General features: G+C 44.4%; 2 protein-coding genes across 3 annotated transcripts; one reads left to right on the top strand and one right to left on the bottom strand.

Annotated features, from left to right (window-relative positions):
- Window positions 1–25,612: 25,612 nt before the first annotated feature.
- GARS1 (glycyl-tRNA synthetase 1) lies at window positions 25,613–51,377 on the top strand. The gene is made up of 17 exons (XM_054274145.1): window positions 25,613–25,840; window positions 29,193–29,294; window positions 32,043–32,145; window positions 33,155–33,296; window positions 33,924–34,012; window positions 35,334–35,410; window positions 36,709–36,854; window positions 37,343–37,492; window positions 39,054–39,216; window positions 40,167–40,331; window positions 42,542–42,649; window positions 42,965–43,110; window positions 44,278–44,363; window positions 44,818–44,927; window positions 46,581–46,674; window positions 48,038–48,228; window positions 51,018–51,377. Exons 1-17 carry the CDS (start codon window positions 25,700–25,702, stop codon window positions 51,141–51,143), a joined length of 2,139 nt encoding a protein of 712 aa, XP_054130120.1. The 5' UTR covers window positions 25,613–25,699; the 3' UTR covers window positions 51,144–51,377.
- Window positions 51,378–110,278: 58,901 nt separating this feature from the next.
- Window positions 110,279–267,696, bottom strand: CRHR2 (corticotropin releasing hormone receptor 2). Of its 2 annotated transcripts, XM_054274041.1 has the most exons (13): window positions 267,586–267,696; window positions 245,819–245,912; window positions 215,876–215,995; window positions 177,619–177,704; window positions 170,338–170,444; window positions 153,483–153,600; window positions 150,943–151,096; window positions 148,251–148,311; window positions 143,510–143,582; window positions 130,645–130,730; window positions 127,367–127,502; window positions 124,880–124,921; window positions 110,279–112,016 (listed from the first exon to the last, which is right to left on the bottom strand). In XM_054274041.1, the coding sequence occupies exons 1-13, from the start codon at window positions 267,649–267,651 to the stop codon at window positions 111,876–111,878; spliced, it is 1,284 nt and encodes a 427-aa protein (XP_054130016.1). In that variant the 5' UTR covers window positions 267,652–267,696; the 3' UTR covers window positions 110,279–111,875. The 2 variants fall into 2 exon arrangements, with proteins under 2 accessions (XP_054130016.1, XP_054130015.1); XM_054274040.1 differs by lacking the exons at window positions 245,819–245,912; window positions 267,586–267,696 and adding an exon at window positions 216,141–216,525.
- Window positions 267,697–288,358: the final 20,662 nt, after the last annotated feature.

Raw genomic sequence — 288,358 nt, 5'->3', positions numbered from 1 at the left:
TGATGCTCTGGTCAGTCTGGAGCTGCACAAGCAGCTCAGGGTGTTCCCCAGGTGGCACAGCTTTATCCTGTGGTTGACATTTAGCTGCAGGTGAGATGGGCACGTTAAAGCCATGATAAAGCAAATATTTGCTCAGCATGGAGAGATGGTGATGGATAAAAATTGCCTGGTGTTACCTTCAGCATGCTTTACATGGCATGAGTGGGGATGCACGGGCTGGAGCCAGGAAAATCCCAACCTCTGGAGTTCCCAGGCTGTTGAAGGTACCAGTCACCCTTCTGGAGCCCATCTTCTGGCTCACAGCTCCATTTGCCACGTGAGAGCACTGATTTCAAAGTATCACTCATCTGCTTAAATCTGCTGAAATGCTGCTGGAGCTGCTGATGGGGACCAGGAACCTGCTGTCCCAATTTGCAGCAGGAATTCAAAATGAGAGTTTTGGATCAGATGAGTTACAGTGCCCTGAAGGGGCACACAAGGTGTGCTGTGAGGAATGGAGGCTGCTGCCCCGTAAGCGTGCCCTAATCATTTGTCAGCATCAGTGTTACCAAAGCTGCCTCCTCTGGAATACAAATTCCCCTGGACCTGCTTGCCAGCTCTCTGCTGTGATCACATTTTTCTCCCAGAGGTCAGCCAGCCCTGTATCCTGTATCCTCTCCCCTCGGAAGCAATCCTCAGCTGTAATGAAGTCCACTCCCAATTTTAGCTTTTGTTTGTTAGCCCTCTCCCTGTGATAAATATTTATTATCACGTTTATTATCACATTATTTTGGTGACTCACCGTCCCTGACTTCCCAGCATTGTTTTTGACAGGAACTTCTCAGTACCTGTTTCATTAACACCCTGCAAGGAATAAACTTTACCTCTGTCTCCTATGGACTCAGCCCCCAACAAAACCCTTCTGCCCCTCCTTTGGGGTGAGTTCATGACCTGCTCTTTGTCCACTGTGATCACTTCATCCTTTTGCACTGTCACTGCTCTCCCCATGACCAGATGTCCTTTCTTTGAATGTCACTGGCCAGCAAACACTGGTCCCAGGGCAACCATCAACTTTCCCTCCAGTGCTGAATTAATCCACAGCCACCATCCTGAGGTCCCCAGCTGAGTGATTGCATTTTTGATGTGTGGTACTGCATGTTCAGCAATGGATTTTTAGAAACACTGGTGCCATCTTTCTCCTGCAGCACAGGTTCCTCAGGCTGAAATCTCTGTTAACCAAAGTCTTCTTTTCATTTCTACAAATTAACATTGAGAGCTCTTCCCCACTTGAACTCAAAGACTCATCACAGATCCTGCCCGCTCTTGGGTAATGTTAGCACAAAGATGCAAAGGCATGGGAGACTCTCGGGCTCTGAGGTATCAGTAAATCTGAAAAGAAATGGGTATTTTTTATTAATAGGTGTGCTCTGCTCCCTTGCCTCCCTTTCATCTTCCTCCACACTGCAGCCCATTACTGCAGCACTGCACTCACCTGAATCCCTCGTGCCTCACCCCAGACTCCCTAGAGCACTCCATAAACTCCTGGAAATCTCTCCTCTGTCTGGCAGAGTTTCTGTCTGCTCATTACACAAAATCCAGTTTTGTTCTGCTTTTTGCCTGCTGTAGTCCTCCTTGTTTTGTGATCAGTTCAACACCTTTTTTTGCTTCCATTCTCTACTCTCCAGCCAAATAAAAATCCCCCAAACCTGTCCTACCCAGGAGCTGTCAGCTTGCCCTGTTAGCTGCCCATCTTTGCCTCCTTCCACAAACCCAAGGTTTTCAGCTGCTGCTTGGAGAGCAGCTTGCTCACACCAGTATTTTTTGCTTTCTTTCTCAATCTCTCAGAAAAATCTCCCAGCTGCTCCCCCCTCCAAATTATTCCTTTTTCAGACTCAGGGGTTCTCTGCAGTCTGTGCTGACCTGTGTAACTCCATGTGATGCTCCATCTGTTGTTGACTTCTTTGTGTTTACTTACTAAGGGGAAACTGAAAACACAATTTCCAGCTCTGGCCAGTGTTCCTGCCATTCCTCAAAAATAAGATTGAGCTCTGATTTCGATCTGCTCGAGCCTGTGGCTCAGCCCCAGGGATGCTGGCTGAGGGAGGACATGTGAAAAGTGTCCTGTGCAGTGCTTCATCTCCCCTGAGACACATAATTCTCTCTGTCTCAGTCTCCACACTGAGATGTCAACAGCTGAACCTCCAGTTCAAGTGTATTTATGCATATTTATCCCTGCATGGCCAGTGAGGTGTATTAAAACCAGTTTATTTCAGAAATAGCATCATTTTTCCTGGCGAGGGAGAGCAGCTTCTCTAATTTTCTGTGCCACTTGTATTTTTGGGCTTAGTGAGGCAAAATGCCAAGGAGTGACAGCCTGTTTACCTAAGAGCAGCTAAAAGAGCTGTGTGGCAATCAAGGTATTGAGTGGGTTGGGCTGAAAATAGATCAGCTTGGGAAGGCTTTGATCAGAAATATTCACTGGGGGCCTGGCTGGTGTGAGCAGCAGGGGCAGCCTCCCAGGGGATGAATCCCCCTGCACATGTGCCAAGCAAGGTACACACACCATGAACCCCACCATGCAATGGGGTTCATTATCAGCAATGTAGGCATTTTTTCCCCACTGGGAAACCTCTTTTGGAAGGGTTTTTGTGGCCTCACTGGGATATCACTGAATCCTTCACCTCAGAGAATGATTGTTTAACCCCTTGAAGCTCTCCTGAGCTCCCACCAAACCAGGCTCCAAACCTTTCCCAAGCTGTTTTGCCTATTTTTTGATGAGCAGACATGCCAAGCCCAACCTACCTGTGTGATTACCAAACTATTTGCCTGCAGCCTCACATATCTCACTTTATTCAGCCCCTTGTGCCAGCTCTCTTCTCTGGGCATGTCTACAGAGCAGTTTTGGCCCAGGCTCCAGGTCTGGTGTGGCTTTTGGCATCCTGACAGGCAGGACAGATTACAGAAAGGTCTGGGCTCTTTTGGTGGCTCCAGGAAAGCTCAGACCTTGAGATAGGAGAGCATGAGCCCAGAGCAGGCTCTGGCTTTGAAGGTGTGGGATTGGACAGGTTCAGTCACAGGCCCTGGGCTCAGCTCCAGAGAGAACAAACAGCATCACATCTCTGTAGCACTTTGTTCAGGAGTGTTCCTGCTCCTCAATTGCTGTGTTTTGCAACAAATGAGGCACTGTGGGTCTTTTACTTTGCAATTTTCCAGCTGCAAACATCAGGGAGAACTGGCCACTCTGCAGGGATGCAGCACTGTAAAACCAAGGGCTCTCCAAGGGCTGCCAGCCACAGAGCTTGTTGCAGACTCAGTGCCCACTGTTATCATGAAAACCATGGTTACATCAGGAATTTTCCATTTCCAGGGCTGCCAGGCCCTCAGTTCTGCACCTCATCAGTGGGGGAGAAATAAAGGCACTGCCTCAGGGTTGTTGGAAGGCTGCAGAGCAGGCTAGGTCCACCCCTGCTCTGGGTGACAGTGCCTGTACCTGTCCCCAGCCCTGCTGATGTTTCAGGCTTTATCAGACTCCACAGGAAGAGAGCTGAATGTGGCCCAAGTGAATTTCTGAGGTTTTCCAGCCTCCTACTGCATCTGGCACAATCCAGCTGAGGATCTCAGGGTCACCAGGCCCCCTCCTCCATGTTAAAGGCTGGGGTTGTGTTTTACTCTATAAAGGTATTAGAAACTAAATTATTTTTTCAACACAATGATGCTGCCCTTGCAATTGTCCTTGCAGATCTTGGGAATTGCCTTGCTACCCACATCAGTCCTTCCCTGGATCAACCAACAGCACAAACCTGATTAAAACCCACACTCACTGCTGCATGCCTACAGCCCTGGGAGACTCAGGGAACAGAAAACCCAACTGTTGTCACATTTGGGTTCAGAAAGAGGAAATCAGAGTGAAGAATTAAAAATGGAGAATTTTGCAGTGCCACTGTTTTCCTCCTGGGCTCATGATGCTGTGCTGGGTCTAAAGCAAAGCTGAGCAGATTTCCAGACATGGAAATTCCACCAGTGGAATGAAGATCAGTAGTTTGCTGACCAACTTCTCACCAGGGAAACCAAGGGATGGCAGCAAGGCAGTGACATCCCCTAGGTGAGCCCAGAGGGGCAAGACCTCAGCTTTGGCTGCAGTCCCATGGGAAACAAGATGGCAATGGAATATGTGACCTTCCAGCAGCAGCCTGAAGGTCCTTCCTGCCTGGTGGAGGAGGCAGCAGTGGGGCTTTTCTGTCCAGCACTGACTGCACACAGGGCTGTGTTTCCCCACTCACATCCTTTAGTTAGAAGTGAATGTGAAAGGCAATTTCAAGCTTTGAAACGCTGAAAGCCTCGAAAAAAAGGAATTTCCAAGTATGGGGACCGTGCATGGGTTTTAGCTGATGCCTGAATACTTTAGGGGTTGTATTTTGGGATGTTCCTTATGCTGCTGAATCACAGCCCAGACACTGAGGTTTGAGAACTGCTGGTTTAGGGAGATGGTTTCAGGCACTGAGGTGGAAGGTTGGGAGGCACAGCAGGCACTTGGTTGGTTACTGGGATCAGCTGATGCTCTCCAGTTTGTTAAATCAGGTAATCTGACCTTAAATCCAAGCCTGTAGAGGCAACCATGGAAAGAGCACTTCCAGGAATAGGCCATTTATCCTGTCACTGTGCACAGAATTACAGCAAGATAATAACTCTGGGGCATGGTTTATTTCCCTCTGGTTGCTGTGCCTGGATGCTCAAGAGAAAGCTTTTTCTTGCCTTTTTTTTTTTCAATTTTAGTTTATTTTTATTTTTAATCCTAACATTGGCATTCCCTTACTTGCTGACTCCAGTTTTAAAATGGAGAAAACAAATAAAACTGGAAATATATCAGTGCTGCCTCTGTGGGAAAGGTGCCTGCCAACATCCCAGCTCTGCTCTGTTCATAGCACCCAACTTTTAGCTTCTGTCCCTGTGAGATGGCTGCCCATCATTGTGGGCCAAAGTACCAAAACCAGCACATCAGCTACAAAACCCCTGCTCCAGCACATTGTTAGCAGTTAACAGTTTCTAACAGTTTCTATCACTTTCTCTGGGTCTGGACTGAAGGCACTTGAGACAGTATTTCATGTTCAGACTCAGGTGTTTATTATTTCTTATCAGTAAAACAGTCTCACTGCTGGGAGTTCAGCAGCTTTTCATTAGAAGGCACAAAATGGCCAACAATCTCTTGTTCCAAGGGCTTTTCAGACTAAACTATCCAATTAAGAGCTGACACCTGGATTATTTTCCCTTTTAACCCAATAACTGATCCCACAGAGCTGCAATGGGGACTTTTCTGCCCAATTACAAAATGCCACCCAAACCCATGGAGAAAAAGAAGGAAGAAGAAGAAGGAAAAAGAAGAAGGAGAAGGAGAAGGAGAAGGAGAAGGAGAAGGAGAAGGAGAAGGAGGAGGAGGAGGAGGAGAAGAAGGAGAAGAAGGAGATGAAGAAGAAGAAGCATGAAGAAGAAGAAGAAGAAGAAGAAGAAGAAGAAGAAGAAGAAGAAGAAGAAAAAGAAGCATGAAGAAGAAAGCCAGGATGACACCCTGTGCCCTCCACCTTGTTTCCATCCACAACATACTAAAAATCCCAAAACCTCAATTTCTCACCAAGTGACACACCTACACTGCTCTCTATAATCTATTTCACGCTTTTGTGGATTTCAGTCTATCTTGAAGTCTGGGAAACTTTCTCCATGAATGAGGGTCAAGGTCAGTGCTCCCAGAGCAGACACAGAAATATTCCCAGTGCCCTGGGTTTCCACAGCATCCCTAATAAACCTTGTGCCACTGGAAATCCCAGGTGCCCAATAATCCCTGTGTAAGCAAGCACAGGAATCAGCCCAGCAGCCAACCCTGACTTGTTTGCACTCAATGTGAATTTAAAAGCAGGCAAAAAAATAAAATAGTGTGAATGGATACCACCCCTTGGAAGGCCACTTGTCCTTCAGATCACCTCAGCCTAGTGGCACATTCAAAACTTGCCAGCAGATCTGGGAAAATTATTGCAGGGCTACCAAAGCTCAAAGAACAGCTCCAGCCAAGGACCCTTTATTCCATGGGGTTTCCAGGCAGGGCTCAAGCAGTTGATGTGAGATCATGTGGGTTTTTTTTTTTCCAGGAAAGAATTCCAGGGAGGAAAAGTAGTGGGTACTGAAAGCAGCTTTGTGTCCTGGCACTAGATTCCAAGCAGTGGAATCTCCAAGACCTGGGTCCCTAAAAAACCCCAAACAAACAGGATCCTATGGCATCCTTCTGATGCCAGGGACAGTCAAGAGTGGCTGATGCTGAGGCTGTCTGCTGCTCCACTGGGTCACAGCTGCAGCCCCTGGATAAATCTCCCTGTGCTCCCTCTCCAGCCAGGAATGACCCTTTTAGAGCACAGCTCATCTCACCCCAAAGGAGTCAGCTGGAATAAGTAAAATAATTCCTACAAACCCATCTTGTAGGCTGCTGCCTCCTGCAAGGATATTAATCTTTTCCCAGTCATTTGTGAGCCCCCTGCCTTGGCCAGGGGCTGGGGGAGAGGAGCAGGACAGCTCTGCTCAGCCAGGCAGGAGGATTTGGGAATGTCCTGGTGACCCTATGCAAGTTTTGCCCTTAGTTGGGAAAAGCCCCATGTGATGCTTTTCAAAATTACCAGTAAAATCATTGCTTCCTTTAATTCCATTGCTTTCTTTAATCCCAGAGGTGGGAAGGGGGTGTCTGTGCAACCCCTCAGTGCATTTATATCCACCATTCCCTTAAGCATCCTCAGAGCAGGGAAAGCTTTCCTCATGGCCCCTGTGTGGCCAGAGATGCCCTCTCAGGTCTAAGTGGGAAGGAATGTCCACCTCCTCCTCACTTGATCTATACCTCTCCAGGTAAATTAAAATTATGCCTTTTACTCCTGCTAACTTTCTAGCTGCCTCCTCTTGGTGTAAAAGCATAGAAAATTGGGGGTTTGGCATAGACTGTTATGGGTAACATAGCCAAAGTACTCATCAGCACCTTGGGATTAAGTAGTCCCTGGCATTTTTGGCAGGAAAACAGGCAGATGTGATCAGAGAGTCTCTCTGTCACTTCCTGTTCACTGTTTGTGAACCAAGGGATAATTTCCAGCTTTGTTTGATGGCACCTTTGCATTCCCAAAGAGCTGAAGCCAATAAGGTTTGTGCCAACAGGCAGCCAGGTATAGAGGGGAGGGAAAGAGAGAGAAAAAGGGAAATTTACTATTTCTGGGACACAAGAACCCATCCAAGGGTTCAACCTGAACTCTTACAACCAGGGAAGACCAGGTCATGTATGGGATCACTCACTCCTGCAACGAGTGGCTTCCCAAGGAGCAGGGGTCTGTCACCTACCCCAGGACCTGCACCCACTGTGTCACCTCAAACAGGGGATAAGACCCACAGCAGAACTTCTCTGCCTTAAACTGAGCCCTCCCCATCATCCTTGTCCTGCATGGACAAGATAACAGAGGCACAAGGAATCACTGGCAGTGGTTTGAAGCCTGGTGGTTCCAAGTGATGGAAAACACGAGTGTGCACGTGTGGGTGTTGGTGTTGTGGGCCACCCACAGCCAGAGCACATCAGGCTTCAAATTCTGCTTTGTTTTTGTGTAAAGCAGCGTGTCCCTGTCTAGGCAAGAGCAGGGATAGGAGCCAAGGCAGGCTGCAGGTACTGAGGGGACAGGAAAGAGCAGCTGTGGGAAGCAGCAAGAGTTCAGCCCAGACCATCTGCTGCTGTTGGATTAATCTCTAACCTGCGCTCTTAGCTGGCCAAGGGAAACTTGTTAGGCTGAATTTGCATCTCTAGCTTCAGGTTACAGCCTGGCATGTTAAAATAAACCATCCCTGACTTTGTGTCAGCTTAAAAAGCTGGGCTGTGGGTTAGAGATGTAGAAGGAATGGTGGAAGGAGCTGTTTGTGATCGCCAGTGAGGGGAGGAGGCGACAACTCCATGCTGCCAACAGCTTGAGCATGGCCAGAGCACCTCCTTGAGAAAAAAGAAAGGAGCAGAGCCCCAGGATAAAGGAGTGTCTGAAAAGAGCCTTGGACCCATGAGGAAAACCTCTCTTCTGCTCTAAAGGAGCAAATTAGAAACAATTTTTATTCTCTTGTTACTATTGTTTCTCATTACCACTGTTTGTCTTGTGTTTGCTTGCAAAACATCCTCTGCCAGAGGAGTAGCAATTTTGAAAACTTGGAAGTAATGTGCAGGAAGGATGAGATTTTTTTTTTTAAATTTCCTTTTTAAAAATGTGAAATTAAAAAAAAAAAAAAAAAGAAAGAGATGTTTTGCCTGCCAGTGAAAAGTAAGGAGAGAAAGAGAAATGTCTGGGAAAAACGCTGTCTCCCAGCTTTGTTGAATGCTGGAGAAGAAGGAGATGGATGAAAAGCACTAATAATAAAAAGCAAAGTTTGATGAGTGGACCTGAAGGCTGCCTCACTGCTTATCTGATTCCCCACAAACGGGGCCGGCTGTCTGGCAGGATGGTTGCAGGTAACATCTGCCCGAGCCTCCTGACTCATCCCTGTGTGGGTTTTGGATGTGCTGGAGCTGAGCTGAACCTGCCAGGCTCTTACAGTTTGCTCTGACACACATGGAGGAGAGCTGGGCTGGTTGGACCGAGCGTTACAAAGCCTCTTTCTAGGAAAGGAGCTTTGCGTAACAGAAGGGAAAATAGGTCGTTGTCAAGGTTTAGGGCATTTGCAGAAGAAAGTAAACAAGTGGTGCAGCGTGGCCGGGCTAAGGGGAGAGCAGGATCTGCTCCTGCTCCAGACAAGGCTGTGCTTTGAAGGAGGGTTTGGCTGGGAGCAAAGGCAGCCTCGTGTTTACGGCAGCGGGACTCAGATTCTCCACGTGATCCTTGGCAGAGCATCCCACCCCAGGGCTGAGCCTGGCTGCAGATGCCAGAGGATAAGAGATGAGGAGTCGAAATTGTCCTGTTACATCCCATAGGGACACAAAAAGGAGACTGAGGTGCTCAGCAGAAAACTCCCAGAAGGACAGGAGCCATCCGCACTTACTGGAGGTTTAACCACCCCGCAGCAGCCCAGGCTTTGGATGCTGAGCTCTGTGGGGCAGGACATGGAGCAAAGAGGGCCTGGGAATCACCGAGGAGCTGCTGTGGGATGGGGAAGTGTCGCAGACATCTTTTATGAAAAATCCTTCCCTTAGGATTTTTCCTCCTGAGAAGCTGAAAGGCCTCAGGAACAAAATGTAAACATTGATTATCTGCTGCTGTGGAATGCAACAGGTGCATCTGTGATTGGTTTCATGTTGGATGTTTGTAATTAATGGCCAATCACAGCCCAGCTGGCTCGGACAGAAAGTCCAAGCAACAAACCTTTGTTATCATTCTTTCTTTTTCTATTCTTAGCCAGCCTTCTGATGAAATCCTATCTTCTATTCTTTTAGTATAGTTTTAATATAATATATATAATAAAATAATAAATCAGCCTTCTGAAACATGGAGTCAGATCCTCATCTCTTCCCTCATCCTCAGACCCCTGTGAACACGGTCACAGGGAGGCAGAAGAGCATGGCCAGGGCAGAGCCAGAGCCGGAGCAGAGCCTGCCCAGGGACACTCGGAGAGAAACAAAAAACAAGGCCAAAAAAACCCCAACAACCACCAGCCTCCTGCAACAGCACTGCAAAGTCCTTACAAACGCCCTGGGGCATCGGCCAAGCAAAATCCCAGGGAGATTTTGGGAAGAGCTCCAGCTTTCTCCCCGGCTGATAGAGAACCACAGCACGTTACCTTGCCCAGGGCCGGGGGAGAGGCCGGGCGCCCATCCAGGCCTCAGGGGCTCAGTCCGTGCCCTGCCCGCCCGGGTACAGCCTGTGCCGGGCCCCAGGGGCTCGGTGCCACCTGTGGCCGTGCCCTGCCCGCCCGGGTACAGCCTGTGCCGGGCCCCAGGGGCTCAGTCCGGGCTGTGGCCGTGCCCTGCCCGCCCGGGTACAGCCTGTGCCGGGCACCAGGGGCTCAGTGCCGGCTGTGGCCGTGCCCTGCCCGCCCGGGTACAGCCTGTGCCGGGCACCAGGGGCTCAGTGCCGGCTGTGGCCGTGCCCTGCCCGCCCGGGTACAGCCTGTGCCGGGCACCAGGGGCTCAGTCCGGGCTGTGGCCGTGCCCTGCCCGCCCGGGTACAGCCTGTGCCGGGCACCAGGGGCTCAGTCCGGGCTGTGGCCGTGCCCTGCCCGCCCGGGTACAGCCTGTGCCGGGCACCAGGGGCTCAGTCCGGGCTGTGGCCGTGCCCTGCCCGCTCGGGTACAGCCTGTGCCGGGCACCAGGGGCTCAGTGCCGGCTGTGGCCGTGCCCTGCCCGCTCGGGTACAGCCTGTGCCGGGCACCAGGGGCTCAGTGCCGGCTGTGGCCGTGCCCTGCCCGCTCGGGTACAGCCTGTGCCGGGCACCAGGGGCTCAGTGCCGGCTGTGGCCGTGCCCTGCCCGCCCGGGTACAGCCTGTGCCGGAGCTCGGGCAGCCGGGGGGCTCTGCGGAACATCTGCCAGCGGCCCGGCCCCCGCCGCCAGCCCCGCCAGGACATCTTGTTTGTGTTTTTGAGCGGAGCACACTCCCAGCGGGTTATGTCAGAGGTGAGGAATGCAGGGCCACCCTGTGTCATGAGATCAGCCTCACATTTTTAGGCCCGGCTCTTACCGTATTTGCTGGGAAGCGGCGCGGGGGCCCCGCAGGGGTGGGAGATTCCCCCCTTCGCCCGCATCCCGCTTTTCCAGCCCTCGCTCCAGCGGAGCCGGGTGGGGCGGATGGGGCCCGTCTGCTGGAACAAGCTCTCCCTCTGTTCCTCGCAAGGAGCAAGAAAGGAAACGCAGTGAATTAAGGCGAATGAAAAGGCGGCAGTGAAAGGCGGCCGGGCGCGGTGCCAAGCGCGGGGAGAGAGCTGGTGGCGAGCTGCTCTCTGCCGCCGGGAAAGGCATCGGCACCCGGGGCTGCCCCACCGGGAAACTCACCCAGCCCCCCCAAAAACATCCCCGTGCCTGGGCTGGAAGCGTGAGGAGACACATGAACCCCCAGGGCAGCGAGGAGCTGCGCTTGGAGCCCTTGGAGGGAAAGCACTTTGACCCAAACACCGCCCAGAGCAGTGGCTTTCCCCCAGGTCTGTTCCTGGGATCCAACTCTTATGTTCCACCTTTCTGAAATTTCTGGGCTTCCTTGAGTCCTGCTCAAGGAAAGCTGGTGCAAAACAGCTCTGCTTATGTCACACAGGGTGGCTGCACTGCTCATTCCCAAGTTTTCCTGCTTAAAACTTGGAGGCTCCTTGCAGCTCTGCGTCCCACCAAGGGTAGAAAGAGAAGACACGCTTTGATCCTGATGCCACAGCATAGAAAACCCATCGAGGCAGGGTCAGACCCTGGCACAGGAAAGGCTTCTCTTCTCTGCTCTAGTGTAGCTTTTATTTTCTTTTAATTCTTTCTTTTCCCCCCTTTTTAAAAATTTTCCTGCAATGGCTACAACCGTAGATCTTCAGATTGAAAAGCCCAAAACACTTCCACAGACCATTTCCAAAATGCCACTGCTTGATAATTTTGGTTTGTTTTTTTAAGTGCCTGGTGTTTGTTGTTGTTGTTGTTGTTGTTCTGTTTTGCCCTGCAGAGGGTTTTGCCATGGTGGTGTTTTGTTCTGTGTCAGAAGGAAAACAAACCCTGAAATACCAAAGTCTTTCACACAATGGTCTCTCCTTTCTCTAAACATCCCTGTGAGCTGGGCCTCTTGCAGCTCTCGACTCTTCCTAGAACAGGAGAACAAATACTAGGAAATCTGGAGGGGTGAACTGCAGGGATGAGCTGCAGGGAGCTGGCAGCGCCAGCTCCACATCATTCCATGTCTCCAGTGCTGCCTGGTCCCCGCCTGGGGGAGGCAGGTGAAACCTCCAGGAAGTGCTGATGGCTCCTGTCCTACTGGGAGCTTTCTGCTGAGCACCTCAGTCTCCTTTTTGTGTCCCTGTGAGATGTAACAGGACAATTTCAAGTCCTCATCTCTTAATCTGCTGGTTTTTTGTGTGACTTCCAGACTTCTTTTGTCACTGTACCATAGTCCCAAAAGTCTGTTTGGGAAAATTTCCCTTTTCTGGCATGAAAATGAAAATGCTGATTTTAGGTCCTCTCTAGACTTGTGGTGCTGTGGAGACACCAGTGTCTTGAGGAAATGAGAGAGGTCACCAGCAGGGACAGAAGGGACTAGCAGAGAGCTCCAGAGGGACCTTCAGACCCAGAACCCTCCCCTGTTCACCCACCAAACACAGAGGTGATGTGTTGACAGCAAGGGCCTGGTTGCTGCCTCATAAAAATAAGGGGGGAGAAGTGATGGTGTGGGAAAATGAGGCTTGTTTAATGATTTAGGACATTATCTTCTTTTCCTTCCCACTCTCTTTGTCTGCCTTGCCCTTCATAAAGTTGTGCTTTGATAAGATTTTCTTTTTTATCATCTGGGGTGGAGATTTCAGTTCATTTTCCCTGGATTGAAAAAGGAAGGAAAATGGGGCATCCTGCAGCATTTAGCAACAGTGAACCAGGGCCAGGTAAAACCTGGAGAAAGGGGTTGCAGGTCTTCCTTGGCTGATCCAGAAGACTTCAAATGACACAAAATAAGGATCTTGGCTTTCATTAGATTTTTCAGCTGCCTGGAATGCTCTAAGAAACAAAAATCTTCAGTAGCAATGATCATATATATATATATATTTAGATTTTATATAAGTTCAGTTCTACTGCAGTGAACTCGCTTCTGCTATGCTCCTTCAGTTTAGGGGAAAAACACTGACATTGCTTAGCAACCTTTAAATCATTTTGGTAGAGCACAATAATGTGGGAAGGACGAATCTGAAGTCTGTTCCCCTGCCCCAGGTTACTGGATCTCCCAAACATTAACTTATCTAACCTTATTATTTGCTTCTAATCACTATTGTTTTCTGAATTGCAGTGGAGCATCCTGAAATCATAGAATATCTCAGGTTGGAAGGCTCCCAGAAGGATCCTAGAATGGTTTGGGTTGGAAGGACCTCAAAGATCTTTGTGTTCCACCCCCCGGCCATGGCAGGGACACCTTCCATTTTCCCAGGTTGCTCAAAGCTCTGTCCAGCCTGGCCTTGGGCACTTCCAGGGATCCAGGGGCAGCCACAGCTTCTCTGGGCACCCTGTGCCAGGGCCTCAGCACCCTAAAAGTGAAAAATAACAAAGATCAACAAGTCCAACTCCCTGCTCCTTGCAGGACTGCTATAAACATGCATTGCTTGACTTTGATGTTGGGCTTTCTGCAGCGTGGCAGAGCACCAGGCTCTCTGGGGAGATCCCACAGCACAAGGCAGCAAAATCTCCATCTGACCCAGGCAAAGCAGCTGCTTTGCCTTGCTGCAGCTCAGCAGTGGGATGTGTTGTGCCTGCCAAAGCAGATACTGAAGGTTCTTTCTTTCCTAATTGTCACTTTTTCTGTGACTGCTTCGAACACAGAACCAAGGAGCAAGGAAAGAACAGTGCTTCCCCTGTCAGGGATGGGGTGGAAAAGGCAGAAAAAAAAAAAAAAAAACTGAAGGAAGAATGTGGTGAAAGGCACCACAACATCCAGAGGCTTGACTCTGATTTGCTTGAAGCAGTGTAAACAAGCAGCTTACAAAACTTGGAGCTCTGACTGGCTCTGGCACCAGAAAAACAAGGAGAACATGTTTTAGACTAATTATACTGCAAAAATACATGAGATTTTCAAGACAATTAAAGCCATCAGCATCAGACAGTGCAGTAATTTGAGTTTTAGGGCCAGATGTAAACACCAGGGCTGCAAGAACCAGATACTGAAACTGATATAAAGTGACTGTTGTATTGTTTCTAAAGATTTTGCACTCTTTGAAAGATTAGCTACCATAAGATCCCTCTGCTGCTCTTCTAACCTCCCTGCTGGGATGCCTGGAGCTGGCCCAGGCTCATCTTCCCCAAGTTCTTTACCCATCCTTCTGCTCTCTGTGCTCCAAATCTCAAAATAAATGTGGCACTCTATGAAAATTTTCTTGAGTTTGCCCTTTTCTGCTGGATACTCACCCAACCTTTCCTGACCTATGGCCATATTTCCCCATTCTTTGTGGCCCACATCCATAACAAAGCTCTCTGCTCATAATCAGGGCAGGACTGCCCTGGCTTGTGCTCCTTCCTATGAAACTCATGGGAAGAACATCCCACATACTGGACTTCTGAGCAACTCAACTCACCTACACAAAGAAAAATGAGGCAGAGCTGGTAGGTGTGAGCAAAGGGCCCAGGTCAGCCCCTGTGGAGAAATAGGACAGGACTCGCAGGAAGATCTTGTTCCTTGATGTTCTCCAGGTTCCCACTGGGAGTCAGGCAGAGCTTCCTGGTTTTCATGGATTCAGCTCTCTGTCCCTCCAGGCCACCTCTCCACTGGTCCATCTCCATCTGGTGTCTCCCCATCCCATGATCGAGGAGGTTGTTTTGGTTCCTGATTCATCCACCCTGGTTCCTACAGAACAGGGAGACAGCCCCAGAAGTCCATGGTGGTTTTGGTTCTCCTGAGCTGTGGTTCATTGCTGCAGCCCTTTATGCTCTTATATCCTTCAGGGGAAAAGCAACAATCAGTACAATGGTCCATCTTCCTTTACTAACCCAGCACACACTTCAGCTGCCCCACCCTTGCCAGGAGAGTGGAGAGCTGGGGGATGGGAAGACACCTGAGAAATGATCAGTGGTGCTCCTGCTCCAGAAGGGGGTGTAGGAGGTTTCAGGCAGCCTCAGCATGGTGATTTCATCCCCTTCAGCAGGCCCTTTGCCAGACACATCCTGTCCAGCTTGTGCTGGACAGACTGGCCATGGGGAGAGTCAGTGGCAGCCAAGTCCAAATGGCCAAGACCAGCCTCTTTCCAGTGCTCAGGAGCTGATTTGTGTTTTGGTTTTCTGCCCCACCCAGTCTAGAATGAGTTCAGCACATCCCTCTGAGCTTCACTTTCCTGCTTTCAAGGCTCTCCCTCCTTCAGAGATCTTCCCACGTTCGTGGCCCAACCCAGCCACCACCAGCTCTCTCTCTTTTCCTGGACTGGACACCAGGGCAGCAGCCAGGAGCTCGCTGGCTTTGATTCATCCTCCTCTAGGAAAAAAGCTGCTGATCCTGCTGCTGATGCTTCCTCTTGACTGTCTGACCCAGCACAAAGAGTTGGTGTTCATCTCCACCCCTCTCTCGAGGGGAAAGGCCACTTCTGAGGGCCACTGTCCCTACAGGGCACTGCTGAACTTGGAATGTGGGAAGTGGGAAAAAACACAGCCTTGGGAGCATGGGAACACATCCCTATCCCACCAGCTTTGTGCCACCAGGCAATGCTCAAGTTTGGTGTGTGTTAAGAATCAAAACCTGATGGTTTCCCCCAGGACTCAGGCTCCTGAATGATGCAAGCATTTGTCGTCTCTCTCCTTAAATAACTACAGAGCAGAGCCAAATGGGTTTTCTCTCCAACAGATGGACTGCTGACAGGTGCTGCTGGAGGCTGAGAGATGGAAAAGCAAGGATGCTCTGATATGGTCTGTCACTAGCTTGAAGAGAAAAAAAAGCAGGTGAGGTCTGGTCTCCTTGTTCTGCCATGTTATTCAGATGCTGTAGAAGTATAAAACCACAATATTGTTGTGCTAGGAAAATACTATGACCTTGTCTTAAAGGCAGGGGAATGGAATATGTCCTAAAGATGGAAGACTGGGAAATGTCCTTTGGGACAAGGAGGATCTGCTTCCATAACACAGGTCCCAGAATAAGCAGGGTTCTGTCAGAATGGCATTGTGTAAAATAACAGAAAACAAAAGCCTTTCTTTGTCCCTAAATAAGTAATTTCTGTTCTTCCTTTGTGGTTCACTCTTAAAGGCTGGTTGAATCCAAGGAGGATGTGGTCACACTCGTTGGAAACTCCAGATGCTACAATATAAAAACACAAATCTGCATTAAACCCACATTTTTAATGAGTTAAATCTCATGTGCTTTCACTCTATTTTTCTCACAGGGTGATGGCAGGCTGCTGCAGTTTTCATGTCCCTTGGAGAGCATTTGCCCAGTTCCTCAGAAATCTCCCCCTTGATTTTTTTGACAGGATAAAGTCTTTTGTTATTTACTGATGTCACTGTAGCCTAGGAGAGAAATCAACAGAGTCATGAATTATAGACTATGCTTGTAGGACTTTTCACTTTGTTTGATTTAGTGTGAACAAATTCCAGATAATTAGAGATGAGTTCAAGTTACAACACTTCACTTCTGTCTTCTGAGTTGCCCTAAGTGGTGAGGAGTGTCTGGGTTGAGTATTTTCACAGGGGTCATTGGAAAGGTGAAATCCTTCTGCGTGTCTCAGTTTTGAAGAAGCTTAATATTACAGCAATGCATCTGTGTCTCCACTCAGGAAACACATCAGACTTTGAGAAAAAAAACCCCTCAGAATCCCCAGGGTGAAAACATCACATGGTGCTGTGTGGGTTTTCTTCAGCTTTAGCTGTGGCATCCTCCAAGTGGTTCTTCACCTGCAGGTCATTTCCATCCCAGCTAGAAACTCCTGCTGCTGAGCACTTGAGGGATAAGGAAAGAAGCATCTTGGCTTGGGCTTTTGAGATCTGGGACTGCTTGGAAATAAAATGTACCATCTCTTCAAAGCTTTCCACCAGCATCCTCATTTTGTGCGTAGAAAAGCAACTCCAGCCTTCCATTCAAATTAAAAAAACAAAACCAAAAAAACAAACCACCAAAAAATTAAAGGGGTATGGGAAGAGGCTGGGGTCTTGCTTTCTCCTTGAACAACAAAACCCATGTCTCAAAGCAAAACCAAAGTCACTTCATCATGATTTTGGAATATGATGTACAGTGCTGTGGTACAACAGCAAGGGGAGGGTGTCCCTGAGCATGCAGCCACCTCGGGGCACAATTAGAAGAGTTTTCCATCTGAATGCTCTGTTTATTATAAATAACCAAGGTTTTAATCATGATTCACTGCCTGCTGGAAGTCCTTTGGTAATGCCTTCTGTGGGCACTGGAATCTGAGGAGGAAAAGGATGTTTGGTTATGTGATGGACTCTTTCAGGAGGACTGGGTTCAGTTCTCTCCATGTCCATAATTTGGAAAGCCTGGGTGGTCTTTGGCAAGGTCCTCTTCATACGCTCAACTCCAGCACCAAACACACTCCTTGAGATAGTCAAGGCATAGGTGATGCACTCCTGCCTACACTTGGAGCTTATAGCTCTTACTGTTGGTTAAAAGTCTGAAAAAAATTAGGCCAATAGGCCCAATTAGGGCATTGGACCTGGAGGATGCCTCAGCTCAGCTTTTTCAAGGTTTAGCTCATGATTTTTAACTCCTGGACATCACAGGGGTAATTGCTTGGTTTGCTTGCAGTCTGATGAATGGTTTCCAGCCAAGCACTTGACCCAGAGAATCAAGCCAATAATTGTGTGACTCACCAGGAAAAATCAGCAACAAGAACAATAAAAATCCTTGGAAACATGAGTGGACTCCATTACCCTGTGAAACACCACAATGGTACAGTCAGTTGTAGAGCAGCACTTTTACCACCTGGGAGGAAAGGAGGCATGGACCTTCTTTGGATGTGAAAGTAAAACTGCTTATTTCTGTCTCTTCAGGAGAAGATGGGACAAGGATGGCATCAAAAAACTAAAACCAGAGAAGGAACAGAATGAATATTTAGGAAAAAAATTGCAGGATTTGGCAAAATATTTTCTCTTTATATCCTTCCTCGGAGTAATGGGTGTTCACCACCTGGATGGCACTAGTGGTTGTGACTCCTCTCAGGATGTAAATCACAGAGTCACAGGCTGGTTTGGGTTGGGAGGGACCATAAAGATCATCCAGTTCCAACTCCCCCATGCATAGGAAGAGCAGCTATACTGCACATGTGATGGGCTGAATGGACAGCTCAGTCCCTGGGGTAGTGTCTGGTGACGGGTGGCTTTGATGAGGCTTACAGGAAAGCCACTCATGGTGGAGAGAAGCACTTAGGGTCCCAGCTGGTTCATGTTTTACATGCAGTCATAAAAAAAAATCAAACAATCATTTAGCATGCAATAAGAGGATGGAGGAAGGGTTTTTTAAACCAGAGTCACAGCAGGTTATGGCCAGTACTGATTCATTCCTTGCTGTCATGGTCAGAGGTCCCCTCTGATGCACGGGGGGACTCTCCTATCCTGTGCTGATGTGACCTGGAAACCCCTGTGGTCTTGGAGTTCCCCTAGCTCCAGGCCCATGCAGGGGGGTGAAGGCACTGATTGCTGCTCAACATCCTGTCCCACCAGAGACTGGATGGAAAATATTGATTTCCTTTCAGAGGAGGCACATTCAGAGATGCTTTTATGGAGGGCTTGTTTCTCCTTGGAGGCAAAGGGAATGCAAAGAAAAAGCCCCTTTCCCTGTCATGTTGAAGGCTCTAGGAACTGATAACACAAGGCTCTATAACATGCAAATCTTGGTTTCCCTACACCAGACCACAGTAAAGACTCCTGGCTACTTTGTCAACCATAGAACCACCAAGCATTAAATTAAGTGCTGTCTCCACCAAGGTGCTGACAGTCCCAAGGTGACATCTCTTGCTGCTCTATCAAATTCAGGGTGCTCCCATTGCAGGGAATGATTGACATCTGATTCCATGATTCAGAATGCTGAACAATTGCTTTATTAAACTATATTATATTACATTATATTATATTACATTATACTATACTATATTAAAGAGATACTATACTAAGGAATACTAAAAGGATCCTGTACAAAAGATACTAAAGAAAAACCCGTGACTGTTTGAGACAGCCAGGACACAGCATTGACCCAATTGGCCAAGGAAACAAAACAATCCTCAGCAGAATCCAATTGTCAAATCCCTTCAGGTAAACAATCTTCCTAACACATTCCACAGGTGCAAAAACAACAGGAACAGCAAGTAGAGATAAGAATTGTTTTCTCTCTATGCTTCTCTAGGAAAAAATCCAGGGAGAGAAAATGATGTCTCTCTCTGTTCAGAGAGTGTGAATGCCACACTGCTGTTTCTACAAAATGCCGCATCCTTTCTGGGGGTGTTTTAGGATAAGGTGCCCTTTCAGAGCTTCATGACTGGGAAGAAGCCCCCTGGGATCAGCTGCAGAGGCAGAAGGAAACATGACTCGGGAGGCACGAGGTGTTTGACCTGGTGACAGCAGTAACTGGCTCAGATTTGTTTGGTTCATGGATATTCACTGGTGCTGTTGGAGGTAGGATGTGAGAGCCCCACCAGCCCTGAGGTGCCACATTTTTCTGCACATGGAGGCAGTGACTGCCCTTTGGAGGTAGGTTATTAATCTTTGCCATGTCATTGCTTTGAGAGATGGAGCAGTGAAAGACCTGTTCCGCAGCACCTAGAGAGGAAGCCCAAAGACCTGGTTCCTCCAAGAACAACCCACACCCACCCACCTGAAGGACAGAGATTCCTCTCTAGAATTTCACTGCCACTTGGGAACCTTGAGGTTGAAAGCTCCTCCATGGCACATACCTGGATGAGCACTTCATCTTCCCTGGCTGTAAGAATTTGTCTTGACTAAAGATTTTCAATTAAAAGTCAAGACTGAATTGCTGCAAAGTGCTGAAGACAAGAGTCATTAATACTGGAATGCAAGTTTTAAATAATTTTTAATATGCTCTGCAAGACATCCATAAAAGGCCCTTAATCAATATGCACTTCAATTCCTTGCATTAGGGTTTGAGGAATTTAAATTCATGGCAGGGGAAGGGTTGAGAAATCATAATGAATTTCCATCAGAGCTCTTACACAGCCAGACCTGGGAGATCAGCAGGGTCCAAGGTGTTGGGAGGGTGTGACAAAATGGATCAGATTTTTTTGGTGGTCCCAATTCATGGAGAACGGGTGTTGTGGCTTGTTATTGATATGGAAGCAAATTTTTGAGTCCCTGTTGGTGACAGCAGCTGTGATTTTCCTTGGCCATTTCAGCCAGTATCAAATATTCACTGGCACTACTGGAAGTTTAAGCATTCCCTGACCATCCCCTGGTGAGAAGAGCAGAGAGGATGAGGATGGGCTGAGCTGTAGACATCAGGGCTGCAGGTGCTCCTTCTTGGGGACCCCAAATCTTCACATGCAGCATTCCCACGCCCTCACAGATTTGATAATTCTCTTCCTGCACACCTGCAGGGTTAGTTTTGTGGTTGGTGCACAAGCAAAGCAAGCTGATACTCCTGCTTCCCACTGCCATCATCTCACAGCAGGAGCATGGAGAGGCACAGGCTTTCCCAAGGTTAGGAGGACCAAGAGAATCCAACCCATCCAAGAAGACACTGTGGCAATGCAGGTTTGAAGCTAAGCCTGTGCTTAAGCATTTGGCTGGATCCGGGCCAGAGGTGCAGAAATTTCCAGTAAGGACAAACCTCTAGGAAGAACCAAACCCTAGAGGAAGCTCAGGGTGAGGTTTGTGCTTCCTATTTCAGTCTAAAAAAAGCCCTGTCCCAGGAGGGGGTGAGTTTCAGTAACATCCAGAGCGTCTCCCACACATGCACGCCAAATATTCCAGTTCTTTGTATCCAGCACGGGGGTGATGGCAGTAAAGCACATGGAAACTCCACATGCAGATGGACCCTCAGAACATCCTTCCCTGCAGGTAGCCCAGGAACTACATTCCAGCATCACCCTTGGAATGGCTCACAGGAGGAGAGACACACTGAAAGGAGCAGAGGTGGTTGTTGCAGCCAGCTTGACCCCCAGAGATGATAATAAGGCCTAGAGATTTATCTGCATGCTCTGTGCCATGGGTTTGGATGAGGGCCAGGTATTTCTCTCACCATTTTTCCTTGGGGGAAGGCAGGAGCTGGGGGCTGTGCCCTAGGAGCAGGCTGGATGCAGCCACACTCTTTCAAAGGCTGAAAAAATGCAGTCCTGTAGAGGAAAGTCAGGTGAAGCTATTTATTAGACTGCCTCAGGCTCTGCCTAGTTTACTGCCAGCCTAAAAATCCCCCAGTGCTGGGAAATCAGCCTGGACCTTGTGTGCACGTCGCTGCAGCTCAGCCTGCGTTTGGAGGGTGCATCTGTCTGATTTTGCAACCCTGACGCTTGAAATGAGCTGGGGAAACGCAGGCAGCCCTTTGGAGAGGGATAGGGGAAAATAAAAAAGGAAAGAAAAACAGAAGGAAACCCAAAGCGCAGGCGAGAGGGAAGGGAAAGGCAGGATTTTGTCTCGGGAAGGCGTCGGAGCCTCTGAGGACTGTCCCCGCCGTCGCCTCGCATTGCGAAAGGGCCTTTGGCTCGGGAGCCCCTCGGTTTTCCAAGGGACGCCGGCACGGAACGCCTGTCCCGGGCGCTGCTCGCAGAGCGCAGCGGGGATGCCGGGGAGCCGGGGGGCCCCGCGCCGGGGCCGGGATGCGGCGGCAGCGGAGCGGGCTCGGAGCGGGGCCGCCTGCCATCTAGCGGCACCGGGAGCCGGTCCCCTCCTGCCCCGGCCGGGGGAACCCCGGACACAGCCCAGAGCCCTCCGGCACCCCCCGCCATCCCTCTGCGTGCGCGGGAATCGCCTTCGGGTTCGGGGGTTCCGAGGGGGTTCTGCCGGCGGGGCTGGAGCATCTGCATGGAAAACGCGCCTGGAAATGCGGCGGAGCGTGCATGTGTCTGCCAACCGAGGAGCCGCGCCGATCCAGCAGCCATGGACTCCTGCCTGGGGCTCTCTCCCCCTTCCCTTCCTGCACCTTTCCCCCCTCTCCTTACGCCTCTGCGAAGGGCTTCTCCTCCTTTCCCTCCATGTAAAGAAATAACCCGCGGCAGGAGCAGGGCTCTGCCCTCCCCTCCATCCCTTCACAGTCACTGCAGGCTCCCTCCTGCCTCCCATTTGTGGTCTCGTTGCTCCCCCGCTGCTGCTGGTCCCCATGGAGAGCGGCGGGGGGGACACAGCCACGTTTCTCCTCTTCCTTCTCGTGTGTCTTTAACACCCCAGATCTTTCAGGGATGCTGACACCTCTGTGTTTCTGCAGCCACAAGTCTGGGAGCTGAAAGGGGGACCTGAACCTCCCCTTCCTGCAAATTCCATCATGCAGTAAATCTCCCCTGTTTGCTGGGAGCTCCCCTTTACTTTGAGGGTGACAGTGTCCCGTTTCATACCCAGGGAAGGAAATGGAGATGGCTTTTCAAAGGCCACCCCAGAAGGGGATGGAGTAATGCACTTCCTAAATCCCTTCCTGCCCCTTGGGGTCCTTTTGAGGGGAGAGAGCAGAAAACCAACATGGACATATTCTAACATGGATATCTTCTCATAGCCCCCCGCAGGATGCTTACCAGGTGCAAAGAGGGGCAGAGCTGGGATCAGATTTAAAAGAGAGGGAAAGCTGGGCCCTGGGCAGTTGGGAGATGTCAGCCAGTGGCCATGGTGTGCCCAGGAGTCAAAGATGGTGCCAGCAATGGGTGCTCCTGGCCAAGCAGCACCAGGCACACAGATCATCTCTGATGGAGTGGGTGAGAGCAGCCTGGCAGCACCCCAGGACCCAAGAGCATGGGAAGATGGCACAGGGACAATGTGGATCTGTGCCCACAGCCCCTCCATTGGCAGAGGATGCACAAAGCCCTTCCCACTGAAATCAGCTTCGAGTTGAGGTCCAACCAACCCACCCCAGATGTGACCCAGTTCTGGGGGTCCAGTTTGCTTATGGTCTCTTGTGGCAGCTATGGCTGGGTGAAACCCCTGCTTGATTTTCCTGCCATCCTGCACAACCTAACATGGATCCAGCAGTGTGCCTTGGATCCGAGGACTCCAAATCAACACTCTCCATCTTCAGCAGTCCCATCACAAAAGGGGCATTTGGGGTTTCCTTGTGTTCTCCCCACTCACCCCCCTCTAATCTTGCTCCAAAAATGTGTTCACCCTCCTTTTCCTTCTCTGTTTTTTCTTGCTTTATTGCTTTGTTCTTTTATCTAAAAAAAACCCAACACAAATTTAGAAGTTCAAGTTGACTGTACAGCCCAAACCTTGTGCTAGCCCAGAGCCTGGGCAGCCAAATAATCACAAAGGATTTATCCACCAGGACAGGTCTTGTTCCATTGGTGCTGTCAGCCAGATGCTTCTTGAAGTCCTTTGTGTGAAGTGCTGCACCCACAGTTGGTTGGGAATGGGCAGGCAGGAGATCTTTTTGGCCCTTGTGTTGAGGTTGCCCCTTACCAGCTGGTGACAGTGCTGGGAGCTGGTCCCAGGCATGTTTTTGTTTGTTTTTCCAAGGAGAGGTCAGCACCCTGTGCAAGGCAGGATTTTATCCAGGGGAACAGGCTCAAGGCACCAGTCTGGCCCATCTCCATCCTGCAGTGTGCTGCCCTGGGGACCAAGCCTATGTCACTGAGGAGGGGAGGAAACCTTCTAAGAGGAGGAAAAAAGAGATTTCTGAGGAATGTTGTTACTTGGTACAGGTACCTTCAAGTGTAGCATAGCAGAACAGAGCTGCCCCTGATCTATGGGGTTTCCCATCTCCCAGGGTTCTGCCCATATTTCCTCTACCATCCTAGCTGGCTGGGATTCCTCATTTCTCCACATGAGCCAGTTCTTTCCAAGGCTGATTCCACAATCTTCACATCTTAGCTCCATGACAAGCTAGAAGAGGACTGCAGAGCCAGTCCTTACACTTTTATCAGCACAGGATTAATTAAAAACGAATTCAGAAATAGAAAACAGCTCAGCATTAACCTCATGCTAGAGCAATTTCCAAGCAGGTACAGCCAGAGAAATAAAAACAGCAATTTGCAGCTAAATAAAAATAACAGTTAAGCATTTGAAACACAAATGCACCATTCAGGAGCAGCAGATAAATATTCAGACGCGTTCATTAGGAGGTTGAGGCTGTCTCTCAAATAAACAGACAGGTACAAAATAGCAGCCTGAATACTCCAATTACGCCAACATTGCATCAGTGCCGATGCTCCCGGCTCTGGGAGTGGGAGGGGGAGAAGGGGAGAGGGTGAGGAGGAGGAGGGCAGTGGGGAAAGCATGTGTGGGAAATATATATATATATTTTTAAAATTTGCCTTAAATTTTGTTTTATGTAACCAGTGTTTGGATTCTCTTCCATGGAGGGTTTAACTCCTGAGGATGGGAAGTTCTGCTGCGGCACTGTGCCCCTCATTGCTCTGCCATGGGCTTGCTTGGCCTGGCTCCCAGAGAAGACCCCCCAGACTGGGGAGAGCAGGGCTTGGCCCTAAACCCTCCCTGCAGAGCCCCCGGGCAGGCAGGCACGGCCCTGGATCAGCGCAAAGCAAAACAGCGCCCAGCCCAAAAGCTACAAAGCCTTTGGAGCTCAAGTACTGCAGCTGATCGGAAAAACAACATCACAGCGCCCTCAGCCCCCGCCATCCCCTTTGTCCCCTGCCCCACGGCCGGGATGTGGCTCTGGGACAAGGGGACACTGGGGGTGGTTGGTGCAGAGTCCTGGTGTGGGGCTGTGGGGATGCACAAAGACAATGGGGCGTCCTCAGCCCCAAGGACAGCCACACTTCTGGGGGTGACATGTCACCTAGGTGGGGACAGGAACCACCCTGCCTCACAAACGGGGACACAGCATGAGCCCTGATGTGGACCTGGGGATGTTAAGGAACAGTGGGGTGTCCCCAACCCCAAGGACAGCCACATGTCACCTGGGTGGTGACATATCACCTGTGTGGGGACAGGAATTACCCTGCCTCATACACACTGCAGGGGGACACAGCATGAGCCCTGGTGTGGGCCTGAGGATACTCAGAGACGATGGGATATTCCCAACCCCAAGGACAGCCACACTTTTGGGGGTGACATGTCACCTGGGTGGGGACAGGAACGACCCTGCCTTACACACACTACAGGGGGACACAGCACGAGCTCTTATGTGGGCCTGGGGATGCTCAGGGACAATGGGGTGTCCCCAGTCCCAAGGACAGCCACATATCACCTGGGAAAGGACAGGAATTACCCTGCCTCACAAACAGGGGGACTCGGCATGAGCCCTGGTGTGGGGCCATGGGGATGTTCAGGGACAGTGGGGTGTTCCCAGTCCCAAGAACAGCCACATGTCACCTGGGTGGAGACAGGAACCACCCTGCCTCACACACACTGCAGGGGGACTCAGCATGAGCCCTGGTGTGGGGCTGTGGGGATGTTCAGGGACAGTGGAGTGTCCCCAGTCCCAAGGACAGCCACACTTCTGGGGGTGACAGGAACCACCCTGCCTCACAGACAGCATGAGCCCTAGTGTGGATTCAAGGACGATGGGGTACCCCCATCCCCAAGGACAGCCCCACTTTTGGGGTGCCATGTGTCACCTGGGGGAGCGGGACAGACCACTCGGGATGGTGTAGCACTTCTCGCCATATACAAACTCTCATGCGGGCCGGAGGGGCTGCCCAGGAGTGTCCCCTCACCCTGGGGACAGCCGCACTTTGGGGGTGCCCTGTGTCCCCTCAGGGCGGCGCCAGGTCCCGCCTTTCCCCGCTCCCGCCGCGCGGGGGCGCGCCGTTCCCCTCACGGCGGGTTCGCGGGAACGCGCCCCGGCGGCGCGGCGTGCGCGCGCCCCCTGCCGGCCGCGCGCGCCCCCCCCTTCCCCCCCGTGCCGAATCTGCGGGCGCTGCCCCAGTGCGGAAAGTGCCGCGCTCCACCCGCGCCGCGCTTTACCCCGGGCCGCGATTTCATCATGCGGGGGGCGGGCGCTGCTCCGCCCGCTCCCCCTCCTTCTCCTTCTCCTCCTCCTCCCCATGCCGCTTCCCCGTAGCGTCCTGCCCGCCCTGCTGCGCCTCCTCGCCCGCCCGCTCCGCTCCGCCGCCGCCCCCCCCGCCATGGACGGCCCGCAGGCCGAGGCGCTGCTGGCGCCGCTCCGGAACGCGGTGCGGCAGCAGGTAACGCGGCCCGGCCCGCGCCCCGCCCGAGGGGCTCGGCGGTGTCTCCCGGGGGTCGGGCGGGCTGTGGGAGGTGCCCCCGGCCCCCCCCGGGAGTTGCCCGCCCTGCGGAGGGGTCTTGGCGCATCCTCCCCGGGCGCTGCGGCGGCTCCGGCTCCGGGCACTGCGCGGCCTGGAGGGGACCCCGGGGACACCCATGGGGACACCTATAGGGACACCTCTAGGGACACCCGGGGCTGCTCGGCGGGTGCGGGGTGGTCCCTCGGGCACAGGGAGGGTGCCGCGTGTGGGCTTCCCCTCATGGCTCTGTGCCCTCGCCGCGCTGCCGGGGCTGCCTGGCAGGGCTGGATCTGTGCCTCAGCCTACCTGGGTGTCCCCTCCCGCGCTGGGTCTGTGCCTCAGCCTACCTGGGTGTCCCCTCCCGCGCTGGCTGTGCCCGGGCTGGCCTTCGGTGTCCCCTCCCGGGCTGGCTGTGCCCGGGCTGGCCCGGGCTGTGCCCTGCCTTTGGCCCTGCTCGTGTCCCCCGTGTAAAGCAGCCCCCTCGTCCCTTCGGGGTCACGCCGTGATGTCCCCTTAGAGCTGAGTTTGTGCCGGGTCTCGGAGGTAAATGACGTTCATTTGGAGTCGCATATTTGCCTGATGCAGTAAGGGATGGTAGTTCCTTTGCATATTTTCCATTTCATCATCCAGATTAATCTAGGTGGGTGATGTGTCCTTTTAACTGACGCTGCATCGCGTTGTCTTCCCATCTCCCTCCTTTTACCTTTATCATCCTTCTTACCTGAGAAGGATTTGATTGTCTTTTAATTTCCTAAATAAATATTGTCACTCTGTCTGTGTACTGTAATGGACCTTGTGGAGTTCCTTCTCCTCTCTTCACCACCTGCCAGACCTGTGTCTGTGTGTCCCCCATGTGTCTCCCTTAAGTGGCTGAATCCATATTATTCTCACACATGCGTGTGTCCCTTGTATTCCCAGATTTGTGCGTTTCCCCATTAAATGAGTGGATTTATGGCCCTCTAATTATGCCAGCACTTCAGTGAGTTTTTATTATGAATCACTGTACAGCATAATGCCTTGGCAAGAGAGCTGCTTGTAAATAAAGCAATGATCTCTAGAACCAGCCAATTTATTTAGTTTAAAATCCTGGGTGCTGTCATTTGCCTGTGAATACCAGGGCACCCCTTCTTTTCAGGGGTTGAGACTGTGGTGTGGGGCACCAAGGGAAAAATAAACAATAGTCCAGCTGGGGCCACACATACTGTGCTGTACAACTGGCTGTAGTAATTCCCGGAGATATTTGCACAGGAGGAGAGGGAGGGGATAACAAAGATCGGGGTGGTTGATGCCTCTGGATGCAGGAGTCTGTGTCTGGCAGCTCCAGGAGAAGTGGTTTAATTAAACCTGAGGGACTCAGCCTATGGGGAGGGAGCAGCCTATCTTCCTGCAGCAGTGCCTGATGCAATAAGCTGCCGTGATCCAGGGGTGGATCCCTCCCTGCTTTGCTGCTCTGTGGGACAAAGCTGCAGCAAAATTTGCCACATCGAGTGCTGCTGTGCACTCCTCCTCTTGGGCAGGGCCGGAGATCGGAGCTTTAATTAGATTGAGTCCTGTCAGCAGGGATAATTATTTGCTTCAGTTGTGTTTGTTTTTTGTTTTTTTTTTTTTCCCTTCTCCTTGCGTATGTCTGAGCACTCTTACTTATAGGTCAAGACAAAGAGTTGCTGTGTGCTGCTTTTGGATGCTCAGCACTGAGCAGGGTGAGGGCTCTGTTGAGTCAGCAGGAGCTGCTTTGCTGCTGCCTTGATGTTTTTCCACTGCCGACCCCCCTGGCTCAACAAAGGCAATTTGGACTCACTACTTTAAAAGAGAAAAACACCAAGATCAGATCCCTCCCTCTGCCACGTTACCCTGGAATGGCAGTTGCACTCCTCAGCCCCAGAGTGAAACTTTCACGTTTTTGTTTAAGCAGTTAACAGGAAGGAAACAGCAGATTTGTAGCTGATGGGGTTAATCCTGACAGGATTCTTATTCTTCCTTCTTCTCATTGTGTATGTTTTAATGCAGTCCTTGGAGACATCCTTTTATTAATAAAATGCACTTTTGAACCCCTCCGTCTCTGGAGCACTTTTATCTTTTCTAATCTGATTACAGAATAGCAATCTGTTTATTCTCTTCTCTTTGCTTTCTCAGTTACCTGCTTTTGTCAGGAAAGTTCAGAATTTAGGGGAAAAATTGGTATTGTGGAAATGTTGTAATCTCTGTGGATTGTGGGTTTTTTTCTTTTTTATTTTTTTCCTCAAAATGTGCAAGGTGCAAGAAAAATGCTGAACTTGGAGTATCCCATTTTTAGAACATCCCACTTGGGGCAGCTTTGACATCTCTGTGCTTTTTCCCTACAGCACCTTTGTCCTTCTCAGTAATTCCACCTAGATCTTGGTTTTGGTGAAGAAGAGTGGACTCAAAGGAAGATTTTAGTTCATTTATCTCCAGGAGCAAGCTGGCCTTGACAGCTGAGGATGATGTTCATAAAAGAGCCCTTTTGGGTGTGTAGGGATTGAGATTTCCCTGGGCTGAAAGGGGAGAATCATCCCCACAGGGCAGAGAGACCTCTGTGGAATTGTAACAAGGGGATGGTGGTTTCACTCAGGTCAAGACCTCCTGTAAGCCCACTGCAGGGTTTTGCTGCTCTGAAATATTTAGACTTTGGGGATTTTTTTAAAGGGTATTTTTATTTTGTTGTTGACTTTTTTGTATCTCTAAATTACAGAACAGGTTTTAAAAATGATAGCATTTTTTACTCAAAATGCAACGTTTTCTTTGCTTAGACATTGAGCTGCAAGTATCTGTCTTCTGTGAGACTTTCTTCTGAACATTTGTGTCCTTACTGGCCAGTTTTGATCAGGTAGAACAGAGGAAAAGAAGTATGAAATGGTCATAGGAAGAAAAGGGAGGGGGTGGAAGGAAGAGAAACCTCCTGGAAGGAGATGGAGAGCACAAAGCCTGGGTTCACCATCTGAGAATCCACTTAGGGCATCCTCAAAGACAGAAACAGGAATTTGTGATGTACACAGAGGAATGTAATCCCACATGGAGATTGAATAGCAGGTCTGTGATTTAACACTTGTGTGGGGTGGTTGGATTTCCCTAATGAACTCTACTCTGCTAACTCTTAAAAGTGTTTAAAATAAAAGACTCTCCTAACTCTTAGAAGTGTGTTTCTCACTTTCAGCCTCTGGAGACCTGTGTGCAGGCTGGACAGAAATCTCCTTTTGGATTGCCAGGGGAGCTGGAAGAAAGAGAGATCTCATCTGTGGTAAAGAATGAATCTACAATGTTCTTTTTACCCTAGGGAGAGCTGGTGAGGAAGCTGAAGGAAGAGAAAGCTCCCCAGGTGGACATAGACAGAGCTGTAGCAGAGCTCAAAGCTCGGAAGAGGGTTCTAGAAGCAAAGGTGAGTCTGGAAATTAACTTCTGAGCTCCACAGTTTTGTCTGAAAAGCCTTGAAATTTCTTAATTCTTTATTGCAGGTTTGGTCTAAACAGTCCAAATTCAGTCCTAGATTCAGTCCTAGACTGAATCACTTCTGAAACAGTTTTTACAGGTTTCCAGCTAGTGGCAATTTCATTCTTTACCTGTTACACTAATTTCTGTTAGCATTAAATCAGTGTGGAAACAAATACATACGAGTTCAGGTTGTAATCAAAGCTGAAATTGAGTGTATATTCACTAATCTTTGTTTGCTATATAGATTTTTTGTGTGCAGAGTGAGAGCACATGCTGTTCACTGTGGTAATTTTCAGATTCTTTGTGCATTGAAATTCCCTGTCATTGAATATGTTTCTTTAGAAACTTCACATTTTGCTACAGTAACAAAGTTTCTGTAGATGTTTCAAATAACCTGCAGTTATTCTCAGCCTTAGAGGTGAAATTGTATCCCCTTTTTCAAATACAGCCAAGCTCTGAAGTCTTTGTGCAAATTAAAGGATGAAACTTGAAGTTTGTTGTTTTTAGATCCATAAAGAAGTAAAATACATTTCTTATCCTGTGAGCTTCCCCTTCCCAGACTGAAACAACAAAAAGAAACTCTTGAAGCTTAAAAACAGTCACTTGTGCAGATTCACCCATGTTCTTTCTAATTTCTATTTCATGTAAACATGATTGTAGTTGTGCCTGGGTCATACTCCTGAAAATAAATGAATTAATGAGTAAATCCAGCACTTTTTGGAGCTCCCTGACTGTGAGAGTGTGAGCTCACCTGAACTGAAACCCATTGACCCTGTTTGTCCTGCAGGGTCACGTGGGATGAACAGGTGCTGCTCTCTGCCAGCTCTGGCCTTGTGGCTGCCTGTTTACATCCACTGAACCCCAGAAAATGTCATTTTTACTGAGTGTTCAGCATAGGGACTGGGCTTTGAAACCATGGCACGACACCTGCATTGATAACTGGGTCATCCTGCAGGAAATACTGCCTAGGTGTTCTCCCAGTTTGTGTACCAGCCCTGAGGAGCTTGGGGGGATATCAGCAGGCAGGTGAGGGGTCCTGGAGTCCCTGTGGATGTCACCAGGCAGGTGAGGGGTCCCTGTGGATGTAACCAGGCAGGTGAGGGTCCTGGAGTCCCTGTGCATGTCAGCAGGCAGGTGAGGGGTCCTGGAGTCCCTGTGCATGTCAGCAGGCAGGTGAGGGTCCTGGAGTCCCTGTGCATGTCAGCAGGCAGGTGAGGGGTCCTGGAGTCCCTGTGGATGTCACCAGGCAGGTGAGGTGTCCTGGTGTCCCTGTGGATGTTACGAGGCAGGCTTGGGGTCCTGGAGTCCCTGTGGATGTCACCAGGCAGGTTTGGGGTGTCCCTGTGGATGTCACCAGGCAGGTTTGGAGTCCTGGTGTCCCTGTGGATGTCACCAGGCAGGTGAGGGTCCTGGTGTCCCTGTGGATGTCACCAGGCAGGTTTGGGGTGTCCCTGTGGATGTCACCAGGCAGGTGAGGGGTTCTGGTGCCCTATGAATGTCAGAATTCAGGTTTGCAGTTCTGGTACCCCTGTGAGCCCCAGCTCTGTGTTGCAGGGTGCCTGTAGGATGCAGTGGGGAGGTTTCTGAGCACTTACACAATTTGTGTGGGCTGTCAGTGCAGGGCTGACCTTGCACATGCAGCATCTGCCCTTGGGAGTGCAGCGCTCCAGTACTGGGAGTGTCTCTCTCCTGATGCTGTTCCCAGCAAGGATCACAGTCCCTTCCACCTTTGGGGGAGGTTTTCAAGCCCTGTGGTTCCTGCTTGAAGATGCCAGAGCAGCTCTGAATTTGAAGCTTTGAGCAGGGTGGAGCAGCTGAGTACACACAGTACAGGGATTTTAAAATTAGACCACATTTATTTGTCAGTATAGATGATAGAAAAGGGGAAATTTGAAATACATGGACACACAATACCTTCTGTTACCCAGAGGCTTTTCCAAATGATAATCTGAGACACTTAAGGGGATCTGAATTTATTGCACTTCTGGGCTTAACTCTGCCTTAATGATCAAAACAGCTGCCTTGAAGGAAATCTTTGAAGTCTGTTGACCTCACTAATGGATTAGATTGCAAAAATCACAGGTTTTCAGACAAAGTAGTGAGTCTGCTCTTAAACATTGTCACGGTATCTTGTCAGGGCATTAAGGCACTCCCAAGTTTTCTGAGTGCTGAAAAAAATTTTACAAATAGATTTTCCATACACAAATACCTAAAATCATCCCTTTGGCAGAGCATGAGGGTGATGGTGCTTGTAATCTTCATAGTCAGAATTCTTTCATGTGAGGAGCACCTTACTGAAAGGTTTATGTATGCTAAAAGTTTTATGTGTGCAGTCTGAGATGGTCACTTAAAGCTCTTTTCACAGTCAGGAGAGAGAAGAAGGTCAGATTGGTCTGGAAATTGGCATTTTTTGCACTGATTGTGAAGAAAGCTGAGGATAACTCACTCAGGGAAAGTTAGGTCATGAGTCCACCTCAAGTGTCTGAAATGATGCCGCATTCAGACAAGGATGTTCAAAATTGAGCACTTGAATCTCAGTGGGAAGATTCCTCTTTGGAAAATGAGGGTGTTGACAGGATGCCTTTTCTTCAGAGTGGTCTGTGCAGGCTTTTGACTCACAGTGGTGGGTGAAGAGGATCTCTCCTCCTGCCAGAATCAGGAGCTATGAACTGGTTTTGTTTTGCCTGACTTACAGGAGTTGGCCTTACAGCCCAAAGATGACATCGTGGACAGAGTTAAGATGGAAGACACTCTCAAAAGGAGGTTTTTCTATGACCAAGCCTTTTCTATTTATGGAGGTATGGCTTTGAAGAAATGTACATTTTAATCCCTTTAGGCTAATTTTCTGGTTTTTCTAGCTGGGTGAAATTCTGCACTCTAGCAATGCTATATTAATGTGGCATACACTTTTTTTTTTAAAATTTGCTTTAAACTTTCCTGCTTGAGTCTGTAAACCTTTCAAAAATTCCCCCTTCCTGAAGTGTTTGGGTTAAGATGTGGCTCAATTTTTGTTTTGTGCTCTCTGAATGGAAATGAGTGGACTTTAGGATGCATGTCCTGAGCATTACATTGGTAGAAGATGGCTTCTTTGCTGAGGGTAGGGTGCTTGGGGCTTAAGGAGATCATCAACTTATTTATAACCATTCATCTCTACCTGAGCTTCCCTTGGCAAATTAATCACGGAATATTCTGAGCTGAAAGGGTCCCATAAGGATCATGGAGTTCAACTTTTAAGTGAATGACCCAAAAGGAGACCAAAAATGCTCAAACCCACTGTGAGCTTTAGAACCTGTTCCCTCAGTGAACTTTGCCAATGAACTTTATGGCAGAATAAATGGGGCTGTAAACCTCTACAGATGGCTGATATGAGCATCTCAGAAAGCAGCACAGTTCCTCTGTGGTTACTGCTCTTTCACCTTAGATACCAAATTAAACACTCTGAGTTGTTTTATTGGCTTTCTTTAAATCTTTTCAGCCACACACTGGTGATTTGCAGATATGTGTTATTTATTACTGAATCTTCTATATTCAGATTCCTTCTTCACACAGATTATTGCTCCCACAAAACTTCCCACAAAACAGAATCCATTGGTGGAGGAAATGTGGTTTTTAGAGTTGTTGGTTGCAGGAGTTTATCAGTTTTAAATTCTGTCACTACCTGATGCCTCAGTGCTCTGCAGCTGATCTGTGCTTCATCTCATAAATGAAACCAACTGATGGAAATGCTGAGAAGGGAAAAGACATCTTCTCCAAACAGTGCAGCTTTGTACAATCTCACACTTCTTTTTTACCTGTTCCTCTTTGCAGGAGTCAGTGGTCTGTATGACTTTGGGCCTGTTGGGTGTGCTTTGAAGAACAACATCATCCAAGCATGGAGACATCACTTTATTCAGGAAGAGCAAATCCTGGAGATTGACTGCACCATGCTCACACCTGAGCCAGTTCTAAAGTAAATATGGGTCTTTTTTTTTTCTTTTATTTTTTACCTGCATCATGTAATTTCTGTCATAGGTGCTTTTTACAGTGTTCTGTAAAATTATCCACAGGGATCTTGAGTCTGGGTCACCCAGTTTCACACCATAATTAGGTTCCAGTGCACAGGTCAGTGTGATAAGCTGCTGTTGTAAATCAGGGAAAGCAGTGGCATTCACATTTGAGAGTTCAAAGCTTCCTAGAAGTCCCATTAGGTAAGAAATTGTCATTATTCCTTTTTCTAAAAGATTAAGAAGACAAGGAAAGGGCAGAAACTTCCATTCAGCTGAGATATAAAATACTGGGAATATCTCCACCTGAATTACTGGTTACTCCTCACTACTGCAGGTCTGGTGAGTTTTGATCATGATGCAGTTCCTGAAGGCATTAAGTGTCATTTTTGTGACACATTTTAAGATTGAGATTATTGATACTTCCCACAGATCATATTTTCTGAGGGGTGATGCTGTTTAACCTGACTCTGTAATCTGAAGCAGTTTTTGAAGGATTTCACTTTGATAAAGGTCTGTCCACTGGGATCACACAGACCTGGGGCTGTCTGGTAGCAGCTGTCACATTCCTTGTTTTGTGTCATCTCTTCTAGGACTTCTGGCCACGTGGACAAGTTTGCTGATTTCATGGTGAAAGATGTGAAAAACGGGGAATGTTTTCGTGCTGATCATCTCTTAAAAGGTTTGGTTTTGTTCCAAGCTGGGTGGGCCTGGGGATTTCTTGCAGTCATACAAGCACTGGAAAAGAGAATCTTTCTCAAGGAAAGCCTGCTGGTGTGGCCAGTCTTTCATACTTGTGTTTGCAGTAATTAATCATACCATACCAAAACTCCCATAGGTTCTCTTTGTGTCTTAAGTGAGGTTCAGGATCTCTGGTGAAAACACAGTTGTGTCCCTTTTTATAAAACCCAGTGTCATCAGGCAGTGAAAGGTTACTGTGCTGTCTAAGCCAAAGATTCCCATATAACAAGATTTTTGTACTGTAGTGTATTTTGGCCTTAGTTTTCTTGAATTTCAGTTGCTTTTTTAAGTACTGAAAAACAATTTATTGATGCTGTGAGGGGTCAGAGTGTGTTTTACCTGTGAGAGGTCAGTTACATGGCAGTGGTTTCATGTGTACCTTAGAAATAGACTTCAGGCATTTCTTTGATTTGCAAGGTCCTCACACTTCTTCCTGGTTATTAAAATTTGTTTGGAAAAACAAACCAAGAAAGTCACAGAAATAAGAAGCCTGTTTGAAAACTTCTCAGGTACAGCTCCACTGTGAATGGAAGGATTGTTCCACTCTGCTTCAGTGAGTGGTGCTCTCTGGTGTTTGAGCCTTTTCCTTGAAATTCAAGTATGCAGAATAATCTGTATTGGCATTAAAGTAGTTTTCATGATATTCATTAAGAATTTTTTTTTGGTGAAAAAAACTCCAAACCTCAAAAGAAGCCCATCCACCCTCTGCCTCCTTTGCAGAGCAGCCTCATCAAACAAGTGTGTGCCTGTGTTGTGCAGCCCCTCCCTGTGAACAGCCACCTGCTGTTACTGCCAAACTGAGCTGTTACTGACTAAAAAGTCAAATTGCTTTTTTCAAACAAGAGTGGGAAGCCTTGGCATCCCTGTGTGCCTTTGTGTGTCAGGGAGGATGTTGTGCTGTAACATGGGATGCAGTCCAGCCCCACTGTACCTGCCTCTGAGAGAGCAAAACCAGCCTTGCTGCTTGGGATCAGACTAGATTTAATTTCTAAAATAGAAAGCAAGAAAAGGACTACAAAAGACTGCTTGGGTTTAGAGACATAATATTGGAAAGGAACTGGACAAGAATGTGTTGTTTTCCCTGTGGCTCTCCAGTACAGTGAACTGTAGGTCACCACTGCCCTGAGGACATGACTGCAATTACCCTGTCAGGACAAGTTGTGGCCATCACTTAACTCATGCTGGGGGATCCTCCTGAGCTGTTTTATACTGGGGTCAGTGATGGAGCTGCAATCTGAACTCATGGCCAACTTTTCTTCCAGCTCACCTGCAGAAACTGATGTCTGACAAGAAGTGCACAGCAGAGAAAAAGGCGGAAATGGAGAATGTTCTAACACAGGTGGGTGCTGCACAGGGAGGTGGCTGCTTCAGGGACAGGGGTGTGTGACAGTCCAGAGGCAATGGCCGTTTCTGTTCCTGAGGATGCTCAGAAGTCTTTACCCCAGAGATCCTCTCAAATACAGACTACTGAATTGTTAATAGATACTCTGAGCTTGCTGCTGAATCTCATCTCCCTCACTGTTTTGGAGACTTTCTGCTGTTATAATAATGAATCTCTTGAGTGTTGGGTTGGTAGGGCTGGAGTTGGTTTGCTCTGTTTCACTTCATACCCTGGCAAAAACCTTTTATATTTGTCAGTCCCTTCTGTGGGATTGCCATACAAAGGAGCAGAGATGGATCACAAGTTTTGTCAGGATTTCTTTGAGTCAGCTTAGCACTGATTTGCTTTGTTCTGAAATTGTCTCAGTGCTTTGAAGCACTGCAGATTTGTTCCTCTATCTCTGGCACCCCACAAAGATTTTTCCTGTGTTTACCATGAGAATAGTTGGTGTTCAGTCTGACATTCCTGAACAACTGTACAAACATTTGCCTTTATTTTTTTTGTTTTTCTTTGTTTTTAATGTTTGTTCTCATGACTTCTAGGATAAATGCTTCCAAAGCCATGCATTGAATGAATGTTTCCTTCCAGAAACAGAAACTATTTGTCAGTGTTTTGCATCACTGAGCAGCTGTCATTAGGTTTTCCACACTACAACACTGAACTTTTACCATCCTTTAGGGAAATCTCTCTATTAATAATAGACTATTTTTATATCCTGTGTTTGGATTTATTTTCCTGATATATGAAAGATCATGACAACTAGAGATGCAGAACAGCTCTGAAAGGGCATCTAATGCATAGCTTGAATATTGTGTTTCAAGCAGCAGAAGAAAAAGGAGTGAATGCAGACAAAGCCCTGCAGAAATTTTATCTTTCTTCTCTCTCATTGCTGTATTTTTTTGCTCCCAGCACAGATCTCCCCATGTTTTAGCTGAATCTGCTCAAAGGAGTCTGTTCTGGTGGGTGGTGGTGCAGTCCCAATGACTTTCCTTGTGCTTTACACCCACTCTTAAGCTCAGACCTCCTGTGGTATGACTAAATCCCAGACCTATTACTAAAATGGGTTTGCAAATGTGCAAAGTGTATTCTTCTGTCACTGGTTCAAACTTCAGCTTGCTTGAAAATTTAGGTTAGAAGGGAATATTTTGGGCAGGTGATTCAGAGCTGTAGATCACGCTCAGTAAAAGATAAAGAGGGCATTCATTCCTGTTATCTTGTCTAGTAATTAAAATAATTCTCTTGTGTTTTGGTATTAGTTGGACAATTATGGCCAGCAAGAGCTTGCAGATCTCTTTGTGAACTACAATGTGAAGTCCCCTGTCACTGGGAATGACCTGTCCCCTCCTGTTTCTTTCAATCTGATGTTCAAGACCTCCATTGGCCCTGGAGGAAATATGCCTGGGTAGGTGCTCATTTCATTCTGCTCACACTCTCCTTGCTTTAGAGATGATTTGGAATAAAAATGAAATCTCTGGAGAAGCCTTCCCCTGCCTCTCACTCCCAGCCTCCTGTAGCAGGTTAGCATTCCTTGGAGTCTTGGGGAAAGGCAGGAGAAACAAGGGGCTGTTGGAGAGCCATGAAAATACTTAAAAGCACCCAAAATACAGATCCCAGCTGTGCCCTTGCTGGTTGGAGTAGTTTTCATAAAGCCAGTTAATGCTGGTCTCCGGTTGTCAGTGGAGAACCTACTTCAGGGTACCTGTTTGAGGAAGGAGGTGAAGTTTTTTTTCCCTTTCAGTCTATTGCTTAATTGGGTTTTTTTTTTTGTCTGGAATTAAAAGTCTGAAGAGAAAAACTTTCACTTGTGAGTTTTGTAACAACTGTGGCTTTCTCCCTGCTTTCCCCACCCTTAAACCTTCCTGATTTTTCCTCTCCCCCATCTCTTTTCAGCTATCTGAGGCCAGAAACTGCACAGGGAATATTCCTCAACTTCAAACGTCTGCTGGAGTTTAACCAAGGCAAATTGCCTTTTGCTGCTGCCCAGATTGGAAATTCCTTCAGGAACGAAATCTCACCCCGCTCCGGCCTTATCCGAGTGAGGTACTGCCAACTTCCTCTTGCAGGGCAGGAGGGCACCTGGGAGCAGGGAACATCTTCCTTTGCCTCCAGGGTTTGTGCTTTCTCCCAGAGGAATCCTGGTTTTGTGCCTGGTGAGCCTCAGGCTCTACAAATGAATTCACAGTTTAGGTTTGAAGTACAGAATTCTAAGAATTGGCTTGTGAGAAGCAGAATCTCTGAAATAGTTGTTGTAGTAGAGATAGACTCAGTTTCACTGACAGAATTTGGCTTCCATCATAGTCTAAAAGAATCATGTCCAAGGTAGCTGTGTTCTCTACAAGGCTTTGCTTGCCTAATTATGTTTGTGCAATTTCCTTTGAAACTGAAATCTAAACGTGCTTGACCTTGCAGCAATATTTCCTTGTCTCAGTCCTGCAGATCCTGCAGCTCTACAGCTTGCTGCAGAGAGGAAGTTGGGAGATAACCTGACTCAGGACCAGGGGTGGTGTTGCAAGATCAGTCAAGCTGGAAAGCTCAGGGTTATTGGGAATTACTTACAGTTCTGTCTCTGGATAAAAGTGATGATTGCCTTTCACTAGGGATAATCTCTGTATTTAAACTGATCTATTCTAATTGGAAATCTCTTCAATATAATTTGGAACAAGGGCTCCCATGCACAGGCAGTGCATGTTGTAAATTTGGTAATTGATTATTTTGTGGTGCCATAAATGTCACCGAGAGGCCGTGACATCCTTAGCACAGAGGGAACTCAGGAATTTCCTCAGTCCTCCTGTTCTGTTTTGCTCATCTGGAAATGAGAACTTCTCTCATTGAAATCATCTTCAGTCAGATATAAATGATATGCTTGTGGCACATTTATTGGAGACTGTTATTATGCAATCACAGCAAATTACACCCTGATGGCTGTGATTTACAGTTAATGATTACCTAGAGCTTTTTTAAAGGTTGTTGGTAACGAGCTAATTCAGTGGAAAGTGATTTCAAGCAAGAAAGCTCAGAATCAATCTCTGAGTAAAGATATATTAAAGACAAGTTCTTAAAACAGAATTCATGCCATCACTGCGTGCAGCAGTATCATTATCTTCAGGAAATTACCACCTCACCTGGTTATTTTTGGCACCTCTGACATGAGTTAAAGCTACTGATTTAATCAGCAGACCCTGTGAGGAACAACTGCTTCTAATATGGGCATCAAAGCAGTCTGGAAAAACTCTAGAGAACTTCTGGAAGTACTTCCAAAGGTGGTGTTCTCTGCTCTGATTCACAGTGGGGTCAACCATGGCCTGAAGAGCTCTAGATGAACCTATAGAAAGTTTAGTCTAGAGAGCTTCTGGAAGTACTTCCAAAGGTGGTGTTCTCTGCTCTGATTCACAGTGGGGTCAACCACAGCCTGAAGAGCTCTAGATGAACCTGTAGAAAGTTTTGTTAGGATTTTGAAGGTGAAACAAAATCCAGTGATGAGACTGGTCCATGTCCTGCGTAGGATTTTAAATTACTGGCTTGCTGTGAGAGGCTGAAGCACAATGGTTTATTAGGGTCTAATGCATAAAATACTTAACATGTGTGTGTTTGTTCTCACTAGGGAATTCACCATGGCAGAAATTGAGCACTTTGTGGACCCCAGTGAGAAGAACCACCCCAAGTTTCAGAACGTGGCAGATCTGAACATCCTCCTGTACTCGGCCAAGGCGCAGGTCAGCGGGCAGTCAGCGCACGTCATGCGCCTGGGAGACGCTGTCCAGCAGGTAACCCTCCCCCTGCAGGCTCATCCAGCTTGCTCCTTGCAATATTGCTCTCAGGGATAAGTTAGAAACTGGATTTTTAAAATTAGGGCTCTGACTGATGGGTCTGTCCAGTCCTGTGTTGGTCTGAACACATGTAGTGAAGTTGGAATATTCTGAATCCAGGACATGGATCACTGGGCCTGCACAAAGTTTGTGTTGTGTTGGTGCCAGCTGGGGTTTGCTCCCAGATTTATGAGTAGTTTCTCTTCAGTGGATCAGTGAGACTGAGATCTAGGCCTGGCCCTAGAAGAGTGCAGGTGGTGCTGGGATAGGGGTTGGAAGCTAAACTTCTCACTTAGCTAGTGAAGAAGGGCAGTAAGCAATATTACTACGAGCAGTATCTGGGAGTCTCATATTCAGCTGCTGATCCCCCTGAGTATGTGGCTTGCATAATGAGGTGAATCACTACCTGATTAACCTAATTATGAATGAGTTGATTTATCAACCTCCTCCTCCTCATTTCCTCCGACACCCAAATGAAAAAAAAAAACAAAAACCACCAAAACACTGCCTTTAAAAAACAAACAAAGCAAAAAGTCCCAAAAACAAGAGCCAAAAAAAGAAAAAGAACACCACCCCTCTGTTGTATTGCAGCTGTGAACTGCAGGGTGCAGCTGTTGTAATGCCAGTGACTGCACTGCTGCATACAGTGGGGTATTTACAAGTAGGTGATGCTCAGAGCCAGTGGGTGATGAGTCCTGGAGTGACAGTAACTCACTGTTTGGTCAGATGGAGATGCTGCCAGTGCTACCAGGTGAATTTGAGGAGGTGTAACAGCTTCAGGAGAGACAGAACTTAACCACAAGTTCTATCTGTAACATGTCAGGTTGCTGGCAGAAGTTCAACAAGTGATGACTTTGCTTCCTTAGGAATTCACATGGGTGTTTTCTCCCTGGTTTTTCCCCCTGCAGGGCGTGATCAATAACTCTGTCCTGGGTTACTTCATCGGCAGAATCTACCTCTTCCTCACCAAGGTCGGCGTGTCCCCGGAGAAGCTGCGCTTCCGACAGCACATGGAGAATGAGATGGCTCATTATGCCTGTGACTGCTGGGATGCAGAGTCCAAAACCTCCTATGTGAGTGGGCAAAGTGCAAACAGCAAGGAGAACCCCTGTCAGATCTGGTTTATTTCTGACTTTTTTAAGTTAGGGCTGTGGGTGTGATGCATCCCTCTGGCTTCATGTTGGTCTAAACACACATAATGCAGTTGGAATATTCTGTATCCAGGACCAAGGGGCAGCTCAGCTCCCTGCACAAAGTTTCTGAACTGTTCATGCTGCTTTGGTAGGTCCAGGCTCCTTTGCTGGAGCCTGAAGTAGCCTGGGGACACTTCAGTGGTCAAATCTCATCTGGAGTTAAAGGGAACTGAGTCCTGGTGCTCTCCAAACACTGTAACCTCCCTAACAGCAGTGGGAAAGATTTGTTTTGCTGGAAGTGTTATTCCAAGGCACATTGCTTCCTGCTTGAATGCTTGCTCTTCCTTTCCCTCTTCCACACTGTGAGAAATGAGTTCACTCCTGCCAGTTCAGACAGCTGGTACTGGAAGAAAAATTCCTCAAGGATTTGTTATCATCTTCCTGCTGAGTCATTAAGAGCTTTTTCATTCAAGCCTTGTTGAGTGCCTTTTTTTCCCCCATGTATTGTTGGTTGGATTTCGACTCATCACTAGTGATGTTTCATTACAGCACATTAGAGGAATAGCAGCCAGTAAAATTCTGCCAAACTGAAGATTTTTTTAGGAAAAAACCAAACCTCCTGCAGCTCAAATGAGTGATATGTCTTCATGTAGAAAAGACCTGAAGGAATGGCTTCCTCTGAATGTCCATAGCTGACCTCCACAAGTTCACAGCTTATCTTTCCAGCCAGCCCAAAACTGGACATGGTGTGAGCCACATCATGTAAATAAGATTATTCAACTTTGCAAACCTTGTCATGATGATCAGGACAATGCTCACAGAGCAGGGTGTCCAACAGCCTAACCCACGAGTGAGCACAGCAATCCCAGGGGTGTGAAAGGAGCACCCTGGACCTGACCCATGCTTTGGTTTGTTGCTTAAGTCTGATTAAAAATATTTGCAGCTCTCAGCTGGAAGAAGGGAAGGGGTCTGAGCAGCTTAAAATCCATTGTATAAATTTATTGCACACAATGGTGTGGGTTAAGGGATATAAAGATCCAACCCACCTCCCATGGGCAGGGACACCTTCCACTATCCCAGGTTGCTCCAAACCCCATCCAACCTTGCCTTGAACTTTCAGGGATTCAGGAGCAGCCACAGCTTCTCTGGACACCTGTGCCAGGGCCTCCCCACCCTCCCAGGGAAGAATTTCTTATTAATGTCTAATCTAAACCTGCCATCTTTCAGTTTAAAGCCATTCCCCCTTGTGCTGTCTCTCCCATGTCCTGTCCAAAGTCCCTGTCCAGCTCTGGGAGCCCCTTTAGGCACTGGAAGAGCCTTCTCTTCTGCAGGTTGAACAACCACATAAACTTGTATGCTGTGTTTTCTGAGAAGCAGCTAATTGCTACTGGTTTTTTACCCTAATAGCCAAATTTCTGTAAAAATCCTCCAGAATACCCTGAAACACCACAATTGTCAAGCACAGGGATTTTTTTCTGTTGACACACCTTTTCTGACACCCTGCTCTATCACTCCACGTTGGAAAACCACACAACATCTGGCTGTCTGTACATCCCACACTGATGTGACAGTGAGTGGGAGGCACCTGCTGAGCCTTGTCTTACATGGGATTGTCTGTTAGGAAATCCAGAGGGAGGTTGGGTTTGCTGCTTCACCAATCCAGTGTGACCAGTGTTCTGAGATTCCTCCTTGCCATACATGCTGAAATACTGAATTAAGAGCTTCCCTTGCATGTGATCTTTGTTGTAGCAGCTCCTAAGCCAGGCTTTTGGCCATTCCAGTGTGGTTGATTCCCTGCTGTGTGTCCCATGGTGATGATGCCTTGTGTGCCCGTGGCATGTGAGTGATAGGGCTGTGTGCTCTGGCCCCAGCCTGAGCTGTTGGCACAGGGCTGTGCTCTGCCAAGCCATGTGGAAAAGCTGGCCCTGAACACAGGCACTGGGCAGATGACTGATTGTTTCCTCTGGAAACAAATGGAATCACTCAAATGAGGGAGCAACTGGTGAGGGAGGGCTGCTTATTGTAACAGAGCTAATTATGTAGAAAAAACAGCCATGGGAGCAGGGAGGGCTTAAGGGTGAATAAACATATTTGATGGTTAAGTGGACAAAAAAGTGAGTTGGTGAAAGCTTCCAGTTTTGTTTTTTCAGGGTTGGATTGAGATCGTTGGCTGTGCTGATCGTTCCTGCTATGACCTTTCCTGCCATGCCCGTGCCACCAAAGTTCCTCTCATAGCTGAGAAGCATCTCAAAGAACCTATATCCTTTCAGAATAAAGCAGCTTCTCCTCAAGGGGACAGGGATTGGGCAGGGAGATGGCTTGGAGATCTGCACAGCTCTGTTTCAAGTTACATCTGTTTATTTAACAGGGAAACCTACAACTACAGGCCAGCATGACTTTGGGAAGTGACCTGGAAAGAATTGAGCATTTGTTACTCTTTTCCTCTCTTGGAGGGAAGTTCCTTCATCCAGTAGTGGAGGAGATGTCTTTGTGTTGTGTAGCAATTAACTTAGACATAATGAAGGAACCAGGCCCTGCTTTCTGTCCTCACAAGCTCCTTAACAGCCTTGCACAGAACAGTCAACATTGTTCAGTTTGAGGCAAATAAGGGAGCCATTGGCAAAGCTTACAAGAAGGATGCCAAGGTGGTGATGGAATACCTGTCCATGTGTGATGAGTGCTACATCAACGAGATGGAGCAGCTGCTCAATGAGAAGGGGTGAGCTCAGTGTGTGTGGGGCCTTCCTCTGACACCCCAAAGGGCTGCTGCCTTTATTTGAGCCACTTGAAACCAATTTCCTTGTGAGAGCTGGCTGTGTTGGCTATCTGAGATGTTTGGGTGCTCTCACCAGGCATTGCTGGTCACCCATAACATATCTCTGGGTGTATGCACATAAATATTTGTTTGTCTGTATGGGAATGAGCTGCTGGCTTTAGTAGGATCATCCCAGACGAGAAAGAGTTCAGTGAAATGGGAATTGTTTACCAGCTTCCCCACTCTGGTTTGAGTGTGGACTAGGACTGATTGAAAACTTTAATAACATAATCCTGTGACTGATGAAACAAAATAGTTTAATGAGAAGTAAAACTTGCCTGAGTATCCTCAGTGTTTAGTGAGCTGCTTTAGGACCTGTTACAGCCTTTAATTTACTGTGGCAGCAATTTGTATGATTTTCTTTTACCTTCCTTCCTAAGAACTGAAAATATGAGAAGTCTTTACAGTTATCAGATTTCGCTGAAGCAGGCCAACAGCTCTCTGTGTTAGGGGAAAGCTAATGGTGCAGTAACAAAAAAATAAACTTAATTTCCTGCTTGAAATGGTACAAGGTGTAGGATAAATGAAAACATCACAGAATGGTAATACTTTTATCTTTCTTTCTTTCTTCCCCTGAGCTAAAATTTATTTCTTTCACATCTCTATGAATGTGAGAGTGTAGGGAAAAACTGTAGCACTCAAAATGGGCAGAGAAATTATTGCAGAGAAGAAATTTAGTCCATCCAGAATCTCCCTGAAGTGGTTCAGTAGATGAGTTAGAAGCAATATCCCTGGTTTTATTGAAAGTCCAGTCCCTGCTTTGTGTGCCTCCCTTTATCTCTTTGGTGTGTAGGCTTCATCCTGAGGATTTCCCAATTGACTTTGCTTCAGGCTGTTAACCACAGCAAAGTTCACTGTGATTATGAAAATGATTGCTTTTAATGTACATGTAGTAATTTTATTATTAATGCAAATTTCTTTTAATGGGTATGCTACGTGTTTCTTTCATCTCTGGGGTTTTCCCTGGCTTCTGTCATCCCACTCTCAGAGTCAACCAAGTGATGCAATTAAGGAAATCAAACTTGTTTGTTTATTGTTGTAGCTTTTAAACGACTTCTTTTTCCTTTGCAGGGAATTCACTGTTGAAACTGAAGGGAAAACTTTTCTATTAACAAAGGACATGGTTACTGTGAAGAGATTTCAGAAAACATTACATGGTAAATTTAATTCTTTGTTGTTTGATCATCATCAGGATACACTTTGAGTATGAACTTTATTGGTAGCATTGTCCTGTTAATATTGTAACACAGAGTAGGAAAAATACCAAATGTAATTTCCTTGGAATTTAAGAGTAAGAAGGCTTTTGGAAAGTCAGTGACTGCATCTCCACAGAGATAAGTCCTGATACAGGAAAGGGAGCTAGAAGGAAACTTTTTCCAAAATGCATGGATTTAGTTCCTCAGAGAAGCCAGAGAAAGGGCCCTGAGTTGTTTTCTACAGCCTAAATCTGTCTTGTACATGAGCTAAGTCCAAATCTCTATTTCAGGTATTTGTATTTACAGCAGAAATGTTGAATCTTTTATTCCATGTACTGAGCAATAGGAGACCGTCAGCAACCACATCTTTTTCTTGTCTAAACACATTTTTAATGTGTGTTATTTTGTGCTCCAGTGGAAGAAATCATCCCAAATGTCATTGAGCCCTCGTTTGGCATTGGAAGGATCATGTACACAGTGTTCGAGCACACATTCCGCATCCGGGAAGGAGACGAGCAGAGAACGGTGAGTGCTGGGCTGCTGCAGGCACCTGCCCTGCCTGGCATCCAGGGAAAGGGCTGAAACAGCACTGCACAGTGCCCAGGAGAGAGCCCAGCTGGGCTGTGGCATTGCTGGATTTGCCAGTGTTGGTGTTGTGAAGGTCCCCAGGACGAGGTGAGAGATGAGAATTTGACTCTCAAGTTCTCAGAAGGCTGATTTGTTATTTTATGACATTATATTAAAAGAAATTACATGCTAAAACTATATTAAACTATAGAGAAAGGATACAGACAGAAGGCTAGAAAACAATGATAATAAAAACCCATGACAGACTCAGAGAGTCTGACACAGCTGGCTGTGATTGCCATTAATTAAAAACAATTCACATGCTGGGTAAACAATTCTCCAAATCACATTCCAAAGCAGCAAAACATGGAGAAGCTGAGGCTTCTCATCTTGCCAGGAGAAGAAATCCTGGTGAAGGGATTTTTCATAAATATCAGGGTGACACCAGAGTACTTTTCATTTTTACATAAAAGCATTCTGCTCATGTGTGCATGAGGCTCTTGCTGGATTCCTGGCAAGGGGGTGAGAAATTCCTCCCCTGGATCCACACTTGACAGTGTTCCATTGCTCAAAGAAAGGCATATCTTCAGTGCTGAATTTCCTTTCTTTCTGCTGCTTTTTTCTGGAATCTTCTGTGCAGCAGGATGGACAATGGACTGTTTGCTGAGTCCCTTGTGAAATTCAGCCTTCTCTGGTTCTGGACACCCCTAAAACCTTGGCCTGAAGCTTTGTTGTAGCAGGGGCCTGAGGGAAGTGTGTGTTACAGACAGAGCTTCCTGCAGCCAGTGCCCAGGTGTGGTGCTCTGTGCCATTGCTGGTGGCACATGGAGAGCTGGCTGGAAACTTGGTGCTGCTTCCTGCTCATTGTTCCTGGCTCCTGGACTGTGTTCATAAAAAAGAAATATAACATTTAAAAAGAGCTTCTTTGTGTCTCTGGGTATCACAGGATGGGGTACATTTATGACTGAGGGAACAAGGTTCAGGAACCCAGAGTTAGGACACAGCTGACTTTGAATCCCAAACTGCTCCTGAAGTATAAAATACTGGATTTACCTTCCTTCTAGTACCCATTTATTTCCATGTAGCCTGGACTCCTTTATATTATGGTACATCTCACATGCATTGCTTCAGTCCCTTTTATACCTTGCCAGGAAAGATTTTATTATTTTTCCCTCACTTCTGGCACATTTTTATTTTCTGAGGGTGTCTGAAGAGTTCTAAAAACCTTTTTGCTGAACATGCTCCATGTATGTGGAGTCTCAAACAGGAAGTTTGGTTTAGACTGTGGCTAAGACTAAATCTCCTGGAAAGACACCTCCACCCTTAATTTTTCTGTAATTCAGATGAGGTTACAGTTCTTTAGGAGGGCTCTAACAGAACTATTCTGGTGGGAGGTAACATTTAGCTGTCAGGAGATAAGGGGGAATGGAGGCTGGAGAAAACCCGTCCTGCTCCAGTGGTGAGAGATGTTACTGCTGGTGCCCTAGAGTAGGCCAGAGACTCCCCTGGAACACTCACCCTGCCTCAGTCAGAGCTTATTCTCACCTCTAAGAATCTGATCTGACCACTAAACTTGTATTTATTGACTTGTGCTTTTCCTTTTCTCCACAGTACTTCAGCTTCCCAGCTGTTGTAGCACCGTTCAAGTGCTCCGTTCTTCCTCTGAGCCAGAATCAGGAATTCATGCCTTTTGTCAAGGAATTATGTAAGTGTGTTAAGCACTTTGGGGCTGATGGGGCTGTGCATTGGGAAGAGAGGGCTCTCAAAATAGCACTGAGATCATGTGGCTCTCCAAAGTGCACAGGGAGAGTTGTTGACCTGAACCAGCTGAGTGTCCACAAGCTCTGGGTATCCATCAAACTCTTCAGCTATGCTCAAAAAACCCACCACCATGATTGTCTCTGTGTTGGTTTGGAGTGTAAAAGACATTGTTTTTTTTTTTCCTTTTGTGTCAAAAATAAATCTTTCCCACTGCTTAGGAGAAGCTGGAGCAGTGGGGGTTTTGTTTTCTTATTAAAGTTTGCTTTGCTTTTATTGGCCACCTCATTTATTGAGTCTGTCCCAGAGCTGCTGAGTCTGCAACCAATTCTGTTAAACTGCCCACTGGTAGTGGGCATCGTGGGCAAAGGTAGGGGCCATAAATCAGCAGAGGAAGGGTAAAAACAGGGGTTGCATGTCAGACAGTGCCTTTTCCTGTCAGCACCAGCTCTGCCTGGGACTTGTCTCCCTGCTCTGGATGTGCCCTGCACAGAGGCTGGGGTTGGTGTTAAAGCAGAGTCATGGCACTGATGACAAGGGGAAAAACTGGGTGACTTTGCACTTGGAGTGAGAGTTGTGGTGCAATGTGGAGAGCTGGGAGAGCACTGATAACAACGGGAAAAACTGGGTGACTTTGCACTTGGAGTGAGAGTTGTGGTGCTGTTTGGAGAGCTGGGAGAGCAGCGTGGGTCTGACCCTGTGGTCCTACAAAGAATGGAACACTGGATGTTCTGTCAGAGTGAAACTGGGGCTCTGAGATGCTGCTTGCACCAGTGACAGGAGGTGCCTCATGGGGTGATGCCTAAAGAGGCTGACCTGGAACAGAGGCTAGAGAGTGTTAAAGGAATAAAGTAGGGATTTATAAAAGGCCTTCAAAGGATACACTTTGGGCAGTACAAGAGCCTGGCTGTCCATCCACAGGGATGGACTCGAGATGGATGCAAGATGGACGCTGGGTCGTGAATTTTCACACTTTTATAAGTTTTAGTCCATTTCCATATTGGGGTTAACTGTCCAATTACAGCTCCAGGTTATGCAGTCCCTTCCTCCCAGTTTGCTCTCCTCAATTTGCTGTTGTTTGTGCTTTTTGGGCCTGAAGCTGCAATGGTTTCCTTGGTTCTGAGGCTGGAAAAGGAGTGTTTTGTGTGACTGAACTGTGAGGAGAACTTGCTAACACTCTATATGAAGAAAAGAGTCACACACTAAGGCAGTACAGGATCTGGAAAATACATTAGCTAAAACTTGAGACATCAGGGGTACGGGGAGCCTGTTCTGGGGCCGTGTAACCATCCCTGCTCTGCTCCCTGCAGCTGAAGCACTGACCAGGACCGGGATCTCCCACAAGGTGGACGATGCAGCGGGGTCCATCGGCCGGCGCTACGCCCGCACGGACGAGATCGGCGTGGCCTTCGGCATCACCATCGACTTCGACACCGTGAACCGCACCCCGCACACGGCCACGCTGCGCGACCGCGACTCCATGCGCCAGATCCGCGCCGAGGTGAGCGGGGCACGGCTCACAGGGATCACACACAGCTCACAGGGCTCACACACAGCTCACACACAGCTCACAGGGCTCACACACAGCTCACAGGGCTCACACAGGGATCACACACAGCTCACAGGGCTCACAGGGATCACACACAGCTCACAGGGCTCACACACAGCTCACACACAGCTCACAGGGCTCACACACAGCTCACACACAGCTCACAGGGCTCACAGGGCTCACACACAGCTCACAGGGCTCACAGAGATCACACACAGCTCACAGGGCTCACACACAGCTCACACACAGCTCACAGGGCTCACACACAGCTCACACACAGCTCACAGGGCTCACACACAGCTCACAGGGCTCACACACAGCTCACACACAGCTCACAGGGCTCACACACAGCTCACAGGGCTCACAGGGCTCACACACAGCTCACAGGGCTCACAGGGATCACACACAGCTCACAGGGCTCACACACAGCTCACAGGGCTCACAGAGATCACACACAGCTCACAGGGCTCACACACAGCTCACAGGGCTCACACACAGCTCACAGGGCTCACACACAGCTCATAGGGCTCACACACAGCTCACACACAGCTCACAGGGCTCACAGAGATCTCACAGAGATCACACAGAGCTCACACAGCTCACAGGGATCACAGAGATCACACACAGCTCACACTGCTGACAGAGCTCACACTGCTCACAGCTCATACATCTCACAGAGCTCACACAGCTCACAGAACTCAGCTCACAGGGCTCACACAGCTCTCACAGCTCACCCAGCTCACGGGGCTCACACAGCTCACAGAACTCACAGAGCTCAGAGAGCTCACACTGCTCACAGAGCTCACCCAGCTCATAGAACTCACACAGCTCTCACAGAGCTCAAAGAGCTCACACGGCTCACAGAGCTCACACACAGCTCACAGAGCTCACACAGCTCACATACAGCTCACAGAGCACATGGCTCACCCAGCTCACACTGCTCACACAACTCACAGAATTCACAGAACTCAGACAGCTCACACAGCTCACAAAATCACTGGGTTCAAAGAGGCCTTCAAGATCATCAAGTCCAACCCAGCTGCAACAGCTCATCTAAACCCTGGCACCCAGTGCCACATCCAGGCTTTGTTAAACACACCCAGGGATGGGGACTCCACCACCTCCCCGGGCAGCCATTCCAGAACTTTATAATTCTTTCTGCAAAAAGCTTTTTCCTAATATCTAACCTAAACTTCCCTTGGTGCAGCTTGAGGCTGTGTGCTCTGGCTGTGTCAGTGCTGCTGCAGACAGAGCCCAGCCCCAGCTGAGCACAGGCACCTTTCAGGAGCTGCAGAGAGTGATGAGGGCAGCCCTGAGTCTCCTTTTCTCCAGGCTGAGCACCCCCAGCTCCCTCAGGGGCTCCTCACAGGGTTTGTGTTCCGAGCCCCTCTCCAGCCTCGCTGTCCCCTCTGGATGTGCTCAGTGTCCCAAGGTCCTTCCCAAGCTGAGGGGCCAGAGCTGGGCACAGCACTCGAGGTGTGACCCCAGCAGTGCTGAGTACAGCACACAGGGCTTGGGGGCTGGCACAGCCAAGGATGCTCCTTTTGGCCTTGGGGACAACATCCCCTGCTGATTCTGATCTGTCACTAATCCTTGTGGGAGGTGCCTCCAGCTCTGTAACAATTAAGCTGTTGTAGAAATCCCCAGGACCAGATATGGGTCAGACAGAAGGTGCTGGCCCAGCTGATGAAGTGAGCAGAAGTTTTTGTTGTTCTTGCATGCAGAGGTGTTGATCTTACCTGGAAGCCATGCCTTGTGCTGACTGCACTGCTCTTCAGAGTGGCTCTTTCCAAGTGAAGGCTGCTGAGTTAAAGCATTGACTTTAAAGCATTGACACAACTTTTGGGTTGTGTCTGGCTTTCAGAGGCTGATCTCCCTGTAATCCACAGGCACCAAGAGGCAGAACAGTGGGGTTTGCCTTGCAGCTGCTGTTGCCTGTGCAGCACCACAGGAGCGGATGAACCACTGCCCCAAAGCTGTGCCCTAAGCACACTCTGCAGTGTGGCTGCAGTGCAGACTGGAATAGCAAAATCCTCCCTGTGGTGGGCTCTGCCTCTGCTCAGAGCTGTGGATCTGCAGTCTTGGGAGGTTTTTAGGTTTTTCTTTTCTCCCTGATGTTCTTTTCTCCCTGGCCTTTACCCCAGGCACAGGAGGAGATGGTGCTCACCTGTGAGGCTGAGTTGTAGCTCCACAGAAGCACCTGCAGTGCCTGGGGCTGCTGAGCTGGCTGGGGTTTGGCTGGCAGTGCCAGTTCCTCAGGGCACCCTTCTGTCTCTCCTGGGTGACCTCTCACTGCCGACCAGCAGAGATGAGACTTTGCTATCCTTCAGTTTCTGTAAATTTTCAGCTTTCTGGCTGATCCTTTGCACCATGACAGTGTGCTGTGAGGAGCAAAGAAAAGGCAACTTGCAGCTTCTTTGGTGCTGGTCTTGTAGGGCCTAGCTGAATCCTGGCTTACAGCATCTTTTGGATGTGTGTGAAAAAACTTATGGGTTTTTTTCCCTTCCCAAACTGTAGCACAACATTACCTTGCTTTGCTTTGGTCGACCATTTCCCTCCTGGATCACCCTAATAACATATAACAGATTGATCTAAGGTGTCCTAATTAATGGTTTTCTCCCCAAAAATGATCTTCCAGGAGATACTTTGTACCTGTTCTATTGCTGATGTAAAAATTGCCCAATATCCAGCTTGATTTTGGTGACTTTGTCTTTCTTCTGTCTTTGTGGCTTTTCCTGCAGATCTCTGAACTTCCTGGCATCATCCGAGACCTGGCCAATGGTTATCTCACCTGGGCTGATGTTGAGGCAAAGTATCCACAATTTGAGGGACAAGAGACTGGCAAAAAGGACACAATAGAGGAATAAAGAAAAGGACCTGAAGTAAAAAAATCCTGTCAAAATGTCCACTTTTTACTGTTCATGTTAATATGAAATAAACTTACCATGTATTATTCAGAGCTGCATTATTTGTGCACACAGGGACTATTTGGGTATATTTTTCTTTTCCTCAATTGCTGATCAGATTTAACTTTAAAAACTGAAATAATTGCAGCCTGAACTGAAGGTGTTACAATAAAACCACCATTGTATATGCCTGCCTCTCTGTTCCTGCAGCCTTGTGCTTTCTTTAGAAAAAATGCCCCTTTTTTCTCTCATTTTTGCCCTCCTGCTCAGGTCTGTGGGTGTTACAGGTTCATGGACAGGATTTCATCTGGGTTTGGATCACCCTGGGCTCCGGTGGAAGGTGATCCCTGGTGCATGGGCTGTGTTTGTGAAGGGGTAATCCCATTTCCAGTCCTCTTTTCTCCACTGTGGTTCAAGCAGCCACCTCAAGAGATGGGTTCAGTGCTGTATTTTTGGCTGCAGGTGTTTATTACCTGTATTTGTGCAGAACTGGGAGCACTTGCACAGAGGAGAACAGAGCAGGGCTGGAAAATCCTGTTCCAGTTCTTGCTGCTGCTGGACACGGTTGGTTTCCTTGGCTGAGGGAGCGAGCAGCAAAGCTGGCAGGGCTGTTTTTTCATTCAGTGTCTTCTGGCAGCAAGGGCTGAAACCAGAGACTGCCCTGAGCAGATGGGAGAAGATCCAGGCACCCTTTCACCTCCCTGGGCACTGGAGGAGCTCAAATCCCTGTGCTGTTGGTTTTGGGGAGCCTTAAACCCTCCTGATCTGGGCCAGGTAGGAGAGGCCTCACACCTTGTCTTGCAGGCTCTCATCCCACTGAGAAATCCCTGGGCTAGAAACCTTCCCTTTAGAGGGTTGGGAAGTGTTCTCCAAGTTTTTGGTTGGGTTTAAACACTCATTTAAAGAGAAATCAGAAAACATAAATCCTGGGATGGCTGGGGTGTGAAGAGTTGCTAAAAATCCAGATCCAACCTTCTGCTATTGGCAGGGCACTTCCCACTATCCCAGACTGCTCCAAGCCCCATCCAGCCTGGCCTTGGGCACTTCCAGGGACCCAGGGGCAGCCACAGCTTCTCTGGGCACCTGTGCCATGGCCTCCCCACACTCATAGGAGAGAATTTGCTCCTAACACCTCATCTAAATGTGCTCTCTCAGCCATTGCCCCTTGTCCTGTCACTCAGGCTCTTGTCCCAAGTCCCTCTCCAGCTCTCTTGGAGCCCCTTTAGGCACTGGAAGGGACTCTCAGGTAACCCCAGAGCTTTTCCTTCTCCCAGCTCTTTCAGTTTTTCTCCATAGTAAAGGGGCTCCAGCCCTCAGAGCACTTTTGTAGCCTCCTCTGGACTCACTCCAGGTGCTTCCCATGCTGGGAGCCCCAGGGCTGGGCACAGCACTGCAGGTGGGGTCTCACAAGGGTAGAGAAGAGGGGAAGGATCCCCCTCCTTACCCTGCCTTTGAGGCAGCCCAGGACTCTCCTGGAGCCCCTTTAGGCACTGGAAGGGGCTCTCAGGTGTCCCCAGAGCCTTTTCTCCAGGTAAACACCCCCTGCTCTTTCCGTTTTTCTCCATAGTAAAGGGGCTCCAGCCCTCAGAGCACTTTTGTAGCCGCCTCTGGACTCACTCCAGGTGCTTCCCAAGCTGGGAGCCCCAGGGCTGGGCACAGCACTGCAGGTGGGGTCTCACAAGGGCAGAGCAGAGGGGAAGGATCCCCCTCCTTGCCGTGCCTTTGATGCAGCCCAGGACACTTTCCCCTCTGTAATTTACCTGCCTGTCCCACCTGGCAGCCTGTGGGAACTGAATCAGGACTGATCCCAACCTCTCTGCATCCCAAAGCAGGATTTGGATTTCTGCATCCCAAAGCAGGATTTGGCTCTCAGCTGTAGGGGCACTGATCCTCTGTGGGAAGCATTAGCTCTGTTAGCCCCTGGCACCAGCAGCTCTGACACTTAGCAGGGAAAAGCTTTAAAAAAAGGATGCAGGAGAGGATGCTTGAGACCATCAATGGGGTTCATGTGACTGGGAGCTCTCTCTGCACTGGCAGCTGATGCCTTCTGCAGCCTGGCAGGCAAACAGCAATTAGGGAATGTTTCTGAGCGAATTCCTTCAGTTTTAGCTAAGCTTCTCCAGAAGCAGATGGACCAGGGCATTGGAGAAGGGCAGCAAGGGCTTTCCAAAGCCATCAGTGCTTTGGGGTGTCCCTGCTTTTGAGGAGTGCCTGAAATGATGTGGGGTTTGAGCTGTCTTGAAGGACCTTTTTGCCTCCAAGCAGGTGTCAGAATGCTCACTGCCAGACACTCCCTCTGTCCAGCTTTTCAGCAGTGGCTGAAGAGTCAGATCAACTCCTTTCCATCCATCTCCCAGCCCCTGCTGCTGTCCATGGTTGATAAAGGTAATTAAACATCCCAGCACATGCAGCAGGGCTATATCCTTCATGAAAAACCACAGAAGACATTGCAGTGACTGGGAAAGTTCACAGGGAGTGGGAAACCATTGCCAGGGAACTAATTAGACAGCAAATTGTCATAACTTCATTGCTTGGGCTTCAAAGGGGAGATTAAGCCCGGGATGCAGGTCATCCTGTGGGTGGTTTGTAGTTTAAAATCTTGTTATTTGAAATATAAAACAATTTATTGAGCAAGCTGCACGATGTTTAATTCAAGTGGCGACCAGGCCAATGCCAGGCACAAGTGAGGTTCTCCTGCTGTTGCAGAGGGCAAAGGATGAGGATTTTGGAGGAGGTGGGATCTGGACCCCTGCTGGATGGATGGATGGATGGATGGATGGATGCTGATGGTGGTGCCCCAGTCCTGTCCAGCATCCCTGAGCTCCTTTTTATTTCACAGCTGGGAGATGTACCCAGCTGAACACAACTTGAGTTCTAAATCGTGAGTTCTAAAACTCACACGATTTCCAAAAAGTTGATGGCTCACCTGTGTTTCAAACAAATGAGAGGGCTGGGACATATGTGAGGACAGAAATTTAAAGCAATCCTTGGCAGGACAGTGCAGATTTATCTCCAGCACCCCCAAGCAGCAGTTTGCCAGTGCTGGGAGCTCCTCCCATCCCCTGTGGGTACCCCATACCTGGATGCTGACGCTGACCAGCCACAGTCATGAAGAAATCTCCAACTTCTTCCAAAGGCAGCCGCAGGAAATGGCTCAGAAGGGGCTGCCTGATGCCTTTCTGCCTGAACTCCCCCTGTGAGGCTCTGTCCTTGTCCTGCTGCTGCTCAGCACCGATAGGAGCTGAGCCGGGAACCCCTTCAGCCAGCACAGCAACTCCTTCCCAGAAGAGGGAGCTGTCAGGCAGAAAATAGCAGTGGAAAGATGGTGTTTAGGCACTGGCATTGTTTATTTTTAACTCTCCTGGGTGTCTCGTTGTGCTGCAGCCCTGAACCTCCAGCACTGCCTGGCTCTAATGCTCTTTGTTAATTCACTGGCTGAAAACGGTGTTGCAGCATGGATTTTAATGCAGGTGGGACAACAAACCTGTGAGAGGCTGAGAAATGTAGCTGTGGTAGTTCATCCTCAGGGAGGTGCACAGAACTGTGCCTGGAATGAACCATGGAACAGTTCAAGTTGGAAGGGAGATTAAAACCATCTTGTTTTGGAAGGGAGATTAAAACCTTCTTGTTCCAGCCCCCTGCCATGGGCAGGGACCCCTCCCACTAGACCAGGGTGCTCCAAGCCCCATCCAACCAGCCCAAGTGTGGATGGTTGTAGTGCAGCCTGTGTGGCTGGCAGAGCCCAGGACACAATTTGGCTCAGTCTCAAGCAGGTTTTGCAAACAGGTGTCATGGAACCTCTGGTTTTGCTCTGCTGCTGGAATGGGATGCTGTGGGAAGGAGTCTGAAGTTAAAAACATGAACTTTACCTCGCTGGTGTGTTGCAAAAATCACCCTGATGAAAAATAAAACCAGCTGAAGGTGACAGGCTTCTCCTAACAAAGATGGCTCCAACAGATGCACTTTGGAGGCTCAGCTTAAACCTTTTTGATTCCTATCTTTGCTGTGACCTGCAATTCACCCTCTGTGCCACACAGGCAGAGTTTAGTATTTATAAGCAGGGGCTGCTGAGTCCCAGTCTGAGTCCATGGCTCTGCCACCCTCATTTCCATGTTCCCATGCAGGCTGATCATGTAACACCTCTGTAATCTGCAGCCATCTCCCTGCTTTGGGACAGGAGGACACTGCCCATTCATGTCATAAAGCTCAGAAAGATGAAAAGTGCTGGCAAACCCCACTGGTTTTATCTAAGTTACTATAGGATCCCTTAGGTTGGAAAAAAGCACTGAGCTGATCAGGTCCAACTGTTCACCTGGCACTGCCAAGCCCACCACTCAACTTTTTGTGGAGAAATTGTTTCTAATATCCAATCTAAACCTCACCTGTCTCAGCTTGAGACTGTTTCCTTTTATCCTATCTCTTGTTACCTGGGACAAGATATTGACAAGACAAGATATTGACCTCGTCCTGTCAGGGAGTTGTGCAGAGCCTGAAGGACCCCCTGATCCTCCTTTTCTCCAGGCTGAGCCCATTTCCAGCTCCCTCAGCTGCTCCAGCCCCTTTCCCAACCCCATTCCCTTCCCTGGACACACTTTAGCCCCCCAGTGTCTCCCCTTGCATCCCTTGGATTCAGTTTAGGATCACCCCCGCTTTTAGGAAGTATTTGAAGAGGAGGAGTAAAATAGAAAATTTCATTTTCTCTTCTAATACAGGAGATGGTGAATAATTTATAGAATTAGAAGGTGACAGCTTTGAAAAGAAGGAGGGAGAAAAGATTTGTGTTTAGGCTGTTCTTCCTCTGCTTTGCATTTTCTAGTGGCCATTGGCTGCTCTGGCCCTTGTCTGATCACTGCAGGTCCTTGTCCCCAGTTCAGCTCTCCTGGAGCTCCTTCAGGCCCTGCAAGGGGCTCCAAGGTCTCTTTGGAGCCTTCTCCTCTCCAGGTGAGCACTTCCAGCTCTCCCAGCCTGGCTCCAGAGCAGAGAGACTCCATCCCTTGAAGCATCTTTATGGCCTCCTCTGGACTCACTCCAGCAGATCCAAGTCCTTTTTATGCTGGGCACCCCAAAGCAGGGCACAGCTCTACATGAGAGTGAAATACAGGGAGACAATCACCTCCCATCTCATCAATATCCCTGAGCTTTATTTTCCTCTGAGCAATAATTTTCCAAATCCCACAGAGCCATTTGCAAAATAAAAAAAAAAAAACGATGAAGAGCAAAGCCCACAGGTGAATTTTCTGCTCTTGGGGGAAATCAGATATGAAATAATAAATATATATTATATCCTCCAAGCAAAACCCTGCTGGTCACTAATGCCCACAGATTAATTGTACTAATCCTGTGTGATCAAGGGGAGGTGGTTGGATGCTTGGCACTATTTTGGTCCATTGCTTATGAAACTCCATCTCTGTGTTTGAGAGAAAAGACTTTACATAACCCTAATCACTCAGATAAGAAAAGGACTAAACTGTCCCAGAACATTTTATCTTCTGCACAGATGCTGCCTATGAATTTTGACTTGATTAAATCAACACAGCAATGTAATATTTTTGTTCTGAATAACAAATGTCCTCTGTGGGGGAGAAGGGGCAGAGCTGCTCCCTCAACCAGCAAATGGAAATGGGGATTGATGGAGGCTGGAGAATCCAGAAATTCACCTGCTCAGTGAAGAGTTGGTTGGAAAATTGTGGTATTTTTGGGGTCCCCATGACAAAGGAGGAATTGAGAATCTGACTCCATGTTCTTAGAAGGCTAATTTATTATTTTATGTACTTATGTTATATTACAGAATGCTATACTAAACTATACTAAAGAATAGAGAAAGGACACAGACAGAAGGTTACAAAGAATGATAATAAAAATTCGTGACTGACTCTTCAGAGTCCCAACACAGCTGGACCATGATTGGTCATTCAGTAAAACCAATTCACATGTTGGATAAACAAGCTCCAACCACATTCCACAGCAGCAAAACACAGGAGAAGCAATCAGATAATTATTGTTTTCATTTTTCTCTGAAGCTTCTCAGCTTCCCAGGAGAAAAATCCTGGCGAAGGGATTTTTCAGAAAATATGACAGGGACAGAAAACAGCTAAGGAAACAATCACAGAGTCATGGAAGAGTTTGGGTTGGAAGGGACCTGAAAGCTCATCCAGTTCCAACCCCCTGCCATGTCCAGGGACACCTCCCACTAGAGCAGGCTGCCCCAAAACCCATCCAAACTGGATTGAAACATCCCACTGGGTCACCAGGTGATGTCTGGCTCAGAGATGTCCCCAGAGGAGCATCCCAGGTATCTCAGTTTGTGACAGATTTTTCCAGACTGATTTACACCAACACGAGTGAGGACCCTGAGTGTGCTTTTCTAAGATGTTTAAAGAGAAACTTGGAAAGCTGAGCCCCTTCTCAGTGATTCCTGCAGGAAAACCTCAGCCTCACACCATCCTCCCCTCAGCTGAATCGAGATGAGGGTGATGGTCGCAAGTGGGATGCTTCCGTCCTGAGCTCTCACTTCCCCCCAAATTCAGGATGACTTGAACCTGGCAGCACTGATGCCCATCTTTCTCTAGTACAGATTTTATTTATATTTATATTTATATATCTATATATCTATATATCTATATATTTATGTTTTAATATTTATAAATTATATAGTTATATTTCCAAATATTTACATATTTATTTATATATCTCTACATATGTTATATATTCATATATATTTATATATATACACATTTTCATATTTAGTTGTGTAATTATACATATTTATAAATGTTTATGATTTAATATTTATAAATTATAGTTATATTTTCAAATATTTACATATTTATTTATATATCTCTACATATGTTATATATTTATATATATTTATATATAAACACATTTTCATATTTAGTTATATAATTATACATATTTATATATTTATATAATTTAATATTTATATATTTAGATAATATATATTATTTCTTTTTTTTTTCTTTTTTTTTTACAGCAAATTACTTGCAAATCAGAGCACATACAGAAAAAAATCTAGGAGGAAGAGTGAGTCTCATAGCTGGAGGATCCTACACAGCAAAAGCATGCTGGGATATCATGTTAAAATGAAGGATAAGTACAAAATTCAATTTATTTTGCTCCCTGAACAGCAAACAACATTGGATCAGATATTAATATTTCACTCCTGCTAGTTACTCCATGTCCTGCCCAGCTACCTTCTGCCTACCACTGAATGGAAACAAAGTCATAAAAAATATAACTGGGAAATTCTGGGGGTTATATCAGCCTCTCCATCCTCCTGCCTGCAGCAGAAACCTCCCTGAGAGATGCTGCAGGCAGAGCTCCACCAGCACAGCCAGCTCTGCCAGGGGGGTTTTGCACCACAGGCATCTGCAGTGCTGACCCTGTGCACCAATTGTGTCTGATAGCTAAAAATTCCTGTCTGTTCTTCCCAAATAATTTTATAAATTATAAATCAAATAATTTATAAAATTATTCTGCAGGCTAAAAGCACCATGGACTCATGGGGATGTCTCACTCCAAGCTTGGCTCCCCTCTGCTGCTCATGGAGACACAGAAAGAGTCCTGGAGTCTGATCCCAGTATCATGATGTAAATGGAGCAGAAAAATAATTTTCCCCGTCTCTTTGTTTCTCTCCTTTGGTTTTGAATAAAGAGTGGCCAGATCAGGAGTTTACATCAGGAGTTGAGGTGAGATTAAGTATGGAATCACAGAATCACAAAATACCCTGAGTTCACAAAATTATTGAGTCCAATGCAAAATGGAATCACAGAATAACAAAATACCCCGAGTTCACAACATCATTGAGTCCAACTCCTATCCCTGCACAATCACCCCCACCCTGTGGACCTACTGGGGTAGGGGAAAACCACATCTATTCCACACTTTCTGAATTTCCTCACTCACACTGGGAAGATTTGCAGGTGAGAGGCTTTGCTCTGAGAATTTATCTCCATTCACCCCACGGCTGTCAGACTTTTCTAGAAAGCTCCAGGCACATCCCATGAACACAGAGCTGCTGCTCTCTTCCAAAGCTGAGTCCAGCCAGGCCCTGCTCAGTCTCCAATTGTCCTCCAGGGTCTCATTTGGAAGATGCTGAGACAAAGCCTTTTCTCCCTGCATCCCTGCTCCAGGAACATGGTCTGGTACTCATCACTCACAGTCTCCTGGCTGGAAAAGCTGTCACCTCCTCAGGGCAGGAGTTTTCTGATGTCTGTGGCTGCCTCTCCACTGTCCCAGCTCCAGTTTGTTTGTATGCAGAGGGATAATTAGCACTACATAACACAGGCAAAAGAAATTAGTGAGTGTAAGAGCTGAAATGAGGGATGCAGGACCCCAGGCAGCTCTGCAAAATGCAGTTTATTATATTCAAGATGTTACAGCAGCCCAGGGTGGTGGGTGACACAGCCTGTACCTACAGCTGTCAGCTCCAGCTGCAGGCAGCCCTGGACACCCTTTGGTTTTGGTGACAATGCATTATTGACTTTCCTTTGCTGAGCATCTTCACACAAAAGAACCAATTTATAGCTTAACTTTTCTCTATAGCCTATCATAACAACTGTAATTACCATATTCATGTTACTGTTCTCCAGTCACTAAAAGTTAGTGCATTACAGTTTAAACCTGAAGTTGTTTTTCAGTTTTCTTGCAGTGGAAAATTCTGATACCTTTTTTCTACTTGCAGCATTTGCTGACTTGTTTGCCTGTGCTCTCTTTCTGCTTGGTAAAAACATCTTCTTGTTTGAGGTGGGTTTATTCTTTGCTCTAAGTCATAAAACCCCTTCTAACTAACATACTCTTTACCTCTTTAGTTATCTAGTAAAACTAGATAACTAAAACTCAACAATTCTTTTATTCTCTATCAAAACTTGCTTCCATCTCTATTCTTCATCAAACTTTACATTTAAAAATCTTTCTGTTAAGCATACATATCTGTAAAACTCTCTTGTCAAACTTTCATCCTTCCCAACAAGTGAGAAAAGGGGTGCTGGGTAATTTATTCCCCACTTTCATTTCATTCCTGAAAGAAAATCCCTGAGCCTGGGGAGAGAAGGGGGGGACAAGGGCTGAGCCAGCCTCGCTGTGTCTGCAGCTTGCAGAAATAGGGCAGAGCTGTGCAAAGATAACTGGAGCAAGAACATCTTGCACAAAACAAAACAAAACGAAAAAAAAAAAAGTCTACAAAGCTTTCAGGAAGCAGCAGTCCTCCACCACGGCCTGTTTCCCAGTGAATGGATTCATTCCCAGCTTTTCACGTGGTAGTTTGGTGTGTGTTCCTGTTATCACGGTCTGTTATCACTCTGCCTATTTAGGGCTGATGGATTTACCACTAGTGAAACAAATGTAGGGGGAAAAAAGGCCAATTAAAAGGACAGAAACGCTGGAGGGAATCTTCAAAATCAAACAGATCTACTGGGAGAATAAAGTGAGGGGATGTAGCATATGGAATCTGTCAAAAAATAAAAAGTTTGGTGTTGTTTTAGGGAGATGCAGTGCCCGTGCTGCAGCAGGCTGGAAATGGCGTTTTATTTACAATAACTGTCTTTTTTAATTGCTGTTTTTAGGCAGCTAAACGGAGCTGCTTTGCATTATAAAAGCCCAGCAGGCACCTCTGTGTTGTCCATGCGGATGCTCTCACTCTGTTCTGTGGCTGAGCCCCTCAGAGCTGGGCATGGAGAGAATCACAGAATTCATGGGATATTCTGGGTTAGAGGGGACCCACAGTGACCATCGAGCCCAGCTCCTGGCCCTGCACACACAATAATCACCCCATGAGCCCTCCTGCTCTCCTCTTCCATGGCTTTTTTGTGTGTGGAGCTCAAAACTCTGCACAAAAGGGAAATGTAGCGAGGGGAGTGAAAGAGGATGTTTGGTGTGACAGTGGCAGAGCCAGGTCTGCATCCTCGGCCTGACAGGGTGAGGTGGAGTCCAGGAAAATGTTTCCTTCCCTGTGAAGCCCCAGCTCCAAGGGAAGCCTGGAGCAGCCTGCCTGGATTGGGCTGTGCTGCAGCCAGCAGCGCTGGTGCGCTCAGAAACCTGTCGCAGACATCTTTTATGGAAAATCCTTTCCTTAGGATTTTTGCTCCTGAGAAGCTGAAAGGCCTCAGGAACAAAATGTAAACATTGATTATCTGCTGCTGTGGAATGCAACAGGTGCATCTGTGATTGGTCTCATGGGGTTGTTTCTAATTAATGGCCAATCACAGTCAGCTGGCTTGGACAGAGAGCCCGAGCCACAAACCTTTGTTATCATTCTTTGCTATTCTATTCTTAGCCAGCCTTTTGATGAAACCTTTTCTTCTATTCTTTTAGTATAGTTTTAGTGTAATATAGATCATAAAATAATAAATCAGCCTTCTGAAACATGGAGTCAGATCCTTGTCTCTTCCCTCATCCATGAACCCCTGTGAACACAGTCAGAGAAAGCCACAACAATAAATCCATGCTCCTGCCAGCCTGGCTCAGCTCCTGGAGCATTAGGTGGCTGCTGGACATGTGCTGATTCAGGTTGAAGGGACACCTAACTAAAAAAAAAATTATATTCCTGTGCACAGCACTGTGACAGTGTTCACAGGGGTCCGAGGATGAGGGAAGAGATGAGGATCTGACTCCATGTTTCAGAAGGCTGATTTATTATTTCATGATCTATATTATATTAAAACTATACTGAAAGAATAGAAGAAAAGGTTTCATCAGTAGGGTAGCTAAGAATAGAAAAATAAAGAATGATAACAAAGGCTTGTGGCTTGGGCAGAGAATCTGAGCCAGCTGACTGTTATTGGCCATTAATTAGAAACAACCCCATGAGACCAATCACAGATGCACCTGTTGCATTCCACAGCAGCAGATAATCAATGTTTACATTTTGTTCCTGAGGCCTTTCAGCTTCTCAGGAGGAAAAATCCTAAGGGAAGGATTTTTCATAAAACGTGTCTGTGACACAGCACAATTTTCTCAACTCTCATGCTGAAACTTTTAGCCTGAGCCAGGGCTGGAGGCAGGGATGGGTCCCATGGCAGGGCTGGATGATGCCACCCCAAATGGGGTTCATCTGTGTGGGTGCAGGGCAGCTGGGTGCCCTCAGGGCTGGAGAAGTGTCCTTGGCCTGGCTGAATCACAGACACAGCCACCCAGCCTGGCTGTTTATCAGCAGCACCTTCCTCTGGCAGCACAGGTCAAAATGTTGGGGACACACTCTCAGAATTTGGAGTTTTTAAAGAAAATGTTGTTAATTCATTCATTATGAATTAAAAAAAAATAGTACTGTAAGAAAGGAGTTCAGTCTGTGTTGGGCACTGCATATTTTGTGCAGTTTGTGCTTTCTGATTTCACATGTGTGTCACTTAGAAGCCAAACCTAATTCTCTTGGTTGTCAGGAGAAATTGGTTTGACTGTCTGTCCTGTTTGAATTGTCCTGTCCTGTCATTATTCAGATTAAATGAGCCCACAACTGCCTCAAAATATGGGATGGGGGAACAGAAGGATGAGGGTGTGCCTCTGACATATCCTGCTGTTGGGATTTTGCTGAGATCCAATATTTCCCTTAGTTTCTCCTTTTCCAAAATCAGGCTGAAAAGTGACACCTGTCTTTTACAGGAATTTAGTATCCTCAGGGGAAAGAAATGCCATTATACTTGAAATCTTGGGAAACATAGCTCCAATTTTCCATTTTTCACTCTGGATCATGCCCTGTCAGGATGATATTTTCACATTCTCTTTCTGTTTTGGTTGTTTCTGTCAGTTTTTGGTTAAGGATGTGGGGTGACACTTAGAAATGGTTTATTGAAGTAGAAGGCAGGAGAAAGGAGTCAGAGGAGAAGGGAACAGTTCCCCTGACATCTGTGACCTTGTGCTGCTGCACCAGGTACCTTTCCTGGGAATGAAATCCCAGAATTGTGGAATGGTTGGTGTTGGAAGGGACCTTAAAGCTGGCAGAGGTCACAGATTTTTTTATGGTCTCATAAGGTCCTTTGGAGGGTCTCATCCCCTCAGAAGATCTGCAGGGGATGACAAACCAGAAGCTTTGGTGCTCTGATGGAGATCTCTCCCCTTGGCTTTTTTCCAGCACAAGAAATCCCTCTGAAGGGAGGGATTTGGATCAGGAGATGGAGGAGGTGGCTCCAAGCACACCTTGAGCCCCACCTGGCTCCATGTAGTGCTCACCTTGGCTCTGGATGGGATGAGAGGCAGCCAGGAGGGTGGTGGTGGGCAAATACTCATTGCCCAGAGTCAAATCTGAGCAGGTGAAGCTCCTTTGGAAGTGTGGGATACTCAGAGCCCTGCTGCTCACCCAGCTTTCACCCTGCTCTCTCTCCTCCCCTCACGCCCCATCTCTGGGGACATCGGACTCTCCACAGCCTGGGATTCTCCAAGCAGTTCTCATGGGAACTATCCTGCTCTCAAAGGACAAGTAAACATCCCAAGGCACTTCTGCTGGAGCAATGTTTGCTCTGGAGCCAAGGACCCTCTGGTTCCCACCACAGAGGACACGCCGAGCACCAACCGTGTCCCAGTGAGCACGAGAGGAGCCCTCCTGCTCCAGCACTGCCCAGCACAGCCTGGGCCCAGCTCCATCTCCATCCAGACAGGCTCTGCTGAATGCTGGAGACAGAACTGATGCTGAAATTATACCCACAGATTGTCAGTGAGGTGATTCTCTGTGATGGTGTTCACAGGGGTCTTAGGATGAGGGAAGAGATGAGAATGTTGACTCCATGTTTCAGAAGGCTGATTTATTATTTTGTGATATATATTACATTAAAACTATACCAAAATAATAGAAGAAAGGATTTCATGAGAAGGCTAGCTAAGAATAGAAAAGGAATGATAACAAAGGTTTGTGTCTGACCAAGACAGTCTGGACAGCTGACTGTGATTGGCCATCAATTAGAAACAACCACATGAGACCAATCACAGATGCACCTGTTGCATTCCACAGCAGCAGACAATCATTGTTTACATTTTGTTCTTGAGGCCTCTCAGTTTCTCAGGAGGAAAAATCCTAAGGAAAGGATTTTTCAGAAAATGTCATGGCTACAGTCCTCAGCCAAATTCCTCCTGAATTCCATGGAAAAAATGTGTCTCAGGACAAGCCCTATTACACTGCAAAACCAGATTTCTTTTCAAAAGTCATCAGAGCTTATGTCTCTTCATTAACACAACTTTTACTTATGTTTAATGCCATTGTTTCAGTTTTACCTGTTCAATTCACTGTAAAACCAGACATTATAGGCATCCTTGGTGACAGAGACTGCTCAGGGAATGCTTACAAAGGTGGGTTTTTGTTACACCTATGCAGTGCAAAATGGGGCAATGATTTGGATTTTAAGCATTTTGTTATTATCTGGGAGCCCTTTTTAATGGATTTAGAAAGAAAAGGATGAAGGCTGTTTTGCTACAGAGAAGATTTTGCTTTGTTCAATCCTGATGTCCCTGCCCATGGCATGGATGATAAAAGGTCCCTTCCAACCCAAACCATCCTGTGACTCCGTGATAATCCCCAGTTAAACCCATTTGGCTGACACAGGAGCACACCTGGCTCTGGCACTGCTCACCTGTTGCAGCGTGGGGAGAGCACAGTGTGGCTCTCTCAGTGATGCTTGTGATAAAACCACCCCAGAAACCAGAAAAGAGGCTCAGTTTTCCTTCTTTTCCATAAATACTTATTTATTGAGGAGACATTACAGAGGTGCACCTTCTGGTGAGCCAGCAGTGTGATCCTCTGCCCAAAGCCCCTGCTGCACTGGGGACACTTGGAGAGCTTCTCCTGCCTGTGCACCTCCCTGTGAGGGTGCCCTTCTTTGTTGGGACCCAGGAAATTCCTCTGGCTGCCCTGGATGGCTCGAGACCCTGGCAGGGGGCTCAGAGCCCTTGGCACGGAGTCACAAACACCTGTGCCTTTGGTTTTAGCCCATGGAAACAATTACCAACTTTGTGTGAGGAGTTACAAGCCACAAGGGTTTGAGTAGAATGATAGTGAATTTACCATAGGGTGAAAAAGTAGAATTTGGGGGATTTAGAATGGGGGTTCAAGAGGCAAGATGGAGGAATCTGGGCGTGTCCTGTCCTCCTTCTTATTCTTATTCTTATTCTCATTCTCCTCCTTCTTCTCCTTCTCCTTCTCCTTCTCCTTCTCCTTCTCCTTCTCCTTCTCCTCCTCCTTCTATCTTCTGCTGTGATGGTGACACTTTTGGATTGGTTTAGAGCAGAGACAGACTGTCTAACATAGGTGATAGGTATTGGAAAATTGTTGTAAATAAAGGACATGTAGTTTTTAGTATAAAAAGCCAACACCACCCCAAGGGCAGTGACTGTGCCACAACCCGACCTTCTGGACAGATCTCAGCAGTTCAGAGAAAGAATAGAATAGATAAGAAACAATAAACAACCTTGAGAACCAGAGCTGAGGAATCTCGACTTCTTCCTCGAGCATGGGGCTGGGAAAAAAGACTTTTAATACCTAGGGAGCCATTTCAGCAACACAAAACCTGAGACTTCTTCACAAAGCTCTCCTGGCACTGGGCGCAGGCCAATGCACTCCCCTCACCAGGGGTGTGTTTGGGCAATGGGGGAGATCCTGGAGACATCCTGGCAGATCCCACCCTGGTGTGAGTCCCCTGCTGGGCAGATCCCCAGGGGGAAGGGTCTCTCCCCTGTGTGGATGCCCTGGGGGTGGCCAGGTGGTCCCAGGTGAAGCCCCAAAAGGGAAGAGCTCTTCTGCTCCCCTGTGGTGTCACAGATACATTTTATGAAAAATCCTTTCGTTAGGATCTTTTCTCCTGAGAAGCTGAGAGGCCTCAGAAGTGAAATGTAAACATTGATTATCTGCTGCTGTGGAACGCAACAGGTGCATCTGTGATTGGTCTCATGTGATTGTTTCTAATTAATGGCCAGTCACAGTCAGCTGGCTCAGACTCTGGTCAGTCACAAGATTTTATTATCATTCCATTCTTTTCCTTTCCTTTCAAGCCTTCTGATGAAATCCTTTTTTCTATTTTTTTAGTATAATTTTACTATATAATTTTCTTTTAATATATCATAAAATAATAAATCAGTCTTCTGAAACATGGAGTCAAGATTCTCATCTATTCCCTCATCCTGGGACCCCTCTGAACACCACCACACTGTGGATCTCCTGGTGCCACCTCAGGTTCTCCTTCTTGCTGAAGGATTTCCTGTTCTTCTCACACCCTCACCCTAACCCTAACCATGTCCCTCATGGCAGGTTCTCAATGTTGGCCAAGTGGGTACAACAGAGCCATTTTGTGGGGATGCAAAAACCACCAGGACACACACATCCAAGAGTTCTGGAATGGATGCTGTGGGAACAGGGTGAGCAGCTGGAGGGATGGAGACTGTCTGTGTGTGACCTCTTTGCCTTCCAGAAGGTTCTGGAGGAAGGGGCCAGGATTGTGCCATCCCAGCTGTGTCCATTTGTCCACTGGGACACAGTTTAGCTTATTCCAAAGGGGACACCTTCTGTAGGGCAGAGGAGTTGCACCCTCCGAGCTCCTGTTCCTCTCCACTGACACCTGCATTTCCCCAGCCCCAGCTCAGCCTCTCCTCCAAACAGACCAGATCTGCCTGATGCCCCCTCAGATTCATTCAAAGTTCCAAAATCCAAGGGAAGAGAGATGAAATATTCCTTGGTATGATCCCAAGGTTTTGTTCATGTGGTGAAACACGGACTCCAAGTGTTTTATGCTCAGTCACAAAGTGCTTCACAGACAAAGCTGTTTGACAGACTTAGGCCTGGTCCAAAAAAATCTCTTTAAACCCACTTTGGAAGTGGTGATGCCCCAGCCTGAAGTGTCTCCCCCAACCCAGGGAAATCCACTTTGGAAGTGAAGCTGTGCCATCAGCTACCTCTGCAATCCACCACTAGATGCCAGTGAAAGCCCTGCCTGGTTTTCCCACTTAGAAAACCTCACACTTGGGACAATTTGCTGTGATATTGGGGGGATTTTGTGGTTTAGTTTTTTTTTGGTTGTTGTTTGTTTGTTTGTTTGTTTTATTTTGTTTGTTAAGGTAATGCTTCACTTTTGATCTAATAAAGTCTCTTGCATAAATAAATGTGTGAATGTGTTTTGTTCACATCCTCTCTGTTTCTCTGTTTCCCAAATATATATTATAAACTTGCCTTTGTTTGCTCTTCTTTAAATGAGAATTATTTCCCAGAGTCTTCCCAGACCAAGATCTCATCCCCAAGTCCTTTTCTCATAAACCACCCTAATCCTCCAAGATTTTCACCTGCCAAATCCTCTCTCCACTGCATCATGATTTGATATCCTGATTCATTCCAGGAAACACAGAGGTGTTGGCATGGCATGTCCAAGCCCCGTCCTCCTTTGGGAGATCATTCCTCATACCAGGTCAGCAAAAGGCAAGACACAGGTCCAGCTTGCCCATCTGTGGGATTAGTAACCTGTAAGAACAGATCTGCACAGAGCTGGGAAGGGATCAAAGAGTAGAAGGAAATGATTGCAGTGGTGCCTATCCCAGCCTGCAGGTGTTTGGTGTTTGGAAAGGTGAAATGAATGAAACTAGGAGAGGAGTCCTACATGGAGAGAGGGTAAAGAGTAAATCTCACAGCCTTGTGCAGCTGCAAGTTCTGTACTGCACTTCCCTGGTGCAGATATCAGCACAGGACTGAAATGATCTCACATTCTGCCTTACAGAGCCTGAAGTTCTGCACTTTGCAGAAAATAATTTTTAATTATATACAATATAATTATCTCTCCCATTTTACCCCCTGAAATTTCCACAGGTCTGAACCCTTGAGCAGCCACCAAGCTCTGAGTGCTTGGACTGTCCCATGGGCACTCAGAGGGAACAAGGATCAGCAGCCACCCAGGGTATTGTATTTGCAGGGAAATGCTCCAAAGAAGGCAGGAATGATGAATCTGATTCCATGTTCTCAGAAGCCTAATTTATTATTTTATTATATAATATTGTATTAAAGAATACTGTACTATACTGTACTGTACTGTACTATGCTATAATATAATATACTATATTATAGAATACAGAAAAAAATTCTTAATGATAAAAAGATAATAATGAAAACTCGTGATTCTTTCCAGAGTCTCAACATAGCTTGGCCAAAGAGTGAAAACAACTCACAGCAGAATCCAATGGAACAATCACCTGTGGGTAAACAATCCCCAAACACATTCCACATGAGCACAACACAGGAGAAGCAAATGAGATAAGAATTGTTTTCCTTTTCTCTGAGGCTTCTCAGCTTCCCAGGAGAAAAATCTTGGCCAAAGGGATTTTTCAGGGAATGTGAATGCCACACCAGGCTGAGGAGGATGTGGGAGTGTGTCCTGCCACCCTCTGATGGCAGCTCAGGAGCACCTTTGGGCAGGTTGGGTGTTGGTGCATCCTTCTCCTCCAGCACCCGTCCACCTCTTGCTCTCTGGAGGGCCTGGAGCTGGTTGCCATTGGAGACAAGATGTTGAAACTGGGGGAGAAAAGATCTGATCCAGGCTGGAGATTTCTGTGTTGCTTTTTCAGACAACCCCAACCCCCTGTTTGACCTGCCAGCTGTGTCTGACAAAGCTACATAGGGGAAAGTGAGAACTAAATTTAAGCCAAGCTGTCTTATGCACCGCTGCCTGATTAATTATACAGTGGAATAAAAATGAAATTTGGCAAAATGAAGGAGGATGGGTGAAGGAAATTTTCACTTTTTCCTATTTAGAAGGAAATATTGCCACAGGTTTTATTAAAGATGCCACAATTAATCAAATCAGGAGGCTTCAGAGCAAGAGGTGGGATGTTGTGCTGGGTACACACAATGCAGGAGGGATGGACAATTGGGTGTGGGCAGATAAGGCAGCAGGGAGCCCAGTTATTTGTTCAGGTGAGGCTGTGATTGCTCCTGAGATTTGCAAACATGAGAGGTGCCAGCTGAGGCTGAGGGAGCCCCTCCCTGCCTTGCTGCACTAGGGATTGTTTGTGTTAATTTAGGAAACAGCTCTCACAACAAAGCAAATGTGATACAACAGAAAAAAGTGTTCAAAATTACAACTAATTTTCTATGCTATTCCAACCCCCTGCTTTTCTTTAATTGGTTTTGAGCATCTGATTAGCAAGGAAATATTTTCTTTTTCTGGCCTTCATTTCTTAGAGCTTCATTGTGCAGCCCAAGCCCACAGTTTCCCCTCCTGCCACAAAGAAAACAACTGCAGTGTCTGTGGCTGCTTCCATATCCATCACATTCATCTGATAAGAGCTCAAAATGAAAATCTGGTGTAAGTACAAATGGCCCAAGTGCTGATTTAAAGTCTGGCCAGATCACAGTGACTTACCTGCTTCCTACAGTCAATGGGCTTCTTGAACCTGAACTTGGTTTTGTTTTCTTGGGGAGAGCTCCTGGTCACTGAGCCCTGCTCTGTCAGGAAGGAGCAGGAAGGAGTGGCTGTGATGCCCCCAAATCAGAAACCCCTCCTGTTAGGAAGGATGAAAGTTTGACATGAAAATCTCACAGATGTGTGTGCTTGGCAGAAAGATTTTTGAATGTAAAATCTGATGAAGGAATAGAGATGGAAGCAAGTTTTGATAGAGAAGAAAAGAATTGCTGAGCCAGTCTTAGTGGATAACTAAGAAGGCAAAGGGTGTGTTAGTTAGAAGGAGTTTTTATGGCTTAGAGCAAAGGATAAACCCACCTGAAACAAGAAGATGTTTTTACCAAGCAGAAAGAGAGCACAGGTGAACAAGACTGCTGATGTTGCAAGTAGAAAAAAGGTCTCAGAATTTTCCACTGCAAGAAAACTGAAAAACAACTTCTAGCCTAAACTGTAATGTGCTAACTTTCAGTGACTGGAGAACAGTAACATGAATATGGTAATGATAGTAGTTATGATAGGCTATAGGTAAAAGTTAAGGTATAGATTGGTTCTACTGTATGAAGATGCTCAGCAAAGGAAAGTCTATAATGCATTGTAACCAAAACCAAAGGGTGTCCAGGGCTGCCTGCAGCTGGAGCTGACAGCTGTGGGTACAGGCTGTGTCACCCACCACCCTGCACTGCTGTAACATCTTGGATGTAATAAACGGCATTTTGAAGAACTGCCTGGGGTCCTGCATCCCTCATTATGGTTCTTACACCCTCTGTGCCCTACTCACTCTGCCCCATGTGCTGGCACCACTGGGTTAGAGCAGAAATTCACAACAATGCTTTCTTTCCTATCTCTTCTCTCCTTTCTTTCTTAGTCTATACAGAGATTTACTTTGGGTGTCCACCCCAGGCTGTCCATGGTGATATCAAATTGTTCTCTAGGAAAACTGCATGAAGCTCAGCAGATTAATTATTCCTGTATTTAAAGGGAATTTAATCCTGTATTTAAAGCCATAGACTGGCTGAGCCTGGAAGGGACCTCTGGATGTCACCTGGCCCATCCTCCTGTCAAGCAGGGCCACCTAGAGCTGTTTGCCCAAGACCATGTCCAGCTGACTTTTTAATACCTCCAATTTCTGCAATTTTTAGTCCAAAAAAAATTTGCTTTTACACTCCTAGAGCTTTCCCAGCTTAAAAAAATATTCCATTGTATTGTGGACTTCAGAAAGAACTGCTGCAGCTCCCTGATAGAAATGCTAATTGTGTAACAATAAGTCATTTTAAGTGACCCCAAGCACTCATCTCCTGCTCTGTGGGCTGAGTTGGTGGTTTGTGCTGCAGAACTGGGAACAAGAGGACTCTCCAGGCAGGCACAATGCCTTTGCTGGGAGCCAAATGCCCCACTGTTGTCACCCAGAGCTGCTCCTGTGCTCTGGGATGCTGTCAGTCCCCTCTCTGCCCATCCCTCGTTATACAAACACTGCCAAGTGCTGGGAGCAAACCAGGGGATGGCTCTCCTGTTGAAAGGAGCAGATGATGCTTATTAATGGGAAAAGCACCATAAAAGAAATCTTTGAAGTGCCAGGGCTTTGTTCTGCTGTTGGAGTCAATGGAACTTTAATGTGAGCTCCTGCTGGAGTGGAACCAGGCTCTCTCCATTCTGAGTCTGCTCTTCCAGTCCCCCAGATTTTGGGTCAGAGTTTGTCTGCTCTGTTTTGTGGGGTGTCTGTGCTGTGTTTCAGGTCAGCACCAGTGTCTGCCCTGCTCTGTGCTGGGTCCTTCTTGGGTTGCTGTTGATAATTGCAGCCCCGAGATGTGCAGGATGTCTCTGCTTCGGCCTGCACAGCTGAAGAACGAGTCTGGACTCTTCGCTTTTCGGTCTTGAGGTTGTTTAATAATTCTTATCTATAAAATTTTCTTTCTGCTTAGCTGAGATCTGCTCAGCAGGGCAGCCACAGGGACTCTGTGTTGTCCTTTTATACTACAAACTACGTATATCATATTTACACTTAATTCCCAATACCCATCACCTATGTTAGACAGTGAACTTCTACTCTAAACCAATCCCAAAGTGCCAACATCACTGCAGAAAATGGAGAACAAGTAGAAGAAGAAGGAAGATTGGACACGCCCAGATTCCTCCATCTTGTCCCCATAACCCCCATACCAAAAATCCTAAAATCTACATTTTCACCCTGTGATAATTTTGTTATTACACTATTCAAACTTCTGTGACTTTCAGGTCCTCATACAAAGTTGGCAACTTGCTCCAAGGGTCAAAATCAAATCCCCAGGTGTTCTGGGCTGCGTGCCAGGGTCTCTGAGCCCCCCGGTGGGGTCCTCAGCAACTCTGGACACCCGGAGGGATGTACTGAGTTCCGACAGGTCCTGGCCCAGGGCATGGAGGATCCTCCTGGCAGGAACCTGCTCAGCCTCCAGACCCAGAAAGGCAAGAGCTTCTCTTCCTGCCCTGGGAGTGCTCCTGGCCAGGCTGGATGGGACCTGGAGCAAGCTGGTCCAGTGGAAGGTGTCCCTGCCCATGGAAGGAGATGAGCTTTAAGGCTCCTTCCACCCAAACCATTCTGTGATTTTATGGTTCTGTGGCCTGGAGTCAGCACAGCACGAGTGGAACCTGCTTGTGCTTGTGCCCTCCTTGGCAGCTCTGTCTGATCTGCTGGTGATGCTTTTAGCTTTTATATTTTGAAGGTTTTAGCTTTTAGATTTTTCAGATTCTGTGCTGCTTTAGTGTGTGGGTCTGAGCTCCACATCAGGGCATGGTGAGCTCTGTGCACAGAGCAGGGAGACAAAACAATTCCTGCTCCAGCTGGGCACCAAGGACAGATGATCCAAATCTCAGCCCAGGAGCACAAACACCGTGGGCTGGAGAGAGAAAAACAAGCAGGGTGGGACTGCCTGGGCTAAAGCTGGAATGGGACAATGAACTGCAAGGTGCAAATGGAGCAGAACTGATCCAAGGGAGAGACCCCGGGAGCGCTCGTGCATTTTGGGGCCATTTTGGTTATTATACTATATTATTCTGTACTATATTACACCATATTGCACTACATCTAAGCTGAAACTGAACAAGAACTCAACTGAACAAAATCTCCTGACTGACCCTCAGGACACAGCTTGCAGAGATTGGTCAAGAAAACAAAACACCCACACCAGAATCCAATTACCAAACCCCTTCAGGTAAATAATATTCCATAATGCGTTCTACTTGTGCACAAACACAGGAGCAGCAAATTAGATGAGAATTGTTTTGATCAATCTCCTCTCTGCTTCTCTCAGGTTCAGAGAACGTGAATCCCACAAGGGAGGACAGGACATCTAGGCTGCAGTGCTTTAATTCCCTCTTGGAATGATTTTAAGTGAGTTTTTTATTGTTGTTAGTGACCAGCTCTTTCTGAAGAGCTAAACAGAAATCAGTGACTCATCCTGGCTGGGAGCATCCCTCTCTTTTGTGTTCCTTTGGCACAATCCTGCTTAGAAAGCAGTGCCACTGCATTTCTCCTGCCTGCATGAAGAAAGCTTTATCCAAATGAGCCAAACTTCAAATCCTCCTTCTATGAAATGAAGTGTTCACATTATCCAGGGATGTCTAACACCTGCTTGGAAACCTCCAGGGATGAAGAAGCTCCAGTCTTCTCAGTCAATAAATCCCAGTGTTCATTCCAGAAGGAAGCAGAATTTATGCCACAGTCCTTCTAATGCAGTGTAATGAGCTCCTGACGTTTCCCTTTGAGGGGCTGCTGGATTGTGTCTATTTAGTAGAGCGTGTTTCAGCTTTGCAGAGTGCAAACGTGGTGTGTCTGAAACAAATGGGGCTGTTTATCCAACAGCAATCCACAGAGGTGGCACAATCCCAGCCATGTGCTTGGAGAGCATTTCAAGTTTCAGATCCATATTTCTCCTGCCTGCTGCCTCGGCTCCTCCTCCCAGCTCTGCTGCATCCTGCAGATCCCAAAACCATCCCAGCCCCGCTGCACCTTGCTGTGGAGCAGATCCCAAAAACCTCCCAAGTCTGCGGCATCTTGCTGTGGAGTAAATTCCAAAACCCTCCCAGCCCTGCTGCTCCCTTCTGTGGAGCAGATCCCAAAACTCCCTCAGCGCTGCTGCATCCTGCTGTGGAGCAAATTCCAAAACACTTCCATTCTGCTGCATCCTGCTGTGGAGCAGATCCCAAACCCCACCCAGCTCTGCTGCATCCTGCTGTGGAGCAAATTCCAAAACATTTTCATTCTGCTGCATCTTGCTCTGGAGCAAATTCCAAAACACTTCCATTCTGCTGCATCTTGCAGTGGAGCAGATCCCAAAACTTTCCAGCTCTGCTGCATCCTGTTGTGGAACAGATCCCAAAACTCCTCAAGCTCTGCTGCACCCTGCTGTGAAGCAGATCCCAAAACCCCTGTTCTGCTGCATCCTGCTGTGGAGCAAATTCCAAAACATTTTCATTCTGCTGCATCTTGCTCTGGAGCAGATCCCAAAACTCCCCATGCCCTGCTTCATCCTGCTGTGGAGTAGATCCCAAACCCTCCCAGCTCTGCTGCATCTTGCAGATCCCAAAACCTCCCAAGTCTGCTGCACCTTGTTGTGGAGCAGATCCCGAACCATCCCAGCCCTCCTGCATCCTGCTGTGGAGCAGATCCCAAAAACTTCCTATTCTGCTGTGGAGCAGATCCCAAAACCTCCCAAGTGTGCTTAATCTTGTTGTGGAGCAGATCTCAAAATCCCCCAGCCCTGCTTCATCCTGCTGTGGAGCAGATCCCAAAACCTTCCTATTCTGCTGAATCCTGCTGTGGAGCAGATCCCAAACCCCACCCAAGCTGAGCAGCACGTTGGGATTCATCTCATCTGAGCTGAGTTCAGACATTTGAGGCAGTTTTGCTCATTGCAGTCCCTCTGCTGTCAATAAATGATGGGGTTTAGCCCACCCCAAGAAAAAGGGGTGAAGTTGTCCTCTAGGGAATCCTATTTCTCTGGACATCTGCCTTAGACTGGGCACCCAGACCACCAAAAGGAGGGGAGATAAATCCTCTGCTTGGTCTCCAGAGAGTCTCCTTGATATCTGCGAGGTTGGTTTGGAAAGACAATGTGGATTTGGCTCAGTGCATTAAACATAAATATTTCCTGACTTCTGCAATGGTCTGCGCCAGCATCTTCCAGCTTTTATCCCAAGGGAGCACAAGTCTCTAAAGGCTCTGTCTCATGGCTCTCTTCCCTCTGTGGGTACCAAGGCTGTGCAAAGGCAATTAAAAAAAAATACATTTCAGCATCTAATTGGAATATTCTTCCACATTAGAGCAGGTGAACTCACACTTGACAAAACCAGGCCAATTCTGTGTGATCCAAATGTCCTCACAGATGGATATTTCCACTCAGGAGCCCACTCTGCTCACCAAGAGAGATGCAGAAAAGAGAATTTTCCTCACCCAAGGGAGGACATTTGTGCTGGAAAGCTGTTTCTTCCAATAACTTGCAGGCTTTGACCTCTTTTTTGAGGAAAAACATCAGTCAGAAATAAAGATACTTGTCAGGATTTAGAATTCTCAGTATATTTTTATCAGTAGATGGAGAATTTTTTTTTTCTCCAGAGCAAAGATAACAGGACCTGTGAAATCAGTCAGATTGGAGCTCATGTCAGCTGCTCCTTAGAGATGCTGCTTGAACATGCCAAAGTTGAAACCCTTGAGTTGAAACTTTCTAAAATAATGAAATCTGTTAAAAAGGATTTAAGGATAAGGGGGAAAAAAGTTTGCTCTGAATTTATCCTTTGAAAAAAAAATCTTTTGAAACTTGAGATTCTCTGTAATAATGTGATTTCAAGCAGTGCAGCAGTGAGTGAAACAGAATAACTGAGGTTTTCAGGAATATCAGAAGTGTTTAGCCTCTCTGCACAGAGAAACTGAGTGTCCAGAGAGTGAGACAAATCAAGGCTCCAATAAAATAAAGCCAATATATCCAAAGTAACTGTCCTTCCTCACAAAGCAGGCAGCTGAGTTAATTACTGTAGAGTTCCTTGCTGTAAAAGAGAAAATAATTTCCTTCACATCATGGTTTATCTGGGGTGTATTGGCTCGTGTCTGAGCTGTGCCCTCCCCACACTGATCAGATCTCTGCTGGTTTCAGGAGGTCTGAAGGGGTTAACTCAGATGGAGCCCAGGTATTTACTTTTGACTGAATTTGACAGGTATTTACTGCCCAGGTATTTATTTTTGAGTGAATATTCCTCCCTCCAGCCCTCCCAGCCTTTCTGCATTGGACATTTTGCACAGAAGCCCCTCAGGTCTCTGCTCCTGACTTTGCAGGTCCCACTTAACCATATTTGCATATTATTTTTTATCCTCCTGTTTTTTTATGTGACCCACAGTGATTACAGGAATGTGGAAGGAGAATATTGCCAACTCTACTTCTGCCTTGCTTTGAGATCCCTTCATTCACATGCTAACAAAGCAAAAGTCGTGTCCCATGGTAATGGATTTGTTTGTAAACTGACAGGGAGGAAAATGATGGGAATTTGAAAATGGTGATTTGAAAATGATGGCTGGAAATGCAGGGAGAACAGTGCTGTGCTGATCTTTCCTGAGGAGAATTCAGGTTATCTGTATTTGGTAATGATCAAGAAACGTGAAGCTTTTCCCCATTCTTTTCTCTGGGGGATGTGTGATCAACAAGGGGGCTTTTGTAGCAAAGGGCAGGGCAACATTAATTTCCATGGCACTCAAAAAATTAAGAAGCTCCCAACATGTGACATCTCAGCTCTTCTGGGTTATTTCATTCCATCTGGCCCCCTTCACACACCTAAGGCTCTCCCAGAAAGATCCCCACCCAGTTTCCTCCTTCTCATTTCGAGCAGCATATGCCAGGCAGTTTGTGAGGGGAAAAGGCTGCCTGTGAAAGTTGGTGGGTTCATGATCCACACCCCAATGAGGTGATGATGGCAGCTGACATGCTCAACACAACAGAACCCATGAGGAACAATCCCTCCAGAGGCTCCTCCATAAATATCCAAGAAAAATTCTCAGTGCTGGTGACAACATTTCTGCTGAGAGGGGAAGCTTTTTAGTGAAAATGTAGAATTATTAAGGTTGGAAAAGTCCTATAAGAGGGAGTCCATTAACCTAGCATTGCTGAGTCCATCAGCACCATAAACCAAGTGCCCAAGTGCCTGTCTTGGTTTGAACAGACAGGTGTGTGCTGAGGAAGGCAGGAGCCTCCTCTGAAATGAAAAATATAAACCCCCTCCATCCAAAATGTTATAATTTTGGAATTAAGGGGCTCTCAGGCAAAGATATGGGAGCAGGAATAACAGTTCTTTACTAGGGTGTAAAACAAAGAAAGAAAAATAAAAATGCAGTAATACAGAACACCACTGCCAAAATCAGAACATGTAGCCATGATATTTTCTGAAAAATCCTTTCCTTAGGAGTTTTTTCTCCTGAGAAGCTGAAAGGCCTCAGGAACAAAATATAAACATTGATTATCTGCTGCTGTGGAATGCAACAGGTGCATCTGTGATTGGTCTTATGTGGTTGTTTCTAATTAATGGCCAATCACAGCCCAACTGGCTCGGACTCTCTGTCCAAGACGCAAGCCTTTGTTATCATTCCTTCCTTTCCTATTCTAGCTAGCCTTCTGAGGAAATCCTTTCTTCTATTCTTTTAGTATCATTTTAATATAATATATATCATAAAGTAATAAATCAGCCTTCTGAAACATAGAGTCAGATCCTCATTCTCGGACCCCTGTGAACACCGTCACAAGAGCATGCCCCCTGTGTGTCAGGGCAGTGTCCCAGCCCCATCCCATGGGGGCTCAGCCCTCCTGCAGTGCCAGCTGTGGCTCTGCTGCAGCAGGGATCCTGCACAAGGGGGGAGTTTTCCTCTGCAGCTCCAGGGCTGCTGCAGATGGGCCTGGGCTCCCTCTGGCCATGCAGGGCAGCAGAAAGCTGCTCCTCTGGCAATGCAGGGGGCAAAGGCTGCTGTGCTGTGCCAGGCTCAGATTGGATCCAGGTAGGAATGCTTGGCTCCTCCCCTGGGCGGAGCATCTCCCCATGGGATGCTGGGATTGGATCAGCCCTGCAGGGACACTCAGTGGCCATGGACAGCAGAGATCTGCTGGAGGGAGGGTTGGCTGTGGGAGAGATAAAGAAAAAACTGCCCCATGGACAGCAGAGAACTGCCCCACTTTTAACAGATGATAAACAGAACCCACACTCCCATTTCCAACCTAAGACATTGTCACCTTGCTGCACCTTGTGAGCATTTCCAGGGATGGTGATCCCACCACTTCCCATTCCCTTCCACCTGCCAAGCTCTCATTTCCTCCCCTCTTCCCTTCCTAAAGCCCAGGCAGTGTGAGAGGCAAGGCCTGGCCATGGGAAGGTTTGCCCAGAGTAACTCCAGCTGGGCAGAGCAACTTGTGCATCATCAATCTGTGCCCCAGCACTGGGGATTGCAGGTTGGAGATTGGACTCTCCTGCCAGTATCCAGTTTTAGGGCCTCTTGGGAGCCTCTGGAACCACTCTTGGAGCGTCCCAGCAGTGCCAGTCCTGCGTGGCTGGTGCCAAGTAGTGACAGAGTTGTGTCCCCTTCTCTGAAGGGTCCTGCCCTTGCTCTGCTTGAAGCTTTGTCTGTGTTAAGGAGGGGATGAAGAGGAGCTGAAACACCTTAATCCCTGTTCTTTTGTATAGCTGAGAGCTGTTCTGTGTCAGAGCCATCCTCTGGATGGTAGGAAGGTGTTTGCAATGTTTCATGACAGTCTGAGACCTACTCAGAAAAGTAAAAAAATTGTTAAAGAGAAAATCTGAAGTCCACCAGCCCAGGAGATGCCAGTACCATAGTCTGTCACCCTGTTCTAAGTTCTCCTAAGCCTTCTGATGTTTACATTTTTGTAATAGAGTTTTTGTGCACTTTTATGTAAATAATAATTGGTTTTGAATTCCTTCCTGGAAGAAGAAAAAATTGATAGACTGTTAGTTTAACCAGTGTCATTAGAAAAGTAGCAACTTCATCCTCCAATCCAGAGTCACTTTGAAAATTCTATATATATATTGAAGTCGAGAAATAAACTTCCTTCTTTTTACACCTTAGAAGTTTCAGCATCCATGTCATTCATTTTGTGTCCTATTACAACAATAGCCAGCTCTGTGGTTCAGGATGCAGGGGAGAAGGCATCACCAAGATACATTTTTCAGCAGTGTGGGCAGACAGGAATGTTGGGTCCTAAAATCCAAAGCAGATTTGCACAGTGTAAACAGAGTCAGGATGCTCCACATCCTTCACCCTGGAATTCACAGAATGACCAGATTGGGAGAGACCTTCAGGATCATCCAGTGCAGCCCAATTGTGCTCTGAGACTTTTCCCTCCTTGCTTTATGCAGCCGTGCAGAGAAGGGAGTTATTTGATCTCTGCAGACAGCTCGGTGTAGCCAGCGGGAATCCATTCTCTTCTCTGCTGCTCCTTGGAAATTAGCATTAATTGACGGTCATTAGCTGAGAAGTGTCTCTAATCAGTCAGCTCTTTGTCAAGCTGTACATTCTTTCATTCTAGAAATCAGTCAAGCCCTCTGCCTTGCCATGGCCCAAGGCAGTGGAATAAACGGAGAACGACATCAGATTCAGATTCAGCTCCTCTCCTGCAAAAATCAAACCCACATCATCAGCTTTTTACCCTTTTTTTCAGCCATCCACAGGGCTTTGTGGGTTCAGTCTTGAGATTTCATGCAAGGGCTTGACAAAATCTTGCTTCAGAATGGACCCTTTTAAATGCCTAAAAGTGATGGTCAAATTTAACAATCTGTAATTTTAACAGATGCCTTTGAAGTTAATTATCTTCAGGAAATCACCATTTACTTGATTTTTACCACTGCCAAAGTCCAAAAATTTTCATAGGATGAGCTGAGTTCCCCAAACATGAGTTAGTTATCCCACATAAAAAAGCGAAAACACGGAAAGCCCACTTTTCCTCTTGCAAAACCCTTGTGGAGCTGTGATAAGACAGAAAACTGCTCATTTTGGCAGGTTTTGCCTGTGAAATCCCCAGACAGAGAACACAACAGGAGCCAATTGACAACTTCAGCAGGTTGTGTCTGCCTTGGCAGTGATGTTTGCAGAGAAGGTCAATCATTCCAGCTCCCAGACACACAGAAGGAGTTGAAAAAGAAAAGAGTTGAAAAAGTGAACACATTAGAAAGTTGAGAGATTGTATTTTAGGGATGTTTGCAGTTGGATGCAGGTTGTAAGAACCACCAGACAAAGTTCTGCAGCCAACAGCCCAATTTATTATTAATATTAGAGGCTATTATTTAATGTGGGTTTTTTTTAGGGATGTATTTCTATTTTCTCTGATTCAGAAAAAAAAAGACATGGTGAGTATAATTGTTTAAAGGGAAACTTGAGGCAGACACTCACATAGGAAGACAACAAAATTTTAACCAGCTGCTTTCAGAGAAAAATTCTAATATTTTGCCTTCAGAGATCATTCACCTTTCAAGAGATGGATCACTGTCACTGTCATATTTTCTGAAAAATCCCCTTGCTCAGGATTTCTCTCCTGGGAAGCTGAGAAGCCTCAGGGAAAAAAGAAAACAATATTATCTCATTTGCTTCTCCTGTGTTTTGCTGCTTTGGAATGTGGTTTGGAGATTGTTTATCCAACAGGTGGTTTTTTGATTGGTTTCATGTGAATTGTTTTGACTTAATGACCAATCATGGTCAAGCTGTGTTGGGACTCTAGAAAGAGTCACAAGTTTTCATTATTATCTTTTAGGCTTCTGTCTGTATCCTTTCTGTATTCTTTAGGATGGTTTAGTATAGCATTCTTTTATATAATATAGATAATAAAATAATAAATTAGCCTTCTGAGAACATGGAGTCAGATTCATCATTCCTCCCCTCACTGAGGGTCTCTGAAAATACCACAGATCATTGAAGAATTTTTTTGGCAGAAATGAAGAACTCAATTGAAGGAAAAAAGACGGTGCTGCAGACACACTTTGCCTGTGGTTCCTGGTGAGCAGTGGCTCCCAGACCAGCCCAGGTTGTTTTGAGGAGCCCTTTTCTTTCTCACCCTTGTCCCTGGGGTTTCCTTGTCCATGGCCTCTATTCCTTTGCTCCCCTGGTGTTATTATTTATGTCTCTGCAACCCTCTCAGTTTGTAGATCCCTCTTTGTGAGAAACCATTTGGTTTGATGTGGTTTTGGAGGAAGGGGAAAATACAAGTTTTGCTGTTTTGGCAGGGTGCCACTTCACAAGCGTTCTTCCTTTTATCACCACTTCTTATTCTTGCCTGAAACGAGTGACAGAAACAGCTCCCTGACAGTAGGAGGGGAAAATTGTTAGGATGAAAACACAGTAAGCTTCTTTAAAAACACTGGTGCCTCTTTTGAACTGTTTTTTTACATACAAATGAGATCTACTGCTACAGGATTTACCCAGATGAGAGATCTGTGGTTTTGGACAAACAGGATGTTTTGATGAAAAATGGAGATATTAAGAAATGAGGGAGATGAGGAGAGGGGGTGGAATTGCTTGGGGAAGGTTCTTTTGCTATCCTTTGAGGAGTCTGTGTGATGAGATGGTGTGTTAGAGTTCTGTGCCTTTGTAGTGTATTTTCATTATTTGTAGTTTATGACATGTGCCACTGGAAGGGAGGCAGATCTGGGTGGGAAACAATTCCTTCCAGGAAGGACAGCTCACATGGGGAGAGGAAGAGAAGAGAAGAGAAGAGAAGAGAAGAGAAGAGAAGAGAAGAGAAGAGAAGAGAAGAGAAGAGAAGAGAAGAGAAGAGAAAAGAGATCACCAATGCAATGCTGAAGGCCATCAAGGGACAGAAGGGGAGTTCTAGCCCCTGGCTGAAATGTTCTGCTTCCCTCATTCCTCCATTTTATAGTGGGGAGCTCAGAATTCTTTCTAAACAATCCTATTAAATTGCTTTTCCCACAATCCTGACCTGGTGCTGGCTTATCTCTGGTCACCTCTGAGCCACCTACTCCATATAGAAACAGAATGGGTTGGAAATCCTGTCTTGTGACCTACAGGTCTCCTGAGCCAAGGAATACTGAATCCTCATTAAAAGGGAGGGTTCTACTGACTACTGGATAAAACAGAGGATATCTAAACTAGATAAAATAGAGAATACTGACTCCTGGATAAAATAGAAGGTTCTACTCATGAACCCTCCCATTGGAAACAGAAATCTTGGAAGGCTTTGCTAAATCATTGATGATAACTGGGAAGGAGAAGACAAAATGTTGTTTTCATGCAGCTGGAGACAATCACTCATAAGTTTATATTTTCTGTATTAGAAATTTGTAAGGAGATCTCAATAATCCAAACCCAGGGGAGGTAATTTGTGATTTAGGAGAGCCAGTGTCTCTCTGATGACCTCAAATGGGCCTGGAGGTGTCTGACTCAGGTGGTGAATGGAGGTGGCTGCCTTTGGAGCTGACAGGACAACTTGTGGGGGAGGCAAAGACATTTCAAAGTCCAAACTCAGTTTATTCATTAATTAGGTGTCCAAGTGCCATTCCCTGGAGTGCAAGGGCTTGATTCAGTCAGCTTAATGAGAGCTGCAGAGATTTCTAATGGTGTCTGCTGTGACCTCCTGGATCAGCAGCCAAGCAGGATGCTCTAAATTATCTAAATTATTATTGTCTCATTTAACACCCAAAAATAAGGTTAGAGAGATCACCCCGAGGTTTCCATGGGCTGGGAAGGTGAACCATGGGCCTGATCACTGCACTCAGGTGAGAGAAATCCATGTTGGTCATGAGCCACTCTGTCACTTTATTCTGCAGACTGTCACAATCTTCAGCTTGAGTGTTCCAGAGAAGGCACCATAAATGCTGCAGTGAGCTGGAGGTCATTGCTGGGCTGATCACAATCTTGGTCATTAAAAATAAGAAATAAACACAAAATTCACCAGGTTTCACACACATTTCTGCAGTGAGCAAGGGCTGAATGCCTCCCAGCATAATATTTCATCTGAAGAAATGGCACCTGAGTGTTTCTTCTCTTCCCTCTCTCCTCTCCATCCTGCCTTTGGAATCACATTCTGCCTGGTCAGCCTGTTCCTCTCCTGGGCTTCTGACCAGCTGATCATGTGGAAAGAGTAAAGCTTAATTGCTCTGACCTTGACAAAAGTATAAAAGCACAGGAAGAAGGGGATGGAAAAGGAGCCACGCTCTTCACTTGTTAGTGTCAATTCACAATAGTTAAAATGAGCTGAATGAAATTATTGTATTTAAAATTGGGGTTTTTTCATTATAATCTCTCTCAATAGAAGCCTAAATGGAAGATATATGATTTTTTTCTTCCTTTCTTTTTCCCAAAGCAGAGAATAATTTTTTCCTTCCCAAACAAAGAAGTCTTATTGTGCTAAATCCTAACTAGCAGAAAACATCCATTGTGCTACATGATTGCAGGTATTATCCTTTGTGTTTAAAAGATACAGATATGTTGAAAAAAAGCAACAAGCTTCTAATTTAACTCTTTCCTGAGACCCAGATCTTCCCTGTCTTTGAAAAAAGGGATGAACATCATCTTGGTGCAGCCTGTTCACAGGGATGATGTGGAGGGGCATGTTCTACCTCCTGCTGAATTCCAAATGTTGTCTGGGAATTGTGTGGGAAAGGGCAAGCTGACCTGACTTATGGGGAGTTGTAACTTGGAGTTTTCCAGGATTTTTCACCCCAGATTTCACTCCTCTGATGTGTTCCCAGCTGCTCCTCAGCAAAGACTCTCATGAGTTGTGAGTGGTTTGGTTTGAGCTCCTTGTGATTTACCCAAACGTGCTTGGCCAGTTCTGCAGAGGATCTTGCCACTGAAATATTTCCACCTGCACTGTCATGCTCTTGGCAATCTTCTCCGCTTCGTTAATTTTTTTAAAATTTGCCTTTTCACATAAATTTAATTGGAACAGCAGGAGAGCAGCCCCAGAGCTGGGACATTCTGTCTCCCCTTCCAACCCAGGCAGTTTCATCCTAAACAGTGACATTTGTTGGATTCACCCTTGGTTTTGGCTTGGACAGCCTATGAAGAGCATTTCAAAGAGTAATTTTTGTGCCATTAATATTCTATGAGATGACTCAGAGATGCAGGAGACTCAGCAGACAGCTGGAACCTGCGACTGCCAAGCAAGCAAGCAAGGTGCTTGTCACCTCTGCCAGTGCCAGTGGTGGCACAGTGGGTCCTGGGATCAGGGTTTATTTGGGCTGAGCTGATATTTAGGTTTTCTGAGTGTAAAAAAAAAAAGTAAATAAACAGACTAGACATGGCACTTGGTGCTATAGTCTAGTTGAGGTGTTAGGGCATGGGTTGGACTTGATGATCTTAGAGGTGTCTTCCAACCTCGTTATTCTGTGATTTTGTATAAAAACACCCTCATAAAATATAAATATTTTTGTATGTTCTGAATGTATGTAACAGACTATATGTGGTAAATAAGAACTAGAGAGACAAATTGTCACCAACATATCCATAAAACAGCCAGAAATTTTGAACTCCTCATTATATCCCTCATCTGGGATGAGAGATGCACACAGGACCTGCTGTCTTCCCCTCTGAGTCTCCTGCCCTTTGCAGCAGAATTTGGACTGTTCTTATGAGTGATTTTCTCCAGTGATTTTTTGTCTTCTCCTTCCCAGTTATCATCAATGATTTAGGCAAAGCCTTCCAAGATTTCTGTTTCCAATGGGAGGGTTCATGAGTAGAACCTTCTATTTTATCCAGGAGTCAGTATTCTCTATTTTATCTATTTTAGATACCCTCTGTTTTATCCAGGAGTGTGGCTGCCCAGCAGCTCCAGTGCCCTGATCCCTCTGCTCCCAAGAGGGGACAATCTGTGCAAGGAGCACCCCTCACCTGCTCTGCTCTGCTTTGGAGCCTGTCCTCCCAATGGATAGAGACATGGACACTGGGCAAATGCTTCTCCAGAGGAGCCTGGAAGTGTCCCTGGAAATCTTCCTCCTAACAAGGTGACTTGATTCCCTCCAGTTCTCTAAAGCAGCTCTGGAAACGTGGAAAGACAAGTTCTGCTGAGAGTCCACCAGCAATTTTCCCAAAAGATCCAGCCTTTGGATCCTTTGGATGCCAGCCCCAGAGCCCTGATGGTGTGATGCTCTGAGAGGCAGTGGTGACATTGCTAATGCAACACTTTTTTTATACCTGGAGAAGTTTTATATAGCCAAGCACTGCGTGTCTATAATTTTCCCATTTCACCTCATTTACCCACTTGCAATTTATATGTCTTGTAGTTTTCCTTCTTTCTGGGCTCTCCTCATTCCTGCATGATGCTTCCTTAGCACAGCACAAGGAGCCTTGGAAGGTGCAAGAGGAATGAATAAATAAATCCATCCATGGCAGCACGTGGAGCCATCTCCAGCCCTGTGGCCCTGTGCCATGTGTGCTGCTCTCACGTTTTCCCCCCAGAAAATGTGTATTTACAATGTAAATGTGAGACAGAAAAGCCTCATGCACAGCCACAGCTCTGAAAATCCATCCTGTGAGCTAATGAATAGCCTGGGTTTTGTTTGGGTGGCTGGAGTACTGTCACTTGAAGCACTGAGCTTGTGAGGGGAAGCACAACAGCATTTTTACTGCAGGGATCACTAATTACCCCACAGAAATGAGTGACCTTCCCTGGAGACCAGCCCTTATCACTCCCTGTGTCTGATTAAGGTGAAGCCTGGTAGATGGGAGTGAAACTGGGAGGTCTGACCCAGGCATCTGATACGCCTGCTTTAGCCTAATTGCAGGTGAAGTGATTAATTGAAGAATAGGGATCACATTTTACATTAGGGATTAAATTTTACTCTGGGACTTGTTCTTGCCTGCCAGAGAGATGCCTCCAGGACCTGTACAAGCAGGTGAACATGGATTTCTTTTTCTCTGTTGCAGTCTGGAAGGTGGCAGAACACCTGAACAGTTTGTGTCTCCAGAGGAGAAAAGACAGGGACCCTCTAGGTGTGAGGGTCAGGTCCCAGGGGCAAGATGGGCTCAGCCTTTCCCAGGCTGATTGATTTTCCTTCAAAATTCTGACTTTCTGGGTCTGAAGCTCAGGGACACAGACATTTTGGAGCACAGGACTGTGTCCATTTCCGTGGATCTCAGTGTAATGGATCAAGCTCTTCTTGGTGTTTCAAAGTATTTAAAGAGTGGCTGCAGAGATGGAGATTCACTTTTTATGGGGAGCTACATGGAAGAGATGAGGGGTGATGGTACAAATTACTCCTGGGGTCTTGGGATCTCTGCTGGTCACAGTGACTCTGAGATGTGTCAGAAAGTCTCTTTTCCCAGCCCAGCACTCGAAGAAGGAGTCAGAACTCTCCATTTCTTGGTCTCAAGGTTGTTTAATGTTTCTTATCTATAAAATTCTTTCTCCTGTCCAGCCGAGGTCAACTCAGCAAGACACACAGAGGCACTCTGCCTGCCCCAGGGCAGTGTTATCTTTTTATACTAAAAACTACATGTGCAATATTTACAATTATTTCCTAGTACCTATCACCTATGTTGGACAGTGAGCTTCTACTCTAAACCAATCCAAAAGTGCCAACATCACAGCAGAAGATGGAGGCTAGGAAGAAGAAGGAGAAGGCATGTCCAAATTCCTCCATTCTTGGGACTTTGAGCCCCCATTCTAAAAACCCTAAAAATCTATTTTTCACCCTGTGACAAACTAACTATTATTCTACTTAAACTCTTTTTTGGCTTGCAATCCTTCATTTAAAGGTTGGTAATTTTTTTTTCCAAATCAAAGGCACGGGGGAGGTCTTGGGCTCTGTGCCAAGGTCTCTGAGCCCCCTGACAGGGGCTGGAGCCCTCCAGGGCAGCCAGAGGAATTTCCTGGGTTCCAACATTGGGGAGATCCCAATTGGACACAAGAGGAAATTTTTTTCTCAATGGGAACTCTCTGGAATAATGGGAACTGTGGCTACTGGAATAATATCTCTCAGGAAAGTGGTGGATTCCCAACACTGGACACTTTTTGTGATTCTTTTAGACAGGGTGCTGGTTTGTCTTGTCTGGATTGTGCTTTTCCCAAGCAATATTGGACCAGATGATCCTTGAGGTGCCCTCCAACCTGGAGTTTGGTGATTCTGTGATGTCTGGGCTGGGATGAGCTGCCCAGCTGTGGATTCCTTTGCTCTTTCACCCTTGTCCTGGGGTTCAGCCTTGTGCAGGGCTGCATGGACATGGCCTGTAAGGACCTGTAGGGAACTTTAGCTTTGTCTTTTCTCCTTTGGTGCTTTCCAAGCTGATGGAAGGATCAAGCTCAGAAGAGCTTGTGGGAGATTCTACAGCAAAACAAACTTCAGTCTAAAAATATCTTCTGGATGGAGTATTTAATCCAGGTTTCAATGAACTCTCCCTGTGAGTTTCCCAGCCCCAGGCTGGTTTGCAGAGAAATAAAGGAAAGGGCTTTGTGTCCTCACACCTCCAAATGACTCATGAGACCAGTGACTACACCAGCTTCCCTCAGCACCTGCAGCTTCCCTCAGCACCTGCAGGCAAGAGCAGCTCCAGCCATCAGAAAACCTGGTTATTCTTTGTTTGTTTGCCCAAATTTCTGTTGCCTTCTTCCTTCTGAGTCAACGCTGACCCCAGACAAAAATAAACACGAAGCATTTTGCCTTCTCCCCATCACTCAAACACATCACACTCCCAGACATCCATCCTCCCTTCCCTGGCAAGCATCCTGAATTCCATATGCACTTGGGACAGCAAGGAAACCTTGTTTTCCTGCCAGATTTAGCAACTGGTTACAAATCTGTGTGATTGCTCAAAATCACGTTGGGTTTTGAAGGCTGAGTAGCAGCTTGGAGGAAAATTTGCTCCTGGAGGAAACATCCTGTGCACCCAACAGATTGTTTACTTTCTATAGACCCACCAGTTAATTAAATCAAAGTTATTTCTACTTCCAGCTCTTTTTTTTTGGCCTATGAACCTTATTCATGACAGGCTTTCTGTGTTTCCCACTGCTAATTTTAGTCAGTGTTTTCCTAGGAAGGACTGGCTGTGCTAACACAGGGTCAGCCTAGGCCAGGGACCCCTTCATGATGTCTCAATGCCAGTTTGGGGTTTGGGGGAAGCTCTTCACCTGTCCTAACAGGGTAAAGCCACAGCTCACAGTCCAGACAATGTGACACCTTAGCTCAGCTCAGGTTTAAAAGCTGTTCTGGCCAGAGACTTATTCCTTGATATTCTCCCTGGCTGAAGAGCAGCTATGGCTCCTGGATCTGCCATGAGGATAAAAAACCAGATGTTTGGCTTTGCCTCCTGGATTTTGCTCAGGATTTGTGCACTGATCCCATGAACCAGCTGTGAACCTGTGGCTGGAGCAGGTTTGTGTAATTTGGTGGATAGAGGGGGAGGAAAAGCAGAAGGAGGTGAAAGAGGGAGGAGTTTGATGGGGTTTATCAACTGATGTGGTGAGCAAGATGGAAAGGGCTCCAGGATGGCATTTATTTGTGGTCTGGTAAAGGGAAAATCCCTGGGGCTTCTAGAGACTCCAGTGTTGCAGACATCTTTTATGGAAAATCCTTTCCTTAGGATTTTTCCTCCTGAGAAGCTGAAAGGCCTCAGGAACAAACTGTAAACATTGATTATCTGCTGCTGTGGAATGCAACAGGTGCATCTGTGATTGGTCTCATGTGGTTGTTTCTAATTAATGGCCAATCACAGTCAGCTGGCTCGGACAGAGAGCTGAGCCACAAACCTTTGTTATCATTCTTTGCTATTCTATTCTTAGCCAGCCTTCTGATGAAACCTTTTCCTCTATTCTTTTAGTATAGTTCTAATGTAATATATATCATAAAATAATAAATCAGCCTTCTAAAACATAGAGTCAAATCCTCATCTCTTCCCCAACCCAAAATCCCTGTGAACACGGTCACAGCACAGGATTTTCAGCAATTCAGATGGGAAGGTAGGAGGACAGAAGGACAGACACTGTGCATGAACGGCAGGGCCAGGGTGTGGTAGATATTGATATTTGACAGATATTTGGCACCAAGCTGTGGAGCTCCAGTGAGGGAAAGCAAAGGTGCTGTCCCAAATATTGGGGTATAGAGGCATTCTGCCATGGCAGGTGCACCAAATTCTACCTGTCCCTGAGGGTTCTGGGGTGGGGTTATCCCATGGAAAGCTTTAGGAGCCCCTCTGGCACAGCTGGGTGATAGGAATTACCCCCAGGCACCAGACAGGGCATGCTGGGGATGCCTTTGACCATCTGGAGGTGAGGGGGGTTTTGCTTCTCCCTGGGACACATTTGGAAGGGACTAGGGACCTGGGTGACAGACCAGCCACAATCCAACACCCTGCCTCAAACATGGGTACATTTTTCTAGAATGAAAACACAGGGGGACACATATTCTGTGTCAGGCATCCTTTGTGCTGGTGCTGTGCTAAAATCTGAGATGCATTTAGAGCACAGAGGGATGGGTACAAAGACACTGCTGAGATTTCTGAGAATTCTGTTTGAGAGCACCACTTCCAGACTGCAGGGTTTGGGGTTTTCAGTGGGTTACTCCCATCAAAGCCACCCCAAGCCACATCACTCTTTTGGCTGCACTTCTTGAGGGCATTTTGCTGCTGTGGAGTCAGCACGGATCTCAAACACAGCCAAGGGCTGCCAGTGCAAGGATGTGCCCTCCAGGCCTTGCTCAGGAAAGCGACAACAGAGCATTTGGCTGAGGACCAGGCTTTATAACAAGTCAGAAATGTGCTGATAGCCACGGAGGTGAGACATATGGTCCCCCTTCCCTCCTTGCCTTCTCCAGAGTCGCTTGGCTTTCCTGTGTATTATAAAAGACTCATGGCAATCATAAGGTCAGAGATGGGCTTTATGTCAGACTCTCTTCCTCTCCTGATGCCATTTTTTTTGTTGTAGTTGTTGTTCAAGGCACTCTGAGCTGGAAAGTCCAGGGAAGGACAGGTGGAGTTCTCAGTGGCATTTGTTTTGGCAGGGAGTTTCTCTGCTGGATGGGTGAGAAAGCAATATCTCAGCAGGAGCTTATTAGTGGATTTCAGCTGTGTCACTGTGAGGAATCACTTTGCTACCAGCAGCCATCAGGCCCTCAAGGCTGGGATGGCAACTTTAGAAGTGTTCCTTCACTGCTGCTGAGTACCCAGCTGATTGTTCAGTGTCACAGGCTGGGTGAGCTGCCAATTTGCTGAAACAATAATTAAAAAAAACCCCAAACCAAAACAACCTTGCAGAAAAGAGTTATGAACAGCATAAGGTTCTGTAAAGCAATGAGGTATTTTTGAGCATCCTTTTCTGAGCTGGTTTGACATTTTTAGTGGGCTAGCTGGCTCCTGATTGGACAGGGCGTGGGTGAAAACTGCAGCAGGGATGAGATAATGCATTGCACAGCTTGTCAAATCCCCCTGATGCCTCAATTGAGTCAGGATGGGGGAGTGTGGGGCTCCGTGTTTGGCTGGGCTTGTTTGCAAACACCTACTCGTGCTCTCTGAAACGCAGCGAGAAAAACACTGGAGGAATTTTTGGGGGCTGAGAATGCAGGGAGCAGCTTGGATGCTCTGGGAGGGAAGGGTGGGAAATGGTGGGAAATGGCTCAGAGGGACGCGGCGGCGCCGGAGTGAGCGCTTCTTCTTGGGAAAGCTGCAGAAATCTGATTTACGAGGGGGCTCTGACATTGCAAACTCCTTGGAGAGCTCCTCTGCAGGCCTGGGAGGACGTGGAGAAGGAAACAGCTCCCCAGAAAGGGGAAAAGCTGCAGCTAGCATGACCTGCAAGGGAGCTTGGGTTAGGAGAGGGCTTGGAAAGACAGAGGAGATGTCAGAGGTGCAGGAGCAGGGACATCACAGCCATGCTGGTGTACATCAGGGTGGCACTTTGAGGGGGGGACAGACAGACTGACCCTGCCCAGAACCAGCAGTGGCAGCTTCCAACCCACACAGGAAATTTCCCTGGGCTGCTTTGTGGGTAACAACAACCTCCAAGGAGAGCATTGGGTGGCTCACGGAAAGGAAAACTGTCCCCAGATGTTGGGAAGGATGAAAGGTTGACAAGAAAGTCTCACAGATATGTGTGGTTGGCAGAAAGATTTTTGAATGTAGAATCTGAAGAAGGAATAGAGATAGAAGCAAGTTTTGATATAGAAGAAAAGAATTGCTGAGCCAGTCTTACTGGATAACCAAGGAGGCAAAGGCTGTGTTAGTTAGAAGGGGTTTTTATGGCTTAGAGCAAAGGATTAACCCACCTCAAACAGGAAGATGTTTTTACCAAGCACAAAAATAGCACAGGCAAACAAGTCAGCAAATGTGGCAAGTAGAAAAAAGGTCTCAGAATTTTCCACTGCAAGAAAACTGAAAAACAACTTCTAGCCTAAACTGTAATGTACTAACTTTTAGTGATTGGAGAATAGTAACATGGATATGGTAATTATAGTAGTTATGATAGGCTGTAGGTAAAAGTTAAGGTATAGATTGGTTCTTCTGTATTAAGATGCTCAGCAAAGGAAAGTCTATAATGCATTGTAACCAAAAGAAAAGTATATAATGCATTGTAACTAAAATTAAAGGGTCTCCAGGCCTGCCTGCAGCTGGAGCTGAACAGCTGTAGGCACAGATCTGTCACCCATGCCCCTGGACTGCTATAACACCTTGGATGTAATAAACTGCATTTGGAAGAGCAGCCTAAAGTCCTGCATCCCTCATTACGGCTCTTACACCCAGAGCTGTGGAATTTTGTCTTTGGTGCTTTCTTGGGGATCTGGGGTCTCTTCATGATTTTTTCAAGGTGTTTGGAGAAGGTGCCAACTAAGATTATCCTTAAGAAGAATTTACAGGTGTTTTTTTGGAGAGGCTAAAAGGGAAGATGAGGGTTGGGAAATCAACCTTGACCCAATCTTCCCATCAGATTTCTGGGAAATCACAACCTTGACCCATTTTTCCCATCAGATTTCCTGGAGATGTCCATGTTCCTGCTGTGGCTTCAGCTGGTGTCCCAGCCCAGGCTGCTCAAAGGACTAAAGCACAGCCCAACTCCTCCATAATTTCCTTTCATAGTCCCTGTTTCCTACCCTGTTCCCATTCACATGGAAGGATAACACACACCCTGTCTATTTTTATACATCAGAACAAGGTGCTTGAACAAGCAGCATTTTCCATGCTGTGTTGGAGCTACACAAGCCACACAAATACTACTTTACTCCAAAAAAGCACTCACAGCTTGGGCAGGGATGGCCCCTGTGGGTGGGGAGTGAGTTGGATAATTTTGGAAAGCTCCAGTCAAGAGCCACTTGTTGAATCCCAAATGTTTCTGCTGGGATTGCCATGGGCTTGCCCTGCAAACTGTGGGTGTGCACGTGAGTTATACTGAACCAGAGCTTGCACAGAGCTAATTCTGGGCTCCTGATTCCTCCTCCACAGGGAAAATGGCATGGAAAATGCAGACATCCATCACTGTTGGGAGGTGCAATGGTGCCACTGCTCTGTGGATCTCCCTGAACTGGGTTTTGGAGGTTATTTCAGGCTCCGTCTCCATCAGCTCCTTCCCTTGCAGTGAATAGATTCTCTTGTCAAAGCTGTTTATCTCCTGCTTTTTAAAAAAATGAGTCATGGAACAGTCTCAGAGGGTGGGGTGGGCTTGTGTTGTGGTTTACTTTTCTGCCTGAAACACAAAGATTAGGCCAGTGCCTATCTCAGAGCACAGATCCAAGACAGAACATTCCCCTTTTCCCATGACTGAGGAGACAGAAAGGCTGCTAAATGCTGGAATTAGAGAAATGTCTCTTGCTTTGACTCAGCTAACAATGTCATACTAAATCCAGAATGGCAATTTGAAGATGGATCAAAGCCTTATGACAGCTATCAGCCTCTGATATAATACTTTTGTTGGAAAAAGTGGTGGGAGAAGCACGGCTGGCAGATTGGTGGATAATGGATTTAAAATTGCACACACTGTCAGACCTAAAGAGGCTGGGATTTTTGCTGAGAACTCTTGCCCTCTTTCTTTAGATCACAGTGTGTTGATGCTCCAGGGAAAATGTGTTTTCAGGAGCAGTTTCTGAGCTGCATCAAAGCACTCATGAACTGGAGATATTTAACAGGACCTTTGATGCTTTGAGGGGCTACCTAGAACAGAGGCTAGAGAGTGTTAAAGGAATAAAGTAGTGATTTATTAAAAGCCCTTCAAAGGATACACTTTGGGCAGTACAAGACCCTGGTCATGGCTCTACCCAGGATGGACTCCATGTCATGAATTTTCACACTTTTATAAGTTTTGGTCCATTTCCATGTTGGGGTTAATTGTCCAATTGCAGCTCCAGGTTATGCAGTCCCATCCTCCCAGTCTGCTCTCCTTAATTCACTGTTGTTTGTACTTTTTGGGCCTGAAGATGCAATGGTGTCCTTGGTTCTGGGGCTGGAAAAGGAGTGTTTTGTGTGACTGAACTGTGAGGAGAACCTGCCAACACTTTATATGAAATTCAGTTATACATCAATGCAGTACAGAATCTGGAAAATACGAAAGCTAAAACTTAAGGCATCACCTTGAACTGGCAAAAAGAAGCCTTCAAGGTTATTTTCCCTGCTTTAACTGTAGCCTGCAGTCAGCAAAACATTTTGACACAAGAAAATTGCTGTTATTTAGGGTTTTCTGGCTGCCTGTGTGTAACAGCTGGGCTGTTTCAGACCAGGCAGTGCTGTGGTGGTGGCTGCTGCTTTTAACACAGAATTGTCCTCAATAAGTGCCTGGGATGCTCAACTGGGTTTGGAGCAGGTCCTGTGGGCTGGGGAAAAGCAGATCAGGAAATATCCATCTGAAAGCCTCAGGAGCCAGGCTGGGAGGGTTGGGAATGTTCACCTGGAGAGGAGAAGGCTCCAGGGAAATCTCAGAGCCCTTCCAGGGCCTGAAGGGGTTCCAGGAGAGATTTAGAGGGACTGGGGACAAGGGATGGAGTGACAGGACAAGGACAATGGCTTCAAACTGAAGGAGGGTTGTCGCTATAGGACACAAAAATTAAAACAACGTGGACACACAGCTCTCCAAGGTAAAAAAGAGACTTTTTAATTTCTGACTCTGACATTTATAGATTTCCAAAAGTGACAGCGGATTGGAGGGTGACAATGCCACCTCTCCAATGACGCTGGACAAACCAACAGTCCATCAAATTTCTCTTCCATAAAAGAATGCAAAACAATAAGTTAGTTATATAAAGTGTGTGGGAAAGTTCGTTACAAGAATGTAAACATCAGAAGGCTTAGAAAAACTTAAAATAACATGACAACAGAGGGTAGGTTTGAGTAGATATCAGAAAGAAGATTTTTACAGTCAGGGGGTGAGGCCTTGGCACAGTTGCCCAGGGAAGCTGTGGCTGCCCCATCATTCAATGCCAGGCTAGATGGGGCTGGAATATCCTGATCTCATTGAAGCTGTCCCTGCTCATTGGACTCCTTTAAAGGTCTCCTCCATCTCCAATTATTCTTTGATTCAATGGGTCTCTGTCTAAACCCAGACCAGTTCCCCTCAGCTCACTTATTACCATCAGAGAGAAACAGACATCTTCAGAGGCCTAAAAATCTCTTTCAAATTCCTCTTTTAGATGATTATCTCATCTCTGGCCTCCTGATGCTGTTAACTGGCTCTCTGTGGACCACAGAAGGAACACAGGGCAATGAAATAGAAGACATTTCTCTACCTGAGGTCAGTGCCAGCAGCTGGGTGCTGTGAATGCTCATGCAGGATTTCACTGCCAAACTGGACACATAATTTGTGTCCACAGTGGCAGAAATTACTGACTTTTGACAGAGGCAGCTTTTCCACTTAAACCATTAAACTTGATGTCTCAGCTTGCAGGGTGTAGCTGGGTGTGTGTTATTGCTATCTGTCAGAAGTGGGGCAGTTATCTCTGTCCATGGGGCAGTTTTTTTTTTTATCTCTCCCACAGCCAACCCTCCCTCCAGGAGATCTCTGCTGTCCATGGCCACTGAGTGTCCCTGCAGGGCTGATCCAATCCCAGCATCCCATGGGGAGATGCTCCGCCCAGGGGAGGAGCCAAGCATTCCTACCTGGATCCAATCTGAGCCTGGCACAGCACAGCACTCTGGCAGTGGTTTGTTTGCTTTTCTTGTACTATTGCATTCGTATTTTTATTTTCCTAGTAAAGAACTGTTATTCCTACTCCCATATCTTTGCCTGAGAGCCTTTTATTTTCAAAATTATAATAATTCAGAGGGAGGTGTTTACATTTTCCGTTTCAAGGGAAGCTCCTGCCTTCCTTAGCACACACCTTTCTTTTCACACCAATATATTTGATAATGAAAAAGAAGTTTGTTGGTGCTGATTCAGGCAGCTTCAGCCTTTCCCTGCCTGTCAGGGCTGCACGTGGTGCTGCAGCAGCAGCAGGGTTCAGCTGATGGATGCTAACCCTGTGCTCTTTCCCTCAACCCACCTGACCTGCAAGGCAAAACCTGGCTCTGACCTGGCCAGCACCCCATGGCTTCGTGTGTCTTCTCTCCAGGACTGGATTATGTCAGTGAGGCTTTTTATTTTTATTTTTATTATTAATTTTTATTTTTATTTTTATTTTTATTTATTTATTTAGTTACTTCTGGGTTTTTTTCTGGTCTTCTCCCAAGTAGCACTCTGGGAGAAAACACCATTATCTGGAGAAAACACCATGTTCATTATCTCCAGATAATGAACACCTTAATGTGATCTCACCTCCCCTACCTTCTTCTCACACAGAAATAATTTCTCTCTGTGAGAGCAGGGGCTGGGAAGTGGAGTGGTTGCAGAGCAGCAGAAGCTGCTGTGGTTTTACATTGCACGGGCAAAATTGCTGTGGTGGAAGTGGGGTGAGGTGGCTCTGCAGAAGTTCAGCCTTGCTCAGGCTCTGTATTTCAGTGTTTCCACACCAAATGCCCTCCATTCCCAGGGAATGCAGTTATTCACTGTTCAGGGTAAGTGACTGTGACAGTCCAAACCTGTGAGTGCCTCATCCACACAGAAACAGAACCCTGAAATTCACTGAGCTAAAAAAAACCAGCACAGCTCCCTCTCCTTGGAGAACCATGTTGGAGCCGGTGGGGTGCTTGGGAACAAGGACAAATCACCTGAGATCACAGATCCTACCACATTTTGGCTCTTTGGGGCTAAGAGGGAAAGAAAAATGCCCCATGGAGGAGACTGAGAGCATTTACTGCACAGACACTGAAGTCCTGATTCAGTTCCAGACAGCATCTCCTGCCACTGGAGGTGTTTAAGGATATGATTTAGCAGTTGAACTGGCACTGATGGGTTTTTAGAACCTCAATTATTCTCCAATTTGAGGATTCTATGCCCCACCTGGGTTATCCCAGCTGGCTTTACCTCTCTCAGCTCCATGGAGAGGTCTCCAGTACCCTGGGGAATTCCAGATCCAATGAGTCCCCAGTTCCAGGAGGGAATTCAGCTCAGGATAAGTCACCCTCAATGCAGAGATCATCTCAGATCTCTCCACTGACACTGCTTTTCTCCAGCAAGAGACACCAGAGATCTCAGAATCCTGGGATGAGGCAGGACATACCTCCAAATCTCAGTATACTTTCTCTTCTATGACCTTAGTTCCAGTAGAAGCTGCCCTTGGATTAATCTGTCCAAAACATGATCTCTTGGGGTGTTTTATTTCTTCATTTTTTTATATATATATTTTCAAACAGCCTTGAGCACTCCCTATTTATAGACAGAAAAGTGCCTCAAGCACAAGGTACAGTCTCTAGTGGTGCTATGCACAATAAATAACCTGCATTAATCAGAGAGGAAATACAAGGTCACCTCCTTGTTCTGACTTTTTCTTCTTTAATTTGGCTTCACTCCACACTCTGTTGCTTCTTTCTTACAAATAAAAAAATGAGAAATATTAAAAAATAAGAGGTGCTGAGTTTCTGTGGTGCTCACTTGTGTTATGCTTTGTCTCTCCTGGCCCAGGAGAAGGGATTGTGCACAGAGGAATTCCTGCAGTGGCACCTCCATCTCCATGGCCTCACATTTAAAATCCTAGAATTCCAGAATGGTTTGGGCTGGAAGAGACCTTAAAGAACATCCTGCCATGGGCAGGGACACCTTCCACCGTCCCAGGCTGCTCCAAGTCCTGTCCAACCTGGATTTTTCTCATCCCTGTAAGTGAGACCTGTGTGCTCTGTGTTTCTTTGGTGTCTCAGGTAGATGGATATGTAGATAAAGGAGGAGAGAGCCCCAAAAAAGCACCAGATTGCTTTGTTTTACTGGAGCATGGGGTGGAAGTACCAAAATAAAAGGACAGAGTGAGCATTTTTTGCTAGATCTCACTCTGGTCTTCTGTGTTCTTTAAATTAAAGCTGATTCCAGAACCAAATTCTCCAGTGGCTCACATCAGAGATATTTAGAAATAAACATCTAATATCTAAATATCTAATAAATGCTGTGGGTGTTCAGGGAATGTTTTGGGTGAGTGCTGATATAAATCAGAGCAGCAGGACTCACTGGGGCTATAATGGAGTAAAACTGTTGAAGTTCAGAGTAATTATGAGAGTGACATTTGCCTCTGGTGGGGACATCCAGCTCCTGTCACAGCCTGGAAAGGCTCATTTCACACTGGGAATGGTCCCAGGCACTGTCCAGGGGTCTCATTCCCCCAGCAGCACTCAGGTATCTCCTGTTCTTTAGTATCTCCTGAGGTTTTCCTTGGCTGCTTCCTCTGAAAATGAGTGAAAAAGAAACTGCAGATAATGAAGATTCTGAGTATTTTCATGTCTGTTCTATCTATTTCATTTTATATCATCTATCCCTCCAGAAGAAGGGATTTCTCCTCTCTTTTTAGGTAGTGGTTGCTTTATCCCTATTGTTTCCATTGAGGACAGATTTTTAAAATATATTTTTTCTCTCTGTACTTTTCCCCACATAGAATTTCTGCATAAATATATATTGCAATGTTCAAGCTGGCAAAATGAATTTTGTAGTGACAGTCTGACTCAGAACCTGATTTCCCCTAAAAGGATGATAATGATATCATTAGCAGTTTTCTTCTCCCACTTCCACCACTCTGGATCCAAAAGGAGCTCCATGGAAAACAATGGATGTGATTCATCATCACATCAGACCAAAATAAAAGTGAAGCCCCAGTGAAACAATCCAGGGGAATTTAAGCAGGTTCAGAATGTGGATAATATCTGTGCTGAGGGAATTATATAAATATATACATATAGATAGTAATTAATAATTAAATAATTATATATAATAATTAATTAAATATTAATTAATATATAAATATATATAAAATAAAAGGAGAATAAAAGTGGGATTTATCTCACCTGTGCCTGTTCCTCTCCCTTTTACTGAGTGAGGAGCTCAAAGGCTCATTTCCACATCCTGGACATCCCACATGGGCTGGGATGGATCCTCTTATCCATCATCAGAGGATGTGTCCTCATTGCACCTTGAGCAGCTGTTGGAGTTTCTCATCTACAGGGCAAGGCTATGTCCAAAAATAACACAAAATGGGGTTAAAGTGATTGATTTTTGTTTATTCTAGCTATAAAGGACAAAAAGAAAGAGGAAACCAAGGCAGTTGGTGGGTGGCATTAAGACTTTTTGAATGAAGACAGCAAGATCTGCACTTCAAATTCATTTAAGGTATTTTTTCAACCTTAACCACATTCCTTTGGCCAAGGTTTAAATTATGGCAGGGCTAAATTACAGAGTAACCATGGATTAAAAAGGTGACCTTGAATTTTCTGATCGAACTCTAGAAAGTAGCAAGCACTTGAAAGAAGAGCTGACTAATGGAACTCATTAGTTTTGTAAACTCTCAAGGGATAAAAGCTATGAATACCAAAAATTAATTTGTTATAACATTCCTGACATTGTCCATTTTTGCAGGGTTTTATGTTTGTTTTCATCTTGAAAATCATTCTTGGTTCCAAACTCTGGATTAATATTCATTAAAAATAATAAAAGTGATAAAGGTTTTGAAGATAACAGTGATAAAAGTTTAGAAGGCTAACATAAAAAGAAAATTATTTTTCCAACAAGTTCATGAACATTTTGTAAAATGCTTTCTTTTCATTTTTCCCCTCCCTTTGTGATGGTCCTGGTGAAGTTCACCTGTGCTATGGTGCAATGACAGATTTCCAGTGAACTCCTGACAGACAGAGCTGCTGTAGCCACAGGGAGGGAAAGGATTTTAGGTTTTGCTTTCTGAGAGTGAAATCCACCCTTTGTGGCAGCAGGAATGATTCTGCCATCAGCCTGGAATTATTTGGGTTTGGCCTGGTTCAGCCACAAAGTGGTGCCTGAGAGTGGAAATACCTGAATAAAAGCTGCTTGAGAAGATTCACAGTTTTTATCTCAAAGTGTCCACATTTCTGATCTCTCCCATGTGCTGAGAACAAGGGCTGGAGGAAAATGTCTGAGATCTCATCCAGGGGTTAACTTTTGGCAAAGGAGAACTTTCCATAATAAGGGTACAGTTTTCTGGAAAACCAAACATTGCTGGGAGTTTGTTAAAACTTTGCCATGAACTCCCTGCAAGAATTCAGGAATTCTCACCCAGGCTGCTCCCGGCCTTGGGGATATGGAATTTTGAGGCTGCTTAAAAATCAACCACTGCTACCTGCACAATCCCTCTGCCAGAAACAGCACAAAGAAAACAAGAGTGGAAAATGTTATTTCAATTAATGCCTCTTTCATCACTGTCAGGGAATCCTGGAATGGTTTGGATTGAGAGGGACCTCAAAGCTCATCCAGTTCCACCCCTCTGCCATGGCAGGGACACCTTCCATTATCCCAGGGTGCTCCAAGCCCTGACCAGCCTGGCCTTGAGCTTCTGTGGGTAGATTATTAGAGTCTGAAAAATCTGTTGATGGATTGATTATATAGAGAGATTTAACCATATAGTCCTGATCAGTAAAGAAATGAAAAAAATCTGGGATAAGCTGGGATGTAAAGATCCTAGATCTTTTCCATCTCAGACGTGGGCACATGCTGAAAGCTCTTGACTGTTGTGAAATTAGAAATATGAAATGGCCAGGAATCAGTTAAACTCACTGACTTCTCCAAAACACTACAAATAAAACCTGCATCTGTGAAAAAGGCAGAAGAGAGGCTTTTAACTTTCCAGTGTCTGACTCTAAAATGCTGCTGCCTGTGCATTTACTAATTCACGTCAAACCTTGAGTAATTCCCTTTTAATTTTATGCTGAGCACTAATGTGAGCAGCGAATTTTTCTTTACTTACAGTGAATTTGTGCTGGAAAAACACGAGCTCATAATGACTCTTCATCCAAGCTGTGTATGAATTAGCTTATAAACCACAACAGAAGACTGGAGATAAATCATGTTTGGCCCCATGTGAAACCCTGCTTTGTTTACCTTCTTGTTCATGAAGGAGGCAATTAAATTCACTGAAAACTGGAAACTCTCTTCTGCAGCAATGCAGTGGACAAAGGCTGCTGTGCTGTGCCAGGCTCAGATTGGATCCAGGTAGGAATGCTTGGCTCCTCCCCTGGGCGGAGCATCTCCCCATGGATGATGGAATTTTATCTTCTGCAACATGTGGAAAAACGGTAAAAATTCCCTGGTGAGCCAGGGGATCTCATATGTAAAAGGCATTACTAAAGAGTATTAAAAAAGAGTATTAAAAACACTTCCAGGCATGGGCAGGGACACCTTCCACTATCCCAGGCTGCTCCAAGCCCCATCCAGCCTGGCCTTGGACACTTCCAGGGATCCAGGGGCAGCCACAGCTTCTCTGGGCACCTGTGCCAGGGTCTGCCCACCCTCACAGGGAAGAATTTCTTCCCAATATCCCACCTAACCCTCTGCCAGTTTGAAGCCATTCCCTCTCCTGTCAGAAGTCCCTCTCTGTGACTCCTGTAAACCCTTTAGGTGCTGAAAGGCTGTAGTGAGGTCTCTCCAGAGACTTCTCCTCTCCAGGCTGAGCAATTCTCCCACCCTTTGTGTTGGGGAAGATGAAACAGGAAAGCCTTATGAACATGATTGTCTGGCAAAAGATTTTGAGAATATAGAAACTATAAGCGAGATTGAAATGAAAGGAAGCTTTGAGATACCTCAGTTACTGAACAACTGGAAAACAATGGTGTGGCCAGCTGAAGGTAATCCCCTTTTGATGGAACAACACCCTCTGCTTGCAGACAAGCCCAAGGGTCAGAGCAGACCCTGCCAGCTTGGCAGAAGGGGCCCAAAGGGGAGTTGTTAGGGTTTAAAATGTAACACAGTATGGTAATGTAATGATTCTTATAGGATGTATGTAAATGCTATAGGATTTGTATCTTGTACTAGATTGATTGGTGAGAATGAGAATATTCAAAACAGAAGAAGATTAATGGTATTGTAACAGGAACCTCACTCTCTTACCTTTTTTATTCCCTTACTCTCTTACCCTCTCATCCTCTCTCCCCCTCTCTTCTCTCGGGCCTGCTCTGAGCTGTGGCTGGCAGCTCCCAGCAGGGCCCTGCACCCAGGCCCGTTGCAATAAACCCCAAGTTCCAGACCTGGCTGCAGAGATCTCTCATCTCCATCCATCCCAACTGTGCTACCCCTGTCAATCCTACATCTTTGCTGACAGGAGAGGTTTTCCCTGTGCAGGCTCTGCTGGTGACCCTGGCTGGGCAAACAGGAGCCATCCCCACCCACAGGCTGCTCCCAGGGCTGATGGGGAAGGGGGCACTGCCTGCTCCCATCTCCATCCTCATCTCCACACCAGGGGCTTCCTCCCAGCTGCCCGCCAGCCACGTGCCTACCCCAGGGGTTATGGCACAGCCCAGTCCCAGAGCTGAGTCAGGAAAGCCTCAGAGTTGCTTTTGATGGGCTTTTCTTCCTTCAGCTCTCCAGCCAAGACCAGCAGTTCTGCTGTGAAAAACTCCTCTGTGACTTGGGAATGTTTTCCTTGGCACTTTGTGTGAGTTAAAATTCTTTTATAGCTTTTGCTGTCTCAATTTTTTTTTTTTGTTTTGTTTTACCCTTCTCAGTTTAATCCTACCAGAAAACAGGGGATGTAGAAAACACACATGGGGGTACCTCATTCTGCTTGCCCTTCTCAGTGAGGTGAATCCTGATGGAGAGGTGGAAGCTTCACCTGCCCTTGGAGAGAGGCAGGAATTGAGGTGTTGGGACCTTCTCCTGCAGCAGATTTGAGATTTCTCCTTAGCTGGGCACAGAGGTGAGCCAGGCATCCTGTGGAGTTGTCATAAAGCAAAAAGATATTTGGGAGACTCCCACCTTTTGAAAGCCTTTTGAATCCCACACAACAAATGTTCCCTGTGTGGCAACAGCTGCACATTTGGCATTTTCTCTGCAGGGTTTGAGGTGAGTCCTTGTCTTGGTTTGAAAGGAGCCTCCCTTGAAATGGAAAATGTAAACACCTCCCTCTGAATTATTAGGATTTTGAAATTAAAAGGCTCTCAGGAAAAGAGATGGAAATAGGAAAAACAGTTCTTTAAGAGGAAAATTAAAAATAAAAATGCAAAACTACAGAAAAGAAAACAAAAAACTGACAGGGTCAGAACAGGTCAGGAACTGCCCCCTGTGTGTCAGGGCGGTGTCCCAGCCCCATCCCATGGGGGCTCAGCCCTCCTGCAGTGCCAGCTGTGGCTCTGCTGCAGCAGGGATCCTGCACAAGGGGGGAGTTTTCCTCTGCAGCTCCAGGGCTGCTGCAGATGGGCCTGGGCTCCCTCTGGCCATGCAGGGCAGCAGAAAGCTGCTCCTCCGGCAGTGCAGGGGGCAAAGGCTGCTGTGCTGTGCCAGGCCCAGATTGGATCCAGGTAGGAATGCTTGGCTCCTCCCCTGGGCGGAGCATCTCCCCATGGGATGCTGGGATTGGATCAGCCCTGCAGGGACACTCAGTGGCCATGGACAGCAGAGATCTCCTGGAGGGAGGATTGGCTGTGGGAGAGATAAAGAAAAAACTGCCCCATGAACAGCAGAGAACTGCCCCACCTCTGACAGATGGCAATAGCATTCACACCCCCTGCCACATCTTTCAACCTAAGACAGTCTTCCACCTGATTCTGGATGCAGATGTTAGTCTGGTCCTGTCAAACAAAATATCCTCATTTCAGCAGTGCCACAGATGGGATATATGTGCCTGCTGCAGTGGCACACACACTGCTGTGCCAATAAAACTGTCTGTGAGCAGCAAAATATCCAAGCTGAGTTTGATTGTTCAGGTTGTTTATTCATTTCTGAACAACTGCTGAAGAATACCACCCAAAAAGATGCTGATGTGTGAGTGACAGGGAAAAGCAATGTGATCCTCACTTGCTAAACAAGGCATCAGGAGTCTGATGGGTTTGGTTTTTAATTGGCTCTGGCTGCCCAGCATTTCAGCTGGGGCTGCTGCAATCATTTCACAAGGAGCCTTTCCCACGTGAACCACAAACATCTCGTGGCTGGGAGCTCCTGTCACTGCAAAACCTGTGAGAAATCTGATTTATGGAGGGTCTGTGGGGCTGCACAGGCTCAAGGCTTTCCTCCCAACCCCTGGGAGCACAGTGAGCTGGAGAGGCTGCAGATTGGAGCTGTTTGGTTTATTACATCCCTGCCTTTACGAGTTCAGCAGGAGAGGGAACTGTGTGGTTCCTGAAGATTTATGATGTTGGCAGCTTTGAGAAAATGTTTTCATGCAACTTTTTATCTTTTTTTGTTTTTTTGCTTTGCAAGCAACTTCCCAATGCTTGTCAGTGCTGAGCAAAGCAAGTATATGCACATATTGAAAGGCTGTGCACACCAAGAAGGGGAAAACCATGAGGATGAGAGAGGCAGCTGCTGTAAACAGGTGAAGGTGAACCTGGATGGAGGAATATTGTTGTGGAGGAATATTGCTGGCTGCAGATTTTTCTCAGGGAGTGGGTAAAACATGCAAAATGAGTAATTTTATTAAAATGAGAAAATGCCCATCAGCAAGGCTGAAACAAAACCTTCAAGCAAACTTAGTGGATACTTGTGTTGAGCTGCTTTGTGCAGAGAATGCACCTTCATGCACAGGAGGCAGCTCAGGAGCAGTGAAATCATCACTCTCCTACTCCAAACCCAGGATTCAGTATTTTCCTTCTGCTGGAAGGTGTCCTGCCCATGGCAGGGGCTGGAATGAGATGACCTGTAAGGTCCCTTCCAACCCACACCATTCTGTGCTTCAGTGGATCTGTGATTTTTGCAGAAGATCTGTCAGAAACATGTCAAAGAAGTTCATATACACTGAAAAACACACAAGAATGTTTGAGGGTATTTATAAAGTCAGTAGAGTCTGACATATTTTCAACAGAAATCCAGGGGTACAGCAGGTTTCAGATGCGCATTGAGTTGTGCAAACCTGTCAGTTTTTCGTGGGGTTTTCTGCATTTTTGTGTTGCACATTGCAAGAAGAGCCCACACTGTGTGAGCTGCTCTCTGGACAGGCACTGAGGGATGTCTACACCCCGGTGGGGTAATTCTGTGATTCTGTGATTTGTGTTTGGGTTTTTTTCTCCAAAAGCTTATGCAGTCCTGTGGGAAATGCAAGCACAGAGAGCTCCCAGGGCCCTGAACATACAAACTCAGAGATGGAGATGGAGATAGAGATGGACAGAGATACAGTGTTTGACCTAAGACCTTGGGGAAGGCTTGGAGCTTTAGAATAGAATAGAACAGAATAGTGAAATAAACACAAAATAAGAATAAAGATTGGTAGTTTAAGTAGAAATGTTTTAAACAAGTGGAAATATGGCTCATCTAAGAAAATTAATAGGCTAAGCAAGATAGTATTTAATTATACTTTATATCTATAGAATATATACTTATATATACTTTTATATCTTTTATATATAATATATACTTTTATGCTTTATATCTATATATATAGTTTTTATCTATAGAACTATAAATTAATTATTAATTAATTATAACTTAATTATACTTCTGTCGAACTATAGAACTATATAGTTCTATTGTTAGACAATTAAAGTCTAACAATAGAACTTGTAGAGTTGGTAAAAAGATACAGCAATAAGTTTCTGTAGAGTTATGACTGGATAGAAAATAATTGCATTATTTGCTGCAATCATTGCAGCAAATTGTGTAAAATGTAGCAATTAATTGGTTATGCAGATGATAGTGAGCTTTGTGGAAGCAGGTGATTGGATAAGAAATTTATTAAAAACATTTTAACTAGAATTATGAAGGCTTCTGATGTGATGGCTTTCGATGGAACAACCTTACAGGCTCACCCTTCCTTGAGTCTGATTTTGCAATAAATTATCTTTTAAATGCCTCTTCCTGTATCCTGAACACAATCCTTTTGTTAGAGAGAAGGATTCTTTAATCCTTAGACTCAATGACCTTTCTGAAGTACCTGTGCACAGGTGCCTGCTCAGGGCTCTGACCAACCTGCCCTGGCTGAAGATGTCCCTGCTCAGTGCAGGGGTTTGGAACCAGATCACCTCTAAAGGTCCCTTCCATCCCAAATTATCCTGTGGATAATTTCACACAACTGAGGCCAGTCCCTGCCTGGCTGCTGCACAGGGACACACAGAACCATGGCTGTAGCCATGATATTTTCTGAAAAATCCTTCCCTTAGGATTTCTTCTCCTGAGGAGCTGAGAGGCCTCAGGAACAAAGGGTAAACATTGATTATCTGCTGCTGTGGAATGCAACAGGTGCATCTGTGATTGGTCTCATGTGGTTGTTTCTAATTAATGGCCAATCACAGCACAGCTGTCTCGGACTGTCTCAGTCAGTCACAAGACTTTGTTAACATCCCTTTCCTGTTCTTAGCTAGCCTTCTGATGAAATCCTTTCTTCTATTCTTTTAGTATAGTTTCAATGTAATTTATATAATAAAATAATAGATCAAGCCTTCTGAAACATGGAGTCAACATTCTGGTCTCTTCCCTCATCCTAAGACCCCTGTGAACACCACCACACCATGGCAGCCTCAGATCTCCCCCAGAGGAGCTGGGCTGCCCTCAGGTCCAGCTTTCCTGTCCTGCACTGTTTGCTGCCCTCAGATCCAGCTTTCCTGTCCTGCCAGGCAGCAGCAATCCCATTTTCCCTGGTGGAGGGGATCCCTGCTGAGCCAGCATCCCTGGGCTGCCCCTGCTGCTGCTCCTTGGCCTCTGGCTGAACTGCTGGGCTGAAATCAGCAACCAGCAAAGGCCAGAGTGAGTCAGCCACCAAACCCCAGGCAGGACACGCAGGGTTTCTGCTGTGGAAATGCACTTTTAGGCTGGCCGTGGCTGGGATGAGCCAGGTTAACCGCTGATCCCAGCTCATTAGCAGCGTGCCAGTGATGAACACAACCCTGCTGCTCCCTGTGCCCTCACCAGCAGCACCCTGCAATTTGTCATTCTGCCACCTGGGCAGGCTGCAGCACTCGTTTGACACGTGTCAATCAGCAGAGTGCAATTAATGGGCTCGGCCTCTGAGATGAGCCCTTGCAGAGGGGAGTGCAGAGGGGAGATGAGGCAGGAGGGTCATTTCACTGCCTTTGCACAATGCTGAGCACACACAGCCCAGGAGGGTCATTTCACAGCCTGTGCACAGGGCTGAGCACACACAGCCCTCCTGGAGGCTGGCTGCCTCGTTAGCAGCTGGGAAACTCATTAAAGCTGGAGGAGTTTTCTTCTTCAAAGCTTTGACTCCACGGAGCACAAGGTCACTACAGCACTGCTCTGTGGTAATTACCCCTACCAGGATTTGCTTTCTGCTGCACTAATTAGCAAGTGGAGAAACTTAAGAAACCGAGGTAGAACCCAACAGGATTGTCCAGGTGATCCGGGTTTTTGGTTTAATTACGTATTTTCTCTTTTCCAAAAGTTATATTATCTCTTTTCCAGAAGTTTCTCTTGAGATGCTTCTTCCAGCTTTTTAGAAGACATATATGAAAAAGGGAATGAAGTGAATTAATCTGGGAAAATTTGAAGGATTTATGTGAAACCTTCACACTCATGAACCTACAGTATCCTTTCCATGTGGGGATACAGTACTCAGAGGACTGTCATCCCAAAATTGCTTTTTTTTTCTCCCCATGGACTAAGAGAAGAGCCTTGTGGCTGTCTGCAGGAGTAGGTACCAATGAAACCATGAGCATGAGGGTGGTCAGAGCATGGCCTGTCCCTTCACAACTCCTCTCTGCCCAGCCTCCTGCCCCATGCTGTCCTGACTGACTCCATCTCAGCATCCAAACCTCATTTTCCACCCCAGAGCCATTTGGGGTGGAAACACGACCTTTTCTCACTGCAGAGCACATCCCTGGGGTATGATGCTCTGCTGGAAGCTGGAGCTGTGGATTCCACACCCCCTGCTCAGGCCCCAGTGTCACAGACATCTTTTATGAAAAATCCTTCCCTTAGGATTTTTCCTCCTGGGATGCTGAGAGGCCTCAGGAAGGAAATGTAAACATTGATTATCTGCTGCTGTGGAATGCAACAGGTGCATCTGTGATTGGCCCATGTTGGTTGTTTCTAATTAATGGCCAATCACAGTCAGCTGTCTCGGACAGAAAGTCCAAGCCACAAACCTTTGTTATCATTCTTTCTTTTTCTATTCTTAGCCAGCCTTCTGATGAAATCCTTTCTTCTATTCTTTTAGTATAGTTTTAATATAATATGTATCATAAAATAATAAATCAGCCTTCTGAAACATGGAGTCAAATCCTCGTCTCTTCCCTCATCCTCAGACCCCTGTGAACACCACCACACCCCAATCCCTGGCTGTCCTGCACATGTTCAGTGATGGAACCCAAACCCAACCCGAAATTCTGCATCCCAGTAACTGCAGCACAGCTGGCTCCACTGCAAGCTGGAACTGGGCATTTACTGCAAAGGAGGAGGGGGGAAAAAAAGATTGAAATAGTGTCAGAGGGAAGCAATTAGCCCAGCTCCAAAGTCAGCTTGCACTTGTGCCCCAGCCAGTTGGCACACACACGATCTGTGGTGCTCAGCACTGCAAACACTTTCCTGGAAGAGCTTTGGAGAGTCTTGTTTCAAGCTCTTGAGTGCTCACAGTTGTTCATTTCCATAATGACTCACTGAACACGAGCAGCTTTGTTTTCTTCCTGCACTATAAACCATAAATCCAGAGAAATTTGATCCATTTTCCCCAAATGCACAGGGGGCCGTGGACACACGTGTGCATGAGCACACACACAGACACACACGTGCACAGATGCTGTCACTGCAACAGACCCACCACCACTTTCCTGGCACTGCTGAGCTGAGACTGTTCCTGCTGATCCAAGAGCTACATCTGAATCACCCCAGACTTGTGCCATAAATGGTTGTTTTGTTGAAAGGGACACACGGCTTTAAAAGGCATCACAAAGTAAAGAGGAGAGTTTTCCCTAAAGAGAGTGACTTTATTCATCTTTGCCTTCCTGCCAGGAGACAGCAAAGGAAGAGGCTTCTTTTGAAGAGAGGAGACATGAGCAAGTTTCCAAAGCCTCTGAGGTGCACAGGGAAAAAAGGCAGCAGCCAGACCTTGATCATGTTCATTCTTCTCTTGTCTCAGAGGCATGGCTGACAATACCAGTACTTGGAGGATGGCATAAAAATCCAGGTGCTAAGGCACCTCAGGAGTCTCCAGTCCAAATCCCCTACTCACAGCAGGCTCAGAATGTTGCTTTAACCATTTGGGTCTTGAAAAATCCTCAAAGAATCTCTCACCCTCACTAGGAAACCTCTCCTTTCTGCTTAATTGTCTTTAGGAGGAAAAACTTTCTCCTTTCCCCATCTTATCTGGCCCTTTTTGGTTACAGTTTGCTTGTTCCTCCTGCCTCAAACCACTGTGAAGGGCTTGGGTCTGTCAGCAACCTTGAGGTACTGTCAGGCTGTTGGTAGCTCCATCCAAAATCCTTTCCCCATTTTGAATCAGCTTCTTTTGCATCCCTGCACATGGAGAGTGCTCCACACCTGAGCATCTTGGTGTCCCTGTGGCTGATCCTGCTTTAGTTTATGAATATCTCCTGTACTGGGGTCACCAAACTGGGCACAGCATCTGGCTGTGGGCTAACGAGTGCAAAGTGGAATAATAATTTCCTTCAAAACACCCCAGAGCTTTGCTGCCAGGCCACAGGCCTGGTTTGGGTTGATTTCAGCATCCATGAGCTCCCTGGGTGCTTTTCCACACTGCTGCTCCTCAGCCGAGTCCTCACCTTGAGGAGAGGCCAAGGAACTCCCCTTTGCTGCCCAAGACATCTGGGGAACATCTCTGCTCACAGATATCCTGGATGATCACAAAACCTTTAATTCACTGTTGAAAGGCAAGATCAACATCACTCAGTGCAAATTCAGAAATGTTTATTTGTTTTCTTGGCATGAGGGTGTGTGGATCACCTCCAGCATTTTTATGAAGGGCTACCCAGGGAAAATGGAAGTTCTTGCTTATCTGTTTTGCTCCCAGGTGGTTTCTCCTGGGCTGATTTCCAAAGAGCTAAATTCAAATTAATCAATTTCTGAGCAGCCCATGCCTTGGGATGGCATCAGCAGCTACTTTGGTTATTGTTCCCAGGAAAGGTGAGTATTCTGTCATCCATCTTGGATGTGCCAAATGCTGCTGGTGACAGATGTTAGCTGTCCACCTCTGGGACCAGACAGGCAGCAGAGACAGGAGCAGCACCACTGCTGTCAGGAGAGTGAACTGTGAACTTCTTCCAATGTCCTGCAGGTGAGAGCTTACAGAGTCTAAAAGGTTATTTTAATTTTCTTCAAACTGCACAAGTTCCTTGGGTAGGTACCAAGTGCAGTGGGAGATCAGCCACCTGACTTACTAAGACATAAACCAAATTTAACTTCATTAACTAATTTGTCTTCACCTATTTATTGTCTTAAATGTTCAGGGAATATTATTGTAAATGAAACTAGGGGCATTGCAGCAACAGCCCAGAACACTGGCACAAAGTGGGTGCCCTGGCACTGATATATTCCAGTGGCTCACTGAGGTAAACTCCAAAGGACCCCAGAGTTAACCATTAGTTCACTGCTTCAGATGCCAAATTTCTTTTCTATTCAGACTTGCTCCATGTCTTCTACACTTCTGGCAGCACCCATAACCTGCAGTTTCTGACAGAATCTGCTGCACTGTAAATCCGTTTTTCATCCCAGCAGGGCCCAGAGCCAGAGCAAACACAGAGAGACTCACAGTGCATGTTTCTAACCTGTGCATGTGTCTCTCCATTCAAACACAAGATGCCAGGGGCTGTGCATTGCTGCTGTGAGAAATAAAAGCACTGACCCAGTCCTTGTCACCATCGCATTTTCTGGAAAAATCCCTTTGCCAGGATTCCTCTCCTGGGAAGGAGCGAAGCCTCAGAGAAAAAGGAAAACAATTCTTATCTCATTTGCTTCTCCTGTGTTTTGCTGCTTTGGAATGTGTTTGGAGATTGTTTACCCACAGGTGATTGATTAGTTTCATGTGAATTGTTTTCACTTATTGGCCAATCAATGCCAAGCTGTGTTGGAACTCTGGAAGGAGTCACAAGTTTTCATTATTATCTTTTTAGACTTCTGTCTCTATCCTTTCTGTATTCTTTAGTATAATATATAATTTAGTATTCTTTTATATAATATAGATCATAAAATAATAAGTTAGCCTTCTAAGAACACGGAGTCAGATTCAACATTCCTCCTTTCATCAGGAGGTCTCAGAAAATGCAACAGGTCCTCTCTCATCAGGCACTCAAATCTCCTTCCCTCTTCCCTCCTTCCCTCTGTTATCTCTTTGAAGCACATGAATCCAAATGAGTTAGGAGAGGGAAAAGTTACAAAATGTTGTTTATTTAAATTTGCTGTTCATTGCCAGCAAGCTCAAAGTTGAGTATGACTGAGCTGATCGGACAGACAACCCCCTCCCTCCCCAACCCCCCGTAAGCAGGGGATTTATAACAATGTTTTCCAAGAGATTTTCCAGCCCCTGAAAACTAGAGCAACATAAATCTGGAGGTTTAAATCAAGCTCGTGCTGAAAAGTCCTATAAAACATCTGAAGAAAATTCAGAGTAAGCTTGATAAAAGTGGAAACAGTGAATTACTCCAGCTCTGTTGAGATGCAGGTGATGGAGAATGTATAACACAACATTTTTCTTACTGCTGTGGCAAAGCCCAGTGGAGAGAGTGCAGAGGGACAGGGATCCAGTACAAAACCACGAGCTGAGAAGGGAGGCAATTCTTCTTGCATTTAAATGCCCCCATGTCAGGATTTTATCAAGAGGTTGTTCTTCTTCTTGGCTCACTGTATCAAACAGGATTTCCTTCCCTGATTTTAGCTGCAAAACCGCTCTCAAGACAGATGTCCTCTTCCTTTCCAGAGTTAAAGAGAATGATGCCTGGTTTTATTGAAACCAACCCAGAGTAGTGTTTATTATTGAAAACATACAGTTTTCTTGAACATCACATAAAAAGCCTGGTAGATACAACTGCTCTAGTTCAAAATGCTCAATAGATACCTTTGTGCAGCACATAGCATTATCCTCGGAACACAAACATCCTCTTCTCATCCTTATTATCTTTACAGTGCTTCCCTTTTGTGTTTTTTTAAACCCAGAAGAGCTGTCCTTCCCCACCCTAATGCTCTGAGCTGAAAAAAAACCACTTTCCAAAGGCTTTCCACTTATGCTGTGCTTGGAAGCGTGGGGCTAAGAGGAATGAGAGTATTTTGTAGAGCTACTTAGAGCTACTCCTGTCCTTTGAAAATCTGTGTGAGAGCAGGGCATGGTGCTCACCAGGCAAAGTGCCCTGTGTGGAACAGTCCAGCGATGCCCTGACAATTCCCAGTCTGTCTCCAAGAGAGAAATGGGGAAGGCAGATAAATTCAGGCTTTTCACAACTTTTCACCTTTCAGACGCTCTTTTTCTTGCTGCCACAAGTCCTCAAATGACAGTTTTGCACAGAAGAAACTTTTTTACAAAGAAAACAAGAAAGGGATGGGCTATTATACACCAAAACTGTTGAAATCATTGGGAACCAATGTACAGGGTGAGACGGGCAGTGTGTTCAAAACAGTTTGTTCACCGCAATACGAAAGGGGGAATAAAACCAAAAAAAATGAAAGGAAGGTGAAAAAAAATTTGATTATTCCTGCCAGTGTGCTGTTCTAGACTTTGCATTGTGAACTTCCACAGGATGCAGTCAGGGTCGAACCTGTTCCTTCTTTGAATCTGTTTTACCACCACCAACTCCAAGAGGCTTTTCCCTGGTTGCCTCCAAGCAGCATCGCGGACGAAACAGGACGGGCCCCTCACTGGAAAGAGATCAGTGGGGCCAAAGGAGCAGAGTTTAGTTTGCAGGAAGGGCTCTGGGGTGGAGACAGGAGAGCTCTGAAGGCCACGGGGTGGTGGTGGTGGTGGTGGTGGGAGGTCAGACGGCCGCGGTCTGTTTGATGCTGTGGAAGCTGATGCGCGTGGGCGACGTGGGGATGGACATGGCCCGCGCCACGCGCACCCGCAGCGAGTGGTGGTCCTGCCAGCGGTGCCACCTCTTCCTGGCAGCAGAACGGACCTGGGGGGGAACACAGGGGACAAGGTCAAGGCACAATTTCAGGTTTAATTTCAGAATTTCAGAATTATGCACCCGTTATTTCACCCGCAGCGAGTGGTGGTCCTGCCAGCGGTGCCACCTCTTCCTGGCAGCAGAACACACCTGGGGAGCAACACAGGGCACAAAAAACCAAAAAAAAGCTATAGTACAGTGGAAGAGTAAAAGAAAAAGAGAATGCAAAATATCAACTATCAAACATGGCTGTTAATCTCTGTAAGAGCAGTCTCCTCTATTTATTAAGCATTTCTAGAGCCAAGACCATGTCCCAGAGTCAGCATTAGCACATTTATGATCTGAAATTGCCCAGGGATGCTCTGGGCTGTCATCAGTGGTTAGAGCTCCACAAGGAGCCCTGGGAACACAAATTATCAGCCTCACCTCTGTGAAACTTTAGTTGCTTGAGAGGACCAAAATTTCCCCTGCTCTGAGCACAGAGCTGCGTGCCTGTGTTGACCCTTGGTCTGTCTTTTTCTTGCAAGCAGGTCCTTTTTCAGAATTATCCTTTTCAGCTCCTTCTGCTGTGTAAAGTCAAAAATCCCAGTTTCTGAGCTGTGCTCAGATCAGATTTGCCAACATTATTTGTGCCTACAGAGTGTGGGCACTGCTTTGGAAGAGTCAAGAAAAAGGATTTGGATAATGGGATGAAAGGAAATCAGTGGGTGAGTTTTTCTCTTCTGACTGGATCACCTAACCAGGGCACTTGTCAAACTTTTACATCTTATTAAATAAAAAATACTGTTAAAAACCTCTTTTCCCCCTCCTCCACAGAAGAATAACAAAATAAATGAAAGAGATGGAGAGAAGGATGAAAACATTTAGAGAAGGTTTTCTGTTGACAAAACAGACATCAACTTTGTGCTTTATTACCTGTGCTAGACACTGGCTGCTGGCTAATTTCTTGCAGCCATAAAATGCAAGAAATTGCATTTGCAAGAAACTGAAAGAAACTGCATTTCAACTAGAAATGAGCTGAGAAAAGAGCCTTGAGTAACATGAAAAATCAGATTTTGGAAGAAATGTCATGTATCATTAGGAGAGCGGAAGAAGTTTTCATCCACTTACACAGAACAAAGGGGATGATTCACCTGGGGCTTTTGGATGCAATAATACTAAAATATACTAAAATATAAAACATATATAATATAGATATAAATACAAAAATATAATATATATTCTATATTATTTACTATATAATAAATATATCTAATAGTATATATTTAATATAGATATAGAGATAGATAGATATATATATAGATATATCTGCATATATAGATATATATATAGATATAATTTTTTATATATAATAATATACTAAAATATAATAGTTCTGTAGGTGTCTGGTAAGAAGAGTAGGAATAAATGAGCTGCCACAGCAATGGAAGCTGGAATTAAGGCTATTGGGATGTCACCACCCTCTGTCCCCAGGGGACATCCCTCACCTGGAAGTGTCAACAAGTGAGGGCCAGAAGGACAACAGGTCCTCTCTTGTTAGAACCCTAACTGCTGAAAATTTTAACTTTTCTGTACTTACAAACACTAACCCCCAAAAGAACACTACATTTAACCTAAAGCCGTTGAGAAAATTTCCAAAATTACATAATAAAACTAAAATTATAAGTGTACAGTTTAAATAAAAGTATATAATATGACATAATAAAAAACTTAAAGTTTAAAATTTTAAAATATGATAATATATATATAAAACAAAATAAAAGTTTTAAAACAGAAACTATAATCCTTCTTCTTCACCTTATTGTTTATGAGTTTAAGTAGTATTATATAATTAAATAAAAAATTCCCCATTACAAACCATGAGTAATGAATTATTAGGTTAAAAATAAAAATAATTTAAATATTATTTCCTAAACAATTTATCTTTAAAAAGTTATTAAAAAAGATGCAACGCCATTTTTAATTAATTAGTGCTATAGAACTCACAGCTTATAAAACTATAATATAAATAAAACTAATAAATCCAAACAAAAAATACTGTCTCACACATTTAATCCCAACATTAACACACAAAAAATCTGTATCTATATATCTATATCTATATCAACACTCTCTGTCTGTAGAAAAGTCACAGAATACCAGAATGATTTGGGTTGGAAGGGACCTTAAAAATAATTTCATTCCACTCCTTCCATTATCCCAGGTTGCTCCAAGCCCTGCCCAGCCTGGCCTTGGACACTTGCAGGAAACCAGGGGCAGCCACAGCTTCTCTGGGCACCCTGTGCCAGGTACCCACCCTCACAGGGAACAATTTCTTCCTCACATCTCATCTGTATATTCATGGTGTTCTTTAGTCTGTGACTGATTAAGTTCTTGCTCTGCTCAAATGCCACTCTTTATTCCCAGAAATCCTGATAAGAAGGCCAATTAATTAAATGAGTAAGGTTTACACAGATCTTGAAGGGCTTTAAAAAAGACTGATTTTTTTTTCTCTGAAAACAGGTTGCAGTGATGAATTCAACAATTTCCAACTACATTTAAGCACCTTTTTTCTGTGTTTCAGATCCTTGTGCTGCAGTTGGAAGTGACTGGAGAATAACTTTGGACTTTATTTCTGCAAGTTGTGGAAGGAATTGTGATGAATTTTGAATGGATCTTTCTGCAAGCTACAGATGAACAAGAGGGACTTTCAAGCAACGTCCAGACCAGCAAAATGGATCTTTAAATTTCACGGCACTGGTCTCACTGTGCCTGACTCTGCAGTGAAATTAATTTTCATGAGATTTTTGAAGTCCTGGCCTGTCCCTGTAGAGACTTAGTAAGGCCTAAGGTATTGACAACACCTCATCAAAAAGAAACAATTAAAATAGGTCAGTTGAAATCTGCCCTTATTTGTGTGAATCACTGCCCATAAATGAAGCTGAAGATGAGAAGCTCAGCTGGTTATGTGCATGGATTAGGTGTTTAAGATTTGAGGCGTGGGAAAATCCCATCCATTACTTAACAGAACTTAAATGAATGTAAGGTGATGCCTCAAATAGTACTTTGAAAGTTTTCCAAATGTTCAGGGTGTTCCTTGTGCTGGTGTTTGCAGGGTCCCCAGGACGAGGGAAGAGATAAAATCTTGATTCCATGTTTCAGAAGGCTGATTTATTATTTTATGATATATATTATATTAAAATAAAATTATATATTAAAACTACACTAAAGAAAGAGAAAGGAGACATCAGAAGGCTAGCAAAGAAAAGAATGATATTAAAATCTTGTGACTGCTCAGAGTCCTGACAGAGCTGGACCTGTGATTGGCCATTAATTAAAAACAACCGCATGAGACCAATCAAAGATGCACCTGCCACATTCCACAGCAGCAGATAATCAATGTTTACATTTTGTTTCTGAGGCCTCTCAGCTTCTCAGGAGAAAAAGTCCTGGCGAAAGGATTTTTCAGAAAATATGTCTCTGAGAGTTCCTCAGGGAGGAGGGATGGCAAATGCTGTGTTTAATAGCAAATGTTGTGTTGGTCAAACCTCTCCAGATCCTTGGAAGGATTAAGCACAGAATGATTTCAAGCAAAGAAGCAGAGTGGCCTCAGCACAGAGACCCCTGGCTGACACCCCTGGATCTCCAGGTGAGGAGTTCTGATGCTCCCAGAGAGACAGGATTGTCTTTACTGTCCATGTTTTATAAATCAAATTCATCACTGAGCAACTGCACCTGTGCAAGGCTCCCACAGGCCCAGCCCCTCAGGCCAAGGGTGCTCATGTTACCATCACACAAAATATTGAACTGAACACCCCCATGAAGATGCCATTATCAGGATTGAATCCTCCTGAGGTCAGGAAGGAATGTAGTCAAAACAACCTGCAAGGCTCAAAGGAAACAAAAACAAAGCTTGGGGACAATGTTGGGTTTTGTTTCAACTGGTACCCTACCTCACACCACTATTTATATAACTTTGTTACGGAGTTTTTTTCTGCCTAAAAAATTATCCTGCTTAATTGGATTGGTCTGCAATCCCCTTTTTTATTTTTTTTTTCCTGAGGGTCTTTGGCAGCAATTCTTTACAATCTGGGGATATTTTCACAGCACCTGCCAGCCTGGGATGTCAAAGTTTATTTGTAAGGCCACAGCAGTGCAATTTTGGTATCATAAATAACAGTTCAAGAAGCTGCAATAATTCTGACTAGCCATACAGATTTGTCACACATTTGTCACACAAGGAAACAAATGCTGCTCCTTTCTTCTGGGCCACAAAGGACCACGACTGCCCACAGCAGAGGGAGGCCAGGGGTGCACCCAGCCCACCCCAATCCCTCTGGTTTTGTTGTGGGGTGCTCTGGAGTCACCCTCACATCTGCAGTGGTGTAATGAGGAGGAAAATGGGATGGGAAGGACCCTCAGGGCAAAGGGGATTAAACTTTAGCCCTCCAGTCCACCTCCATGTTTGTATTTATTGAGAGATTTTAAGCAATGCTTAACACACATCCTTTGGGCTTGGGATGAATAATGTGGAGCCTGCCTGGGCTGATGGGCAGGGGATGAGAAACCATCTCAGGGCTGACTCAGAGCTGGCAGCTCTAATGAACAGCCTCCCAAGATGATCAGATCAAAGCAAGCCACTTTGAGCTTAATAGATTTTGAAAGACAGATGATGCTTGGCTAAAGGGTCAACAGAAAAAAAGGAAACTAAACATATTTATCTTTGCCTTGCACCTTGTTGAGAGAATAATTTACAGTGGCATCTGATCTATTCCTCTCTGATGATATTTTCTCTCCAAGCCAGCTAATTGCATTTTAAATGTCAATTCATGGATGATTATTGATATTGGTCAGGTAATACTGAGTCTGAGTCCTGAGCTAAGAATTCAGGCTCTAGAAGGATGTTTTCAGACTCAGGTCTGGCTGGTTATGAATCCCTCCAGGATATGGATAGAAATGAAGGACAGGCACCTTATTATGGACACAGAACTCATGAATTACAGAATAATTAAGGTAGGAAGGGACATCAGAAGGCCTGTGGTCCTATGCCATGACCAGAGCACATGCAGCACAGTGGTTTTATCCAGTTTTGAAATTGTATCAGGATCTTATCAAGTAATCTTGTGCACAAACAAGGACAGAGATCTCAAAACACCCTTGAGCCTCTCTTCCAGTGCTTAAACATCCTCACTATTATATTTTTCTTCCCTGTTTAATCAGGATTTGTTCCCTTCATTCAGCTTCAGAGTGGAGCTTGCTCTTCCCCAAGCAGCCCCTCCTCAAGCGCCATGCCTTTGTAGATGTAGGTTGCTCTCAAACACCGTCACCTCCATTCCCAAGCTCCTGCTCTGGGCTCTCCCATCATGTCTGGAAAGGTTTGCAAGGATCACTGAATTCCCATTCCCATTCCCAAGCTCCTGCTCTGGAATGGATGTGCTGGGATCTCCCATCATGGCTGGAAAGGTTTGCAAGGATCTCTGAAGGATCTGGTGGTAACTGGAAATGGCATGAAGCACCTGGTAACAAGGAGAAGTGATCTCTGGAGCAGGGATTGCTACTCCTCTGTTATCCTCTGGTTGCCATCATCACTGCTGAGGTAGCAGGAGCGGTGTATAAAATGGAAAGGAAATAAAGTGTATAAAAGGAAATAAAGTGTTTCATATTCCAGCCCTATTTGGAATATGAAACACTTTAAATGCACTCTTTGCCTCCCTCTGAAATACTTTAATTTATCTCAGGAGCAAACCATCACTGTTAAAGTCTGGCTAAAAGGTAGACACAACACCAGTAAGGGAACTGGATGGAGGATCCATCCTCCTTTAAAGAAACTTTGTCTGGAATGAGTCAAAGAGAGAAGAGAAATGCTGGGAGTGCTGTGCCCATCTTCCCCTGTGGACACTGACAATTTGGTCAGAGAGAGAAACAGAAAAACTTTCCCAGAAATTCTTCTGGGGAGTTTTAAGAATGCTGAGAGAAAAAATTAAAACAATCTTGCAGCTGGTGTTTTCAACAGTTGTTTTCACATAAGATGTTCACCAAAGGGTGTTTCCTTAATTAGCCAATCATCCTAATATCCAATCTAAACCTGCCTTCTTTCAGTTTGAAGCCATTCCCCCTTCTCCTGTCACTACATGCTCTTGTAAAGTCTATCTAACTTTGCTCCAAAAATCTCCATTCTAAACCCTTTTTTTTTAATCCAGTGTTACCTGAAATGAAATTCAGTCTGGTGATCTGCGAGTTGACTGAAAAATTTTGAGGAGCATCTTGTTTTTTTGCAGTCATTGAAACAGAAGTTCACAAGCTGCATTCACTCCTCTGAAGTGGCATTCAACACAAATGCATACAGATTTTTCATTATGCCAATTTTCATAACACCTCGACTTCTCAGAAACCTCTCATTGTCAATTTTCTTGGAAGTCCAGAGATGCTCTTTTCCATTTCGATTAAATGCAATTTGCATATTTTTGCCCTCTAGTGTTTCTCTCTGTCCAAAAAATGTAACTTTTTTTTCCCATAAAATCTCCAAACAAATTAATGAGTCAAGTGCCAAGGGCCCCTTGTGCCCACCCATGGCACACACACTTAATTTAAAACAGCTCCAGACCTTTTCAGAAGCTATAAGACATAAAAAGCTGCAAACTTTTAATCTAAACTGCTTCTCCTTCACGGATTCACTGCAATTATTTGTCTATAAAGGCTTGGAAAGAGGGAACAGAGCTGGGGAAGGGTCTGGAGCACAAATGTGATGAGAATGAGCTGGGAAAGGGGCTCAGCCTGGAGAAAAGGAGGCTCAGGGGGAACCTTGTGGCTCTGCACAGCTCCTGACAGGAGAGGACAGCCAGGGGGATTTTGGGCTCTGCCCCCAAGTCAGAAACAACAGGACAAGAGGAAACGGCCTCAAATTGCAGCAGGGGAGGTTGAGATCGGATATTTGGAGGAATTTCTTCACTGAAAGGGTGGTCAGGCATTGAAAGGGGTGACAAAGTGGTGGAATCCCCATCCTGGAAGTGTTCAAAAGCTGTGGATGGGGACATGCTTTGGTGGGGGCTTGGCAGTGTGTGGTGAATGGCTGAATTTGATTATCTCAGATTGGTTCTTTGATTTACTGATTTTATCTTCAGCTGAGGGGCCTGACAGCCTCTCTCATGCAGCCAACAAAACCTGAAATTATTTCAGCCTCACAGTCCAGGAGCTGTGTGTGGCACTGTGTTCTGTGGAAATGAGGGCAGGGGAGGTGGCTGCATGCCCAGGTCAAATGTCCACTCAAAAATGAAGGAAATAAAATCAGACCGTTTGAAATTCTTTGTATGGGCTGAATTTTAAAGCTTCACTTTTCCCCTCCAGTGCTGCCACATTTGTGAGACCAAATCACTGAAAATCAGGACATTTTGTGGTGGTATCAGGGGTTACCAAGGTGTCATTTTGGGTTAGATCTCGAGGCATGTTTGTTTAAATCAATGGAAGTAACAGAGGAAAAACTCTCAGCTGTTTCATTTTCCAAACTTCACAGACAGAACTCTGACAAAGGGACAGAAGCTTCCCAGAATAGAATCCCTGAATCCCAAAATATCTCAGCTTGGAAGGGATCCATAAGGATCATCAAGTCCAGCCCTTGCCAACTCTGTAGGCAAACTCTTCTCTGGAACAGCCTCTCATATCCTGAGTGTTTTTAAGATGCTAGTTTGGATTTTTAAACCCAGTTTTAGTTGTACAGAGGTTTTGGAGCTCCACAGACTGCACTGCTCAGATATTGTGGGGACTGGACGGGGGGTACAGCAGAAAGCTACCAGAGCCAAGAGAATTTTCCACTTTATTTTTCAACCCATGCAGGTTTGTCAGGACACATGCTTCCATTTCCTGTGGCTCTATCAAAATGCAGCCTTAAGTAATATTTCTGCATTTTGCTCAGATTCCAGTAACTGCTATTAATGCTTTCCCTGTACCCAAACCAAGTGATTTTCACATCAGATTGAGAAATACTCTCAGCATTTACTAAATCTCACTGCAAAATCTCTACGTGCACTTTAAAACACAAGCAGTAAATTCATTGCACAATTTCCTTTCCTCACAAGGGGGTTAATTGTGTAGCCTCTCCTTATTCTGAGAACATTAAAATCCAGCACAACTGTGCAAAGGCTGACAGGGAAGGAATTTTGCAGGGGTCCCTCAGTGGCTGATGTTGAAAACAACATCACCTCTGTTCTTTTAGTTCCTATTATTCTCCTTCTTCCTCAAAAATACTTCCTGATGAGAAAACTCAGTGAAATCACACACTGAGCCTCAGGAAAAAAACCCAAATCAGGGGTTTTAAAGTGGTTTCCTAGGGAGTAGAACATCCCTACAGCAATTCTTTCACACCTGAGGAACCCACAGGGGTGTTTCCTCTGTCTTCCAATAAATCCAGCAGCTTTTAGTCCCACAGAAAAAGAAAACACATAAATTGTGAAGGGACAAGCTCCCCACACATGAAGCACACATTGAAGATCTTAAGAAGGGACTTCTGGGATTTTTTTGAGGGCAATCCATAATTTTTGAGCTCTACTACAGACAGCTACTGGCAGTTTGTAAGTGCCCAGCAGGAAGTGCATCAAATATGGGACAGGATAGATGGAGCGGAGATCACAGCATTATTAAAGCTTAAATTGATGGATTTTCCAGGCTTTTTGCTTGTGTCATCATTCAGAGCAAGACTGGCACTGGGGGGGATGAGTAAGCTGATAAAGACCTTTACATGCATTTAAGGAACCCAGCTCTGCTGTAACTGGAAAACCTGAATTATTTAAAACGTTCTGAGACAGCAAGTTATCAACCCATCCACCAGAGCCAGGAACATCAGGCTCACTGAAGAGATACTAACAAGGCTTCAGTGATTTCTATGAAACTTTCAGGCTGCTGCTCACTGGTTATTTTTACCTTTTTTGAGCAAAATCTGGTACTTTATGGGGATTGAGCGGCATTGCCTTCATCACCACTTCTAATAGGGATGCCTGGCTGGGAGCAGCTCAGCTTTTAAAATAGTGTACTGTGAAATGCAAATTTGTGTTCTGGACAATGAGATTACACACCCAGAAAGTTCTGAAAATTCACTTTGGTTTGGGTTTGCTGCTTGCTTCAGTGCTGTGCAAAGCTGAGGCTAGAACAAAACGGGAAATTTTATCCTGTAAAAGCTTTATGATATTCAAAAAACCCACATTCTTACAGCACATTAAGATGAGCTCAAAGTTTTTTCACAGTTTTAAAATAGACACTATTTAATATTTGGGAGGTTTGGACTTATGGTTCACCTCAAAGAAGCAGTGAGAGAGTTGCTATGGTTTAGTCAGCCAAGAGCCAATCCAGGCTGGAGCTGCTCAGGTGAGCAGATGGAGGTGCCTGCTGTAAACCAAGCTGATGAAAAGATCAAAAAGCAGAAAGGTTGTATTGGCTGGCTTGAATTATTGACACAGAAGCATTTGAGAAGCCCCATTAGATCCCACCTGGCTTTCCCACTTCCCAGTCAGATGAGTGTGGCATTCATATTCTCTGAAAAATCCCTTCTCCCAGGATTTTTCTCCTGGGAAGCTGAGGACCCTCAGAGAAAAGGAAAACAATTCTTATCTCATTTGCTTCTCCTGTGTTTTTTTTTCATGTGGAATGTGTTTGGAGATTGTTTACTCACAGGTGATTGTTTCATTGGATTCTGCTGTGAGTTGTTTTCATTCTTTGGCCAATCAGGGCCAAGCTGTGTCGGGACTCTGGAGAGGGTCACAAGTTTTCATTATTATCTTTTTAGCATTCTGTAAGTATCCTTTCTGTATTCTTTAGTACAGTATGGTATTCTTTAATATAATATATTATCATAAAATAATAAATTAGCATTCTGAGAATATGGAGTCAGATTCATCATTCCTCCCTGCCACGAGGTCCCTGCAAATACAATAGATGACAATCTTCTCCAGATCCTGCATCAGGTGGTAAGAGCCATGAGGATGCCTCAGATCCTCTGCAGCCTCCCCAGCAGCACCAGATATCTGAGTTTAGGGAAATGAATCAACATCCCAAGCTGGGTGTCTCAGCCTTGGACAGACTCCCTCAGAAATACCTGCTCCCAGTGTGATACAGCTGGAAAATCAGGTCTGGAATCAGTCCAGATTTCCCAGCAGATTACTCTCAAGGCCTACAAGTGCATCAGGTGAATCACCCTCCTTTGACAGGCTCAATTATGTCTGAACTCATCAAAGCTACAGGAGACGGGATGTTGGCTCATGGCTTTGGACAGACAGCTTCAGACTGGTGTAGGGAAGGGGAAGTTTGGATATTCCTCCCAGTAAAAAGAGCTGAAAGAATGCCAGAATAGCCAGAAGAGTGAAAACCTTCTGTGAACAGCCAACAGCTACCAGTCTGAGTGCCACAAAATGGAAGTGGGGTGACACAGAAAGTCCTGAGTGGCTGTGAAATCACATGGCCTGGGTTCCAGCCCCTGATGGTCACTGGGACACCAGTGGAAAAAGGAAAAAAGACTAAAAAAGCCTGATATTTGCAGGAAGAGTCTCCTTCTGCTGGAACAGTGCAGACCTGATGAATATGACAAGTAGATCACTAATATCTCAAGCTGGAAGAGACTCACAAGAATCATTGAATCCAACTCCTGCAGAGACATCCCAAAAATCCCAGACTGTTCTTGTCCACAGGTGGCAACGAGGGTGGAGAGGGGCTGGGAACACAAACCCTGAGAGGAACCCCTGAGGGAGCTGGGGGTGCTCAGCCTGGAGAAAAGGAGACTCAGGGCTGCCCCCATCACTCTCTGCAGCTCCTGAAAGGTGCCAGTGCTCAGCTGGGGCTGGGCTCTGTCTGCAGCAGCACTGACACACCCAGAGCACACAGCCTCGAGCTGCACCAAGGGAAATACAGGTTGGTGTGGAAACCCAGGACACTGGGAATGTTTCTCTGTCTGTTCTGGGGTGCCCTGACCCCCAGGGGAGCACCGACTCTGACCCTCATTCATGGGGAAAGTTTCTTATACTCCAGAATAGACTAGAATCCAAAAAGTGTGAAACAGATTATAGAGAGCAGTGTAGGTGTGTCACTTGGTGAGAAATTGAGGTTCTGGGATTTTTAGTGTGTTGTGGATGGCAGCAAGATGGAGGGCACAGGGTGTCATCCTGGGTTTCTTCTTCATGCTGCTTCTTCCTCCTTCTCCATGGGTTTGGGTGGCATTTTGTAATTGGGCAGAAAAGTCCCCATTGCAGCTCTGTGGGATCAGTGATTGGGTTAAAAGGGAAAATAATCCAGGTGTCAGCTCTTAATGGGATAGTTTAGTCTTAAAAGGACTTGGAACAAGAGATTGTTGGCCATTTTGTGCCTTCTAATGAAAAGCTGCTGAACTCACAGCAGTGAGACTGTTTTACTGATAAGAAATAATAAACACCTGAGTGTGAACATGAACTACTGTCTCAAGTGCCTTCAATCCAGACCCAGAGAAACCCATAACTGGTACCACCACAGGTTGGACATCAGGAAAAAGTTTTTCACAGAAAGAGTGATAAAGTTCTGCAATGGCTGCCCGGGGAGGTGGTGCAGTCCCCATCCCTGGGTGTGTTTAACAAAGCCTGGATGTGGCACTGGGTGCCAGGGTTGAGTTGAGCTGTTGGGGCTGGGTTGGACTGGATGATCTTGAAGGTCTCTTCCAGCCTGGTCATTCTGGGAATTCTGTGCATCCCTGGGAGTGTTGTCCAAACCTCCTGGAGCTCTGGCACCCTTGGGAATGTTCCCATTCCCTGGGGAGCCTGGGCAGTGCCCAGCACCCTCTGGGGGAAAACCTTTCCCTGATACCCAACCCAAACCTCCCCTGACACAGCCTGAGGTAAATGCAGTTTTTCAGGCACCTGTATTTTGGAGAAAGATTTAAACTCCCTGTTTTTTAAGAGGCAAATGGAATGGTGACAATTTATGGAAGGAAAGTTGGAAAGAGAACAGAGAAACTTGCTGCCAGGATATAAAAGCGGGATGTGCTTAATTCAGAAAACTGAGCTGCTTCTTAGCATCACCTCAGAATAAATGAGGAAGAGGGAAAGATACTAATGTAAAATAGAACAAAAGAAAACTAATGTAAAATAGAACAAAAGAAATACAATAAAAATAAAATAAATCTGTAAAATGAAAATATTTAAAATAAAATACTGCTGCTTTAAGGCCATGCCCATTCTTTCTCATAGCCCACAATGAAATTAAGCAGCAGCACAAAGTTTATACCAATACAAAAGGAATAATGAAATATGGAATTGATTTCTGCAGAGACTAAAATTTTAGCTGGACAAAGATGACACATTTTAATGCAGGTAAATGAGTCATTGACAATGTAAACAGGGGAAAGATTTAAATCTCTCACACTTTGGGGTGGAAGTCAAACACTGAGGTGTATTAGTGAAGCATTTCTTGCTTGAGTAGCAGTACTTCATATTAATTCTGATTTAATTTGTTTTCAACTCTCTTTTCTGAATGCAACAGGCACTGATCACTCAGAGACGGTGACCCACATGGACAAACTCACTCAGCCCAGCATGGCACTATAAAAATGGGTCACCTGCAGCATATCCTTAACCAGAGTCCAGCTCAGAAGTAATTAGCTATGCCCAGAAATAATATTTTTAATTAATGAGTAACTTCAAAGAAGTCTTAAGATGAAGAACAGAAAATGTATAATCTGCCAAAACTTCTTTCCCTCTGCCCTGATCTCACAGGCAATAGTCTGAAATTGATAAAGTTTTGAGGACAAAGGCTGGGAAATTCAGGTGCAGATTAGGAGCCTTCTACAAGAGATTGATGGGACTGGAACCCACTGTAAAAGCATCTCAGGTCTCTGTAATCAGGCCCCCAAACAAACAAATTCCATCTCCCAGGGGTGAATCACTTACCTCACCATTCAAGAAGCAGTAAAATACTGACACAAAGAAACCCTGGAAAGAAAAGAAAGCAGGCAATTATTAGGTGAACATTTCAACACTGTCACTGACAGAGGGGATTGTCCCAGCAGCTGGGCGAAAACATCTCTCCAGCATCCAGAGGGGCTGCCCCATGGCTGACAGCTCTGGGGGGACACCCCAGGCACTCACAGGGGGTGTTAAATGGCTTCAGAGGGTCCCAAGAGGGCAAGTGCATCATCAGATTGCTTAAATTCACCTGAGCTGAAAGGCTCTGGGCAATCTGCTGACAGCAGTGACTGCAAAGGTTGGAATTCCTGAGAGTGGAATTCTGCCCATCTTGGTTTCAGGGCTGTAATTATTATCACCATTAACCATCAGAGACATTAATCAGTCACCAGAGACTCCCTGTGCTTTCTTTCTTATACACGTCTTCATAGAACTAATGAGCAATGCAGCATTTCTTTGAGACACTGAGCAACAGCAGATAAAAAATACAATCAATTTTAGGGAATGAAAAACATGGAATTACTTTGCAGGTAAAGGCTAAGCTTTCTTGACAGGTTAAAAGGGATATTTTTTATTTTGGATATTCAGCTGTGATTTGTGGTGGGATGCAATCAGGAACAACAGTAACCCAACCCTAGTTTTGCAGCTGTATGTTTGAATTGATATCCTGGGTATCAGAGCACTTATTCCTGCACCAGGAGGTAAAAACATCAATGTCAAACAAATTCCCACCCTAGTTCAGGAGGTGAAGCTGCAGGACACACCTGGGCAGAAAGGGGTGGCTAAAGAGCCTTCAGAGTGTTCAGCTGCTTTTGGGTTTGTGTCAGATTCACAGAGCTGGGGCAATTGCTCACATTCCAATTTCCATCCTTTCCATTCTGCCTTTTCCACCCTGCCAGAGCTCCAGGTCATCCAGGGGAGGGAGGAGATGGGGCTGATGGCTCAGGGCAGGCTGGGCAACACAGCTCAAGTGTGTCTGGAACACTGTCCCTTTCCCCCCAGAGAAATTCCTACCAAAAGTTTGTTCAGTGATCCATCCCTTGAAACATGAATGATCTTTGAATATTAAGAAATATCAGGAATTTCTCTGAAAGCAGTTGGTTAATGTTTTGTTGTCTTCCTTTCTTTTTAACCAATTGGTTCTAAACTTATCCTTACCACACCTTTTTTTTCTGAATGAGAGAAAATAGTTAGAATAAAATCCCAACATCCCTTTAAAAATCACCACATTACATAACTTCTAATATTAATTAAAAAATTGGGCTGTTGGCGGCACAGAACAGCACATCATTATTACCTAACAAGGAGCTTCTTTTTACTCCCTTTTCTCCTTTTCTGGGTGCAATGAAGAACTAAAGGTGACACTGATGGATTAAATAAACAAAAACTTGTCTGGAGACTCTTAGAACCCAAACAGAGCAGCAAGTGCAACAGGCAGGAGCTGTTTCCCTTTGGTTTAGCAACACTGAGTCCAAGTCTGAGCCCACTGTGAGCTCTGGGAAGAGAGAGGCACCTCTGGAGGGGAACCCCTCATCCTCCCTCAGGCAGGTGGATGAAACAACTTCTCTCTCTCTGCTGATTTGATGTGAGGAGCTGAACTCAGAGCTGAGTAAAGGGAGATGAATCCCTCCAGTGCACACCTGAGAGGATTTCCCACCCCACGTGACACTCTTGTACACCTGTTATTCATGCGTGGACTAAGCTGAGCTATTTGCTGAGGGATGCAGGACTCCAGGCAACTCTTCCAAATGCAGTTTATTCCATCCAAGATGTTACAGCAGCCCAGGGTCGTGGGTGACAGAGCTGTGCCCACAGCTGTCAGCTCCAGCTGCAGGCAGCCCTGGAGACCCTTTGGCTTTGGTTACAATGCATTCTATACTTTCCTTTACTGAGCATCTTAATACAGAAGAACCAATCTATACATTAACTTTTACCTATAGCCTATCATAACTACTGTAATTACCATATTCATGCTACAATTCTCCAATCACAAAAAGTTAGTACATTACAGTTTAAGCTAGAAGTTGTTTTTCAGCTTTCTTGCAGTGGAAAATTCTGAGACCTTTTTTCTACTTGCAACATTGGCAGATTTGTTTGCCTGTGCTATCTTTCTGCTTGGTAAAAACATCTTGTTTGGGGTGAGTTTATTCTGTACTCTAAGCCATAAAAACCCCTTGTAACTAACACACCCTTTGCCTTAGTTATCCACTGAGACTGGCTCAACAATTCTTCTGTATCAAAACCTGCTTTCATTTCTATTCCTTCTTCAGATTCTACATTCAAAAACCTTTCTGCCAAGCACACATATCTGTGAGACTTTCTTGTCAAACCTTCATTCTTCCCAACAATTCACAACTATAATTTCTATCACAGACTTCATTGCCTGAAGTTTCATGGCTGAAAAGCAGCAAGAACAGAGCTGTATGGAGGATAGAATTTTCAGATGATAGGGCTGTACGCCTGCTCTCTTACCTGAAAAGACTGAAGGAAGGAATTGAAATAGATGAAAACAATCTGGGAAATGTCATCCTCACCAGGGTTCACAAAGAAAAGCATGTAGGTGATGCCAAGCAGGGGCAGGAGAACCAACGTGGCCTTGACTGCCTTTCTGTGGGCAGGGAACAGAAAACAAATGAACTGTCACTGTCACATTTTCTGAAAAATCCTCTTTGCCTGGGATTCTTCTCCTGGGAAGCTGAGAAGCCTCAGAGAAAAGGAAAACAATATTATCTCATTTGCTTCTCCTGTGTTTTGCTGTTTTGGAATGTGGTTTGGACATTGTTTACCAACAGGTGGTTGTTTGATTGGTTTCATGTGAATTGTTTTAACTTAATGACAATCACAGTCAGGCTGTGTCAGGACTGTGGAAGGAGTTACAATTTTAATTATTATCTTTTAGCTTTCTGTAAATATAATATAATATAATATAATATAATATAATATAATATAATATAATATAATCCTTTTAAGAAGATGGAGTCAGATTCATCATTCCTCCCCACGACAGGGGACCCTGAAAATACCACATGAACACAGGGAAAAACAACCATGGAAAGGAGGAACATGGAAGGAGTGCCACCCTCCCTTTGTGGCTTCCCCCACACTCTGAACTCAAGGGGGTGAATGGGAACCTTATTTTTATCCCTCTTTCACCTTCTTCTTCCTTTTCTCTCCTACCAGTGAGGCTCAAAGCCTTGGGATCCTCTGCAGGTTTGCTGAGTGATTTCTGATACCTCAGGGGGATGTGATCAGTGCCCAGATCAGCTGAGACCTGCTCTGGGCCCATCATTTGATGGTAAACACTTTCTGCAACACCCAACAGCTCCTTGGGGCTGTCTTAGGAACCACAAATCACAAAGCAGGTGGTGAAAGATTTATCATCAATAATCATCAATGATTAATAGAATTACTAGGGGATAATCCCTATTATTGGGGCTGTAACAGTGTCTTGGGGTGTCAGCTGAGAGCAGCTTGTCATTGTATGAACATAAAGGCTGAAATTTGGCTAATTCTGTATAAATTCCTGGATAATACCATAAGAGGTAGATAAAGACAGGCAGGGGAGCACAAAACCAGTGTCAGGATGAAGTGACAGCCTTAAGGTACCACTGCCACACTATTTAATATCTGCTTAGCAATGGGCTGCACTGCTCTGCCTTAGAGCATCAAGGCTTTGCTGGAATTCTAAAGGTTTCCATTTAGGCTGGAAAAGACAACTACCTCAGAGAGCCTGCAAGGATAAGATCATTGTCATCTGTTCAGGAACAATGGCAGTTGCTGTAGATTAATTCCCTCTCATGTCTCTAATGCCTCCCTGCAAGCTGCAGAAGGGATAAAAATGTACTGAGGTTTGAATCAGGGCTTTTTCAGGCCAGTTTTAGTTTTGTGGCATGAGGTTTGAGCAAGCAAAATGGGTTTTATTCCTTTCATTTCTCAGGAAATGTGCAGGGAAGGGTCTGAACTACAGACCACTGCAGGAACTTCACTAACAAAACCCTGACGGGAGCAAAAGGAAGCAATCAGGCAAAACAACAAAGCCCATTAGTGCAGCAAAACTGCCTCCAAAGTGCAGCCTGATTTGAGGACATCAAGATGCAACTCAGCTTGATATGCTGACATTTTACCCAGAAATGAGTTAGAGTGACTGATCTCACTCCACAAAACCTGTGCCATTTCCTACTGCAAGGACCTGACAGTCCCTAAGTCCTCCAAATACCTTCCAAGATGCTGCAGATGACAGAGGAAGGCACTCAGCATCTCCTGGTGTCTGAGAATTTGCTTTTAGGCTGTTAAAGCTGATCTAAGCCCACACTGGTGTCTGAAGGGGCCAGGCCAACCTTCCCTCCTGGCTTTTCCTTCCTGCCATCCCAGCACTTGTGGGGTTCTGCTGGGTGTGGGAACTCATTTACCTGAGAAGCCAAACCCAAATGAAGGTACTGATTAGCTGAGGATCAGTTCTGTGATACAAGCCACTGAGTGGTTACTCTAATTCTGGCAGCAGCTGGAAGGAAGGGGCACAATCACCCCTTGTGAGGGTGTTCACAGGGGTCTCAGGTTGAGGGAAGAGATGAGGATCTGACTCCATGTTTCAGAAGGCTTCATTTATTATTTTATGATATATATTACACTAAAACTATACTAAAAGAATAGAAGAAAGGATTTCATCAGAAGGCTGGCTAAGAATAGAATAGCAAAGAATGAAAACAAAGGTTTGTGGCTCAGGCTCTGTATCCAAGCCAGCTGGGCTGTGATTGGCCATTAATTAGAAACAACCACATGAGACCAATCACAGATGCACCTGTTGCATTCCACAGCAGCAGATAATCAATGTTTACATTTTGTTCCTGAGGCCTCTCAGCTTCTCAGGGGGAAAAATCCTAAGGAAAGGATTTTTCATAAAAGATGTCTGCGACAACCCCTCATTCCCCTCCCCTACATTTTAAATGGAGCATTAAATACCTGTATGCATACATTATTCACAGAACCCCAGGATGGTTTGGGTTGGAAGGTTAAAGATCATCCAGTTCCAGCCATTGCCATGGGCAGGGACACCTTTAACCATCCCAGGCTGCTCCATGCCCTGTCCAACCTGGCCTTCGGCACTTCCAGGGATCCAGGGGCAGCCACAGCTTCTCTGGGCACCTGTGCCAGGGCCCCACCACCTTGACAGGAGAGAATTTCTTCCCAATATCCATCCAAACCTGCCTTCTGTCAGTTTGAAGCCATTTCCCCTTGTCCTGTCACTCCAGACCCTTGTCCATGGTCTCTCCCCATCCTTTTGCAGGCTCCTTCAGGCCAAAATTCATCACCCCAAAGCCTTTTCCAGGCTCAGCAATCCCAATTCTCCCATCCTCTCCCCACTGCTCCATCCCTGGGATCATCCTGGTGCCTCCTCTGGACTGGCTCCAGCAGCTCCAGGTCCTTCCTGTGCTGGGCAGCCCAGAGCTGGATGCAGCACTTACTCCATAAACACTTGTGTACACACAGAAATGGGTAAATCTGTCCTCACATGAGACCAAATCCTTCAGATTTCATGGAAAGGAGGGGCTTCTGTGTGTGTTGGGGCCTGAAGTGAAATGGAGTGGACAGAAAAATGCAGGGAGGCTTTCCTGAAGAGCCTGCACAGACAAATACTGTGGGCCTGATTTATGTGTTCCATCAACAGTGGCACCTGGAAAGGGAAAGATGGGGCAAGGACAGGACAGTCAAGGCAGAGCTTTGTTAGCACCAGAAATCACAAGCTGACTTACCTGTACTGGATTGTTTCTGAAGTGGTTGAAGCTCTCAGCTTTGTCATTAAAATCCTAACTATGTTAAATAGAAATACAAAATTGATCTGGAAAAGAAGGGAGAGAGAGGAAAAAGTGCAACCAATCAGTAAAAGAATTGCTTGCAGGATATGATACACCTTAAAAAGCACATTTTATAGTTTCAATCTGACTGAAAACAGCCTTTTGGCTTTACCACTGATTGCAACAGACTCAGAAGTTTACTAGAAACACCAGATTATACAGCAAACATCCAACACTCTTAATGCTTCCAAAACAGCAGGGAAAACGGAGTACATCATTATTGCCCTAAGAAGGAGTTTATTTTTACTGCCTTTTCTCCTTTTCTGGGTGCAATCAGGAACTAAAGGTGGGATTGATGGATTTGCCACTCTCCTTTTCAATCTGCTGAGCCGGCTAATTATTATTTGTGCTGCAGCCTCACCACTGAGAATTGATATTTGCTCTAATTACTGTTGTAGCATCTGCTGGCAACTTTCTTGCATAGCACAAACAGGAGATTAAAAAACGCAACAAACTGAAGAGAAGATTGATTTTAGGCTGTGATTAGTGGAAGGATTTGGCTCTTAGGAGCACGTTTGGAGGTGCTTTCAGAGCATAAAGCAGGGCAGCTTACAAGACATGGGCATGTCCCAAAGTTGTCGGAACTACACAACTGCTGAGGTCCCAGCACAGCTTGAGAGAAAATATTTACCTCACACACAACCCCAGGGCAAAATATTTACCTCACACACAATCCCTGGCATTTTTCAGCCCCTGAATGGAACAATTCTGTGACTGACACCTGAATATTCACAAACACCCCATCAGAGCTGCCAACTGAAAGGTGTTCTCAAAATATGCTCCTTTTCCCCTGTGCTATGGGATATATTTCAATGTTTACATATCTTGGCATCCATCAGAGCACTCCTGGTGGCTCCTGCTCCATGGCTCAGAACAAATGGAGCAATAAAACACCTGAGCAGACTCTGGGAGACTGGCAGCACTGGGAATTGTGTAAACACCCTATGTGAGATACAAAAATGCTGTTCTAGGAGTTAACATAGCGTTGTTGGAAATTATTTCCTCAGCAGAGCAGGGCCCTGGGGAGTACAAGAAGTAAACAAAGCACTGCAGCCTGTCTGTTTGCTCTTCTCAGATTTGTTTTTTTTCATATTAAGAGCTTGATACTGGTTCATGCTTTATTTATCAGAGACAAAAGCAGCTCCATATCTGTGGTTTGAGTTGAATGTTAAACTCCTCACACGGGTTCCTGCCCTGTTCCTCAGTAACATAGAGAGATGTTCAGGCAGACTCTTCTCAACAGGAGGTGAATGGGGGTGATCTTCACCCACAGAATGAAAACTTCCCTCTCTGCAATTCTGTTGCTGAATCTTGAGGCTCTCTATCAGCTCAGACCCATGCTTGGGTTATTTCTACCAAGGATGCAAAGAAGGCACCAATCCAAAATGTGCCAGTTTTGCAATTGTAATGGAAAGTGCCAGACTGAATTACAGACTCCAAGGTAAGAGAAAATTCCAAATATCAGTGGGACTGATCACAAGGCATTATAGTGATGAACTGGGCTGAAGAAGTCATTTCAAGTTTCAAGAGCTCTGCTTCAATGTGACAGCATCCTGCCATCTGAACTGGAAATTCAAATTGCCACAGCCTGTATCAGAAAATGAGGGATTCTGGCCTTTTGTGAAATTCATTTGCAGTGGCGTGATTCATCAGTCCAGAAGAATTGCTAGCTGAAAATGCTGGGAGTTCTTTCACCAGAAAAACTCTCATTCTATAGAAGTCTGGTTTTAATTCTCCCAGTTCAGCTGCCCAAGCCCAGAGCAGCACCTGAGGCACCCCTGAACTCTGTGAGTGGCACTGGCACATGTGACACAAAGCTGGTGAGAGACCTCACCTCTCTCCAGGAAGGCAGATTCCTCAGTGCAGTCACAGACATCTTTTATGAAAAATCCTTCCCTTAGGATTTTTTCTCCTGAGAAGCTAGGAAGCCTCAGGAACAAAATGTAAACATTGATTATCTGCTGCTGTGGAATGCAACAGGTACATCTGTGATTGGTCTCATGTGGTTGTTTCTAATTAATGGCCAATCACAGTCAGCTGGCTGGGACAGAGTCTGGGACAGCTGCCTTTGTTATCATTCTTTCCTATTCTATTCTTAGCCTTCTGATGAAATTCTTTCTCCTATTCTTCTAGTATAGTTTTAATGTAATATATACCATAAAATAATAAATCAGCCTTCTGAAACATGGAGTCAGATCCTAATCTCTCCCTCATCCTAAGACCCCTGTGAACACTGTCACACTGACTTTTAAAAAACTGCCCAGGTGTCTGATAAACCCTGCCAGGACATAATTTCTAAGTCCATTTTCTAGGAGAAGGTAACAGCAGCATTGGCCACTCAAACTGAATCCTCCTCCTGAGTAATCTCATCTGAACTTCAGAGTGACTTCCACTCTGCTTCTTCCATCATTGTTGTAGTCTTTTACCAGTCTGCCTTTACCTACAAACCAGAGAATTGGGATTTTTTTAAAGGCTAGTGAATGGGACAGATGGAAGGAGAATATCCTGAGCCGGAGGGAAGGTGCTGGAAAAATGGATTTTGTGTGTGTGCCCAAGAGGTGATGGCTTGGATGCATGGGACCACTGAGTCAGGAGAATCCTCTGGCCTTTTCAGTGCATAAAGGGAGCTTAGAAAAACAATTCTCGACTCCTTTTGGCTTTAGAATATCCTTTAGAATGTGTGAAGCTCCTTCAAGGCTTGGTTTTCTGTTGCCATCTTACTGCAGAGGTTCCATACTGTTGTCTCCTTATCACAAAAGTTCCACACCTTCTTGGTGTTCCTCGTGGGCATCTCCTCAGAGCACTGACTCTTTCTTCTTCACAAAGCAGCCACCTGACTCCAGTTCCCTTCTCAATTGGCCACCCCACTCTTTATAGCATCTTCGCATTGCTTACAGCTGTGGCCTGTTACAGTCAGGCCTGTTCCTAATCTTTGATAATTGGCTCAGCTGCAGCTCCTTAGGGATAACATTACTTTCTACACTATCTTTATTTTCTTATATTCTATCTCCCTACAGTTTTCCACTTTCTCCTGAGTTTCTCTGCCCAGCAGGACAGGACAGGGGTGAAGCTGTTCCACACACAGCTCCTGCTGCTGGCTTCATCCCACAGTTTCTCCAGGAAAAGGAATAACTGATTCTTCCCCATTCTGGACTTAGTACCTAGGAGAAAAAAGCCAAGTGACTTGGCCTTGGCTATAACTCAATTCCACCCCAGAGTGAGGATTAGAAGAGCAAGAGCATACAGAACTGAGTTTGGCTGGCATCATTGCTTGTACGATTAAGCAGTTGGTTATCCCAAGATCTATTTGTACTCACTGCAAAGAAATGGAGACTTTTCAACAGTAGTTCACGTGACATATTTTAAATGAGTGGTTTTGGACTAATAGTGTTTGGACTTGAAGCAGCTGCCCACACAAATCTTCCACTGATCTTCAGGTGAGCTTCAATGAAGTGAATGGGGCTGTGTCAATGAGGTTCTGTGATATTACAAGCTTAAAAATGTTTGGAGGCACCAACATTTTGTCTCTATTAAGGTTTCTCTGAGAGATCTTTAAGACTTGGATAGGGTAACCCCTACAATGCAGATCTTAGCAAGCAAAAGATCCAAGGGAAAAGATGAAGATGTGGTCACAGCAAAATACTTATTTTTGGTTTTCCCTTCTAGAAGCACATTTCAGTGTGTTTACTTTTAATGATTTCTTAAAAAAAAATAAATAAAAAACCCACCAACAACTCACTCTGATGCCTTTTCAGAAAGGCACTCTGAACTCCATTTCAGAAAGAAACTGGCTCAGTAGGGTCTTTTAGCAGCACTCAGGTCTGAAGAAACTATTTTAACTGTTTTAACTCCTTCTGAACTGATCTGAAGATCAATTTTCAGCGCATAATCAGATGGGGTTTTAACTGTCTGTTTGTCCTTGCTGGGCCAAGCTCCTGGGGATGATGGGGGCAGTTTGCTCAGGAGAGGGGACATGAGCTGGGGACAAAGCAGGGAAGAGGCTGCAGCACACAGCCTGCAAGGGCTGAAGGCTGGGAGATGAAAATGGAGCTGTTTTCTCAGCTGCAGAGAATCCATCCAGCTCTAGTGGCTACCAGACTGAGCCTGATTTGCAGCAGAGCAGATGAAGGCTCTGCTCTTTGTGCCTCAGGCAGATCACAGTGTTTTAGAGGGAGAAGGATCTCACCCCACTGCAAAGTGAGTTTTCCTAGGAAAGAGCCTAAGTGCTGTATTAACCAAAGTACACAATTATTTGTCAAGGGCTTCTTTGTTATTATCAGAGCTCTGTGTCAACACATTAATTCCTCAGGGCTGGGCAGCTCTAACAAAACCCACACATCAGTTCCATCAATTGAGACCCAGGAAAGGTCATTTAAGAGAGGTAATGATAAAAGGCAGTGCATCCTTTTTATTTCTCTTTAGGCTCATTTTCTATTTTCATTCATTTCTGTTTATCCATGTTTTCTGCTTCCTAATGGAAAACATAACTAAGGATTTTTACCTTGACATTTACTGGTAGAAAAATGAAACCAAAGGCAAAGTCTTGAAGATAGAATAAAATGGCTTGTTTCTTCTTCTCCTTTATTTATGCCATGCTAAGAATATTGTTATTGACCCTCTCCAAGTACAGATGGGAAAGAAAAAAGTTTTCATTTCTTGCCAGAAGTTTAGTCTTTCCATTTCTAAATTGGGATGAAAATTCAGACCCCCAAAATGGAGTTACAAGCCAGTGATTCAGAAAGTATTTGAGCCATCTGTTTTGGCACTGTTCTATCATAACCTGAACACACGAGCCCAGAAACTCTTCTGAACCAAAAGAAACTTTTCAGTAAATGATTTTGGTGGTAGAATTCTTCTCTCATACAAAGCAAACTCCACTTGAGAGGAAATTTATCTCCCTTATCAAGATGAAATAGCCAAAGTGCACAAAAGATGCAATGCTGACTCTGAGGGCTTCTCTGCAGTTTTCCCCAAGCCCAGGAGTTTAAAAGGGAGGTCATTAAGCTCTGCTCTTTCTTTTGAGCATTTAATGGACAACTGGCTTTTATTTTGCTCATTTTCTGCTGGGTTTTGTATTTCATGCTTCACAGAAAGCCTGTGCTCCTCTGCTTCCTAGAATGTTTGTTCCTCTTCATTCCCAGGAACCATAAAAATTATTCTATTTAGATTTCATATTTTTATGCAGTGCTGTAAAATCACCTCGGGGTTAAGTGACCCAAATTGGGATCAGAGCAGCCCTTTGAGTGAGAGCTCTGGATGCTGCCACCCTGACCTCAGATGAGCACTCTGCCAGTTAATTAATGCTTTCTTTTAATTGTTCTACCATGCTGGCCTGACCTGATCCTCAGACAGAGCTTTTTATCACAAAAGTTTCCTTTTCAAAGGTCACAGGCACCACAATGAGTCCTTTGGGCAAAGGGCTGGAAAACACTTTTATGTACAATCAGGAATAAGGATTCCTGAAATCCTTATTTGATTAAGAAATCCTTATGTGATTAAGAAGAATGAACACTTCACAAACAGAAGTAGAAATTTCAGAAAAGTTGTAGAGGGTACATGGTACTGGACCCCTTGCTGGGCACTTATTGACTCCACAGCTACAAAATATGAATAGAAAAAAGTCAATAATAGCAATGGTGGCAAAACTGGAGATAAATTCTGGATGGACTGTAATCAAACCAGCACATTATCTTTGTGCTCTGTGCAGCAAGCACAACCTGCATGCAGAACAGCAGAAATGATGATTAAATTCCTGCAAGAAGAACTCAAGGATGTCAGCAGGTCATGAACTGTAAAGCTGCAGCAGTGGAGGAACTGCTTATCTTTAGAGAAAAGAAATTTAAAAATCAATAGCAAAACTAATTTGATCAGTGTTTGAGAAAAAACATAAGCCATTCAGATAGGAAGGAGATGGGGAAATGAAGAAAATATACCAATAATAATAATAAAATCTCAGTCTCTGAACAGAACAATGCAGAAATGGAAACAGAAGTGTGAAGAGAGTCAGTAGAAACCAAGAAAATATTCAGAGAAGCAATTGTATCAGCAAGGAGGATGACACACAGGACAATAGAATACTTTTCAGCAAAAAAACCCCCATAAATGAAATGTATAGAGCTACATACACAGGTGAGATAATTCTTTACATAAAATAGTGAGTGAGAAAACTCTGAATTCTTTGGAAGATCAGAAGAACTTCAGCAATGTGGACTGTGGTGTTTGAATGGAGCTTGACAGATCAAAATAAGTGAAGACAGTGACAGGGCAAGGGGGAAGGGCTTCAAAGTGAAATAGGGTTGGTTTAGATTGGATATTGGGAGGAAACTGTTCCCTGTGAGGGTGGGCAGGCCCTGGCACAGGGTGCCCAGAGAAGCTGTGGCTGCCCCTGGATCCCTGGCAGTGCCCAAGGCCAGGCTGGATGGGGCTTGGAGGAAGCTGGGACAGTGGAAGGATAACTCTCAGTTATGAAAAATTTATTTTTGTCAATAAATCAGCTGATTTTGTTGATAAGCTTAAGCACCTCCACTCTCTGATGTGACAAACTTTAAGAACACTCTGTCTTTCCCAGCCTTGGTTCTGAAAAACTGAACTACCTCAGGTACTTACTGAATTTTTTTCCTGTCAAGGCCTTCCAGAGCATCAGCCAGTGGTTGCTGCATTGAGATACTGATATTTCCCTTAACCTAAAGCTGGTCTGGAAAAATTCTTTGTGCAGAAGAGAAACAAGGTGTGAAGGGAAGAGTGATGTGGTTTGTGAAGTCCTCTGAATGAGTCAATTAGAGAACAAGGGAGATCCAGAGGACAATCCTCTGAAAGGAATTCAAATTCCACACTCCAGAGGGTCCCAGAGAAATTTGGCTGTTGCAGGCTTGAAGGGAAGAGCATAAGAACACAAGGGAAAAGGGCAGGGATATATATATATATATATATATATATATATATATATATATATGTGTGTGTGTGTGTGTCTGTGTGTGTGTGTGTATATACACGCATACACACACACATATATATATATGTATATATACACATATATGTATATGTATGTATATACATATATATGTATATGTGTATATATATGTGTGTGTATATATACATATACATACATATACATATATATACATATATATACACACACATATACATATATATATACACATATATATATACACACACACATATATATACATACATACACATATATTATTCTGATTTCTCAATGGAAATAGGCTAGCAGCAGATCTGTGCTGTTTCACACCAAAATCCCAGTGATCTGTAAAAGGGATTGAAGAACAGGCTGACAGATTTTTAGTGGCATCAAACTGCTCAGAGCAGCAAAAATCAAGACTGATTGCAAAGAGGTGCCCAGGGACTGAGTGATCAGGGAATAACCTGGCATGGGGAATCACCTGATGGGAAGGTACCACCATGGGGACACAAAACAATCTCAGCTTTACAGGGAGGGTTATGAGCTTTGGGAGTTTTCATTCACAAAAGAAATTCTGGAATTGCACTCACTGGCTCCCTGAAAACCTCATCTCAGCTCCCAGCAGAAGGAAGGAAACAAAAAAACCCATATATAATTACTGAGAAATAAAAACCCAGGCAAGAGGATGCAGATGTAAAAATCCATTTGTGTGGTCACACCTTGATTACTGAGGTTAGATTTGAACTTGGCACCATAAAAATGCTGCATCTTTAATGGGCAGCACATCATAAAGACCTCTTGGCTATCTGTGGTTTTCTCTCCTGAGCAAAATCCCACACTGAAATAAGGGCCCTTAACTCCTCTACTTGTCATCCAGGAATCTCAAAGCAAGGGAGGATAATTCTTAAATAGATAATTTTTAAACAGATAATCATTAAAGTGGCTTCACAGCTGGGGAAGCTGAGCTTTGAGCAGCACTCTAACTTATTCAAAATTAAATAAATTATGAAGGCAGAGGCAGAAGTGAACTCCAGGGCCTCCCCCACTCACTGCAGCAGCTAACTGGTTGTAGTGAATTATTTTCAACCAGACACAAAAAACCCCCAGAGGCTGCAAAACTCTTCAGTTCTTAAACACAAGAGGGAAAAAAATCTATTAAAGCTGAATGAAAAGTTTTGGGGGAAAAAAAAAAATTGATCTGCCTGTTTGAAAAATTACTAAATTATACAGTTTTAACTCTGAGAAATATTGCAGAGCAGTTCATAGCTGGGGTGAGCTCACAGCAGAAGTCACTGAGGGAAAAAGCAGCTCAGGTGCCTCTGGTGCCTCTTCTCTGAGACTTCTCCTCTGACCCTGCTCTGTTTTTGTGGTTCATCAGTTCTTTGGCAGATTTTCATCTCAAAGTGAACACAAGAAATGCATTTTCCTTAATAAAATCAGGAGGAATCACTGATTTTATTAAGGAATTCACTTCCCTGGCTTTTTTTCCAACCCTTTGCCTCAGTGATTAAAACTCTGTTATGTGACTCTGAGAAAAGAATTAAAAAACCCCAATGTGCTCAATTGAAGAGAAAATATCTAATAGAGTGTGTCTTTCCAGTGCTATGAGAAGTTAAATTTCAAAGCATCCAATGTGCTCAATTATTAATTCGCTTGTGGTATATGTAAAAGTCAAAATCCATTCAGGAATGAAACCAAATAAAAAAGATCATTGCCTAAATTTTCTCCCTCAGATCTTTTGTCAATAAAAATACAGGTTTCTTGCCCAATATACAGAATCAGCACTTATATTCAGTTTCCTTTTTTTTTCCTGCAATTTTCTCTAAAATAGTTTCCCTGTTTTCAGCTTAAGTCAGTCTCTGAGCTCCTTGTACACAGACAAGTAGAAAATCGGTCAATCAATCAATCAAACAATCAATCAATCAATCCAACGACTCCACTGTGTCATTCAAGGTTTTGTACCCAAGATACAACACAATAATGTGATGTGGAGATGGACTTTAGGGCTGCTGCCATGATCAAAGGCATTTTTGTGGCCAATCTTTATTTCCCAGTGAGGCTTAGAGCTCCTGCATGACCTGATCCTTGTGTTACACCACCCTGTGCTGCAACAGCTCAATGCACAGAGGTGAGAAAATGAGAAATCAAAACCAAGTGGAAATCATTGTCAACAGAAAAAAAAATCCTTAAAAATAATATTTAAACAGAATTGCATCTTTAGAAGCAACTTTTATCCTTCTAAGAATATTCAGCACTCCAATCATATTGGTTGGTGCAATGATGTTTCTGGAATACACCAAGGTGTGTCCAAGGGGTAACCAAAGCTCACGTGAGCTGGACACTGAGCTCTTGGCTCTTCACTCAGCTGGGTGAAGGCAATTGTAACTGCCCCAGGTGCACAGGAACTGTAATTTCATGGAGTATTTAGAATTTCAGCTTTCAGTGTTAGTTCTCTTTTGGAAATAACACCCATTTCTTGCAACATTTGTGTCTCTTTACTTTTCCAGCAGAGGCCTGGGACAGCTGTCTCTGAGAGTTGTCATAGAATGGTTTGGGATGGAAGGGACTTTGCAGCCCATCCTGTTCCAGCCCCTGCCATGGGCAGGGACACCTTCCACCATCCCAGGGTGCTCCAAGCCCTGTCCAGCCTGGCCTTGGACACTTCCAGGGATCCAGGGGCAGCCACAGCTTCTCTGGGCACCCTGTGCCAGGGTCTGCCCACCCTCACAGGGATCAATTTCTTCCCAATATCCCATCTCAATCTGCTCTCCATCACCTCCAAGCCATTCCCCCTTGTCCCATCAGGCCTGTGCCCTGTCCTGTTTGTTCTTTTACAACACACAGCTGCAGCTCCACTTCAATTCCTCATTAATTCAACTCCAACTCGTGAGCAGTGACTGAAAGATGTCTCTTTTTGAAATCCCTGTGTTTTCCCCTTGTGGTGGCCACTGTTCACTGGAGGGAAGAGGAAGGCAGCACTTTGTGTGTCAAAACGAGATTTTGACACAATCCCATCTGAGGGCAGTGATGTCTGACTGTGCTGCCCTGGGTACATGGCACATGCCAAATTCCAGTGCCCTTCATCCAGAACTTTTCACAGCACCCTTGAAAGGGTCACTGACTCCAATAACAGCAAGTGATGCTTCAGTCATTATCTCCAGTTTTAATTTATTCACATCAGGATCAAACAAGCGAGCATGTCAAGTGGCTTTAAGACACCGTGGGGTTGTGGGTTTTAATTAGAAACACTCCAAAAATGAACTGACAGTTCAAATAAAAAATAAAAAGAAGCAGGGGAACAGATTTTAGGAATCAGGACTGTGCTGTAACAGGAAGTTTCAGATTTGCAGTTTAGATTTTGTTTGCAGAGGGATGCTTTCCTCCCCCAGCAGTGCTCTCTGAGGGGAATAACCCTAAAGTGAAGGGAGGAAGGGCTTTTTCTTAAATTGAATCAGCTCCTTTCCACCCCACAGTGCAATTACTGCTGTTGCCTCATTAGTGCTTTAATTAGGGCCCAAGTGCAGGCAGGCCAAGGTAGGAAGGTTCAGTTCAGTGTCAGCTCTGGGCTTTTCAGTCACTGCCCAGTTTAGAGGGGTCTCAGGGCTGTTCCAAATTAGAGGCAGATATAATGACCTGCATAGAAAGTGGCAGCCCCCAACCATACCTCCATCTTCTGGATCTCTCTAGGGGTCTTTAAATATTTACAGTGCTGTTCTGGGGAGAAAAAAGCCATTTTCATGACTCTATGGTATCTGTCAGAGATGCTACCCAATGATTTTACAGATCATGTGGACTAAAGGGGTTATAGAAAATTCAGAGTCACAGATTTCCAGGCAATGATGGGAAACACAAATGCTCCAAACATCCCAAATCTCCCACCCTGTGTTGTCTAAATAGGATTTATTTGTGAGGGAATCTCTGTATCAATGAGGTCAATTTACTGTGAGGCTCTTTCTGGTTTTGTGATGCCTCCCTCAGCAACACAATTTATATTTTGTATATCACACCCATTGCTATTTCTCTCCCTTAGAAAATGAAGAAAAAAATGTTTACATGAAAATACACTCTATTATGGTTTTTCTTTGTCTTTTCAGGTGATCTTTTTGCTGTATCTTAACAATTAACACAGAAATGATTGTTAGGATTGTTAATCTTAACAGTTAAACAGAAATGAACTCTCCTGCTCTCAGGACACACACTCAGATCAGCTGCTGGACAGCACAGAAATGTTTTTCACACTGTATCTCATGAAGAGGGCACTGACAAAGTGAGAACATGAGGATCCTTAGCCTTGAGAAAGCTGCCCCTGGTGCCTGTTCAGGAGCATTTGCACCTTCCCCGGGGGGGCTGGAGTGACATAAGGGACAGCTACAGCAAACCGTGTGTCCTGGGTTGTAAGATAAGTGTGTGTTCTATTTCCATCTGTCAGAGGTGGGGCAGTTATCTCAGTCCATGGGGCAGTTTTTTCTTTATCTCTGCCACAGCCAACCCTCCCTCCAGGAGATCTCTGCTGTCCATGGCCACTGAGTGTCCCTGCAGGGCTGATCCAATCCCAGCATCCCATGGGGAGATGCTCCGCCCAGGGGAGGAGCCAAGCATTCCTACCTGGATCCAATCTGAGCCTGGCACAGCACAGCAGCCTTTGCCCCCTGCATTGCCAGAGGAGCAGCTTTCTGCTGCCCTGCATGGCCAGAGGGAGCCCAGGCCCATCTGCAGCAGCCCTGGAGCTGCAGAGGAAAACTCCCCCCTTGTGCAGGATCCCTGCTGCAGCAGAGCCACAGCTGGCACTGCAGGAGGGCTGAGCCCCCATGGGATGGGGCTGGGACACCTCCCTGACACACAGGGGGGCAGGGCATCTTCTGACTCTGTCACTGGGTTTGGTTTTTTTTTGTTTATACTATTACATTTGTCTTTTTAATTTTCCTGTTAAAGAACTGTTATTCCTTTTCCGATCTCTTTGCCTTAGAGCCTTTTAATTTCAAACTTATAATTTGGAGGGAGTGGGTTTACATTTTCCATTTCAAGGGAGGCTCCTGCCTTCCTTAGCAGACACCTTTCTTTTCAAACCAAGGCACCTTGGTTCCCTAAGAGGGGGGACCCACTGAGCCCAGGGAATTCACTGTTGGTTCATCTGCCTGGAAGAGCAGAATCCTTTTCTTCAGCTTTGTCCTTACTAACAGCTAACTAATACTTTCCATCCACACTCAGGTTTGTTTTGTCTCTGGGAATGCACCACTGTGCTTCAGCTGAAGGCTCAAAATGGGTTATGAATGAGCTTCCTTCTCCCCCTGCCTAATCTTGGTTGGCACAAGAGACAGAGTGTTGGGTAAACAGATAAACAGCCTGGTAAGCGTGGGCAGCACTGGGAGGGAAACTTCACAACAGGAAATCCAGAAACAAACACACAGCAGTGCTGGTGATGGAGAAGATGGAGCTGACAGTGCAAGACAAAATTCCTGACCATGATTGTTACTTTTTTCTAAATAATGTGTGTGACAGAATTGCTGTAGCTGTCATGAGCCCCAAGTGATGAGCAGATATTGTAATGCACCCCCTGGCTTTGAACATTTTTCCTTTCTACTTCTCAAAACCTTGTACAAAGGTAAACAGCACTGCAGAGGGAGGAGGAAAGAACTGCCCAAATCCAAAGGAACAGCCAAAACCAAATCACTTCAATTCTTGCAGTGTTATCTGCTGGGGCTGCTTCAGAGAACACCTGAAGATGTTTGGCCTTGTTTGTGTCTTATTTATCATAAAAGCAGATGTGGAACATAACAGATTAAATTTTCTCTCACTGGGAGATGGCAGTGTCCTCCCACCCACACAAACACTTACCAGGAGAACAAGAATCACTGGCCCTTGGTAGATGTAGTCAATATATTTCCCTGGCTCTTTTCCAAACCAGCACCTATGAAAAACAAAACAAATAAGAAAGCAATTTGTGAAGGTACATTCACTTCTTTTAGACTGCAGTATGAAGGACACTATAGAGAGGTGTCCCTTTGCTCACTGCAGTTTATATATAAATAATCAGCAAGTAATGGAATTTTCTGCTGCACATCACCTGTGGTTGGACACAGATCTGAGGCCCACTTTCCCCTTCCATCAGAACATTCATGTTCCCTCAATGGTTTTGGCTATTGCCTATGTAAATATTTATAAGAAATTTGAGAACCTGCTGTAAAAAGAATGCCTGAGAATGGAATTAAAGAAATATTCTATGTAAGAGAAAAAAACTCTGTTACCCATTGCAGTGCCCGGAGACACATTCACAAAGTAAGGGCTGTTAATTAAAGTAATGTCTCCAGTTGCATGGAAATGCTGTCTAAATAAAGCACTGAATGGATAAGAAGTCATCCCATTGGCTTTGAACGAATCTGGGGACCACAGGGGACTCTGGAAGTGCTCAAAAACCATGTAGTTGTGGCTCTTGGGGACAGGGTTCAGTGGAGGAACTGGCAGTGTTGGTGAGTGGGTGAGCTCCACGACCTGAGAGGCCTTTTCCAACCCTAATGATTCCATGGCCACCAAAGCCAGCAGACAGAGCAGAACCATCATCTGAAGCCACCAAATTCCTGCTCCAACATTCCTTTCCAAACTGTGTGGGATGGCTCAGAACAGGCTGGGAAATGGACTCAGGTGAAGAGAAATCACAGGTGAGCCCCAGAGCAGAGGAGAGCCTGGATGTGTCACACATGACCCAGCACCGGCCTGACTTCCACTAATCCCAAGTGTTTTTCTCCCTGCTGTGTTACACAACAGAAGAACCCCGTGATTTCACAGCAACCCACACTGACACTCTCTTCATCCTCTTCCCTGAGAATAATAAATCTGCTCTGTTTGTGTGGGTAAATGAATGAGAGACTGGGCTCAGGTCTGAGCTCACACGAATCCCTTTTCCTTGGGGTAGATTTGGTCCAGGCCAAAACCTAACCAAGGCCAAATCTATTCCTGGGGAACAAATCTGGAGCTAGCAGGAGCCAGAGGACATTCCCAATAGTCCACAAACTGCACATCCCCTGATTCTGGAGGCCAAGAAGATTTAATTGTAGGGGTGTCAATTATTCCATGCTATTTGGAAGTCGAGCCCTAGGAATTAATCCAGGCCCAGCTAATTCAGTTTTACAGATACAGCCATGGGGCTTGCATCCAGGATTCCACCAAGCTAAGACAGCTTTGCATTCATAATTCCTTAAGGTTGAGATCATTGGAGCTCCAGATCCCTTAGGAAGTAGATTTTGGAGTTCAAGGGTCTGGGAGTTTTCTTCCCTGTCATGGATACCCCATAACAAATCTATACAGCAAAAGTTGTGCCTTCCCCATGCTTTCTTTGGGAAACAGATAATTTAGTGCCACTGGAACCATGGAAACAGGTATAATTCCTGAGCCAGAGAGACCACAGAGCCACATTTGCACTTTTACAAGCAGCAAGATGTAATGGGTTGCCTCAAAGAGGTTGGAGTCTGTAAGACACAACCTTACGAGTCCAGGGGAAATGAACAGGGATCAGGAAAGCTCTGGTTCAGATGGGATCCTTGTGGATAACACCACACCCTCAAAGCCTCTCTCCAAAATGTGGTGTTGCTAAAACAGGAGGAGCTGCTTGCCCATTGCATGATGCTCTGACTGGACAGAGTGTTGAGGTACACAGCTGGAATCTGGAACAGTTCAGTCCCTCACAATTATTTGCCTTTTCTTGGCTCAATTCCCACATCCTTTAAGTTCCAAATGAATGAGGGAGCTTTGAATGTTTTAGAAATGTGAAAGATGTCTGCTATTCCCTGGTGCACTGAGCGTGAATTGATAATTTTGCAACTTATCCTCCAAAATTCGGGCATGAGAGCAAGACTTGGAATAAGGTACTTCCTCCAGCCAACTTATCATCCAAGAAGAATCCCCAGGGCAGCCTTAAATGAATGAAATGGTGTTTTTGAATTTGTATTTTTTTAATGTAGCTGGAAAGACATGAAAAAAAAAAAATTACAATATATGCCGAGGGCAGGAAACAAATTTCTCCAGAACTTGCAAGATCTACATTTGAGAGCAGATTTTGAAGGGTATTTTGGGAGAACTATTTTTTATTGCCTGAAACTCAGAGAACTAAGAGGAGCAAAGAGTTCCTGGGAAGCTGGCTGCCCCAGCACTGGGACTAATATGAAGCAGACTGAGGCATGTGGCAGAAATTAGTGGGCTAGAAAAAGGCAGCAAAGAATTTGGAACTGAGCTGGTAGAGCACAAATGAGGTTCCAGGGCAAAGGCTGCTCTTGTTGCTCTCTGGAATTTAAATGTTGCTTAGCTCGAAGACCAAAATGCTGAAATTTATTATCTGAAGTCCAGTATTAGACCAAGGTTGCGCTGAGTGAAGAATTAATGTGGATTTATTTCCACACTGAGGAAACAAGGTTGTGGCCAAGGACAGACTGCAACACAGGACTCTCCAGGGGTGTTGATGCTCCAAGGTTCCTTTTGTAGGTAGTGGAGAAAAAAAATAATCCAACACCTTTTTGAGGTCTGTGTTCATCTCATTAGGTAATAAACCAGATCTGTTACACTGTAATCTAAATATTTCTAATTAAATCGGGTGAGTAACACCAAGAGGAGACAGTCATTTGCCAGAAACATTATAAATGTCTGCAATTGATTAGCAAGATTTCATATTTAGAGTCTTAACTGTTCCAACTAGGACTTTTAGCTAAGATATTGCCAACTGTTCTGCCAATCATCTGAACTCACTTTAAATCCAACACAAGCCATTGTTCCTACAATAAGATAATTTCTTTGAAAGCAAAAAGCGAAACTTAAATCACTGACAATTACTTAGTGCATCTGTGTGAAATAAAAGCCATTTAACCACTTTTTATTCTTTTTTTTACCTCTGGAAAGATAAATAAACACCCCCTGAATATTGAAGAGGGCAATTTAAGAAGACAGTTGTGATAAGACTCAGAGTTGTAAAACACATTTCTGCTGAATAGCACTACTTAATATTCTTCAGGGATCTCTGCTAGTTCTTTATATAACCAAACTCACCACTGGTTTTATCACTACTGTTAATTAGATCTCACTAATGTTCTTCCCCTTAACAAATGCCCATCAACGAAATTACTGCAAAAGCTTTTAATAATTTGTGGGTGATTTTTTAAATTGAGATTTAACAGCACTTTTTTTTTTCCCAGAGTTGCCATGCTTTGCTAAAGAAGTGATAAACCCCAGGAAGCATATTTAGCATATTTGCCACAGTACCAATTAGAGTTGCCTCACTGTGCAGCAAATGATCTCTATTAAATACTAATATCTATTAATATTAATTTAATAGAGACCTTTCAGATCTCTAATATTAAAGATCTCTATTAAATACAAAGATTAAAAAGTCAGGAAGTTGCTTGAAGCATTTTCTTAACATTCTTTTTATTTTGAAGTTTTAAACTACGATAAGCTATACAACCTCAACTCCAGCTCAACCTCCACATGACTTAAATGGATACTCAGAGAAGGAGGAAATTCCCATTTTTTCCTGAATTTTGGGCAGTTCCAAACAGTCTTGGAAGTGTAGGGGTACTTGTTGGTTTCTTTGGGTTTGGATTGAAGGCACTTGAGACAGTAATTTGTTTCGGCTTAAGTGTTTATTATTTCTTATCAGTAAAACAGTCCCACTGCTGGGAGTTCAGCAGAAGGCACAAAATGGCCAACAATCTCTTGTTCCAAGGGCTTTTCAGACTAAACTATCCAATTCAGAACTGACACCTGGATTATTTTCCCTTTTAACCCAATAACTGACCCACAGAGCTGCAATGGGGACTTTTCTGCCCAATTACAAAATGCCACCCAAACCCATGGAGGAGGAGGAAGAAGCAGCATGAAGAAGAAACCCAGGATGACACCCTGTGCCCTCCATCTTGCTTCCATCCACTACATACTAAAAATCCCAAAATCTCAATTTCTCACCAAGTGACACACCTACACTACTCTCTATAATTTATTTCACACTTTTTGGATTCTAGTCTATTCTGGAGTATAGGAAACTTTCCCCATGAATGAGGGTCAGAGTCAGTGCTGCCCTGGGGGTCAGGGCACCCCAGAGCAGACACAGAAATATTCCCAGTGCCCTGGGTTTCCACAGGAAGCTGCAGGCCAGTCCATGTGTGCTGCCTGTGTCCATCTGGCTGAGTGTTATCTCCTGGGAGCAGCACAAGACTCCCCCAGGGCTCAGGACAAACAGACAAAAGCTCTGGCAAGGAGCAAAGTCAGGACCCTGCATTTCAGAAGAGGAACTTCCAGCTGTTTGTGGAATAAGGGGATGAGATTCCCCCTGGGAACCTGTCCTCAGGGACACAGGAACTGATCAGACCTGGCAGCTCTTCAGGGACATTTTTCTTGGGGAACAAGAGCTCTCCAATGCCACGTGTGAGAAATCAGGCAGGAATGGCTGAGTAAGGAGCAGCTCCTCAAACTGAGGAAAAAGGAAATGCACAGCCAGGGGAAGCAGGAATATGTGACCTGGGATATGGTTCAGATGTGCATTCATTTCCTGATTTGTTTAGACAGCCACACAAACACAAATATTAACATCACTTACTGCTCATTTTCATAATACAGCTTGCCAATGGCCCAGGCAATGATGATTGGGCAGGGAATACCTGCAGGGGCAAAAAAAAAAAAAAAAAATTAGGAGTTAATCATGGATGGCCGTGTCCATGGTACCAAAGTAAATTCAGATTTGTGTGAGGAGAGTCTGAGTTAATGAATGGGAGACACTAAACAATAGTGGTTCTGTCTTGGTCTGCTTGAGACATCACAACTGCTAAGACCTTTGAATTTAGAAATGAAAAAAGATCATCCCAACAAAATTTTACTAAGGAAAGTTAATAAAAATATTAACAAACACACACATAGATACCTATACTTCCATAGAAGTGACCAGAAGAATTTTGGCTGACTTAAAGGCAGCTTTGGTCCCTTTTAATTTTCCTGCACCTGGTACAGCAGAATCTCTAAAGACAGTACTTGGAAATGAGTGTTTAGGTTTTTATTTCCCAGGCTCCAAGAAGCTTGTAAACATACTGGGATCTCTAGATGAAGCACAATTTCAAAACTTTCCACTTTTTTTTTTTTTTTTTTTTGAGTTCAGTGTTCCTTATGAAGCAGGATTGTGAGAAAGAATAGCTTGATATCTTGCAGTATCAGAATTCTTGGTTTTTTTTTTTTTTTCTCTTTCTGAAGGATCCAGCTACTTTTTAACTTTACAGACATCACTGCATTCCCTATAAAGAGTTTGTGTTAGGCCTTCCATTCCAGCTGGTTTGAAAGGATTTGCTGGAGGAGGCATCTGGAAGGGAGGAAGAGTAAATGGAAGTGGTAAAGGGATGTCAAAATTCAAAGGGGAGATTTTCCCCTCTCCATTCCCCCTTTAACTTCTCACCTCAGGAAAACCCAAACAAGTCCAGCCTCACCATCTCCATCCCCATTCCAAAGTGCAGGTTGATGTCTCTGAAACCACTGAAATCACTGAGGGGAGTGCATGGACAGAGCCCCGTGACTCTGACCCCCAAGGAGGAGCAGGGGTGCATTTGTCTCTGACACAAATTTCTCCCTTTTAACCTCCCTCTTGCTGCCCCTTCTGTGGGCAATGGAGGCTTTGAAGAGATGGAAAGAGAATCAGGATACAGAGAGGATGGGGTTGAGTTGCTGAGGGGTCATCTTGAACCTCAGCAGCTCTGATCTCCTCATCCCTGGTGGCTCCTTTACCCTTCAGATAATTGTGTTTTGTTTCATCCTGCTCACCACACACATTTAAAGGGTCTGGTACACTCATTTCCCCATGTTCTTGGAGGAATTGACAGAGAAAATGGAGCCATGCTCTCTCTCCTACAGCAAAACATTTTACTTTTCCTCGCTAAGTGAAGGATAGAGATTTGAGAGTAAGACTGGCAAAACGTGTATGAGGAGGCAGAGCAGAGCCAGAATGCACCTACAAGGTGGCTGGAAAGGTTTATTCAGCTCACAGCACTCCTACATTGGTAATCAGAGACCCAGAGGATTCTGACAGAGGTAGGGAGTGAAAACACCAGGGATCAAAGCAGTCTGTGGGTGTGTGAGAGCTGTGTAAGCAGCTGATTTTCCAGTTTGCTGAGAGAATTGAAAACTACTGGGGAAAAAATTGAATCAACTCCCCAAATCAACATTTTCTTTCTACTACAACTCCTCTTTCCTCCCATTTGGTTTTGGATTGAATGACATATTTTGTTTCAAAGGCTGTTTCTGCCTTCAGAAGTGCAATCCAATTACTTCTGCAGAGAGGGAGAGGCACTTTCTGAACAAAATGTCACTCTGCTTTCACAAAAGAAAATATTGGTGACTTTTTTCCACCTTTCTTCCTTCAACACAAAAAAACCTGCTAGATTCACTAGTTCTGTTTGACCTCAGATTTTCATTCAAGCGAACAAACTGCCTGCATGGGGCTTGTCCTGGCAGAGTTCAAAACATGGGGATGTTGGTTAGGAAGGATCTCTGAAGGTGTTTGCCCCAATTTCCTGGTCTGAGCAGAACCATCAATACTCACCCAGGGTATAGCCTGGCTAAATTTTTAAAAACCCCAAGGTCAGAGGTTTCACAGCTTTTAAGTGACATGTTTCAGTGTTCCACCATCTCCTGGTATATTTTCTGTTTAACATCTTAAACATCTTAACATCCAACTGGACCCTCTCAGTCTGGAGTTTATGGATTCTGTCCCCTTTTACAACACCTGGTAATACCAAGCAGAATTAGGCTCCATCATCTTTGTAATTATCTTTCAGATCACTCCTGGTACCAAACAGATCTTTCCTCATCTTCCTCTTTCCAGATTAAAGCAGCTCAGCTCCTTCAGCCTCACATCACAGCTCATGTCCTTTAGATCCCTGATCACATTTTCACCTGGAGAATCTCCCCAGTTTTTTCCACATCCCTTTCTGACCTCAGGAACCCTAACTGACCACAGCATCCCAAAGGCAGCTTTGCCACAGCTGAGTCTTTGAGCAGCCCCAAGGACAGTGCAAAGATGATGGGTGACTCTTTGCTAAAGGCTGTTTTCCAGGAACAAATCCCTCAGCAGCTGTGGATAATGAGGCTCTTTTTCAAATCAACTCCTCACTTAAAAAAGTCTGCTCAGACTCAGTGGTCCAGATTTCACCCAAGGGGGGATTTATAATATTTATTCTTGCCTCTCTTTGTCTTTAACACTTTAATGCCAGGTACCACAGAGCACTATTTTAACCACAAAGGTCACGTACACCATCCTATGAAGAGAAAGACCCATTTCCTCAGCTTGTCAGTGGAGTAGGTCATCACTATAGCAGTGTGTAAGTAGCAGCCTTCCACAAACATCCAGAAGAAGTTGGTCACCACAAAGTAATTGTAGACAGTGGTAATACATCGACACCAGGGCTGGAAAGGGAACAGAAAAGAATATTTTAAAATTACGGTGAGAAATTTCAAAGATTTAAAAAATCCATGGTAGAATTCACTCATGGGATGCAGATTTATCCTGTGGCTTGGAATCACAATATTTTAGGTGCTGACAGGAACTCACAGATCCATCTGTGACCTTTTGCTGAGGCTGGCTTTGACCATAACATGGAGGATGTGCTGTATCCAAAGCTGTCTGGAAAATTCAGGTTCCAGAACAAGCCTCCAAGAGGAGCAGGTCATGTCACCAGAGGTGAGCTGTGTCAATGTAATGGTCCTGCTTGGTTTCCACTGAGGGGAAGAAGCACAACTGATATATAAAGAAAAAAAAATACTTTAAAAGCATGTTTTTACCAGCCAATTTATCCCCTCTGTTCCTGCCACTGGTGCTTCATTCTGTAAGTCACACCATGTCATATGTCACCTCTGAAATTTGCCCCGACCTCAACAGGAATTTTTTGTAAAATATGAGAAAATGTGTTTTTTCTTCCCAGAATGGCTGTGCAGTGAGAGCACAGCTGTGGGAGGCACAATTAGCTCCAGATGGGAACATCCCAGCAATAAATCACAGGGAACTGAGGTTAATTTCCACAGTGCTGCTCACCTAAATCTGGCAAAACTTCCTTCTTACCAAGCAGACATCTGAAGAACAACTCTAATTCCCTGGGTTCTCTGCTATCACTGATTTTGGTCTCACCATTCTCCAGCCTTTTAATTAGCTCTAGTGAAGTATTTCCAACTTTCACCCTCAGGTAATTTTATTTTAGCCTTCATATGCAGGAGACACTGATGGTCTGCAGGCAGCCAACAGAGCAAGAGATGCACCACCAAGCCCAGTAAAATTCTGAGGTTTAAGAATTTACTGGGAAGAAGCACAGTTACAAAATGACAGCCTATCCACAAGTTGTGATCACTTCTATATACTGAATGGAAATAAAAAGAAGAAATCTTTTGGATGTGTTAACAGTTTAATTTCTGTATTATTTCATTAACATTTAAAATTTAGTTTGGTTTCACCCTTAAAATAGGATTAAAGCCCAAAACAACTCAGAAGAAGCTGAAACATTTTGTTATCAAAAGTTTGTTTAAAACAACTTTCCTTTCCTTTCCTTTCCTTTCCTTTCCTTTCCTTTCCTTTCCTTTCCTTTCCTTTCCTTTCCTTTCCTTTCCTTTCCTTTCCTTTCCTTTCCTTTCCTTTTTCCTTTCCTTTCCTTTCCTTTCCTTTCCTTTCCTTTCCTGTCCACAAAGATTTATATCCAAGTCAATTTTTCCTGTGTCAGAACTAAGAGGAACTGGCTGAGGGATTGGGACGATTCTGGGACAAACAAATACAAATAATGGTGGTGAGATCTCCCCCTGCACGACTTCCACAAGAGACCAGGATAAAATGAATTTTGAGCAAGTCCTTTGTGGATTTATTAAAGTTGAACAGAATTGAATAAAATTGCAGAGCTCCTTAGTTCACACCTCTCTGTTTATTTGACTGAAGATTCTTGACCCCCACATGTACCCACCATTAGGCTCCAGATAACTTCACTCATTCCTTCTTGATTTTTTTTGCAAGCATTATAAACTTAATGCAAAATATTTCCACATTGATATTCTTTATCTGTTATTTAATCTCCACTGATCAGCACAGAAGAGATCACATCAATAGCCAGAATAAATGATGTTCACATTCATTGTGGTGGTGTTATTTTGACTGACTTATCCCACAATCACATAACAAAGTTATCACCAAGCTTGTATAAAGCACCTTTCCCAAAAAGGCTGCAGAGAAAAGATGAGTTAATGAAAACTGGGGCATGTGATGGTCCATTCTTATATTTGCAGGTTTTTATTTTTGTTGTCACCTTGTGCTCACATTTTAAGAGGTATTTGAGTCCTGTCTCCAACAGGTTTTTCCTAAATAACAGTAAAAGTTTCAATAAAGATTTGCAGCATAACCATGAGGGCAAGTCACACAGCATGGAACTGTTGACCATAAAGCTCATAAACTCCATTTTCTGGAGTGTGACACTGCCAGAAGCACAGACAGAGCAAACACTGAATTAACAGAATTTACATTTTCTCCAAGGAGCTCTGGATGAGCAATAATGGAGATTTATGCATGGACATCCTCTTTATGTGGGCACTGATGATTTCTCTGTTTGTTTTCCCAAAGCATGGGACTGAAGTCCAGATGTCAAATCTTACATTTGAAGAGCTAATCAAGGATGATGAGTGCCCAGCTGACACTGAAATGAAGGGAAGCATGGAAATCTCTCTAACTTATAAATGTTATAAGTGTCCCTTGAACTATCCATAAAAAGAAACTCAGCACCCTGAGCTGCAGGGCAGGGCCCTGCCAGCTCCCTGCACTCACCTCATTGCTCTCATGGATGTTGTGATCTATCATTTGAAGCAGAAACCACATCACATTCCTCAGGATGAACGTGGTGATCAAGTTCCAGTGGATAATATTCCTCAGGCATCTGATACTCCTGAGCAGGGAAACACATTGAAGTGAACATATATAATGAATATATCCACACACACATCAATAACCATGCAGAACAAATGGGTAAATTCTGTTCATTGCACAGTTTATCCCCCTGCAATCCCTCTGTTACTCTGTGAAACAGGAGGTTTGTGTTTTTGCAAAGCCATGGGCAACAATTTGTCTTGACAACACAACTGAATCAATTCAAGCAAACTGCTTGGATCTACTGGAAGAAAAAAAAAAAATCAAACATTCAAAGTGTTATTTCATCCTTGGTTATTAGTTTTGGTCCCCTTCTCTCCATCTCTAGAACCACTGGATTTGACAGAAAAGCCTCTGAACAACCAGGCTGCCCTGGAGGCTGCTGAATTGCTCACAAAAGGAGATTTAGTGACAAATTTTAGATTTATTTGTGCTGGAGTGGCAAAGCTGGAACAGTTTACATTTGTTTAATTCTTGAACAGGCTCACCTGTGTGAGTCTGAATTAATTCAACAGGAGAGCATGAACTGCCTGCTTTCCAATCCTGGGCTTAGCTGCCTTAAACTTGTACCTGAAATGAGGCAGAGCTGCACATCCTCCTTCATCAGGAAATATCTGTGTCTGGTTTCAGTCCCTCCCCAGCCCCCATTCAGGTGCAATGTGAATTATGAGCCCAATGTAAAATACGAGCTACAGTAAGCTGGGACACAGTGCCATAAAACAAAAGAGGGCACATCTGAAATATACTTGCTGCTGGAAATGGCTCCAGGAGGCAGCCAGGGCATGATGCTATTGCCAGAAAACAAAGCACCACTGAAGCAAGACTGAGTTACTTGTGACAGGTTCAGTCATTTAAGACCAAAACATTTCTGATTCTTTGTGAACTGGTAAAGGATGGCAAGTGCCAAGTTGCAGCATTGCAATTACAGAATCTTCAATTAAATTATCTTTCCTCAGCTCAAAGCAAACCCCTCTGTGTCATTCATCTTTTCTGAAAAAAACCCCTTTGCCCAGGATTCTTCTCCTGGGAAGCCGAGAAGCCTCAGAGAAAATGAAAACAATTCTTATCTCATTTGCTTCTCCTGTGTTTTGCTGCTTTGTAATGTGTTTGGAGATTGTTTACCCACAGGTGATTGTTTCATTCGATTCTGCTGTGAGTTGTTTTTACTCTTTGGCCAATCAGGGCCAAGCTGTGTCGGGACTCTGGAGAGAGTCAGGAGTTTCATTATTATCTTTTTAGCCTTCTGGAAATATCCTTTCTGTATTCTTTAGTATAGTATAGTTTAGTATTCTTTAATATAATATAGTATAGTAAAATAATAAATTAGCCTTGTGAGAACATGGAGTCAGATTCGTCATTCCTCCCTGCCACCCCGCAAATACAATACTCCTCCATTTATGAAAATCATTTCCACAAGGGTTCAAACAGACAGAAAACCTCCTGGGATTTGGCAGTGGCCATTTCAGGCTCTCTGCTTGCCATGGACGCTGCCAGATAACGTGGGACAAACACAGAAAGTGGCTCAAAGCTGCTCAGCTGGAAGGGGCTGATCTCACCCCAGGGACAACAAAAAGAGAGGCACAATCCAGAAACCAACTTTTTGCTGCCTCAGGTCTTTTGCAAGGCAAACAAGCCACTCTTCTTAACAACAAACACCATTTTCCTACCATACACATTCATTGTACTGTTCTTAGGACTAAATGAGTCAGTCTTAGGGCCAGAAGCAATTCTGTGGTGTCCTTCAGCTTCACAAATCTCACAGAGATTTCAAGCAATTCAGCAAAAAAAAAACCCCAACAGAAGACCTCCCACATATGAGATACTTACAGAGAGACACTCAGAGGTATAACCCCGCTAAGCCAATGTTAAATCACCTCTGAGTTTAACAAGTCAGGCTGCCAGAATGAAATTGGTATTTGGTTTGAGAGCCTCTGTGACTCATGATGAGTTAATATGGAGAACAAATCTCCAGCTGATCAGACCCTCTCTCTTGTATTTAAGCTACAAACTCCAAAACGCTGCTCTCAGCCATGTCAGACCCGCCTCACTTTGAGAATTCAACTTTTTAACAAAAGGCTGAGGTTCAGGGTTTGGCTTTTAAAGAAATGAGGCAACCAAGCTGCCCATGCTGGGCCCCAGGAGAGCACCTGGGTCTGAACCATCCTGCTCTGGGCTGTCCTCTGTGCATCTCCCTGCCCACAAATGTCCTGCAGCTCCCCTTCACCTCTGTGTTTCATTCACTCCCTCCAGGTCCAGCATTAGCAAATGAAAGGATGAGTTTGAAACATTGCTTCTAGGGAGAGAAGGAGGCAAGGGACTCAAACTAAGGAAATTCAGGTCAAACTGTGAGTTACTGAGATGAAATGAATTGGTTCTGAGAGCTTTAACAACAAAACAGATTTGTCACACCTGAATGTATTTCTTGGTAAAGGTAAGATAAAGGAGTGGGGGAAAAAAATCCTTGCTGCAGGCATCTATTTAGATACAGATATATTTAGATATTTTTCAGTTTAATCATTCCATAAGCTGGAACATCACTAAATCTGGCTGGGGAAATCTTATTGCCACAAGATTTACAGCAGGACATTAGACTGGACACACAGGATCAAATAAAGAGTTGTAGACTTTTGGATCATAAAAAAGAGATTTCCCCCCAGGAAAATCATCAAAAAAGAGATTTTCCCCCAGTCATCAAAACCCCATTGTCTTCTTTGACAAACTCAGTGTACTTGATGATCTCTTCTTTTCCAACCTCAGCAGTTCTATGGTTCTATGTTTTATCTAGTGCCTACGTGATCTTTGTGCTCCTTACTGCTTCTTGGTTCCTACTGGTTTTAATTCTTTGTCCATCATGCTGCACCCTTCAGACTTTTAGTGATCTGTGCAGGACCCAGAGCAAGAGGGTCTGGTCTGTGTTGGAAACCCCCAATCTTAACAGATAATCATCAAAACACTCCTTGTTTTCAAAAAGCCCCGTTTGTTGAGGGAAGGTGTGTTCCTGGTGTAAAATGAAGTATATACATGTGGCCAGCAGCTGGAACTGACCAAAATGAAGCCTGAACCTTTGGCTTTGCGCATGGAACAGGCACAGGTGGCTCTCCTGTCCTACTGCTTTGAGCAAAAGCCATTTTGGGTATGAATAACCTCACACCACTGCCCCATTCCCTTCTGGGGACGCTGGCTGTGTGGCTTGCATGGCAAATAGCTCCTTTTACCTGCTCAAAAGCTTCCTGTCTTTGGGGCTAACAGAGCCATGAAATGATAACCTGAGAGATGTCTGAAAGTGTCACAGACTTTCTCCAATAACTCAGACACTGATGTGACCCCAAGCACAGAATGGTTTTAATCTTTTTTCTAATTTTTTCCCTTTTATTTCCTTTTAATAAGAGTCCCAACTGGACACTGAAAGTTTGTTATTGTTCACAATGAGCCCAGAGCCCATTGTTCTTTCCTCTAACTACCACCAGCACAGAAATCAGTGGCAATAATGCAATTCACAGCCAAGGGCAGGGAAAGCTTGAGAAATAACTGTGTCAGGTTTGCAGTGGGAAGGAGAAATCTGCAGGATAATGAAGTGTGTGTGTGGAGGCTGCAGGGCACAGCAGGGCTGCAGTCCCTGGAACAGGGGAACAATCTCTTGGCAGGCCCCTGAGAGAGCTGCTCTCATTTTCAGGCACTGCTGGTGGGTGCAGTTATTGTAATTTAGCAGGTGTAATTTTATTGTAATTTAGCAGGTGTAAAGCATCTGGAGGGGTGCTGAGGAAAGGGTCTCCCCATTCCAGGCTTTTTTCAGGTGAGACTGCTCTGCTGGGCTCAGGAGCTCACCCTGTGCACGGAATTCACCTCTGCAGCCAGGCTGGAGTCTGAGGTGGGCACTGAATGAAGGGCATTTCCCAAACTGGGCAGCAAAAGGGCTGAACAACAGGAGAGCTGCAGCACAGCTAATGTTTGCTGAAAGGACAAAGCTGACCTTGTCACACTCATTCATCTCAAAGCCTGAGGGAAAAAAAACCTCAGAATGCTCACAGGAGTCATTTATCCTCCACAGGTCTTTTCCTGGCTCTTGGTAGACAGGAGGTAGCTTAAATTTATGAGCCTTAATTTAAATGTAAATACCCCTGTTATTAATGAAAATGACCTGTCCCATATTGAGAACTTAAACACTCCCATCAGTCTTCTATGCCAATGAGCCCCACAATTCTTTCTCCTTGATTAATTAAAGTAACCAAACCTGTGCTCCAGGAGCAGCAATAATTGCCCTCAGAGGCAGCACAGGAAAAGAATATTCCTATAACTCTGCAACTGGCAAGAGGTGGAATTTAGAACACATCAAGCTGTGTTAAAAGATAGTGAACTGAGCTTTTCTGGAGGCACAGGGGTTGGCATGAATGAATTCCCCCAAAACCCAGAAGCTAAGGAATTGGGGGTTGTTCTTGCCTCAGGAGGGGGATACCCCAATCTGGGGGTGGTGGCAGTGGCAACATGAAGAAAATGAGAGCACAGAGAGCAGAGAGCTGCCTCCCAAGAGGGAAAGAGTCATATGTGAGAGGGGAGAAATGGGAGCTGAGGGGACTGGGTGCTGAACTGCTTCACACACAATTACAGCACTGCTGGGAAGGCACTGTGACTTACAGAGACATTCAGAGTTCCCCAGCCCAAAGGATCTGATGATGGAAGGTTTCCTATTCCTCTTCATGTCAGGTAACACCACTTATGCCATTTCCACTTGTTTTACAAGGCCTGATGTGTGCTGAATGGAGCAAGAACAGCAGCACAAATCAGCACCCCAGAGATCCTGAAGGCTGGCACATCACAAGACACCACAGACTGAGCTACAGGCTTCCACTGAGGAGGAATTCATTATTTCCTTCCTACTTTAATCCTTTTCAGATAAAAATCACTGCTCAAAGCTTTGGCTGGACTCTTCTTCTGGCTCTTCCTTGGTGCATGGGTCTGAGGATGGGTGGAATAAAGAGAGAAGTTGCAGCAATTCACTGACCACAAATTTAAAAGATTGAAGTCAGAACATAAAAACATAAGAACTTCCATGTTCACCCAGACCAATGTGCCATTTAGGCTGGGAATCAGTCCCTGTGAGGATCATTAAAATTAATTTGGGAAAGAGCACTGAAAACAGGGGAGTTGAACTGCAAGTTGGTCCTTGCTCTTACCTCCCTGCTCCAGGAAGTCAGGAGATATTCCTGATTCAGAAGCTGTATTTAAGTGCATTAAATGACCTCACTGGTGGCCCCAACTCCTCCCAGGAGTCACTGGACTCCTTTTGTGGTTTAGGTTCACTGGGGTCAGACCATGGATTACTCCACCAACATGATGGACTGAAGAGCTCATAACCTGTTATTCACAGCAGAACATCTTTGCCTGTGTGGGTTCCTCTTCTCTGCTTGTCTGCCCACTCCCAAGGGCTGGGTGAGGAGACATTTCCTCACAAATTCACCCCCTTCTGCCCTGTGGGAGCTGCAAGGTGAAGGAACAGAAAAAGCCTGGATCTGAACAGCAAGAACCTGCTCATCCATGGGCTGTGGGAGCAAGCTGGGAGGAGTGCTTGGTGCTGCACCCTGCAGCCACACAGTTCAGGCAGCAATCTCACTTCTGGCTGTGCCTGAGAGCTGATTTGGGGCAGGAAATATCCCCCTGAAATACAGCAGGGTCAGATAGGCACGAGCAAGGGGTGTGTGTCACCCTGAGTGAAGGAGCGGGCAGAAGGAAAAGGATTTCCTTGAGAAAAGGACAGACAATTTCTGACATGGAGAGCAAAGATATTGCCACTGGAGGCATCCTGGCTTTGTAAATGAAAGGGCTGATTGGTTCCTTGTGATTTCTTAAGAACCAGTGCTTTCCCTGCTGAAGGGTATCCAGATACCTCCTCCTGAAAGGGCAGGAGGTTCTGATGAGGGCCTGATGCACAGGAGTCCTGCTGTGGGTTTAGCAGAGGTGTCCTCATTTAATGTCTTCACATCCTCATGTTTTCATGTCTTCATCTCCTCATGTTTTCATCTCCTCACATCCTCATGTCTTCATCTCCTCATATTTTCATCTCCTCGTGTTTTTATGTTTTCATGTCTTCACATCCTCATGTTTTCCTGTCTTCATGACCCAGACAACTGGTTAAGGGATAAGAAACCCAAATACCATTCTCTATCCTTCCATTCCATTTGGAGGGAATGATGAAGGAAGGAAGAGGAAGAGCCAGCAGATCATCAATACCTGGCTCTGAGCATGGTGTCACCAGGAGAATTTTGGGGATTTTTCATCGTGGGTTGGTCTACATGACACCAAACTTGTTTCAAAAGGCTGGCGATGTGAGGTTTTGGGTAGAGGAGTGCAGCAAGTGACAGCACACCCATGGGAGACTGAGTTATGAAGTGCCTTGTTTGATATTTGCAGGAATTTGGGGACAACTCTAGTGGAGCTTGTGCAGAGAAGAGAAACAAAGCTGGGGAAGAATCTGGAGTTTGATGAGGAGCAGCTGAGGAGCTGGGGGTGTTTAGGCTGCAGAAAAGGAGGCTCAGGAGAGACCTTTTCACTCTCTAGAACTCCCTGACAGGAGGGTGCAGCTGGATGGGGGTCAGGCTCTGCTCCCAGGGGACAGGACCAGAGGAAACAGCCTCAAGTTGCCTCAGGGAAGGTTTAGATTGAGTATTAGGAAAAATTTCTGTGCTGAAAGAGTGGTCAGGCATTGGAACAGCCTGCCCAGAGCAGTGGTGGAGTCACCATCCCTGGAACTGCTCAAAAACTATGCAGATGTGGCACTTGGGGACAGAGCTTAGTGTTGGACCTGGCAGTGCTGGGGTAATGGTTGGAGGCAGTGATCTCGGAGGTCTACTCATGTCACAGACATCTTTTATGAAAAATCCTTTCCTTAGGATTTTCCCTCCCGAGAAGCTGGGAGGCCTCAGGAACAAAGTGTAAACATTGATTATCTGCTGCTGTGGAATACAACAGGTGCATCTGGGATTGGCCCATGTTGGATGTTTGTAATTAATGGCCAATCACAGCCCAGCTGGCTCGGACAGAGAGCCGAGCCACAAACCTTTGTTATCATTCTTTGCTATTCTATTCTTAGCTAGCCTTCTGATGAAATCCTTTCTTCTATTCCTTTAGTATAGTTTTAATGTAATATATATCATAAAATAATAAATCAGCCTTCTGAAACATGGAGTCAGATCCTCATCTCTTCCCTCATCCAAGAACCCCTGTGAACATCGTCACATACTCCAACCTCAGTGATTCTCCATGGATCTACAGGAAGATGTGTGCATTCCAGTGAATCCAGAGTGCTAGAGCCTGTCTCTGGCTGTGCTGGCCAAACCAGATGAGATTATCTGAGATCTGGGATGAGCCTCCCTCTCACACACATACATACAGAGCACTCAGCTCAGCTCTGCAGAAGGTTGGACATGAAGAAGCAATTAAGGTGAAAGCAAACATGCTTCTCCTTGGCCTTCCTAATGAGTAACTCAAGAGCCAGGTGTATTGTGAGAAATTGCACACAAGAACTCCTTTATTTGATCTGAGAACAGACCATGTTGTTCCCTGACTCAGTTTCCAGCCACCAGCATCCTGAACTGTGTGCAGGTGTCAGAGATGGGCCCCCATGAAGGAAAACAGCAGCAAAGGGGAAAAAAACCCCAAATTCTCCAGCAGCTGACTGCAGCCTGGGTCAGAGGTGGGCAGGAAGAGCTTCTGATTGTTGGCAGAGAGAGGATGTCCTGCTTATTATTTCCACCAAATGATCTTAATTGTCTGATTCTACAGAGAAAGCAGAGAAATAGAAACCTCATTCCTTTTACTTGCAAAATTGTGAGACCTGGAAAGGCAGAAAGAAAATCACATCAATCCTTTCTGTAAAGGTGGCCTCACTGATTCAGAAATGGACATCCATAAATAGCCCTGCTAAAACTCAAAGTAATTTTCTGTTGATTTATTGGGTTTTTTCTCACTCTATCCATACAGTGGTATTTTTCCTCTGGGATGCACAGAGCCACTATTTCCTGATTCAAAGCATGAGACAAACAATTAACATTAACAATCATAATAATGTGCCAGCATGGTTGAAAGCTCGCTGAATCAGTTGAATTATCTGCATTGAAATAATTGCAAATGAAAACTTTATTAAGGAAGCTTGGAAACCTTCTATTAATTCATGTAGTATTCCATTAATAATGATGTTCAATTAAGACTGCTGTCCCAAAGTCTCTCTGGAAACAGTTGACAGGAGAAATAGGAGTGCACTTTGCTGGAGCTCTTCCCATCCCACGACTGGAATACACCAGGAGGAGAATCATGGACAATACTTAAAAAATTATTTCCCCTCTTTAGTCTTTTCTAAGGCAGACAAAGCACATCTACAAGCCATAAATGGCACAGAGTGGGAAGAATACCTCCCAGCAAGTTATTTCCCAGGCTCTGTGCCTGTCAGGGCCTATTTGCTTTCACCCACATGGAAGCCTCCCCTGAGGTCCTCACGGTTTCTTTCCCTTGTGTGCTCGATCAGTGACATATTCTGGAGCTGCTAATGCTTCCAGATGGGAGCAGCAGCTGGAGAGGCTGGCAGGGAAAATCAGCTCCTTGGTGGCAGTGGCCTGGGGGAATGGAAATATTCCCACAGGAAAAGCAAGGGAGGAATGGAGGCCTGGAAGGACATGACAGCTGTATCAGGAGGGCAGGAGTGAAATGCTCACGTGAAGAGGAGAAGCAGCAGCTTCCACCCTAAAAATAAACCCACTGTGGAAGCATCTGTGTGTTTGTCTTTTCCAAAGCTTCTCTCTCCTGCCTTCAAGCCAGTTTTTAATCACAGGACATGGGGAATCCTGCCTGCTTTGGACACAAGGGCTTCCAGCACTGATGTTCCAGGGTGGGAAGGATGCAGCCAACACAACACACAACAGGCAGGGCAGCCCCAGATTGGCTGTGCTCACTGCTTAAATAAGGGAGAACTTAAATTCCCTTAAATACGGGAAACCCAGCCCGTGCAAACTCCACAAACACAACTCCAACCTTGACTGTGCCATCAAGCCACTCACTGGATAATATTCCCAATTTTCACAAGAATTATAAAAATACAGATGACTTTATTTAGTGCAGCATGGTCATTGTGGCTGAAGAAAAAGATTTAGGACTCTGCTCTAATTTGCTCTGCTCAATGGTGGTCAGATGCCAGTAATTCTTGAACAAAGGGATAACAGGGCTGCAAAGCGTCTTTTTGAGCAGAAAGCACCTTGCAGCTCAAGTTTTCTGACACAGGTTGTAGTTATCAGTCCACACTGTGGAAAGGTGAGTGTTTTCCATGGAGAGTGGCCACTGCAGTGGGATTGCACAAATCAGAGACAGGACTTCAGAAGCCACACAGTGAGAGCTCAGAGTGACTGATCTGGCTTACAGCTGCTGTTTGGGAAATACAGTGCACAGCATGTCCTCATTCATAATCCCCTCATGGGATTATACAAAAAAATAAAAATATTCTGAAACCAAATTAATTTAAAATGACCAGCTAGAAAATTCAAAGGTTATCCTTTTTTTTTTTTTTTTTTTTTTTTTTTTTTTTTTTTTTTTTTTTTTTTTTTACTTTTAATACAATTACACAATTAGCAAAGTTTATTACATTATCCACATTTGCAGACACTGGGGTGATAAACCAAGGAGGAAAGTCTGAACTTGCTGATGCTGCTGTTCACACTCTCCTTGGCCTCATTTATACCAAGACGTGGTGTGAAATATTTAATTATTTTAGAGCATTTGGCCAGGAATTCAGGAAAGACTGGCAACCTCCCAGATAATCATTCCCGTGCTTGGTCTAAATTCCTCATTCTCATGGTGCTCATTGGGCATTAGGAATCGTGTCCAGTGGCTCAGCCTGGGCTCATCCCCAGGAAAGCTGCTGCTCCCATAACAGGCAGAGGCACCCCAGAATTACCAGGGGTGCCCATGGCCCATTTAGGGGTGACAGAAACATTCACCTTTCCCCTCTCTCATGTTTCAGCTGACAGAGCAATGTGAAGCAGCAGAATTCACAGGACCATGGAATTGGTTAGGCTCGAAAAGACCTCCAAGATCATCAAATCCAACCATTGACCCAGCACCCCTTACCTCTGTCCCCAGGTACAACATCCATAAGGTTTTTGAACAATTTACAGGGATGGCGACTCCACCACTGCCCTGAGCAGCCTGTTCCAGTGCCAGATCACTCTTTCAGTGAAGAAATTTTCCTTAATATCCAACCTAAACTGCCCCTGACAGAACTTGAGCCCATTTCCCTTCTTCCTCTCCCTGCTCCCTGGGAGCAGAGCCTGATCCCCTCGGCTGTCCCCTCCTGTCAGGATCTGTGCAGAGCCACAAGGTCCCCTCTGATCCCCCTTTTCTCCAGGCTGAGCCCCTTCCCAGCTCCCTCAGCTCCTCCTGGTGCTCCAGACCCTTCCGCAGCTCTGTTCCCTTCTCTGGACACCCTCCAGCACCTAAATTATCTCTTAGATTAGGCAGAAGAGAAGGTTCCTGAGTGCTGAACAACTACAGTGGAGTTAGTGAGGGACCCACATGTGCAATCCCGTAAGTGAAAACTGAAATTGAACCATTTAGCACTTGCACAGCTGCAGGTGCATCTGCAGTTCATAACTCTAAACATCAGTTTGAAAACATATTCTCTGATTTTCCTTCCCAGAGATGACTCAGGATGTGTTTTTTTTAAATCAAATCGCACTCCTGAGCATGATTCATATATAAACTATAAAGACCCAACTTTGCTTTCCTCATTTCTCTGAAATGTTGGAAAAGTTGCAATGTTTTCTCCACTGTTCCCAAAACCATTCCATCATCATCAGAAGTAGAATACAGACAAGTTTTAGCTTGACAGCCAACATAGATCTAGATCTTGTAAGAGCAGTTCTATAATCAGAATTCAAACAAGTCCATGTCCATCTCCTAAAACTCACAGCCAAAATCTTGGCAGCAACAGAAACATACCAGCAGTGACAAACATCTAGCACAGGATAGAAAGTGGCCTCCAAACCTCAGGTCAAGAAAGGAACTGAGCAAAAACATTAAATAAGTTCCTGATACTCTAATTTGACTCAATTTTTTTCCTCTACCACACTGCTCTGGGACCCCTCTGCTCTATGGGCTGGAAATCATCCTTTCATAGCCACTCACAAATCTGTCTGTAGAGCACCCATACCCATTTTTCCTTGCACTGACACTGTCCTTGATCATAAGCAGCTCTTCAGTTTGCAGTGTTTATCCCATGGTGTTTTATAGGAAGCAACAACACTCCTCAGTGGCTTTCATTGTGCTAGGTTACAATACCACGATTTCACATGCAGCTTGTGAAACCTTTCACATTTTAAGAACAGAGCTCTCTGGGCACACTTTTAATTACTGGTATTGTTGCAGGAGATCATGAGGGCCCTGCTGTCTCGGGTTTTATTTTCTGTGGTGTAGGCTCCACACAAAGAGTGTAAAGAACAAGTCCTGCACATGTGAGATGAAGAGGGGACGAGTAAAGGCAGTGGGAAGCAAAGGCAATGGCCTGGGGTTAATCAATAGGAAAAGTGTTCCTGGCCTTCATCTGAGTTCATCAGATGAGACTCTTCACAGAGATTCAGGCAGTACAGGCACTTCACATGTTTTGTATTCAAAGATGCCTCCCTCACTGGGTTTGTTCTGATTTACAGAGCTCCATAATTTTCATTCCTGCCTGTGGGAATTGGAAAAGCAAAACCTTCCACAGACACTGAAAGATTTGATCTGCAACCTTAGAAGCTTAGATTGATGTAAAAATACAGCACATAGACATTAAGCAGAAAAACGACAAACTTATGTTTCTACAGTTGCAAGTAAAAATATGCCTTAAGTAATTGAAAAATTGTATTAATAATATAGTGAAAGGTTTATAATGCAAAAGTGTAGTTGTATAGAATAAGCTGAGTTTAGAAGTTATAATAGAAGCATTTATGTGCATGCGAGACAGAAGCCTATTGAACAAAAGTATCCAAAGTGCAGCAAATGAGTAAAAGTAATAGGTTAGAAAGGCAAAATAAACCCTACAGCAACTGTTTGTTAAGTTACAAAGTTCTATATTAGCTTGTAATGAAGAAACTTGTGACTACTTTTGAGCTATGGCTGACTGTCTGCTCCTCTAAAATCTCACAGCCTCTGAGACTGATGTTTATCTGAGCAATAAATCCTCCTTAACCCAAAAATAGTCCCATCCCTTCATTTTTAGCAGAGATACCTGCCTTTCTCTGTGGTTTTCACTGTGGACTGTTAGAGGGTGGCACAGAGCTGTGTTCAAAGCCACACTGTCCCCAGCCCAGCCCAGGATTCATGGGGAAGTTTAAAATTGCATTTGTTGAATCATGAATGAAGTGGCAGATGGGACAGACTGAGCTGGGCTGGGTGGGAAGGCAGGAGGTGAGGGGGGACATGGAGCACTGATATGAACTCTGTTAAGTGATATCCTAACCTGGGACTTGCTCCTTCCTCCTGCTCCACAAGAAGAAAAGATTGTGCTTTAGATGTGGAGCCTGCCCCGCTTTAATCACATCAGAAACCTCATCCTTTTAAAGGCAAACCAGAACTAATCATGCACATCTCCTCTCCACCTGAGATATCCTGCAGGTTCTGAGAGGTGTCACTTCACTCTGCTCTATGAAACCTGCTCTCCATTGATGCTCTGCATTTCTCCTGACAGGTTTCTACAAATTATTTCATCAAACTCTTCCATTCTTACAAACAGAGGGCTGCAGCAGCAATCCTGCCAAGCCTGCAGCAGACTGAAGAGAAGCAGGGTAGTTCAAAGGAGCTTGGAAGAGGAGAGGAAAGGAAAGTAGATAGGAGATGGTTGAGGGGAAGAAAATAAAAAGTGATTACATTGTTTGAGGAAAAAAAATGTTCTAGTCTTTTGAGGAGAAATAATATGTGGGATTTAGGAAATCTGTGTGTAATCATAAAAAAGAATGGGGACACTGCCTCAGGCCTGTGAGAAAAAAAGGTATCAGATGCTTTACTGGGAAATAGAAAGAGCTAAATTTAAGGGCTACAAGAAAGCAGAATTTCCCTCAAAACCTCAATTTGCTTTCACTGCCACCATAGCAGTGACAGAAGATGTTATGACAATGTTTGTGGGTTTGGTTGTTTTCAGAGCTGCCTTTATCCAGCAAGGACATTGCATTTTAAATCTCCAGCCTGTGTTCCTGTCAGCACTGTCCTTTACTGGATTCAAAACTCAGCAGGGACGTGGATTCTTCCCAGAACAAATACCTTTCTTCCCCTACTTCTCTGATAAGCACTGCACAAATAAAACTTCTTCTGATGGAATCCACTCAGGTCACTGCTGGCCACTGCCAGCTCATTGTTCAATAACAAGTCAGGAGTTTTACAAAGGACTCTTATTCTACCTCAGAGGATGCTCTAACAGCACAGTGACAAGGGAAAATCCAGGACAAAGCAATTTGGGTTTCTGCATTATCAGCAACAGCAAAGGAAAAATGGGATTCAAAATAAGTATTTTAATACTTTGGAACTTTTATTATTATTTTTTTTCTTCAGCTTGATTGTTATTACTGATAGCAGAATTCCTCCTATGGAAAATTTCTGCTTCAGCAGTGTGAGATTGGGATTCTGTGGGATGATGAGGCTGAGTCAGTGGAGGGAGCAAACCTTGACTATTAATGAGAACAAACAGACTGAGAATCCCAGCAGTGCAGATCCAATCAACAATGCCAAATGAAGTACCCTGAGCAAATCTCCCCAAGGCCTGTATTGGAGATCAATCCACTTCTGCAGCACACTTTGTGCACAAATCCTTTGTTTTTCCTTCTTGCTGAATTCTTTTCTGTTGCTGAGTTTGTTTGGTTTTGCATGGTACAGACAGAACAGCTCTCACAATTTTAAGAGCACCAACATTTAGACCTTGAGAAAGTGATATTGACTTGCTGCCACAGTGACTCACTGGCATTCAGCCACTGTGCCAGCAACAATCAAGGCCTCTCCTTCACTTTTTATTATTTAGGTGCTAAATGAAATGTTTACTGGCTTGATTGTCATTGCAGAGGTTCAGATGAGACAGAACTGGAGAAAACAAGGCTGAAATGGGTGCTCACAGGAAAAGGGGGCCCTGGCTGAGCTCTCATCCCCTCCCAGCTGTGTTGGGGACACAAATGGCAGATGATTTCATCACCTGCTGCTACACCTGAGATTCCTGACCCTTAAAACACTGTGACTGCTCAGTGTTTAGGGCAGCAGGACCCATCTGCTAAATGAAGGGTGGGATGTGAATGAAGGATGAAGTTGCTTAAGTGACTGAGGACGAATGAAGCTGGGTACAAGGGACAGGATAAATTTGGAAAAATAGAGTTGAGATCCAGTTCCTTCCCCCATCCCAGGTCAGCACAAGTGAGGACTAAGCCCCACTGGGCTGGGGCAGCACCAGTGATGGTGAAGCTCATTTCCAAAAGCAGAACACCTTCCTGACCCGCTGAACAAATCCTTTATTGGATTCAAAACAGCAACACCTTTTGCCATGCCAGCCAAATATTTCACCTGCTCCTAAAAGAGAGATCCCAAAGTCTTGTCACAGTTCTGTTCCAACAGAGCAGGTTGCTCCAGCCTCCCCCTTGAGACAGAGCTGCCTTTGGGATCCACCTGCACTGACAGAGCAAGGGAAAACTGAGCAGGTCTTGGGGAAGAAGCACAAAAATTGGGAGCAGATGTAAAACTTGAATCTTCCTGGAGGTCTCCTCTATTTTCACTTTCAGCAGGGACTCATGGAGTGAGTAAATGGATGGAGTGGGGCAGGAATAAAGAACTGGCAGATTCCTACTTTAGGTCAAGATGAGGAACTATCAAATTGTTTTTTTTTTTGGCCAGGAATCACCTAAATTCTCTCCTTTCATCCAATTCCAACATACCTTCTTCCATCCAAAATAAAAGAGCATTAAAAAAAAGCCCCAACTGTTAGAAATTGATTATCAAAATGGATTTGTTCTTGGGGCACTTTATAGAGATAAATTTGACAAAGATGTTCATAACCCAAAATTTGGGTAGGCACAATCTGTAATGAAACATGAATTTGGGTTGCCTTCCCTGGAACATCTCTAGAACTTTAGAAAATTGATATATATTGAAAGACCCTGAGGAATCTCATGCTGGTTAACTCTGGCTGCACACTGGACACGTTTTGCAATGTGAATTTGAAGAGATGGACTATCTTAATTCATAGCATGTACAGGAAATTCTTAATTGCTACTACTCAGTTGTTGTTTCTAATGTTGAAGCTGAGTGCAGAATTTAAACCCTAAGTTTAAATAACAGAAGAACAATTTAGAAGAATGCAGGTGAGCCACCTCTGTGTTTGAAGCTGGATAACATTTATATCATCCTACCTAATTGTTTTTTGTGTTATTTACTCAAGCATTTATAAAAGACTGAGCATGAAAGCAGGGAATACAGCTCCTGCAATGAATAATTTGCATTCTTCATGCAGTGCAAATTAATTCAGGTCTCCAAGCACTGTGGGAATTAGCTTTATATGCACTGTAGAGGGCTTGTAATGGAAGTTTAAATGGATGCATCATAAAAGTTCCCATTTAATGTTTTAAGGTGCTTTTTTTTGTTTTCATTAGCATAGATTATTCTGTTTATAGATGCTGGAGTGAGAGAAGATTCCTATTGTTATTAGAAAAGGCATTGTTAGGGATGCTCAGAAGACTTAGCAAAGACTTTGGGGATGCTCTGCTCCAGGAAAACAGTAATTCTTGCACTGAGGTCACTGCCAATCATCCTGCTGTACTCCTGGCCAGGGGGAGGATGTCCTCCACCCACAGTTTATCCTCTGCTATTAGAACAGAAGGTTTTTCTCAAGGATTATCATTGCACAGCATGCAGTGGACCTGGGTTTAAGTTGAGGTTGAACTCTCCTGGACAACACAGCACAAATTATACAGAAATGCCAGGCATGGAATCCAAGAAATAAAATAGAATTAACCCATCAGGCCACTCCTATGAAAACACATTCCTGTGATTCAGGCTGTGGACATACATGTGATGACTGATCCACATCTATTTATTTTCCACCAATTTGCCTTTCCTCCTGTCCTTTCTCTTCTCTGCAGCTCTAACTCTGCTTTCTCTGACATCTCCATTTGCCAAACTCCCTTCTGCACCCTGGACCAGATCAGGGAAGGGTTTCTATGCAGTCTCCTTGATTTGCATTCATCATTTCATCAGCACTGCTGGGGATTAAGCTCCACTAATGATGTTCCTCTTTTTATTAAGAAAACTTCTAAGCCCTTTAATGAAAGAAAAACCAAAAATTAACCCAAAGCAAAATGGAAAGATTTCATTCTGTCTCCTTTGGTTTAGATCTGGGTTTTAGCTGTCAGGGAATGCAAAATATTACCATGTTCTGCCTTGTGAGAAAGCAAAACTTGCCCTCAAGACTTGCAGCTTGACACACTCAGATCTTGGTCTCCCTTAATGAAGAACACTGTGCTCACTGAATTTTTTTTGCTGCATCAATAAATCATGTTCAGTTCTTTCCCTGACCCAAACAGGCTTCAGCTCCTATGCTCAGGAGCATCTCATCCAGCACATCAGTCAGCAAAACCACACAGATCTGCTCAGGAATATAAAAGCCATGACCACTTTCAGGACCATCCACGACCTGGACAGAGTCAGGAGAGGGCTGGAGCAACCCAGAAAGTGTCACAAAATTGAGTTAGAAACATGCAAACACATTACTCACCTCAAGCACAAGAAAAGCATAAAGGCAACTATGAGGGCCCCCACTGAAATACAGTGGCCCAGGTAGTTTATGATGAGAGCAATCTTGTAATGGAGCGCATACTTCCTCTGGAGGTAAAGAGATAACAGCATTAAATCAGCATCAGTCTCCAAGCACTGCCATCCAGGAACAGTTCAGCACTTCAGAAAACAGTCACTACTTTCATTTGTCTCAACTTTATAATGATATAATAGCACCAGGGCTGATGCCTCTGTGTAAGGCACACAGGCTTGGTGTCATTTCAGTTTGGGATTTGTCCACAGTTTCTTACAAATATATGCAAAACAAATTATCTTGTCTCCACTTTCCCCTTTTTTATTATTATTTTTTTCCCATTTCCTCAGATTTATTTGATTCAAATCTTTGTCATTTTAGGCAACAAACCTAAAGACGCATCTCAGAATTTCAGAAGTTATAAAACATCATTTTCTTAGGAAACAACACAGTCTTAATGAGCCAGGTTATGCTGTTTTCCTACTCAAATGGCTTGGTTTTCACACAAAAATGTCAGCAAGAATAAATAACAAGCCCTTCCCACACAGGCAGGTTTTCCTCTGAGGGACATTCCTTGCAGGCTGTGATCTTTATCCTTCAAACCAAAGCAGAATAAAAACTGGAACCCATTGGTGTCCCTTCAGTTCTGATAAACCAGGGATCCTGTTGTTTTTAGCAGCAACCCAAATATGTGGTGAAATTTTCTGTATTAGTGTCTATTTCATGTGGGGGAGATTGTTGGCAAGTTCTTGAACCTGTAAACAAAAAATTAAGTACAGAAGTGCTCCCATCTAAATCAGTGAATTTAGAGATTTAGTGATGAAAATTTGCCCTTGCAGAAACATCTTTATTGGTGGGCTACTGTTGGCTTTGGAGAAAGGAGAAGCATCTCCTCTCTTTGCCTGGCTAGGGAGAAGTAGAAAGACACTATTCAGATAGATACTGAAGATGGCTGAAAAGAGGTTTGCTACTGGAAGACTTAATGCCTATGAAAAAATATATTTATTATTAGTTTTGACATTTATTTCTTTTCAAGTTAAGCAGATCTTTCCCCACACTGGGATGTTGCCCTCCTTCAGAAGAACAAGGCTCTTAAAAACCAAACCACCTACATTTCCTCTGGTGATAAAAATATGAAAATAAAATCCCACAAATGGCATCATTTAAAAAAAAAAATTGGTTGAATTTTTTTTTTCATTTTTCCCTAACAATTTCCCTTAACATTTTACTCCAGTGAAAGGAATTTGTCAGTGAATGAATGTTTGGCTGAAAGTACAACCAGCAGCTGTAGCTCATCTGTTCCATTGTTGTGTGAAGATAAGCATCTCCCAGCACTTTGCCAGAGAGCCAGGGAGCTCTCTTGGAATCATTTTTGTGCTGAAACCTGCCTGCATCTTCAGCTCACAGAGTAATGTGCTGTTTCTGGACACAACTCAACCACGCAGAGTATTTTTAAAGTCTTTTATAAAATCCCCTAAAATAAACTTCCCCATCCACGGGCCCATTTTCTGAATCGCCTGGAGGTGCAAAGAAAAAAAAAGCAACAAAACAAAGCTGCAGGAATCAAATCCCACAGTGTATTTTATTCATCATTCAGTTGAGGGGACACCTGAAGGGAAAGGAAACTCACCTGACCTGCTGTGCCTACCTGTGCAATGCTGTTTTATTTAACAATGCCCTGGCAAACTGCAGGGCTCATTGACCCTCCTGCTTAATTGACAGAGCCAGAGGATCACAGAACATCCCAAGGGATCCCAAGGGATCATTGAATCCACTGCTTCTCGCAGCATTATCAAATCACAAACCCATCTGACTCAGAACTGTTTTCAGAATTGCTCATTTAGGGCTAGAAATCTTCTGAAGATGGCAAACCTTGTGTTTTTCCAGCACGAGGTTCCCGCTCTTTAAGTCTGATCCTCCTTTGGCTCTTGAACACTATTTGAACTTCACTCAAGTTTTAAGAAGGTGTGGTTCAAAACATGAGAAAATTAATTGGAAAAATAAACTTATGAAGCTGCTGTTTGATGCACTGATGCTGAAAGAAAACCAGGCACGACTTTTGTATTTTCTGCTTCTGATGCTAACAAGGTTTCCTGAAGGCAAATTCAAACATCACAGAAACAAGAACTGCCTTGGTGCCTAGGGAAAACTAAACTGACAGGGTGGCAAGATCACTTTCCACCAGCCTACATGCAATCTGCATCTCTGCTGGAATGGGAGGCAGCGTCTTCAGGGCTGAAAAGCACGTGCCCAGAAAATCAAACAAATGTGTTTGTTCCCCAAAGCTCAGCTCATGTCAAACACTTGCACAGCTCTTTTCTGGCTCTCCCTCTTGGACACCAATACATTTAAAATGTCAACAACCTTCTCCTGTTACCCAATATCCTTCTGCTTTCAGGGAAGATTCACTTCACTGAAACAAAGATTTAAATTCTATTCAGGCTTAGGAGGAGGGTTGCTAGAAATGAGCTAGAAATTAGAAATGAGCTAGAGAAGGAGATCATAGAATCCTGGAAAGGTTTGGGTCAGAAGGGACCTCAATGATGTTTCTTGCCATGGCCAGGAGTGCCAGCTACTAGAATAGGTTGTTCAGAACCCCTGACCTGATCCAATCTGATCTGGAACACTTCCATGGATGGGGAATCCATGAATGAGGAATCCAGAGATGGGGAATCCATGGATGAGGGGTCCAGGGGTGGGGAATGCAGAGATGGGGAATTCAGAGATGGGGAATCCAGGGATGAGGAATCCAGGGATGGGGAATCCATGCATGGGGGGTCCAGGAGTGGGGAATGCAGGGATGGAGAATCCAGGGATGGAGAATCCAGGGATGGGGAATCCAGAGATGGTTTTACCCCCTGGCCACAGCATGTCACACCACTGCAGTCCCATTCCATGACATCAGACATGACAATCATGCTATACCAGGCAGGGCAGAGGTGTCTCCACAGCTTCTACACTGAGGAGTGACAGCACAATGTCTTTACCTGCACTGGCTTTGCACATCCAAGGCATGCTGGGCTCCCCTCCAGGCTAATGACAGACTCATTCTGCCTAGGGCACTTTTCCCTTTGCTTCAGCTGCAATGTGACTGCTTAACCTGCCCTGAACAATTCGGTGAGCGATTTGAATCAATAACCACCTAATAAGAGCACTCTCAGACCATCTGACAAGGATCTTGCCTCCCCTAACAGAACTCACTGACAGGTCCTGCCAGCGTTTACAGCTCATGTCTCCCTGGGAGGCTGCACAGCCACTGCCACTCAGTCACTTCCAATTTCCTCCCGGTGCCAGGATGATCTCAGCACCAGCACAGCTTAAGGACACCTCTCCAAAGACTTTCAGAGGCAACTGGGAAGTGTCTTTGTCATGCCAGATGACTCTGAGCTCACTGCTTTCCCGTCCTGAGCCAGCTGGGAGCTGCTGTGGCTGAAGTGACTGTGCTCCCATGCAGGATACATTAGCCTGAGCCCAGCGTGGTGCTAACTCAGCTACTCAGCTTGAAGCCACCTCAAAACATCAGCAGAAGCAAATTCACATACAGCTGCCACAGACCACAGCACCAAAGTTCCTGATTTACAGCTCTTTTTGGAGGCTAAGATGTTTTTTGTGCTGCCTGAGACGCTCACTTTTCTTCTAAGAAGAGCAGAGATTTGTGTTGGGTTTCGTGAAGCCCTTTCAACACAGGAGCTTGTAGGCTGAGGAGAATCTTTCCATTTGTGCCACCAAACAGCCGGATGGATGAAAATTATTTCTCTATCTTGTTCCTGTGCCTGGAGGAGGAGCCAGCTATTTGTTCAGAGGGTGAGGTCAGTCTGACAGGAGGACATCAACACTTGGGTACCCACCCAAGGCAAGGGTTAGGGGCAGCTGTGCACACACAGGCACTTTGGGTCCCCTGAGGTGCACTGGGGACACTTGTGATTCCCAGCTGGTCCTGGTGGGACCTCCATGGCTGAATCAGAATTTTTAAGGTTGGAAAAGACCTCTAAGATCATTGACTCCAACCATCCCTTCACCACTAAACCCTGTCCCCAGCTGCCACATCCATAAGTTTTTGAATACTTTCAGGGATGGTGACTCCACCACTGTCCTGGACAGCCTGTTCCAATGTCTGAAAACCCTTTCAGAGAAGAAATTTTCACTAATACCCAGTCTAAACCTCCCCTGACACAACCTGAGGCTGTTCCATCTCATCCTGTCCTTATTCCCTGGGAGCAGAGCCTGATCCCCCCGGCTGTTCCCTCCTGTCAGGAGTTGTGCAGAGCCACAAGGTCTCCCCTGAGCCTCCTTTTCTCCAGGCTGAGCCCCTTCCCAGCTCCCTCAGCCCCTCCTGGTGCTCCAGACCCTTCCCCAGCTCCATTCGCTTCTCTGGACATGAAGGACACAGGCATTCCAAGGGACAGTCTGGAGACACTGGGACATCTTAAATTACATCACACAACTACATTTAAGGACCTACATCTCACTCAAAGTGGGTATCTAGCATCAAATAAGTTCCAGAGTAGAGTTTTAGCAGCTGCTGCCACAGGTCTCACCCACAAGCAGAGCAATGATGCATTAATAAACCCAGTGAATGGGTGTTACTGAGCTGATGCCCCCTAAGAGTGACCCACAGCTGGAAAAACCATAAAATTTCTACCGGTACCTTACCAAAACTCTGCCATAAAGCATGGGATTGATGTTGAAAAGTCCTGCTCCTGTCCCCTGTTATCAATCACTGAATTAAAACCACGTGATTCCTTAGCACTCTGCCTGTGAGTGGTCAAGCTTAAAAGCAGTGTTGGTTTTTTGGATTAAAAATAAACACAAGTCACAGGGCATTACCCTCCAGCTGATGTTAAGCATCTGCTAAACTCAGAAAACAACAATAGACCCACTTGTGTGCCTGAATCTCACCTTTAATCAAAATGGAGCAAACCTGTGGGGATTTTTCCTTTTTTCTTTTATTTTTGAGATCACAAAGTATTCATCTGTAACACTGAGCATTATGAGAGATTTCGAAAATATTCACAAATATTAATATTTGCAAAGCTTGTCACAAATCTTTAAAGATCTAATAAATGAGTTTTTAAGCCTCTGTAAGCAAGGGTGGGGGAACATCTGCACTTTCATCTGTTTAAGAAACATGCTATTGAAGGAGTTTTAAGCTATCACCATAGCTGCAAAATTTTTAAAAGCAAAAACAGAGAAAAGGGAATAATCCTGTCCTCTAGTCACAACACTTCTCCAGCCTTTTCAAATAAAACCCCTCTGTGTTTGCTTGTGCACAGACAGCCACTGTTGGGAGCCATGCAAATACATAATGAGTGTTATTAAAATGCAGCAGCCTTTTCCTGAGTGGCTGCAGCTCATTGCTCCCAGCTCAGGTCTCCTGTACCACCTAAACCCCACCGCAGATGTCCAATCTTGGCCCAGCTCTGCTCCCCATCCTCCAAATCAGCCCTGGCTGCTCCACATCCCCTCTCCTGCTCACTTTTTAAGACATGGTCAGTCTGTCCCTCCCAGTGCCCCAGCTTGTGCTGGCCCCAGCACTCCTGCAACAATGCACTGAGATGCTTTAGGAACCTGATTCATCCAAATAATGACCCAGCAGCAAGTTAGCTTTTCATTTTAAAATGAAAATTCATGGGAATGAGGGGCTGCACGGGGGTGGTCCCAGCTTAGGTTGGCCCAAATTGCCTTGGGAGCCTCTCCACCATGCTAGAACACCTTGAGTGTCCCCCTGGGTGGCAGCCAGGTACTGGCACAACTTTTCTTAATTCCTAGAAGCCTCTAGGAAAAGGAGGGGGATTAAATTAAGGGGGTAAGAACAGGCTCCTCCTTAGCAGCTGGTGTGTTGTTATTTGTTTTCTGATTCACTGGAGAAAACCCAGACTGACCACACTGGACCTTACAGGATGAATGCTGCACCACAGCCAAAGCACATCCTGGATCTTTGGGGTGCAGCACCACCACACAGAGCCCCTGAGTTCTAAATGTGGGGTCTCATCTTCCTCCTCTCTGTCCCTGGCATGGCACAACTACAAGGACACAATGAGTTGAATGAATCCCAATGATGCCTCAGCTTTCATAGTCTGAGCTTCACATCAGGGCATGGTGAGCTCTTTGCACAGAGCAGGGAGACAAAACAATTCCTGCTCCAGCTGGGCACCAAGGACAAATGATCCAAATCTCAGCCCCAGAGCACAAACACCGTGGGCTGGAGAGAGAAAAACAAGCAGGGTGGGACTGCCTGGGCTAAAGCTGGAATGGGACAATGAACTGCAAGGTGCAAATGGAGCAGAACTGATCCAAGGGAGAGACCCCGGGAGTGCTCGTGCATTTTGGGGCCATTTTGGTTCATCCTGGGTGCAGCCCTGGCTGGGCTCTTGTGCTGTCCAAGGTGGATCCATTGAGGGCTCCTAATAAATCCCTGCTTTATTCTTGAGCTCCATCTAGTCTCCAAAACAAACCAGTCTGAGCTGCTGGGCTCCACCCTGGCTCCTTGAGGGAAAAGCCACTCCTGGCAGAGAGAACTCAAAGCCTTTGTGGATTTGTGTCCCACCACAGCACTCAACACAGCAGGAAGAGGAAGAGTATGAGGGGCTTGAAGGCTTAAACTGTGTGAGGGTGAATGTCTATGATCTCTCTGAGACATCTGAAAAGAAAAGGGCTTTGCATAATTCCTCACAGCCCTTCTGAAGGAACTTAACCCATATGCTAATTTAAATCTGATAATTCTTATATCATGCAAGACTGGCTCAATTTCTTAAAGACAGCTGGGTCCTGAGTCTACTTTTTATGTATTTTTTCTGTTACTGCCCCTTTACATATTTGCTTAAGGAGAAATGACATTGAGATCTGTAAAGGTCAGTTGTTGATGAGACCTCAGAATGGGCAGATATAGGGTGGAATCAGCTGGTTGAACTTATTTTTTAGTGCCAAAGAGGCTTTAGGTCTTATTGTTCTTATTGCTAACATTTACTGCAGCAGCTGTAGGCTCTGAACAAAGCTAGGAAAAATCTGCATAAACACACATCATCAGGGACAGAGTGAGATAAAGCATCCTTTTTAAAAAACCATGTGAGCAGGGGATATGGATAGAGGATAAGTGATTTGCCTCAATTCACAGGGAGGTTTTGTTGCAGAGACAGAAATGGAATCTCTTTCAGAGGTCCCAAATTAGCACGTTAACCTTAAGTTTAGTTTTTGCATTCATTTATGCTGAGAAATCTCATTGAGAAGAATGAAGGGAAAAATACAGACCTTGTCATCCAGAATAGGCTCGCACTGAGAGTAGTTTATCTTGGAAGCCCATGTCCCATTGCCTAGGCATTCTCTGTAGGCATTTCCTGAAACAGACCAAAATAAAAGAGAGATGAACACTCTGTGCTGGACTTAGAACAGCTTAGACATTTCACAGGTTCAAGACAAGACTGACAGAACAGATTATTTACAAGGCAAATCAACTTATCCCACCTCTGTGATGACTGGAGCAACCCACTCAGAAGAGGAGAAATACATAACAAACACATCTACAGACCAGGAGTATTTAAAGGTATTTATTAATAGTTTTTTTTTCACAGAATATTAATTCAGTAGACAGCAAAGGTATGAAAACACTGCAACTGAAACCATGCCCTGGTGTTTTCCCAAGGTGCCAGTTCTCACGGATTGTAAGTGAAAATCACAAATTACCAAAGCAGAGATTTAATGTCCAAATTCAACATGACCCTGCAGGGCTCTGGGAACTCCATATGGCAATACTGGGGTAAAGTGGGGAGTTCAATTTCTGGCAAAAACTCTCTTCATCCCAAGGAATTCCAAGAGAAAACTGCATTTTTCCTATACAAACCTTCCTGCACTCCTCAAAGGCACACCCAATCCCAAAAAAGAGGTTCTTGTTTTTTTTCCATTCTTATTTTGAACTGTTTCTTAGAAACAGGAGAATTAAAATAAAACAGGAAATCCAGAAAGATCCCCAAAGGACCAATACAGGCAACTTCCTGATGGACTCCTCATGATGTTGCTGCCCTTTACCCAGTTTCTTTTTGGGCCTTTGCCACAGTCATTTAGTGCAGGAAAATCAAATGGTCCTAAATGTGCTGCTGACACCAGCCTTTGAAAAAGGTCAAGAGACTTTTGAAAAGGTGCTTTTGAAAAAGGTAAAAAAAGACTTTTGAAAAGGTCCTTTTTCTTACTGAGAAGGGAAGTCAACAGTCCCTGCAGATGCTCCAGATGACACTGTACCCACACAGATCCCTGAATTTCATATTGCTGGTGTCTAGTTGCACTTTTTTACTGTTTCTTTTTGGAGTGACAAGGCCAAACTAAACAAAACAGTCTCTCAGTGGGTTCAGGTGGTAGGATCTGATTTACATCCCTAAAAGCCCTTGCATTTGTCTCCTCCTTTGGCCAGTGCTGAAGCTCCCTGTGCAGAATTGTTGCTGACCTTGAGCCTCTGCAGCAAACTCCTGACTCTCCAGATGAGCTGATGCTTAGTCGGATGCTGAGTCCCACTTCCAGAGTACTGCTCATATGAAACCATTATTTTATTCATTCAAACCCTTGTTTTACTCATTCTGACTCTTCATTTTCCCTGGTTGTATCCCACAAACACAATCCACACCCTGAGAGGCACTGGGGATGCACAACCCACATCAGTGCAGCTCTCTGAGCTGTCACAGCACATCTCCCACAGGGTGAGGGCATGGACAGGAGGGGGAAAATCAAACTCTGAATTTCTCTTGTCCAGGATCTTCTCCAGTATCAGTCAATTCTCAACACCAGCTGCCTTTGCTAATTTATACCCCACAGTAAAGGTTTTCTTATTTTCCTTTCCTTTTCTCCTTTCCTTTCTCCTCTTTCCTTTTCCTTTTCTCCTTTCCTTTCTCCTCTTTCTTTTTCCTTTTCCCCTTTCCTTTTCCTTTTCCCCTTTCCTTTCTCCTCTTTCCTTTTCCTTTTCCCCTTTCCTTTCTCCTCTTTCCTTTTCCCCTTTCCTTTCTCCTCTTTTCTTTTCCTTTTCCCCTTTCCTTTCTCCTCTTTCCTTTTCCCCTTTCCTTTCTCCTTTCTTCCCTCCCTATATTCCTTTCTGCCTCTCCTATTCTCTTTCTCTCTCTCTTTTTCCGTCCCTCTCTCTTTTGTAATGACAAAATGCAGCTCTTTTGGGCAGTGCTTTAAAGGAGAAACATCTCATTTATTGGGTGAGGTTAGAGCTACACTGGAAGCACCTGGAGGAAGTGGCTCTTGTTCGTGCACTGTGTGCTGAAAAACACTGGATTAAGTTCAGTTTTTCTTAGTGACTGTCACAAAAAAAAAAAAAAAAGGAAAAAAAAAAGGAAGAATCATAATTGAGAACTCCACTGTAGAAACAAACAATGAACACTCAAGAAGAAAAGAACACTTAAATGATCTTTCTAGGGCAACAAGAGCCAATAATAAAGAAATGTAGCTATTAGCACTATTTTTTTTTCCTAGTTGAAAAACAATTGTGTAAAATCTCATTTTCCTAGACAAATGACATACTGAAGAACTCAGCATACTTTCTCTTAGAATTTCCCCTTCCTTCCTGACTTTATTCTCAAATAAAGATTTGGTGGTTATAACATGGGGTTATTTGTGCTCTGTGTGCACTTGCACTTGTTTATTATATAATAACACATTATTATTGTATAACACAATAATATATTGTTATTGTATGACACAATAATATATTGTTATTTAGTAACACAACTGGACAAGGAGAATGAATGTTCATGCAAATGAATAATGAGCAGTAGATGAGTCAGGATGGCACAGGCAGCACTCAGCCTTTGTGCACAGAGCTCTTGACACATCATCCAATATTCACTCCTGGGCCTCAGTCTGTTGTCTCTCCTTCCACTTTAAGAATTTTTATTTCCTTTTGTTGTAGATTTGTGGCTCTTGGTTTCTTCTGCCTAATCACCAGTGCAGGAGACAGGCAGGGAGATAGAAGGGAACTTCTTGGACAGAAAGGAATATCCAGGAGTGCTCAGGGATTCCAGCTTGCACAGAATGGATTTCAGCCCCTGCAGGCTGCAAATGCATCATCCCATTTCCCCAAGGGCTGACTCAGGGGTGTTGATCAGTCACACTCCACCAGGAAAGCCAAGGACAGCAGGCAGAGCCCAGACACACTGTGGTACTTTTGGGGTCCCCAGGACAAAGGAGGAATTGAGAATCTGACTCCATGTTCTTAGAAGGCCAATTTATTATTTTATGATATTACATTATATTACAGAATGCTATACTAAAACTATACCAAAGAATGGAGAAAGGATACAGACAGAAGGTTACAAAGAATGATCATGGAAACTCATGACTGCTTCCAGAGTCCTGACACGGCCTGACTGTGATTGGTCATTAAGTCAAAACAATTCACACGGAACCAATCAAACAACCACCTGTTGGATAAACAACCTCCAGACCACTTTCCAAAGCAGCAAAACACAGGAGAAGCAATCAGATAATATTGTTTTCATTCTTCTCTGAGGTTCTCAGCTTCCCAGGAGAGAAATCCTGGCAAAGGGATCTGTCCAGAAAATATGACAGTGACAAAACACAACAGCAGCAGCACCAGCATTCACAGCTCTCGTGGACTCTGAGGTGATGTAAAAGGGGTCTCCACCCCTGAAAAACCTCATTCCACACCACAAAAAGGTAGGTAAAAAATCTGAGCATGGCTACAGCAAAGCCTTGGCAGGAATACAGCTGGGATACTCAACTCTCCCTGACTCCAGCTCTTGGGAAAGTCCAGCTCAGTCTATTATTTTATAGCTGTTCACAGAATATATCCAGATAAACAACCTAACACCCACAGGAATGTCTCACTTTTATGTATTTATACACACACACCCACGCTACAGAGAGCCTGAACTTTATTCTTAGTGGACTAGAACCATTTAAGAGCAAGTGAGAAATTCAAGGTGGAGAGCAAAAGTTCCTTGAATAAAGAAGAAAATTAGTGTTGCATTGTTGGGTTTGTGGTTTTTTTTGGTTTGTTAAGGTTGGGATTGAAGTGTTTGAGATTATATTTTGTATTTAGATGTAGATGTCTATTTTTTCTTATTTACATTATAGTTTTATAAGTTGTGAGTTTTATAGTATTTTATTGTCTGCTGTTTTATAACAGACAAAAAACAAATCCCAAAAAAATACCACTGACACATGACATAATTAAAAACTTAAAACAAACAATAACAGAGAGTAATTTAAACTCTCCATACTTCAAACAACTATTAAAGAACACTTTCTACAATTATGGTCTAGTACCTTATGATTATAGATATATCACCACCACAATTTTAACAGATTCACAATACATACTATAAAAAGTCAAATGGAGAGAAATTCTTACTACATTAATAAAGTCTTATATTTGAAACTGAAATAGAAACACTGTATTTATCAAAATTCTTTTAAATAGAAATATTGCATTTATCAAAAAAAATCCAGACTGTGATAATCACAAATTTGTCTGTTTGCAGGGCAAATGGGACTTTTAAGGAACTCCAGCATATTTGTTGTTTCAATAAAAAGAAAAAAAGAAAAAGCTGATCAACCCAGAATTGAGCCCATACATCAATAATAATGGAAAGTGATTTTCATCTGACATGGAAGAACCTGAGAGAAACTCACAGACTTTTATTTAGCCATTTGAAGGACTCCTCACACTCTGGTGTTTGATAAAGGGGGGAGGCATCCAAACTGTTTCCAGTTTTCCCATAACTCTCCTCAGCATCCCTGTGACTCAGCACCACCATTACCAGATTAATTCTGGGAAAACTCGCATTGGATGAGAGCAGTTTTTCACAAATCAGCTCAAGGCCCTTTATCCCAAACAGAAATGTGCCTTTTAGACATCTGAACTCATGTAAAATGAATTCCACCTCAATTTATAACACTTTATTAACAACACTGCCAGAGACTCTTCTGAAGAGCCCTCAGTGTGTGTCTAAACAGAAAATGGAGCAGGAAAATCCAGTATTTGTCATCCCAGCTGTGATCTGTCCCCTCCTTAGAATGCACTGACATATCTTTGCTGTGAGGGTGACAGAACACTGGAACAGGCCTAGGGAGGTCTTGAAATCTCCCTTTTTGAAGATACTTAAAACCCTTTTAAGACATGCTCTGGGCAACTGGCTGCAGGTGGATCTCAGCCATCCTGTGGTTCTGTGATTACCTGCATAAAACTATCCTCTGCAAAAGCTTTAAAACACCGCTCAGGTACAATGTTCTACATCAGTTTATGAGGTAAAACCTAGCCTTTAATTTCATTTCTAACTGCAGATGATGTTGCATTTCCGAGTTGGGTATGCAAAAGGAAGTGTTTGATGAGTGGTATTTTGTATTTTTGTATTTTTCTTTTTTTATTGACCCTGTTGAAGAGCACAAAGCCTTTCAGGTAGTGGTAACTCAATATGTATGGATTGGCCTGGTGGCAGGCTGGTGTTTAGTCAGTAAAAGTCCATTAAAAGCACGACACAAACAGGAGCCAGGAGCACTGGGCGAAGGTAAATGGATGTTACTCTCAGCAGGAAATTCACCACCTCCTCCCAGGCATTAGTGAGTGAAAGACAATTCCAGACACTGCATGCAGGCACTGCCATCATGGACCTTGTCCCTGACAACTGGAACCAAGCTGGTTTTGAAAGAGATTTTACTTGTCTTGCCATGTTTCATGCAGATGACTTTTTGGCAAGGTTTACATTTCCAGTTATCATTAAAATGGAAATCTGGCTATTTATGGCTCTTATATGGCTATTGATGCCTGTTATATGGCTATTTGTGCCTTTCTCTGGCTATTTATGCCTTTCATCTGGCCATTTGTGCCCTTCATCTGGGAATTTGTGCCTTTCATCTCATGGATTCTACCGACTGGCCACGGAATCTTGAGCCAAGTTCATCAGCTACTGGAGTGAAGAGAATAAATAGAAAAATTAATAAATAAATACACCTGTTAATCCCTGAGCTGAGGGCATGTGGCTGCTTTGGCAGCTTGCTGATCCTTGTTAGGTGTCAGCTGAGCTGAAATGAAGGGTCCTTCCATCAGAAAACCAGAATCCCCTTGAACACACTCCCTAGAACACAAAGGGTTTTGGGAAGTGGGGTTAGGGGTGACTGTGGCACAGACTCAGGAATTTTCAGTAATTATTTTGTAAAACCATTACAGACAGTCTGGTAAATCTCTCCACTGTGATTCTTCTTCATTGATATCCTATATCTACATTTTTTCCTCACTTTTTAAGACAACTATTAAACTGTTTTTGCCTCTGACCTAGCTGAGCAATTTGCCATCCTTTTCAGGCTAGGTTAGTGCTGCTTATTTGCCACAGGTGGAGTTCAAATTTATAATTTTAGAATATCAGTTTGCAGCCAGTCTTCTCCACATCTCGCCAATCCCTTCCTGCTCTGGCTTCAGGGCACAGCCCAGCAGCCCATGGTGCCCCCAACATGAAGGTGTTTATGCCAAATTTCCCAATGGAAAAGAAGCCCAAGTAAGTGAGATTTCCCCTTAGATATAAATTAAAATAGTTTCTGTGATATGCTGGTCTGTAAAATCAGAAGAAACAGTGGAGAAACTCTGATTTTTCTCAGTGCCATGTTTAAAGCTGGATGCCATCTTCTGAGCTGAATAAATGGATTTTGAAAGGCACAGTTTTAGGGCAGCAAAAATCACTATACAGTTTGGTAAAGCTAAGTTTTGCCCAGGTTTTACCCCCTGAAGAAAAATTTTAGACACATTCAAAGAACACAGGAGTAAAGCAAACCAAAATATCCCAGTGCTGAATGTTGTAGCCCAGGAGCTGCTCACAACATGGAGCTCTACTCTTGTCTCTTCCAATGTTGGATTTCATGAGGAATTCAAACCCAGTTTAAGGGATTCCTACTTTCCAATGAGTTCTAATCACTGGAACATTGCAAGATTCTCCCAGTGTCTCTTCCAAACGATTTGTATTCATTAAATGTTCAAGACATTTTGCTTGGTATTAGGCAAAAAAATTTTTCTCTTGGGTACTTATCCACCATGATCCCCAGTAAATCCAGCAGGAACTGCATGATACAAATTCCTCAGCTTGGCTGCCAAGATTTCACAGGAGTCTGATCAAATGAGACAGAAAAAAACCTGTGTTGCATAAGGCACACATCACTTCATGTATAGGTTATTCTTAGCCCCTTTTCAAAGTCTCAGAAAAATAGCAAGCTTCTAAAAATAGGGGCTGAATCATGGGGCTATAAATTATTTATTCATGTGCCACACTCCCTCTTTGGTGCTTTATTTTTTTTCTGATTGTTGCAGTGACAACTTGAGCCAGGTAGGATTCACAAAGCATCAGGACAATTGCTTACTATTTCTAGAAATTGTAAGTGACAGCAGCATATAATTGTGACATCCAGGAGACTGGAAAAAAAAATAAAAATAATCTCTCTCCACATATTTTATTTGTGAATGAGGGATATTCTGACAAAAATAAGGAGAGGCAAGAACAGTTATCCAACTGATGCTCATTGTACAACAGCCAACATCAGCCTGAAAGCCAAGAGGTTTTCTCTGGATGGCCCAGCTGGGTTTTCTTTTTAATTTGTACAGAAATATAATGCACTTATAGGAGAGTCTTGGAAGGCAGATAAATCATAATTTAGGCAAGAAATGTTCCCCTAGAAAAATATTTCTAAACTCAGCTCTGTCAGGCTCAGCTCTATGTGCCCTCAGGCTTTCAAGCCCATTAGAAATGTTGATGAGGTTTCTATTGTTTTCCTTTGCCAAGAAATCCTAAAAAGGTTTGCAAGAACCTTGAGCAACCTAATTATGCTCACTTGCTGCATTGATTTCCCATCAGCTGAAGAGCTCAAGTGGCTCACCCAGGTCACAGAACAGGTCAAAAGCAAAGGCAGGAACAGAACCTTGCAGAAATTTAGAAGTGCTCCAGGCTCCTTCAGAGTTTAGGAAAACATTCTGTGGGTTTCCAGCCCAAGGCAGCCTCTGTTGGACCTACAGAGATCGAGGGCACCTGAGGTACTCAGTTCTGTTTGTACAGAGCATCACAGAATATTCTGGGCTGGAAAAGGCTTTAAAATGATCCAATTCCACTCCCTGCCACGACAGGGACACGTTCCATCAGACCAGGGTGCTCCAAGCCCTGTCCAACCTGGTATTGGACTCTCCTTGGCCCAGGCTGGGGCTCCTGGCAGTGGCATTAGAAACATCCCATAGACTGAATTGTGCAGAACTGACAGAAAAGTGGCTCTTTTCAACCTTGTTCAGTGAAATACCTGCTAATGTAAAGCCTCTCACAAAAAATCCCACACATTCTGTTTGACTTGCTGATCCCCACGTGGTTCACCTCAGGAAACACAATTTCTTGCAATATTTTTCACTCCTCATTCCTTCAGGGTTAGCAAAAACTGTTCCATAAGATACAACTTTTTATAGCAAATCCTCTTTTTGTTCACAGCTTCATTTTGAATTGTTTCAGGATTGAGGTATGGGCACTGACAGGCAATTCCCAAAGCTGCACTTTCCCAAGACAATCACCCCTCAGAAGGATGATTTGGGAATCATCCTGAAGCTGCCTTCCTCATCCCGAATTGCTTACAGCTCTTGTGATAGCCCTCCTATTAATCACTGAATAATAAAAGAATTAGTATTCAATTATATCATTAATTCTAACATTAATTTCCTTAAGAAATTATTTCATGGCTTGTGATTGAGGAAACTCTAATTCTGGAATGTCAGGGCAGGGCTGTTACAGAAACAGCTGAGGAACACCCAGAAGACAGGGAGAGAAAAGCCAGTGAAGAGGCTCAGCAGCACTTGACAAATACTTGTTAATCCTGCCTGCAGCCTCCCAGGGCTTCCTGCAGTCTGCAGGTAAATCCCTGAGACAGCCCAACCCCAGGTGCAAGCACAAAGATTTACAGCTCAGACCTCCACGTATCTTTTAGAAGAAAGATAAAAGAGGGAGATTACAAAGCACAGGTTATTCCTCAGGTTATCATATTTTGCCTTCACCTGGTTTTCAGCACAAGAAAAAAAAAATAAAGAGAGGAAAAAAGCCCAACAAAATATAAAAATCAAACCAAACTCCCAACCCAAACCTCTTCACTTCTAGCTGAACACAAACCAGAAATTGTATGACTCCCCAAAAACCTGTTGCAAAGTAGAATTCTGGCTTTCATGCTGGGCTTATTTCCACACCCAGTTACTCCAACTAATCTCTCCTAACAGGCCAGGTGTCACACAAAAGAAGATGCATGGACATCACTTGTACTTCAGCAAGTCACTGACACCTGGATTGCTGGAAACCACAAGAACACCCAGGAGAGTCTGTGGGAAATGGATTCATGAAAAATTTTTAAAGTTTGCTAGAAGATTTACATACTATGCATTTGTATGTAAACTTTGAGATAAGAAATATTGACTTAGAAACGTTATGGAATAGGATATATATAGTTGAGAGAGAAACTGAATTAGAAATAAGTTTTAAAGGAGGGTTCTGTAAATAAGATTAGGTATTTTGGAGAAATAGAACTATGGAAGATGTACTGTAGTAGCACTTATAAGGGGTAATTTTAGATGATTGGTTTTCAAGTATTTACAGTATGGTGCTGTAAAAGTTGATAGGTTAAGAAATGTTTGTAATGTATTGTAATTAGGAAATAGTTGGTTTTTAATTGTGATGGTCCTACTTGTCCTATTCTTACACTGCTCTCTACAGTTGAGCTCAAGATTAAGACATTTAAACTCTGATGTCCTGACACAGATGCTGATGTGTGAGTGAAGGTTCCAATGTCCATGGTGCCAAAGAGACATCCAGCACTATTTGTTATGTCCATGGTATCTACTCAGCCCAGGCCATTAAACTGTACTGAATCCCCAAATTTAAGCTAATTAATTGATCCCCAAATTTAAGCTAATTAATTGATCCCAAGATTGCAACCCATGGATCAGATTCAGCTGATCCATGGCCATTCACTTTATGGAGCAGAGTTCTTCTTCCATTGACCCCACACTGACAACAGGAGGGATTTAATCACCTACAGCAAATAGAAGCATCTTCTCTCCTAAATTTAGGTGCTTGGGGTAAACAAAACACTGACCTAGATGGGTCTGTAATTTGATGTGGAACAATTACTTGATGTTTATTTTAAAGATTTCCCTCATTTGACTCAGGTAATGCAATTGTTTAAGGAAGAGGCTGTCATCCAACTTGTGTTTGCATGGATCATGCACAAATCACTAGCAAAGATTCCCCAGCTCAGAACACCTCCACCTGTATGGAGAGGGAACTTCCACCTACACAGCTCCCTAAGAAACAGAAAGGTGCAGTCTAAGAAAATGTTCTTCCTGCTGGTTAGTCCAAGGGGTCATTAATTCTCCCTTTGTTGTATCATGGCACCAGGAGAGGAAAGGCATCACCCAGGGCTGCAGCACCATTTGTTTCTGAGCCTGACACACCAGGAGAGCACAGAGCCATCAAACTCCCTCCCTAACCCTCTTCTGGAAGGCTGGCAGGGCACAGCCTGGTAATGATGCTTCATCTTTATGGTAATTGCTTCTCAGCTGAAATTCAAAATTCAATTAGTCACCTGGCATAATTACTGAATGCACAGAGAGATGGCAATGGTAATGAGAGGTGTAACTGTACTTTATTACCTGTAGTAAAGCACTGTGGGACTGAGAAACACTGATTAGCACAGGAGGGAGAGGAAAGGAGCTGGAGGCTGGAGTTTAGGACAGATGATTGGAGAAGACAATTTGCACAATCCCTTGAAAGAAAGGAGTGTGTGCAGCCTCCCTCTGCTTTAGTTCTTGCCTCAGCAAAGTGGGAATGGGAAAAGCAATTTTATTCTCACAGAACTTCCACTGCCTGGAATTTAGTCAGGAATTTATGCAGTCACAAAAGCAAAGCAGAGCAGCTGCAGGAATGTCTCCTGATGGAGCACAGAGTCAGTGTTCACTGGGAATAATTCTGACCTGCTTTCAGAACTCTGCAAAAATAATGAGAAAGGTGGCTGAGAAAAGGAGGGATGAGAGCAGGTTCCAAAATGCACCATTGATGTGGTATTTGCCTGGTAAGGTTCAAATACCTTTTGACAAGGAATTCACATGAAACCTCTGGTCCTGCAGCAGAGGCCACGAGAGGAAAGCAGCACACAGGAGAGACAGAAAATAAGAGGTGAGAGAAAATACCACACACAACACAGGGAATGAGTTGGGCTAAAAGGCCAGGAGGATCTGCAAAACCCAATTATTATCCCTGAGTCAGCACTGGGGGTTTGCCCACACCACAGGAACCACAACAGTTGCTTGGCCTTACAGGGATTTTCTTTGTTAGTTGGTTTTGGGTTGGTTTTTTTTTCCCATTTCAAACCATTATCCAGATCATACATCCAGCATTTTAAAAGAATGCTTGCCTTTTAAAAACCCCAGCCCTACAGGATGATTCAGACAGGTCCTGTCACACTTGCACATTTTGGGACGTCAGGACAAAAACACAACATCCGCTGCTGTCAGCTCGTGCTCCGTGTGCTTGCCAGGAAGCTCCTGTGCCTTCCCCAAGCCTAAATATTCATCAGGAGAAGGCAGGCAAGAAACAGACTGTCTGCAAGACAAAAAAACCCTGCAGACTTCAGACCAGTGACCATTTGCCAAAGCAGCCCCTGCCAGCTTTCATAGCAAAGCCTAATATAGGAACGTAAGAAATTCCAGATGTTTCTTGGCAGATATGAGCCCATTCTGCTGAACCACATTTCCCCTTCTAATAATGTAAGTTTAAAAAGGGGATGAGAATGGGAAAGTTCTCCCAATTTCTGTGAAGTGAACCTAAGGTGTCTGAATACAACCCTTTCCATAACCAAACAATTTTAAGGGATGAGCAAAATATTCAGCAACATCAAGAGGCTGAATTTTGACTGTGGAGTTTACAGATGTGGAGCTTCTTTAGGCCATCAAAGATTAGGTTTGAGATGAGAAAATGAAGTCCCTGCAGATACAGGGAAATACAGTAATTCCAAGTCTCAAAAACCTTTTACAGACACTAATAGTGTTGTATTTTCTGTGGGCTATCCCTCCACATAAATTCCTTTTCCTACTGGGTGAAGAATAAGGTTTAAAAACAGCTCTTGCCAGGAGAAAAGCAACACCTACCTCAGATCTTCTTTCTTACACAGCCACAACAAGGAACAGGAAATTTTCATTAAATAATTTATAATAAGGAGCACTGGGCTTTTGAGCTCCAGTTTTGTTTCCCTCTCAGTTCTTCTCTTCCCATCCTTGAAAACAGTGCCAAAAAGTTTATGGAATTATCACCCAGCACAGCACTGCTATGGGGAACTCAGTGTCCAGAGATGCTTTATGTGGTAAGAAGGGCAGCAGAAGAAAGCTGAGTTTGTAGATAAGCAATTGCTAGGCTGATGATGATACTTGGACTGCTTAACCCCCCCCAGGCTCCCTTTCCATACTTTGTATTGTTGCTTCCATTGCTGCATTTCTGCACGTTCCCAAAATACAGCATGGAATATGAATCATGTGCCTGTCTTTCCCTCCAGAATAGCATTTATTGAAACTTAAAGTGAGATCAGAAACCTGAGAGAAATAATATTTCATATAATGTTTGCTAGTGCTGTGCAGACACCAGGAAATTTGGTTTGCAAGTGTGATATCAAAAAGGAAGTGAAGAAGTACGAGATTAATTTTGAGAGGGAACTGTGAAGGACCACATTGTCCTGTAAGGGCTGTTTTCATGCCCACAGCACCTTATCAAGCAACAAATGCAGATCACAGATATGCCTTTGGCTCTCTGAGGGTGAGATGGGACTGTCTGCACTGCTCCTGGGTGCTCTGCTTCAGCCCAGCTTCCCAAGACATCTCTCAGCCCCCACACAAATGATCCTCCTCAAGAGATTCCCCCATGCACAAGGAGCTGAGTGATCAGGAAGACTTTGAATAATCTTCTGCAGAAGGCAGCTGGAATAGAGGTGAAGAGGCTGTTCCCCTGCTATAAACTGATTAACACAATGCATCTCTCATTTGGGAAGCCTGCTGTTATGTGGGAAGGTGCTTTCTTATTACCTGGTAATGATTGTCTCTCTGGGGGTTTGAAATGCCATGGGAGGGAGAAAGGGAATTTTAAAATCTCTTCTAATTTTATAGCACATAAAATGCTGTCAGCACATGCTGTGACAGTCTAAGAAAAGCATTTCACCAGCTTCATTTCTTGGCTAAACTCCCTGATGAATCTCAAGATCCTGAGCTTATTTCAAGCAGGAATGATAAGTGGGCCACCTCTGAACCATCCCATGTGGTTTTGGGTTCCCTGCAGCCTGGCAAATGTGGTGTGGCAGCTCCAACATCATCACACACATCTTTTAAAGACCCACATTTCAGTGATCTCAGTGCTGCCTGTACCACTCAAACAGCTCTGGGAACTGCTGGAAACAGGGGGATTCACTCTCCATGCAATTCATGATGGTCAGGATGTGGATGGAAAGGATAAATCATCTCATGCTGGCACTGAACACTGCACACCTTGCACAGCTTTACATGCAGGGCATTAATCTCAGGCTTGTCATATAAATCTCCCCACAGTACAAATAAGGACAGAACAGCTCTCTCCCCACCCCATAAATATTCCAGACCCCTCTCAGAGCACTAAAATGACACCTGTCACTCTTTCAGCTCAGCTCAATGTTTTCCTCAACATTCTTTCCCTATACTTCACTTTTCCCTTTTTTCTAAAGCTGATATGAAGATCTTCTCTTCAAATCCAGAAATTTCCAGACCCCAAATCTGCTGGTTTAACCATGCCACAGATTTATGTACCACCTTCCTGGGATGTGACAGTGTTCACAGGGGTTCTTGGATGAGGGAAGAGACAAGTATCTGACTCCATGTTTCAGAAGGCTGATTTATTATTTTATGATATATATATTACATTAAAACTATACTAAAAGAATAGAAGAAAAGGTTTCATCAGAAGGCTGGCTAAGAATAGAAAGGAATGATAACAAAGGTTTGTGGCTCGGACAGAGAGCCTGAGCCAGCTGGGCTGTGACTGGCCATTAATTAGAAACATCAGGACCAAATTAAGACCAATCACAGATGCACCTGTTGCATTCCAAAGCAGCAGATAATCAATGTTTACATTTTGTTCCTGAGGCCTCTCAGCTTCTCAGGAGAAAAAATCCCAAGGAAAGGATTTTTCATATAAAGATGTCTGTGACACTGGGACATTGTCCTGACATAAACACTGCCTCCAGGGATTTGGAAATAGCACAATAAATGTGATCTGGACTGAAATTAAACAATAAAAGTGGGAAACTGGGCAGTCCTTTTATGCCAACACCATCCCCGAAGAAATGCTGCATCCAGCAAGGACATATGCCAAGAACTGGAGGTGCAGGAAATATTCCAAGTGTTCCAAAGAGGATAAAAGAGTAGGTGATGCTTCAGCACTTCCCAGATTTATTTTAATACAGGTAACTGCAGGAAGGAATAGAAGGGAGGATGCTGCAGAAAGCTCCTGTCATTCAGAGCTGGATTTTCTTGCTCCTTAAATACATGCTGGTTTCTTGTTGTGCTGATGTGGAAGATGGGCACTAAGATTGGTTGTTTACAGTGACAATGCAGGAAGAATTTTAGAAACTGGATGGGAAAAAAGGTCTCTTAAAAAAGATTTACCACCTCCTTCAACAAAGAGAGCAATTAGATCAGGTAAAATATGTTTGGAAGTGCTCATTCACCTCAGAGAAATGTTTAGCGCTCATAATTCATTTCCACTTAGCTGAGACTCTGCCATTTAGACATTTACTGACTTTGGCAACAGATTTTCTCAGATCTTCTCTTATGACAAGAAAAACTACTGAAAACTCATGCATTACATCCCTTACATTGAGGCAGATTTATCCTCAATGCCATTTGCTTTTCAACTACAAAACAAGCTCCCTAAGAGCAAATTGAGTGAGCAATATTTAACCACTGGGTAGTCAAGTGAGGACTGCCTAATTGATATTCTCCTTGGTACCAAACCATAAAACCTTAAATCCCAAGCTTGCCACGAACAACTGTGGTGTAGAATACAAAATAAAAGAAAAAAATATCCTACAAACAACAGGAAAAAAAGATGCTTGAAGGGGCAGATGAACTGCTTTGGACTTCAAAGAATCCAAGGTGCATGAAAAAATGTCTGAAATGTTAACACATTTCAAATTAATTCAGCTTTAGACTTCCTCTGCCAAGTAATAATGAGCCACTGACTTGTATATCAAACGTGGGAAAGGTGATACGGTGATACTAGAGCGGTTTTCTTTGATAGGCGAATTAAAAGGTAACTTCTTTTTTTTTAAAAGGTAGAGTGAAATATTGATTGCATCTGAAGAGCAGTGAATTATGTTTTATGGCAAGAAAAGCCTCCTGTGCACATCATGAATGGAGTATAGAAAAGCTGCATGGTATTTTTGAAAAATATGCTAGCATGAAAGTTTAGACCTATTTTCAATTTAATGAGAACATGAAAAAATCTGCAGTGCAACATAAAACCTCTGCACAAATGTGCATTCAAATCCTCAAGCCTCCTAAGAAAAACAAGCAATTACTTAACAGTTCCACTAGAAATGCTCATTTTGGACCAGTGCCTCAAGGGATGAAGTTAAGTGCTGTTCTACTAAGCTGTTTGTTCCCTTTTTTACCCTATGAATTTTATTTTAAAAGAGTGAAATAGGGAAACCCAGTCTGTGTTCAACTGCTCTGTCACCTCCCATTCCCAGAGCAAAGCCAAATGGCAAAGATCTTCTGGAACACCTGTAGTTCTTTCTTCAGGATGCATTTGCCACCCCTGAAGGAATGAAATTCCAGAGGTGGGTCAGACTTTATCTCTAGACAAGATAGGAGGAGAAGACTAAAGAAAAGGGGGGAAAAAGCTCCTAAAAAATGATGATACAAAGGTCCACAGTGCTACATTCTAATTATCAGTCCATAAAATACACCTAAATAATTCTGCAAGCTCCCTCTTTTGCTTGCATTGCAGTGGTGCATCTCCAAGCTCATCTGAGTAGCCCATCCATCTTCAAGATGAGATAAAAGGCTCTCCTCAATTGTTTTTAGTCACAGAAAAAGTTCAGATGTGGAGACCTCTGGGATTACTGCTAAAGATGGACATGTTCAGAGGGTGATTTGGTCCCTTCACCTTCCTCTGTTGACCAGAAGTGGACTTGAGAAGGCTTTGAGGAGTCATCACTCAGAGATGGCTCAAGTTCAGTGAGATAAAGCCCACCTCACATGGACAAAACCCCCTCATTTTGGATCCTGAGGTTCAGTGCATCAGTTTTCTAGCACTAGGCTTAGAAGAATTCTACAGTAATAAAATCTGAATGAAATTGTACATTCTCTCAGGATGGGCTGGTGTTGGTTACCTGAGGTGCACACCATATAGAAAGCCACAGCCTGAAGAGATGTTAACACTTCCAGACTCTGGATTTCGATCCCTCCATGATTTTAGCGGGTGTAGTGACGGATTACTACCCACAAAAGAACATTTTTAATGTTAAGAATCGGAGTCTTTCTACTGGATTGGCATCTGGAGGCTTCACACAGCACTGGCTTCACTTCCAGCAGCAAAGCCTCAGGCAGAGACCCAGATCCTTGTGGTGCTGTGATTGAAAACAGCACCTTTCCAAAACTCCTGTGAGCTAAGGCTAGGAAAGAGCAGTGTAAGAACAAGAAACTGCAGGCTGGGTGCAGGATCCAAGCCAGGCAGTGAGGAGACTTCAAAGTACCCAACTCAAAAACCAGCCCAGGGGAGTGATGGCCACAACAAGCACACAAGGACGGCTTCTACATAAGTGCTCCTTGTTGGAACTCTGGTTGCTGAGAATTTCAGATTTCTGTGCTGCCAGGCACTGACCCCCAAGAGAACACAGCACTGACCTGAGGCTGTGGAGAAGCTTCAAAAATGGAATGATAGAATTGGGATTGTGGGTGTGGAGTTTGGATAGAAGTGTGTGACATCACAGGGTGGGAAACTCAGAGTTTAAGGGTTTAGAATATAGTAATAGATGTAAAGCAAGATGGAGGTTTTAGGGTGGAGGCTGGTCCTTCTTCTTCACCTTTTCCACAGGTTTGGGTGGTTTTGTGTAATTGGATAAAAAAGTCCCCATTGCAGCCACGGGTGGTTGGTGATTGGGTTAAAAGTAAAAACAACTGAGGTGTCATTTCCTAATTGGACAGTTTATCCTTAAAAGGCCTTGTAGGGAGAGAGACACAGCTCCATTTTTAGTCTGTTAGAGTGAAGTGCTGCAGAACTCAGGGTTTGTGAGACTGCGACAGAGATAAGAACCAATAAACATCTGAATCTGAACAAGAATTTCCTTCTTGCACATTTAATCCCGACCTTGGCAAGAAGTTAAGACCTGATGCTCCTGACTCATATAAAGGAGGGCAGTGGAGATGGTGAAGTGTCTGGAGGGGAAAACTTATGAGGAGAGGCTGAGGGCACTTGGCTTGTTCAGCTGGAGAAGAGGAGACTGCGGGAGACCTCGCTGTGGTCTTCAACACCCTCCTGAGAGGCAGTGCAGAGGCAGACATGGATCTCCTCTCTGGTGATAAGCCCTGAGGGAATGGCTTGAAGCTGAGTCAGGGGAGGTTTAGGTCAGAGATGAAGAAAGGTTCTTCTCCAGAGGATGCTGGGCACTGCCCTGTCACAGACATCTTTTATGAAAAATCCTTTCCTTAAGATTTTTTCCTCCTGAGAAGCTGGGAGGCCTCAGAAACAAAATGTAAACATTGATTATCTGCTGCTGTGGAATGCAACAGGTGCATCTGTGACTGGCCCATCTTGGATGTTTCTAATTAATGGCCAATCACAGCCCAGCTGTCTCAGACAGAGTCTGAGACACAAGCCTTGGTTATCATTCTTTCCTATTCTATTCTTAGCCAGCCTTTTGATGAAATCCTTTCTTCTATTCTTTTAGTATAGTTTTAATATAATATATATCATAAAATAATAAATCAGATTCTGAAACATAGAGTCAAATTCTCATCTCTTCCCTCAACCTGAGACCCCTGTGAACACGGTCACACTGCCCAGGCTCTCAGGGAATGTGCACAGCCCTGAGGCTGCCAGAGCTCCAGGAGTGGTTGGACAATGCTCCCAGGGATGCACAGGGTGGGATCATTGGGGTGTCTGTGCAGGGCCAGGAGCTGGACTGGATGATCCTTGTGGGTCCCTTGCAGCTCAGGATGTTCTCTGATTCTATGATTCTGTAAATCCTCTCCATAACAAAAACTAGAGATTTCCCATCCCTGGGAGTGTTCCAGGCCAGGCTGGATGGGGCTCTCAGCAATCTGGTGTAGTGGAAGTGTCCCTGCCCATGGCAGAGGGGTTGGCACTGGATGATCTTGAAGGTCCCGTCCAACCCAAAGCATTCTCTGATTCAGTGATTAGGGAGTTCACAGCTGAACCCTCATTTCCCCTGCTGTGCCTCATAAACAGCGATTTCCCCCAGAACAGTTCCCAAATGAAATGTTAGTGAGTAAAAGATGACTTTACTGTCACGCAGCTACAACATCCTGGAGTAACTGGAGTAGTTCCCAATAATGGCTTTTAAAATTAAATGATTAACAAGATTTTTTTTTTCCTTCTCAGCTGTCTGATCTTAATTATATCATGTGAAATGAGATAATTTGATGCACCACCCTCAAACACTTCTCCTCTCAAAATAGAATCTAAATCTTTCTATAGATAGAAGATTCTTTAAGTAATTACACATGAAGTGTTTAGAAGAAAATGTCTCTTCCTTTCCTGTGCACAAGAATTTATCTTTGGATTAATCAATAGAAGAAGGCTAGCAGATTATTCTAATGACAGTACAAAGGTAATTAAAATTTGCTCTTGTTATTTTTGAAACACAAAGGGGATACAATATACCTCATGTAATAGTTTCTTCTGGTCATCTTCTGTGAAATGCAATTATTCACTGTAATTATAATCACTGTTACATGACTGCACATCACAAATATGTCAGGAAGAAACATTTAACTTCAGAGAAGTACTTAGGATTTAGTTCAGTCTGAGAGAACAACACAGCTCATTATCTCTCTAAACAGATTTACAGTGCAAAATGCATTTGCCAATGATTCCAAGGGCCTCTGTTACCTTTGTACTGAAATAATTTATGAAAACCACTCACAGGATGCTTCAGACTGCAGGAAATGCTGCTTGATTACAAGTGACCACTGCCAGTTTACAAACTTTCCTTTACATCTATTTTCTCCTTTGTTTTTTGTTTTTTTACCACTTTCTTTCCACTTACACTTTTCCCCACCCTGAAATAATGCTGTTTATGATCTGTTGAAGTGATGGCCTCAGAACTGAAGCACTGAGCTACACTGAACACATTTGTAGGAGGGTTTGGGCAGCCAGAGAGCAGCAGTTTAACAGCCAACCCTCCTTGTGATAACAGAGAGGGAATCTGATTCACAAATGCTGCTGAAATGGCAGAAACTGAAGCTCCTGAAGCTGAATGGAGATCATTCAGTGGAGGAGAGCTTGGAGGTGTCATGGTACAGCTCCTCAACAATGGCACCAGACTAGAGCCTGAGATCCTCAGCTAAGGCAGGAACTCTCATTACTCTGGGATTTTATGGACCGTGCCAAACAGGATATGTCACATCAAATGACATCAGAAACTTCAGGGAAGTTTAAAAATGTTTCTAGGGAATGATGATACCACAGATCAAGGCCTTTGTTTCAATGAAAAATGATTAATTTTGATATTCTTTGAAGTGAAACGACTGAGCTGGAATTTCATGTAAAAATAACATCACTTCAGTCTGGTGTGTCTGTTTTGGGAAAGGATATCTGCTACAGGCAGAGAGAATTTCTTCATGACTTCACTGAGAGATAAAAATGTCTCTGAGTCAGCAATCTGGATCCTGACTGTGCTCTGAGACTGAAAACCAGGGAGTGCATTTAGCTACAAACCACAGGCTGGATTTAAAGCATTTCCACCTGGTGTAAAGTACAGTCAGAGATGAGACTGAATAAATATTCCAATTTAAAATTCCAATCAAATGCCCCAGTTTGCCTTCTGGAAGCCTCCCCCTGGGACAGCAGCCTGTGGTCTGCAGCATTCAGCCCTCCCAACTGTATTCCCAAGCTTGAAGAATTTTGAAAAAAATATGTCAGGATGAATTTTCCTGCATTAATTTGATATCCCCCTGGGGTGGGATGGCCCTGGCTCACTGCTAGGTGCCCACCAGACTTGCTCTCCACCTCTCCTCATCAGAATAAGGGGATAAAATAAGGTGGAAAACTTTTAGCATGAGAAAAGGACAGTTTAGTGAGTAATTAACAGTTTAGCTAATTAATTTGGCTCTGTCAAACAGGGGACAGCCCCTGATCACCTCTTTTCAGAATAACCACTCCTGCATTCCTCTGCTACCAAACCTTTGCCATGTGAACCCAGCACAGCTCCTCTTTCCTCTCTGGACTCCCTTCCCAGTAGTTACCTGGGGAAAATATTTTCCAGAGTTTGTTTAGAGCTTATTAAAAAATAAATCTGGTCCTTAAGCCCCACAACAGTGCCGGTAAAATGAAGCTAATTTTACCATCAATAATCAATAATCTTGTCCACACAGAAAGAGGCAAATAAGAAGTGCTGGTTTAATGGTTGGACTTGATCTTAGAGGTCTTTTTCACCCTTAATTTCACCCATTATTTTGTGAAGAGAAGACTGCAACAAACAACAGCACAGCAACAAGCCACAGTGTTGCAAAAAACAAAAATAATCCTTTGCCTGATCATGCAAATAAAAGATGAAATCAAGTCTTCTGTGAATCATTTATTTGCTTGTATTCATGAAATTCATTTTCAGCATTTAGGACACTGCTACAACTGCAGCTGAAATCTACTTATTAAAAAAATAAGTCTCTGTGGATATATTAGCAATTCCAAAAGAACACACAAATGTCTGGAGATCTTTTTCCCTATCAATGATCTGATGGTCTTATTTAACTCTTTTATGCAAAGTTTCTCCTGCTGAGCTTCCTGCCAGAGCCTTGTGTCAAAGGCAGGTTTGTGTGAACTGTTATTACATAGCACCACTCCTTCATTACAAAATTACATGTATTATGTGCAGCAAAATTGCATAATCTGTGTAATTAGCTCATCACAGCGACTGCTGGCAGGGAAAGCAGCTGTGAAGGTTGGGCAGAGGGGAGAGCTAATGACACCATTCAGGAATAAGGATTGCACCTGGAAAACCAGCCCTGTGCCTGCCCCAGAGCACAGGTGGGATCAGCACTGCCTGGAACACTCAAAAAATGCTGATTTATTGCAAGTGTTGCTGTGGCTCCTTCAGGTAGGTGTGTGAGAGCTGGGCTGAGCAGACACAGAAAGCTCCAGAGTCAGCCTGGCAGGCTCACTGTGCATCAAACCCCACAGTGCACAGGGAAAGCTGAGCCCTCTCCTTTCTGCAGAAACCCAGGGCACTGGGAATATTTGTGTCTGCTCTGTGGTGCCCTGACCCCCAGGGCAGCACTGACTCTGACCCTCATTCATGGAGAAAGTTTCCCAGACTTCCAGACAGACCAGAATCCACAAAAGTGTGAAATAGATTATAGAGAGCAGTGTAGGTGTGTCACTGGGTGAGAAATTGAGGGTTTGGGATTTTTAGTGTGTTGTGGATGGCAGCAAGATGGAGGGCACAGGGTGTCATCCTGGGTTTCTTCTTCATGCTGCTTCTTCCTCCTTCTCCATGGGTTTGGGTGGCATTTTGTAATTGGGCAGAAAAGTCCCCATTGCAGCTCTGTGGGATCAGTTATTGGGTTAAAAGGGAAAATAATCCAGGTGTCAGTTCTTAATGGGATAGTTTAGTCTTAAAATACCTTTGACTGTTGGCCATTTTGTGCCTTCTGATGAAAAGGTGCCAAACTCCCAGCAGTGAGACTGTTTTACTGATAAGAAATAATAAACACCCGAGTCTGAACATGAAATAACATCTCAAGTGCCTTCAATCCAGACCCAGAGAAACTCACAACTGGAACCATCACACTTTCCTATTTTGTTTTCTTCTTTCCTTCCTTTTCCTGGCAGTAGCTTTGTTTCTCCTTCTATTGCTTATTAAGTACAAACACTGATTCTGCACTTTTTTGTGTTGGATTAAGTCCTTCTCTGATCCAGAGCTGGGGCAACTGAGAGGTGTTTTAAAATCTTTTATTCTATTTTCAGTCTCATAAGAAGGGTGAGACAATACAGATGTTATAATTAATACCAACACAATCAGAAGCCAACTATTTCCTAATTATAATACACTATAAGCATTTCTTGGTCTATCAGCCACACCATGTTGTAAACGCCTTAAAGCTAATTATCTAAAATTACCCCTCATGGGTCCTATTACAATGCATCTTTCCTAGTTCTATTTCTCCAAAGTATCCAGTCTTATTTGTAAGGCCACCCTTTGAAACTTGTTTCTAGTTCCATTTCTCTCTCAGCAATGTCTGTGCTATTCCATGGCATTTCTAAGTCAGCATTTCTCATCTCAAGGTTTGCATACAGATGCACACACTGTGTGAGCTTTCTGTCAGGCTTGGAGAATTTTCTCTAAATCCATTTCCCACATTTTGGACCCAGAATTAAGCAGTTGGTTTTACTCTTGCTGCATTTCTTGCACCTGTGGGCTGCTGACCCTGTCCCTCCCTGCACTGCTTATCACACCCGAAGTGTCCTCTGCACCCAAGGGGTGACACCAGGAAGCCTTCAGGGAATCAATACATTGTTATTTAGGTTTTTGCATTTTCTTTAGGTTTTAGCCCTTTAGAAAAAGGCAATGCAGAGCCTGATCAAAAGCTGCTTCCTCTCCTCCTTGTCTCACATCATTTTGCCTGAGAGTTTCAAATTCCTCTTCATCCATGGTACAAAGTTGCCAGATGTATTTGAAGTGTGTTTTCAGAAAAAAAGAAAAACGTAATGGAAAAAAAAGCCCTCAGTTTACAGAAAACAAAGCCCATCTCCACTCATAAAGCAGGACAGTTCACTAATTTATCTTCACTGGACCAAGGAATGAAGCCAAATCCACTGGAAGGGATCTGACAACAGGATATGTATTATACTAGGAAATGTAGCCTAGGAAACAACTCTGCATTGCAGAGAAGAGCAGCAAATAGCTGCATAAATGTGATTGTGATAACTGAGCACTTCATCTGGCACGCAGAAAACCTGCAGGTGCTACAGACCAGCAGGCCTGCACCAAGACAGCAAGGCATGAAAACAGAGATACAGAACTTTGCAGGGACCCTCATGGCAGGGAGGAATGATGAATCTGACTCCATGTTCTCAGAAGACTAATTTATTATTTTATTATACTATATTATATTAAAGAATACGATACTAAACTATACTAAAGAATACAGAAAGGATACTTACTAAATGCTAAAAAGATAATAATGAAAACTCTTGACTCTCTCCAGAGTCCTGACACAGCTTGGCCCTGATTGGCCAAAGAGTGAAAACAACTCACAGCAGAATCCAATGGAACAATCACCTGTGGGTAAACAATCTCCAAACACATTCCACATGAGCACAACACAGGAGAAGCAAATGAGATAAGAATTGTTTTCCCTTTCTCTGAGGCTTCTCAGCTTCCTAGGAGAAAAATCCAGGGTGAAGTGATCTTTCAGAAAATGTGAATGCCACAGAGTTGTGAAATCTTATGGCTAAACACACAAATATATTAGTGACTGTACCCAGCACTTACACAAATTACATATCCAAGCTCATGGATATTTCTGCAGTTCTGAGGGTATTAATGAAAGTATCTCTGGTTTTTCCAGACCACACAAAGGGATGCCTTTCCATTCAGTTCACATCTCCTTATGGAGAACAGAAGAATTTTACTACTGAAAAAGAGACCTGGAGAGAACACTAAGACACTGAAATTTAGCTGCCTGCTTAGCACTTTGTACATCCAAAAGTCTTTGCATGGAAGCTCTTAAAAAGCACTGCTAAACACAGATTCTCTCCTCAAAACTCTGCTGGCTCAGCCCCAAAGAAATTAATGACACTGAGGAATAAAGGTGACATGTTAGCAGGGAACTTCTTGCACTCTAAACCAAAAAAAGAAGGAGGAGAGAAGTATTTCCAGAGTTGGAAAGCTTCAGAGTGGCTGAAATACTGGAGTTAATTTACAAAGGGCAGGGCTGAAGGACAGGAGCCTGAGCAAGCACCAGCTGCAGGGTACGATCAGGTCCCATTTGCTGCCTGTTCTGACAGAACCAAGCTGGAACCTGCCTCCATCCCTTCCCTTCACACCGGCACAGCCACAAATCACAGAATGATGAGGTTGGAAGAGGCCTCTAAGATCACTGAGTCCAACCTATGCCCTAACACATCAACTAGACTATAGCACCAAGTGCCATGTCCTGTTGTCATTATATTATGAAGGTTCTACTATCATTATAGTGCAAGGGTTCCATATCATTATATCACAAATGCTCCATACCGCCAGAGTTTTGTACGTCCTTGATGTTTCTTGTAGGCAGCTCCTCCAGGCTCTGACTCTTGCTCATCCTCACAGTAACCAACTGACTCCAGTTCCCACCAACCCACTCTTTTATAACACTCTCCTTATTGGCTACAGGTGTGGCCTGTTAACATCAGGCCTGCTCCTAATCCTTAATAATCCACTCAGCTGCAACTCTTTAGGGGCTAAGATTACTTTCTACACTACCTTTATTTACTTATGTTCTATCCCGCTACAATGTCCAGTCTGTTTTTAAACACATGCAGAGATGGTGATTCTACCACCTCCCTGGGAAGAGCATTCCACTACTTTATTATTCTTTTGGTGAACAACTTTTTCCTAATATCTAACCTATACCTTCCCTGACATAGCTTGGACTGTGTCCTCTGGTTCTGTCAGTGCTGCCGGGTGGGAGAGACCGACCCCAGCTGTCTGCAGCCTCCCTTCAGGAAGCTCTAGAGAGCAATAAGGTCACCCCTGAGCCTCCTCTTCTCCAGGCTAAACAACCCCAGCTCCTTCACACGTTCCTCACAGGGTTTGTGTTCCCAGCCCCTCTCCAGCTTTGTTGCCCTCCTCTGGATGAGCTCAAGCATCCCAATGTCCTTCCCAAACTGAGGGGCCCAGAGCTGGACACAGTGCTGTCTCTGGGCTTCAGCAGGGCTCCAGGAAAACCCACCCAGATGGATCCATCCCTGCCAGCTGGGGCCAGGGAAGCCCTGGAATTCACTCTGGAGGCAACACAACCAGAACCGGAGTGGCTCTAATGGGAGGCTGTGGTCCTGCCACGTGCCTGCCCACCAAATCCGGGGACAGGAACATCCTCTGAGAGACAAAAAAGAAAATAATCAAGAAAACCAATTAATGAACATCTTTTTTGCTGTTGAGGCAAGGGAAGGGAGAAGGTACCTAGGGCAAACATGCTAAAAATCAATCTGCATGTCCCCTTTTCATTTACAAGACAAATACTTTGGGTCTGAAATTTTCTTCTGCTGAATTTTGGTTTGCTCAGAGGCTCTGGGGGCCCTGCAGTCAGGAATTGTTTCTGTTATGCCTAGGATCTAGGACAGTATCACCTTTACTCTTTACATCTGGTATTTAACCCACAATTCCCTTCTCTCACCTGCTGTTCTTTGAGATGGCAGCTCAGATTTCTGCCTGCTGTGCCACAGCTGGCAGTGAGGCACTGCAGTTCTCCACAAATGCTTTCTGCAGGATTCCCATAGGTTTGTCCCAGCCCTTTGTCCCTTCTCATGGCAGAGATGTCAGATTTGGGTGATCTTTAAGGCCCCTTTCAACTCAAACCATTCTCTGATGCCATGATTTGAAACTTCCAGCACCTAAAGTTCATCCCAAAGAAGCTATTTTTATTTTTATCCAGTCTTTCCACCTCAAGCAGATAACTTCCACGAATGAGCCATCACTGAGTCATTGACATTTCAGGATTAAATCAAAGCAATTAGCCCTGCCTTTTCCAGCTGATTTTCACTGAGGTAACATGGCAACTAGACAAAGGTCAGTGCCCCATGAGTATCACTCAATTCCCCTAAAAGCAAGCAAAGGATGAATTAAAGCATTTTAATGGTGCAGGAAAATCACATCTTATGCATCAATAGGCAAATGGAATCAAAGCAAGAGCTTGAGATCACTCTCACTCTGATGCACACCTGGCAGCACAAGTTCTTCATAGAAAAACCATCATCACTAAATCACAGATGTCCACGAAAAACAAACAGCTGGTGACAGGGGGCCACTGAAGGATCTATCTGAGATGTACAGGGGCATTACAGAACCACAGAAATGCCTGCAGAGTTCATCTGTGTTGTCATATATATAGTGCAAGAGTTCTATCGTCATGACATTGTAAGAGTCCCCTATTGCTAGAGCTTCACACCTCCTTGATGTTTCTTGTGGGCAGTCCCTCTAACCACTGATTCTTCCTCATCCTCACAGCAGCCAACTGACTCCAGATCCCACCAATCCACTCTTTTATAACATTCTTCTTATTGGCTACAGCTGTGGCCTGTTAACATCAGGCCTGCTCCTAATCCTTAATAATCAACCCAGCTGCAACTCTTTAGGGGCTAAGATTACATTCTGTACCACCTCCATTTACCCATACTTCATCCCTTTACACATCTGATCCAACCTGCAATGTCCTATTGCCACACCAGGCTTATTTTCACCAAGCAAAGCCAGAGCTTCTTCAGCTCCATGCTCCAAATTCACAGAAGTGCTTCGTTTCATGAAGGAAATGAAATAAAATCCCAGTGAAGTTTTCAAAGCCACTCAGGAGCCTAAAGACTCACACACACATAACTGACCTACCACTGAGAAATCAATTTCTTTCCCTGAGTTTCAGGAGGTGAATTTTAGCTCAGGTGCACCAGAAGCTCAGCGCACACACAGCTGATTTTCAGCTGGTCCCAGAGCATCAGTGACTCATTCACATCCAACCATTCATGCCTCTCTCTGTGCCTGCTTAGGGCCTGGGAAAATGAGAATGGGGTTGGATGAAGGGCCCAGGAGGGATATAATGCACTGAATTCAGCCAGGAGACAGGCAGGTATCTGACCACTCAAAGAAATGATGAAAAAATAACCCCCCAGATTCTCTCAAAGCCCTGTAATTGCAGTGATTGTGGTCTTCTGTAATCTCAGGAACTCAGCCACGGATTTGCAGCTGAGATCTAACAGAGAATCAGTAAAATAGGAAAGACTTTGCCCCCGTTTGCTGAAAAATCCAACTACCGATTAGCATATCTCTATTTTTACATATTCTATTTTTACATATTCTCAGGATAAACTGAATCACACTGCTCTGGTGCCTGTGCTCTTGTGACACACTCACCTCACTGGGCCAGCTCAGAGATCATTCTATCCCCCTCAGCATTCACTGAAGGAATAAAGCAAAGTGCTCATGGAAAATAAAAGTGCTGTTATTACTGTTGGACTTTTTTTTTTTCCCCAGGAGAAACATGCTGTGAAGACAGGAGAGATGAAGGGATTAAAACCAGATTAAGGCAAAAGAAAAAAAAATCCAGACTTATAATGGGTTGTAGGCGGGCAAGGATGACTTAACTGTGCAAAAAGATCTTTGTGGGGATCCTTTAGCTCTTCACAAAAAGGGGTAAGAAGCAGCAAATCCCAGAATTCCCACTGCTACAGCCACTCTTGGGACTGGGAATGCAGTGAACCACCACAACTGCACTCGGATTTATCCCTGTCCCTTCTGAGACAGGCTTGGAAACAGAAAGCAGCAAGTGGGAATTTATTCCCTCACTTTCACACCCAACAAAAGCCTTCTGATTTTTGGGCTGCTAAGGAGACTTCCTGAGTCACATGCAGCCCTGGTGGAAATCTGCATTTCCAGACGTTAATTTGGTAATTAATGACATAGGGGCAAGTGGGTGAGTTTATACAGGATAGTTTTGTAGAGTGGGAAATTCAGAAGTTTGGATTAGATGGCCAAAATTAACCAAAATGTGAACCCATGAGATCCTGTAGAAACTTTAACATAAAGTGCTCCCCATGAAGAATGAAAGAGGTTCTGTCTCCAAAGGTGTTGTTAGGGTGTAGCCCTGTCCAGATCCCTGCAATCCCACCCAGGACATCACCATCCACACCCTGAAAAGAAAGATAAGCCCTTGATGAAAAGGAATTCTCAAAAGGACAGGGGTCTCTCTGTCCCCCCAAGAGCTCCTGGAACAGGAAAATTCCCCCTAGGAAGGAACCTGTGGGGAGCTTTCTCTGTGGAAGGCCAACATTGGGAAATCTCTCTGAATCCTGCTTCTCCCTTTCCCCTTCATCCCCAGCCTTTTGCTCTGCTGTCCTGCAAAGGAATAGGGTGTCACCTCCTTGTGAATCCTACAAATCCATTTCCAGCACCCAAACTCCCACTTCCACACTGGTTCCCACACAGAGATCAGAGTTTTCAGTTGTTCAGGTGTGTTAAGATCAGCCCAAAAACAATCTTTGAAATCTTTCTGCTTCCAAACTCTGCATCAGCTGCTCCAGCTGCAGAGCAGGAATCACTCTGGAGCCTGGAGATCCTGCAACAGTCCTGACTGCTCATGATGTACTCTGAAATACACAAGTGCTGATGTTTCAGGGATTACTGGCATAATTCAGCAATTCCTAAGTTAGATAAAAATTCTTAGAAATGAGAAACAGAATCCCTAGGAAGTCACGTCTAAGTTTAGTTAAAATGGTGATGATGCACTAGCAAACTAATTTCCTATTTTCTGCACTAGCAAACTAATTTCCCATTTTCTGTGTTTCTCTCATTTCCATAACACATTTTCTGTTTTCCAAAGCTCTGTTTACTCCCTGGCTGACTGAGGAGGATGCAGCTCCTCTGCATTAATTCCTCTCTCACAGCATGGTCAGGGCATTCCAGTCACCAGGGGTTTGGGACAATAAAACCAAACTGGGAAAGGTTCTTCCTTCTTTTGGTTTCCCAGGGAAAACTCTTCATGAGACTTGAGAGCATTTTCTTTCTTTAAAAAAATACTGAATTTCTGTTCCTATAATTTGTTTCAAACTATTGCTTCTTCCAGCACAAGTCTCATATGGAGCAGTATCTGCTCCTCTGTTATTCCCAGCACTGCAGAGAAAGAAGTCAGCATAAAGCAATCCTAGTTTTATTGATTTTATGAATTTGTCCCAAGAGCTACCAATTATGAACTCCAAGAATAACATCTGAGGGGAATGAAAACCACAGTGAAAAAAAAAACCAAAAAGAAAATATCTACTAAAAATCCATTCTCCTTCAATTTCCATGGGAAACCTTATTTCTCATCAACTTCTCAAGCTGCTAAGAATGGCTGTTCTCATCTGGATGTCAAGTCTGGATGTTGGGGTCCAAAACTGAGCAGAAGGTTCCCTTTCCCAGGACAGCAAACCTTGGGCAAAGCTTTGAATGACTGTCAGAGCCTGAGAATTTCATTTGGACAAGGATGCAGCTTGAAGGTCTGTTCTTCCAAGCCACAGAAATTGCAAAGATTCGCCATTATATGAACAGCAAAGATACTTCTGTGTCACAGCAGAGCATAGAGGGAAACCTAAAGAACTTGAATCTGCCTAATTCATTGATTTAATTGTTCTGCAGAACAGGCAGGTCAGAGCTGAGGTGGAACTGCCCCACTGGTAACATGTTGTGATCTCTGCTGCTCACAGTGACCCCGAGATGTGTTAGAAGTCTCTTTTCCCAGCCTGGTGGTCAAAGAAGGAGTCAGAGCTCTTCATTTCTCGGTCTCAAGGTTGTTTATTGTTCCTTATCTATAAAATTCTTTCTCCTGTCCAGCCAAGGTCCATCCAGCAGGACAGTTCCAGGCACTCTGCCTGCCCTGGGCCAGTGTTATGTCTTTATACTAAAAACTACGTGTACAATATTTACAATTACTGTCCAATACCTGTCACCTATGTTAGACAGTGAGCTTCTACTCTAAACCAATCCCAAAGTGCCACCATCACAGCAGAAGATGGAAGCCAAGAAGAAGAAGGAGAAAGGCTGGACATGCCCATTTCCCTCCATCTTTCCCCCTTAACCCCGATACCAAAGACCCCAAAATCTACTTTTTCACCCTGTGATAACTTCACTATTATTCCACCTAAACTGTCATGGCTTGCTGATCTTCACACAAGGCTGGTAATTTGTTCCATGGGCCATAATCAAACGCACAGGTGTTCTGGGCTCTGTGCCAGGGTCTCTGAGCCTCCTGGCAGGGGTCCTGACAATCCAGGAGAGCCAGAGGGATGCTCTGGGTTCCCACAGTAACACACCTGTGAGTTATTGCTGGTCACTGGGAGCACCTGGAGCATCTGCCAGGCACTGAGGGACAATCCCACAGCTGCTGCCAGGGGACAGCACTGAGACATCAGATGGATGCAAAGGGCAGCAATGCCATGGTGAAAACAGCGTGTCCAGCCATGAGCAATCCCTGCATCATCCAAGGACAGGTTCTTGCTGCCTGCTCAGGCTCTGATAGCTTTGTTTCACCCCTGAACAGCTGCACTGGGCTTTGCACACTCCCCATCCTCTGTCCCAACACCCACCTGGGAACAAAGCTCAGCACTGCCCCTCCTGCAGCTTTCCAGAGCAGCCCTGCTGGAACAGGCAGCACCCCACAGGAGAGGGGACACAGGATCCCTCCCAGAGTGTCCCTCCCACGGTGTCCTTGTCCCTGCCCACCTCAGCGAGGCTCTTCAGCCGTGCAGCACGATGGGAGCAGCTCCGTCCCAGCGCAGGGTCACCCTGCAGGGACACTGGCGTTACCTGCACTCTAAGTGACACCCTGTGGCTGCCGGGCGGAATGGCGGCTGACCGTGGCCCCAGTGGCACTGTCCCACAGCTTTGGTGACAGCAAACACAGGCTAAAACCCCCGAGTCACTGAGAGCCTCAGGTGAGTCACTGAGAGTCTCAGGTGAGTCCCAGAGTCCCAAGTGAGTCACTGAGAGTCTCAGGTGAGCCCAGAGAGTCTCGGTTGAGTCCCAGAGAGTCTCAGGTGAGTTCCAGAGTCTCTCAGGTGAGCCCTAGAGTGTCTCAGGTGAGTCCCAAAGAGTCTCAGGTGAGTCCCAGAGAGCCTTGGAGAGTCCCAGAGTGTCTCAGGTGACCCACAGAGAGTCTCAAGTGAGTCACAGAGTGTCTCAGGTGAGCCCCAGAGCCTCAGGTGAGTCAAAGAAAGTCTCAGGTGAGTCCCAGAGTGTCTCAGGTGAATCACTGAGAGTCTCAGGTGAGTCACAGAGTGTCTCAGGTGATTCACAGAAAGTTTTAGGTGAGTCCCAGAAAATCTCAGGTGAGTCCCAGAGAGTCTCAGGTGTTCAGCACCTAGCTGAAAGAGGCAACACCCCACAGAAGAGGGGACACAGACCCCATTCCACCTTCACTGTTCCATCTCAGCCTCCCACTGCTTGTCTGGGTGGAAAACGGGTCATAAAGCACCAGAAAACAAGAAATCCCAATCCACAAGGAACAAGAAATGCCGTGTCCACACTGCATGCAGCTGGGTGGGAGTTTTCCTTTCATTTTGATATGCTGTGATGAGGATTTGTGATATATTTAATTCTTTCCCTTCCCCATCTGCTCCTGAGCCATTCCCTATTCCTCCTCGAGCTCCAGAAGCACACGTTTTTGCAAGTGTCATCTAATTCCAAACTCGTGGAAAGAAATGGACTTCAGTCCATCTGTTTGCCAGCTGGAAGTCACTGCCAGCTTAGACAGCAGCAAGTTCCAGAGAGATGGATGGGGCAGCTGCCTTAGGGAAAGAAAGAATCACGAAGAAACCTCCAAAATAATGAGGGCAACCCCTTGCTTGCTGATCCTCTCATTGGCCCAGAGTTTAAAGCCCTCTCCAAGATGTGCCACTGCTCAGGTCTGACTGACTTTGGTCATTAATGGCAGCTACAGTTCCAGTTTTGGTGAATTCTGGGTGAATTTTGCCCCAAAGCCAAGCCTAAACCAAAGAGAACCCAAATCAGGTGCAACAGGACCACAGCAAAGCCATCTCAAGTTTTAGCAAAGAACAAAAGTACAAATCCATGTTTAATTGGCTGGAGAAAAGGTCCTTGAATGTTGACTGAAGCAACATTAACAATCTCTTTATTTTACTACAGCAATTAACTTGTGTCCTGGGCTCAATGAAGAAATCACATGTTTTATATGATGATAGTAGTGGGAGCAAGAAAAATGGATTCTTTTCATTCCTCCTCGTAAATATTTTTTCCAACACTTCTCTTCCAGACTGCAAAATCAGAGCCATCTCATACCACAAATTATGCTTCACAAAGGAAAGACAAAAAAGAAGAAAAATTTGGGGGGGGAGCAAGTAAAGCCTCTCCCATCTGTGCATGACTGAAATCCAGAGCCTCCCACTGTATTTGTGGAAGATGTGTGTATTTCTGTTTCTGTGCAAAAGCAGCAAGAGAAAATGAACAAAAATGGTTGAAATCTTAATCTGGACACAGCTATTGGAGACAAGCTGACCTAATCAACTGCAGATCTGATCTCCTCAGAGAGAACCTTTACGAGCTCAAAAATCATGTTTTATTTCCTCCCCCAGAATTCCAATTCTGGACTTCTTTTTTTTCCACTGTCGAGTCTGTTGCATTTCTCATCAGTCTCCTTCCTTTAACTTTAATGTACTCTTGACTTCCTAGCAGAAAATACTGTGTTTTACCCCCCAGGAGGGCTGATACAAGGCTACTGCAAGGCTTCAGACTTTTTTAACAAAAAAAGAGTCTTTTTCTAGCGACTCCATAACTAAAATTGATGACAAAACATTTCTTTTTATCCCAAATCCCCTGTCATTTAACAGTGGGATAAAAGCCTTCTGGTCATCTATCTAACAAGGTTACAGAAGACAGACGAGGTGAGAGTAGTTTAATGGTTTCATAGTAATTTTTTTGAATGTGGAAACACACATGCATGCCCATGATGGACATTTTATTTCTCTCCAATAATGATGAAAAGCCATCAGAACTTCAGGGCTCTCTGTCATTTACAGCAGGACTTTGCTTTCAAAAACAGAGCCTTTAGAAACCAAGCCAGAAAAAACCTCTGGGGAACAAGTAAGTCATGTGAACGTGATCAACAGAAGTGGTCAAGACACTAAAATACATGAGATAAAACATAAATGAAAATGTTAATTGAGCCTCTGGGCCAGCCACTTCTAAAAGTGCACATTTCTGTAATTATCAGGACAGGGCTTGCCCACAAAACATGAACAAGACCCTGAGACTTGAATTCCTAGCAAGGCTCATGTTCTATGTGCAGGCTGGAGCCACATCTCCAGAACTCTGAGCAATAATTAATCAGAAGGAAAAGGAGCAAAGGTTAGATCTCCATAAAAAACCAGGGTTTTAACCTACGAAAATTAGCTCTTAGAAATTGACTCATTCCTTTAAACCCTTTTCAAAGAAGGGAAATGCATAACAGAAGAGCTATTAATTCACTTCTTCACCCTCCCCTCAGCACACAAAACATTATTCCTCTGTGCTCAAGATGAGACAGCCATGAACTGCAGGAATTCTTCTCTCAGTGAGGAGCAAGCCCTGCTGGCAGGTACAGGTGTGATCCCTGTGCCAGGGGCTCCTTCCCCCATGCCCATACACAGGAATATGGGGCAAGGAGCCAACCCTCTCCAAAGCTGTCTCAGCAAATAGCTGGTTGTAGGGCCAAGGAAAAGGTGGTGCACACCCCTCAGAACAAGGAGGAACCAAGTCCCCATCAGGGCAAGGTTAGCAGTGGTTGTGTGCCTGTTCTCAGCTGCACAGTCCCCTGGAGAAGGTGAGGAGGATGCTTTGTGTGATATCCAAAACACTCCTGTGAAGTGGCTGTTTCAGTCAAAGAGCTTCCCTAAACTGCAGACAGGGATTGGCAGGCAGGGAGCCGGAGCTACAGAGACCTCGTGTTGCTGTGGATCACAAAAGCAGCCTGATCTCAATCCCCCGGTGTGGGATCACTTCAGCACAACACACGCCCAGGGATGAATTCAGCTGCCTGAACAAATGCATTGGATCGTTTGTCACTGAGCATCTGCAACACCTGTGTGGCCTGGGAGATGAAATACAAACCTGCGACAAGGCGGAAACAGCACCAAAATACCCCACAGCAAATCTAACAGCACTGTCACTCCTGCAGGGGCTGCTGAGCTGAGCTGAGCTGCTCATTTAGGCTGAGCTCAGTAACTCCCCAGGCTTCACTCCTTCTGTCAATTAGAGCTCCGACTTGGATTAGAGCTTAAATACTTAAATTAGCTGTTGATACTACTTGGAAATACCCGGCTTTGTGGGTTTTAATCTGAAATATCTTCTGAATGCCTGCAGTTCCTGCCTGCAGCCCAGAGCAAAGTGAGCAGCCCGTGATGGATGGGTGCCACCACAGAACACCCCCTGCCACACCAGGTGTTTGAGACAAACTCAGTTCAGTTGAGGCCACAAAAGTCAACACTTTTTGTCCATCAGGTGAACATTTAAGCCTGGTTTGTTTTCCCTTTGCGCAGGGAAATCTGTAGGGGAAGTGTTAATGGAAGCATACTTTAGCCTGCAACACACTCTAAGTATGTGCTTGAACAGCTGCTTCTTAGCAAGCAGCAAAACCAGGCTCATTACAGGCCATTTGCTGAATTAATCAAGCTTCAGGATATCCTAATAAGTGAATTAATCTGTTTCCTAAAACAAGACTAAAAGCTTCACACTGTCAAAGCATAAACACATCTAGAGGGCAGCAATGATATTGTCATTTCCCACTAAATATAGAACCTGAGCAGAGACAAGTGCACAGTCACACACTGCACCAACACAGACTTTTTTTTTCCGTTTCTTTTAATTTTTCCCCCTTTGAGAATAATACATAAAAATTGCAAAGTTGTAAGTGGATGGCATAATTTTCAGATCCTTGGTCAAAGAGCATTTTGCCCATATTTACACTGTGGGGTAATCAGAGTGTGATCTGTCAACATGGCTTTATTTCCCAAATAAAGAGGGAGAAAAAAACCCCCAACGCATCACCAAAATAACAAAATGTCAGGGATAAAAAATCCTCACAGACTGACAGACTTTGTTTTATGAATGCAGCTGAAACTTATCTGAGTCACTCAGCAGCTCCCAGGAGACACAGAGAAACACAGACCCAGGCACAGAAATCACCACGGGAATTTCTTGCAGTTAGGATGGAAATATTTTACACAAACAGTTTATTCTGTTGTGGCAAACAGGAGGGGAGTTTTTGAAGCAGAAGTTCTTTTTCTTAAGGAGTTTTTAAAATTGAATTTGCTGGCACTGGCAGGGTTTGATAGCATTCCCCGTTCAAGTTAGAGACGACAGGATGGACACAAAGCAGGGGAGGTGCAGCCAAAGCCTCTGATGAGCTGATCTGTGCAGGAACCTACCTGTCAGTTTTTGTCTTGAATTCAGGACCTGTCACTTTTTGTCTTGAATTCCATCCCCTGCATGCACAGACACTACAGTGAAGTGCAGAAACAGCCCCATGAATACCCAAACCTGGGCATGTATCAGTGTCTTGTGCTTCTCTGAGTTTTCCAAAAGCTTTTCACACAGTTTGGGCACTTCCCAGCCTGCATTTGCCCAGTGTCTCCAATTCAAAAGCTTTCCTTGACAGGGAATGCTGCTGGGCTCATTCCCTGCAGCTGATGAGCTGCTTTCAGGAAATTGGTGGGAAATTGGAATCTTTGAGAGCCTGGTTTCTAAAACTGAAAAAGAGATCACTGGAAAATGATCCAAATTTTTTACAGGCTTTCAAATGAGAAATATGCTGACAGATATATAAAATTTACTCACAGATATACAAAATATACTCACAGATGTACAAAATCAATGCAAAAAAAAAGTTGTAGTTCCTAAAATGTGGCAGCTCATGAAGATGGGATACCTGACAGTATAATAAATGTTGAGTTACAACCTGGAGCTGGATAAGCTCTCAGTAGAAGAAAGGCAATGAAAGGTGGTTTTTCTAAATTGGTCTGATTTTGCTCTCCAAAAAAAACCCAGTATAATATAACAAACTTTCATTTCTTCCTCTGCCTCATCAAAATGCAAAACAAAATAGAACAAAACTACATGTCCTAGGCAGAAATCTTCTGTTGATTCGAGCCATCTCCTATCAGACCCTCATTTTGAGCTGTATTGTTCACCTCTGAAATTTTCAAGATCCATTTCCCATTCTTTAATCAGTTGTCTGTGCTCATTTTATCATCTGCACGGGGAACACAGCTGAGGTTTTCAGCACAATCAGCCTCATCACAAATGAGGCAGCCCACAAACCAACTTGGGGAAATCATGCATGTGGTCAGAATGTGTTAGTATTTGGTTTTCCCAAATTCTGGACATGTTCTGCATGCAGAAATTTTACTTTTCAAATGCCAAAAGATATTGCACCTGTGTATTCAAACCTTAACCTGCTCTCCTACTGCTTTCCCAAGCTTTAATCACTTAAATGCTATTTCCTAAGGAGCTACTGATTCCAAAATTTGACTGAATTTTGATATAGTCCTTCCCTCTGTTTTCTGCACTACATCTTGGAGGAACCACACACATGGAAGTGTCTAAGATCAACTGGAGGTAGCTACTCACATTGTATGTTGAAAGGAGAAAAATATCCCTTCCCTCAAAAAATAATGCTTCAGCATTTCAGTAACATCTTTCCATTAATATTCAATTTAATTAACATGCCGTTGTTTTAAGAGCAAAGAATTTAAGAAAACTTATTAGCAGTGCAATACAAGCATCAGCCACCACTGAGAAGGAGAAGAGCAGGGAAGAACTTTAAATCAGGTCATTGATGAACTAGTGAAAGCATCAACAGAGTTTATAAAAACCAAACTGGGGTATTCAATATTTTTTTTTTCTTTCATATACAGGAAAAACATTTAAATTCTTTCCACTGTGTTCTGCACTGCCCTTAAGTCTCAGAAATTTTCTTCTGGTCTCAACTGAGACTTGTCCAAGCAGTGAAGTACCTGCTGTAAGCAAAGCCAGCATCACCCAGCCCATTCCAGGTTCTCTCCTGTTTTATTGCAAAGACCCAGGTCTGAGATTGGAGGGCTTTAGGATGATTTTGCAGTTCTCTGCAGCAACTTTTACTCTGCTCAAAGCCTGTCCCTGACAACAAACCTGGGAGGGGACTTTCTTTCACAGAGCCAACACACCAAACTTCTGGCCAGTTACCTGACCATGATACCTAGAGCTGCAGAAGGAATAAATTCACTTTCTACAAGTTTAAAAATAAGATCTAAAATGCCAGGATCACTCTTTTAAAGGGATGCTGGCCCCACAAAATTAACACTACCTGCAACTGAGATCACCAACACCCAAGTAAAAGTTCAGAGTGAAACATGGAATTAAATTATCTCAACAGTCAAAACCACACTGAAAAAGTGAGCGACAAACAAATGGCTGCACATATTTGGAATTAATATGTTTAAAAATTCTTAATTGAAAGGTCCAAACGGTATTAACAAATAAGATCTAAAATGTCAGAATCATTTTTTTACGGGATGCTGGCCCCACAAAATTAACACTATCTGTAAATGAGATCACCAACACCCAAGCAAAAGTTCAGAGTGAAATGTGGAATGAAATTATCCCTACTGGAATGAAATTATTCCTATCAAAACCACACTGAAAAACTGAGTGAGAAACAAGTGAGTGCACATATTTGGAATGAATATGTTTAAAAACTCTTAATGAAAGGTCCAAAGGGTATTGACAGATAAGCAAAAGGAAATGAGTGCCTGGGTCCCACAGCCTGAATAATAAATTTGTAGTGAGTCATCATGATTGTTTACCTCGAAGAATAAAGCATCCAGGAGATTTCTAAGGAGCCCCCATGCTCCCTTGCTTTGAATATTATCTGCCTCCTGATTTCCTCTCCTGTCTCCCGTGCAGAGCTGATGCAGCCCCAGCCTCAGCAGCCAGTCCCTGATGAAGCTGCTAAAACAGATTGCAGCCCTCAGCCTTCTTTCTGTCTGAGACATCCAACTCCCAGCAGGGTCTGAACTCCTGCTCACACAGCCTGGAAAAGGCACTGACTGTCCTTTGAAAATGCAGTTTGGGTGGTGGGATTAAGTATTCCATGAGCCAAAGGTTGTCTAATTATCCAGGTGGGTGAAGCAGCGCTACAAACACTCTGAGCTGTAGGCAGCTACACATGCACAAACACACAAAGCTCAACAAACCCTCCCCAGACTGCAGAGGATATTTTCTGCCTGGATCTCCCTAAATGTACTCCAGCAAAGAGGAAACAGCGTCCACAAGTCTGTGCTTTTGAGAAATCTGCATCATTCCAGGCAAAAATTTTGAATATACAGGCTGGAATGTGGAGGAAATGTTGATTCCCAAGCAAACTTTTTTTTTTCCTTTTATTGTTTTTTTTTTTTTTTCTTTAATGGAAATGGATTTTGGGTGTCCCCAGGCGCCTTCTGAACACGAGATCTGCGGGAGGGAGAAGAAAGGAGTTTGTACTTACTGGTGGTGTTGTACTTGATCCCATTGAAGAACTCGGGGCAGGGTCTCTCCACAAGTTCCCCCGCAGATGTTCTGGGCCAGCAGGTCCCGATCTGGTCCGTGGTGGCATTGCAGTACGGACCTGGGGTTAGGAAAAAACGGGACAGAAAGGCAAAAAAGAAGCGGTTCAGAAAGCACAAAAGCCACGCACTCTGCATCACAAAACAAACCCAATCTCAGCACTTCTAAAGCTTTTCCCGAGCTCCGCACCAGGTAACAATCCCTACCATCAAAGCCCAGGAAAGGCAGAGAGGAACTCTCTAAAAAAGTCTCGTGCAAACGATCCAGGAGGCTGCAGTTCACATCAAATTCTTCCAGGATGAACTGAGAGATGGTCACATCCATTATTCCCTCTGGGACTGCTGGACTGGATCAGGCTCCTTCACCCCTTTCTGGCTGCTGTTTTTTTGCCTTCTTTAGTTTTTTTTTTCCCCTTTCTGGAGCAAGAGGAGCATCAAGGCGCGGGCACCCCGCAGTCTGGTGCGTTCGAGCCTCTGCTGCTCGCACAACTTGGCTGGGGCTGCGGCTGCCTGTGCGGCTCAGCCCTCCGAGCTGCTCTTCCCCTTAAATCCAGCGGCTCGGGAGCCAATGGCATCGGGCTGAGCCCGGAGAGAGGGGCTCTGCTCTCTCTGCTCGGTGTCCCTGGGCTCGCAGATGCCGCCTCACCGTGCCAGAGCAGCGCTGTGCTGCTGCATCCCCCTCCCTCCTTCCCTCTCTCTGCTTTCTGCCTCTCCCTCCCTCCTTCTGACACGCTCAGGCACAGTTTTATTGTTAGCTCCGGGGATGAGAGCTGTGGCAAAGAAAAAAAAAAATAAAAATACTCGCTGCAAATTAAAGCCAGGGAGAACAGGAAAAGCCATCAGAGGAGGAGAACTGCTCGGGTTTTGCGTGGAGTGAAGCAATTCCTGCCTTTGCTGTGTGGAACTGAGGATGAGCAGGGATGCTGGGGCAGGGGGGGAAAGAGGGACCTGGTCCAGCAGCTGCTGTGCAGGCCTTGAGAAAGAAGAGAGATAATAAAAGCAGGGATGAAGGAGATGATCTTATAGAAGAAACGTGTTGGGATAAAAGGATCTGGAGTAATTACAGAATCACAGAAGGCTGGGGTTGGAAGAGATGTTAAAGACCATCTCATTCCAATACCTTTCAACAGACCAGGTTGCTTCAAGCCCCATCCAGCCTGGTCTGGAGTAAAGAAATCTGGAATAATGACCCACAGAAGAGGCACAGTAGGCTGCAGGTACCAAGGGAATACATCTTTCAGCCCCTCACACGGATGGGATGGGGCGGACAGCAGAGCAGGGCAGGCACAGAGGGCCCTGAAGCAAAGGATGGATCATTCAGGGGAAGAGGATGAAAATAAATGCCCCTCTGATTTTCCAGTGGTAGGAGAGGGCAAGGTTTTCAGAAAGCATGAGCACCCAGACTGACAAGGAGAAAGAGGAGGAACCTTTAAACAAGAAAATCCTGGTGTGGGGAGAGAGGGAAGAGTAAAGGGCTTGACAAACTGAGGTCAGTGTGGGACAGGAGGAGAAGGGAAGGAGGAGAAGTTTGGAAGGAGCTGCCCAGAAGGCTGGCAGTGTTTGGGAAATTAAAACTCAGCAGAGTGGGAACTGGGTGAAGGGCTGCACTCTGGGACATGCTGCTCAGACCTGACCAGCTTTTCTGACTTGCTATACCAGGCTATGAGGAAATCCTTAAAAAAAAATGTTGCTGAGAATCATTTATGATTACAGATTCAGAAGGATTTTGGGAAGCAAACAAAAAACTAACTTGTAAGGGAGTAGACCAAGATCAGTAGATATGGAAGTGGCAGAGAGCAATGCAGAAAAAGAAGGCAAAGACAGCAAAATGAAACATTCCCAGTCTGTTCACAGTTTTAAATCAGACAAGGTGCTTACACTGAGCTCAAAGCAGTGGTACAGGACTTCCCATAACATTTATCCCCCACCCTGCAAAGGTCTAGACTTTCCTTTTATTCATATTTAAGACTGAAGGGCTTTTATTCTTCACTTTTGAAGGACTAAAAGAACTGTGGCATCCAGAGAGAGGAAAAAGAAAAAATAACTGGGTTAGAACAACAAATAAATTAACAACATGCACTGAGGAGAGAACCAGCCAGGATGTTATTTTGCCATCTGGGAATCTGGAGATTTTTTAACATTTTCAGACTGCAGTGGCAGGGAGGGGAGGAGTGCCACTGTGGTTTTAGGATAAGTATTTTTATTTGAAATATGTAAAACCCCATGAGAATAACAAGTGTACTAACTCTCTAGGCACTGGGATATTCTGAGGAAGTGAATGCATCTCTCTGCTTCCCTCTCTGGAGCCTTGATCTCCTTCCCAAGTGAATGCTCCCAAAACTGCAGCCCCTCTGGAGAAATCTCAATTGCAATAAATTAACCCTTCTCAACACCAACAGATCTCTTTGTGTCATGCACCTCTAACCCCAATAAGCAGGTGAGAAAATTTTTTTAGCATCAGTCACGTAACACGACCACAACCAACCTACTGGCTGGCTTTGAACAGTGCTTTGATGAAAAAACCCTTTTTCTTCGGCTTTCAAGAGTGAGGGATAAAGGGTGCTCTAAACTCATTTTCTTCCTTCCTGACAGCTCATTTGAGCTCATAAAATTCCTTTTTGTCCTCAGGGGTGGCTTTGGGACCTTCTCACAGGACAGCACCTGAATGTGCCCAGTGGTACCACTGAGCCCAGTGGCTGCTCCCACACAGGCAGGACTGAGCAGTCAGCAGGACACTTGTCCAGGATGTTGTAAGTTTATTTTTTTTCCTGCTTCTGCTGCCTCTCTGCAGGAGTAAAATCACACAGCCTGGCCAAAAGCCTTCATTTCTCACCTACTGTCTGCCCTTTCTATTTTTTCATGCTGTTTGTTCAGCACACTGGAATCAAAATCCTGCTCGGAGGCTTTGGGCACTGGAGTTTCCTGAATTTTTTGAGGAATGCATCACTTAATAAATTACAAAAAAAGAATGACAGTTTCAAAAAAAGCAACTACTTTTAAATTTGGTAAATGTTTTATGTTCCTATTTCTGCCCTGTGTTTTCCAGAATAAACTCTTCAAGATTTTTCAAATGGTTCAAATATTACAGAGTCAAACACTTAGCTGGATTTCATTTCAATTCTGTTCTTTATGGTGGGTAGCACCTGAAACAATAGCCCTGAATTAAACTAAATATTTTTTCAGGATAAGGAGAATGATTTCTTCATTTAAGTGACAAGAGCTAGAAAATCTTCAATCTAAACTAATTTTCATCTTTTCGGTTCAAATTTTAGAAAATCTTAGAAGCATTATGTATTGTACAATCCTGTTGTGTTCCATAAATTTAATAATAATAAAAAAACCCACTGCAAAAATAAATATAAAGGGGATGAATGTTGAGGATTAGGTCTGAATGAAGAAAATAATTTATTGTTTCTCAGTCTACAAATCAGCACCATTCTTTAATAATCCTAGTACTACAGTAACCTCTGGATGAAAAATACTTTTGCAGCTATCCCTGGGTACAATTAACCACTTCACCAAAGTTTCCCTCTGAGTGAATCCAGTGAAATCCTGACTGTTGGACCCATTTGATGTGAAAATCTTGTTCTTTATGCAAGAAGCAAATTCAATGACATGAAAGATTGACAGAAATCCTGCAGCTGCTGACACTTCTGCTTCTCTGCCGATGCCACGCTGCACATGAGACAAATCAGACCCTGCCAGGCAGCAGAGATCTGCCTTAGAAATTCCTCAGCATCCCAAGAAAGCTGGGATTTGGTTCTTGGCAGGCAGGAAAACTTTGCCAGCTTCCAAGTGGGCTCATTCCTGCTATTCACTGGTTGGTTTGGGTGCATGTGCAAGGCTCTGGAGGAGAACAGGACAGACAAATAAACCTGAGCTCAGCAAGACCCTTTAAAGAGGACTTGTTAAAAGGTCACCTGCAGTTCTTCTGGGAAAGGAACGAGCTCTGCTCATAAATGGCAGTGGAAACCTCTGTATGTCAGCCCTCCCACCACTGCTACACAGCTGCTTTCTTCATCTCCAACCCACTCCAAGCCACAGCTGATGGAATTAGCCAGAGCACAGCTTCTCCTTTGCCCCACTAACAGTGAGGAGCAAGGATGAGCTGTGATTATCCAGCAACACCCAAACTCAGCTCTGTGCAGACTCAGGCAGTCACTGGAAGTGTTTAGAGAGGGTGGAAGGAGCTCCAGAACCACCTGAGTTCTCCTCAATCTACACAAAACCAAGAAATTCCTTGGTGTATTTCAAGACTCAGGATGATAACTGAGAGGAAAGGAAAAAAAAGCCAAAAAAAAACCAAATAGGAAAAAAAAACCAGAACACAAGTTCTCTTCTCATTTCCCCTCTTCAGAGAAAGAAAAGCCTCTGTTTTCAGCCTCCCACCACAGTGACAGTTTCATCACTCTTGTTCTCTCTCTGTCAGTGTGAAGAGCTCCTGCTCTCCAGGCACAGCAGTCACCCTGTGCTCTGCTTTGTAGCAAGGCTCAGGGCAGGAAATGCACATCTTCTGTCCATCTGGTGACACCAATGTCCTCTGCACCTCAGTGCCATTTGGCTTTCAGGAATTTCACCTCACCAGTGTGGAGGTATCACATTGAGTCACAGTCCCAGTGCTGGTTCTTCAGCTCTCTTCCCCTAACCCAGGTGTATATCCACACCCAGACTCTTCATCTCATTTACAAACTGCTCTGTTAACTCACTCATGGAGCTGTCACTTCTAAATACACAAGGCTGGAGGGTTTCAAATGGCAAAATAATTTTTTTTCTCATCTCCTTTTCCTCTCTACAAAGTGTCCCCCAGTAATCCTGTATTATTGCAACGACCTTCCAGCATCAACCTTTCAAGTTACTGGGACTTTTCAGCTTGGTAAGGAATGCAGACTTTGAGGAAGGTACAAATTTACCCAAGTGGCTTCTGGGCCACAAAACTCAAGGCCCTCCTTCTCAAGCTGCACTGTAAAACTGCTCTCACTGCACATCTCAAACGCAGTGACAACATGGCCATGAGCTGGTAGAATATTTATCTTCCCATTCCAGGTGTGTAAATGCAATTTGCAGAGCGGGAGCACATTCAGACCATAGGGAGCAAGGTAATTCAAACAGCAAGAGATTGAGGACAGCTTAAGGATTTCCACAGACAGCTCCAGAACTGCCATGGATATGTCACATATGGCTGACTTCTCTGCCACACCACACCTTGGCTCCTCACAATGAATTCCACTCTGCTGCAGGAGTAGACTGCTAAAGAAAACCCCTTCTCAAACTGAAGACTACACTTTTAATCAAAATCTGGTCCTTTCTGCATCTACTTGAGACCTGCACTGAAAGTTCAGAGTCAAAATTGTTGTATGTGGAGAGGAAGATTAGACATAGATACATAGAGATCTTTGTTTCAGCTGATAGACTCATTTGTTAGAAACAGGAGACATTCTTTATTGCTAGAAATGAAGTATAACTCTACTGAGCAAAGATAAAATTAATAAATGCAGGTCTGTGGTGATGAATTTTTGCAGCTCCATTGATGCTAGAAAATATTAACTGGGGGTATAAAAAGATCCAACAGTGTAAATAATAAATGGCTTGTAGCCATTTCAATACAATATCAATATATTTCTTTTGGCACATTAATACACTTGTCATTCTCTACAGCTATAAAACCTGTGTGAGTGAATCATGTTACATGAGACAAACGATGAGACACTGCAGGGAGATTACAAGAACACAAAACACACAAAAGAACCAACCTTGACACACTAATGAACTGCCAGAGCTATTTTTCTTGAAGTGAGCTGCTTTAGATGAATGTACAGAACATCATCTACTGCACAAGAGCACAGCAGCATTCCGGAATAACTCTGAATTTACACAGGGTCAAATTCAGAGTCAGCGCTTCACAGACACACAAAAACACAAAGGAACCCATCTGATACATTTATCTATGCCTGGCAATGGCCTGGTGCTCTGTTTACAGCATAAGCACAAAAGATAGCAAAAATAAAGAAGGTTAAGTCCCATCTGAACAAATGATGACCATGAGGATGTGTGCCATTAGTCCCACTCTTTCTGTCATATACAATGGGAGCACAGCCAGAAAGGATGTAAAGATTCAGGGGTCTTGTCCTGTTCTCCTCCTCAGCACACATCAGCCACAAAATTCCTTGGGGCTGAATCCAGGATATGCCAAACTTTTGCTCTCCCTGCCTCCCACTCTGCTTTGTTGTGCCTTTCAGTGCATGCTGGGAAGATCTGAGTAGTCTTCCCATGCAGCATCAACTGGGAGGATGTACAGAAACAAAAGACAGCAAAATGTCCAGAAGTCAATCTCTCATTTCCTCTGGAAACTCACAGACACTGCACAGTGCCTGATTTTGAAACAGCAGGTAGCTCAGAAAGCACAAAGAGAGACAAATAACACATGGTCATGCTGCTCAGTATCCCAGCTCTAAAAATGACCCAAATTAGATGCTACCATGTCTTAGGCTGGAAATGCAAGATGTGGCTGGGAGTGTGTGTTCTATTTTCATCTGTCAGAGGTGGGGCAGTTATCTCAGTCCATGGGGCAGTTTTTCCTTTCTCTCTCCCACAGCCAACCCTCCCTCCAGGAGATCTCTGCTGTCCATGGCCACTGAGTGTCCCTGCAGGGCTGAGCCAATCCCAGCATCCCATGGGGAGATGCTCCGCCCAGGGGAGGAGCCAAGCATTCCTACCTGGATCCAATCTGGGCCTGGCACAGCACAGCAGCCTTTGCCCCCTGCATTGCCAGAGGAGCAGCTTTCTGCTGCCCTGCATTGCCAGAGGGAGCCCAGGCCCATCTGCAGCAGCCCTGGAGCTGCAGAGGAAAACTCCCCCCTTGTGCAGGATCCCTGCTGCAGCAGAGCCACAGCTGGCACTGCAGGAGGGCTGAGCCCCCATGGGATGGGGCTGGGACACCACCCTGACACACAGGGGGCAGGGCATGTGCTGACTCTGGTAATGGTTTTATGTTTTTTTGTACTATTGCATTTGTATTTTTTAATTTTCCTATTAAAAGAACTGTTATTCCTATTCCCACATCTTTGCCTGAAAGCCCCTTAATTTCAAAATTATAACAATTCAGAGGGAGGGAGTTTACATTTTCCACTTCAAGAGAAGCTCCTGCCTCCCTTAGCAGACACCTGTCTTTTCAAACCAAGACAAACCAACAAACCCAGCCTGCTCCAAATTGCCATGATCCAATCAACAGGGCTTCCTAAGCAGCTTTAACAGAAGAAGTAAGAGAATTAACCCTTTGGGGTCTGGGCCCTGCCTTCATGGCCCACCACACATGGTAGCTACAATGTCGTGACTCCCAGTTTTAAACCATCCAACTCATATTTGCTTGGGTTTTCTTTGAGGAGCACCATCAGTCTGGCTTTGGGACTCTGGGCTAGTGGCTTCTGTACTCCTTTGGGCCCAAGCCAAGTTGAAAATTGAGGACTTGTAACAGATTGAATCACTGTAGAGTTACCAGCTCTCAAGACTGCTCTGACCCTCTGCTTTCCAGGGGTTATCAAAGCTGCCATTTATAGGCAAGAAGGATCTAGACTCTGATTCCACTGCCCAGAAGTGTGTGCCCTGCAAGATCTGAGGTACTCCAGCATGTGTGGAACACCCACATGAGGCTGGCAGAGAAACTCAGGACTTTGGGAAGATCCATCCCTTCTGAAGCAGCAGCCACAGGGCAAACATTTTGTCCTCAGGCACCTCAAGTGTTCTGGGACACCTGGAGATATCAGAGTGGGCAAAACCTGGGCCTGTGATAAATGGGAAGAATTCCATCAGCAGCATGGCACAGGGAGGCTTTCACTGTTATTACAGAGGTTTTACTCTATGCAGTAGATTTTATTCCTCGGGTTAATTTAAATCATTCATAAATGTGGCAAACCTCCTAAAACACAAAGAGCAGCACAAGCCTTGTAGAGCAACTTAAGTTTTCCTGGCAATTTTCTCCCCTTGGTTGAACTGTTATGTTCACAACACATCTCAGAGAAGAAACTAATTTTGGACACTTCCTTTATGGCGTCCCTAGTACAAATGTTTCCAGAGACTCCAGTTAACTGAGGTGTGCAACCAATAGGAAAAAAAAAGAACTTTTTCAATGAGATTCACCTGATGAGATTGATTTTGTCCTCAGCTCCAACCATTACCCTGAGTAGATCTTTGCTGTCTATAAGATTAACCAGCTCGAATTGATGTAAATGTCTGTATTAATCAGACTAATCCCATTCCAGATGCCCTGAACAAAGATCAGCTTGTTTGCTGAGCTTTTCCCCACTGGCCCACCTCATCTTCTTGGAGGGTTTGGCAGCTGTAATCCCGTAACTTTGGGCATATAATTTCATAGGAGAGTAAGCAAAAATATTTGAAATTAAACACATCAGGAATAAATATGAGAAGAAAAATGTCCTGTTAGGACAGGACTATCACAATGCCAGCAGCATTATCTTCAGAGATTCCATGTCTTAGATTTAATGGAATTATTTACCAGAGGAAATCAATACAACACAAACACTGTGTAATAGATTTGCATCTCTCTGCCAGCCACCACTCAGCAAACACCAGAGAAAAAGCCTGGAAATGAAGTGGCAGGAATCATGAGCAGAATACTGACTTTGAGAATTGAGACAGGGGTTCTCAAACACATCATTTTCACCAGACAGTGAGGAGGATCCAGTCATACCAGACCCCAGTTGGAATGATTAGGCATGAAAATGGATTATCATAATATTATTATGGCCATGATAACTGAGGAAAAAGAATGTAATAATTGCCTGATCTGTGATTTTTAAACTGCTGCTGCAGACGTTTGCAGCCCCAGAAGAACAGGGAGGATGTCAGAACATTAATTCTGCTGCAATAGCTTGTGCCTGAGTCTGGAATCAGTGACCTCACATAATTTTGGATACCTCCTGGGATAAAAAATCCTTCTCCAGATCTCCTCCCTAGCTTGGAGAGCTCACTACCCCTTGTTATTTTCACCACCAGGGCCAGTATTTCTGATTCTGCAGCTCAGGGTATTGCTTGGTTTAGGGTATTTGAGAGGTTCATAGAGGCAGAAGGATTCATCTCACCTAATTCCAGTCATTTAAAATTTGGATGTCTAGACTAAATCAGGTTCCCTAACAGTCTCCAGGGAAATGGACACTTTCAGAGAATGATGATTCATTTAATTTGGAGACAAATATCTTCTTCAAATTTACAACTCTTAGATATTCTGCTTAGAAGGATGTTACTCACCCCAAGATATGTTTGTACTTTGGAAAGAGCTGTCAACTGCTAACACATCACATATCTGAGATGGGTTTTGGAGTTTTACTTACATGTCAGACAGAAATTGAAAGTTAGGACTTCCTGCTGCTTTGAAATGCACACATATTTGTTAAAATGCTATGTTTTTATTTGAATTTTAATGATCTTGTATAAACTTATAGAATCTTGTTATTTTAAATCATATATTTTGAGCCACTTGTAAATTGTCTGTGCCCATTTTATGGCTAAGAACTTTCACAATAAGTACAAACCTTGAAAAACAGATTAAAGCCTCAATATCCAAGTTTTTTTCTGTTCTAATCAAGACATTGGATATGCAGCTCTCAATCTGTAACTGGTTCCATCAGCATTGGTTACAGTGGATTTTTACAAAAGCCATGGATCAATCCACAAGAATTCAAAGCAAAACTGAAATTAAAAAAACCTGAAAACTGAAATAAGCACCAACATTGAAACAGATTTATTTCAGCATAGATGTAAAACATGGGTAAATGTCATCAAGTAGCTGATAGTGGGATAGAGATTTTAATAACAGGTGCAGCAACAAATTAATCCTGGGAAGTGTGGGACTCCCAATCTGCTTGACAGCACAGCTGGGTTTCTTTCCCCAGGATGTGTTAATGTGGTTTTTATTTGGAAAACTGCAAGTCTCACCCCAATGAATATTAAAGAATGAGTTTGGGGAAAACATGGAACATTCTGATTAAACATTTTGTCACTCACATGCTCTCAAACTCAATTGCAAAGGCAAGATAACAACATCTCATTGCTAAGCAAGTGATGCTCCTCTTCTGAACTCATCAAATCTCCTTGTTAACCTTCCAACTGTCCCACCACCCCCAGAGTGCCCATCCATGATCTTGCTAACTGCCAGTTATCATAAGCAGATGTCAAAATCTGTGATTGGTGACTGGAAAAAAATTATGTTCCAGCATTTCTTCCCTTTCCCAGTTAATAAGATCATCAGAATCATCACTTACAGCAATGTTTCAGGCAACAAGGACCTGCTCATCCCAGCTTTACCTTTGGGGACTGCAAAATGAAGGAACAATAATTATTAATTTTCTTCTGAAGAGATTTTTTTGGTAGTTATTGCATTCTGAATACCAAGAATTACCTTTGTGAGCACCAATTTCTTTCCATTTTCAATCCCTGTAAAGTTATTAAGTATAAAAGCTATCAGTTTATCCCTAAAGTTTATCCCCTTCACGCAAATAGCCCTTTTTTAACAGAACTAATGAACGAATATCCACATATTATTTCACTCACAGAGTTTTTCAGGTGCTGTGGGATTCCTCTGGATCAAAGGACTAATGCAAGTGGGGTATAAGCCATCCCTAACAGAAGTTCCTAGCTCTGAAATATGCTGCAGATATTTCTGCCCCTGGTTTCCAGGCTGGTCTGGCTCTCTGCCAGAGCTCATCCCTTTTCCTTGGCCACTGGAGGGCTCTCCTAATTCTTCATTACTGCAAAGGAAACGTCTCATTGAAGACAAACGCTACAAAAAAATCCTGCTTGGAGTTACCTGAATGCAAAATAAAAATCTATCAAAAAGGTATCAAAATAGGAAGAGTTTACTGCTTCATCCAGAGATCCACATGTGGAAAAGGATGCATTTTACTGTCCTGCCTTTGGCAGCAAAAAGTGTTGTTACAGTAAGAGATTAATTTCCCTGAAAACTTCCTTTTCCACCCAAGTTTATGAGCTGCACTAGAGACTGTGCGTTTGAGGTGGCCAGCAGTGCTTGCCTTCATCACCCATCCCTCCCCACGCTGCATCGCTTCACTCTGAAATCACAGCTCAATTCCTTTTCCAGCTAAGTGTGATTTCAGCCTTCTGCCTGCTCATTTCTAACTTATTTCCCACCCCAATACCAATTTCCCAGGCTGGTTCATTTTGCTCTTGATGGATCAATCATCAAACACCAGACCACTGCCAAGTGAAAATTTCTGATTGTTTCTTTTTCCCCTGCTTCTTTTGGATCAGAAGGGCTGAGTTAGTCAAACCTAAATTGTTTTGTGGAAACAGAACAATCTTTTCTATCTTTTTTTAAAGCCATATGGAGTACCAGAATAAAAGATAGGTAGCTTTGATCACCCCAGAATAATAATTTGGGAGCAACTTTGCCCTACACCTCTGTCACTCATTACTCACCCAAACTCTTGGGTATATCCTGAATCAAAATGAATTTTTTCCCCACCACCCAGGGAAGAATGTACATTTTAACATTGTCCTGGTATGACTTCTCTGAGTTAGCTTGAATATTTTTAATTCTAACTGAGACACAAGCCCATCAGGCATGGCAGAAAATACTTCATTTTCCATGAATTAGAAGTAGCTTTGAATAAAGAGCCCTGGCTGTGGTCATTTTATCCCAAATCCTTTGAGACAGTCTAACACAGATAGAAAAAAATGCCAGTGATAATGGACAAATGGATTTTCTTGGCCTTTGCTTCTGTCTTTGAATATAAAATTAGCTAGAGTTGGGCTGAAACATCCTAGGGGTCATTTAAATTACACCTTAATTATTTAGTCTGAATTGTACTGAATTTTAGCTTGCCAGGTGACAGAAAATGTAGACAGAAGAACAAAGGTGTAAGATTTTGAGCAGGAATTTACATCAGTTTCCTAGATATTTTTTTGAAATCTGCACCTTCCCAAATGAAATAAATGGGTTGGATCCTTAAATTTTAGAAGTTGATAAGTGTTCAAGGCCAGGTTGGACCTGCTTGAGGCCTGTTACAACACTTGCAATTTCCTAGAAGTGAAGTCTGAGGTGTCTGACTTAACTGTGGTTGTCTACATTATGTATATGAAACTTTTTCTACATAACGTATATGAAGCTTTTTAAATCTTTCTCCACCTCTATTTTTTATTTTAGATATTTTTATTTATTTATATACATTATTATTATTTGTATTAGTATTTAGTATTAGTATTAGTATGGCATTGGAACTAAATCAACTTTAAAGTCCTTTGCAACCCATTCTATGACTATAAGTGAAAGTTATTTCTCCAACACTGTCCTGTAAGTTTTACATTAAAATTCCACTCTCCACAGGAATCAATAGCTGAGTGTTCCCCCACACCAAGAAAGCCATGGATTTAAAATTGTTTTATGGAGAAAAAAAGAACAGCCCAATTTACCTTCTTCAGATTACAAAAAAAAAAAAAAATAAACAGCATCACCTCCTTATAAGAAACTTCTTATATAAGAATAAGCAATTTATTTTTTTTTAGAAAAAAACACCACCCCTCTTCAGCAGAATTATACTGTTTTTTATGGGTTATGTTCCCTAAAAGACTTTGCTGGAGGCAAAACCTGCAGAAAATATAAACTAAGCAGTCCATAAAAAATTGATGGATGGGCACTGCTCATGGCAGCCCTCCTGTGAGCTGCAGCTGATGTGGCTGTGATCATTTGTCTCAGTTTATGGTCTGCAGAGGAGCTGTCAGGGCAGAGAAGTTTCCAGGTTCACTTAAAAGTCAAGAGGGATCCACTCTGTGAAGTCAGTGGTGGATTCTCTGGGATGATTTCTGTCACCATAAAGGAGACACTTAAATTGGATCAGATAAATTGTCTTCTGAAAGTGTCTCTTTCTCAATTAGCAATAAAAACAAAACAACCTGGGCTGACCTGCTCCCTGGGACATGTCTGTGCTATAAATGCCCAGACTGAGGGACAGGAATTCCATCTGAAATCAGGCCTGGAAGAACTTTCCCGTAAAAACAGCCTCACAACAGTGCAGAGTTGAACACTTCCACTGAGGCTTTGCTTTGACTTTTGTTTGTTGTACAATTTTCTGTGATGATTTTATTTTGGCAATGCAGGAATCCTGTTCCTAACCTGGATGTCCTGTGTCCAGCTTGGGGTCCCCAGCTCAGGAAGGACAAGGAGCTGAGCTGCTGGAGTGAGAGCAGAGGAGGCACCAGGGTGATCAGAGGGATGGAGCAGCTCTGCTGGGAGCAAAGGCTGGGAGAATTGTGTTTGTTCAGCCTGGAGAGGAGAAGCTTTGGGGTGACCCAGTTGTGGCCTTCAAATGCCTGAAGGAGCCAACAAGAAAGATGGAGAGAGACTCTTTACAAGGGCTGGAGTGGCAGGACAAGGGGGAGAGGAGCTTTAGATTGGATATTTGGAAAAAAAGTTCTTCTTTTGAGGGTGGAAACCTGGCACAGGTGCCCAGAGAAGCTGTGGCTGCCCCTGGATCCCTGGAAGTGCCCAAGGCCAGGATGGACAGAGCTTGGAGCAACCTGGGATAGTGAAAGTTGTCCCTGCCCAGAACTACATTGTTTTTAAGATCCCTTCCAACTCAAACCATTCTATGACTCTACAATTTGTTTTTACCAACCAATAGCACCAACTAAGAATAAAGTGAAGAAATAATTAGAAATAATGAGCTGTATCCTGTAACTGCATCTGCTGAAGCATGGGGGAGGCTGCTGGAACAAACAACCAGCTAAGCTACAGCACTAACCAACCCATTTTGCCCCATTTTCTGGACCCAGCAGGAGTTGAACTGCTCAGGACCAAGAAATCAACATTGCCACATTCCTGCAAAGCACTCAAAAAATACCCAGCTACTGCAAAGTGCTGATTTGGGAGATTTTCTGCTGAGTATCTTCCATTTGTATAACAAAGAGATTTTAATTTTTCAGCATCTACACTTGTACTTTTAATACAGCCCATCAGTTTGGGACTGATGTAATTTTAAGAGCAGCAGTTAAGAGAAGAAAAATTTCATTGAAACACATCCTTTCCAGAATAAATAAAAGGGGAAGGAAGGAGGCAAACAAGCAACTATAAACTCTTGCTGTTTAAAGTATAAAATTCTCCTCCATTCTGGTTATGTTGAGATCTGCAGTGTTTATCCCAAGAGACATGCTGATCTGGTTTAGCCTCTAGATCCTCTCCTAATGAGAAAATGAATCCTAACAATAAAAGTATGATTTATAGCCATGAGACAGATTTGGAGTTTCCATCTCTGAGATTAGAAGTGCCCCAGAAAATGAGAACTCATTGGTCTCCTAAAAGCTTTCATTAATGGGCTGAAGCAGTAAAAACAAAGGAAAAACTATTAAAATAGAAAGCAGCTGGGAATCTATGAATGCAGAGTTTACATGGATTTGCAAAGAACCAGGTATAGAAAATGAAGTTTTCCAAGAAGAGCTGGTAACCTTCCAGCAAGGAATACAAATGCCTTCATGAATCAATTTATTTTATCCTGTGATTTGTTCCTAGCAGGAGCCATCCCTCTGGAGATGCCTCTTTCTGCTCACTGACTGTAAATCAGCAAAGACAGTGGCTGGTTCAGAGGCAGGCAGACACTTGGGTGACCTGGTCCCCTCCAGGAGGACAAAATATTGAGGTTGAAGCATGAACAGGCTAGAAATAGACTCTGCATCTTTTTTATCCTTGTTCCCTTGCCTTTGGACATGATATGTCCTCCTCTCCCAGCTGCAGCAACACAACCAGCCCTCCTTGGCTTTATCACCTGACTCCAATTGTCCCTCTTGCTACTGACAAAATGTTTCTTGAAAGGTTTTCAAATCATTCTGCCTGCACTAATGTAGGGGAATAGTACATAAAGGTAGTATAAAAAGTAATCTCACCCCCTAAAGAGTTGCAACTGAGCCAATTATTAAGGATGAGGAGCAGGCCTGATTTTAACAGGCCACACCTGTAGCCAATAAAGAAGAGTGTTATAAAAGAGTGGATTGGTTGGCTAAGAAGAACTGGAGTCACTTGGCTGCTGTGAGGATGAGGAAGAGTCAGTGCCTAGAGCAGCTGCCTACAAGAAGCATCAACGAGGTATGAAGCTCTGACAATATGGAACCCTTGCAATGTATTGACAATAGAACTCTTGCAATATAATGACAACAAATGGTGACCCCGATGTGATTTGGGGGAAAATGGACTCAAATACTAAACTATATCACCCCGTGGATTTGGAAAAAAGGACTTGAATACTAAACTATTGGTAAAACATATCAATTGCAGCTGTTAATGTTTGTTAAACATGAGTATAAAAGATTTTGAAGATAAGTACTTTGTAAGCTGAGAAAAGCTATAAAACTGAACAAACATTTAGAAATATATGTATTTGTACTATAATATGTTGTTAGAACATTTGTATAGCTATTAGTTCTGAATGAAATATATGAATGTGTCATAACGTTAATTTATTTGAACACGTGCCTCTAGAAATGCTGCAACTCTGTAATTAAAAGAAAAAGGGGGAATTGTAGGGCAATAAAACATGAGTAAATAAAGGTAGTATAGAAAGTAATATTACCCCTGAAAGAGTTGCAGCTGGGTCGATTATTAAGGATTAGGAGCAGGCCTGATGTTAACAGGCCACACCTGTAGCCAATAAAAGGAGTGTTATAAAAGAGTGGATTGGGGGGAACTGGAGCCAGTTGGCTGCTGTGAGGACAAGGAAGAGTCAGTGCCTGGAGGAGCTGTCTACAAGAAACATCAAGGAGGCACAAAACTCTGGTAATGTGGAACCCTTGCAATGTAATGGCAATAGAGCTCCTGCAATATAATGACAACACACTTTAACAACCACTCCAGTTCTAAGAAGATAAAAGTCTGAACAGCCCCTTCCTTTATGTTTCTGAACATACATAATCTACACCAAAGTGTGCTGATGACACAAAAAATGCTGTTATTTCAGCATTAAAGTAGATTCCTTCATTATGAATCACCAAAACTGGTCTTCAGTGGCACACAAATTGTGGAAGCAGAAGCCCACAGCAATGGAAAACAAATGTTATATGGCAAACAGCAAGTGATAGGACAAGAGGAAATGGCCTCCAGCTGCACCAGGGGAGGTTTAAATTGGATATTAGGGAAAAAATTCCTCATCAAAAGGGCTGGAAGCATTGAGCCAGGCTCAGGGAAGGGTGGAGTCACTGCGTATATGTGGCACTTGGGGACATTGTTGGGTGCTGGGCTTGACAGTGCTGGATTTATAGCCAGACTTGATGATTTTAAAGGTCTTTTCCACACAAATGATTCCAGTAATTCTAGGCTCATTCTTCAAAATTAACTTACTGCTTTTCCTAATTGAACCCCTGTTGTTCAGAACAGCAATTTCCTTGGATATTTACTATTCAGTTTATTGGAGAAACAGACAAAAAGGCATGCCCGAGGCTGCAAAATGTTGATGATACCTTAGTTGCACTAAAATGAATGTAAGCAGAGAATAGGAGGATAAAAATGAGGGGTGAAATTATTCTCTCCTAATTTTAGGCATCCACAGTGGAGAGTGAGTTTTATCTTCGTTATTTTAAAGTGTGGAAATCTCTGCATTTACTCAGACAAGCCTCTAACTTTCTAATAATTTTCTGATTAGACATAATGGAAAGAAATTGATTTTAAGGACATTTTTTCCTTTATGGATTTAATATGATTTCTTAAAAAAAAAAGGATTTTCCAAGCTTGTAAAATTTTTCCCCTGTTAAAGGAAAATATTTACAGTTATGGAAATCAGGATTTTTTTTTTAATCTCTAGCAGTAATTGTTGAAAATGAAACACATTCCTAAATCTGCATGATTTGGAGTTTCCTAAAGGTAAAATTCAGTTTACTCTCACTTAGGCAATGACTAGCAAGCAGAAGTATTAAGCTTTTAAGCAGATGTTTTAAAGTTTGTTTTTACCTATGGGAAATTTTATATTATCATTGCCATCGTGTTGGAAATTCCTAACCAGAAAGGAACAGCAAACACTCTGGCTGTAATTGTACTTTCTCCTTGGGAATCCCTCAGTACATCGGGGAACTGAAAGAAATTTTTTCTTGGAATATCCCATGGGCAGCTGCTTCTCCATTTGGGCTTAGACCACTAAGCTTGTGCAGAAATGGCAGCAGGAGAAGAAAACCCTGAAAAGTCCCAGATACTCTGATTTTCAGAGCCAAGTCCAGGTCTGGAACCTGCTCCACCTCATCTCCACCACCTCCATCTTCCCAACAGCACATCAGGCTCTGTAAGGTGAATAAGGGTTGGTGGGGATGCCTAGAAATCTGTACCAAGATGTAGAGGAGGACCTGATGGTCCAAAGAGGAAGATGGAGTGAGAGATGGATGTCTTACATCTCAGGAATTTGGGAAGGAGCAGGAAGGAAGAGGAAAGAGAGTACAGGGAAAGTGTGGAGAAGAGGGAAAGACAAGCACTCAGCTGTGCCCCAACTGCTCAGCCCCTCCTCAGCCAGTGAAATCCCAAATGAGCACTGAATCTTTAGTGTCTCAGGAACAGAGTATAGAAGGTGAAGGAAAACACTGACTCAGACAGCACTGACATGAAGGGAAATAAAAAAGTTTTGGAATGCAGCTTCTGCTGCTTATTCATGGACAGGCTGAGAGATTCCAGGAAGAGAAGTGCTGGATAGACCAAAGGCTGTCATGGTAACAAGGTTAGCAGCACTTCTGTCACACCTTAAACCCTGTAAGTGCATGTGCTGAGGTGTTTGGGCAAATTCTCTTTGAGGTAAATCCCACAGCTGACCCCTCCTAGGTGTTGTGCCAGAATATTCTGCAATATTCAGTGAGGTCTGCCAGGACTAAAGTGACTGAAGAGCTTGCTTTAACTCACTTGGACTGTGTTTCAATTTCCTTGTCAGATTTGATCCTGTGTTTGAGACTTTCCAGCAACTGCTCAGATCACACAAAGGCTGGACATGATCAGGTGAGGATTTTGCCATGTCCACATCCTTATCCTCTCCCATGACAGCCTTGCCCACCTTGCCTATTAATTAATTAAGCAAATATATTTTCCCTATAAACATACCCACAGCATCCCCCATTAACATTTCTATATCAATAACCAGCTGTATCCATGGCACAGGTAAAGAGGACAGATGTTTTTCTAATGCTGATCACCTTCCCCATACTCCACAAAACCTTTTAAATACCATCTTTTGTGGGGCATAAAGGTGTTTATGCAGCACAAACCACACCAACCACTGTCAGTGTCATAACATTTATATCCTTTTTCTCCACATCAAAATATGTTAAGTGGGATATTTCATACAGGAAGAGAGTGGTGCAGGGAGAGGAATTTCAAACCCAGGTCCAGCTAATTCTGGACAAGTTATCTCCACTGCCCTTACTAGAGCTTTTAGCAGTCACTGCATTATTCACTGTGAACACCTCACTCCCTTCTCCAGAGTAATTACCTCTGTTCCCTGGAACTTCCCAAAAGCCACAAAAATTCAAATGGAATCCATTCTTTCAGCATGGACTGTAACGATGAGCTTCACCTCTGAGGAAGATCAAATGAAGATATCAACACTTGAGAGACTCAGCTAAAAGCAAGAGCAGTTGCACCAATCAATTAGAAAGCTCTCACGTTGTGTGTGGGCTTGCCAGGCTACCACAGAATATTTAAAACTTTTGCAATGCAAAAATGTCAGCTGCTTGCTTTTAATTGCTCTGGGTTTAGGCCCAACCGAGTACTGCAGGCAGCCGGCAGAGTGAGAATGCCTCAAGTTCTGATATTCCTTTGAATTCTTGGCAAATAATTTCATCTTTCACCATACATAGAACAGAGGTAAAAATATCCACCCCTCATCTTTCACGGATTCTGCTTTTGCTATGAGTTTTTTAAGTTTTAATCTACACAAAGTTAACCAGAAGAAAGTATTTCTGTTTATTGTAGCACTGGAAGGAAGAAGTAACTGCAGAATTGTGGACTTCACATAATACACCACAGGCCTCCTGGAATGAGATAAAAAGTGACAAAGTGCTCTGAAATCTGCAATGCAGATCAAAAATCAAGTATTCTTTGCTTGTTCCATCTGTGGACTATGGGACTGCAGAAAAACAAGGTTACCACATGATGCTGCATAGATTTTTCCTTTACTGTGTGCTTTCCCCAATCAAACAGACATGTTTATTTCATTGTCTTATGGATGTTGATAAAATTCTGATGATTTTAACAGAAAAATAGAAGACATAATAATTTTTACTATGCATGTTTCAACTGCTACCCCTGAGCTCTCTGTCTCCCTGTTGAAAATGGTCATAAAATTTTATCCTCCAGGTAGGGGAAATAACAGCCCAGAATTTAATATTATGGATGGCTACATTAATTTTCACTGTCATCATATAAAAAATAATTCCTTTTTTAAAAAGTAGATCTAGTGGGTGAATTTCTGTATTATTTACATGAGAGATTTGTAGTACAACAAGCTATTTTACAGCAACCTAAAAAACCTGTATTTTTTCTGCTTTTTACATTTGGATCTGAGAAGGTTTCATAAGAAATTAAATAAAAGAAGACCAGTAATCCATCAAAACAATGTGAGAGAACAGCAGCCACATCTGAGTGAACTGGGCACTCACCCAAGCAGAAGTGACAAGCACTTTAGGTGGCAACCGTGGCATTGAAATAGCATTTCCCTCCTCTGAAAATAAAGACTTTTAAAACCTCTAGGCGTAACAAGGGAAAAAAAATTGGTGAGCATCCTGCATAAATAAATGTGTAAATTGAGTTTATTTATCCATGAAGAAAATGGAGATCTGTGCGAAGTTTTAAATTAAACAAGAGATTAAATACATTTTTCTGGAGAGAAGACAGTAAAAAATACTGATCACACTCCTAAATCCTAGAACTGAGTTTACCCAGTGGTTACTGGAAGGACAGTTTCAGCATAATGAGAGTTTTGTTTTCTAAAATAATCAGGTACTGATACATACTTATATGTGTACATTTTTATACATTTATAGGTATAGGTATATTTAATAACTCTCAATGAATTTCTCAGATAGGAAGTTCCCCATCTTAGTCAGAAATCTTGTCTTTAGCTGATACAAATTTCAAAGAGCTGATGCCCACTGAGGTATGGCTCCACGCTGAGGCTTCATTTAAAGATTTCACACCCACGTCCACAGGGATGAACTCACCAGCACTCTCCTTGAACAGATTAACTGCAAAATTGCAAATACATCTCACTTCTGATATTAACTCTTTCTCCTTTATTTACACAGGAGGCTGTGAGTAATAGTCTCCCACCTGCTGTGGAATTACCTCAGGGATACTTTCAAAGAAAGAGCAGGTTCTTAGGGGAATGATTAATTTCCTGTAACTCTGGATATTGCAAAGTAGGCATCTGCAGCTGAGCAGGCCTTAGGCTGCCTTTAAACTCAATAAATAAAAAAAAAACCCCAGGCTTGTTCAAAAATACCAGGGCAGCCCTTTTGGTTCTGCCTGAGGGTCTACCTTCTACATCTTCCAGTCTCCAGCAGTGGATATTTAGGGAACAACACGGAGACAGGAGATAAATGAACACTCTCCCAGCTCCCATGTTCATCCCAGAGGATTTCCTGATACAGGACCAGGTTTCTCTGGCATGGTAATAACTCCCTGTGTGTTTCACAGTGACAGCAGGCAAGAGATCAGCTTCGAAATGCTTGGGGATATCTGCACAAGGTGGAGAGTCCAGAGAGTGAGCAGGAAGCCTTGAAATCAGACTCCTGTTCTACATCAGTGCAGCTGAGACCACCCAGCATTTTATACCCTTAGCAATCTGTTTCTCATTTGTGTCACCTCTTAGCTACTGCTATGTGCAACTTGAAATATCTGCATTCATAAACAACCCTTTTGTCTGACCATTTATGCACAGCAGTAGCACGACAAAGAGAATGAATCTGCTACAAAAAAAGATGCACGGGGCACGAAGTGTTGAACAGTTCAAGTCCAAGAGGCTTACATAAACCATGTTAACATTTTCCATTATCTCTTTCTTATACAGCCAGTGCCCACCCTCTGACAGTTTAACAAGTAAGATGAATGCCTGGAGGGGAAAAAAATAACCCTTCTAGTTCTTATTTGGTAATGGAATAAGAAAGCTGAGCAATGTAGAGCTTGAGCTTTACAGGTTGCCTTGCACTTTGACAAGCTTTAATGCTTAACTATTATTTTTGTGTACATGGGACAGTGGGCTGCCCAGGGACGTGGCTGAGTCACCAGCCTGGAGGTATTTAAAAGGTGTAGATGTGGCACTTGGGGACAGGGTTTAGTGGTGTACTGGGCACTGCTGGGTTAAGGGCTGGACTCGGTGATTTTAAAGGTCTCAGACAATTCTGTTATTCTGCAGTTCTGTGACTATACAATAAAATGTTCTTCTCTCAAGGCTGGCCAAGGCCAATGAATTCCCTGCATAACAGAGTTTATTCATCAAAGTTCAACCAAGCGATACAACTCAACAGTTAAACAGGGAGCTGCCAGCTACAACTTTACAGCAGGTGATTTCTTCAAGCTGAATCTCTGATCCATTTTCTATGTTCAAATTCTAGTCCAAGGTAAGGCAGAACAGCTCCTGCAAGTATGAAGCATCCTTTCCTTTCCTCCTCCTCACAGCAGCCACTGCTGGATCCTCAAACAGCTTTGGGCACGTCTTGAACACACCAAGAACGGAGGGTGAAGGAAGGCAGCACCAGCAGGCATGGTTTTATACACACAGAGTTTACCCTCACAGGGAAATGGATGGAGCTCAGCCTCACCTTGGTCTGGCTTTGTGGTGAATCTGGCTCTGAGTGTGGTCATGACATCCCTCCAAAAGAAGCATGGAAATATTGGCTTTGTCCAAAGCAGGGAGACAAAGGTGAGGCCACAACTGTGTGTCAGCAAGAGCACATCTAGAGGCTCAATGCCAACCTGGAGAGTCAACTCAGTCAGGGGTCCATGGGTGTTGGACTAAGCTCTTTTCTGACGCAGAACACCACAATCACATCAGAAGCCAACTATTTCCTAATTACAATACACTATAAGTGTTTCTATCAGCTATCAGCTTTTGCCACATCATGCTGTAAATGCTTTTAAGCCAATTATCTAAAATTACCCCTCATGGATCCTATTAAAACACATCTTTCCTACTTCTCTTTCTCCAAAGTATCCAGTCTTATTTGTAAGGCCACCCTTTGAAACTTGCTTCTAGTTCAATTTCTCTCTCAGCAATGTCTGTCCTATTCCAGGCATTTCTAAGTCAGCATTTCTTATCTCAAGGTTTGCATACAGATGCACACACTGTGTGAGCCTTCTGTCAGGCTTGGAGAATTTCTATAAATCCATTTCCTACATTTGGGCACTACACTGAAATCAGAAACAACAACAAAAAAAATTGCCTGTTTCACCCAATCTCTCCCATTTCCTAATAATAGGGCACCTAATAATATCTGCAGCTCAGAAGATGTTGGACATCCTCTGAACCACCTATCCTTCAGTGCCCTCTAGTACCACTCTGGTGGGTTCACTCTTAGATTTGCCACAGTGTTATTTTAACCCTTGAAGGGCTCATCACCCCCCAAACCCAGAAAGAAATGTAGATTTAAAGGGCAGGCTGTGTTTTCATTTAGGAGCAGACACACTGAGATGATTCTGTGTGAACAGAAAAGGCACTCCGCATCTGTTCTGTGGAACTCGACAAAATGAGAATTGCTACAGTGTATATTATTATCTATCAGGTGTGAAAAAAATGCTGTCTAATTTAGAAACCACTTTCAGCAAATGGTGTTTACTGTACCAACTGTATAAATTAAAATATTTTATATATTTGATGGAGTGGAGCATTGTAACAGTCACTACTGAGGGGCTGCTGGGAATGCACCAGAATGAGGTGACAGAGCCAGGACTGAGGTGTGCCACACTTCTGAAATATGAAAAAAACCTCAGTGTCTGTTCCCAGGTTCTTTACATTTCTGTGTAATGTAAAATCAGGGGGCAGATTACTTCCTTTGGTGCTTTACTGAGGCTCTGCAAAAACACTTTTCCATGGGGTCAAGACACTGGGGCAACTTCTTACTGAAACATGTTTCATGTCGAGATTTTACAGCCTCCTTTACACAGCTTAGAGATTTGTTGTTGTAGATTTGGAAGAATTTATCAGCCTCTGGATGCCTAGGATAAAAGTGGGAACCTGTAGATGTTTACCTATCTCATCCATAAATCATTTACCCAAAAAATAAAACCCCAAACCCCGTATTGTCACAGACATCTTTTATGAAAAATTCTTTCCTTAGGATTTTTCCTCCTGAGAAGCTGAAAGGCCTCAGGAACAAAATGTAAACATTGATTATTTGCTGCTGTGGAATGCAACAGGTGCAACTGTGATTGGTCCATGTTGGATGTTTGTAATTAATGGCCAATCACAGTCAGCTGGCTTGGACAGAAAGTCTGAGCCACAAACCTTTGTTATCATTCTTCCTTCTTCTATTCTAGCTAGCCTTCTGATGAAATCCTTTCTTCTATTCTTTTAGTATAGTTTTAATATAATATATATCATAAAATAATAAATCAGCCTTCTGAAACATGGAGTCAGATCCTCATCTCTTCCCTCAACCTGAGACCCCTGTGAACACAGTCACACCATATAAATATTTTGTTTCTACAGCAAATGTACAAATTAGATGTGGTGCTTAGGGACATGGTTTAATGGTGGACTGGATAGTGTTGTATTAGTGGTTGGACTGGATGATCCTAAGGGCTTTTTCCAACCTAAATCACAGAACAATTTGATTTGGAAGGGTCTCACAAGGATTATCAATACAACTTTTAAGTGAATAGGTCATACATGGATCAAACCCACAACCTTGGCATTATGAAATTTTTCTGTTACTCTAAATAATTCTCTCTAGTGGACCACAAAACTTGTTGGACTGTCTACAGTTTCCTAATACACAAAGGATTTCCATACCTTCAGTTTGGAACAGCACCAGACTCAAAAAAAAAAAAAAAAAGCAACTTTCTAAAATAATAAGGGCAGGAATACAAATTGTTCAACAACACCCAGCACTGTCAACTTTATTTTGGGAAGCACAAGCAAGCAGAGCTAGACTGCCTGGTATGTCATTTGGGGCAGTGGGAAAGTAAACCAACATCATCACCTCTATTTAAATAGTGCTGTTGCAACATCTGAAAATAGGGAGCGCTGGGAAGGCTGCTGGTGCCCAGCTGGAGTGGTGATGGTGCAAACACTGATGTCTGAGGTTATCTTCCTGCCTGGGAGCAGTGACTGGGCGCTGTGGATGTGACCTGGCCCCCAGGCAGCTGCAGGAGCAGCGTGGGGAGCTGCAGCCAGCAGGCTGACACCAAGGGAGTGAAAGCATCTGTGAAAATAAATCGCCCATCCAAGGCTGATTCCAAATGGGGCTGCTCATGGATGTGGCCTGCTGGGAAAATCAGGAGGGAAGCATAGAGAATTGCTGCCATACCATTACTCTGGAGGGATATTTAGGGATGTAATGATGGCAAATCTTCTGTTTCCAGGAAACAGAATGGTGTGATGTGCAGAAATAAATAACCCCTGGAGCAGAGAGGGGCTCACCTTCGCAGTTGGGGATGGAAAGGAAATTATCGAATATGCTTGTGTGTCATAAAACTTTCATCCTCTAAAAGGATCATTGATTCAAGAATGATGGAAATTGGTTATTTAAAACCAACAAGCCAGCCAAGAACAACACTATTCATACATTCCCAGTTCTGTGAGGAGCCTTTAGAATAGAACACTGTCCCAGCAACTGGGAAAATGATGGCAAACTCCAAGTGATGTCAGGTTAGCTGGAGACTTGATGAGCATCTTTGATGAGCTGTGGATCCATCCATGGATACATTCCGCCCACATCCACCAACAACTTCATTAAACCACAGCTGCCCCAGAGACTTGGAAAACACAGGAAACAACACAGGAGCAGTGTAAGCCTGGATTTGTCCAGGTGGAATCCTGCACCATTCAGGATCAGGGTATTTCCACCATTTCTGGGAGACAACAGCCTTTCACTACAAAGTGACCAGAGTGAGGGCAAGGAACCAGCCCCCAGCTCAAGAGGATCCAGTCACCAGGAGGAACAAATAATTTTTCCTTTCAGTGCATCCCAGGACTTCTTGAAATGAAGTGCACGGCATCTGATTTTCTGCCTCTCCTTTACTGGGTTGTCTGAACACACTTAAACACCATAAATGCAAACTGTAACCTTCAAACTGACTGAAAGTGAAGAAAGAGAAGAAAAACAGGGAATATGATTTGTATACTGATAAGGCACAGGAGCATTGGCCATCCACATGCTGGTTGATTTTTTATTTTTTCAAAAGATTTCTGTTTTCAGATGAATTATCTTTTGACAAGGTCTTAAAAGATTGTGTGGTCAAATGTGTCAATGGAACAAATAGGGGGATCAAAAGATTTCCATGCAGATCAAAATTAAGTAGGATCAGATGCAAGCCGAGACTTGCAGTCTCCTGTGGAAACATGTTAGATGGGAAAGGCAAGGGATGTGAGGGGAATAATGCAAAAACACTCCACAATGCATGGAATATCAGTGTGAACTGAGGACCTCTGTGCTCTAAGTTTCTATAAAAATTCAAGCTATAACTCAGTGCCTGTATCACACACAAATATAGAATTATAGCCACCTGCTCATCCTGGATATCACTGTAATTCTAGTCAAAGCAGACCAGGAAATTACAACTTTAGAAACATCTTAAGGTGAGTCTTCTAAAAAATAAATTCTGCCATTTCAACCAATTCCTCTTATATATGAAAGTGAAGTAATAATTAAATACAATTTTTTTTCTTCAGATACACAAACACAGAGCCATTTCCCATCTGGTGTGGTGCATTTCCCCCATTACTCAGATCTCTTCTCGTTTTTTCTGTGATCCCAGGAATTCCTGCTAGACCATGGTCTTTGTGAAATGAGTTTGGTGAAGGGTCCCTGACCCCATACCAAGGACTTTTGTGTGTCCAGGGTGGGAGCACAGACCATGTTGGGTGGGGAGTGACAGTGGGAATATTCAGTCATTCCCTGACAGCCTTGGAACATTCCTGACCTTCCATTGTTACTGGAATTTTAAAAATTCCAGTAATTACTTACCCAGATTGTGTCCAGGATGGAAATTTAGATACCTACAGAGAGGGTAGTATGAATGTTGCCACCTTAGCTCTGTGATTGACTGTTGTAGCTGTAATAAATTCTACTGACAGCCTCTGCAAATGCTAAATTAGTCAGTGATTAGGAACTGCTAAAAATCTTGTACTCCACTGTTGGGTTTTGCTTTTTTTTCTGCCTCTGGTAAGGTTGGGATTGAAGCGCTCGAGACGATATTTTGTATTTAGACTTAGATTGATTGACTTGAATATTTCTTATCTATATTACAGTCTTACAGTGCATGAATTTTGCAGTATTTCAACAATAAGTTACAAAATGGCTAACTATTTTTCCTTACAAGGTCTTTTAAGGCTAAACTATTTATTAAGAAATGACACTTGAATTATTTTTACTTTTAACCAAATAACTAACTACTTGTGTCCTGCAATGCAGACTTTTCTAATTACAAATACCACCCAAACCCATGGAGAAGAAGGTGAAGAAGAAGGACCAGCCACTGCCTTAAAACTTCTCTCTTGCTTCACATATACTACTATATTCTAAAACTTTAAACTCAAAGTTTTCCACCATGTGACATTAAACACTTTTAATCAAACTACACACTCATAATCTTAGTTCTGTCATTCCACTTTGGAAGCTTTCTCCATGGCCTCAGGTCAGTGCAGTGTTCTCTTGGGGGTCAGTGCCTGGCAGCACAGAAAGTCTAAAATTCCTTTAGCATCCAGAGTTCCAACAATCCACCTAAAAACTGTGAAAACCTCAGACTGCTGCTGGTTATGAAGCTGTGTAAAAATTCCATCTGTGGTGAACTGGTGTTTTTAGAACATCCCATTTAGATCACCTTTTGCTGGGATACATTTGATGGTGGTGCTTTAAGTGATGCTAATTAATTTCATATGTAATCCTTTAGATATAAACCACTGACCAGATCTGGGACTAAGACTGGACTGAGCTTCACCCAAGCTCTGTAATGAGTTTAACAAGCAAGGGAGGTCTACTCTGACCCTCATGACTCAACAGAAGGCTCCCTTCTACCCTTTTGCATTTTTCATCTCCGTGTAAATCATTCTATCTCAATTCTAACTTGATTTTCCTCTCTGTGATTCATCCATGTAAAAAGTGATAGAGTGGACCTTGACACTGAACTTTGCTAACTCACACTTTTTACAAATTCATGCTAAACATGCTTCTGCTAATGGCTTTGATGGTGATTCTGTAATGACCTAAACCACTCATTGACAACACCATCACGCTCAGGAGCTGAATCCAAGCAATCCTGAAGGTGCCATCTAGGGATTTTTCAAGGAAAAAATGCCCAAAAGAGAAAATGAGTTATATTGCTTTCCAACTCTGAAAAAGTATTTCTTGGTTTAAATTGTTTCAGAATGAATTTACAATGTCATTCTCTCAGCCATTCTGTGAAATTACCCATGCATTACATTCTCAAAAGCATTTTATGCCATCTGTTTGGGATACTTAGTGTGAACATATTTGGGGGTGAAATTAGTAATTATAAGAGGAGGAAATTAACATATTGGACTAATTAACAGCATCTTCTGGAAAAGAAACAGGGAAGATAATGAATTACAAAGCTTAATGTTTACTGTTCTCCCAGCTAAATAAAGATTGTTCAATATGGCTCTTCTTGGGTTTCTTTTCTTGATTTTTTTTCCCTTCTAGAATATATCTGCACTATGTCAAAGAACAGGAGCCAGAGAAAAGACTCAGACACTGCAAGCTCTGTGGTCTGGTTCTCTCCATCCACGCTGCTGAATGGAGCTCACCAATATTCCTGGGTGACACATCCTGGTCATGATAAAATTCGAAATGAGGGCTGCAACACAGCTCACCTCCTTTTGGACATTGAAATATTAGAGCAGACTTAAGAGAAGCTCATTATACTTGGACCCCAATAAAGAAAAAGCATTTTGTTTCTGCTCCATTTTAGGTTTTAATTTAGGATTAAATGGTGCTTTGGTCTTTAACTGTACCAATAGAGCTCTACTGACCATGAAGAGGTGGTGATCATATTACAGACCTCCATTTTTAATGAGAATGCTCATAGCTGAACAGCCCAGACTGTTTGGAAGATCCAATTTTCATGGAGCACAAAAACAACAGGTCATGGGAACCACCATGTTCTTGATGACCAATGACACAGAGAAAAAAACATTGCTCCATGCTAAGCAAAAAAGTGAATTTTTGTCCCTAAGGTGTCCCAAAGTTCACCTCATGTACCTGAGGTGACCATGAAGCAGATTTGGGGTTTACAGTATTTGGGGTTTATTACCCGTATAAAACCACTCTCAAGGCACAGTACAGGTTCTCAGGATTTTAAAGCAATATAGGAAAGTTTGTTCTATAAAAGCTGCAGGTTGCACTGACTATAAAAATCAACTTCCATTGCTTTACCTCTGATCAATGATACCTCACATAGATAGTGCAATAGAAGAGAAGCTTCTGTAGCTTCTCCCTTCCCTTTTGCCATTAAAATTCTGTTCCAGTAGCCACACTCCACTGGAGAATATGCTGTGTGTTCATGCATCACATAAACAGCCCAGAAAATTATATTTTGTCAACAACTGAAAAATAAATTGTTTGCTCACTTCTAAGACAGCCTGGCGTGAAAATTTGTGGTTTTTTTTCTAAAATAGAAGCTCTGCACAAGGAAAAACACTTCATGAATAAATGGCAAGTTTTACGATAATATTTACAAACACATTCAAAAGGCAAAGAACACCTAAAAGAAAGGTCCAAATATAGAACCTCATATCTTCCCTTTGTTTCCAGGTAAGGAATGGAAGAGATGGTCATTAAACTGATATAAACAAGCCTGCTACACGAGGCAGAGCTGCTCCCTGGAACACAATGGCAGCAAGGGGCAGAGCTTGGGGCAGGTTCACAATACAGGTCAACACACCCATTTATATGCAAACTGAGAGGCAGTCAAGGCACCACAACTTTCACACTTCAGGCTGATGTCTAGATCAGCCTATTGTCCTTAAGGAATAGATTAAGTCAGAATAAAACACCACTGATCCAACATATTTTACAGGAAGGTTTTTAATTCCCCGAGCCTCGTTTCCTTTGCCATTTCTCTAGGGATGGAGAACTGGCTGAATCATAATGCCCACATTATATTTTAAGCTCCTCCTTCCACGAATATTCACCAGGGGGAGAAAGAAAGTGAAGAGGAAGGGAAGAAATGTAGTTTGTCCCCCAGAAGCACAGTTCCTTGCAGCACACAAGTCATGCTGCAGAGGAGTGGCTCTGAGTGTGCTTCTCCCACTTCTGAAACGAAGCTGGATCCAGTTTCACATCTCTTACAGCATCATTTCTGTGCTAGTGTATTTTAGCCAAAAGACAAGTGCTTTGCCCTGCTTCTAAAAACTGGTCTGGATAAATGGAGAAGACATTTCAAATACACTAATTTTCAACTATCACACCAGTCAGTAAGTACAGCTAATTGAACAGATTAAGCTATGAGAAAGAGCTGTCAGTAGTTCCCCTGAAGGGAATTACTCCAGGTGTGTAAAATTCCAAGTTCTCCTTCCTTGTCATACCACTGCACATTGCCACCAAGGGAAAACCAAGGCTGGAGACAGTGTGTTTATATCAGCAGGAAAAGATGTTCCCTGGAGCAAGGACACTTTGAAAATGGATCCTCCAGTAACAAGAAGCCAACCAAGAGATGGAGGAATAAATACCTGTGACGTTGGTGCGGGCTGACAAAGCTTCGCAGTACTTTTCCAGCAGCACAGACAAGGGCAGGTTCACAGAGGATTCACAGTGGAGAACTATCTGGAGAAACAGAAAGGAACCAAGCAGGTAAAGCAGCAGCCCAGAACAAACAGATTTTCTCATTCATGAGTACAGCAAGCCCCCAACAGTCTCAGAGCAGTTCCCATTCAGGATTTATTCAGGGACAGACAGCCCCTGACACAGAAGGTTTGTGGCTGTACTTGCTCAGCTCCAGGGAATCACATGGAATTCAGCTGATGAATGCAGGAAACTGCAAATTTACCACCTATTCTGGATCTCTCCTTGTGGGAGCTGCTCAATGCCTTTAACAAAGCTCAGGATCCGCTGTGTCTCACCTGAAAGGAGACACCTGAAATAGCAGAGCTGAATCACATCCCATTAATGATCCGTGAGTTGAGTTTTTTCAGTGAACTTTTAATTGGTATATGGGTGCCAAAGATCCCTGCACATTCAAGAGATACAACAATTGGCAAAGGGCAGCTCAGAAGACTTGAAGAAGGTGTTCCCATGGAATATATAGGATAATTGGGCATCACTGTAATGTGTCCTGTGGCTCTTTTTAGCCAATGGAAGACACACAAGTTTCTGACCCTCAGCATTTAGGGCTGAATCTTCTACTGAGAGCAAATTACAGTAAGAAAGAGCAGTAATGCCAACATGGGCACTTTGAGAAAGCTGCAGGTTCAGTACAAGGTAACAGTACAACCCCAAGTAAAATTTAGAAAATAGAGTTGAAAATGAATGGGGGTATCTTAATTTTCACACTCAAAATGAAGCACCCAGTGCAGACAGAGGAGAGAAGCCCACACCAAAATAGAGAGCCAAGTTGGGATCCTGCTTGGAGCAAAAGAAGCTCTTGGAAAGCCCTCTAAGAAAGGCAGAACGAAACATGGCAGGAAAACTCAGGAGTGACAAAACAAAGACAGAAAATTCCATTTTCAATCTATGAAACTGGCTGAAAATCTTTCTGAGGGGGGCATATAAAGCCATGGTAACACACAAAATGCCTTTGCTTTTCTGTTTACACAGAATGACTCTGACACAATTCAGGCAGCTTTTACTCAGGGAAACAACCCTACTCCCTGAAGGTTGATATTTTATTTCAGTGCTCTAAGGTGTGTGAAGTGATTGAGGAACCCATTTTATGTCACTGAATTCTCTGTAGCTTAATAAAAAGGAGGGTAAATGCTCATGACAATAGAATCCATCAGCAATGCTGGTGTCTAAAGAACAACGGTTCTTTGTACAGCACCTTTTTCCACCGATTTCTCACTTTGCTGTTATTTTATAAAATAGGAAGTGTTGAAGTACAAACAGAAAGCCTTTCCCAGACTTCATTCTTTTCATGCAGAAAATTCCATACAGGGGCTGTTTTCTCCTCCAGGTGTGAGGATGTGTGAAGAATTTTGAATGAGCTAGAGAAGGGACTTCTAAGTTGTTTCAGATAATGTGATTTATTTTTCTTTTCTTTTACATAGGTAGGAAAGGTGAGTTCAGCTCACATCTTCACCATATAACTCAAAAAAGTCCCAAGACTTCTAGTTACAAGACCTTTTAAAGATTTATTAACTAATAAAACACTACTAACAATGATATTTATATTTTTGACCTAATTCTTAAATATTTTGTTTTATAGAGTCATACCACAGTGTAAGCTTCTTTTAATTAATCATGTTATAACAGACAAACTTACAGTACTGTACTCTAAAACCTTAAACTTTCTTCTACTTGTGAAAAATGACAATCACTTGTTTTTAAAATTTTAAAAGTTTAATAGTAATAAAATGGTTATAAAAATAGTAATACAATTAGAGTAACAATAATTTGGATAATTTGAATTAGGACAATATAAGACAATAGAAACAAAGAGTTATGGATGTCCAGGTACCTTTTCTGGGCAGCACAAGCCTGAAAAAGGACCCAGGTTAACAGAGGATTAACCCTTAAAAGCAATAACCCGTTGCATATTCATACACCTCATACATGATGCATAAATTCCATTTAAACACGGGATTCTGCCTGGTCAGTGTCAACTTCTTCCTCTGAATCCTGACAACATCATCCTGCCCAAGCGAGGCAGGAAGAAGTTCATTTCTCCTGATAATAGAGCAATTAATTCTCTTTCTCTGAAAGATTCAGGTGTCCTGTGGCTGCTATCTCGCTGAGAGTCCTTTCTTTAAAAAGTCTCTTACATAGCACAGTTTCTATTTTAACATTTTGTTATAACCTAAAACTACATTCAACACATTACTTAAGAGAATTAATACAGCATTACTTTCTAATATAACACATATAATATTCATTGTAATATTTGCAAAAAGCCAATCATAAAATACGCATTTTTTACATACTTAACACATCTCTGCTTTAAACTACAAATCTGCATTTTCACTTCTAGCACCTAAGTTTGGAAGCCTTTTCTAAAGTCTCAGATCAAACCTTGTGCTTAGTTCTAAACGTTAACTTACAGGCCCAAAGTTGTGGGAACCCAGAACATCCCTCTGGCTGTCCAGGATTGCCAAGACCCTGCCAGGGGGCTCAGAGACCCTGGCACAGAGCCCAGAACACCTGTGGGTTTGATTATGACCCATGGAGCAAATTACCAACCTTATATGAAGGTCTGCAAGCCACAACAGTTTAGGCAGAATAATGGGGAATTTATCACGGGGTGGAAAAATAGATTTTGTGGTTTCTGGAATGGGGGTTTGGGAGGCAAGAGGGAGGAATCTGGGTGTGTCCAGCCTTTCTCCTTCTTCCTCTTGGCCTCCATCTTCTGCTGTGATGTTGGCACTTTTAGATTGGTTTATAGTAGAAGCTCACTGTCTAACATAGGTGATAGGTATTGGAAAGTAATTGTAAATATTGTACACGTAGTTTTTAGTATAAAGACATAACACTGCCTCAGGGACAGGCAGAGTGCCTGGAACTGTCCTGCTGGATGGACCTTGGCTGGGCAGGAGAAAATTTTTTATACGTAAGAAACACTAAACAACCTTGAGACCGAGAAATGAAGAGCTCTGACTTCTTCTTCAAGCGCTGGGCTGGGAAAAGAGACTTTCTGTCCTTCCTCAGGGTCACTCTGAGCAGCGAGAGATCCCGACACAAAGTTCTGAAAGTTCCCTGCATTTCAAATTCCAACATTCAGAGAGACTCTAAACTCCTGCCTGCAGTAGCAAACCCTCCATCCATGGTGAGGTCAGGGAGATAGAGCCAGGTACAGATCCCACCTCCCGAGGCACGGAGCTCCCAAAACCCACACTCTGCAGTGGCCGCGTCCCATGACAGACCCAGGCACATGAGCTGACACAGCAGAGGCATTTCTGCCCCTCCATCCCTCACCCCTCTGCCACCTCCCAGGCCAAAAGCACTCCTCACTTCAAAGTTCAGCTGTGCCCTCCCCAGGACGGTGGGGAAGAACACACACAGGTCAAGCTGAGCACAGCTTGGGCAGGAATAGGAAAGGTTAAATGTCACATCTGCCTTAGGGTCAGCTCAGGTTAATTTGGCTGGGGGGAAAAGTGCCTTCCACAGATTATGTTACTTTTGGTTTCATTTTCTGTCCGCTAACCACAGTCAACAGCCTTGCTGTGCACAAATTTTTTTTTCAATTGTATTTATTACAGCAGGCAAACGCAAATGATGCCTCAGGTTTTAGTTTTTATGTTTTTCAGGCTCTGTACTGTTTCAGTGTGTAGTTCTGAGCTTCATATCAGGACATGGTGAGCTCTGTGCACAGAGCAGGGAGACAAAACAATTCCTGCTCCAGCTGGGCACCAAGGACAAATGATCCAAATCTCAGCCCAGGAGCACAAACACCGTGGGCTGGAGAGAGAAAAACAAGCAGGGTGGGACTGCCTGGGCTAAAGCTGGAATGGGACAATGAACTGCAAGGTGCAAATGGAGCAGAACTGATCCAAGGGAGAGACCCCGGGAGCGCTCGTGCATTTTGGGGCCATTTTGGTTCATCTTGGGTGCAGCCCTGGCTGGGCTCTGGTGCTGCCCAAGGTGCATCCATGGAGGAGATCCTTTTAATAAATCCCTGCTTTATTCTTTAGCTCTGTCCAGCCTCCACTCTAGGTCAGCTTTGAAAAACCCCTCTCACAATAATAAAAAACAGCAAAACAAACAAAGAAAGAGAAACATTTCAGTAATGTAGAATTTTAAAGATAAATAATTGGGCCCATGACTGCACAGAAATTATATTTTGAAGTACTGAAATAATGGCTTTGGGTCACTAATGCACGACTTTACTTAAACTGCATTTCTCTTAAAACAGCTATTTCATAACCTCTGCCCGCCAAATCAGTTCTTTTTTGTCCTGAAAATTTACCTAAATCATGCACAGAAATGTCCAACTTAATTCCTCTGAGCCACTGTGAACATTTATGAACAAATGAAACTAATGTGCTGAGCCAAAGATTGAGGTGGAAATCAATCTTTTACTTTCCAAATCAGGGACACCAACTAAGAGCAGACCAGATCTGAGTCTTCCGAAAAAAATATACAGAGCCTTTGGTCAACTTCCCATTCACATCGGAGAGGACTTTGGGAAAAGGATGAATTGCTCTGGTGTCACTGTCTGCCTCTCTAATGGGCATTTTATTGGGCCTTTTCCCTTGGACATGGTCACTGCTCTTCATTAATTCATGAAAGATCTTTATCTCTGTCAGAGGACATAAACTATGACACACAAGAGTTGCTTACTCACCGCTCCCACCAGCATTTGTGGTTATTTCATCCAGCTTAGAGAGCATTTGAAACTTCATTTTAGGAAGAATTAACAGAGAGTCCTGGTTTGAAATACTGACTTCCACTATGGAGCAATATAAAAATGTAAAACCAAATGAACACCAATGCCGTAAAATTCACCTGCGTGGGAGAGGTTGTTTTCTGCTCTGTCATGGGATGACCGCTTTTATCCCAATATCGTGTATTATGTCTGGCAGCTGTGTTTTTTTCTCTCTCTCTCTCTCTCTTTTCACCCCCCCCCCCCCCCCGCCCGTCTTGCCGCGGCGGGGCGGGGAGGGAGGAGGGAGGGGGACTGGGTGTACTTGGGCTTTTTGGCTTTTGGCTTTTGGCTGCTTGGCTGGCTGGCCTGCTTGCTTCTGCTTGCTACTTCGCTTGCTTGCTACTGCCTTAGCCCTAGCTGATAGCTGCCTTTTTTCCCTTTGCTGCTTTCTGCGCTGTTTTTTTCCCCTAATTTGTCCTAAACCAGGACATCCTTCTTGGTGCGTTGGCCGGGAATCGAAGGAGGCCAAAGACAGTGGAAAACAAACCTATAACAATAATATTTTGGTTTTGGTTGTTTGGTGGGCATATTGGTAATTCAGAATGTCATTTGGGGTGGAAGCTTGCCGGTATTTCTGGTCCCTAGGGGTTTTTGAAGCTTTAATATCTTTGTGGTCCCTAGGGTTATTTCCTTACCCAAAAATAGCTCTTGTGTTGTCCCTAATAAGTAGCTTTTGTAAGCGGGGGGCACTAACCAGAATAGTCATTGGGCTGGTCTTATGTGTGTGGATTTGTCGGATAAAAATGCTGGACTTTGTTTCAGGAATGTATGGATTGTTGTCATGGCTGTGTACTCAGTTTGTTTGGGGAGAAGAAGGCGAAGGGGCTTCTCAGCTTTTGTCTTCCTTCTCCTCCAAATTGTTGACGTCTCTATTAGGAAATGTTGAATTTCCCCTGAGTTTAAAAGAAACCATCTTTCTGGCATTTAATTTATTAAGCCTTTTCTATACTGTCTGGAGTGTATATAAAATGAAAGCCGAGATTTCTAGAGGGGTTAGAGAGACTCCTGATTCAGGAGTAAAACAAAGCAGGAAAAATCTTGACTGGAGTGGGAAATGGGAGGATATGGGCCAGACTTTAAAGGAATTCTCTGATCCTATAGACTGGGACTTTCCATCCGATCAAATTCAGAACCCAGTCGAGGTGGCAAAGTATTTGAGGGAGAAGTGCCATGGTAATACTAAGGAGGAAAGGATTACTGCAGTGAGCTGGGCCTTGGCGTTTGTTTACCGTACTCTGCTAGATACTGTGGAGCAGCAGATAGCAGAAAGGGAACAGGGAGATAAGTTAGTTACTATCCCAGTGACCCAGGCTGCAGCTAACATCCCAGGCTCCAGGCTAGCAGCTGGATCAGACAATAGGCCCCAACCCATGGCTGTCGCAGCTAATACAAGAGGTGGAAAGTGTAAAGACAAGACCGATCGAAAGGTGGAAGATGATGATGATGATGCAGGAGAAGGACCCTCACCAAAATCAGAGGCCACATCAAGGGGCACAGATTCTGGAGCTAATACTGACTCCTTTTCTCTGAAGGACCTCAGAGGCCTAAGAAAGGATTACAGACGACAACCTGACGAATCTATAATTAGTTGGTTAGTCCGCCTCTGGGATGCTGCAGGGGAGGTTACGATTTTGGATGGTACTGAAGCGAGGCATTTGGGATCCCTGTCGCATGATACTGTCATCGATCAAGGTATGATGAGCAGGGCTAGCCCTCACAGCCTCTGGGAACGGGTCCTGGAGAGTGTAGCACAAAGATACTTATGTGCCGATGATCTCTATATGCAGCAGACACGGTGGAAGACCATAGAACAGGGGATCCAACGCCTGAGAGAGATGGCAGTGGCAGAGCTCATTTTCTCAGATGATATAACAACTAGGAATCCGGACCTGGTACCATGCACACCTGTAATGTGGAGGAAACTTGTGCGACTTGGGCCACCTGAATACGCTTCTGCCCTGGCAATAATGAAGCGGGATGATACATATGAGACTGTGCTTGATATGGCGAAGAAGCTTCGAGCGTATGCAGATGCTGTGCATGGACCAACTCATGCCAGAATTGCAGCAGTGGAAACCCAACTGCGAAAACTAGAGGACAAAATAGAGGAGAATCATAAGAAACTCCGGGAAGAGATTAAGGAGGACCTTATTCAAATCTCGGCTGTGCAAATTAGAGGCCCTGGTATCCAACGCTGGCGCTCCTTTGATGGGGAGAGAAGGTACACCCCACGGGCTGAGTTATGGGCCTTTCTGCGTGAGTCTGGAGAAGACATGAGGAGATGGGATGGAGAACCCACCACTGTTTTGGCACAACGGGTGCGTGATTTGAAGAAAAGAGGAAGTATCACCAAAAAGAGGGCAGCTCCGGTTGCTCGCAGCCGAGATGTTGAGTATGACGATGACCTGTCCGATCCACTTGAAGGAACTTCTAAGGCATACGCCCAAGGAAAGAAGGACAATCTGGCTTAGAGGGGCCCTGCCTCTAGCCAGGAAGAGGCACGGGAAAATCGGGTTTTTTGGAAGGTGTGGATCAGATGGCCTGGCACATCAGAGCCACAAAACTATGAAGCATTGGTTGACACTGGATCACAGTGTACCTTAATGCCATCAGAACACGTGGGGACAGAACCTGTTTCCATTGCTGGAGTGACGGGGGGATCACAACAGTTGACTTTGTTGGAAGCTGAGGTGAGCTTGACTGGGAAGGAGTGGCAGGAACATCCGATTGTGACTGGTCCAGAGGCTCCGTGTATTTTGGGCATAGACTTCCTCCGGAATGGCTATTACAAAGATCCTAAGGGATTCAGGTGGGCTTTTGGAATAGCTGCAGTGGAGATAGAGGGTATTAAACAATTGAATACCTTGTCTGGACTATCAGAGAGCCCATCTGCAGTAGGACTCTTGAAGGTAGAGGAGCAACGAGTACCAATTGCCACTTCGACAGTGCACCGCAGGCAGTACCGGACAAATCGAGATGCCGTGATCCCCATCCACAAGATGATTCGAGAGCTGGAGAGCCAAGGGGTGGTCAGTAAAACCCACTCACCCTTTAACAGCCCTATCTGGCCCGTGCGAAAATCTGACGGAGAATGGAGATTGACTGTGGACTATCGTGCCTTGAATGAAGTGACTCCACCACTGAGTGCGGCTGTACCAGACATACTGGAACTGCAGTACGAGCTGGAGTCCAAGGCAGCAAAGTGGTACGCGACCATCGATATTGCTAACGCGTTTTTCTCCATCCCTCTGGCAACAGAATGCAGGCCTCAGTTTGCTTTTACATGGAGGGGAGTGCAGTATACCTGGAACCGACTGCCCCAGGGGTGGAAACACAGTCCTACCATCTGTCATGGACTGATCCAGACTGCACTAGAAGAGGGTGAGGCTCCAGAACATTTGCAATATATTGATGATATCATTGTTTGGGGGAACACGGCAATGGAAGTGTTCGAGAAAGGAGAGAAGATCATTCATATTCTCCTGAAAGCTGGATTTGCCATTAAGAAGAGCAAAGTCAAGGGACCTGCCCGAGAAATTCAGTTCTTGGGGGTGAAGTGGCAAGACGGACGGCGTCAGATTCCTGCGGATGTTATTAACAAAATCACTGCTATGTCCCCACCAACTGATAAGAAGGAAACACAAGCCTTCTTAGGTGCTATAGGTTTCTGGAGGATGCACATCCCTGAGTATAGTCAGATTGTGAGACCCCTTTATCTGGTTACCCGCAAGAAGAACGACTTCCATTGGGGCCCTGAGCAGCAGCAAGCATTTGTCCAAATCAAGCAGGAGATCGCTCATGCTGTAGCCCTTGGTCCAGTTAGGACGGGACCAGATGTGAAGAACGTGCTCTACTCTGCGGCCGGGAGCCATGGTCTGTCCTGGAGCCTTTGGCAGAAGGTGCCTGGCGAGACCCGAGGCCGACCATTGGGATTTTGGAGTCGGAGCTACAGGGGGTCTGAAGATAACTATACCCCAACAGAAAAAGAAATCTTGGCCGCCTATGAAGGAGTCCAAGCCGCCTCGGAGGTGATTGGTACAGAGGCACAACTTCTTCTGGCACCCCGACTACCGGTGCTGGGATGGATGTTCAGAGGAAAGGTTCCCTCTACCCACCATGCCACCAATGCTACTTGGAGTAAGTGGATTGCCCTCATTACGCAGCGCGCTCGAATTGGGAAGTTAAATCGCCCTGGGATCCTGGAAATAATTACAAATTGGCCCGAAGGTGAGAGCTTCAGTGTCGCGGATGAGGAACAAGAGCCAGTGACTCGGGTCGAGGAAGCTCCGCCATACAATCAGTTGCCAGCAGAAGAAACACGTTACGCTTTATTCACCGATGGTTCTTGTCGCGTCATAGGGATGAAACGGAGGTGGAAAGCAGCTGTATGGAGTCCCACTCGACGGGTTGCGGAGGCTACTGAAGGAGAAGGTGAATCCAGTCAATTTGCTGAAATCAAAGCTATTCAACTGGCCCTAGGTATTGCAGAGAGAGAGAAGTGGCCAAGGCTCTATTTGTATACCGATTCTTGGATGGTAGCCAACGCTCTATGGGGATGGCTGAAGAGATGGAAAGAGGCGAACTGGCAGCGCAGAGGAAAACCAATTTGGGCTGCGGAAGAGTGGAAAGATATCGCTACTCGGTTAGAGAAGTTACCTGTGAAGGTTCGGCATGTAGATGCCCATGTCCCCAGAAGTAGAGCTAATGAAGAGCAGCGAAACAACCAGCAAGTACATCAGGCTGCAAAGATAGGGGAGTTGAAGATAGATCTCGACTGGGAGCATAAGGGAGAGTTATTCTTGGCACGATGGGCCCATGATGCCTCAGGCCACCAGGGTAGAGATGCCACCTATAAATGGGCACGAGACCGAGGGGTGGATCTAACCATGGACAGTATCTCTCAGGTTATTCGTGACTGTGAGACGTGTGCTGCCATTAAGCAGGCCAAACGGGTGAAGCCCCTCTGGTACGGTGGGCGGTGGTCTAAGTACAAATATGGGGAGGCCTGGCAGATTGATTACATCACGCTGCCTCAAACCCGCCAAGGCAAGCGCTATGTACTGACCATGGTAGAAGCCACCACGGGATGGTTGGAAACCTACCCTGTGTCTCATGCCACAGCTCGTAACACTATCTTGGGCCTTGAAAAGCAGGTCCTTTGGAGGCACGGTACTCCTGAGAGAATTGAGTCGGATAATGGAACTCATTTTAAAAACAATCTTATTAATACTTGGGCTAGGGAACATGGCATCGAGTGGGTGTACCATATCCCCTATCATGCACCAGCTGCAGGGAAAGTGGAAAGGTATAACGGATTGTTAAAAACCACCTTAAAAGCGTTGGGTGGGGGGTCTTTAAAAAACTGGGAGCAGCATTTGGCGAAGGCTACCTGGTTAGTTAACACTCGAGGTTCCACCAACCGAGCGGGTCCTGCTCAGTCTGAGCTCCTTAATATAGTAGATGGGGATAAAGCCCCAGTGGCCCATGTCAGAGGTTTGTTGGGAAAGACAGTATGGATCAACCCTGCCTCGAGTGCAGACAAACCCATCCGTGGGATTGTCTTTGCTCAAGGACCAGGTTATACATGGTGGGTAATGCAGAAAGATGGAACAACACGGTGTGTACCTCAGGGAGACCTGATTGTGGGATAAGGCTCATATATGAATGTCATTGTTTGCTGAATGTGAGACAGAAGGAAACTGTAAGTGTCAAAGGTCTGAGCAAGTAAGATGAGAGGAATGCATAAGTGTCAAAGGTGTGAGTAAGTGAAATGAAAGTTTTTATTGTATGTTCACGATATGGGATAAGGGGTGGAGTGTCATGGGATGACCGCTTTTATCCCAATATCGTGTATTATGTCTGGCAGCTGTGTTTTTTTCTCTCTCTCTCTCTCTCTTTTCACCCCCCCCCCCCCCCCGCCCGTCTTGCCGCGGCGGGGCGGGGAGGGAGGAGGGAGGGGGACTGGGTGTACTTGGGCTTTTTGGCTTTTGGCTTTTGGCTGCTTGGCTGGCTGGCCTGCTTGCTTCTGCTTGCTACTTCGCTTGCTTGCTACTGCCTTAGCCCTAGCTGATAGCTGCCTTTTTTCCCTTTGCTGCTTTCTGCGCTGTTTTTTTCCCCTAATTTGTCCTAAACCAGGACATGCTCTCAAACATGGAAGAAATGGCTACAGGAATATAAAGGAATGGCTTTGGAATATAAACCAGCCCCCCAAAGCTATGGATAGGATCCAAAAATGTCCACACAAGCATGGGGCTATCACAGAGACACTGTCACCATGATATATTCTGAAAAATCCTCTTTGCCCAGGATTTTCTCCTGGAAAGCTGAGAAGCCTCAGAGAGGAATGAAAACAAGAATTATCTGATTGCTGCTCCTGTGTTTGCTGCTTTGGAATGTGACCTGGACATTGTTTACCAACAGGTGAATATTTGATTGGTTCCATGTGAATTGTTTTTAATTAATGGCAAATTTTGGCCAGCTGTGTCAGACTCTCTGAGTCAGGTCATGGGTTTTCATTATTCATTCTTGTGAAGCCTTCTGATGTATCCTTTTATCCTTTCTCTATAGTTTAGTATATAATTTTATAGTTTTAGTATATAATATAACATAATATAATATAATATAATGTAATGTAATATAATATAAAATAATATAATATAATATAATATAATATAATATAAATATTATATATTACAATATGTTTTATATAATATAATATAATATATAACATATATAATTTATATTATATTATATTATATTATATTATATTATATTATGTTATATTATATTAGCCTTCTGAGATCATGGAGTCAAATTCTCATCTCTCACCTCGTCCTGGGGACCATCACAAACACCACAAGACAAAATGGAGCATCTGCTAAATTCAAATATCTCACAGTAGACAGCAGCAGAGTGGGAGAAGTCAGCAGGAATGCAAGCTGAAGGGAAGGACTGAAGAGGAAAAGGATGACCCATGACAGTGGAACACCCCTTGCCAGGGGGAGGTGAATTTGGAGCAGTGGGTGCTGCCACACATGGACAGATGCTCACACTTCCCTTCTTTTCCCACCCTCACACAAGAATTCCCAGATGCCATACTGCAGTGCTCTAATAAAAGCCAGTTTTTAGGCCTCCCTGTCAAACATCTGCTGGTGGCCTGCTGAGAGGTGCTGACATTTGACACAGCCTCAAAGCAACAGAGCAAAAACTCTAAAAAAAATGTATTTTCTAGTACTCCCGAGATCCCAGAGAAATCCATCCCATGGAAGTACAACAGCATCTCAGAGCAGAAAGCCACTCCCAGAAAAGCAGTGGGATTTGTACTGAACAGCTTAGACTTCAAAACAGAGAGAGCAGCAGCTGAGCTGATCACACAGGGATTCCTCTGGAATTCAGGAAGAGAAGCAGGAATTTTCCAGATGCAGCTCATCTGCAATATTTTAAATCTTTAATTGGAATGACCTCCACTGACTGTAAGGACAGAGTCACTTAGATGTATCCTTCTTAAATTTTCTTTAGACACTGCATACGAAAGGAGAGGTCAAAACATTCCTAGAGATGATGGCTGCAGAAGACACAAGCCCATCATCATCTTATTTAATCATCTGTGCTCCTTCTTTTACTGAGCAAGATGAAGTGACCTTCCAGCATGGAAAAATGTGGAGTTATCAACACAAAACGTGCTCAGCCCACAGCTGACAGGAGAAGGGTCCATCTCATGTCTCTGCCACACAAAGTCTCACCCTGCACTATCCACTGTGCTCTCTATAAAGCCCAAGCATTTTCCACTCCTGAGAAACAACCTCTGGCAGTGGCATGGATCAGGTCAGGAGGATGCTTCTTCCTGCCCTTCATCTCTGGGAACCTCCACTGCTCTCAGGACTCCAGCTTTTCTCATGTGTTGCTTTAAAATATCTGAGGCTGCAAATGCTACCTCGTTTCAACATCAAAATTGCAGCAAAACTCTCTTCAGCACACAGAAAAGCTGCTGCTTAGCAGCTTTACCTCAGAACAAAGGGAAAAAAAGAAAAAAAAAGTGTGAGAGAAAAGGGAAACCTGCATTTAATTTTTAGTTATTCAATTAGGCAATACAAATAAATTCACTCCATCTGCACAATGAGACTGAGTTCTCACCCCAGCTTCTGGGATGGACATGCTCAGAACAGTGGCTCAAATAAAAGCAAAAATTTATTTTGTGTGCAGAGAAGCTCATTTTAGTGAAACACAGGCATCTAACTTCACAATGAAAATGTAATTAGTGAAAAAGCTCAACTCAGCAAAATCAAAGTGAATCCCAGACTTCCTTGACAAAATCCATCTTCTTTTTGAACAGTTTCCAGGGCAGGTGGGCATCTGACAAGTTCTACATCACTGGTATGGGGAAACAGATGCTTTGGGGAAAAAACCCGGGATATTCCTTAAAATGCTCTTATAAAAAATGCCAGTGTCCATCTGAGCAGCTCCTTCCTACTAAGAGATGGCAACACATGGATGAGGAGAGCTGGAATATTTGCTGATTACTAATCACCTGAAGGAATATCCACAATCAGAAGAGTGAAAGCTGCTACTTCAGGGCAAAACCAGAGATTAGCACAGGAAAGGAGGGAAAGTCATCCTCACAGTGGCCAGGATGGATTTATATCCACTGCTATGGAGTTACTTCATCCACAAGATGCATCTGAAAAAGATGCTTGTCAAAGAACAGTAGTCAGGGGAACATTGTGTTGGAAATACTTTGTTTTTTTGGAGAACCACAAAGGTCAGCCCTCTGCATGAAGATGTTTTTGGCCTTTCTCAACACAGTGACTTAAAATCGCTCGTGCAGCAGCACTTGGCAGTGTACAATTGTTTGGCTTGGCTTCACCAGAAAAATAATTTCCATTTGGGACAGAAAGTCTAAATACAAGTTTTCACAGGAGCCTGCAACCTGAAACCTGAGCCAGCTAAGGTTACAGTAAAGGGAAAGACTCTGAGCACAGTTCAAGAAAAATAGGCTCCTTTGCAAACCATCCTTCAGCTCTTTAAACTCCCTCTGAGTTAATCCAAGTGGCCACATGAAACATTGCTACTTGCTAGAGAACACTGAATGCTCCAGGAGACACTGCTCCATGATCTTAGAGGCCAGATGTATTCCGCAGCTCTTCCAGGAAGTCTGGAAAAAGAGACCAAAAGTCTGCATGGAATGGGAATTAGGACCCCAGTTCAATAAAGCAACTAAACACATGCTCACTTTTAAGGCATGAAAGGAAATCAGTCTTTATACAAAAATAAATTTAAAAAAAAACCCTCGAGCACCTGCTACACTGAACCCACCACTGAACTTCACTGTTGTCTTTGAAACTTGGAGATTTGCCTTCAGTGAGCACTGCCCACATGCTCTGCTGAAACAGCTTTTAGAGGGGAGGTTCTTCATCCTCTGAAAGCCACAAAAGTGCTGAGGCATTTTCTGAATCATGAGATACAAACCAAACCTGGTTAAGGCCACCCACGGGCTGGACTTGTCCAACCAGGTCTCCAAGCCTTTCCAAAGCAACCTGAGATGTTTAAAATGAGCATAACTGGATTTGAATCACAACCTGCAGCTCTTCTGAAATAAAATTGTTTAATAGAAAGACTTTTCAATTTCACATCCTTCAAGAGTTTTGTTGGTCATTCTCAACACCTGTGGGTATCATATTCAGAGCCTGGAAGGGGAGCAAGCCCCTCAGGGCACTCCTGCCTTCATGTCTGCCCTCTCCTTAGGTCTGTGAGTAATTTTTTCCCACCAATTCCCATTCCTGTGAATGCTCTCAGCTGCTCCAATGTGATTCACCTCACCTTCCCCTATTCCAGCAGCCTTTGCTTCAGGCTCCCCAGTGCTCAGTGGAAGAAGGAACCACTGTCAAGGAACAATCCATCACTTTAAACATAAACTCCAGGGTGAGATAATCATGCTCTGGAGACAGAACACTCAGGGAATCCAGAGCAGCTCAAGTTTAAAAGTCATATTTACTCAAGTGAATGCCAATTCTTCCCTCATCTAACTCTTACCTGCATGCAGAGCCTCTGCAAGGATCATTCACCCATCCATTGTCACCACTGCCACTACACTTCCAATGCCATCCCTCAGCTGGCTCTCCCAGCTTCAGCTCAACAAATCTGAGCTCCTAATCTTTGTTTTTCAGGTCTCTGCCACCTGAAAATGATAAAAAAACCCATCTGGATCAAGACTTTATCAGCTGAATATTATCTGCGCAGCTTCCCATGGAATGCCAACTGTGGTACCTCTGCATCCTCCACAAAATGTTCCTCAGACCCAAGATATCCTGACAGGGATTTAAAAGTGGTACTGGGCATCAGCAGTGAATTTTCTCTCCATCCTTCCTTGAAATGCTAATTCTTGGGCTGGAGCCCACTGCTAGATTTGAAAACCAAGTATCACACTGAAATTTAACTCCAGGTCTGGAATTATCTCTCACTACCTGAAGGGGAATCACAGACTCTTCTCTGGGAATCAGATTCCTCTCAGGAGCTGACAGCACAGCATCAAGACAGCCATCATTCACAAATTGAAGGGAAATCTCACAGAACATAGAGAAAAAATTATGCACCATGACAACGACAGCATCAGAACAGAGATGTTGTAAAAAGGCATTTCAGAGATGTTGTGAGAGCTCCATCTTTGCAGATTTTCACAGCTGAACTGGATGAGAACGATTTGGTTTTGGAATTAACCCTGCCTTGAGATGGTGACTGCACTTCTGGCAACCCCTTCCAGCACAAATTATTTTTTCATTCCTTGATTGCATATGATTTATAGTCCCTACAGTGAAAAGAATCACAGATAACAGTTATTCTCCCAGCCTTTCAATGGGCCATGCAGTAAACAGCTTACAGACTGTATCTTGAATAATAGCAATCCAGAGGCTTTGAGGTTTTTCTCATTCATGTTTCTAAGATTTTTTACTCTGTTCACATAATTATAATTGAAATATTATTCCAAATACTATGAAAAGACATTTTAAAATTATTACTGTATTTAAAGATAAAATTTTCTTTTAATCAGTTTTTTTTCTTTCTGAAGGAAAGAAATACTGCAAGTCTGACAAGACTTCAAAATCCTCATGAAGACACTTCTTTTGATACAGTAGGGGATTCTTACACTTTGGAAGGTGTCTCAAGTTCAAGCTAGACTGAACAGCTGAAGTCCCAGCAGCTGAGTTTTGAGGCAGGGTGAGGAAAGATGCTCAGTGCATCTGACTGGAAGCACACCTGGTCAAAAATGCTTTCCTGAGCTCTGAGACACCACTCTCAGCCAAGGGACACCCTGGGCTTTCAGGCTAGAATTAAGGAGGGAGTTTTTCACAGAAAGAGTTCTCAAATACAGGAATCATCTAGCCAGGGAGGTGGTGGAGTCACCATCCCTCGATGTGTTTAGAAAAAGACTGGATGTGGCACTTGGTGCCATGATCTAGTTGAGGTGTTAGAACATGGGTTGGACTCAGTGATCTTAAAGGTCTCTTCCAACCTAGAAATTCTGTGATTCTGTGATTCCTCTCTGCCTTGAAAGAGCGAGTTGGTAGCAGAAGGAGCAGCCTGGTCCCTGGCAGGGATGTTTGTTCACAAAGCAAGCAAGGGAAGAGCTGTGATGGCCACAGAGCCCAGCACAGCCCTGGCGTGGCTCAGGAGCCTCTGCAGGCCTGAGCCCCCTGAAACCCAAGCCTTGGCCAGGCCTGGGATCTGCTCCTGCCACTCAAAGGCAATGGATACCTCAGCGAGCAGAGCCTGGCTGGCAGCCCCACGGGAAACCTGTCCAGGCCTGTCAGCACACTTCCGTCCCTTCCCTTTTGCCTCCTTTCCTCCTTCCTTTGAGCTGGAAAAGCCACCCCTGCCAGGGCACAGCACTTCCCACACCCCGGCAGTGCAGAGAGAACAGCACTGAGCTGTTCTCTGAGGGACCTGGGGAAAGCAGCAGGGATTACCCCAGCCCTGGGAAGCAGCAGCTCCTCTGCAGCCCTCTGGCACTCCAGCTACTATTACCAGGGCAAGGGTTTAGCATTGCAGTGAGGACAGCTCGTGTATTTTAATCTCCATCTGCATTACTCACTATTTACTTTCCCGGCATAGCCAGCCCAGAGTGGACAGTTAACTCAGCCAGCATTATGTAAAAGTTTATAGAGCTTTAACTGGCTTCATTTAATTAGCTTCATTTTCTTACAGCTCCGTGAAAGAAGTACTTTTCAGCTCTTGAATTATCCAGTGGATTTTCTTTCTTACTTAGTGAAAACATGCTGAGTTTCTGTGCAGGCACATGAGGCTTAAGGGATGTTTGGAGAGGCAGATTCCAAGTTTTCCACCCCAGAGCTGGGGAAGGAGCAGCACACCCCCAGCACCTGGCTCTCAACACTGGGGATTTGGGAGTCAGAGGTCAGGACAGAGCACTGGAATTCACCTCTGTGAGGTGCTTTTCTCTCTCCGTTCCACAGCCAGATGGACCAGCCTTTGAGAAGTTCCACAGAACATCTGCTTGTGAGAGCCAACACAGATGAGCCCAGGGCCAGGGAGCTGAGCAGTGCTTATCACAGAATGTGCTCCTTGTCAAAGAGCAGTGCAGGGAGCATCCCACAAACATCCCCTTGCTGGCACCACGAAATGGAAATGAAATTTTCATGTATTTGGATGTGACTGACGAGATTCAAGCAGACAGTGACCTGAAGGACAGCCCTGTCTGTTGACTGATCTGCTTTCTATTTGTCTTCTCTTGTGTCAAGGACCGCAGCCAAACTTCTACAACTTCTCAGAGAAGAAAATTAAAATACTCTACCCAACACTTAAATCAAATACAGCTACCTTCAAAGCTGCTAAGATTAAAAGAATTATTAGCAGTAAAAGAAAGCAATTCTGTATAAAGAAATACTTTGATAGAGCAAAGCATCACAAAGAGTTTAGTTGTCATGAACAGAAAGATAAGGAGACAAAGACAATGATTATGCAATGCTTTAACACAGACCATTGAGTATCCACATGAGGCAGGGAGGTGAGAGGGGCTCGCTGGACAGCTCCAGCTTTACATCCAATAATTAATGTTTGCACATTAAGGAAGAGCAGACTACATTTGGGATTAAAAGTGGTGAAAAATCCAAGAAATAAGGACATGGACACGATCTGTTGCAATTTATAGACATGGTGTGGAAAAGAAAATTCCTGCAAAAAGTCATCTGCTGGATAAACTTTTAATCTAGAGTAAATCAGCTTTCCCCTAAATCTCCTTTTTGGGTTTGCAGTGCTGCAAAACCTGAAAGTGATATAAACTACAAAGGAACAGATTCAGCAGCATGTGCAGCTTGTTGTTGCCACCCACATTTCCTCACCTCCCCCTCTCCCCAAAAAATAAGATCTGCAGAACTATTAAAAGAACGTAGAAATGTGCAAATGTTTGTTCTAATACAATATTTTTAAAATATTTGGTTTACTAATATATAGGGCAAAATGAAAATAAAAAGAAAACAGGAAAACGCATCCTTAATAAGTCTGTATCATCCACTACCCCATTTTTCTCGTGGGGAATCTCTCAGATCAGCACATCAGCAGCAGGAACTTGGAAATCCCTGACACAAAGAGAGCTGATCACCAAATTCAGAGCAAGGAAGAGTTGGCCTTAGAGGAAAACCCTCCCTGGGGTGAGCTCAGAGTGATGGCAGCACAGCATTCTCCATCTAAGCCAATAAATCAAGAAGTGCAAAGGTCTGTTCTAAGTCCTGAATCACTTTGTTCAATTTTTAGAATGGCTCCTGGCCACACTGCTGCCCCAAGCAATCTGCTGGATCTCACACAATTCCTGGGAATGATCTGGGAGCACCATGGACCAGCTCCATGCACAGTCTGCACAGCATCTCCCTGGTTCAGATGCTGAAGGAGCTCAATCACATGAGCACAAGTCACTCCCTGAGATTTTTTTTCTGAAGGCTGGAGAGCTTTCCTGGAGATATTGATGTAGCAGTGGAGTTAGAACCTGTGAGGCTGAAATTAAAATCCTGCACCTGATAAAGCACAGGCTGCAAAGAGATCCCAGCTCTCCTTTCCTCCACAACCACGCTCTGGTTTGGAAAATGAAGGTCACAGAGTTTAGAGGACTTGATCATGACTTTTCCTCTGCTCTTGACAGGATAATAATATGTAAGCAGATGCCTTATATGCACAAAAGCTAAAGCTGCCTTCTTGCTGGCTAAGGGCAGGGATGAGCATCATCACTGAAATGTTTTACGGCAAAACTACAGCCAGCCAACACCAGCACACAGCCACCTCCCTCCAACACCCAGTAATTGCCATGGGATGGTTACAAACTAAACCCTGACAGAGCACTGCCCCAGGAAAGGCTTCTCCTGATGAGATGTTTATGCAGCATTAATTCACAATGGGGCCGAATTTTGGCAGCCTCAGACCAGGAATACTATTTAACTTGTCATCACTGGCTGATACACTCACACTGCCCCGGCTCTTTTAACAGCTCCAGCAGAACAAATAAATGACAGCAAGCTTTGCTTTTGGTTTTGATGAATAATTCCCCCCTCTCCAAATTACGTGAACTTAGCAAGGACTTTATATAAAAATGTCATAAGACTCATTTGCCTTCATTTTATGGTTTGTTTTTTGTTTCCCACATTCAGTTAAATGTGTTTTCAAGTGCATCCTACGTCCCGAACTCCTTCAAGAGAACATAAATCTCAGTTCAAGTCTTCACCCTTTTGCTGACCAGCCCTGGGAAATCTGTCAGGTCATTTGCACCAGCATTTTCATGTGGCAGATCTAATTCTGTACCACAAAGTTGCCTCATCTCGTGGGCGTTGCAAACCTGCAGCTCCCATAAAACACAATTGCTCGGCTGCTGTGAAAACTTAAACTCCTTTAATTGGGTAAGGGCCTGCTCTCACAAGTAGCTATTTTCCTCAAATCCACGAATGTGGATAAAGTCACTGACTTTGAGTCCACTTTCGAGTGTTTTCAAGTTAAACAAGAATTTAAGAGCTTTGGCTTTGAGCCACAGTTTTAAAACACTGCTCTTAAGCTTCTTGGTGCAAAGTTCCCTCCAGCTGGAAAGCAGAGATCCAGATTTATTGACAACATTCAGGGATTAAAACACTCCCCAAAGGAGCAGCAAAACCTTCTGCTACAGCTGGAGCAACCAGAGCTGAAGATTCAAAATGTTATTTCCCACACAGGTATACACGAGCCCCTGTCAGACACCAGCATGTTCCACCCAAACAAACTCCTCTATAAAAACACAGAATACACTCAGAGTTCACATTTCTTGGGCTAAATCATTTTATGGAAACTTCACTTTTAGATCCTTAATCTATCTTCTCTCTTTCTTTTGAGACAGTTTTGTTTTTAAAGCAAGTGACACAACTACCAAAATTAGCAGAAATAATTCGAATGCAAAGTTGCAGCAGAACTGGAAACCTGGAAAATCCATAGATTGTATCCACAGAGGAAACACAGAGCATTTCTTGATTCACTGAGAATGGATTAATCTGGCTAAATACTCAGTATACTTTTGATAACCTCACTGACAAGTCCCACACTCTAAACACAAACTGGGATATTTTTATGCACCAAAATAAATCAGGAAGAGAAAATACAGACTAGGAGAGAAAAAAGACTAAGAAACAAAGATCAGAAAGAAGTGGTTTGGGTTGAAAACAGCAAGTGTGTAAACCCAGGCCACTGTGAGCCCATGTGCACTGATCTCTTCCTTCTTCTGGGGATAAAAAAAACCCGACACTGGCGGAGGTGAGAAAGTATTCTCTCACTTCTAAGAAAGCTACTGTGAAAAATAAAATGAAATTAAATTGTTGCTTGCCTCTGAAGCCTGTTGTTGACCTGGCTTTTCTTTTTCTTTTTAAATTAGAGAGGGGAGAAAAAAACCAAACAAACCCCCAAAATAAACAAACAAAACCCCACAAACAAACAAAACCCAAACCAAACCAAAATAGACAGAACTTAGGGAAACAGAACAGATTTTCTTTCTTTATCTAAGGAAATGTTAAAGATAGACCAATTACACTGCGGCTCAGAAGGGTCACTGCCACTTTTTTAAAGCTGTGGGAACAGCCTTTACAAATTCTGCACAGGTTCAAAGCTGCTTAACCTCTCACGTTTACTTTCCAAGTCTGGCTTAACCACACTTAAAACCATCGCTCAAAACAAACAAGTCGGGAAAGCTTTTGAAGCCCGCTCCGACAGAGGCCAACCTGATTTCCACCTCATCCCAGCATCTCCCGGGGGGGGGATGCTGGTGATGGAGAAGGACCAGGCGGAAAAGCTTCCAGCGGGTTTCACTCGGGAGAAACTCGGAGCAAGTGCTCGGTTGGGTGCGTGGGCTGAGCCCTGCCCATCGCCACCCCTGCCCATCGCCACCCCTGCCACCGATGGCTGCTGGAGCACACGGTGCCATGACAGGCGCCGGGACAGAGGCCGGGGCACCGGGCACCGCCAAGAGCGAGGAAATCCGAGGGAAAACCCCGTCTGGGGCAAGGAGCTGCCACCCCAGCGGGGTCCCTGTGCTGGGACCTCCTCTGGCGAGCAAAGGTGGCGGTGCCACAGGGCAGGGGGCACTAAAAGGGCGCAGGGACTCGCTCCAGAGGTGAGCGGGCAGAGCGTGTCTCTGAGAGCACCTGCGATGGAGCTGGAAAGGACCACGGGCACGGACGGATCCCCGGGCAGCAGCTGGCAGGGAGCGGTGCCCGCCCGCGGTGCCCCAGAGCCGGGGACGCACCTGCGAGGGCGCGGGGCACGGTCCCCGCACGGAGCCCCGAGCGCCCGCGGCTGCCCCGCTGCTTTCCCGCGGCCATGGGGCGTCCCCCCGCTCCCTCCCGGTCCCTGTCCCGCTCCCGGTCCCTGTCCCGCACCCCCCGTCCCTTTCCCGTCCCCGTCCCCGGCACTTACGGGCAGGAGCAGGAGCGCGGCGGCCGCTGCCGCGGGGAGGCTGCGCTGAGGCGCTCGCCCCGCCATGAGGGCTCGGGGGGTGCCCGGGGCTCAGCCGGACCCTCGGCGCTGCCCCGGCGCCGGCATCGCCCCCCGCCTGCTGCCCTTGACCCCTGCCCGCCGTCCCGGAGCCGAGCCCGGCGCTGCCGCCGCGTCCCAGAGCAAACCCCCGGCTGGCAGGGAGGGAGGGAAGGAGAAGGGGGAGCCGAGCCCGCCCTCCGCCCAGGATTCCTCGGGGATGGAGGCGGCGGGGGGCCCCCGGGGGAGCGCGACCCTCACAGGCTCCAGCAGCCGGGGGGAGCGTGCTGTGCCCCGGCTCCGAGCGCCACAGGGGCTCCCCCGTCCATGGGGCGCTGGATGGAAGCGGGGCCGCACTCGGGCGGAGCCGTGGGGAGCCCCCTCGCCGAGCGCCGGGTGATGGAGATCCCTCTTCCCCCAGCGATGGGGACGCCTTCCACACCAGCTTCCAGAAATAACGGGGAGCCTCCTCCACCCTCCCGTACACTGGAAATTCCACTGCCTCCAAAGTGGCCGGGAGCAAGAGGATTCTCCCTGCCCTGGGTGCAGTGGGGATCTTTTCCAAAATTAGGTGCATTGGATACACCCCCAACAGCACCCTAGGAACATTAATAACCCCTTCACCATCACCCCATTCTGCCAGGCATTAGGTAAAATGTTAACTCCACTGCCTGCAAACTTTCAGGAGCAACAGGCTTCCCCCAGTGCCCAGGTGCAAACTGCATTGTGTGCACAGTGTGCAGAGCTGTTTTATAAAAAGAGGGAGAGTAACTCTTTGCTTGAGCACATAGCAATAGGATGCTTTTTCAGCCAGAAGTTTATATTAGATGCTAGGAAGAAATCCTTCCCTGTGAGGATGGTGAGGCCCTGGCACAGGTTGCCCAGAGAAGCTGTGGCTGCCCCATCCCTGGAAGTGTCCAAGGCCAGGTTGGACAGGGTTTGGAACAACCTGGGATAGTGGAAGGTGTCTCTGCCCTTGGCAGGATGGGTGAAACAGGAGGATCTTTAAGGTCTCTTCCAACCCAAGTCTTTCTATTATTCTCTGGCCCCTTACAAGCCTGGGAAGGAAAGGAAGAATCCTCGCTGACCTTGTGCATTCTGAACTACCTGCCTGTCCTCCAAGAGAAACAGGACATCCCTCAAGCCCAATATGCAACATTACCAGGTGTGATGAGGATCTCCACCTCAAAGATAACGAGAAGCAAATCTCCCACCTCCCTCTGTACCCAAGTGCAAAAAGGTTCTGGCTTATTGGTCACCAAATTCATCAGCACACCTTTCCCAAGGTGTGGGGGACCAAATTCATCAGCACACCTTTCCCAAAGGCTGTGGGGCACCTCCTCTGCTATTCCCAGCTGCCATGAGAAACGCCTTTTTCCCCAAGCCTTTTAGGACTCCCCAATGCATGTACACTCTTCTGTCCAGCCAACCCCAAACCTGCCTGTTTGGCTGACCCTTGTGCACTTGGTTTCTGAAACAAAAGATATTTGTCCTGCTCTTAACTACAGATACTTGCCAGGCTAGACCCCTGTGCAAGGAGAGGCAGAGCAAAATTGTCAGAATTCAGGACATCCCTCTGGCTGTCCTGGATTGCCAGGACCCCTGTCAGGGGGCTCAGAGACCCTGGCACAGAGCCCAAAACACCTGTGGGTTTGATTATGACCCATAGAGCAAATTACCAACCTTATATGAAGGTCTGCAAGCCACAACAGTTTAAGTAGAATGATAGTGAAATTATCACGGAGTAAAAAAGTAGATTTTGGGGTTTTTAGGATGGGGGTTCAGGGGGCAAGATGGAGGAATCTGGGCATGTCCAGCCTTTCTCCTTCTTCTTCTGGGCGTCCATCTTCTGCTGTGATGTTGGTACTTTTATATTGGTTTATAGTAGAAGCTCACTGTCTAACATAGGTGATAGGGATTGGAAAGTGATTGTAAATATTGTATACAAAGTTTTTAGTATAAAGACATAACACTGCCCCTGGGGCAGGCAGAGTGCGTGGAACTGTCCTGCTGAATGGACCTCAGATGGACAGGAGAAAATATTTTATAGATAAGGAACAATAAACAACCTTGAGACTGAGAATTGAAGAGTTCTGACTCCTTCTTCAACTGCTGGGCTGGGAAAAGAGACTTTTTAACTTTTCTTGGGGTTACTCTGACCAGCGAGACAAGGTCACCCCTCATCTTCCTGCTGACTTGCCCAAGGAGCTTCTGGCCCTCTGGTCGCTCTGGGGTGGATGTTGATGATCAGGGAATTGGAATCTTACAGATTTGGATGACCCTGGCCCTGTTGGAGCCCAGTTCCTGGGTCTGGCAGAGTTATCCCTCCCTGCCCTCCATGTCCAGTTGGCCTCTCCATACAATGGAGGTTTCTGTGGCATTGTTAGGTGTGGACATCAGGCCAAGCCCTGGGCTTCCCAGTGCCAGCAATGAGCCTAATAAAATTATTTTCCCCTCTGCTCCACCCCATCTGCCCAGAGGACAGCCAGCTGTGCGTGAATCACAGTCAGAACCTTCCCCCAGCTGCAGCTGGGACTGTCCCCAAAAGGCCAGCTGTGTCCTGAGGCACACAGCTCCCAATCGCAGTTCTGGGGCAGGAGCAGACAGGAGCAGCTCCCTCCCAGCCCAGCTGGATTTCCTCAGGGAGCAGTGCCGTACCCTGCCTGGGTAGTCACCTGTCGCCAGCTGTTTCCTTCAGGCAGATGGTGCCTTTTCTAAATTTTCCCCCCAAGAAAGTGCCTTTCCACAACCCTCCTTGTTGTTTGTTGGGGTTTTTTAAATCAAAATCAACTGGCATAAAGGCCATAGTGGCACAGAGGAAAGAATTCCAGCAAATTCTCAGGGTTTGCAAAAGCTTAGCAAGCCTTACTCAGATGCAGAAATACCTGGGCATCTTCCTTTAACGCCTTGCTGAATTTTTTTGCTTTTTGTCATTTGCTCAGAAAGGCATAAAACAGCCTCTGACCTTCTCTAAAACACCTAATTTCCTCCAGGAATCCCATTTAGGACAGCACAAACATCACAGCAAGGAGATGGACACTTATATACACAAGAAAACTTGGAATCCTCCTAAGACACTGGCAAAAGTTCTCAAAAAGCAGCAGTATTTTCCCTTTTCCCCTGGTTATTCAACAGTTTGAATACATGTAAATATTTAAGCTTGCCTAGTTTTCCCTTTTCTGCCTGTTGCACACCAGCATTTGTTTCCTTTCATTATTAAAAGAAAACAAAGCCATATCCCAAAGTTGCATGCTTCCAATTAAGATGAGTTCGTTCATGAAAATGCAAAAGGGAGGAATAAATCCAGCCCCATTTTTTATTGCATTTAAACATCCACCTCCGGGACTGGAAACTCACACGTGACAGGATTCCATGAACACATGGGAATGGGTAAGAGAGGCCTGAAGCTGCCTGAGCACAGACATCAAGTGCCCTGGAACCAGGACGGTTTTCCATGACTTTCTCTTTTGATTTATCTGTGTTTATTGCGCTGTCCAGAGCCTCGTAATCTTTAAAGTTGTATTGAAACAGAGCAAAACAACCCCAAAACTGTGACTATCTAAGGACTAAACAAATCATTCCCATAGTCTCGTGCCCGAGGCTTTTTCCCTTGCAGCTGGGTTGCAAAGTCCTACCAAAGGTTTTTGTTGCCTGGGTTGCTTATGAGATCATTCCCCTTTGGATATTCTTTTAGGGTAGAGCTCATATTGCAGCTTTTCCTAAATTCTGGGGACTTTTCTCCCAGTCATGTCCTTCTCTAAAACTTGTAGGATCATGAATCCTACTGGCTGGATTTATGGGGGAGGTTGGTCAAGGTTAACATGGAAACAGAGATGTGCAGACACAGATATCCACACAGCCATGGTTTATGAAACAAAAGGCATTTGTCCTGCTCTTAACTACAGATATTTGCCAGGCTAGACCTCTGTGCAAGGAAAGGCAGAGCAAGGTCACCCCTCATCTTCCTGCTGACTTGCCTGAGGAGCTTCTGGCCCTCTGGTTGCTCTGGGGCCAATGCTGATGATCAGGGAACTGGAATCTTACAGCTTTGGATGCCTGACCACCCTGTTGGACCCCAGTTCCTGTGGCTAGCAGAGTTATCACTCCCTGCCCTCACAGCCATGTGTGGATATGGCATGAGAAATGTAAACCTTGCTCTTCCAGGGAACCCCCGAGATCAATACTCAGAGATGGAGTGAGTCTCCACATGGGATCATGGCAAGGATCCAGTTGCTCCGTCCTTGCCCAGATGACTTTCAGACATGGCTTGCAGTCATGCCCATACAAGGATAACCCCCTTTTTGCTTGTTTAGTGGTGATTTTTATTCCTCTTTAAAGCTCCTGAAGGAACTTCAAGTCTCAGTATCCCCACTGCTCCAGTGGTGAAGCTGTACAGAAGGAATCCTCGCTGGAGGAAGGGCATGGGCAGCTCTTGGTGTCACATCTAATACAGCAAGGTCCTTGCTGTGTCCATAGCCCTGAGGAATTTCTAAAATATAATGAAATAACTTGAAAAGCAATTTTAATAATAACCACAAGCATCACACAAGACATCAGTAACCAAAGGGTGAAATGGGGCTGAATCAGGTGCCTGCTTTCTCTCTCTGAAACAGTGGAGGACCCTTTCAGGGGGTTGAGATGTCTTTCAGTTAAAAGGAAACATCAGATAATACCAAATATATCCCTCCAGGTGAGTTCCAGAGCCCTCTTTTATGTGTCCCCACTTGGGGACAAATTGGGTCCCCTTTGGAACTTGAATAGGTTTTAGGCCTCTTGTGCAAGACCTGAGTAAATCCAATTTTAACTATGTATCAGATGTTTTATTCATCCCCTAAAGGAATAAAGTTAGAGCCCTTTCAGAGATGTGACAGCTCAGAACAAATACAATTCTCTGCAGTGTTGTGCTGCCCTGTTCCCTCCTGACTGCATCTCAGCTCTGTTTCAGAGTGGCAGGGGAATTGATCTGGGTGTGCCAGACCTGGAAAAGGCCAAGCTGGGAGAAGGAAGGGGAGGAGATCCCCCCTCATTCTTGCAGAATGAGTGAATGCCACGATGACATTTGAAACCAGAATAATTTCTGCAAGGGAGCAAAGTTAGCTGGAGGGTTCTTATTAATTATGAATGTGATGGTTTCCTGAAATAATGGTGGGTCAGAGTTGGTAACGAGCATGGCTTAGGAAAACAGGAAAGCTCTGACAAAGCAAAGGCACAGAGCTTCTTCCTTTTCAGTAGGTCAGTACTTGCAATGGTACTGGAAAGAGGGATGTAAGTAGGATGGAGAAAAAAATGGTGATATTTAAAGAAAGTTCCATTGTCTGAAATGGTTCCTAATAGTGAAGTCTCTGGGGTGTAGTATAAACCTTGGGAGTGGGCAGAAAGAAGGAAAATTAGCTGAAAGCATCACCTCCTTCAGCGTAAAATAGATTTTCTGGCTTTCTTTACTGTGGAACTCATGTGGCCACTGTATTCTCATGGAACAACCCAGGGCTTTTCCTGATGCTCAGTGTTTGGCACATCCTATTGCCAAGGAGATGCAATTGGCTCTTCGCTTCCCAAGGGCACCACAAACCTCAGGGAGCACCGAGCCCAAAATGGGCTGGGAGAATTCTTCTGGTGGCTGCAGGTCCTGCCAGGTGTTCCCCTTTGCCCTGCCAGCTGTGGGACGGCAAAGCTGCCACATCTGGGGATGCTGATCTGGCTGCTTGGGGCTTTCAGGTGCCTTGATCCAGGCTGGGAAGGACAACTGGCAACATGGACACTGTTCAAAACTCCCTGCCAAAGCAGTTTCAGAAATAAAATTTTAAAAATATGGTGAAAAGTATTATCAAGAGATGTTTCACATTAAAAATGGGAGAGGGGGGAAATGTGTCATGGGAGGAATCACCTAATTTGGGTTCAAGAATTTCAAGCCACACTGAATAAGTAGAAACACATCTCTGAGTAGATACGACATTTTGGTGGATTCTTGGTAAAACTTGATTATTTCCAAATAACTTTCAAGTTACTTCTGTGGAAATAAATCTTGGGTTTCCAAATAGCAGACAGAAATGTGTGATTCAGCCTCTCTCTTTCACTCTTTCATCAGAAATGTCTTCTGCATTTTGCATTTAGATTGCAGTGCTCACCTGTATTTACCACACTGAAGGAGATCTGGCACTAAACAATCAAATGAAGACTGAGACAATTCCTGCCTCCAGCTTTAATCCACTGTGATTACACTAAAATCTGACTCATGAGTTTTCTGCTGAAGTTCTTTCTTCAGGATGTAGTTTTTAGGATTCTTTCCTAAATTTTGTATTTGTTTTCCCCCTTGACAAGCAATGTCTTCATACAATGCTCACTCTTCAAGGGGTGATTTTTTTATATCAGCAGTCTTAAATTAAATGGCACAACTTAAGGGCTAAACCCCCAGTCCTTTTTGCTTAAAATCACTTATAGCTTAGTGTTGAGGCCTCAACAAAAAGAACTTTGATTACAATACTTTTGGGAACATAAAGCAAAACTGGAAGATTTACTGCTTTGCAAAGAAATTCATAGAACTTGTTTCTGTCCTCTTCCATTTCCCTTCCTCTCTGAATCTCTCTGGTTCAATATTATGTCTGGATTTTTGGGCTCAAATAAGTTACTAATTTTCAGCTTGCCATGTCCCTTACATGCTAGAGAAGCTTTCATTCTGTCTTGAAGTTCAGACATCCAATGTAGTCCTGCAATTTAAATGTTACTATGGTCAGGATTTCTCTTGTGGACTGAGATCAATGACTGTAGGTGCCTCAATATTTTAATCCTGAGCCCATATTGTAATCAGTGGAGATCTAGGGAACCCAATGAAACAAAAAATAATATACTTTTCTGCCAAAAAAAGGTGTCTCTTGGGGCTCACTCTCATTTCTGACAAGCTTTATCATTGCCTGAGGAACTTCCCTGCTGAAGTGCAGCTTCACCAGACAAAGTTTTGGGAGGATCCTTCCCTTGACAGGCTGCTCTGAATTCCTTGAGGTCTCAATTATTTTAGCAGCTGAGCTATCAGCAATTTCTATCCCCATATCTGCCAAGTCACTTCAGGATTTCCTTGTGTGGGGCTATCACTCAGCATGTCAGGAATTTCCTTGGAAAAAACTTTTTTCTTTGCCAGTGCAATGTTTATTTCTTGCCATCATCTGGCAATGCTGCTCACTTACCTTTTCTAGTGGAAGGTTTGAAAATCACTTTTTTTCCCCTTTTCTCCCCCTAAGAACTGTTTGCAGGATCTCTGGAAGCTCACAGCACAAGGCAAGAATGGCAAGAAATATCATAAACAAAAAACAAACAAAAAAGTTCATGATATTTCTTGCCATTCTTGCCTGACACTGTCAGTGTTAGTGGATGGGACTGGAAATTTGACTCAGCAGTTGGCAGGTGAATGAATCAGAAGCAGTTTTACAAATATCCACTTGTCAGTCACAGCAATAATAATCCAATTTTACACTCTGTAGCCATGTGAGTTTCAGTGAATCCACACTGGAGGTACACACAGGAGAAGAGCCAGGCTTAGCTAGTGGAGGAATGCATGAAATGGGGATTTTCTACATCCACTTGTCTAGAATTCAGCTGTCAACATAATTTATCTCTCTTTATCTCTAGCCTAATGGTGCTGTGTCATCCCTGAAGAAAAGCATCACTCTTCCCAGGAATAGCTGCCTTCTATTTTGGATGGTGCTTGCTGGGTTTTTTTCTATTGCAGGTTTTTTCTATTCTGAGTGGCTGAAATGACTCAAAGCATGGAGGCAAATGCATTTGTGTTACTTCAGGCTTAAAACTAAATATCACAGAATCCCAGAATGGTTTGAGTTTGAAGGGACCTTAAAGCTCATCTCATTCCACCCCATGTCATGGGCAGGGACAACTTCCACTAAACCAGACCATCCAACCTGGCCTTGGACACTTCCAGAGGTGGAGCAGCTTCTCTGGGCAACCTGAGCAGGGCAACAGCTTCTAAAAAAATGATAATTAGGCATCCCTGTGAGTTAAGACTCTCAGGTGGGACACAGATATAACACTTATCCTGAATGTGACCATAGAGTTTGATTTTCCAATTTTCCATTGGTGTATCAACTGCTTGCAAAAATCTTGGTGCCAAGACACTGATAAATAAACAAATAACTTATTTATCTTCTGGCAGAAAGGAGAAACGAGGGACTTGCACATAATGATTTTTTTTTTCTTTTTACTTCTTGCCCTTCAGCTGTGTCAGTGTTGAGAGTCACTGGAGCCAGCAGCAGCACAAAGCTCCATGTGGTAAACAGTGGGTCTGGAAATGATGTTGATAAATAGAAATAAATGCAAGCACACAGATTGAATACTAAGCACAGGTTCCTGTTAGCACTTCAGTCTCTGCATAAGACGTTCACAAGAAGTCCAGTATGGGACCCTAAACTTTGAGCAAGGACATAGGAAATGAGATGGCAGTTCTTAAGACATCTTATGGCTTAACAAATTACCATCATAGGTGGGACTGGGCTGAAAAAAGACATTATTTATAGGGTGTATTATTTATAGGGTGTTCTCCATTCCCCCTTTGCAGTCTGAGCAACACAGTCAGAGCAGCCCAGCTTCACTCCACAACACCCCAAACTCAGTGTCTGTGACCCATCTGAGCACTCACATCCCACTTTTGTCTCCTTCCCTTGTCTGTGAAAGAAGCTGAAAACAGTGAGTTCAGATGGGAATTGGAGATAACTGAAATTAGGTGAATCCCACGAATCCACCCAATCTTCAGCTACAGAAGAAATCACCCTGCCAATGCTACAACTTGCCACACACCTTGCTGTTCCTTTTGCCACAGGATTAGGAGAGTTCACAGTGACTGATGCTCTGGCCCCACACCTTTAAATCCTCACTGAGAGGCACCAGCTTCAGGCATGAGAGCATTTGATTTCTGAAGCCTGTCTTGTTCACAGCAATTAATTAGTGCCACCTTTGGCAACACTTGCCTGTGATGAACATCTGGCTCCCAGAGTGTGAATCAAAGCTGTTTGTGCTGCCTTGTTGTACATGAGAGCTCTTCCAGGCAGGAGAGCTGGAGGACCTGCTAGTCACTCGTGTTAATGCTCCTCTAAATATTGCAGCAATCAGCCTCAGCAGTTTCAAAGGGTCTGAGATTTCACAGAACAATGCTTCTCTCAGGCAGTACCTAATTAAAACACATGCTGGTGGGCCTGCTGTGCCTCAGCCAGGATTGCTTGTCTTATTTCCTCTGGCCTGGCTGACTATCAGTCAAAATCCCTTTCCAGAGCAGCTCTTTGCATCAGATTTCTTTAGCTCACAACTTCTTTTAGGTAGAAATAATAACACTGCCTTTAATTAGGATGGCTCAGCCTTTTCCAGGCTGAATTTTACCTGAATTCTGTGTGAGGATTGGAACCTCTCTCACCTGAAGGGTCAGATGAAATTAGCACGGGATCCCCCCAACTGCCAATAAAAACTATTTGGATTTTTGGGCCCACAAAATTCATTTCTAGCTTTACCCCAGTGTTTCCATGGACACTGCAGAGAAGGTGGCAAAGTGGGTGGACTCAGCCTGTGGATTAACCAGGAAAACATCTCATAAAATTATAAAGACACTCCTCTGAAATTCCACAACTTATTCATCTTAGCAGCACTGAAGCTACCAAAGCACTTAGAGAAATTTCCTTCCAGACCTTTAAGGAAAAGATTTTTATGCTGCTTGCTCACCACTTTGCATTTCTGAACCATCTTTTTATCCATCTACTCTCCTTTTTTTTCCTGGTCCAGTCTGTGCTGAGCTGCTGTGTCAGCACCCTTTGCAAGCAGCATTTTTGTGAGTTATGGTAGCGGGAAGGGGATGAATCATTTCATGTTTATTTATCAGAGATATGGTAATAAAGAATTTCCTTTTGCTCAGAAATGGAGTTTTCTGGGTATTGCTTGTTTGTCAATAAATGCTGCTTTACATCCTGAGGCATGAAAAGGAGAGGAAGAGATTATTGTCAGTGCTGAGGCAATTTACCCTCTAATGAAAACAGAGGTAGAGACATTAAGCTAAAGACACCTGCAGTTGAAATGCTTCAGGGTGTGTAATTTTTGTCTTGTGTTCTTTTTTTAGGTGGAAAGCAAGCCAGACACTCTCTTTCCAGATAAACTGGTAGGAGCACTTGACTGAATCTTGAGTTTCATCCCAGAAAAAAAACCAAACCCACAACAAAACAAGTTCTAGTCTGTATAGGACTGAAATTTTATGTCTAAAATGGTTCAACTTACTTTTGGCCCCAAGAACAGGTACAGAAACAGAAAGTGTCTGACAGACTTAACGAAGGCTTTATTCAGTAATTTCCAATCTTTGAAACTGCTGGGTAAAGCATGTAAGGATGGACAGAATAATATTCCCCAGATACCTGCAGCTGTCAGAATTAGTGGTGAATGGCAGACAGACCCCACAGATCTTCATTTCCAGCTACAGGAAAAAATTCAGGATGCTGCTGAGATGTACAGATACAACTCATGCCCTGAGAACAGTGGCTCTGCACACCAGCCTGGGAATCTCTGATAAGTGTGAGCACAAAATTCAGCTGGGCTGCAAAACCACATCATCCTTATAGGGCTTGAATTAAAATTTGGATATTTGGATATTTTTTGAATTAAAATTTGTGCAGCTTCTCCGCAAGAATTCCATGTCTTTCAGTATTCCATAAAAGGTATAAATCTTGGAATTCCCCTACATGGAGGCAGCAGTAATGAATGAAACCAATGTTGTCTCTTACCATGCTTGCACTCTCTTCTGATCCAAATTGGGAAGAGCTCCAATCTATTTTACATTATTTAAGGAAAAGACATTCAAAGAGTTCCTGTCAGTGCCACAGGGAAGTAATGTGTTTAAAAACTAAGTTTGGGGATTTTCTGTACCTCTTTGGAAAAATCCCTGAGCCTGACTGGGAAGTCAGCCCTGCTTTGAGCAGCAGGAGAGTCGACATCTCCAGAGGTTTCTTCCAACCCAGATTTATCTATGATTTTGCATTTCATTGCAATTTATTTTACATTTTTCCTTTGGGAAAAGTCTTTGTAGAAATCCTGATGGGGCAAAAAGTGAAGTGTGATTATCAGCAGTAGACTGTGGTCCTTGTTCAGGTCACGCTAATTTAATGTAACTCCACCTGTGTGATTTACACCAGGAGCCAGGTGTAGCATAGATGGGTTTGATATCCTGCTTCCCCAAACACCTGGATTTGCTTTCCACACACCTCCCTCCTAAAGATGGTGTCAATCAAATGGAGCCAGGGAAAGCAGAGTGAATTTTACATTATTAAAATCAGGGAGAAGAAAAACAGAGCTCACAGAGCCACAGAGTGAAACACAGACAAAAAACTTGTGCTGAAAGAAAGGAGAAGGCACTTATGACACAGGGGCTTTCCCAGAGCTGAGTCTCCAGAGAACACCGCCTGCTTTGGAGGATTCATCCCCTTTCGTGGCATGGAACCACACCTGCCTTCTAACTATTTCTAACAAAAAAACCCAACTGATCTCTTCATCCCTCTGTCCAGGGGAATCATGTTCTCCTACTTCAAGCAGCAATCAGGATTAAAACAGGCAGCAGGCTTTATCCTTGTGAGCCCAGTGGGGAAACCCTTTACAGAACAAGACTGTAGGATACACAAGTAAAGCTTAAAGCCAAGAAAAGGCAAATTTAGATACACCTGACACCAGCCACTGTGGTGGTGAGTGCAGCAGAGGAGCCCTCCCAGCAGTGCCTCTACCCCTGTGGTGCTGGCTTTGAAAAGGGCTCATTTTGTACAGAATTTCTCCTCACTGATATCCAAGAGGACTCAGAGGAATATTTAGAAATGTTTCTCCTCCCATTTCTCCTCCCTTTGTTTGTAAGCCTATGACTCAGCAGTGCTGGATTAGTGGTTGGACTTGATGTTCTCAGAGGTCTTTTCTCATTTAAATAATTCTATGATTCTGATAGGTGATTTTCAAAATGCAAATGATAGATTATATAAAATTTTCCAGAGATTAGGATATAATACTCTGCATTTTCACACTATGTCAGTCTCTCTGTCCAGGGGGCCCATTGATCCTCCCCTCACCTCTCTCTTGCCATAAAATGAGTCTCTTTAACTATGAGACCTTCTAGAACATGCAGTTCCCATAATCATCAGAAACTAACAAAGGAGCAGGTATCTTGATTCTTGGATTCAGAAAAAAAAACCAACCCAAAACATAAAATGAAGGAAAGACCACCTTGGTTTAATGTCAAGGGCCAGGAATTCAAATCTCACACATTCCACTGCTGACATGTTGTGTTTTAAACTAAGTCTCTCTCCTTTGCTTTCCCAACTTATAAAGTTGGCTTCTGTTGTTACCATGAAATTCAGCATCCGTTTGCAAAGCATGGAACGTGTGGTGTTCCTACCCACAAACAATATTTTTGTGCTTGGATGGCAGGCAAGAAGCTCCCTTCCACTGCATGGTGGGAGCACCAGGTACTGAATTTATTGGAGGTGATCTAAAGGCAGCTCTGTGTGCCTCAGCTACACAATAATGGAATCCTGAAAGCACAGGATGCTGGCTCCTCACTTCATCTGGCCTGTGGACAACACTGTGACACTAAAAGGAGCATGGGGACCAATTCCTGCTTTTCTTTCAACGTGGAGAAGAGACAGCTCCAGGGAGATGTGAGAGCACTTTCCAGTACCTAAAAATGCTGTAAGAGGGCTGGAGGAGGACTTTTTACAGTGGTATGGAGTGACAGGGCAAGGGGTAGCAGCTTTAAACTGAAGAAGGGTTAATTTATATTAGATATAAGAAAGAACTCTTTCATGAGAGTGTCAAACAGTGGCACAAATGATCCATCCACAGAATTATTCAATGTCAGGTTGGACTGGGCACTGAGCAGCTTGATGTGGTTGAAGATCCTCCTTCTTATTGCAGGGGGGGGTGTACCAGATGACCTTTAAAAAGTCAAACTATTCTGTGATTCTTTTTCTTTCAGTCTCACCTTTGAATTTGCTATTTCCTGTATTCTTACAGCCAATGTGTTACAATAACCACTGTGAGTCAGGACCACTGGCATAAGGCCACCAGGATTAATGTAACCAGGTAATCCAATCTTAATGAGGTTTAAAAAGGAGCTTGACAGTAGTTCCAAAGCACTTTTTAGGTGTATGGCTTGTCTGTGATTGCTGAAGCATGCAAAGAATGTTATTAATAGGTCTGCAGTCAGGTGAATAGGTCTGGATTAATTTCACGTAGCAACAGGCAGTGGTGGTTTAAGTTAGTGGAAACTTCAATGGCAAACATGCTGATAAACTTTCCAGGAGCTTGAGGAAACACAGCCATGGAAAATCGATCAGGGTGGATGTGTTTAGTAAAGGTTTGTATCTCAAATTCCTCCTCTGAGCAGATCTGCTCTGCTCATCTCAGCAGCACAAACCCCCCCTGGCAAACATCCTCCCTGAAATCTGAAATTATGTACCTGGCTGCTCAGCTGGAAGAAATAAATGGTTATGAAACCAAATTGTCTGCAATGAGCACAAAATGCAGATGTCACTGATTCCTGACAGGTCTGTGTGAGCACAGCAGTTTCACAGCTCAAGGCAGTGACCCTTGGCAGTTTTGTTTTACAATTCTTACTTCTTCAAGGCAAGAAAACAGTAAACAAATGTTCCCTGACCACCTTCTCCAAATGCTTCAGGCTCCAAATCTTCCAGACACCACTATGTTTGCAATATAGTCCATTTTAAAGCCACAGAATCCATTTTAAATTCACAGAATGTGAAATGAAAACAGGGTAACCTAGCAAATATCCCTTTGGTTTTGCATTTGCCATGCCCTTTTTTAGTCCACTGGCTAACAGGCTGTCCTGTCCTTCCCTGATAGTTCAAGGTCCAAGATCAATAATTCTGGTTGTCTCAGAATTGAGAACATAATGACTGCCAGGTTCATGCATCTGAGTTAAAAGTTCAATGGCTGAAGACTGGTTGTGAGTACAAGCAATAGCACAAACAGTAATTTTGTAGAGGACATAAAAGGACACAAGTTGTTTTTTTTTAAATTTTAAATAATGACAAAAATGCAGGTCTTTGTGTGAACATCATCTAGAGCAGAAGAGAGATAATGTGCTATTGCTGAAGCTAGCCAGCTTTGCTGGAATTATTCTGCTTTCGTGGCCAATGAGAATGTGGCTTCAGACTTTTAAAATGCTCAAATACTGAGCCAGATCTGGCCCTCACTGCATGCAAAAAAGGCAGGAATTCTCATCAGCCTCAGTGGGGAAGCTCTGCTTAAAAGCTGAGTCTCATCCCTGCTCATTTGTTTTCAAGGAATAAATACCTCTCAGTCAGTGTATTTTACACTGATAGTAAATTCTGCCTTCTCAATGTCTGAGCTTAAATCTGGAGACTTAAGCAATTAATGAGGGAATGCTCATCAAGAGCCAGGGCATTAAGTGTCACATTAAGGATTTTGTACAGCATCTGTGCTCTCATGATAAAGAGGCACCAGGTCAGCTGCTCCTTTAAGCCCTGTAATTTGTTTATGCATTCATTAAGGCAGAACACAAAATGCAGCGATCAGTCTGCTCCCAACTCCCCCCCCCAGAATTATTATAACTCTTTTCAGCATCCCACAAGTGGTGCCTTCACTTTTAGAACTGCAGATCATCTGAAAGAACCCATCAGAAACATTCCTATGGAATTTCCCACGAGGAAATGTCAACCTGTCAAAAGAAAATTGTATCGTGGAAATATGTCAAGTTGATAAAACACTGTGTTGAAAAATCAGAATAGAACACTTCCATAGAAATATTCTCCTGTCAGTCTTTCAGGGGCAGCAGGGTGTGATTTCCATTTTAAACTAGCTTTTATTTTTACTTTATTTCCCATGAAAAACACAAAAAGAGAGCAGAAATCATAGAAATATAGGTCATGGAATTTTGGGATGGCTTGGGTTGGAAGGGACTTTAAATATAGGGAGGGATAGCTTTCACTATTCCAGGTTACTCAGAGCCACATCCAGCCTGGCCTTGAACACTTCCAGGGATGGGGCAATCATAATTAAACATTTTTAATGTCCCCCCAAAAAATAATATCCAATGCAATTGTTGATTTAATTGTATGGGGAATTTTTTTTCTCCAGTATCCATTGAAAAATCAAATTTTTTTTTTTCCCCCATTCAGAATTTCAAGTGAAAAAGAAAATCTATTTCCTCTCAGGTTTTAATTAAAACATGTATTTCCCAAATCAGAAGTGGAATGGTTAAAGTGCATGGTGGGAGGTGCTGAGGACTCAGTGTGTAGCTGTGGCAAGATATCCTAATTTAAGAAGAGGGGAAGATGATTCAAATTCTCCTTCACCGTTAAGCTGGGAAGAACTGAAAAAATGTGTATTTTTCACCATAATTAGGCACTCTCAGAAAGAGAAAGGAAAACGTAGAAAACACAGAAATATTTAGATTTAATAAGGAAAATCAGAGTAAGTATAGCAGTAGCAAGGGCAAATTCTTAGAATAAAAAATTTGTGAAGGGTTTTAAGATGCAAAGACATGTAAATACCAGCTGACCTTGGGGTTCTGGGTGACTGCACAAAAATCTCCATGGGCACAAACACCTTCACTGTACCAGACATGAGCTGCTACCAGGGCTACTCCAATGGGATAACCAGCATAAAATCAGGTTGATTTTAGCAATGAAGCAACACCACAGGATTTAATCCTTGTGCAATTTGGCCTATTTTACATCTGAGAGTGGTTTGCTTTGCCCATCCTTGTGTCCTGGTGTGAGCCCTCCTTTCTGTGGGAAGCTGTGGATGACAGTCATGGAAACTCATCGTGTCCCAGGCCACATCCCTCTCAATGGGAGCAGGGATGGGTCAGCTGCAAAGGCTAATTAATGTGAGTGGAACATCCTACTAACACAACTGTATTGTTTCCATGCCCAGAATTAGCTTGGTTGAGACTAGACTGAATATCTCAGCCTTGGCAGAACGTAGATATTTCCCAGGAGACAGATCCATAATCTATCTGCTGTCAGCTATCACAAAAATATGTTATTGCTTTCCATATAGGATCAGGAGCAACAGCAGTATTCCACAGATTCTCTGGCATTTCTCCTGCCCAGATTCAGAGTGTATTTAAGGCTACGCTGCTTTTTTGGCTCAGTTGTTTTGTTTTGTGGTGCTGAGGGAAAGTGTGGGAGAAATTCAAAATGGAAGAGATCTCCTCCAAGATTGAGGGGCTGGAATCTTTCAGTAAGAAAACCAGGGAATGGAGCTGCTGGAGCTTCTTGAGCAGATTGTCCCACAGAAAGAGATGGGTGGCACCCAGGAATTTATCCTGGGATTTGATATAGCTTGGTTTGGGAAACACTGGGGACACAAATAGTCATGTTCTTTATAGCTGCTCTCCAGGTGACTGTGATAGAGTCACGATAGCACAGCCTGAAGGAGACAAATGCATGGATTCCTGAGGTTTAGCAGGAGAAAAATATGGTAATCATCAGAAAAGATGCAGTACACAATAAGAAAATCTGGATTTTGCCAAGACTTAGGAGTCAAACTATTCATGAAGGCTTCATGCCACCTTCCTAAATAATGGTTTAGGGATAAAAATTCTAGTTTTCCTATTTGGTTACTGCATTTTGGCAGCATCAGGTTGGAGTTCACTGATTTCAACTTGCTGCCTGCCCTGCACACAAGAGCAGGCAGATCTTGAAAGATCCTGAGGAGGGATTGTCTAATTCAGTTATTCCTTTCTGTGAAAGCAGTGTGTATCCCTCCTATGGAAATGAAATAGTAATGAATAACTGGTATTCCAGTTTCCAAAAGTGTCCTGCTTCTAACTGGAGTGAAAAGTTTCCTTTGAAGCAGAATTTCGTTTAGGCTATGAACCAAGGCAGACCCAGGAAAACATGGGTGTTAGATTTGATGGGAGATGCCTCTGATGAGCTGCAGGTGTCTGACCTTGTCTCTGTGATAGTAAAAGATTTTAAAATCACAAAATTCAGGGAGCTAGAAAGAAAGTTAGGCTTAGTAGGCCCTGGGAAATGTTAGACCTTGTATTTGCTAGATCATGAGAAACTGCACCTGTGAAGTCAGTATTTGATAAATGATATAATTGTTAGATGTGATTATAAGTAATTAATGTTTAAAGAATCATGAGAAACTCTGTTAGGAGTTTGAGGGGGATCATGAGAAACCTATGCTTGAACGAAACAAATGTATACAACAGAACAATGTAAGTTTAATAATTAATATGTAAGTTATATATGATAGAATATAGAAACATGTTCATCCCAAACCCATGTCAGAGTCAGATTTGGATCTGTTTAAAGAATCATGAGAAACCATGTTAGGAGTTTGAGGGGGATCATGAGAAACCCATGCTTGGATGAAATCAATGTATGCAATAGAAAAATGTAAGTTTAATAATTAATATATAAGTTATATAATGACAGAATATAAAATATGTTCATCCCAATCCCTTGTTGGAGTCAGATTTGGGTTCGTCTACCCCTGACACCCAGAGCTCTCAATACAAGCACCTGCATATAATCATTCTGTGATTATGTGTTCCTGAACACTAACATCGGTTCCCTTTATAGGAAAAGGGGACAGAAACAGAGTCCTGAGGGCACTGAGGGGCTTTACCAGCCCCTCCTGAGGACACCGCCTGCGTTTGTGTCCAGTCCTGCTCCTCCAGCCTTGGCCTGAGTCATGCTGGGTGAAAATCTGCTTTTTGCCATTGCCAGCTGTGCTTGGACAGGGACACCACTGATCTGGACTCTGACAGCTCCCAGCTTCACCTGGGACCTGCCTTGTCACCACGGGCCAGCATGGCACAGACAGGATTATCCAGACCTCATCCAGCCATGTCTTCCTGCCTTACCTGGCACTTGCCTCATGACCATGAGCTTGCCTGAGGATTTTGAGCTTTTGGCTGAAGCTCGGTGCCATCCCTGGGCTCACCTCCTATTGAATTTAGGGTGTCCCTGACACCTTGGAATGATTGATATCTGACTCTATTGATTCAGAATGCTGAATAATTGCTTTACTAAAATTATAAAATATAAAATATAAAATATAAAATATAAAATATAAAATATATAATATATAATATATAATATATAACATATAACATATAACATATATAATATGCTATATGTTATATATTACATAATGTATGTTATTTAATATATATTTTATGTTATATATTATATATTATATTGCTACTGTAATAAAGACATACTAAAAGAATACTAAAGAAAACTTGAAAAAAAGAAAAAATACTAAAGAAATACTGAAGAAAAATTACTAAAGAAATACTAAAGAAAAACTCAACAGTCAATGACACAGCTTGGACCTAATAGGCCAATTAATATAAACAACCATCACCAGAATCCAATTAAGAGCTCCCTTCAGGTAAACAATCTTCCTAACACATTCCCCATGTGCAAAAACAACAGGAGCAGAGAATAGAGATAAGAATTGTTATTGTTTTCTCTTTCTCTGAAGCTCCTCGCTGTGATTCCCAGGAAATATCCTTGGGAAGTGGTGCCTGCCTGCTCTCTATGAAGAGAGCTGCGGTTAAAGCTTCTCTTTGGGGTGCTGCAGGGCAGGATCAGGGCGAGGGGCTCCTGTCTGGTTTGTCACCCTCAGCTCCTGGCTCCCTCTGCCTTGGGAAGCAGCTGCTCCCTGCCATGGGCATTTCAGAGCTGTCTGCTACAACCTGCAACTGCACCAGGCGAGGAAAATCACAAAAACTGCCAACCTCACCCCCAAAATCGGGAGTAATTTTGCATTACTTGGGATCTGGCTTAACAAGCATCTCATAGGTCCAAATCCCTGAGGTGAGCAATCCCACCAGCCAAAACCTCATCTGTGGGGAGAAAAAGTTTTTATTTCCATCATTTATTATAAGTGCCTATCTTGTGCTACTGGGTAGCAGTGATGACCAAATTGTGGAACAGTTTGGAGAGGAGCATAAATTCAATAAATGATTAGAACTTCCCCTCTGGAGTACTTTTATAAATCTCACTGATAAACTTTTGATCTTTAAGCCAGACATTACTCTACCAGTAGGTTAAATTAGGAGTTAAACACATAGCTATTATTAACAGATATTTTCCCCCCTCTCTTGCTTCAGCCAGGAGACATTACCTGAATAAACTCAGGCTGATCACATTTGGACATCCTTAAACAGGTAGCAAATGCAAGAAGTCAGTTTGAGAGGGGACCATAATTCCTTTATTCCAAGAAACAGTTGTCTAGTTCTGTAACAAGATGAATGAAACTTGAATTTCTTGGCACTTACTGGAAGAAGAGATTATGGTCTCTAATTTGTTTTTTTTCCTTTAAATGCCAAGCTGATGATAAGGCCAAAGAATATTTGCCAAATCAGCCTGAACCATAGCAGGAAGTACTATTTTTCAGATTAAATCCCAAAACATTTCAAGTCTATGGTCAAAAAATCCATTTACATCAGCCTCCTGAAAGCAGTGCACCTGAGGCGCTTTTGCTGATACTTTGGACATGTGAAGTGGCAGAAACAGGCAGAAAAAATGTTTACCTGTGTTGGTTGTTTTTTTCCCACCCCAGTTGATTTAGAGATCTGGTTTGTTAAATTTGTTGAGTTGTAACAGCTCCATGAGGGTGCAACTGAGCTGATATGAGGAAGAGAAAAAGTGAGGGAGCAAAAAAGCATCTTTGCTTCTACAGAAAATGCCGTATGGAACCAGGACTTCTGCTCAGATGAAACTGTCACACCTCTGAAATACTGATCACAATGAGGGTTACTGAGGACCCAGCAGGTAAGGAAACAACTCAAAAAAAAAAAAAAGAAAGAAAAGATAGATTGGTTTTTGTTTTTTTCCTTCTTCCATTGTGCATAATAAATCAGACTTTGCATTCATTGCTGGAGAGCCTTTAAAAGGCTTTGGAAAAGGCTTTAAAAATAACAAACAAATAAAAAACCAAACCAACCCAAAAAACCTCAAAACCCTCCACTGCCAAGTCTCATCCATTAGGCTAAGCTAATCTTGACTCCAATTATTAAGATGTAATGAGAATTGTTATTGTTATTGGACACAGCAAGCTAAAGCAGCCCTGTGCTTTAACACTCTCTGTTTCTTGGGCAGTTTCTGGAAAATACCCAGAAGATCAGAAGGGATTTTTAAAATTGATCTTGCCAGCGCTAAATTTTTCAAAATCATGAAAAGTCTTCCAAATGGCAGGGTTTGAAGATGCTTATTTACAACCATCTCTGTGTATTTATAGGGAATTTCTGTTTTTCTTGCACCAAGTGTTCAGAACTCTTTCCATAATCAGAGTTAAAAAAATAAGAAAGGAAAAAAAAAAGGAAAATTGAGGCCTCTGAGGGTTTTCTTCACTAATTTTCTTTCCAGTGGTTTTGATACAGAATCTGGAGGAACAAGTGAAGTGTTAACTAGCTGGGTACTCATAGTGCAGGGTGTGAGTTGACAGCATTGAATTGTGGTGTGGCATGAAATTCATGTCTGAATTCATGAAATTCATACCCCTCTTCCACAGGGGTGGGTAGCACAGAGTTACCAGAGAATTTCAGTAATAAATTATGAGCCAGTGATGGTTTCCTACCGTGTGCCAGCCAGGGAGAAGCAGAAAGCTTATTTGATCAGGTTTTCAGAGTTTGTAATGGAAATCTAATAGCCATGAAAAATTGAGGAGATGTATGGATTGTTTTTTGTGTTTT

Source organism: Melozone crissalis, unplaced genomic scaffold (assembly GCF_028551555.1).
Source record: "Melozone crissalis strain CALT ecotype California unplaced genomic scaffold, PUWL_Pcris_2 ptg000016l_1, whole genome shotgun sequence".
NCBI lineage: Eukaryota > Metazoa > Chordata > Aves > Passeriformes > Passerellidae > Melozone > Melozone crissalis.
Note: the sequence above shows the minus strand (reverse complement) of the source record. Positions and strands in the feature narration are given on the sequence as shown.

What these genes read in the sequence shown, in the direction of transcription:
- GARS1 (XM_054274145.1), top strand. Translation starts at nt 25,700, where the DNA reads ATGCCGCTTCCCCGTAGCGTCCTGCCCGCCCTGCTGCGCCTCCTCGCC. An exon ending in ATTTCAGAAAACATTACATG is followed by an intron (nt 44,364 to 44,817) that starts GTAAATTTAATT and finishes TTTGTGCTCCAG; the next exon opens with TGGAAGAAATCATCCCAAAT. An exon ending in AAGGAGACGAGCAGAGAACG is followed by an intron (nt 44,928 to 46,580) that starts GTGAGTGCTGGG and finishes TTTTCTCCACAG; the next exon opens with TACTTCAGCTTCCCAGCTGT.
- CRHR2 (XM_054274041.1), bottom strand. Translation starts at nt 267,651, where the DNA reads ATGGCGGGGCGAGCGCCTCAGCGCAGCCTCCCCGCGGCAGCGGCCGCC. An exon ending in CTTTCTCTTCATAGGATGGT is followed by an intron (nt 148,312 to 150,942) that starts GTACGTGACCTT and finishes TTGCCCCTGCAG; the next exon opens with GTATTCCCTGCCCAATCATC. An exon ending in CAGTGATTCTTGTTCTCCTG is followed by an intron (nt 130,731 to 143,509) that starts GTAAGTGTTTGT and finishes CTTCTTTTCCAG; the next exon opens with ATCAATTTTGTATTTCTATT.